Genomic DNA, 288,358 nt, shown 5'->3' on the forward strand with positions numbered 1-288,358 from the left:
AGAAGAAGAACGGATTCGACGAAGAAGATCCGCCATTGTTGAGTTCTTTGGCTGCTTTGGATTTTTGTTCCTTTTCACGCCGAGTTTTCTTGTTTAAGTAGTTAAATATTCGGTTTATTTTACGTTAAATCTGGGTGGCAGCTGTCAGAAAGTGAAATAATTTCAAACAGGATGTCCTCGTTGCTTTTTGTGACCGGAGGCGAACCGGGTTCGGACCCTCAGATCAGTTCGGACATGGAGGTTCTCCGGACGCTGGTCAACCGGAGCCTGACGACGGCCGTGGACGAAATTCTAGACGTGTTCGGGAAAACTCTGCTCCAGTACAGAGAGCAAATAGAACAACAGCGCCGCCAGCTGGATACTCTGCGAGCAGCAGGTAAAACAAAAAACAGGAACAAGTAAATATGACAAACCGTCTGTAAATGGACATGGACAACCAGTCTGCTAATACACAACTAGTCTGCAGGTAAATAGACAACCAGTCTGCTAATACACAACCAGTCTGCAGGTAAATAGACAACCAGTCTGCTAATACACAACCAGACAACCAGTCTGCAGGTAAACAGACAAACAGTCTGCAAATAGACAAATAGTCTGCAGGTAAACAGACAAACAGTCTGCAGAAAGCAGTTCAGTAGACATCTGGACCAGGTTGCTTTCTAAAGGCAGATTTTAATTTATACACAACAGTCAACGAATGAGACTCGAGCAGAATCTGGATCCGTCCTTTAATATCACACATGGATAATAAAATGATTAAAGTAGTTACAAATGTGGAATAACGTCAAACCCATCAAAATGTAGGGATTGTTCAGTTTGGCTGATGTATGTGTGCTGTCGTAGTTGATATGTAGGGGAGGTGATGGTCCAGTAGTTAAATGTGGAGCTTCAGACCAAATAGAACAACAGCGCCGCCAGCTGGATACTCTGCGAGCAGCAGGTAAAACAAAAAACAGGAACAAGTAAATATGACAAACCGTCTGTAAATGGACAACCAGTCTGCTAATACACTACCAGTCTGCAGGTAAATGGACAACCAGTCTGCTAAATACACAACCAGACAACCAGTCTGCTAATACACAACCAGTCTGCAGGTAAATGGACAACCAGTCTGCAAATAGACAACCAGTCTGCAGGTAAACAGACAAGAAGTCTGCAAATAGACAACCAGTCTGCAGGTCAATAGACAAATGGTCTGTAAATAGACAACCAGTCTGCTAATGCACAACCAGTCTGCAGGTAAACAAATGGTCTGTAAATAGACAACCAGTCTGCTAATGCACAACCAGTCTGCAGGTAAACAGACAAATGGTCTGTAAATAGACAACCAGTCTGCAGGTCAATAGACAAATGGTCTGTAAACAGACAACCAGTCTGCAGGTAAACAGACAAACGGTCTGTAAACAGACAACCAGTCTGCAGGTAAACAGACAAACGGTCTGTAAATAGACAACCAGTCTGCAGGTCAGTAGACAAACAGTCTGCAGGTAAACAGACAAACGGTCTGTAAATAGACAACCAGTCTGCAGGTCAATAGACAGTCTGTAGGTCAATAGACAGTCTGTAAACAGACAACCAGTCTGCTAATACACAACCAGTCTGCAGGTCAGTAGGGTCTGTAAATAGACAACCAGTCTGCAGGTAAACAGACAACCAGTCTGCTAATGCACAACCAGTCTGCTGGTAAACAGACAAACGGTCTGTAAATAGACAGCCAGTCTGCAGGTCAATAGACAAACATTCTGTAAATAGACAACCAGTCTGCAGGTAAACAGACAACCAGTCTGCTAATGCACAACCAGTCTGCAGGTAAATAGACAACCAGTCTGCTAATGCACAACCAGTCTGCAGGTAAACAGACAACCAGTCTGCTAATGCACAAGCAGTCTGCAGGTAAACAGACAAATGGTCTGTAAATAGACAGCCAGTCTGCAGGTAAATAGGCAACCAGTCTGCAGGTAAATAGACAACAAGTCTGCAGGTAAACAGACAAACGGTCTGTAAATAGACAAATAGTCTGCAGGTAACAGACAAACAGCCTGCAGAAAGCAGTTCAGTAGACATCTGGACCAGGTTGCTTTCTAAAGGCAGATTTTAATTTATACACAACAGTCGACGAATGAGACTCGAGCAGAATCTGGATCCGTCCTTTAATATCACACATGGATAATAAAATGATTAAAGTAGTTACAAATGTGGAATAACGTCAAACCCATCAAAATGTAGGGATTGTTCAGTTTGGCTGATGTATGTGTGCTGTCGTAGTTGATATGTAGGGGAGGTGATGGTCCAGTAGTTAAGTGTGGAGCTTCAGACCAGAGGATCTTCGGTTCATTACGCAGCCACGCTGGAAAATCACAAAGGGCCCTTGGGCAAGGTCTTTGATCCCCTTGTTGCTCCTGGTGTGTCGTGAGCGCCTTGCATGGCAGCACCCTGACATCGGTGTGTTTGTGTGAATGGGTGAATGTGAGGCATAATTGTAAAGCGCTTTGAGCTTCTCATGCAGATGGAAAAGTGCAGTATAAATTTACGTCATCGCTGTGACTAAACGTCCGTCAGACGGACACTTTTGTCCACCTCTAACACATCACCTCCTTTGCAGAATGAGGCATCATTTTTGAATTTGAAAAAATCAAAATGAAGCATCATAGTGGAGAACAAGCCTTTTGATCAGTTTTACAGATGGCAGAAGAAAAGCAACTCACCCACTGAGGAGGGTGGATGTTATGTGAGGTGCTGGTGGGACTGAGGATTTTGGTCTGTGTTTCAGGAACAGTCGATTAAACTTAGGTGGTGATCTCAACGTGCTTGATCTTGTTCAGTATTCTTATCTTATGATATCACAAAGCTATTAAGAATATAAAAAGTGTAACCACCCTCTGGTGGTTGGGGGAGGTATGCATACAATCTGGAGTTCATTTTTACCTCCGCTACAACAAAGTTGGACAGAGGTTATGTGATTGCCTGCGTTTGTTTGTTGATTGGTTACTTAACAGTCTCGCCGGTACAGTTTTGCATCTGTCATCAGAAATTTGGACATACGTTTCAGATAATCCTAGAATAGAGTGAGTTCGTTTTTCAAGGTCATAGCTCCAGCTTCAAGGTCAAGGTCACACAGAAAGTGAAAATGATATAAATTAGCCATAACTTTGGAACTACTTGCCATAGAAACTTCCAGTTTGTCTCCTATTGTGCCTCTTAAGCCTGGTTCACACGGCAAGATTTAAAAATAATGTGTAGGTTTCCAGAACCTGAGAGACCACACACGTGGAGATAAAAAATCTAGATCTAATAGTGTTGGTTGTACAGTGTGTGGTGTGCAGCCATACGGTGAGGACAACACACCACACACGAACAGATTTCACATGCGAACATTCCCAGGTCAGACAGTAAATCTCGCAAAATCTCTTGAGATTAAACGTGCTTAATAGTAAACAAACGGAGATAGTTTGTGAACTATTTAAAACAGAGGAAAGAAACGATACAAAAAAAAAGAAATGGCGTTCTTTAAAGGAGTGGAGACAGCGCGACCACAGGACTTTCTAGTAAAACCATAACAGCTGTTCCGCTCTGTGCGTCCGTCACCTTGCTTTCTGATTGGCTGCACATCACATTCAGCAGGCTGTGTGCTTGTTTGTGGCCGGGGGACACAACACACTGTGATATTGGGCCAAGACAATTCAGTTTGTTGAATATCCCCAATTTGGGTTCTGAGTGCTCCTGACATCCTGCCAAGCAGATCAGAGCACTCTTAACACAACACACACAGCAGGAATATCTGATAAGATTATCTTTAGCGCCATCACAATTGTCGGGACATCCTTAAGATTGTCGGAAGGGGAAGATCGGGTCCGATATCGGCCGAATTATCTTGCTGTGTGAACCAGGCTTTAGGGAGACGCTTTCTGATTGACCTTGGCCTTCGACCTTGACCTTCAAAGGTTTGGTCAAGGTCTAAGTTGACCAAAAAAATGAATATTCTGTATTTAAATCTGATGCGTGGAAGTGGTGTATTGAGTCCTAGAATACAGTGCAGTTTTCAAAGTCACAGTTCAAATTTCAAGGTCAGACAAAACATGAAAAATGCGTAATCAGTTTAGATCAAACTTGAATTTCACCTTTCTGAAGTGTAATTCTGGTCAACGTTTAATTTGAATTTTAAAGTGAAAACACTTGCAGAAGATTGTTGGCTTCATGCTAGAACTCTTTCAGAAACATTTGATCCCATTTGTACCACTTTCAAGTTCCAGTTCGGTCAACGTTTATTTCATAGTGTGACATCAAAAGCAGCTACTCTGTTGGCAGAGGTACTTGTGCTCTCTGAGCGCAGCTCTAATTTATACCTGCTTATTCCTTTTGAGGGCCACAGGGGAGCCAGAGCCTTTTGCAACAGTTATAAGGCAAAAGGCGGGGTTGATCCTTGGCAGGACGCCAGATTATCGCAGGACCACAGAGACAGAAACACCTTCTCACACACCTGCGGTTAATTTAAAACATCCAGTTCACCTAAAACCTGCATGTGTTTGGAAGTAGGGAGAAGCTGGAGCACCCAGAGAGAACCCACATGAACACAGGGAGAACATGCAAACTACAGATAGAAAGGGCCAGGTGGGAAGTGATCCCACGGCCGTCTTACTGTGACACAGCAGTGCGAACAGCTAAACCGCTCTGGAGTTGGTTGCTCAGATATTTGGAGTCTGTGCTGGTTCTTCATTATGTTTTAAAAGAATGTTTTTTTCTTCTGCCTTCATCCAGACCAACTGCAAATTTCCTCCTGGATTAAACCCTGTCCCGAAGACCAGATCCTCAGCGTGGCAGTGGAGCAGACGGAGATCACAGATGAGGCCGATGTCCACCACTCCGCTCTAAAAATCAAGACCGAAGATTGTGAGGGCAGCTGCAGCGCATCCCAGCCAGACAGCAACTCTGATCCACATTATGGTCCAGAATCTGCATCCGACATTGGGCTCCTCACGGACCGTTCTGAACCCGAGGATCGTGGTGACTGGAAAGAGGCGCATGGACTGTGGAAGTCTGTGGAACCAGCTGAAGCAGAAGGACAAAGTTCTCTGTCAAGTTCAGCGGAGGAGTCGAGCTTTAGCTGTAAGGTTTGTGGCGAATTGTACCACAGGCGGCAGTACTTACTGAGCCACGCGCAGACACATTTCAGCGACTGCGGTGTGTGCGGTGAGCACGTGGTGCACGGCGAGAATCTGAGGCAGCATCTCAAAGTTCACAAACAGACGCACAGCTGTAACGTTTGCGGTCAGAGCTTCACACTGCGCAGCAACCTGACTATGCACACACGGATCCACACCGGCGAGCGACCGTACGGCTGCACTGTCTGCAACAAACGCTTCAGCAGGAAGGCGTCGCTGGTGCGGCACGTCCGCAGCCACACCGGCGAGAAGCCGCACATCTGCACGCACTGCGGCCGCAGCTTTGTGGAAAAAGGCAACCTGACCGTGCACTTGCGACTGCACACCGGGGAGAAGCCGTACAACTGCATGACCTGCGGGGGGCGCTTCAGCCAGCTGTCCGGCTACAACAAACACCCCTGTCAGAAAAGACACAAAGACCCCAAGTGATCTTTGACCTCTTCAAGCATCTGACTCATCTGTCCGTCTGTTGCGGCAAAGTGCCTGAACGTTTAATTAATCCACAACATGGATAAAAAAATAAATAAAACACCAATGATCAAACGATTTCTAACATTACAAAATGTTTGTTAAAAAGAGTCTTGGATACTTCAATATGCAATATATTTATTACAGTTTGTAGTAATTTTACTTTAATTTTTGACCCTTTTAACAGTGAAATGTTACTGTCCATTGCTGATGATGATCTACATTTTGTAACACTGCATTTCTAATCACACATCAGAACACGCAGATCCAAATTGTTTGACCTTGTAATTCCAGAGGAATAGAGACAAACCCTGAGTATTATTATTAAATTAGTGTTGAATTTGTCCCTGAATTCTGCATCTACAACATATTTTACATGCAAAAGCTGTGAAAAGGTATTTATTTCTACTTTCGGGATTTCACATTTGTTTTTAACATTAAACAGAAAAATCCAAGTGTTTGAATATGAATTGGATCAGGTTTCAACAAAAACCACTGATGACCAAAGAGACTCCAGATCATTTAAATTATTCTCCCCGGCAGCTAAAGTTATTACGATTATTATTATTTCTTGTTCTTACCAAAACCAGTGACACCAATCAGCCACACGCACAAACATTAATATTTGCTGTCTCCAACTTATGATCTTTCCAGCTGTAATTTTTAAAAGCAGAATTGTGAATATTAATGAAATCCCAACTTGGTGAGGTCAGTAATACAGCTGGTTTTTATTTCCACATGAAGCATGTGAAGTCAAATGCTTCTCTCGAATTTTTTTTTAATAAGCGTGCTCAAACTGCCACTGTACAAACCACAGGACCACATGGGCATCTAAGTTTAAATTATTAATTTCACTTTGAAATGTAAGAACATTTTTTAATTTTGTGAAAAAGCTTTTTTTTTCCCACCACAGCATCAAAAAGTTTGTGTGTCTGTTAGAATCTCAAACACACGATTCATTTGGCTGTATCTTTTGTAACACCTCCAATTCCATGTTATCTGTATTTTGGACAAACTGCGCCCCCACCTGGGCCTCTGCATGCATACAGTCTGGTTCAGACAGACGACTGGGCCTTTGGCAGAAGTCTGCAGTCTGACCACCTGATTGTCCATTTCATTTGGATTTCATTGTCTGTGTGTGAGAATTAACAACATTACAATATGACTTACATCTGTGCCCTTTTATATGTGCTTTCAGACAAAGCTTTTATTTTTATTTTTTATTTATTAAAGTTGACCGCATTCAGGAAGTCACCAAAGTGCTGCTGAATGTGACAGAGTTTGAGTCAGTGATTAATCTCAATGCTGGGGTTTTCTGTTAGTGTGGTCTAGATTAAACTTGTGACATTTCCACATTTGGAGAACTGTCACGAGCGTGCGCGTGCAAAGATCCGGTGATGTCAAGAAGTCACGGAAATTAATGAAAATATTTCTGTATAAATGTCAAACACTCGCCCTGATGTGTTTATCTGAGGTCTGAGAACATCGACTGTGGGCTCACACGTCACTGCTTCTACCACACCGCAAAACCCTGGATGGCAACCACCCAGGCAGATAACCAGTTCGTCTCCACCTCGCCACAGTAACCGTCGATCTGCTGCAGTAAAGGGACGCGTGGCCATGTGCTTGACCTCCAACCAGCGAGTCATGATTGCTGGATCATAACTCCAAAGATTTGGATCTTCATTCTTTTATTTTGCAGGATTTATGAGTGTGATGCTGCGTTACAGAATCTGCTGGAAACCCCATAACCTCATGTATGCATGAGCAATGTTGGGAAAATGCAACATTCTGGATCATAAAGTGTTACACAATCTTATGTATGGGTGTCATTTTTAGCTGATAAACTTCACTTTGAGCAGATGGTTTGCCAGTGAAATCACCTAGTAGAGACAATAGAACCCGTTTGACCCTCAAAGCGCTTTATAATAATGGAATGAATAATAATTATAATGGAAAAATAAATATTCTATATATACTTTGGACTATGTATGAGTGAAAGTTCTGGAGTCATGGGGTTAAAAAAAACAGCAAAAATGATCAAATGTTAAAGTTGGTCAAGTTTTGGTAAAAAAGTGATACAAATTATTCCAGCTGGTGGTTTTAAAAAGGAATATTTTTCACCATCTTTTTATGCTTAGTTAACGTCATAGAAGCCAAAGGGCGACAACCTTATTTGACCTTTACTTTGGAGACATTAAATTTATATGAGTCCTCATTTATTATTTTATCCTTTAAGATTGAACATTAAAGCCATTACTTTTGTTTCTGTTCGAGATATGCTGTTTGTGGAAGAGAATATTGAAGACACTGTGTTGACAGCTTCTTGTTATTATTTTTAGTTATCTTAAGTTTTCCAACGACAGAACACGTTAACACCGTCATTCGAGTCACGGCAAAACGTAATCTATAACCGCCGGAAGATGGCAGTAATGCAACAGTTAACTACCGACACCACCAAAGAAGAAGAAATAAAGCGAGAAGAAGCAGCCACCCGGAAGTTCATACAGTAAACAGTTGAGCAGACGTTTTTCTGGCCGTTATATTTTCACTTTTAGCGTCATTTTGTCGCTAAAATGTCGAAAATCGAGATGCTCCGTATTCTGATCAACGAGCGGCTGACTGCGGCCGCGGAGGAGATCTTCGGAGTTTTCGGAAGAACCATCGCCGAGTACGAGGAGGAAATCAGCCTCTTGAAGGGGGAGATCGACCGCCAGCAGAGGCTTCTGGATTTGCGCAAGAAGCCGCGCGTTTCTCTGCAAGACGGCGCAGGTGTGCCCGCCGATGATGTGAGCAGGCACCCAGGTGGGCCCACGTGACCCGTCTTGTCCACAACGACCCATGAAACCGGATTAGATCCAGGATCAGGTCTCCCACGTGCCTTCTGACACGTTGTGGCTGAAGTTTAGCATCTTCTTTATGTGGAAATAGTCTCTGTTCTACTCCAACATGAAGATTTATAATATAAGTGGCTCGCTGTGCACAGTTCCTGTCCTGGGTTTTAACATGCACATGAATAGGAATCACTTACTCATTAAGTGGTCATGACAGTATATTAACAATTTGCATATTGATGACCCCTGCACCTCAAAGCGTGACACACCACTCTCCACTGTCAAAGTACATGTGCTGACATACCAGCCCCATATTTATGTTATGTGATCAATATGAAATCTTGCACTATTGCACATCACTAGAGGTTTCCCTCCTTCGTCTCCTTGCACGGTCACTCAGCTTTCGAGAACCTTCTCTCCTGCAGACAGATTTACTGTGCAGTACCACACTGTTTAAAAAGTACAAGTAATTCAATGTTTGTCCAAATTCTTACGGCCTCTGAAAGTGGTGTACAAAAACGTCTAATTCTGAAATGGTTAATGTGAGACTTTTTGAATTAATGCTGAAAGTCGACACTATGAGAACATTTGGATTGTTTAATTTGAAGACAAATTATGGCACTTTGTAGAGGTTTTCTTTTTGTGAGAAAGTACTGTATTTTCCATACTGTAGTACAATTCACACCTGTTACAAAAATGCCTCTTGAAGAGGAAAAACGCATATATAAAAGTTACAATTTTTGTTTTTTGTATCATCACCTCAATTTTGTTTTTTTTTTTTGTGTGTGTGTGCGCACACTGTATAAATAGTCATAATTATTATCAATAAAGAATGTGTTTTTTTTAAGTATATAAATCACACTGGAGTATAAGTTGTAGGACCTCCCAATTTAGTAAAATAAATAAATAAAAACAATTTATACTCTGGAGAATACAGTACTTGTGATCTGCTCCTGATGAGGTTTGAAATGATGGGCGAGTAACGGTGCAACAGTCAATTGAAATACTTCAATTCCTTCATGAATCCAGAAAAATTTAAGGATAAATTTAAGGATAAATTTTTCTCATTCAGACAGATTATTCAAAATTCAGTGGAGGAAAAAAAAAACCTGCAGTGAGCGAGTCACCCAACCCTAAATCCACTTAAGCACATAGTTAAAAAAAAAAAAAAACAAGCATAAACTTGAACATGTCCCAGTACTTATGGTCCCAGCGGGAACTTGCAAGAAAATGCTTCCCCTCCCACCAGCAGTGAGAGTTCAGTTTGTTAGATACAAACTGTTGCTTTTCAAAACAGACTGATTTGTTTACAATTTCATTCATTCACAAAGTTTCATTCCATTTATTTATTTATTGTTTGTTTAAAACAACAACGACAAAAAAAACAAATAGGTTTTGCAGTGTATGACTGTTATTCTTTTGGTCTTCAGCAGATTTCTCAGAGCCGCACAGATGGACTGCTAGTCCGGATGACGTAAAGGCTTCTGACATCAAAGAGGAAGAGGAAGAGCTATGGTCCAACCATCAGGATGAGTCGCTGGCAGCGGCCAAGCAGAACCAAACGAGCATTGTGGCATTCCAGAGTAGCAGCACAGGAAACCAGCAGGACCCCGAAATACTTCCTTCTTCGCTGCCGCACATCCAAAGTCGGGATCCAGATGACTCTGATAACGGCGGCTCAGTCCTGCAAACCTCCACGGATCCCGATGAAGACTTCCCTGATTCGTCAGACCTGCCTTTAGGTGACGGCCAGCTCGACTGTCTCAAACTGGATGCATCACTTTGCGAGGTGGTGGACTCGTACATTTGTAGCATCTGCGGTCGGGTGTTCGCGCAGCGCGGACACTGGGCCAAACACGTGCAGGTGCACCGAAAGGCTGAGAAGAAAGTCGATAAGTCTTACGTGTGCAACATTTGCGGGAAGAGACTCACACGGTTTGACGGCTACCAAAAGCACCTGAGGATTCACACGGGAGAGAAACCGTACTGCTGTGAAATTTGTGGCCGAAAATTCAGCGACAACTCCAACTACAAGCGACACGTCCGCATACACAAGTCTCAGCTGAGGCTCCAGGACAACATGGTGTTCGGATTCACGCCACAGTGACCGGCAGGATGAAGTAAGACTGACGCTTCGCTTGAGTCCATCAGTGTTTTTAAACACAGACCTTTAACTCACTGTGGACGTGGAATGGATTCTGTTTGGTTGTGGTTCTGTTTGGAGCCAATGAAATATCAGGATTGAACGTGTCGACCGCGACTTGATAAATGAGCGTGTTTTTCTACAAACAAGCAAGCTGCTGTTAGAAGTTGATCGCGCTCTGGAACGAGACTAGTTTACACTCTGAAAGCACTTTAACTTGAAAGAAGTTCTCGCCTCACTTTTGTTTGTCAATTTTTGTCATGCCAGAGAATCTGTTTCCAACCTGCAGCCACCTCCTACCAAAAAACAACATTTTTTGTTTGTTTGTTTTTACATCACCTACGCATCCATGGTAGCTAAGTATAGATCACATTTTCGAGAAATTAGCAAGCTAAGAAAAAACAGTGAAGCTGTCTGAGGGCCTTTTTGGGGACTTCAGATCTGCAATCAACAAATTAACCCGAGAGCTTCGGCACAAACCGCCGTGGCTCCGAGCTCTCGAACGCCAAAACAGGCCTCGCGTCGTCGCTGCTACATACGGCTTAAATTTGGAACTTTTGCATTTTCATGCATATAGTAAGTCCCTTCGGCTGCTCCCTTGTTTGCACTCGGGGTCTCCACAGCAAATCCAAGGTGAATCTGCATGTTGAACTGGCACAGGTTTTACGCCGGATGCCCTTCCTGACGCAACTCCACATTACATGGAGAAATGTGGCAGGGGTGGGATTTGAACCCGGAACCTTCTGAACTGAAACCAAGCGCATTAACCACTTGGCCATCACCCCTGCTATATGCACCCTGTATATGCATTTTCATGCATATACATGGAAAAAATTGTTTTATGATTCTAAAATAATAGACTTGAAAGATGTAAGTTTAAGTTAATTTGCATAATTTGAGGGGCGTGGCTTTCGAAAAGTGCAGACATTTTCAGTGACATCAGACCCTCACTGTGGTTCCTCCAGTCAGTTCAGTATCAGTAGAACAAGGTGCTAGAGTCAGAACTGGTTGGAGGAACCATCATGTGGGTCCAATGGGTTGTTTTCTGACTTTCAACTTCTTTCTTAATGTTTTAACACTATTTAGTCACCTGAAGTCATATGGACAACAAAGCAAGAGACTCCTTTGTTTTCATACTTTTTTATGTCTTTAACCCGCAGAAAGCTGTGACATTAAAGTCCATTCAAAGTTCATGAACTGGAATGAGTCCATCTTTAAAAAAAAAAAAAAATCATTGATCATGTTTTTGATTTTCTTTCTCTGACAAGGTAAACCACTTTGGGAGCAGTGAAGGTTTTGTGGAACGATTAAAAATAATCTCTGGTATTTAAATCCTATTAACTGAACAAGATTTTGCTTCACAAAAATTTTCAGTAAATTTCAGTGAGAATAAAATGATTAAGTACATGGTCATTTATCAATTTGTCAGTGTATTAAATTTCAGAGAAACTCATTTTTATTTGTTCAAACACCCCCCCCCCACCCCCACCCCAAAAAAGGGGGGTAAAAAGCAGTTCTTTCATGCTCTAATACACAAACTGTTTCATACACAGTTTGTGTAAGAAACTGATTTAACGGAACAGGTATCGGCCTCAACTCTATAAAAATTTGGGGTCTGTTAGTGAAGCTTAGGGCTAGCAACAGGGGATCACCTTAGTAATTTCTCTGCTTTCCTGTTGATTTACTGCTGATGAATTATACCTTAGGTGTCATTTTATTCCCTCTGTCCGAGGTACGAACGGCCGATGGATCCAAACTGAAGGGCCTGGAGGGACTGTGAGATGGAAGGCATGAGGCAGGTGCTGCATGTTGCAGTCCTCATGTGAAATTTAGCCTGTCGTGGGGACAGACCCACTGATGTCGTGGACGACCCCTGCCTGTGGTGCTTTTATATTATTATGTTGGTTGATCACTATGTAACACAATTTTTGTTCCTGGCTTCTAAGTGTTATATTCCAACTGCTTATGTCTAAAGTCTATAGGAAAATTACTACATTCAGCACAAACTTTGATTTTATTTTATTTATTTTTTTACGTTCTAGAAAGTTCTAAAAGTTTCTTAAAATTTCTAGATAATTCTGGAAACTTCTAGAAAATTCTGGACAGTTCTAGCAGTTAAAGAATATTCTAGAAGACTACTCAGTAGTAGTGAAGGCAAATCGAGAATATTCTTGAAAACAGACATTTCAAAATATCATTGTCCTGAAGCAAAGTTTCTGTGGAATAACAGCTATTTTCTATTTATTTAAGGCATAACAGGTTAGGAAAACACACTGTGTACCCAGGAACAAAACAAAAATAAAAATTTGTTACATAGTGTTATCTATTTTCTGTTTCTTCAGCTTTGTAAAAACCTTGTAACTGTTAGAATGGCCTAAGCAGTGGGTCACCCCATTGAGTCTGGTCTGCTTCAGGTTTCTTCCTCAATATCATCAGAGAGAGTTTTTCCCTTACCGCTGTTGCCTGTGTGGTTGCCCTAGGGGTCCAAAAGGTTAGCCCTTACTTGTGTGAAGCGCCTGGAGGCAGCTTTGTTGTGATTTGGCGCTATACAAACAAAATAAATTAAAAAATTTAATTGAAAATTGAAATTAACTGATTTCCAGTGTAATATATTTTAATTGTGTCTTCAGAGTCTGAGGGGTGAGATTAAAAAAAATCATTTTACGTTGTCCTCAATGATCAGTAACCATCAGTCATCCATACATTATTGATAAATAATAATCAACACTGATTTTAAGTTTCTCTGCTGCTTAAATTAATCCAAACGCTTCAAACCACATCAGTGAGGATAATATTTAAAAACTGTAAAAAAAAAAAGATTCTAGTATCTCTGACCCTGGATCCACACTCCAACCCATGAAACCCCAATCAGCAGCGATGAGGAAATCAGATCTGTGCACTGCTTCGGCTTCAACAGTTTACCAAAAAAAAAAAAGTTTCTGGTGTAAAACTTTCAAGCTCTAATAAAATGCCGCTCAATGCCTTCAGCAACTGGACCTACAAGTGTCCACCAGGGGGAGGTAGCGAATTCTTTCACCACAGAAAGACAACACAAAGTGCAAAGGAAAAAATACTAAAACCAAAAAAAATTTTAAGAAAATAAAAATTAATAACTATACACACAAAAGTTCAGTAAAAATGACTGCTGTGTTTGACAGATGCGTTTATTTACACATTTTAGGAATTAAAAGGAAGTTTAACATAATACTTTTTTACACTGCAATCCACACGTAGGCCACAGGGCGGTGCTGTGAGTCAGCTCCTAGACATTCAGAGCCAGTAATTTGAATAAATTATTGTTCAAGGTTACAAATGCATTATCATATAAAACGCTTTTATAGAAAATGATCTGGTCGAGCAGCGCCAGCGGGAACGCAGCGGGGCCACACACCTTTACACAAGTGAAGTTCATACTTTAAGAGAAGTACTTATTGAAATTTTAAGGATGGAGTTTCAAAGATCATATTACAAGAATAAGGATTTTGAGTGAAAAGTGAGGCTTCAAAATAAAGCTGTGACATTCTGAGATGTTAATTGACCGGTGATGTGAGAATCTGAATATGAGATTCTTATGCTGACAGCTGGGGTGAGGAGCCTTAAGTACAACAGAGTGCATTTTCCAATAAAACACCTTTGTGTCTTAAAAATGTATTATATCATGAAACCTCACCTTTATTCTTGTAGCAAAATGTTCAATATTTTTTCCTCAAATTTATTCTCATAATATACTGTAATATTGTTTTGACCCTCTACATTTTTCCAAATATAATTTTTCCTCTTTTTCCCCTCTTTTATGTAAGTTTTAACTGTTCCAAAGTCTATCACAATTTGCAATCTTTTATTTTGAAAGAATGTGAAATTGACTACTGGATGATTTCCAGTGAATGCCGAAGATTTGAACCATGAGGTTGTTTGGGTCCACTCTTTCATCACTGCTGAACTGATCTTCCCTTGTAAGAATTTTCTGTAAGTCCTGGGTTTTATTCTGAAGGGGTTCTGTTGGATGGCATTAGACTTTGAAGAACCTCTGAGGTCTTCAGATTAGATTTGTAATGTGTCTTTGGAACTGATTTGTACCAGCAGTGTCTTTCTAGTGACCAGAAAAAAGTTAATTTGACAAAAATCCCCCAGCTCCAGTCAGAAGAGACATTCGGGATGAGATGGAAGAAGGTGGTGGAACATTTTCAGATACAAATCCTCCAAAAGCAGAACCACTTGCTGGGTTCTCCTGTAGTAAACGTGAACTAAATGTTTACTAGTTTTGAATGTTTGTTGCATCAGTACTCTTATCAGTCTTCATTATTGCTGGATCACTACCAGGGGTCCAGTCGGCACCGGCCGCTGATCTGGTTCACAGACAGTCTGCAGGTTTTCAACAGCAAGTGACCTTCACAAACTGACAAACACTACAATAAAAAGTGAAGTTGCTTGTGTCAGAATTTTTTTCTTTCCGACATAAAATCAAGCCAATACATGTTTGAAATCAATGCGACTTAAGATGCCAAAAAAAGTGCAACTACAGACATTAAATAAGTAATCAAGCATGTAGCAAATTGCTGCAAAGCATTAATAACACAAACAACCTGCTCCAGTTACACAATTAATTCATTTAACTCATAATACCACCAATATTTTCTTTGGGCCCAAATTTTTTTAAATGATTTCTTACAAAAAAGTCATCACTATGATCTGAAAACAAAGTCACATTTTAAAAATGTATGTGTGAACGGCGCAGGACCATTTAAAGGACCACTTAATAAATAACTGCATCACTGATAACCAGCTAACTGGAATTTGTTTCTGAGCTTCCATGTTGCCTTTTGGTTCAGTTCTTTTGGCTACACAGTTTAAATTAGCCTGTTGATACTTTTTATAAGGGAGGTAATTTAAAACCAAAACTAGATATACAAAATTATCCGTTACATATAACTGGCCACATTTGATGCTGTTGTTTGTATAAATTCTCAACCAAAAAAAAAAAAAAAAAAAAAAAATGCTGGTGGTGCAAACAAAAACAAATGCGTGATTAAAGGACCAATCGCAGTCTTTCAAAGGAGGGAAAACCTGCAGACTGTTGCCCCCTTGAGGTCGATAGTTCACATTTCAAATTTAATGACTACTTTTTTCAGTGCAAATGAAGAGGTCAGTGATGTTCACTTTGACTGACTTTTATCAAAACATCATGATGCAACACAGAGGCGGAGCATCAACACAGTCAGCGGCTGTGCAGGATTTCCAGCCTGGATTTGTGTTCCTGCATCTTGTGTACATTTATTGCTATTGCTGGCAGTGTTGCTCATCTCTGTTGCCTTGAAATGTTGCCCGCACAGCTGAGAGTCTTAGCTTTGGGTTACTGTTTGTTAACTCCTGACAAAATGTGAACAAACAAAAAAAAAAAAAACAGGTTGCTGGCCTCCCCACGTGGTCTGGTTGGGGTGCAGAGACAGTGCAGTGCAGCTTTCAACCAACAGAGGGCAGAGTGGAGCTTCAGCCTCCGGTAGACATTTTATGACTTCAAAAATGTAGAAGTGCAATTTAACAATGTGAATTCTATTTATTTTTGGTGCCCATTGTACAACCCCTGGCAATAATTATGGAATCACCGGCCTCGGAGGATGTTCATTCAGTTGTTTAATTTTGTAGAAAAAAAAGCAGATCACAGACATGACACAAAACTAAAGTCATTTCAAATGGCAACTTTCTGGCTTTAAGAAACACTATAAGAAATCAGGAAAAAAAACTGTGGCAGTCAGTAACGGTTACTTTTTTAGACCAAGCAGAGGGGAAAAAAATATGGACTCACTCAATTCTGAGGAATAAATTATGGAATCACCCTGTAAATTTTCATCCCCAAAACTAACACCTGCATCAAATCAGATCTGCTCGTTAGTCTGCATCTAAAAAGGAGTGATCACACCATGGAGAGCTGTTGCACCAAGTGGACTGACATGAATCATGGCTCCAACATGAGAGATGTCAATTGAAACAAAGGAGAGGATTATCAAACTCTTAAAAGAGGGTAAATCATCACGCAATGTTGCAAAAGATATTGGTTGTTCACAGTCAGCTGTGTCTAAACTCTGGACCAAATACAAACAACATGGGAAGATTGTTAAAGGCAAACATACTGGTAGACCAAGGAAGACATCAAAGTGTCAAGACAGAAAACTTAAAGCAATATGTCTCAAAAATCGAAAAATGTACAACAAAACAAATGAGGAACGAATGGGAGGAAACTGGAGTCAACGTCTGTGACCGAACTGTAAGAAACCGCCTAAAGGAAATGGGATTTACATACAGAAAAGCTAAACGAAAGCCATCATTAACACCTAAACAGAAAAAAAAAGCAAGGTTACAATGGGCTAAGGAAAAGCAATCGTGGACTGTGGATGACTGGATGAAAGTCATATTCAGTGATGAATCTCAAATCTGCATTGGGCAAGGTGATGATGCTGGAACTTTTGTTTGGTGCCATTCCAATGAGATTTATAAAGATAACTGCCTGAAGAGAACATGTAAATTTCCACAGTCATTGATGATATGGGGCTGCATGTCAGGTAAAGGCACTGGGAAGATGGCTGTCATTACATCATCAATAAATGCACAAGTTTATGTTGATATTTTGGACACGTTTCTTATCCCATTAATTGAAAGGATGTTTGGGGATGATGAAATCATTTTTCAAGATGATAATGCATCTTGCCATAGAGCAAAAACTGTGAAAACATTCCTTGCAAAAAGACACATAGGGTCAATGTCATGGCCTGCAAATAGTCCGGATCTTAATCCAATTGAAAATCTTTGCTGGAAGTTGAGGAAAATGGTCCATGAAAAGGCTCCAACCTGCAAAGCTGATCTGGCAACAGCAATCAGAGAAAGTTGGAGCCAGATTGATGAAAAGTACTGTTTGTCACTCATTAAGTCCATGCCTCAGAGACTGCAAGCTGTTATAAAAGCCAGAGGTGGTGCAACAAAATACTAGTGATGTGTTGGAGCGTTCCTTTGCTTTTCATGATTCCATAATTTTTTCCTCAGAATTGAGTGAGTCCATATTTTTTTCCCTCTGCTTGGTCTAAAAAAGTAACCGTTACTGACTGCCACAATTTTTTTTCTTGATTTCTTATAGTGTTTCTTAAAGCCAGAAAGTTGCCATTTGAAATGACTTTAGTTTTGTGTCATGTCTGTGATCTGCTTTTTTTCTACAAAATTAAACAACTGAATGAACATCCTCTGAGGCCGGTGATTCCATAATTTTTGCCAGGGGTTGTACTATTCAGGGAAAAAAAGAAAATTTAAATTTCTTAAAAAGCTGCATTAATCAGCACTTTAATTTGGATTTACTTTATACCAATAATTCACAGATATGTGATGTTCAACTTTTAGAAGGAAATCAGCACAAATGGAAATAAACATCCAAAGCCAAAGGATTCGCCAAAGAGACCCAGTGTCGCCAATCAAACGGTCCCCCCCCCTAAAAATGGGTCCCCCCTGCCTTCACTGCACATGCGTCGTTTCTGTGCGTCAGCCGCGGTTCACCAATTATCGCCTCGTTTCTGCTTAAAATGGCCTTGTTTCTGCGTAAAACTGACTTTAGAATGATTTAAGAGGTTTTACCTTGTCATCTGATGGTTAATAATCACATTATTCCCTTTGATCACTTTGGGTGTACAACTGGACAAGATTGTGTGTCTGTCTCAGACGAGCTGCTGTCGTCCCAAATGACGGACCAATTATTTGGGGGGTGGGTGTTCAGTCTGTGACACCGGGACCAAAGACATCCAGTCGTGTCCTGAGGTTACTGGTGCAGAGGGAAGATAAAATTCTGCAAAATTAAGGGGTAGAAAGAAGCAATAACTGTACAGATTCTGTGTTTGAGGTTCTTAGGATGATTTATGAAATAAAAAATCCACTTGCAGGAGACAAACAAGCACATCTATGATTGGTTTTATGAAAATAAACACGGCATTTAAAACAATAAACACACTGATCTGGCTTGTCGGTGTAGACGTGGTTGGTTATAAAACCATTCCAAAATGTAAGTGTCTTCTGGATTTTGATCCAACACCTTGAAGGGACAGAAACAGTACATATATAAATGTCTGGAAGAAAAATGTTTATTTGAAATAATAGTAACCGTTAACATTTATTTTCTTGCTCTTTTATTATAATAGGGTTGACTCTAGCTTCAGGTGGGGGGGGGGGGGGGGGGCATGCCCCCCTTTTGGAATATTTTTAATTATCTAAAGCCTTTTTTCCTTTATTCTAAGGCAATCTGGGATGCTACATACTGACAAATTTTTAATGTACAATTTTTATTTTAAACACTGGAATTCTAATTCTGCATGCAGCTGCATTCATAAATCAGCTTTTGTTTATGAATGACCTTCCCCATATTTTAATCACAACTTTGTTCAGCAGCTCAAGGGTTGGGGCTTGGGGGGGGGGGGGGGGTTTACTGTATAAATTAATATATTTTCTACGTGTAATAACTTGGTGCTGTGGTCACTTCCTGTCTGCCACTAAACATTGTGTATGTCTTTAAATTTCCTGTTTACAACCAGAGGAGGTAAATATTGTCATATTTATCTTATAAATGTTCAACTTCATCTATGTTTGATGGACAAGTTAACAGGGGAAGAGAAATAAGTAGTTAGCTAATTAAACACTGCGCCTAGTATAGCCTAGCTTCTTAATGGCGGCATTAGCAAAAGACGAGACTTTGATCAGATCCAGACTCATTATTTGATATTTTTTAACATGTCCCGTTAATGTTCAGCTTATTTTTTATAATTTGTTGAATTACCAAGGACAAATCAAATGAGTGCTATTGTTAGAGTTATGTCCCCACTAGTTTAATTTGATTTTGTGTTTCCAATTGTTGAAATATTTCAGCCACTAAATCATATTCTGCTAATAAGTGTTAATCAGGTCATGCTGAGCTGCTCCACATTCAGTTATTTTAACAAATAATGACAGACATGATGCGACTGCTTCTGTCTGTGGACCACTGATCTCTATATAACACTGGATCGCTCATTGGCCAATATTTTTGAAGCAAACTGGCCGCCATATTACCACTCTGATGTTCTTAAATGCTCTTTTCTGTTGATCTTTAATGAGGTGCATGCAACTTTTTTCTTTGTAATTTTGTTAAAACTACCTTCATGTGCCGCTATAAACTGCACAAATTGCCAGTTCAAAGGCTGTGGATGAACATTTCACCTGTGAGTCTGATTGAAATGGGAAGTAATTAACAATAATTTGAAGGGTTCTATCCCTTATTCCAGCATGGAGGCAAAGATGATAATAATAATAATAATAATAATAATAATAATAATGAGTGGCTTATTAACTCAACATGTGTAGCCACATGTTGTGTTTTGTGTTGGACGAACTATTTTAAGACATTTATTAGGTCTACTTGTGCATAGTTTTGGAGCTTTAGGTGTTGTTGCTACAAGCTTTATTACTTATATTAGGCTGAAGCTCAGAGAGCTATGTGTAATAAATGTCACTGCACGGAAACCTAACTCTCCTGTAGCTTGTTAAAGTGGTGTTTTATTTTTTTAGTACAACTATTAAAAAAAATCCACTATTTCTGTGTTATCCATAATGACTTTTGTTATCCATCCACTTTTGTTGATGATATGGTACCAATACACACACACATATATATAAGTTTGCTGATGAATCCACAAAACATTGATGAAAGAAAGATCATTTTTAGAATCGAGTATTTGTCCCAGTGAGATATGAGTAAGTGAGAATAGATGGAAAGAAAGTGTCAAAGTAATAAAAGAAAGAACGACAATAAATCAAATAGCTAATCATGACATGCATGGATTAGGAGGGATCAATCTTACATTATCCGAAGAACAAAAATAAGTAAATGAGAGAATCAGCTCAGTTATTACTTGAAATTGTTGAGGTTCTATTAAGCTGTCTATGTGTGGTCTGCATAAGTTGGGAGTGGTAAGATGGCCGCCAGTTTGCTTCAGCAGATTGTACGGAGTGTGTGAGCCAGTGAGCTATCCAGTAATAGATACAGATCAGTGCTGTAGACACATTAGGAATTTTTTTTTTCCAGAATATGGTAGAAATACAGATTAAGCTCAAGTTAGAGTTTCTTTTCTGCAATTTATCATAGTGAGTTTTTTTGTTGTTTGGTTTTAGTATCGTCGATAAGGATAAATGTCAGAGTTGTGGCTGCCCTCTGCTGGATGGTAGCAGTTATGTCCTGTTGTAGGTTATGGCCTGGTGGAGGCTATAAACTGATATAGGTGTAGGTTACGGCCTGGTGGAGGCTATAAACTGATATAGGTGTAGGTTACGGCCTGGTGGAGGCTATAAACTGATATAGGTGTAGGTTACGGCCTGGTGGAGGCTATAAACTGATATAGGTGTAGGTTACGGCCTGGTGGAGGCTATAAACTGATATAGGTGTAGGTTACGGCCTGGTGGAGGCTATAAACTGATATAGGTGTAGGTTACGTCCTGGTGGAGGCTATGACCTGATATAGGTGTAGGTTACGGCCTGGTGGAGGCTATGACCTGATATAGGTGTAGGTTACGGCCTGGTGGAGGCTATGACCTGATATAGGTGTAGGTTACGGCCTGGTGGAGGCTATGACCTGATATAGGTGTAGGTTACGGCCTGGTGGAGGCTATGACCTGATATAGGTGTAGGTTACGGCCTGGTGGAGGCTATGACCTGATATAGGTGTAGGTTACGGCCTGGTGGAGGCTATGACCTGATATAGGTGTAGGTTACGGCCGGGTGGAGGCTATGAACTGATATAGGTGTAGGTTACGGCCGGGTGGAGACTATGAACTGATATAGGCGTAGGTTACGGCCTGGTGGAGGCTATGAACTGATATAGGCGTAGGTTACAGCCTGGTGGAGGCTATGCTGATATAGGCGTAGGTTACGGCCTGGTGGAGGCTATGACCTGATATAGGCGTAGGTTACGGCCTGGTGGAGGCTATGAACTGATATAGGCGTAGGTTACGGCCTGGTGGAGGCTATGAACTGATATAGGCGTAGGTTACGGCCTGGTGAAGGCTATGACCTGATATAGGTGTAGGTTACGGCCTGGTGGAGGCTATGACCTGATATAGGTGTAGGTTACGGCCTGGTGGAGGCTATGAACTGATATAGGTGTAGGTTACGGCCTGGTGGAGGCTATGACCTGATATAGGTGTAGGTTACGGCCTGGTGGAGGCTATGAACTGATATAGGTGTAGGTTACGGCCTGGTGAAGGCTATGACCTGATATAGGTGTAGGTTACGGCCTGGTGAAGGCTATGACCTGATATAGGTGTAGGTTATGACCTGATGGAGGTCTAAATTCTCACAGTAGATCTTATTTCACTTCACAGTTGTGACGTTATAAATTTGTGTGATCATTTGCTCCAAATTAACAACACCTGCTGGTTCCAACATTCCGAGTGTGAACAGGAACAAAGTTAAGAAATGAGACAAGATATTTATTAAAAAAAAAAAAAAATACTGGATTGGAAACGCAGCACACTGATTATTTATTCTTCTCTTTTCATACTCGATTATGGATTAAACTTTATAAACTTGAATTTTATGCTGTGTAGGAAACCAAAGAAAATCTCAGCTTCTCTGCTTCCCATCCAGACCGGAGTAAAAGGGAGACAGAATTCTGAAGCGAGGAAAGGAATTAGCTCTCTGGGTGTTTGGGGATTTTTTTACATGAGTTCTCCTATGGCAATGCCGCCATCGTCCCACTCAATCATCAAAGTCTTGGAGAGAAGTCCGACACTCCCAGCAGCACCGTGTCAAGCAGGTTTGCAAATGAAATCCGGGCCCTGCGCCGAAAACTAACAACCAGGGACACGAGATCAAAGGCTTCTGAGAAAACTGCATTCATCGGGAACATGTGAGGCTGCCTCCTGCCCAGGGACGGCCTCTGGATCATTAGCGTCTCTTTGACCTGCTTTTGGAACGTTTCTCCAGCTGGTCCGAGCTGTTTGAGTGTGACTCACTCATTTATTTGGTGTCAAGCTTTAGTTCCTGCTACAATGGTGCAGCTGTGTGACTCAGAGCAAACGGAACAATAACGCAGAGTGAATGACAAGCGGCAAGGACAGCGGCTCGTCACTGAAGTCCTTTTGTCTCTGTCACTGTGTTCATTTTGTCAACAACTCTTCTAAAGGTCTCAGTAGTTGTACTTTTCCTCCTGTGGCGCCGGTTTTGTCACTGTATTTGGGAGGAACAGCGGTTTCGGGGGGACCTGGGGTTTGAGTGAGACCGTTCTGCGGATCGCCGCTCGTTGTACGTGCGGCCCTTCGCTGTAACTGTGCTGCCGTGTCAAACAGGTGCTAGCAAATGACAACCGGCGTCTGTCGCTGTCTTTACTGGTGTTAGCTCCTGCAGGTCCATTACTGCTACTGTTGGTGTTCATCCTGGCTAAAAAATTATTAGGTGCTGACCCCCGGTGGTTGAAGCTGTGGTGGCGTGGCACAGCCCCTCCCCCGCTGCCCATCTTAATGAGCGCGGGGCGATGGTAGTGGCGCTGCATCAGTGACATTCCACTGCCTCCAGGCTTTTCAGGAATTACCTGCTGCTGGAGCGGAGTTGGTGAAGCGGAGGAGGAGGAGGAGGAGGGGACGGAAGTGGAGGAGGTGGGATTGTTGGAGGACGATGAGAAAGAAGAAGAGTTTTGATTTTGTGCATCAAGGTGTCTGGGCCGGCCATCTCTTGGCAGCACGGAGTTGCTGAAATGTGAACTGGGTTCTGTCTCAGGCATCTGCTGCTGCTGATGGTGGTGGTTGCTATGGTGATGGCTGTGGTTGTAGAGGCATGCACGCTGCTCGCTGTGGTGGTTATGATGGTGCCCTCTGGATGAAGCGGAGGAGGCTCCGGGAAACAGGGCGGATGAGGAGGTGGAGGTGAGGACCTTGATGCCACCGGTACCCGAAGCGCTGACTTCATGGATGTGTTTGAGCAGCTCATCCAGCGCGGAGACATCCACGACGGTCTGGGGAAGAGACTGCTGGGAGTTGTGATGGTGCGAGATCTTTATCTCCTCTGGGAGATGCAGTGAAGAAGAAGCTGCTCCAGCTCCAAGCGCCACTCCGTTGCTTAAATTGTTGTCATTGTGATGGGAAAAGGGGAACGCCTGCTGGGTCAAAGAATTCCCCACAACGGCCATCAAACCCAAACTAGATCCAGAGCATCTTGGTCTGGATTTGGGGTTGCTGTCCTTGGCGTTGTTGCAGTTCTGGTTCTTCTCATACTGGAGGGCCTTCACGTTCTTGATGGGTAGCTCAGGGGTGGAGTCTGGTGTCGGGAGTCCGGAGACCTCACCATCAGCCTGAGAGAGAGACTAAACACAGGGTAGACCCAGTTTCAAACCAAACAAATCAAATGTTTAATCATAAATTTCCTTTGTAATTAATTTCCTGCAAAAATAACACTCTGATCTCCCTCCTCTCCATCAAATCTAACACCTCGCTTCTTTTTCCAGTCGTTGTCTAAACGTTCACCTTAATTTACCCTCCTTCCCCATCTCCTTCTTGGCCAACTGTTTAAAAGAGTCCACAGTTGGCCCAGTAGCTTCTGAAAATGAATCGATCAAACTCAAATACAGGGTCCCCCCCCCCAAAAAATGCCACAAAATCATTTGATTCTACTTCTGCAATGGCTAATTTGAATTCTGTTTTTACCTGAGGCCATCAAATATGGCCAACGGGTATTGTGAAAGCTTTCCATCCATCCGTCCATCCGCTAAAATATTTAGCGGACGTCACTTCCTGGTTTCGCTAGCTGCTAACTTTGGTTCATTTTTGGTTTGAAATAACAATTTTCTAATATATTATGTAAAAGCTAGTAAGAAATAAAAACTTCTAAAACTGAATACACTGTTTTTGGAACCTAATAAAATAAAAATTTTGGGGATATAGGAAGGTGAGCGCTGGGCTTAAGACCAGAAGATCCTTGGTTCAAATCCCAGCCTGACTGGAAAATCACTAAGGGCCCTTGGGCAAGGTTCTTAATCCCCTAGATACTCCTGGTGTGTAGTGAGCACCTTGTATGGTAGCACCCTGACATTGGGGTGAATGTGAGGCATTATTGTAAAGCGATTTGACCGTCTCACGCAAATGGAAGTGCTATATAAATGCAGTCCATTTACGGGTTGCATGTTTGGACTGATAATGTGTGATATCATACCTGGGAGAGGCTAAGGTCGGGGTCAACCAGTGGCAGGTCCTGGTGTCTGGGGGTGTGCAGGTTGGGCTCCGACCGTCCATTTGGGATGAATGAGCTGTATATTTTTGACAACGATACGTCCAGTTTGTCCTCCTGCACAAAGACACGGATGAACAGAAAAACTGAATACAAATCTTTACTGATTAAGGTCAGAGCAGGTCTCAGAGCATTTATTGGGGCTGTACACTGCTGCATCCAGAAACCCAAGCAGACCAGCAGTCCATCCCTGTCTCCATCAAAGCAGCCATCTATTGCTACCACATCCTCATTAATGCAAGTACACCTCCTCTGGGTTTCAAGAAGTTCTCATCTGACACTAACTCATTCCAACTTCATTCAAGGATAGAGACCTAGTACTAAAGACATCCAGTTGTCATCTGAGGTCATTCGATTGCCTCAGGAATCGCAATCACACAATAAGACCAGAAGTACTGGGACTTTAAAGACATGGACCCCTGTCCTCAAACAACAATCATGCACATTAGCACTGGGGACCAATACATAGATGGATCTGGCTCTCTAATCACAACCTATTGATTCATAACATGAATTCCCAAGGCAGTAGGTCATTTTTGGGCAGATGGTTCACTGAGACTCGATTCATGGCCCATATCACAGTCAACGTCTACCCCATGTTGGACTCCTTTCAGTTTCCTTATTGAAGAAACTAGTCAACAGATGACGCAATTTCAGCTCCAAGTATCACTGATCTGTCTGGAAGATGATGTCTACATCAAACTGCTTTCATACACAATCCCTTTGCAAGACTACAGATGGTTTGGATAGGAGTAGAAACTTACAGCAACCTTACGCTAAGTGCTGGTGCCCCTCAAGGATGCATCTCGAGTCCACTGCTCTTCACCGTGCTGACAGAACACAGTAACAGCACCAACAACATCACGGAGTCCTGACGACAACCCAGCTTTCAATGTGGAGGTGACTCATGAGTTAACAGTGGACCTCTGGAAGACCTGCCCACCATACGCCACCCTCCATATGAGCAGCTCCTCAACTGAGGGAGTCTTGAGTACCACAGTCGTCTAGGTGAAGATACAGAGACTTGGACACACAATACCATCTCACAGGTGTCCACACATCCTTTGCTGATTGAGAAGAGGGCTTCAGGCTACTCGTTTTTTTCAGAGGACAAGACACTTCATCTGCATCATGTCAGTCCACCCTCCTGTCACTGAGTACCAGCCTCAGCATCCTGTCCAGGGGGAGTCAGATACACCAGCCCAATGGATATCAGGGCCAATACACAGTACCAATCAAAGGTTTGGACACACTTTCCCATTCAGTGTAGGACTTCATCAGTGACTCCCACATGGAATGCTGCACCTGCAGGCCCTCCACCATCACATACCCCTCTCACCATCAAATGCACTGTTCATCCTCTGACCATCTTACAAACGACTCTGGGCACTTTACATGGGACAGTGCAAAGTCCCACAGTGCACTTCCTGCACTCACCACTCACTGGCACCATCTGCAAGAAAGCACTATGTTTGTGTGTTTCATTTTTGTTTGTGTTTGGGCATTAAGTTATAACCACAGTAAGGTACAGTTTGTATTTTAAAAGTCAAATATATATTTTTATGTCAGTGACTCAAATGATACATTTGGTTGTGTTTTAGTGGTTATGACACCCTCATGGTAATATGTAACTTACAACAATTGAAAATTCAGAGATTGACGATTAAAATATAATGTACTTATCATGTAATTCCTTATTAGCTTTTTTGTTGGTTTAATTGTCTCAATTACTTACAAGACAAATTAAACAGCCTCTTCCACTAACCTTCAGCTGTCCGTCCAGCAGCCCGTTGAGTTTGGCGAGGGAATGCAGCGACAAAGCGTGTGGTAGCGACGCCTCGGGGTCCTTGCCCACTCGCCTCGCCCGGTGCGCGCTGTTACGGCTGCAGTAGCACGATACCAGGAAGCCAGACAAGATGGCGCCCAAGAAAAAGGCCACCAGAATGCATGCAATTAACAGGGTGTAGTGCACGTTGGCGGCTGCTCGCAGGTCCAACTCCGGAAGATGGCGAACACCTAAAAGACAACAGGAGGAAAAGGATGAGTGAGGTTATGTGACCAACATGTCCAAATCTCGTAGCTTAGGGTTCTGTGCTTAGCTTTTATTTAATTTTTATTATCTGCTCTTCGCTACCAACATCTGCAGTAGCATCCGCCACACTACTGAAACGGCCTGGATAGCAACCATCCAGGAAGGCAACCGGTCCATCCCCACCTGTCCAAAGTAATCCATGTGCTGCAGCCAAGTGAAATGTGGGTGTGTCCTTGTCTTCTTCCAGTCACTGGGGTCCTCAACATTGAGGCACCTACATGATGGATCACTGGATCACGTCTATGCATGTAGCTGACATTCCTTCACAATGCAACTGATGCTCCCTATTTAACTCTCCAGTAACTGACCAAGTACCAAAGACATCCAAGGTCACTGGTTAAAGTCCAAGTCTCACAACCAGACGGGAAGCACCAGGACCCTAAAGACTTGGACCGTCATTCTCCTGCAAAGACATCAGCATCACCAAACTTCTCTCTCCAGTCCAGTGACATCACAATGGGATAATAGAAAGAATGTCTTGTCCAAAGACACAGACAGGCAGCCTGAAGCGCACAACTGGAGCTAAATTTGACAGAGCCACCTGCTCTCAAGTAATGAGCCAAAATGAAAAACATTTATCTCAAACAGAAGCCAGCTTGTCCACTGAAGGGTCTAATGATAACAGGGAAATGTGGTGGAGGTTCCAATGTACTTTTCTGCAAATGGATTTGGTCAAAAATAACATTATCTGGGAGGAGTTCAAAAACATATTTGCCAGAAAAGCATCAGATTGGTCCAAAATTTTATTTTATTTATACATAGACTTTGTACTGGGATATCAATTAAACAAATGCAAATTATAAAGAAGACAATTGTGATTGTCTGACCTGTTGATCTCTTAAAATAGGTCAAGGTTATCCATCTTTGAACTTGTCCAAGGTCTATCTCCCACAAATGCTCCCTTTGAATTTGAAGACTCTGGCAGTAACAGGATGGGAATTATGGTGAGCAAAGACAGACAGACGGACAGAAGGCCTTTGCAATACCCAATGGCCATATTTTGGACTCGAGTAAAAACTGACAGCTGTTTTAATTCTGTGGTTACCCCACTGTGCTTGCTCGTGGGCAGGATCAGGTTTAAACCTTGCTCTCCTGCAGCATGTCAGGGTGACGTCTACTCTGATTTGGTGCTGGTGCTCTGATGAAGTGAACTGAACCACACATTGTGGTATTGCAGCAGGAATGCTTTTGAACTTTGGCAGTAATGGAACCAGTTGGAATACAGAACAGAAGAGGAAAGTAACAGCCAGACGGTGCCTAGAAAATGGACTGCAAGGCTTGGAATTTTACATAAATCAACTTTTCTAAATCGAAAATGATGCTAACCAAAGAGGAATATCTACAACATAATCTGAAATAAAATGGTAAAGCTACTAAATCATCACTTTTACAGCCAGTCATCTTTGGACAAGTAAGAGGACGAATGCAAGAACGTTTCCAATTCACTGAATATTTAGGGATATTTGTTCAATTATTCCTTAAGAAACGTAAAGAGTGTCACTAAGGGCCCTTGGGGAAGGGCCTTAATCCCTGAGTTGCTCCTTGTGTGTAGTGAGCACCTTGTATGGCAGCACCCTCACATCGGGGAGAATGTGAGGCATTATTGTAAAGCACTGAGCGTCTGATGCAGATGGAAAAGTGTTATATAAATGCAGTCCATTTGAGGGAAGCTATCAAGACACCCATGACGGTGTTGAAGGAGTTACAGGCTTCAGTGGGTGTGACTGGAGACACAGCCGTTGATGGAATGAATGAATTAAAGATGAAAGTCTCCAATGCAAACACGTATTATTGCATTTCAGTTCTACTGTGGTGGTGCACAGAGGGCCCCCCCCCGCAAAAAAGGCCACACACAAGCCTAAAAAATGCTGTGAAATCAAAAGCCCAAATAATAATAACAATAATCATACAAATTCCAGTGATATAAAACAGCAAAGAATGAAATGGTCACATTTCTGAAGCTACAACCACTGAAGGTTTGGTGATTCCTTGTTTTGGACCTGGAGTGTGTGATAGTGAACTGCAGCTTTAAGGCTGAAAGACTGAAGTCAAGAAGCTGGAGAAACTTCTCCCCTATTAGCATAGTGTGTGTCTCCAGTGCTCTCTTGCCCACTCTTTCTGCAGAGGATACATTGGTATTCACATGCAGCCCGACATCAGTGACACAAGAGAGACAAAGCAATGAAAGCCAGAGACACAGAAGAGAGAGAGAGAGAGACAGAGAGAGAGACAGAGAGAGAGAGAATAGCAGACAGAATAACTAAGAGAATTTTTTTTTTATAAAAGGAGAAAATTTCAGATATTGCCACAAATTAAAATGAAAGAGTAGATGAGAGAAAAAGAGGCTGCATTCACACAGATAAGAAGAAATAAAAAAGATGAGTGAAACTGACAGATGAGGAGTAATGAAGGAATAGAAAAAAATGACAACAGCGAGAAATAATAGAGATAGAGGAAAAAAAATGACAGAAAGGACATGGGGCAGGATAAGGAGAGACCTTCTCAAATGTGACTTTTTCCCTTCACCAATAAACATGCTGCCAACACCCACATTCCTCTCATTGGATAAGGTCAAACAACACAAACCTGATACACACACACACACACACACCTACCTCCACACTGTGTTTGTGTGTATGCAGAAGGATCGAGTCATGTCAAGGTGTATTAAACTGAAGTAGGTGAATAAACAAGACAAAAACAAAAAAAAAATACAGTTTGATGTTTTTCACAAAATGCGCAGCCCGAGTTGTTTCACCTCGTTGGACAAACGTGATCGTCGTTCTGTGATTCACAAAAACGGTTTCTGAAAGAAGGTATGCAATCAGGCGATACACGTCTGACTGTGCCCTTCTCTGCCGATGATCGATTCCTGCTGAGTTCCACAGTGTCGTTATCGAGCAGATCAACCAGCGCGGCCACCTCGCTGTGTGGAAACTAACTGTCTGAATCAATTAAACTCAAAAAAAAAAAAAAAAAAAAAAATCAGTAATCACACTAGTACACACATTCATTTATATCAATAACACAATCACACACGTGGATGCATTTATGCACTCAAGTCCACAAATATTTGGTCATTAGCATCCAGAGACACCAGTGCAAGAGCTGGTAAATAAGGCTCAACAACTTCTTTAAGAATATATTAGGGATGTACTGATCAAGGGTTTTTGTTTTTTTTTTTTGTTTTTTTGGGGGGGTCAGTCATTATATTTGCACAGAGCAGAATGCAAGCACATTAAGGTTAACCCAATGTATATGTTTGTCACTTAAACAGCTCTGTCATACATTATGAAAAAATACTTTCAATCCAAGCTGCTGTTTATTCACTTATTTGTTTTGTAGAAATTAAGTAAACTCTAGTGCAGTAGGTAGGCAGGTAGCTTGTATTCCTATAGAAAATTGGGAACTTGCGTAGATTTCTCATGGATGGTCATATGAGGCTGTGTTTGAAGGTGGAATCTACAAAGAGGTGTACCATATTATTTGAATATAGTATTTATTATTGTTTTAAAAACAGCTTTATTATCAGTTATATGAAAATAAAAGGATTCCTATTAAACGGGATATTGGAAGAGACTCAGACAAAATTAAACAGAACGTTTAGAATATTTGAAACAGCAAATCCTCAGTACCCCAACTCCTGAAAACAGTTTATTTAAACTTGAACTCATAGCAAATATGAGATTTTATTCAGTATATGTACTTACTGAAACATTGTACAAATAGTGGAAAAATATTAGATTTTATTTAGCTTATGTACTTACTGAAACATTGTACAAATAGTGGAAAAATATTAGATTTAGCTTATGTACATGGCCAAGTGGTTAATGCGCTTGGTTTCAGTTCAGAAGGTTCCGGGTTCAAATCCCACCCCTGCCACATTTCTCCATGTAATGTGGAGTTGCGTCAGGAAGGGCATCCGGCATAAAACAACATGCAGATCCACCTTGGATTTGCTGTGGCGACCCCAAGTGCAAACAAGGGAGCAGCCGAAGGGACTTACTTTTTACTTACTGAAACATTGTACAAATAGTGGAAAAATATTAGATTTTATTCAGCTTATGTACTTACTGAAACATTGTACAAACAGTGGAAAAATATTAGATTTTATTCAGCTTATGTACTTACTGAAACATTGTACAAACAGTGGAAAAATATTAGATTTTATTCATCTTATGTACTTACTGAAACATTGTACAACCAGTGGAAAAATATTAGATTTTATTCATCTTATGTACTTACTGAAACATTGTACAACCAGTGGAAAAATATTAGATTTTATTCAGCTTATGTACTTACTGAAACATTGTACAACCAGTGGAAAAATATTAGATTTTATTCAGCTTATGTACTTACTGAAACATTGTACAACCAGTGGAAAAATATTAGATTTTATTCAGCTTATGTACTTACTGAAACATTGTACAACCAGTGGAAAAATATTAGATTTTATTCATCTTATGTACTTACTGAAACATTGTACAACCAGTGGAAAAATATTAGATTTTATTCAGCTTATGTACTTACTGAAACATTGTACAAACAGTGGAAAAATATTAGATTTTATTCATCTTATGTACTTACTGAAACATTGTACAACCAGTGGAAAAATATTAGATTTTATTCAGCTTATGTACTTACTGAAACATTGTACAACCAGTGGAAAAATAGATTTTATTCAGCTTATGTACTTACTGAAACATTGTACAAATAGTGGAAAAATATTAGATTTTATTCAGCTTATGTACTTACTGAAACATTGTACAAACAGTGGAAAAATATTAGATTTTATTCAGCTTATGTACTTACTGAAACATTGTACAAATAGTGAAAAATATAAGATTTTATTCAGCTCATGTATTTACTGAAACATTGTACAAACAGTGGGAAGTTTGTTGGCGTTAGCAAAAAACTGATTTTAGCTAACATCTCCTCAGTGTTGTCAAGTTAGCCTCAGTTGCAAGGAACACTGGTAGCATGCATTTCACAGTAAAAGTATTTGCTGTGATGCTGACATTAAACATTTTATTGTGAAATGGTGCAAACATGAACATCAACTTTGCTACCAGTAACATCAGCGGGCCACACCATCTTAGAAGTATGAATTTTCCAGTGTTAATCAAAATAAAGGTTTCAAAATAAAGGTTTTGAAAACTAATTCCAAAATTTTTTAATCAGAAAGGATGCGCATCATCATGCTATTCGCAAGCCATATCTGAAAGCTGAGGCTGATCTGACAAAACTGCAAGAGATATGTGATTCACATACTCGCACTCACACAGACACGTATTGCTTTATATATATATACGAGGGCTGTCAATAAAGTAACGGTCCTTTTTATTTTTTTCAAAAACTATATGGATTTCATTCATATGTTTCTACGTCAGACATGCTTGAACCCTCGTGCGCATGCGTGAGTTTTTCCACGCCTGTCGGTGACGTCATTCGCCTGTGAGCACTCCTTGTGGGAGGAGTCGTCCAGCCCCTCGTCGGAATTCCTTTGTCTGAGAAGTTGCTGAGAGACTGGCGCGTTGTTTGATCAAAATTTTTTCTAAACCTGTGAGACACATCGAAGTGGACACGGTTCGAAAAATTAAGCTGGTTTTCAGTGAAAATTTTAACAGCTGATGAGAGATTTTGAGGTGATTCTGTCACTTTAAGGACTTTTCATGGTGCGAGACGTCGCGCAGCGCTCTCAGGCAGCATCATCAGCCTGTTCAAGCTGAAAACCTCCACATTTCAGGCTCTATTGATCCAGGACGTCGTGAGAGAACAGAGAAGTTTCAGAAGAAGTCGGTTTCAGCATTTTATCCGGATATTCCACTGTTAAAGGAGATTTTTTTAATGAAAGACGTGCGGACGGATCCGCGCGTCGGGACGCAGCCGACGCGGTGTGGCGGCACAGGAAAAACACCTCCGTGTTGATAACCATTTGTAAAATCCAGGCGGCTTTTGATGGCTTTCAGTGGAGTGAGTATATGAGAAATTGTTTAACAGGCAGGACATGTTCCAACTTGTCCTTAAGGCTTTCAACGGAGGTGTTTTTCCTGTGGCGGAGCGTCGCGGCGGCTGCGTCTCGACGCGCGGATCCGTCCGCACGTCTTTCATTAAAAAAAAATCTCCTTTAACAGTGGAATATCCGGACAAAATGCTGAAACCGACTTCTTCTGAAACTTCTCTGTTCTCTCACGACGTCCTGGATCAATAGAGCCTGAAATGTGGAGGTTTTCAGCTTGAAACAGGCTGACGACGGTGCCTGAGAGCGCTGCACGACGTCTCGCTCCGTGAAAAGTCCTTAAAGCGACAGTATCACCTCAAAATCTCTCATCAGCCGTTAAAATTTTCACTGAAAACCAGCTTAATTTTTCGAACCGTGTCCACTTCGATGTGTCTCACAGGTTTAGAAAAAATTTTGATCAAACAACGCGCCAGTCTCTCAGCAACTTCTCAGACAAAGGAATTCCGACGAGGGGCTGGACGACTCCTCCCACAAGGAGTGCTCACAGGCGAATGACGTCACCGACAGGCGTGGAAAAACTCACGCATGCGCACGAGGGTTCAAGCATGTCTGACTGTAAAAACATATGAATGAAATCCATATAGTTTTTGAAAAAAATAAAAAGGACCGTAACTTTATTGACAGCCCTCGTGTGTATGTATATATATATATATATATATATATATATATATATATATATATAAAAATGTATGTATGTCATTAGTTCCACTTTGTGCAGAATTGTAGCAGTAAACTCAGGGCCATTAGAGTAACAGTGACTGAATGACATGTTAGTTGTTAAAACACATTAAATCTCATTATTATTGTTATCGTTATCATGTTTTTAATGTCTTCAAAAATGGACCTTTACTCTAGCGGGGAGTGGCAGCATTTCAAATTAAAGTGAAAACAAGCAATCTGAGATTTCTGACGTTTTGACGTAATCCTGCCAACACAAAGGCAAATAAATAAACACAGATGATGTTATTACGTCCTTGGTGGACATCCTAACGCTGGTCAACACGATTTGTCTTACATGGAGTTTCCCAATGGATTTTGGGTGATTTGGTGGTGCTGAATCCCAATCTAGAGTTAGTTTTTGCCAATCACATCACGTTTTTGAGATATCAAAACATATTTCTCATACTGAAGCAAAAGCTGCACTCTCGCACACCTCTTCGGCGCCATAAACGATATTATGGCTCTTATTCACATTTCACCAACCTGGTTTAAAACTGTGCTTTTGAAGCTCCTTTGTGCATGATTAGTGGCGTCAAGCTCATCAGCAAATGACCACACTCTAAAAAAGGAACTGCTGTCTCAACGAGAAAAATTGATGTAACAAGTTGCATAGATTTTTCTTAAGTTATTTCAACTATGCTATTTCAATTTTCAACTGAGTTAATGCCACAAGACTTCTCTAGTTAAGTTGAAATAACTTTAGTTAAGCTGAAATAACTTTAAAAATTCTATGCAAATTGTTACATCACATTTTGTCATTGAGACAATTAATTTTTTAGAATGCAGCTTGGCATCATAAATCAATACGGAACAGGCTGCAAAAAAAAAAAAGTGATAGAGGAAATCTGAGCTCTGATTCAGATTCAGCACCCCAAAATTACCCTAAATAAGTCCATGCAAGGGAAAAAAAAAACAAAACAAAAACTAAATACACTCAACAAAAATATAAACGCAACACTTTTGGTTTTGCTCCCATTTTGTATGAGATGAACTCAAAGATCTAAAACTTTTTCCACATACACAATATCACCATTTCCCTCAAATATTGTTCACAAACCAGTCTAAATCTGATAGTGAGCACTTCTCCTTTGCAGAGATAATCCATCCCACCTCACAGGTGTGCCATATCAAGATGCTGATTAGATACCATGATTAGTGCACAGGTGTGCCTTAGACTGCCCACAATAAAAGGCCACTCTGAAAGGTGCAGTTTTATCACACAGCACAATGCCACAGATGTCGCAAGATTTGAGGGAGCGTGCAATTGGCATGCTGACAGCAGGAATGTCAACCAGAGCTGTTGCTCATGTATTGAATGTTCATTTCTCTACCATAAGCCGTCTCCAAAGGCGTTTCAGAGAATTTGGCAGTACATCCAACCAGCCTCACAACCGCAGACCACGTGTAACCACACCAGCCCAGGACCTCCACATCCAGCATGTTCACCTCCAAGATCGTCTGAGACCAGCCACTCGGACAGCTGCTGAAACAATCGGTTTACATAACCAAAGAATTTCTGCACAAACTGTCAGAAACCGTCTCAGGGAAGCTCATCTGCATGCTCGTCGTCCTCATTGGGGTCTCGACCTGACTCCAGTTCGTCGTCGTAACCGTCTTGAGTGGGCAAATGCTCACATTCGCTGGCATTTGGCATGTTGGAGAGGTGTTCTCTTCACGGATGAATCCCGGTTCACACTGTTCAGGGCAGATGGCAGACAGCGTGTGTGGCGTCGTGTGGGTGAGCGGTTTTCTGATGTCAATGTTGTGGATCGAGTGGCCCATGGTGGCGGTGGGGTTATGGTATGGGCAGGCGTCTGTTATGGATGAAGAACACAGGTGCATTTTATTGATGGCATTTTGAATGCACAGAGATACCGTGACGAGATCCTGAGGCCCATTGTTGTGCCATACATCCAAGAACATCACCTCATGTTGCAGCAGGATAATGCACGGCCCCATGTTGCAAGGATCTGTACACAATTCTTGGAAGCTGAAAATGTCCCAGTTCTTGCATGGCCGGCATACTCACCGGACATGTCACCCATTGAGCATGTCTGGGATGCTCTGGACTGGCGTATACGACAGCGTGTACCAGTTCCTGCCAATATCCAGCAACTTCGCACAGCCACTGAAGAGGAGTGGACCAACATTCCACAGGCCACAATTGACAACTTGATCAACTCTATGCGAAGGAGATGTGTTGCACTGCATGAGGCAAATGGTGGTCACCCCAGATACTGACTGGTATCCCCCCCCAATAAAACAAAACTGCACCTTTCAGAGTGGCCTTTTATTGTGCGCAGTCTAAGGCACACCTGTGCACTAATCATGGTATCTAATCAGCATCTTGATATGGCACACCTGTGAGGTGGGATGGATTATCTCAGCAAAGGAGAAGTGCTCACTATCACAGATTTAGACTGGTTTGTGAACAATATTTGAGGGAAATGGTGATATTGTGTATGTGGAAAAAGTTTTAGATCTTTCAGTTCATCTCATACAAAATGGGAGCAAAACCAAAAGTGTTGCGTTTATATTTTTGTTGAGTGTAAATTGTTGACCAATGTTATCTTAAGTTGCAGCTGTGAAGTGAAACGTGTTCCATAAGAATCCGGTCCTCAGCATGTGATCATCTAAGTGACACATGAAGGCAACAAACATAAAGGCCAACGGTGAAAACGGTACGTGCGTGTATTTGATCATCCTTTCACATTCATCAGCCAGCAGCAAAAGAGCCGCCAAAGCCCGTTTAAATGTTCTTTTAATGAGTTGGAACTCATACAAATGGACTGAGCGACGGAGTATGAAGCAGCCAAGTCTGTTGTGTTCTTGTTAATTATCTTCATCTTCTCCCAGTGTTGAGCCAAATGAGAGCGGGAGAACAAAAATCAGCTTCACTGCATGAATTCCACACAGTACCTTTTATCTGGAAGACTGAGATTTCTGAGGATTTTCTGAAAAGGTTTTGTGCACAATTTTCACCGTGCAGCCGTGAAGTGGCAGAACAGAGGCTGAGCTGCCACTTTATTAGGTACATATCTTGTACTATGTAATGTTTGTTGGAATAAATCTGGATACAGTTTTTATGTGGCAAAAACAAAGTTCTTTCCACACGAAAGAGGACTTTCTTGTTTTGTTTTTTTTTCTGTTTTTGTGCGACTCACACCACTTTGAAGAAATTTGCGTCTTCTGTTTCTGATGACATGAAGATTCTCACAAACTACTGTGTAATTGTTAAACATTTTAATCACACAGCAGTCAGCGTGAAATACAGAGCTTAAATTAGATTGCAGTTACCATTTACAGTCACAAAAAGGATAAAAATAGTGTAACATCTTAACAACTGAATTATTTCATTATATAATCGACAGTAGCTGTTTGTTCCTTCTTTTTAGTAGAAGGACTGTGCCTAAGAACAGCTTTCATTTAAACTTAATGAAGGGGCGGGGCATGTGCCAAGAAAGAATCCATTATATTTTGTTGCCATTCCAAAGCAAGGAGTAGATAATGACTTTGATCCTTAATGCTGTTTGTATACTGACTGCAATGATCCTGTTCTCAGGATCAAAGATCGATGTTCAGATTCAAAATCCAATGATTCCACAAAAAGAGCAAATTTCAGGATCAAATGATCAAGATCAAAGTTCATCAATCAGCCTCAAATGACTGAATGTTGCAAAGTTCAAAGATGTGGATCAAAGAGCTCAAATCATAAACAAAGTTCAGTGATGTGGATCAAAGAGCACAAATCAGGAAGAAAGTTCAGTGATACCGAACAAAATAGCAGAAATCAGAATCATTGTTCAGTGATATAGATCAAACAGCAGAAATCAGGATGGAAAGTCAATGATGAAGATCGAAGAGCATAAGTCAAGAAAAAGTTTGTGATGCAGTTCAAAGAGAAGAAATATGGATCAAGGTTCAGTGACACAAATCGAACAGAAGACATCAGGATCAAAGTTCAGTGATGTGGATCAAACAGCAGAAATGGGATCAAAGATTAGCTATCAGTAAAAAAAGGCAGAGGTATGCACTCTACAGAATGCCCTTCTAGTTGAAATTATGATTGTGCATATCTGTGACGATGCTCATCTGTCCATTGAGTTCTCGTCATGTCCCATTTACCAGGACATGCAGCATAAATTAAAAGGAACTGACTATAATATCCAGAATTTGCACTTTTGTGCACTTGTGGCACAAAGTGGGAGAAGGGAAGAATAAGGACAGACATCCATATGCAGCTGCTGCAGCTTCCCTGAACCTCTTCAGACCGCTTAATAAGTGAACGAGCTGCGGTCTCCATCACAGAATTTAAAAAAAAAAAAAAAAAAAATCTTTTTGTAAATTTGATGTTGGAAGCAGAGAGATGTCTTGCGGTGCAGTGATTAACCCTGACAAACCGACGTGACAACCACAGCTGATACGGCGCCACAGGAGACCAGAGCGGCGAATTAATTCTCGCACTGCCACAGTTTCATCTCGAACTCACACTAATTGTGTGGTGATTAGGCATGCCGTTGAAGGTTTGGACTTTCCTGACACCCACAGGAGTGACCCATGGTGCTAATTGCCCTGGAACACAATAAAAATTGACAGCATGCTCAGAGACAGTCACTGAGTGCTCCTTGGCAGCGTCATTAGAAAGTGCGCAGTTTTTCCATGAAGGCATCTGGTTCCAGGCAGCAGAACCTGAAGGACCCAAACATGATGAATGAGGACGTCAGTCGATGCCTGACTGCAAAGGTTATGCTACAGCAGCTGTCGTTACAGTAATGACATCATTTGGTGAGGAGCCGTTTCCGTAATGACGTTTTCCTTTCAGATGGGTTCTTTAACGCACCGTGATAGCGGCTGCCTCTGGGTTCAGTTTTCTTCAAACGGACATAAATTGGTCATTATGCTGCAGTTTGCTATTACAGGATATGTGTATATAAACAATGAATTCTGCCAACTTCCCAGAACGCACTCTTCCCCAAACATTTAAAATTGGGCACTCAATAATGTAGCATTCAATAAGAAACCTTTAAAATGTCTCTTTTTTCTGTCATTATGTCTTTAAAGTGCTCAGACATGGCACAGTTTCTTCAGAAACAAGAGCGGCACGCACTGCACGCCTCCACCGGGGCTCAAAGCGTTAAAATAAATAAATACATAATCCTCATTTCACCCTTGTTTAATGATCTGCCTATGAGTTAAAATATAATTATTCTTTTCCCAGATAAGAAACATTCTGCCAATAAAATCTATCCATATCTGCATGATTTGTTCTGATTATAATAGCCAAATGGCCACTGTGTGAGTGTGTGTGTATGGCTTTGAGTATGGCGAAGCTGGGGAAAGCTGACATTTGCCGTTTGGTATGTTTATGTATTTTGGATCAAGGATGAAGGATGTGAAAACAGAAAGTTGAAAGGACTAATATTGTTGGAAAAATTAGTGATATTAGCTAACAACAGTGAACAATGGACATTGTGCTGCAATGCACCATGGGGGTTTGGCACTTTGGAGTTTTAAATGTTGTCATCCTGGTTCATGTTAGTTTAACAGTGTTTTTAATGTTATTGACTTGTGTTTTTGTAGTTCAATTTGTATAGTCAGTTTAGTTAAGTGCCATGTTGCCATTACCATGAGTGAGTTAAGTGTCATGGTGCTGTTATGACTGAAAAGTGTGGTGCTTTTGATGTCTTCCGTCACCGTCTGTTTGTGGGTGTGTACAATTAAAAGCAGCTGCTTGCAGCAGAATACAGAAAAGACAAAAAGCTGTGCGTACGTGTGTGAATATAACGTTGATCACGTACTCATAACTCATTGTTGAACTCATTCAAGAAACTTTGCACAGTTTATTACCACCCTTGAAAAAATGTCAGCTACCTGTTTTATTATAAGCACTACCCAATCCACATCCCCATGGGCAACATGCTAGTAAAACCTTTATTTGGCCAAATAAGCAATGCAGATAAACACTTTGGTTGTTGGAAATGGTGTCATTATGTAGCATGTCCAGCAGGGAGTGCTCTGACGGCATTGTTTACAATACTGTCAAGCGGGGCCGTGACCCCATCATCCCTTGGTCACATTAGATTCAAGAGACAGAGGCAAAGCGACCAGCTGCCATTCATTTATTCAGAGTGGGAGTTTTGGAGCAACAAGAGACAAATAGTCCCTATCCTGCCAGGTAGGTGGGGCCAAAGTGAATGTTAAGTCTCTTTTATGCAAATGCTGAGCGATGTTGCACAGCGACTGCCAATCCGAGTTAAGGCAGCGTACATTGGTTGTTCATTGGTTATATTTATTTCTAATAAAGTTAATCTTTAAACTTAAAATAAATAATAATTAAAAAAATCAAACCTCTGACATTTTTGATAAAATGTTACAAACCATTTCCATTTCCTATGTATATATCAGCAGATATACCTCTATTGTAATTTTTAACTCCCTAATATTGGTATTAGCCCCCCCAAAATCCATATCACCCTGGCTGTAATTTTTAAGAGGTGAGGTTTGTTGCTCATTCAAAGGGTCGACTTGCACTTTTATATTACAAAATATAAAAATGTGAGCATAAAAGTGTTAAAATGAGAAAAATATATTTTTTACTCATTTTAACATATATCTAGGCTAATTCATTTAGATTTACTGGCACACTAAAGATTTTTTTTTTAATTGGGGGATTTTGGATTTCAGTCAGTTATAAAAATTAACAATTAAGTCATGTGACTGGGACATGCTGAAGGAAACACTGAGCTTAGCTACAAAGTAATGAAAAGATATATAAATATTTTGAATTTAAGTTCTTAATAAGTGGTTTGGTATTCACAAGGAGTGCTTATCATCTGATTTGTTCACGCTTGTGACTCTTCAACATTCACCTCATTTGTCTTCGCCATGAGTGACACATCACAAACGACACTGGAGTTCGAGTGTTTGCAGATGACGAACCAACTTGATGACAAGGAGCTGAGACACTGAAAGCTCATTCAGCGTGTCGCCGGCTGATTCTAATTGGCTGTAATCACACTAAAGCTGCTTACCGTGAATTGATAGGATTCACAGCATGGCGCTCTGATGTGCACGCCGCTCACAGCGCTTGCATAATGACAACACCTGTCCTGGGTGCCATGCAGGACTCTGGACTGACAGGTAGCAGCCATGAATACAGAGCAGGAGTCACAGCGAGGCCCAGCTTTGATCAGCAAGTTTGGAATGTGGTGGAGGTCAAAGGTGAAATCCAGAGCTGAGCTACTGTATGTCAACACCGATCAGTCAAGTGCAGAAAATGCAATTCCTTCTGGTTAAGTTGAGCAGTAAACAAAGCTTATTAGAAGAGGAAAGACCTCATCCTCTTCCAGCTCACATTTCTGCTGATGTTGGAATTCACATATCTCAGGAGGGATCATCTCCGCTGTGTCGCGTAAAACTAAATTAACTACTGAAATCATTACATCACTGCTTCCTTAAATTCTTTCATAAGAGAATTTGTGGAGTGACCACATGATGGCGCTCTGGCCTTCGAATGCAAACAGGCTGGCATTTTGAAAAACATCACATTATGCCAAAGAGAGCAACAACAGTGATCACATGACCTCCTTGATGGAGGTAATGATGTGTTTCTCACCGTAGGCGGAGTCGGCTGCAGAGTCTTGGTTCCGTGCAGTCGCCAAGACGTCGGCTGGACAAAACAAACCACAGTGAGCATCTGCGGCACAAATACGACTTTATATTAAAAACTGTTGTTGCTAAAAATGGAAGGTTTATCTCACCGTGGCAACTCTCCAGGTGAAGCGAGTATTTGCCCTCAATATCCTGCTCAAAACCCGCCCTACACAGACGAGACACAAAGAGACACGATGACAAACCCACATGCAGCATCTCACAGTTGTTGCTATGGGTTACTGGTGCCTGGGCAGCTAATTGATTATATGGATCCAAACCAGAGAAAAGGTTAATTTAATTATCTCACATAATTCATAAGCAGCTCCATGTTTTTACACTTTGAAAGATAATCAGAGGTCAAGTGAAGAGACAAAGGCCTTGTCCGCACAGAACCTTTCAACATTTATCTGCATTCACACTTAAAACACTCAAATCAACCAAAAAAACAGTAGTACATATGCCAGGCCTGTAGGTGGTGCTGTATGTTGTGTGAGCGTTTGCATGTGAATTTTTATGTCATTTACTGGACTTTTTATGGCTTGAGAAAGAGCGGGGGGGGGGGGGCTATGAGCTAAAAAAGAGCTAAACAATAAGTAAATCATTTTCTACACTTTAAGCCCCGGTCACACAGCACTAACGAAGGACACTGAAGCCAAAACGAAACAAGAAATCTGGACTTATGTTGCCTTTTGGAGACAACATTTAACCATCATCCTGGAGCATCATCAGAATTTTCAAACTGTTGAAAAATGTGACCGAATCCCAATGGCAACCTCAATTCGTCTGTAATTTGTTTTACTTTCTGTCTTCATGGTTCCTCATCATTTGTGTAGTTCCCGTACCATCAACATTCTGTTTGATTGTCATCCAACCTTCCAAGTCTGACGTCTTGCACGAACATTGACGATATCTGAACGGATCAATAACTGAAGCTCAGACGAGTTGAACGTAACTCATCCATGTGTGGATCAAAAAGCAACGTTTTCATACACAAACAATTGAAGATTTTATCAACTACTTTAACTATTTACGCACATTCCAGCTGTCTATGGCACAGAGCTGTTTGTGGCTGTGCGCGCACGCTGTTGTTGTGAAGCCAAATCTGTTGTCAAGACAACCAAATCTCGCGCCTCAAGGTGCTGTGGAGAGCGCAGGCTGGCTGCAGAAATGATCACACGCTGGCGCGCTGTCTCATACCCGCTGGCAAGTCACGTCATCATGAATGTTTTGCTTTGATTTTGTTCAAAAGCGTCGAGGTCACCATTCGCTTTATTTTGTTTCTTTTGTTAGATTCTTTCTTTTGTTAATTTCTTTTGTTAGTTTCGGTTTTAATTTTTTCATGTGTTCTGGACTCGCAGACTTTTTGGTGATGGTAGAAGTGTGGGCTCACTCGTCCACTTTTTCTTGATGATTTGTGACTTTTTTCCTTTGTTCAGCTATCACCATGTGCCGTGTGACCAGGCCCTTACTTTGGATCTATCGTGTGCATGTTTCTCTGTCATTTAAGTGGGCAGCGTCAACTGAATCATCATAAAAAAAAAAAATAAAAAAAATGACATCATTGGATAATTAGCATGTTTCACTGGACTTTCTGTGACTAGAAAACAACACAGCCATGAAAAATACAAACTCTTAAAAAAATAAATAAATAAATAAAAAAAACATTGCAAGGACTGAAAGAAAGTAACTGTTGTCAGGTTCAGAAAACTCACTTTTGTCCTCTTCTAACCAGACTGGAACACCACACGGAAAAACTCTGGATTTTACAAATCACTCAGTCACTCATCTTCAACCACTTACTCCAATTAAGGGTCACAGGGGGGCTGGAGCATATCCCAGCAGTCACGGGGCGTGAGGCGGGGTACCCCCTGGACAGGACGCCAGATTGTCGCAGGGCCAAATTTACAAATCATGGAAAAAAATAAAACTGAGGGCAAGTCCACATAAACTTTAAATGTATCTATTAATATATTAACACATTCCACACGAGGTGTTTTTGTGCAGACGCTTCAGGTTCAAGGCAGTTTAAGAAAAATGCACAGACAGAATGCACTATACAGAAATGTGGAAAAAAAATCATTTAATATTTAGCTTGCCTGATGGTACAGGTTGTTCACAGGCACCGTCTCTTCAGCTTTCTGCTGGCTGTGAAAAATCCATTTAATGATCCACCAAGAGAAAAAAAGTAATTACAATATTAACAACAATTGATTAGGATATGATGTGTCACTTTCCCATTTTTCCCTCTTTCATCTCCTGTCATATTTTAAAAGTTTTTACAGTGTGAACACTGATACATTTTGATCATGGATGAAATATGTTTGTTTATTTTTGAAAAGTTTCCAAATATGACAAATTTCACAACACAGAGTCAGAAACAAGATGCTCAAATGAGGGGAGGGGAGGTGATGATCTCGTGGTTAAGGCATTGAGCTTGAGATCAGAAGATCCTCGGTTCAAATCCCAGCCTGACTGGAAAATCACTAAGGATCCTTGGGCAAGGTCCTTAATCCCCTAGTTGCTCCTGGTGTGTAGTGAGCACCTTGTATGGCACCACCGTCACATCACGGTGAATGTGAGCCATTATTTGTAAAGCGCTTTGAGCGTCTGATGCAGATGGAAAAGCACTATATTAATGCAGTCCATTTACCATTTATATTTATTTACCTGCAATTCATTGAGGGAAATTACATGTACCGCTGGTTTGGAGGTTGGTGACTGCAAAAAGAAGTGGAGCTCGTTGAGGGACAAATTAATCCAGATAAAGCCACTGTTCCTGTGGTAAATTGCATTAAGATGTGAGTGAGAACTTTAAAAGGGTCACACGCACGTCAACGTCATTGCAAGGCTTCGGAGTTACAGAGCTGGAGAAGCATAAATCAGGCTTTAGGATTTTATGGTACCCAGGGGCGTAGGTTTGCATATGGACCATAGGGACAAGTCACAACCAATATTTTGGGATGGCAAAATAGTCCCTACCAATATTTAGCATTTTTGTTTATATAACAAAATCATTCACTATTTTTTTGCGAACTCGATACTATAATTTTAGTCGTCACGTTTTGTGTTTTCGACGTGCCAGAATTACAGGGTTACCCATGTTGCAATTTCATTGGCTCACGTTCTTCTCACATGGACGTAAACAAAGCGCATCTCGTGGCAGGCAGTGCTTAATTTGTAAAGTGGGAGGTCCCGGAGCGCAGAGGATGGGTGGCTCCGGTGCAGTGTTGCCAGATGTACGATAATTATCGTATTTGTACGATAGTTTTGCCATCTGTACGATGTACGATCTATAATGGGAAAAAACCCAATATGTACGATAATTTCAGTTGGTTGCCCAAACACGCATCTCTCTGACACCCAAGAATCATTTTGCAGGCGTTGCACTCAGGCGGCATCAAATGCTGGCTTTGGGCTGCCGGGACAGTCATTTGAAAGCCCGCCCCCTCTCCATACAAAGTAATGAGTTCCCATCCAATCTCTGCAGGACAGGAAGATTCCCCAACCAACATCTTTTTTTTTTTTTTTCGAAACTGTATTTCAACAAATGCAATAACAAACGAACAAAACAAGAGCAAAGAGATATACAAGAAAAATAAAAAAAAAGTTCAAGTTCCTTATGGAGGTGTCAACATTTTTTCTGTGTTCAACAAAATCTGCACAAGTGGCCATGGCATCGGATGACGACAGCGACCGAGGTTGAATTAGACTCTTTCTAGTCTGGTAATTAACATGTTTGTGTTACTTCACAGTCTGGTAGTGCATTTGCGTTCTTTTTCTGCCATAGTTTCCCCATTAATATAATTACTGTTTAAAAATGTGACAAAATTCTTTTCATAAAATAGCTACGTTGTATGCGTTTTGTTTGTGTACGATAATTTCTCCCAAAATACGATAATTTTGAGGTTTTGGTACGATAGTTTCATATTTCATATCTGGCAACACTGCTCCGGTGCAGAAAAACAAGAAGGGCGGGGGGGGAGGGGTTGCGAACAATGCTGTGCGCCACACTTAAAATAAACTGCACACCCACACAAACACGCACACACACCTTCACAAATGACACTAACATCCTGCCTTTTCCTTAAAAAATACATTTGTGTTTGCTGTCTGTCTATGTACTTTTCTGTCACTTTTGCGCTCTTTTTCATACTTTTCCCTTGTTTCAAAAGTCACCGAACACACTTTACTGTAATATATGCAACATATAACATACTGTTGGATAGCACGGGTTCTTGGCTTGCTGTCAGTGTTGAAATTTTTCAGAGTGAGGGCTTACATGAGAACTTACGGTAATGAGAATCAGCGGCGCACTAGTGTGAAACTTCCGTGTTTTTCCTCTGCGTTATGACATCACAGGCTTACGTTTACCGTAATACACCATATATATCATTGGAAATCCCTTTTTTTTTTGGCAAATTAGGTTGCCAGATACCTACAACTGCATTATTGATGAAGAGAATAGATTATACATCTTGTTTGCAAAAACTTTTTTTTTTTTTGTTAGCTCCACAAGTATTTTTTTTTTGTTGTCTTGTTCTCTCAGGTGTAGGCCTATAGAATAGATTCGTGATTTTGGGTGCAATTTTGTTATTTAAGCTATTTGTTTGTTTGCCTACACACTTAATAATGTAAATAAAGTGTTAAATTATTCAGCATTATGTCGTCATATGTTATGTATTATGCTGTACTTGTGCGTCTAATGGTATGAGTGGGTTAGGGGGTGATGGTGGTGAGCAGGGGGGCTGGGTGGGTGGGGGGGGGGGTGGTATTGTCCCTACCAAAGCTGAGACCAAACCTACGCCCTTGATGGTACCACTCCGCAGCGGGCTTAAGAAAAAAAAAAGAGTGACTCGACTAAATGTAAGGTTTTTTTAATGCACATAATGCCCGGCGCTTATTTAAGGCAGGTGTTTATTTTTTTCAGACAAAATTTTGATCTGGTGTCACTGACCAAAGGGTGCCCCCTCCCAAAAGGTCCCCCCTGCCTTCACTGCGCATACATCTTTCTGGAGCATCAGCAGCAAGTCACCGATTATCACCTCGTTTCTGCTGAAAACTGACTTTAGAATGATTTAAGAGGTTTGAATTTGTCATCTGATGGTTAATAATCACATTATTCCCTTTGATCTCTTTGGGTGTACAGTCAGACTTAGAGAATCAGACTCAGAAGTGCTGCTGTCGCGCACTGATCGCTCCACTGTTCACATCAGGGAACCAAGTTTTAATTCTTTTTAATTTTTCTGCCAGTTTCTCACCAATGAACCTTAAGTCACCTCAGTTTAACAGCACAGATTTGATTGTTCAGAGTTCACAAGCATCCAAACACAGGTACTTACTTGTAGATTCAGTGCCACACACCTGAACCAATCAGGTGTTACGCAGACTAGTTCCTGGTAAGTACTTTTGGCCCATGTTTCTCTTTATACAGCTGGTTTATGTCGGGGAGGGCATTCATCATAAAACATCCCAAAGCTTATCTCTGCCAGATCCGCTGTAGCGAACCTGATTCGGTAAATAAAGATTAACTGCAGGAAGCTAATTCCACCTCACTGTCTCTGTTTTTGCTTGCAGCCATATTTCTGATGATCCATTTTTAAAGTTGTCACCATCTGAAAATGTCCTCTTCAGGAAACTACACTTGGTTGTCTGACTTATGTGAGGGGTTTGGGGGGGGGGGGGTGCATATGCATGACCGGTAGGATTGATCAATATTACATGTGTTTATGAGGGGGAAAACTGTTGAAAAATGTTCCATCTCACTGTTTCAACAGAAAGAATAACCAGAACATGAAAACCAAGTTCATTTGTACATTTACATATTTGTACATTTGTTTGTTGACTTTTTGCACATCATAACTGCATTATCTGCACAAATGTAATACATACAAAAATTTTCATATTCCCATAGTCAAACCTCCATGTACTTGTCCATATTTTGTACATATAGTTTAAAAAAATAAAGTTGTACTTTTTATGCTGTACCTTATATATTATTCCACAGACAATTTGAGAGAAAAAAAGGAAAACTGACTTTACCTTATTTCTACCACTGACATTTTTGAACAGTGACATTTGTTCATATTAAAATTTAAGCGATCAATATATAATGAATAAATATCTAATTAAATACATTTTATAAGTCTATCATTTTATATAAATGAACACTAGAGGTCTTGGTGAAATACTGTTGTACCTGCATTAAGGGTAAATGTCCACCAGGTGGAGGCACTGCTACATTTCAAGAACCTCAAGCGCAGGCTACTGTGAGACAACCCCAATGACGACCAACCTGTTGCTTATATTTGTGGATACAAATGAGGCATTGGATAGCATTGTTGAAGGTTCCAGGTTCCCTTCCCACCTGGTCCTTTCTGTGTGGAGTTTGCATGTTCTCTCCGTGTTCATGTGGGCTCACTCCACATGCTCCAGCTTCCTCCCACTTCCAAAGACGTGTAGGATAGACAAACTGGTGACTCTAAATTGACCATAGATGTGAGAGAGCATGTGAACATGTTTGTCTGTCTACATGTGGCCCTGTGACAGATGGGCGGCCTGTCCATTGTGAACTCCACCTCTCACCCAATGACCACTAGGATAGGCTCCACCCCGTGACCCTGAGCTGGAATAAACAGGTTCAGAAAATGGATGGATGGATATCATTACACAAGTGTTTTGTAATTATCAGGAAACAAAAGAAACATTTCACAAACTTTAATTTTGATCGGTTCCATGTGACTGATCACTGCAGATCATGTTAAACATTTGCTGTAAGACTGACACGTTTATTATGAAATGAAACATCTCCTCTTTCTCTCTATATGTTTACTTCTCTCTCCACCTCCACCCGCTCACTCCCTAACTCATTACATCACGTCCTCCCTGCAGCGTGGGCTGCAGCGTAAACGAGGAGAGTAAGGATGGCACCGAGCCGTTATAAATCCAAAACCCTCTCGGTGCAGCTAAATGCATCATTCACCTCAGACGAGGCGGGCCCAGAAATAGGCAGTTATAAAATCCAGGCGAGTATATGCCGCTGTTGTTGTATTTTTAATGTTCTGGCGGCAGCCTGTGTGGACCTAACATGGAGGCGTCGACGGCTTTAAAAGCCAGAGAAATGTTATTACAGTGAATTAATGGGTGTGCAACCAAAATACAGTGTTTGAGAAAGAACACAATGCATCTGGTTCCACATCAGCTTGATGCTAAAGTGGAACACTGGTATAAAGAAATATCTGGACGATGTTCCAGCCAGTGCAAAACAGCGCACAGTGCAAATGTCATGCCGTTTTAATGCACCATGTCTACATTGTGTAAGTAAGTAAGTAACAAGATTACTTACGCTTGTCTGTTTGCCCATGGGCACAGAGAGGCGGTGCATTGTGCGGCAGAAAAGAGTGACTGCACCATAGACAACCCAAAACCTGGTCTAAAGTGGAGTACAGCGTTTTTCTGCCATTTATACATTGGAATATTAAGATACAACTAACTAACTCTTACCATCACTGTAAGATTCTGGAAAAGCATAAGTTTCTAGACTTTGAAAATCTGAAGGTATTCAAATATGCCTGATTCATATACAGTGGTCCCTCATTTATCGCAGGAGTTGTATTCTAAAAATAGCCCACAATAGGCGAAATCCGCGAAGTAGTCAGCGTTATTTTTTTACAATTATTATAGATATTTTAAGGCTGTAAAACCCCTCACTACACACTTTATACACTTTTCTCAAACAGGCATTAACATTTTCTCACTTTTCTCTCGTGTGTAAACACTCTCAAAGTTCAAACCTTAATAGAAAAATAAGACCAACTTGTTTTCAGGCCCAAACATTTGTTTGTGAAATAAAAATAGAACATTTTCCTATAAATAATTATGATGGCTTTTAGAACTAACAAATTTAATTTTAACGCTCAACCTACGAGGTTGGACACATAAGAAATTATTAATAGTGACTGACCAGTATTTCACAGTTCCTGTGATTGCGCCTCTTTGTCCTGGCGCCGCTCTGCTGTCGTGTCTTTTTCCACTGAGTGACACCTCGGTGCAGGTGTCTTTTTCCAAGTGAAAAACAGTTATGGGTAGCTGTTGGTGCTCTTTTTTCTTCTGGGCGAGAAGATTCTCATAAACAGACACGCAGAACACAATGAGCGTGCTATGCCTTAGCGGTGCCACGACCAGCCTGCTTGATGAGGATGCAGAACACAATGCGCTGTAAAAAAAAAAAAAAAAAAGCAAGCAAAGTTGGACTAAAAAAAAATCTGCAAACTGCGAGGCCGCGAAAGGTGAACCACATTATAGCGAGGGACCACTGTATAAATGTTTACATGGACCAGAACCATCTCCTGTTAAAGAATTCATACACATAAAAAGACTCACAGGATATGGTACAAGATCTGACACAAGAGGTGACTGAGATTACTCATAGCAGGACCACCTTTTGTCAGAACGTGTTATCCATAAAAAGTGGGAAAGCTTGGAACAACCTCCCAGTCACAATCAGGGAGAGCACCACTTTCAGTACTTTCAAAGGACAATTGAAAACTTGGTTACTGGCAAATCAGACATGCAACCATCTGTAGCCTAAAACACAAATGGAGGCACCATTCAAGTTTCTTTTTTGGTTATATGTACACAATATCCTTGTGTATTTTGTTTTATTACATGGTTTAGTAGTCTTTACACAATAAACTTGTGTATAACACCCTATGCAATATTTACACTTGTACATGTGCAAATGAGTGTATTGGGCATCGTGCAATACCATCTAGTACTGTAATGTGCAATTACAACCAGGCACTGAAGCACTTTGCACTTTAATACAGTACTTTTGCACCTCAACACCAATCATGAAACTCTTTTTTTGGTTCCCCCACCTGTTGGCTACTTATTGTTACTTTCAATTCAAACAATTATTGTTACTTTGAATTGTAAATATTTGTATGTGTACTCTGTTTTAATTGTTTTTCTGTCCTGATTCATTTATTTTGGTATGTTGTGTTGTCTTAGTCTGTTTCTATATTACTGGGACTATGGATGGAAATTAGAATCTTGCTATAATCCAGCATATTTACATGTAACTACACTCAACAAAAATATAACGCAACACTTTTGGTTTTGCTCCCATTTTGTATGAGATGAACTCAAAGATCTGAAACTTTTTCCACATACACAATATCACCATTTCCCTCAAATATTGTTCACAAACCAGTCTAAATCTGTGATAGTGAGCACTTCTCCTTTGCTGAGATAATCCATCCCACCTCACAGGTGTGCCACACCAAGATGCTGATTAGACACCATGATTAGTGCACAGGTGTGCCTTAGACTGCCCACAATAAAAGGCCACTCTGAAAGGTGCAGTTTTATCACACAGCACAATGCCACAGATGTCGCAAGATTTGAGGGAGCATGCAATTGGCATGCTGACAGCAGGAATGTCAACCAGAGCTGTTGCTCGTGTATTGAATGTTCATTTCTCTACCATAAGCCGTCTCCAAAGGCGTTTCAGAGAATTTGGCAGTACATCCAACCAGCCTCAAAACCGCGGACCACGTGTAACCACACCAGCCCAGGACCTCCACATCCAGCATGTTCACCTCCAAGATCATCTGAGACCAGCCACTCAGACAGCTGCTGAAACAATCGGTTTGCATAACCAAAGAATTTCTGCACAAACTGTCAGAAACCGTCTCAGGGAAGCTCATCTGCATGCTCGTCGTCCTCATCAGGGTCTCGACCTGACTCCAGTTCGTCGTCGTAACCGACTTGAGTGGGCAAATGCTCACATTCGCTGGTGTTTGGCACGTTGGAGAGGTGTTCTCTTCACGGATGAATCCCGGTTCACACTGTTCAGGGCAGATGGCAGACAGCGTGTGTGGCGTCGTGTGGGTGAGCGGTTTTCTGATGTCAATGTTGCGGATCGAGTGGCCCATGGTGGCGGTGGGGTTATGGTATGGGCAGGCGTCTGTTATGGACGAAGAATACAGGTGCATTTTATTGATGGCATTTTGAATGCACAGAGATACCGTGATGAGATCCTGAGGCCCATTGTTGTGCCATACATCCAAGAACATCACCTCATGTTGCAGCAGGATAATGCACGGCCCCATGTTGCAAGGATCTGTACACAATTCTTGGAAGCTGAAAATGTCCCAGTTGTTGCATGGCCGGCATACTCACTGGACATGTCACCCATTGAGCATGTTTGGGATGCTCTGGACCGGCGTATACGACAGCGTGTACCAGTTCCTGCCATTGAAGAGGAGTGGACCAACATTCCACAGGCCACTATTGACAACCTGATCAACTCTATGCGAAGGAGATGTGTTGCACTGCATGAGGCAAATGGTGGTCACACCAGATACTGACTGGTATCCCCCCCAATAAAACAAAACTGCACCTTTCAGAGTGGCCTTTTATTGTGCACTAATCATGGTGTCTAATCAGCATCTTGATATGGCACACCTGTGAGGTGGGATGGATTATCAGCAAAGGAGAATTGCTCACTATCACAGATTTAGACTGGTTTGTGAACAATATTTGAGGGAAATGGTGATATTGTGTATGAGGAAAAGTTTTAGATCTTTGAGTTCATCTCATACAAAATGGGAGCAAAACCAAAAGTGTTGCGTTTAGATTTTTGTTGAGTGTATGTTCATTAATATGCACTGTTCCATTTCAAATAAACATATATACTATACACCCTGCTTGAACACAGAGGGAGCACATTAGCACAAGAAACTACAATGAAACACCTATGAAAACAAAAAAAAATAAAAAATGCAGTGCTAAAATATCTTGGCCGTATGAGCACGTACCTTTTAACACCATCTGCAGGAGGCTGTGTGGGTGCGCATTAGGGTGGTCCTCAACAGTATGCCAAAAATAAAAATGTGACTTTCTAAAGGTGCGTCCTGACAAAATTGTTCATCTTGATGAGAAAAAGTTTGGTGTAAAATTTTATTTCAATATGACTATACGAAATTACAATGTTTGAGGATATTAGTGCAAACCAGCAGTAGTAATGCACCTGTTCACAAATGAAATTGAAACAACAATCCTTTCTCCTTCAACTGACCATACAGGAGAGATAAAAAAAGTATAACATGTTACTCTCCGCCAATTTGGTGAAAGCAAACAGTCATGGGGAGTGGCGTTTGGATTCGATTTTCTTTGCCTCTGGGAACTGATGTCGATGCCACTCAACAACTTGCAGCAAGTATTGGCGCAGCTGTTCATCCTTCATTAGGGTCTGATTGTAATCCTGGATAAGTGCAACTCCTCACTCAGCAAAATCACTGACAGCAGCGATGTTATCCAGGACCTGCTGTGACGACTGGAATGACAGGTCATCCTCCCGCTCTGAGGGCTCCTTGATGAGGACGTCCATGTTGATGATGGATACCACAAAACTGCGAACTGAAGCAGATGTAACAAACTCTGCCACTAATGAACTAATGTATCCAGTCCATAACTCAAAATGTCACTCGCACATCATAACAAACAGGGGCTGGGTGGCAGTGGTTAATATTTTTCAAATCTCATGAAATTTCACTCAGTTTATCATTTTCCCCTAAAGGAACCAAAAAAATAAGAAGCACCTTGAAAATGTTGCAGTTTGTTTTTCAGGGCCACCCTAATGCGCATACATGAGCTTCTGAAAAGACAGGAAGTTACTTTTGACCACCTGTGACACGTGTACACGCTAATATCCATGAGATGACTTGTAAATCACTCAAGAGGTGTTAACAGGTTACAAAAAAACTGTGTGCAGTTTTGGAAGTGTTTCTTTCTCGCTAGCTTATGAGTATCATGTTAGATTTACACAGAAAAACAGTGGTTTCAGAGCAGATTCCGCCATGTGTGATTTGCGTGCACGCTGACATCCACGGCATGACTTGTAAATCACTCCAGAGGTGTTAAGAGGTTACAAAAAAACTGTGTGCAGTTTTGGAAGTGTTTGTTTCTCGCTAGCTTTTACAAAATAGATGAGAAACATGTTATATTTACACATAAATGTAGCGGTTTGGGACCGGATTCCGCTGTGTTGAATTAGCAGCCAGAGACAGACCAGCCAGCAACATCACAGTGCCTCTCTACACTGACTGGCTGTCACTGCCCTCCCACCCCCCCAAAAAAACATTTGTATGATTCATAGCATAAAAATAGGAAACCGAATCTGAACTTCTGACCTCTTAAAATAGGTCAAGGTTAGTTATCTTTGAACTTGTCCAAGGTCTGTGTCCCAAGGATGTTCCCTGTGAATTTGCAGACTCTGGGAGCAATAGGACTGGACTTACATTGAGCACAGACAGACGGACAGATAGACAGACAGACACAAAGCCTTGACATTACTCAATGGCCAAATTTTGACGGCTTTGGGTAATGAAAAATTAAAAAGAAAAACTAACAGAAAATACAAAACTTTAATAATTCTGGTATTTGTACCTTTTTCTTTTTTTTGCTAGTTTTCTTACTCTGAGTTGTAAGTTTTTAATTTATGGGCAATGGGCACCCAGATGGGGCTGGCCACAGGAGCAGCAGGGGGGTTACACAGTGGGAGGGCGAGGGGTCTGCACTGCACGGGCTATGGATCATATCCCATGTGGTGCACACCACCTGCTTCACCACAGGGAGCTGTGGTGGAGAACTGCTTCTCCTGCACAAGTATTTTTCTCACAAGAAAATCTCACTACTGAGTCTGCTGGCAAAACCGCAATGTGCCAGCTGCTGGTGCAAGTGTCTCTTAAAGGTAAGAACAGCTGGCGTTCTGATAGGTTTATTTCAAGTTACACTTAAAGCACACTCCTGTCTAATAACTATTATCCAACCCCTTTGCTCCCAAGCTTTACTTTGCACTCAGATTATGTGATGTGTAAACTACAGTGTGGTACCCTGTTGGGCCATCTGTACACAAGATCATTCAAAAAGGTAGAAAAGGAATTGCTTTTGGTGCTGATCTGCATTTACCTCTAAATATTTCCATTGATCAAATCCTTTTACACTGTCAGAAAGGTTTTCTGTTGAGCTCTGCTCTAATGCTTTAGCCTTACGACATCATAAAGAGAGAGAGAGTCCATCTCAGATTAATTTACATAGTGGTAATGTACAGATTGATAGAGAAGAGTGACTGAAAGCTCAGTATGTGCTTACTGCTGTAGACCTCAGATAAAAATAAAATAAAATGAAAAAGCAGTGGGTTAACATCTCAAAATACATTGTACAAAATTCTCACAGTGTAAAAAATCATTTTATTCTATGCGCAATCTGGGGAAAATGCTACAATATATCCTAACCAATAACAGAGCTGTTACTATGGTTCCCTTCACAGGCACGGTGTATGCAGACGTGAGCCAATGAGAACCGAGAGAGGGCGATAAGTCTCCGAGTGTGTGTGTGTGTGTGTGTGTTATTGGCTGGTGATATACAGTTTCACACGTACAGACTTTATCCAGTAGATTCCACAGGCTCTCTGAAGATTTACATTTTTTTTTCTCTGCAGTAATAAAATAAAATAAAGAATTAAATCTAAAAATACTTGCATTGTCCACAAAAACAAATATTCTAACACCTGATATGATATGTGTGGCTTTGGGGAAGTCCTGTATGTTTTGTTGTCATTTATAGTTGCTTTTTGTATGATGATGAACATATTGAACTGATGTCTGCTGGAAAGTTTATTGGTTTTTTTTTTTGTCTACACTGTTGAACATTGTGAGCTGTGCAGGACTGTTCAGTTATGTGGATATATTTTCCTTTCGCGTTTTACAGTTTGTCATTTAAGTTTTTAATCGGATGCTTGTTGTTAAGAAGCAAAAGGGTCGACTTAAGCCAACATCTTTACATTATTCCCTTTCCTTTGTAGTGGATGAGACTAAAACTGATTACGGAGTGGCTATACGCCCAACCGTTGGTTCAATAAAGTAAATACGCGAGCACATACGCCCAACCACAACTGACCAATGAGCGCGCTTGTAAGCTCACTTCCAGTTTCAACGCGGGAAGGAAAAAAGGCAGATATTTTTTCGCCGGCTGCGGGAGGGTTCGCACCCCGCGGTGGATGCTCATGAAGTTTGTCTGTTTTGATCCATTGCGGTGTTTTCACAGTAATTAAAGACGGCGTCGTTAAATGTGTCAAACATATGTCACAATAGAGCCTTAAAACGTGGTGTAAAAAACGTGGTTTAGATGCACAAAACGTGTCAAATACACAATCACGGTTGGGCGAATAAGATAAGACATTATATTTATCTGCCCAATGGTTGGGCGTGTAATAATACAATAACATGCTTTTGGAGGGCGGTATGCATTTTCAGAGGCCAGACTTTCATGACCAGTCGCCCAAAATGACAGATATTCGCCCGAGTTAGACGAGGCGACTGGGCGTGAATGGCAGGACTCAGAAAATGCACACTGCATGACAACAGCATGTTATTTGCATTATTATCACTTTTTACTGATACACAACACGTAACGCGTACATAAAAAGTTGGCTCACTTTAACTTTTGTCATGTCAGCTGGCGCGCGCGCTGCCCTCCAAATTCGCCAGTGCGTCCTCATCAAGCTGGCTGCTCATGGCTGCTGTTGTCGTACTATCCATGAGAAAATCATCCAGAATATCCATATTAGGACCAACACACACTTCTCGCCTTTTTAGTTTTTTTTTTTCCCCCCTCTGCGGACGGTTCTTGGGCTGCGCGCTATGACGTCATTTGTTTACAGACAGCGGGTGGGTATAGCCAGATAGCGTTGACGTAACTCTACAATACCGGCCTAGCAACACCCCGGTAAAGTGATAATAATGTACAATATATGACTTATCTGCCCAACGGTTGGGCGTATAGCCTTTGCCAACCGATTAACACCAGTTCCCAAGGTCAGGATCAGGTCTGGGAGCATGCCACATCCAAAGTAACCATCTACATGTCACAGCAAGGTGAAACACGGGCGTGTCCTCAACCAGGTAAAACATGGACATGTCCTTGGCCACATGAAACACAGGTCTGGTCCTTGACCTTGTGTGGTTGCTGGGGCAGTCAACACTGGGGCACCCGCGTGCTGTAACATGACCAAAAAACAAGCCGCATGGACAAAATGTCATAGCGGACTTCCCTCATATTGAACCTCATCTGTGTCTCACTCAGTAACTGTTCATATGAGACAAAGTCATGCCTGCGGTACCCAAGGATCCTCCAAAGAGACCTGGTATCAAAGACATGAGTGAGCTGATGATCCTTTTTTCTAGTGCCAGCATCAGCACACTCAGACTCTGTTATAAGAACAGCTTCACTGTGCTTTGTTATTAGTTCTTCAAGACTCTGGAAGTTTGCGGGAGTGACAGAACAGTTCTTCCAAAAGACAGATTTGGCATTTTCAGTGAAGAATGCTGTTGAACACATTGGTCCAAAATGTCCCACAGGTTGATTTGGTGACAGTAAATGTCAAAGCATGAGGAACCAACCCCCCATTTTCATCCTCATCAAAGCATTCAGTGACCCCTTGTGATGTCTGGATTGGAGGCATTGTGCCACATGCCCTGAAAAGCGTGCCAGATGGCCAAAATATCAAGAAATGAAGAATAAATACAGTATTTGAACAAGAAGTCTAGCTGCTTTTGAGTAAACTTCTGGATGTCTCGTACTTAGATAACTGAGAACCCAGAACCCTCATCGGCAGGTTTCACAGGTACTGATCCTGGTTAAGATGAGATAAGATAAGACAAACTTTACTGATCCCATAGTGGGGAAATGAGTTGTACAGTAGTAAAGAAAAGAAAAATATTTCCATTAAAGAAAGGTGACTAAAGTATATTGTGATATTTGCTTGTGAGTGCATAAATACTGATGTGAACAGATTATGTGAAAAATAGAATATAGTGAGTGATAGATATGGTAAAATTATTGCACAGGATAAACTGCACAGCTGTGCATGTAATAAAGCACAAAAGGTGACGGTAGACGTAGTTGACAGTGCAAAATCGGCAGATGATTATGGTCCGTGAAACATTTTGAGGTATTATACACTATACATACATACATACATACAGGTATTATATTAATGACCGAACGAATGATTATGTTAATGACAGACTATATGACATTCTATTAAAGACCGAATGAATGATTACGTTAATGATAAACTGAATGATTATATTAATGACAGACTGAATGTGAAGTAAAGTGAGTTGACATGGGCAGTAGCGTGCCATCTTCCATGTTATTTTACACATAATTTAATAGTTAACAGTGGAACTCTGCATGTTGTTTTTTTTCCCCATCAGGTAGTTCTGGCTCTGAAAAGAACCCTGGACCAAACTCAACCCTCTCTGCTGGATTAAGCCTTTAACTATTCCATCCATTAGTTTTTTTTATTAAATATGTGGGTTGGATTTTCATATAATAATGAATCAATTCTTCCCCCACATTCTGGTCTTCGCCTCAGTCCCACATCTCATAATGTTGGTGAGTAAACTGTTATTATTACCTCCAGGAATGATCGAAAACTACATAATGAGCCTCAGGTTGGATCAAAACAGAAGTGTCCTTTAAAAATAACCTTTAGTGCTTGTGACTTTAAGCACTGCTGAAGAATAACAGCCTTAATTTGTCCAAAATGACTTTCAGCAAATCTCACAGCGCTGAGTTACAGAGGAGTGAAGCGCCTCATTTGCTGCTGCTCTCGATGAACTCGGGTCTCGCGGCACCAAAGCAGCCGTTACACGAGTTTTACCCTGACAGCAGCGATATTCCTGCACCGCTAACAGTCGTAAACTCAACCCTCCGAGGTGCAATGAGGCGCAGAGAAAATGGCAGCGGCCGCTCGACGCCCACACAGGTGAGGTTTGATGAAGTTATTAAAGTCATGATGATGAAGCTGCTGTGCAACACATGTGTTAGCTGAATGCACATGGAGGTCTCAGAATCTACAAATGATAACGTTATTGAAACAGAAAAAAGTGAACTAACAAAGGGGGAAAGATTGAACACACATCACTGCACCAGAAAGACTCCAGGCCACTAGGGGGAGCCATTAGATGTGTCTGATCAGAATCTCCAAATGGTCCTTTACATCTACGGGAAAAATTTTAGAAGGCCTAGTTTATCTCACACCAAACACCCAAAATTCATTCTACTTGTTAAACTGCAGACGATTATTTAGCTCCTCCTGACTGACGTCTCAGTGGTACTGGAACCACTGTGTGGAAATCTCTACTACAGAATAAATAAAGTGTGCAAGACTATCTGAAAGTGAAGGCAAAATGCCTCTTATCACCTCCAGGTGGCTCAACGCAACACAGGCGAGTAGCCCTGCCTACTCCAGGAAGTCTGTTAGACATGACTCAAAACAGAAAAGCACATACAAAAGAAAATTTCTTCTACTCACACACACACACACACACACACATATATATATATATATATATACAGTAGTGTTCAGAATAAGAGTAGTGCTATGTGACTAAAAAGATTAAGCCAGGTTTTGAGTATATTTCTTATTGTTACATGGGAAACAAGGTACCAGTAGATTCTCACAAATCCAACAAGACCAAGCATTCATGATATGCACACTCTTAGGGCTATGAAATTGGGCTATTAGTAAAAAAAAGTAGAAAAGTGGGGGTTCACAATAATAGTAGTGTGGCATTCAGTCAGTGAGTTCGTCAATTTTGTGGAACAAACAGGTGTGAATCAGGTGTATCCTATGTATGAATGAAGCCAGCACCTGTTGAACATGCTTTTCTCTTTGAAAGCCTGAGGAAAATGGGACGTTCAAGACATTGTTCAGAAGAACAGTGTAGTTTGATTAAAAAGTTGATTGGAGAGGGGAAAACCTGTACGCAGGTGCAAGAAATTATAGGCTGTTCATCTACAATAATCTCCAATGCTTTAAAATGGACAAAAAATACCAGAGACACGTAGATGAAAACGGAAAACAACCATCAAAATGGATAGAAGAATAACCAGAATGGCAAAGGCTCACCCATTGATCAGCTCCAGGATGATCAAAGACAGTCTGGAGTTACCTGTAAGTGCTGTGACAGTTAGAAGACGCCTGTGTGAAGCTAATTTATTTCCAAGAATCTCCCGCAAAGTCCCTCTGTTAAATAAAAGACATGTGCAGAAGAGGTTACAATTTGCCAAAGAACACATCAACTGGCCTAAAGAGAAATGGAGGAATATTTTGTGGACTGATGAGAGTAAAATTGTTCTTTTTGAGTCCAAGGGCCGCAGACAGTTTGAGAGGCGACCCCCAAACTCTGAATTCAAGCCACAGTTCACAGTGAAGACAGTGAAGCATGGTGGTGCAACCATCATGATATGAGCATGTTTCTCCTACTATGGTGTTGTGCATATATATCGCATACTCATGGATCAGTTTGGATATGTCAAAATACTTGAAGAGGTCATGTTGCCTTATGCTGAAGAGGACATGCCCTTGAAATGGATGTTTCAACAAGACAATGACCCCAAGCACACTAGTAAACGAGCAAAATCTTGGTTCCAAACCAACAAAATTAATGCCTCGCAGATGTGAAGAAATCATGAAAAACTGTAGTTATACAACTAAATACTCGTTTAGTGATTCACAGGATTGCTAAAAAAGCAGTTTGAACATAATAGTTTTGAGTTTGTAGCGTCAACAGCAGATGCTACTACAACCCCTGGCAAAAATTATGGAATCACCGGCCTCGGAGGATGTTCATTCAGTTGTTTAATTTTGTAGAAAAAAGCAGATCACAGACATGACACAAAACTAAAGTCATTTCAAATGGCAACTTTCTGCCTTAAGAAACACTATAAGAAATCAGGAAAAAAAATTGTGGCAGTCAGTAACGGTTACTTTTTAGACCAAGCAGAGAGAAAAAAAAATATGGAATCACTCAATTCTGAGGAAAAAATTATGGAATCATGAAAAACAAAGGAATGCTCCAACACATCACTAGTATTTTGTTGCACCACCTCTGGCTTTTATAACAGCTTGCAGTCTCTGAGGCATGGACTTAATGAGTGACAAACAGTACTCTTCATCAATCTGGCTCCAACTTTCTCTGATTGCTGTTGCCAGATCAGCTTTGCAGGTTGGAGCCTTGTCATGGACCATTTTCTTCAACTTCCACCAAAGATTTTCAATTGGATTAAGATCCGGACTATTTGCAGGCCATGACATTGACCCTATGTGTCTTTTTGCAAGGAATGTTTACACAGTTTTTGCTCTATGGCAAGATGCATTATCATCTTGAAAAATGATTTCATCATCCCCAAACATCCTTTCAATTGATTGGATAAGAAAAGTGTCCAAAATATCAACGTAAACTTGTGCATTTATTGATGATGTAATGACAGCCATCTCCCCAGTGCCTTTACCTGACATGCAGACCCATATCATCAATGACTGTGGAAATTTACATGTTCTCTTCAGGCAGTCATCTTTATAAATCTCATTGGAACGGCACCAAACAAAAGTTCCAGCTTCAACACCTTGCCCAATGCAGATTCGAGATTCATCACTGAATATGACTTTCATCCAGTCATCCACAGTCCACAATTGCTTTTCCTTAGCCCATTGTAACCTTGTTTTTTTCTGTTTAAGTGTTAATGATGGCTTTCGTTTAGCTTTTCTGTATGTAAATCCCATTTCCTTTAGGCGGTTTCTTACAGTTTGGTCACAGACGTTGACTCCAGTTTCCTCCCATTCGTTCCTCATTTGTTTTGTTGTGCATTTTCGATTTTTGAGACATATTGCTTTAAGTTTTCTGTCTTGACACTTTGATGTCTTCCTTGGCCTACCAGTATGTTTGCCTTTAACAACCTTCCCATGTTGTTTGTATTTGGTCCAGAGTTTAGACACAGCTGACTGTGAACAACCAACATCTTTTGCAACATTGCGTGAAGATTTACCCTCTTTTAAGAGTTTGATAATCCTCTCCTTTGTTTCAATTGACATCTCTCGTGTTGGAGCCATGATTCATGTCAGTCCACTTGGTGCAACAGCTCTCCAAGGTGTGATCACTCCTTTTTAGATGCAGACTAATGAGCAGATCTGATTTGATGCAGGTGTTAGTTTTTGGGATAAAAATTTACAGGGTGATTCCATAATTTATTCCTCAGAATTGAGTGATTCCATATTTTTTTCCCCTCTGCTTGGTCTAAAAAAAGTAACCGTTACTGACTGCCACAATTTTTTTTCTTGATTTCTTATAGTGTTTCTTAAAGCCAGAAAGTTGCCATTTGAAATGACTTTAGTTTTGTGTCATGTCTGTGATCTGCTTTTTTTTCTACAAAATTAAACTGAATGAACATCCTCTGAGGCCGGTGATGCCATAATTTTTGCCAGGGGTTGTATGTATAGATATACATACATATCGGTATGGTGACTGGGGAAACCAAGGGGGAGGTCACTGGGGCCCTTAGATTAAAAGGGTGTGTGCGAACACACACACACACACACACACACACACACTCGGTCAGCCTTATATATTAGATCACGACTCACTCACTGGAGCCCTTATTTTCGCAGTTCACGTGGTACTCAGGTAAGGTAGCAAGCATCACACTTTACTTACTATGTAGTAGTGGCTGGCTAGGGTGCACTTTAATTACAAGCCAGAGTGCGCCGAGTTAAGGCATACGTTTTTCTCAATTACAATGTACCTGCTGTATACAGCATGCCAGAGCATTGCAGTGATATGACAGGCTATCACGTATTTATCATCATTCACTTGAGTCTCATGAATCACAAACTAATCTATGAAAATTAATGATAACATACACAGAATGAAAAGCAACTTACTACAACTTAACTAAAGTGACATGAAATATACAAAGACATGGCTAAAATTCTTCTCTATTACCCGTGCAAAGAACGGGTAGCTCAGCTAGTACACACACACACACACACACACACAAACAGTAAGAGTATATATGTCTTATCTACATTATAGCCAGGTGGCCTCTGTGTGCGTGTGTGTGTATGGGTTCTAACACTGAGGAGAGCTGGCATTTTCCTTTCGTATGCTTATCTATTTTGAGTTAAGGATGAATGCTGTGAAAGCGGAAAGTTGATAGGACAAATATTTTTTTAGAGAAATCAGCAATTTTAGCTAACTAGTAATCAATGGATATTGTACTGCAATGCACCATGGGAGTTCAGGGTTTTGGGATTTTAAATGTTATTGTGGCTCATGTTAGTTTAACAGTGTTAGTGTTATTGATTAACTGTGTTTTATAGTTCAATTGGTTTAGTCAGTTTAAATAAGTATTATGTTGCTGTTACCATGAGTGACTTAAGTGTCACGCTCCCAGTACCACAAGTGTAAAGTGTAGTGATTTTAATATCTTCCACCACCTTCTGTCAAATTACAAGCACCTGCTTACAACAGAATACAGAAAAGACAAAAAGCTCTGCTTGCATGCATGCGTGTAATTTTGATCATGCACAAACTGGGGACAGCTGGCATTTGCCGTTTGGCATGTTTATGTATTTCAGGTAAAGGATGAATGGCGGCAAAACTAAATGTTGATAGGACGAATATTTTTAGAGAAGCTACATATATTAGCTAACAACACTGAACAACTGACATTGATATTTACATTATACACACACAGCAATCCAGCAGGGAGCGGTAAATCATCTATATATTAAAAGCATGAGTGCGTGCATGATTTTATTTAGTAAATTCAATGTAAGCACACAATATAATTGTAAATACGTTAAAAATGCATGGATGACACTTATTTCCATTGTGGTCCATTTAAATATCACATGACAAAATACGAGGTGTATTAGATAAGAAACCGACACTTATTTTTTAACTATATGGATTTAAATGACGTGCGATTACACCAATCATGCTTGAACCCTCGTGCGCATGCGTGAGTTTTTTCACGCGTGTCAGTGATGTCATTTCCCTGTGGGCAGGCCTTGAGTGAGACGTGGTTCAGCCCTCTCGGCTGAATTCCTTTGTTTCACATGCTGCTCGAGACGGCGCGCGTTGCTTTACCAAAATTTTTTCTGGACCTGTGAGGAATATCCGAGTGGACACTATTCGAGAAATTAAGCTGGTTTTCGGTGAAAAGTTTAACGGCTGATGAGAGATTATGGGGTGTTTCTGTCGCTGTAAGGACTTCCCACGGAGCGGGACGTCGCGCAGCGCTTCCAGGCACCGTCGTTGGCCTGTTTCGAGCTGAAAACATCCTAATTTAAGGCTTAATTCACCCAGGACATCGTGAGAGAACAGAGAAGATTCAGAAGAGGCCGGCATGAGGACTTTATGCGGACATTCCACTGTTTAAGGACATTTTGTAATTAAAGACGTGCGCGCAAATTCGCCGAGTCGTTTCTGTGATGACTCGGCAAATCTGTGTGCACCGCAACAGGAAAAACACCTCCGTGTTGAAAACCATTTGTAAAATTCAGGCGGCTTTTGATGGCTTTCAACAAGTGAGTAACTGAGCAATTGTTTAACAGCTTGGGCATGTTCCAACTTGCCCGTTAAGGTTTCCAACGGAGGTGTTTTTCCTGTCGCGACCCCCCACGGTCGGGTCCGGCCTGACATGCGACTCTGCCCGCACGTTCTTTCATTACAAAATGTCAGTTAATGGAATGTCCGAATAAACTCCTCATGCTGACTTCTTCTGAAAGTTCTCTGTTCTCTTACGACTTCCTGGATCAACAGAGCCTGAAATGTGGAAGTTTTCAACTTGAAACGGCGAGACGCTGCCGCCTCGAAGCGCAGATCGCCATCAGGCGCCGTGGGCCGTCCTTAAAGCGACACTACCAGACCAAAATCTCTCAGCCGTTAAAATCTTTACCGAAAACCAGCTGAATTTATCGAATGATGTCCACTCAGTTGTGCCTTACAGCTTTTGAAAAAATTTTTAATCAAACAAAGCAGCAGTCTCTGAGCCATTCCTAAACAATGAAAAAAACGACGAGAGGGTGGACCACTCCTCACTCAAAGGCTGCCCACAGGCGAATGACGTAACCGACAGGCATGAAAAAACTCTCGCATGCCCACAAGGGTTCAAGCATGTCTGATGTAATCACACGTGATTCAAATCCATATGGTTTTTCAAAAAAATAATAAGGTCAGATACTTTTCTAACAGACCTCGTAGAAGCAAAAATAAAATAATAAAACCTAAACAATTTATAAATACGTTAAGACAGTAAATTAACATTTAAAAAATTACATAATTAACAGGAATAGAAAAGGATTGTGTTCTTCTTCCAAAACCTGTTGAGGTCTAAAAATCATTCTGGACTCACACTCCATTCCAACTCATTATACAAAATCGAGAGCCTTTAATAACACACTACTTGTTATTAAATGGTTTTCAAAGGGGTGTGGACATGGGCAAACAGTTTGCTACCTCATCAGGTCATTATCAGGTCAAATATAAATGAAGAGAATATCCTGTAATTTATTTGTGCCCTGTTTCCTTTGCCAGTCTTACTTTGAAAACTTGAGTGTTACGCTCCAGCAGAGGGCGCTTTCTTAAAAAGTGGATTGCATGACACAGCAATATTACAGGTTCCAATTTTTTGCACCCCTTCTAGACTAGTACTTGACTCCAAACTCCATCATTTGCTGCAGAGAACCGTCAAAATGTGTCAGACTTCAACACGATCAGACACGAGTTGCAACAAGAAAAGACAACTCTGGATGGACATCGACCTGATCAGAGCCGGCTCCAGTCCAGGGTCAGATCTTGGTCCCCAGTCGTTTGAGGCAGCACAAACACACTGGATAAGATTCTGTCTGTCTCTTTTTCCACATACACTGTCTCGAGGGAAACGGCTAACTGGCTGCCACGACAACCGCATCCATCTGCTGCTCGTCCCCTCTGCTTCTGTCATACTTTTAGTTTCATTTCTTTCCATCCTCACACCTCCTTTCACCTGCACCCCCCCCTCTCTCCCTCTCCAACATTATATAAGCTGTTCAACTTTTCCTCTCCAACTTTTCCCCTCCTTCCTTACACGCATTTCCTCGCTCGTCGTCTGTATCTCTACCCATCACCGCTTCCTCCCACCCCCATTGTTCCATTCTCTTCCTCTTCTTCTCTCCCCTTACATAAGTAGTTAATCTTCTCTTCTTCTCTTCTCAACCCTCTTCCTACCTTTCTTTAGTCTTCTATCCTTTAACTTTTTTTCCCCTCATGACATCAGCTTTAAACTGATCCATCTTTGTCTCTTTTGCTTTTATGTCCTCTCTGCCCCCCCACCCCCACCTCCGTCTCTCAACCTGTCTGCATCATTTCCTTTTTCTGTCTCTCCATTTTTTCCACTTCATCTCTCTGTTTTACTCTCTCCACTTAGGAAAAAAATGATTATATTTGTATTCATCTCTTTCTTTCTGTTCTCTTCCTGCTCACCATCCATCAAATCTTTCACCTCATTTCTCTTATGTTTCTTTCTTTTCCTCCACTACACCTAGCCATCTTTGCTTGACTTCCTCTCTTTTCTTGCCATTTTTTCAGCATTTTCCCCTTCTTCCTTCACTGTTTGTTCACTTTCAGGCTGCCTTTCATTATTGTCCCCTCAAACTCACAGCACAAAGCCAGAAGTGAGGGGAGCTTCAAGTCATCTTTTCAACATTCTTCTTTGTTCCACTGCACCATGAAGCTCTGACTGATGAAGCAACAGAAAAAAGCCCCTCCAATTACAGCCACTGAAGCTCCTTCAGTGTTGGACTGGACACCTTGGTGGCTTCCCTCACTTGTCTCTTTCATACATGCTCCTCACATTTCTGAATGACCAATTTAAATGAACCACAAGAGACATTCTTGGAAATGTTCACTAAAGTCAACTGGCTGTAGAAGTGAAGACAGTTAATTAAAAAAGGTCGGCACTGAAGGCTTGACATCAGGATTAGAGGACATTTCAGCAGAATGCACCATCTCTTTTCATCAAATGAATGTTTCTGGTTGACTTTTAAATAAAATTCAGCAAAAGTCCAGAATGTGACATGACAGGCAATTCACTGCTTTTAATAAACATCAGAACATGCCGGAAGACTTTTGCTCCGCGCTTCCTCCAGTACAGCAGAGCAAAATAGAACCAGGGTGGATGATTAGCTGTGATTAGTGTCAGCGAAGATCACATCTGAGCCCGCTTGTCCTGTAGCCGATCGTGTTCTGTGAACATCAAAACCTCGTGGTGGTCCAATGGCAAATCCACATCATGCATCAGCAGCGTCCACACCACAACTCAATATTTTAAGTGCCCGAAGGAAATATTACAAGAGGCTCTGTGGCTTTCTGTGGACATGGGAAAGGGTCTTAAATTTCATTTCAGCTATAACTGTTGTTGCTTTTAATGACAGCAGGTCCGCTGGAGCTCAAAGCAAAATCCACTTTATCAAAGTGTGAAGTGTCCAAGGCTAAATTAAAACTCTCCATCACTCCAACAGGGATCGATGCAGAAAAAAACCTGCATCCAAAACTTTGTGTGGAGGAGGATAAACCACTTTGTCTGACTCTGCACTCGTTTTATTTCCTTGTCCTTTAAAGCTCTGACACAGATATCTCTCCTCACTCAGCCTCATCCTCCTTTCATCCTCTTGCATCACGTCCGTGTGTGTTTCCTTCTTCTCTTTTTCATCTCAATGACTTCATCTTGTCCATTTGCTGATGTTAAAAGGTGCAGGTGTGACTATTTTCTGTGCATGAGCTTGTGATTTACCAACGTGGGAAGCAAGCAGAAGTGATGTTTTTTTTTCCCCACTTACAGCAAAGCATTTCTCATCACATCCAGGAGAACACATTCCCTCACATCCAGGAGAACACATTCCCTCACATCCAGAACACATTCCCTCTTGATGTAGGTTTGCCTAAGTACCCACTCATTTGACACAATGTCTGTAAAGAGGTATCCAAGTACTCTCTACTACCAAAAACATCCAGTCATCTCAGCTCTCAGAGACATGAAGCTCTGTACTGAGATAAGTGAATGTCTCGACAAAGTCAACAATTTCAAAGCAAACGGACACACTTCAGATGGCTGAGTCATTGAAATCCTGAATCTTAGTCTGATTCCAGGACCATAAGAAACCGAGACAATCTAGACTTCCCTCAGCTTCTCAAATACTGTCATCAGGGTAACCATTGTAACTGCTCCTTCTCAATACTAGGGGAGCTATGACCACTACCTTTGCACCCCTCTAGGACTTAACCAAACCAACTTTTATGGTTCCTCAGATGACCCCACAATACAATCAGGATGTTCCCAAAAATAAAATCTGCCCTCAAGCCAGTTATCCAAGATGGCGTCCAAGATGGCCACCAAAATAGGGCTGTTCACTAAAACACCTTTAAACAACATATAAACAGCTTAAATATCACGGAGATTCAATGATAAAGGTCTACTGGCAGCCATTTTGGACGCCATTTTGAATCTTAAACCCATGAATGAATTTAGTTTAAGCACAAATGAGTTTGCTGTGACCTGCAATGGTCTTCCCACTGAATCTCTGTGATATTTAAGTTATTTATATGTTGTTTAAAGGTGTTTTAATGAAAAACCCTATTTTGGTGGCCATCTTGGACGCCATCTTGGATAACTGGCTTGAGGGCAGATTTTTTTTGGGGGGGGGGGGGACATGTGTTTGTGGGTCATCTAATGAACCTAAAAAAGTTGGTCTGGTTTAGTCCTGGGGAGGGGGGGTGCAAAGGTAGTGGTCGTAGCTCCCCTAGTACAAGTGCAGGACCAACAGACTGAAATACTCATTTGTCCCACAGGCCATCAGTTTATACAACTCCTCACTCAGGGGGACGAGGAGTAACAGGAAGACAGAGGATGGGAAGGACAGGAACAGTAGTAGCCAGTAAACCAGTAGCGAGCAGTATTTCTGCTATTTATATTTGTGTATTTATATTTGCAATTTTGTTTTCCTTTCCCTTTTGATACTCTGTGTGCTTCTTACCCTGTGTGCTGCTATACAATGCTGCTGAAACCTCAGTTTCCCTGAGGGAGTCTTCCCAAGGGATTAATAAAGTTCTATCTAATCTAATCGATACAAATACCATCATTGTTGGAAACGTTAAGGTAAGTGAACCTTAGCCAACTGACAAAGGTCCCCAAGACAGTGGACACCCCGAGCCAGCACCCAAACCATGCACAACTGCCCAAGCCAACACCCAGCTTATACAAGCAATCAACAGAGTTACAGCCAAATCACATCCCTAATGAGGAATCAGAGGCTCCGCCCCTCTCACAGGTCCAAGCTTTCCAGGTATGGACCACACTACATAGTGTTTTTGTGGCATTAAAAAAAAAGACAATTTCTGCCTTCTAAGTTATACAAGACTCATCCCAATCAGCAGCCATATTTGTCTTGTTGGGGATTCTCATAATGTCACAGAGGATTCCCAATGATGTGAAGGAGGAGTCACTTAATCCCTACAGAGGAAACAGTTGAAGACAAAAATTATCTACAAACCCATGTGTAGATTCAATCCCAATAACCTGTCACATATGTATCAGTGAGCTACACATCTGACTATATGATTACTGATCCACAACAGGCAATGTTCTGGAGACATTTCCTGCTAGCTGGGCAGGTGTGAAAATAATCACAGCCAAAAAGGAATCATCTGAAAATGGACATCCAGAAAAGAACATCAGGACAAAAGTGAAAACCCATCATCAAATCAAATGGTTAGATTTATGACAGCAGCAAAGTGTATCATTGCAGGTGAACACATGCACGTACACTCCTCTAAACATTTGAGTCATTCTTAGTTTGGCTCTAAATTCAATAAATGTGTGTGGAGGCTGAAGAAAAAAAAAAACAAACCCTCGGAACGTCTGATGCCATCAATATGCTGAGACGAGATGAGATTTTAGCAACGCAGCCTCGTGGCACACATGCGCGCACACACACACGTAAAGCTTGTGGAATACAATGTGCTGCCTCCTCACCATCCAATCAATAACTCCACAGTGTCAGATGGCTCACGCCCACTCCACCGCTTCATGACGATCGATCTGCTGGCAGAATGTCGGTTATTCCTCCATTCCTCCACTCGGCCACAAATCGAAGTAATATTTTCATGTTTGTGTGTCTGGGGAGGAGTTGTGTTAATCCCGCAGCTCTCTGATCTGTAAATACCATCAGTTATGAACTCCAGCGGGTCAACAACACTAAAAGTGTGTTCGTTGCTGCTGCAGCAGAAGCTCATAAACCTCATCTTGGGGTCCACCTAAAGTCTGCAGGAGCATATTTGTCTGTGAAGTCTGAGGTGCACAACATCTATCCATTCATTTTCTACCACTAATCCAGAGACAGTGACACAAGTCAAGTAGGTTCCTCAGGGTTAGCAGAGCATCTTCAGGCCAGATAGTGGGCTACCATTTTTCCAGAGCTCCTCCTCTTCACCTTCCAAGAACAAGACGCCACTCAAGAGTGAGTCCAGAGCTCCTCCCCCTCCACTTGTAAGAGCAAGTCCAGAGCTCCCCCCCTTCGCTTGTAAGAGCAAGTCCAGAGCTCCTCCCCCTCCGCCTCCAAGAGTGAGTCCAACGTTCCTCCCCCTCCCCATTTCACGATAGTCCAGAACCCTTTTACCTGTCAGAGCAATTCCAGTGCTCCTCCCCATCTCCAACAGCGAGTCCAGAGCTTCTCTTCCTCTACCTGTAAGAGCAACTCCAGAGCTCCTCCCCCTCCATCCCTCAAGAGCGAGTCCAGAGCTCCTCCCCCTCCATCTTCAAGAGTGAGTCCAATGCTCCTCCCCTCTGTCTCCAAGAGTGAGTCCAATGCTCATCCCGTCTCCAAGAGTGAATCCAATGCACCTCCCCTCCGTCTCCAAGAGTGAGTCCAGAGCTCCTCCCCCTCCATCTCCAAGAGTGAGTCCAATGCTCCTCCCCTCTGTCTCCAAGAGTGAATCCAATGCACCTCCCCTCCACCACCAAGAGTGATTCCAGAGCTCCTCCCCCTCCATCTCCAAGAGTGAGTCCAGAGCTCCTCCCCCTCCACCTCCAAGAGTGAGTCCAACGCTCCTCCCCCTCCACCTCCAAGAGTGAGTCCAACGCTCCTCCCCCTCCACCTCCAAGAGTGAGTCCAACGCTCCTCCCCCTCCACCTCCAAGAGTGAGTCCAACGCTCCTCCCCCTCCACCTCCAAGAGTGAGTCCAACGCTCCTCCCCCTCCACATTTCACGAGAGTCCAGAACCCTTTTACCTGTCAGAGCAATTCCAGTGCTCCTCCCCATCTCCAACAGCGAGTCCAGAGCTTCTCTTCCTCTACCTGTAAGAGCAACTCCAGAGCTCCTCCACCTCTCAAGTCCAGAGCTCCTCCCCCTCAACCTGTAAGAGCAAGTCCAGAGATCCTCTCCCTGTGCCTCCAAAAGTAAGTCCAGAGCTACTCCCACCTCCAAGAGTGAGTCCAGAGCTCATCCCCCACATCTGAAAGAGAGTCCAGAGCTCCTTTTCCATCCTGTAAGGAAGTCCTGAGCTCCTCACCCTATGTCTAAGAGTGATTCCACACCTCTTCACTCTAATGAGCTTCCAGTACTTCTCCATCCTCCTTTAAGAGAATGTCCAGAATCACTCCTGTTTTTAAGGGTAAGTCCAAAGCTCCTCCCCCTCTCTCTAAAAGTGAGTCTAGCCAACATACAAAGGAAGCTCATTTCAGAATCTTGTATCTGTGAGCTCATTCCTTCATGACGCCAACATTCAGGAGGATACATGAGAGCTGGAACTTAAATCTTTGCTTTTGGACTCACCTCAGTCATTATCATGACTGTCACATGACTGTAGATACCGCCCCAAATGTGTCTGTCAAGCTCATGATCAAATTTTGCCCCCTTTATTTAAGACAGGAATCTGAAGACCTCTACACTGGACTTGACCTTATAGGAGCAGGTGTCCACTGTCCAAGAACATCCCAGACTGAATCAGGGAGAAGCTACGATGAGTCCAAGACCATCAACAAACTCAAAAAAACATCCACACAACACCTACGACAGGTTATTGCTGTGATTCCAAAATAAATATGTTTTTTTTATCATTATTAAATATAAAATAAAAGTCGACAAAGTGAGTTCTGCACACATCACATGACTACAGCCCCACAGATCCAATCTGCTCTTCTGTTTGCATTTCATTTATATTTTAAACACTCTGCTGGTTCTGTGCACCACAGGCCGGCTTTCATTCTGCAAGCACAACCAGTATAAATCCAAATGCTCCTGAACACATCCATCTGCACTTTAAAGCATAAAGGCCTTCAAACTCCAGCAATGACAAAAGAAATAAAACACATTTTCAGATGCAAATTAATGCTCCTTGTCTTTTGAATATTTATGTATTTTATTTTATATCATCAAATTTGCAAATAAATACCTAAAATAAATAAGGCTTTTTAAAAATTTTACATATCAGCGAATAGATTTTTTTTTTAAATTAATTTATTGTCTATTTATTTTTTACTTTTTTTGAAGGGGCACTTTAGATCTAAAGCTGCATTTACACATAACGATGGCAAGTCACGAATGCCATGAAGTATACATTCTTGGCCGCTGATCACGCATGTGATGATTCGGGGCAGAGGTGTTAGGTGTCCTCAGGAACTGTTGCAACCTGTTACCACGTTACGATTAATGGCACATGTGGCTGGAGAATTATCAGGAACCATTACGCACAATCAAGAATAATGTTCCGTGTTGTTGTGCGCTATCGCTCGTAACAGCGCATCGTTAAGTTCTGTCACTTTGTGAATGAGGTGAACTGTCTCCACATACACTCCCATATTCATCCAACCATCAGTTGCTGAACAAGTCAGATCGCTCCAGTTTGCTCCTCAAAATCCACAGCAGAAGAACTTTGTGACTGCATGCTTAGTTGGTCTCTGTGCCATGGAGTGGCGCAGAGAGGAGGAGCTGATGGAGAGAGCCAGATGTGTGGCTCCACGCGGCTTTTATCTTGCTCATTTTCCCAAACATCAAGCACAGTAGCAGGTGGAACACCTGCAGGAGTGCGCTGATAAGCACTGGAACGAAACTTTTAGCCGACTTGGCGTCACTGTCCTTCTTCAGCATACTGTAGCAATGAAACTGAATGTGGTGCAGTAGGGTTTAATTGTGCGCACGTCAGAGAAGAACGCTGTCACGCTCTATTAAGGATCACCACTAATTAAGACGGATCAACACGCTCAATTGCAACCTCTACAACATGAGGCGAAATGAGGGTGGTGCGTGACATTCATGGAAGATTTTTTGACAGCCAAAAACATGCTCTATGAAAATCACAAATATCACGCACCAACACACACTACTAAGAAACCTATTCAGATGTGTTATGTCACATTAAGAATGTCAGGAATGTGCCAACAATGACGCAAATAACATTTGTAACACATCCTGCCTATGTGTAAATGCAGCATCAAGTTGCATCAAGAAGGACTTCTGATGTAAAAGCTTTGCCCAACCCAAAAACACACACAATGTATCTGTCCAGGGGAGTACCTGTCGTGCAAGTATCAAGTGTTACTCTGGCAGACAGTATGGACAGAGTGACAGGCATTACAAATGTGCACATCACATTAACAATAGTTTATAGACACATTAATTACATTCAGGCTGCAACTGACGATTCATTTTAAAGTGCACACAAGACATTCCTGCCAACATCCCTTTTAACATTTGTTTCCATTACCATCCATCGTTTTTACTTTGTCCCAGAGTGTGAACAGCCTGGTGGATTTATGTCGGTCAGACACACAACACCTTGTTCGCTGCAGCAGATATACAACCAGAACCGGCACAACTTTATGAGCTGTCAAACTGATGTTGGCAGAATGGAAAGCTTAAAAAAAGAAAGAGTGATACTGACTTGAAACCTGGTGTCACGTTGGCACAGCTCCCAGTCCGCAGCCAGATGCAGTACGGGTCACGCGAGGACAGACAGGTCCTGAAGAGAGAGAGAACACAGACAGGAGGAATGACTGAACATACAATTCATAGTTTTTCAAACACTTTTCCATGTGTAAGATCACATGACTACAAATCACCAGAATGCCACACACACACACGTTCAAGTTGTAGTTCTCGAGAGTTTGTTTAAAATATATCAGAGTTCAAATGTAATCAAATGAACAACAGCGTGCATCATGTTTAAGCCTGTGTTGCTGACCGAATGGTCCCCCCTAAAAATTGGCCCACCCTGCCTTCACTGTGCATGCGTCATTTCTGAGTGTCAGCGGTGATTCACTGATTATCGCCTGGTTTCTGCTTAAAACTGCACCCCAGTCATCACCTGTCTCAGCGACAGATATCTGAACCTTTTGTACAGCAATCATTTCCACATAAATTCAGAATTATTTCATAATAAAAGATGGGAGACCAATCAGAGCGCCGCAACATCACGCCTGAGTCTGAAGTGCTGCTGCGCCTATGTCATTTAGGAGCGTCAGTAGTGATTCACGGGTTATATCCTCCGTTCTGCTTAAAATGGCCTTGTGTCTGCTTCAAACTGACTTTAGAATGATTTAAGAGGTTTTACTTTGTCATCTGATGGTTAATAATCACATTATTCCCTTTAATTGCTTTGGGTGTAGAGAGACAGACTCAGAGAGTCAGTGAACAGATGGTTACTTTAAAGAGTTGGGGATGGACCACCTGTCTGCCTGAATAGTTGCCATTCTGGACCCAGGGCATGTGGTGAATGCAGTGCCAGTGCACGCCCCTACACCTGACCTCTATCGACATTCTGTTCCTTTTTTTTGGTTCGTCCCTATCAGGTGATCTGGCAGCAACTTTTTGCAGTTTTCATGTGGTCTTACTTTTTACAGGCCCCGTGGTGGCTGCAGCGGCTCAGCGGCACTTTGATGACGCAACTGCTGAAGGCTACAAACAAGGCATGATGGTCCTTATCCAGTTCCAGTCCTAAAACTCTCCTGTCCTCCTGATCCTGGATGTTACACCTGGTCACACAGATGCAAAGCAGATAAACGCTACATATCTGATCGCGTTATTGCCAATAATATTAATGATAACTAAATTTTGAAAGAAAATGTCTCGACAAGCTTTTGATTTCATTTAGATTTTTAATGTCTTATTATAATCAATTTCATATCTGTACATATTTATAAATTACTATTTATATATTTTGTTTTCATATCCATGCTGATGTCATTTTCTTTTTGTACTTGAATTTCTCCAGTACAGTGGTATACTTATATAGTCTGGGTTTAACATAAAATCAATCATGTTTATAACCAAAAAAAGTTCAGAAATTCACATAAATAATGATTATGGATATGAAATCAATCTGTAAGAAGGAATACAAAACTGGGTCTTACTTAGATGGATTGTAGACGTCGATGTCCTCCAGTAGTTTGGACCTGAAGCTGGTGTTGGGATGCGTGCTCGCCAAAATCTTCAGGACTCGGCCGTCATCAGAGCCCAAGAAGATGACCGTCCGGTCCTTGTCGGGACCGGCCGAAACATCCACCACAACCTGGGTCAACTTGGACCTGAGAGATCAAAGCAGAAGGTCAGTGATCATGATGATGTCATAAAAGCTTTCTTTCTTTGAAACTTTTATAGGGTTTCAGCTTCCAACACCTGAGTCCAGAGTAAGAAGATGAGGTCCAAACATTTCCCACTTTTTAGTTTTTGCTTGAAAAATGTTAGATCGACAAACATCTCATCTGTGTTCGAACTGAGTCAGTTGGCCGATTCCTCCAGTTGCATGTAGCCCGGCGAGTCTCGTTGTTGGGAAGGTGTGCCTGCATTTCACCCCGTGTCCTGGGGCACCTGAAGGACACCACTCCTTTGGTTTGGGCGCTGTGTGGTTCTCTGGTTTTTCGAGATTGTGGGTTCTTGCTTTCGGAGGGTAATTGTGGATCTTGGTTGCTCGCTTGGCCGAATGGCTCCTCTGGTTATGTGGAGCCCGTTGATGTCAATTATAACGACATCTAATGACCTCTGATGCTACTCATTGTTTTACTGTATTTGTGCGTTTCTCTCATGTAGAATACACAACCACACACACATACAAACTCTGAGAGCGGCACAGCGAGTGCTAAAGGTTCAGCAGTAAATCAGCGCAGCTCCTTGGACATCGTCATTATCTGGGTCGGCTCGACCCTTCTGAGAGCAGAAACTATTTCATACGTCGAATTAAGAGCTGCTTTCCCATTATGGGCGGGTAATTAGAATCCATCAGAAAGTCATTAGAACCTTGCAGATGGAGATTAAAGAGGTCAGAGGTTTTCAGAGCGTGGAGGCAGAGACGGCGAGAGAACCACCTGAAAGCTGGAATCACTGATTCTACTCGCTCGTCTGAGTCAAGATGACAAAACCTCAAAATTTACCAAGACACATTCCACATTATCGACTATTAAGCCCCGTTTACACATAGACGGTAAATTCTCCCGGAAGCATCCCGGCAGAGATTTTGCTCCCTCCGGGCCGTTTTAGGGATCAAACGCCGTAGTTAACGCTGGCGTACGGGGGCGTGGTTTGGTTCCGGCTTCACCGGGAATCATCGAAAAAATTATTCACCATGTCGAATAATTCCGGGAGTGCTTCCGGAGAAGTGGCCTGACGATGGAGACAACACAAACAACGGCGTTTGATACTGTTTAATCGCCGTGTCATCCTGTAGTGCCACAATTTACACCGCCGTAATTGGCGGCCGGCGTTGTATCCCTAACCAACGGCATGTAAAATGGCGATAGAGCCCACATCGGCGTCCTCAAAGGCGTTTTAACCGGCGACAGAGGCAGACAAAACGGCAGCGCTAGCGGACAGTACGCTGTTCTAAACGCCACCTCCCGGTTAACGGCATTCCAAACGGCCAATAGGCGGCGGTCAGTATAAAAACGCTAGCGCGCTGCATGCAGGTCTCTCACTCGCAGCCAGCTCCAGATATTTTTGCAGAGAAGCTCCAGTATGCCTCCTAAAAGAAAACTGGTAGCGGCAAGGACTTACCCAGAGGTCTGGTTCAGGGGTAGCCCTGTGGTGGAAACGAGCAATACGCTGAGGAGGGGAAAAAGAGAAAAGGCTGAGAGGTGAGCTCCCTGTCACTCCCTCCCCCTGCACTGACAGCTGCTTCAGCCTATTATACTCTGGGGGCGGTGCCTATAAGCAAAAGTTCCTGGAGTAACGCAGGATTTGCCTGGATAAATCCAGCGAATACACAGGGCATTATCGGCGGCAACAGAACACCGCCGTTCTCACGCACGTCTTAACCTGCGATTGTAAAGGATAGAACTGAGTATTAACCCCCGTTGCCTGACGTGTGCCGGATGCTACGGCGTCAAAACTCTGCTTTATTCGACGGATTTAGCGGCGTTTTATCCGCGTATTTGCGGCTAGTACGGAGCTCAAAACGCCGGCGAAATGCTCCGCCCCTTTCCACCGCGAAAACAGCCAGAACTACCGCGAACTTCGGTCTACGTACTACCCGCGGACAAAACCGTCTACGTGTAACCTGGGCTTTAAACACTCACATATGTCCACTGCTTTGGTGGGGGAGCAAATTTATTCTTTTAATTTTGGATCATATTTCTGATCTTATATCATTTTCTTATACAAAAGAAATCTCAGGACCAATTTATGAGATGTTCATCAAAGCAAAGATGACAATCAGGAATTGATTTTTGTTCAGTCAGTTTCATTACTGCTATTCTGTTGTTGGTGCAGAAAATGCCTGTAACTGAGAAGATGAGACCTGGCTTGCTCTGGACAGATTCTCCTTACAGAGATGTGTGAGACTTTTTACTTTCCCATTTTATTTTGGTCGGGCACTGCCCCCGTTTCTTTTTGTTACTTCACATTTCCTTTACTTCTTCCCACACCTATTCCATGCTGGCCCTCGGCTTCCCGCACACATTTCAAGCCAGGTTTCATGTCTCTGTTGCTTTGTCCAAACTCAGGGGCTACATCCTTTGAAAGATGCGTTCTGTAAAGGTTTGGCCTTCAGAAACTGTGGAGGCCAAACCAATTCTAAAATTAGACTGTCTGGCCCATGCACTGCAAATTATTTGGTTCTTATCAAGATAAAAACAAAACAAAACAAACAAACAAAAGATTTAGGAGTGTTATATAATTTATCTTGTTTAAAGTGTTAATTTCTTTTTTCGGCATGCTTATTTCTAGATTTAACAATCTTAATTCAAGACATCTTGTCAAGTCTAATCATCTGTCCATGCAGCAAGATAATTTCCCTCAAATTTAGTGTTTTTATCTTGTTTGTTTAAAGAATGCACCACCTGAATTGGGGCACAGCCACTGTGCCAGATTGTCTTTGTTTCATAGAAAACGTGTTGTTTTTCTTCATTGTGTTTCCCCCGTTTTGCTCTCTCTGTGTTTTTAACCTACTGAGTGCTGTTAAGCATTAGTTTGAACTATCTGAACAGTTTGAACAGACTTTTGGCATATGACCTTTTGCCTGTGGCTTGTTTCTCTATTTCGGATTGCTCTGTGGACGTCACCTCCTTGGACTCTTACCTGTGCACTGAACCTGTGTAAGACTAAAAATGTCATGTTTTTTCCTCAAACTAGGAGTTCTCTGTGGGTGGCTTGGCTTTTGTGTTCCTAACATGACAGTTTTGTTCGTGCCACCATCAGGACACGACAACTACATCACCAGCAACTTAAACCTCCTTTCGCATTAATTCTATACATGTCCGGAACTAGAGCGAGCACTGTTCTTTCAAAACATATTCACTTGTGGCGTTCAGAAGATGGAGGACAATACCATCGAAAACATCAATAAAACTTACCACAGGCTGAGATTTGATGACTGCAGAGGTCACAGAATGAGATTTTCATCCTGACCTCTGGATGGGAGCATTTGTTGTGTTACTAAACAATTACTCGGTTTTCTTTTACCATTTGTCTGTATGATCATTAGAATTCCAAACATGACAACAACAAAAAAAAAAAAAAAAAAAGAGCTGCACATCAGTGTTTGTATGCGTTACCTGCTGGACGTCCTAGTGAAACATGGCTGGTCATTGATGGATGGAACCGCCTCATCCATCAGAGGGTATGATTTGATGAATGTTAGCGTATCATCTGGGAACTGAACTGACGACTTGTAGTCGGCAGCAGGACTGTCGCCTGCACACACACCAGGCCTGGGAAGGAAAAAACCAACAACACTTTGATTAAAAGCTTCTGCAAACACCAACATTAACCATGCAGCATGTACACAGATTAGAACGTTTTTAAATGTTAATCTGTTAGAGCTCCATTTTTATGCTGTGGTTAGATGCTCGGTATAATTACATCCACAAAAAAAATTCAAATCAGCTTGTGCTGCAATTAAATAGTAAAAAAACAATGGGGGGGGGGGGGGGTAGGTAGCTATAAATCATTGTCCTAAATCTCAAAAATAGCTGGTATTTCCCTTTAAATTGATTTCAGAGATAGAATTGAGTAAACACTGACAGCACTGTCATCGTCATTGGCTTAAATTGGCCATCACTGGTCTCCCCCAAAACTGAGCATCTACATATACAAAAAGACTTACTTTGACAATTTGGAACAGACATTTTATTAATGCTGAGTTGAAATGATCCTATACTGAAATTCAGCTCCTCACCTTGGTCTGGGAACCTGATCATCAGGAACTGGAGTCCAGGACGAGTCGCTTGTCCTCTGCTCTTTAAACTTCCCATTAAACACTTTTTCAATGTCATCCATGTAGAAAGCACAAACTGCCGAGCCAGGGATGCTGCAGAGACACAGTAAGTCAGCACAAAGTGTGACCTTGTCATTGTCATATCAAATGGAAGCATCCACTCTGGTCTTTGAGTCCTGGGTTTGGTTCAAAGCCCACTTCATTTCTCATGTTTGAGTGTTCTTCCACAGTGAAAACACCAGCTGCAGAAACCTTCAGCCAGGTGGAAACCACATGAGGATGGAGAAAGTTTGATTCCCGTCAGACTGAATCCGGACTCCGGTGAGATGAGCTACAGAGGCTTCCAAAATAACCGCACTTTCACAAACATACCATGTACACAGGTGCCACTTTTCAGAAACATTTTTTACTTTCTTAAATATCTATTTTTTTCTCCTCTTCTTATTTCATAGTTGCTACTAAATAAAACAATACAAATCCAAATATCATGAATAGAAACCCGTGTGACTCACATGCAACCAGCACACACACACACACACGCTTCAAAGAATCTATGACATATAAAGTGACATATTACTTGCAATCAAAGTTCTCAAAAACACAGAAATTATGAAAATAATATTTTCTAGTAATCATTTAAACGCTTAGTAACACATCTGGGAAAAATTGGTGGCTATAGATGGTTATTGATACAACTTGATTCTAAATCACCTTCCATATAATATATGCTCAAAATGTGAAATCAAAGTTCTCAAAATAGATCTGTCCCCCAAAATCACTAATCCATGACCACCATGTCATATCTTGTCTCATATCATGTAACAAACCTATTACTATGTATCATCCGATCAATTCCAAGGGTCTGTTTGAGGCCACATCAAAACTATAACCAAAAGCACAGTATGGTCTCACCTGCCTTCTAGCTTGCTCAGTCCCTATTAAAATAAAGTTTTATGAAAACAAAAAAAAAAGTTTGTTTTGTTTTCCCTCATCACAAGGTCATAATTGAATAATGTACTTTCAGTGAATATCAAAACTCTATTTCATAAAGTATTAAAGTTATAGTCAATGTCAAAGTTTTTGTCAAACAACAGGTTTTTACCCCCCCCCCCCCCCCCAAAAAAAAAAACACATGGATATAATGTCATCATCTAGCAATCATCCAGACAAAAGATGCTGCTGCACATGGAATCTCTATGTCCATACTTAGTGAAACTATAGTGCCAGGGAAAAACTGGCGTAGGGTTCATGCGCATAACAACGATGACAGACGGCTCATTCATTGCACAGACCCACATTGCTGTGCATGTGAGTAAAAAAAAGAAAAAAAAAAATTTAACATAAAAGGCATCAGAAGGATGATGCAAGCCCTACGGGTGCTGTACACTGAGCTATATCAGTGTCCGACAGTTCATGTTACCAATCAATCAATTGCTGAGCAATATAAAGTTTAGCTCATCTCTCTAGCCCTACTGGTTATGGAGATATGGCAGAAAAAGTGCTTTCCATCCAATGTTTTGTTGGACTTCACTTTTGTCTGATCCTCGAGATGTCTGCCCACGCAATATTTCCACCAAGTTTGGTAAAAATCTGTCCAGTCATGTACTCATCTTATTCACAGACAGAAGGACAGACAGACACACACGGGACTGGTTACAGCACCCTGCTTCACCAGTCAAAATAATTAAAAATTCCCAACTTCTAAAACTATCTTCTCAAAATATCCCATTTTTAAATTGTTTCTGAAGCACAGCCTGTGTAGGTTCCAGTGCACATCCAGACTCTGCAGCCTTTTAACATGAAATTCAACATTTTTGATATGGATTCCTTAACCATGCAACAGGTGTCAGTGTTCAGCATGTCTTCCTTTTCATACGGACTCCAGAATAATTTACCAAAAAATTTCCCCAGACGCCGGTAGGGAAGTGCAACATGTGATTTATTTATTTTAATAATCGAGTAACTCACTCTCCCATCCACTCGTCTACATTTCTGCTGAACATTGTTCCAAGCACAGGGAGAATAAGTCCTACGTCAGACCTGAGGCCCGTTGGTGTTTATGCCAAGATTCTGCAGCCTGACCCAGAGGAGAGTCCACGATCCCTCCGGCTGGGACGCCAGTCCATTGCAGGTTACTTCTCTAGCAAAGACCAGTACCCATTTCCAGCTTGGTGGATTGGGGTCATCCAAAAGAATTCTTGTCCAAGGACCCAGGTCTACATCTTAGAAGCCCAACTTCTTAACCCACTAATCTACATGCCCAACCAGCACAGGAATACTCCAAAAATATCCATTTTATTTATTCATTTATATTTTCTAAATGTCTGCTTGTTTGTTTTAATGTTTTATAAAATTAATCCTCAAAAATATATATTTTTTGTTACATTTTTACATTTTGTGAATCATACTTGAAAAATATGACATGGTTTAATTTAAATTCTCTAAACATGTCCTCCAAAAATAACATTTATTTATTTATTGTTGCCATTTTGGAAAACAGTCTACAAAAATTTCCTCACGTGCCTAAACCTTTCACACATTAAAAATGGCTCCACCTTAAAGCGTGTACCTGTTGGACTGTGTGGTGAAGAGTCCGACAACAGCAGGTCTCTGGTTGATCTGCAGGACGTTGGTGAGAGACTGAAGAACATCGAAGTAGAAGAAAGAATCTCCAGGGACCGAGCAGTTTAATCGAGCCTGAACACCAAAAATCCATGTTAAAGAAATTTATCACTGCAAGTGTCCAAGTGAGTATTTCACTTAAGAAAGTTGTGGAAAATCACCTTAAGGAATGAAGTCCAGTACCGTTCCAGAACTCTGGGAGAGCCGCCGTTATCATTCTTGCAAACTCGAGATACCCTAGAAAATACCACCTGCACAGAAACGTTTACATAAAACAGAATCATTCAAATTTATGTATTAAAAATATAAAAAAAAAAGAAAAAACAATGACCTGGATAATCTGTAAAAGTTTTATTTTTTATAAACTGGGCTTTCTACCAAAACTGTGTGTGTGTGTGTATATATATATACATACATACATACACACACACACACACGTTTGCGAACCCCTCGAGCTTTTACATGTTTGAAATTTTTTAGGTAATCAAAAAAACAAAAACAATATTCAGGATTTTTAAAATTAAAATTGCTAGAAGGCAATTGGAGACGCAAACTTCGATTTGATCAGTTTTGTTAAAAAAAACAAAAAAAAACAAACAAACAAAAAACTTCTCTGCTGCACTTCATCATGAAGCTATTTCAAACATGCACAGCGGGTAAAATAAGTATTGAACATGTCACCATTTTTTACAGTAAATATATTTCTAAAGGTGCTATTGACATGAAATTATCACCAGATGTCATAAAAACACACATAATCTACACATGTAAAGAAACCAAAACAGACAGGGTTCTCTCCAGGATTTTTTCACAGCATAGGGGAGAATTTAAAGTGGCATAGCTGCACGGCAAGCACTGCAGGTGTGAGTATTGTAGGAAGAAAATTCTGACATTTGTAACCCTTTGAAACACCATTTCCTGCATTTTGAGGGCCAAATTTTGTGAAGAAAAGCTCAAGATTTTTTTTAATCTTTGTTACAGCATTACTTTAAAGCCAAATGAAATGAGGCATCAGGCTAAAACATGAAAGAGTGTAGAAATGTGAGTCAGAGGAACATCAGAACTGCTAATTTATACACAGCAGTTTTCTAAAAAAAAAAAAAAAAAACCTTACAAATGTATATTCTTTTTACTTCAATTTGATTACTGCACATTTTGAAGTAAAACAAAAAACTTGTAATTAAAATAGTTTTAAATTACAAAAAACATTCTTTAGAAATCTTTGATGTTCATCTGTAAAATTAAAATAAAACCATAACTTATCTGTTGTTGTTTCAGATTAGATACCTTCTTGATTAACATTATAAACAACCTTGGACATTTAATTTTAGACAAATAAAATAGCATGACAATTAAAAGTAATTACTAATTACCCCTTCCTCTCTTCTCCTCAGCTAGCCTCCCGTCCTGGACATCAGCATGGAATCCCAAAATTTCCTGTATATTTGTACTGTCAGTAGCATGGCCCAAGCAGAGGGTCACCCCTTTGAGTTTGGTCTGCTTGAGGCATTTTTGAATGTATATAAGCAATGTTTTTATTAATTTTGTTTTAACGTCTGTTTTAGGACTTTGGTGGCAACCCTTCATTTGAATGAAAATGCAGGGAGACAACAAAAGCAGACAAAGCAAGAGAGACCAAGGTTCAGAATATACTTTCCTTAGGGGAAAAGAGGAGGATTCACAGTGAGAAAGTTAGCCACATATCCAACATGTGATATGTGGAAAATTAAGAAAAACAAAAACAAAACAAAACAGACTTATCTGTATATTTTTATATAGCATGATAAAATGAATAAAAATACAATTTCACATAAGTTTCACATTGTTTCATTCAAATGAGAAGTGTTTTACAATTTGTTAAAAAACATTTTATTCAGTCTATATGAGTGACTTAGCAAAAGAGGTTCTTCAGATCTGCAAAACACCAAACAGACCAGAAATCCCCACCAATGATTCTCCTCCAATGAGCAGCCAACGTGAACGGACAAAGCTGAGGCTGATGCTGCCAAGCGGACCAGGTACCACCGATGAGCCCAACCCCTCACTCCAGAGGAGGAAACTGGAAGCCAGTGTAATCGGATGATGGTGATGGAAAAGTACTTTTGAATACAACACTAGCTGGTAGTGGCACTCTTCTTGCCTTCCCAAGTGTCCCCAGCACAACCGCACAAATTGCCGATATGCGATATGATACTTTCTGCAACAAAAAAATAGCATAGATTTATGTGATGGTCTAGTGGTTAAGGTGTTGGGCTTGAGTCCAGAAGATCATGGGTTCAAATCCCCGCCTGACTGGAAAATCACTAAGGGCCCGTGGGCAAGGCCTTTAATCCCCTATTGCTCCTGGTGTGTAGTGAGCGCCTTGTACGACAGCACCCTGACATTGGGGTGAATGTGAGGCATGATTGTAAAGCGCTTTGAGCATCTGATGCAGATGGAAGCATGATTGTAAAGCGCTTTGAGCATCTGATGCAGATGGAAAAGCGCTATATAAATGCAGTCCATTTACCATTTAAAACAACAGTTCATTCTTTTTGTATTTGAATATTTTTTACTTTTTTCTATAAACCATGTAAATGAAACTTTCTAACTACACTCAACAAAATATAAACGCAACACTTTTGGTTTTACTCCCATTTTGTATGAGATGAACTCAAAGATCTAAAACTTTTTCCACATGCACAATATCACCATTTCCCTCAAATATTGTTCACAAACCAGTCTAAATCTGTGATAGTGAGCACTTCTCCTTTGCTGAGATAATCCATCCCACCTCACAGGTGTGCCATATCAAGATGCTGATTAGACACCATGATTAGTGCACAGGTGTGCCTTAGACTGTCCACAATAAAAGGCCACTCTGAAAGGTGCAGTTTTGTTTTATTGGGGGGGGATACCAGTCAGTATCTGGTGTGACCACCATTTGCCTCATGCAGTGCAGCACATCTCCTTCGCATAGAGTTGATCAGGTTGTCAATTGTGGCCTGTGGAATGTTGGTTCACTCCTCTTCAATGGCTGTGCGAAGTTGCTGGATATTGGCAGGAACTGGTACACGCTGTCGTATACGACGGTCCAGAGCATCCCAAACATGCTCAATGGGTGACATGTCCGGTGAGTATGCCGGCCATGCAAGAATTGGGACATTTTCAGCTTCCAAGAATTGTGTACAGATCCTTGCAACATGGGGCCGTGCATTATCCTGCTGCAACATGAGATGATGTTCTTGGATGTATGGCACAACAATGGGCCTCAGGATCTCGTCACGGTATCTCTGTGCATTCAAAATGCCATCAATAAAATGCACCTGTGTTCTTCATCCATAACAGACGCCTGCCCATACCATAACCCCACCACCACCATTGGCCACTCGATCCACAACATTGACATCTGAAAACCGCTCTGACAGTTTGTGCAGAAATTCTTTGGTTATGCAAACCGATTGTTTCAGCAGCTGTCCGAGTGGCTGGTCTCAGACGATCTTGGAGGTGAACATGCTGGATGTGGAGGTCCTGGGCTGGTGTGGTTACACGTGGTCTGCGGTTGTGAGGCTGGTTGGATGTACTGCCAAATTCTCTGAAAAGCCTTTGGAGACGGCTTATGGTAGAGAAATGAACATTCAATACACGAGCAACAGCTCTGGTTGACATTCCTGCTGTCAGCATGCCAATTGCACGCTCCCTCAAATCTTGCGACATCTGTGGCATTGTGCTGTGTGATAAAACTGCACCTTTCAGAGTGGACTTTTATTGTGGGCAGTCTAAGGCACGCCTGTGCACTAATCATGGTGTCTAATCAGCATCTTGATATGGCACACCTGTGAGGTGGGATGGATTATCTCAGCAAAGGAGAAGTGCTCACTATCACAGATTTAGACTGGTTTGTGAACAATATTTGAGGGAAATGGTGATATTGTGTATGTGGAAAAAGTTTTAGATCTTTGAGTTCATCTCATACAAAATGGGAGCAAAACCAAAAGTGTTGCGTTTATATTTTTGTTGAGTGTATTTCATGTGCTGACTCGTACTGTGGAGCATCATGTAGGCATAGTGTGCCACTCTGAGGACATCTGCATCCAAACACACAATCGAGAAACTAGCCAGCTGTGTGACACATTGAGGATTTTCGCCACCACGTTGCATCTCCGCCAAGACTGCAGAAATTTCCCTGCAACAGCAAGACTCGATCACGAGTGGCATCAGCTGACTGTGTTCACATGAGCACCTGAAAAGAAAAGAAAAAAAAAAAAAAAACAGAACATTGACATTTTTGTGTTTTCCAAATATACATATGCATGTAAACTGAACAGCCTGTTTTTTGTTCAGATGTCTGTTCATTCAAAGTAGATTAGATGTGATACAATTTATGATTAAAGATGTTCTGTTTGTGTATTTTAGACAGGAAAGTCTTCATTTCGCATAAACATTTTTCTACAATATTATGCCTGATAAAATTTGACAACAGATATAGAAGTAAAATTTTCTTTTATTTAGAAATCTTTTTCCCCATCCCATGTGGATCTACAGCTTTTCAGATAAAGATTTGCAATCATTTGCTTTGAATAAATAGTGAAGAATTAGCAATCACAAGAAACTGACTTATAAATGATTAAATCTATACAGAATATACAGAAACTTTATTTTCAGTGAATTTAGAACAAACTCCTGAGTTTAAGCACGCTGTGCTGCTGAAATAATTTTTTCATACACATACAAACACACCGTGCCAGGAATAAATGATCGTTTATAAGAAAAGGTGGTGAGTGAACAAACCATTCAGCAGCTTATATCGTCCTCCTCAACGCTGCTGCTGTCAGCTGCACTTCATCCTCTTTCTGTCGCGTTCAGCTGGAACATACACGGCTTGTAGCCGCCCATTATTTTTACCGTGGCTTCCTTTCATCAGAAACTTCCTCATCTTCTTCAAAAACAATCGAGATGTCACTTAAATCTTCGCTATAATCGCACACTATGCCTTCGCTGTCCGTGTCTGTTGTGTTGGTAAACAGAGCCACGCTGAGAGACGTCTATTCGAATGACGTCAAATCCGTCGTAGCGAAAAAGTAGGTCAACTCAGAGGCGGTAAATTCAAATTCTCAGATGGGTAACGAAACGTCTAAATACTTGTTCAGTGTAATTTTATGGTTAAAAAAACAAAGACAACATGTGGAAAAAACTTTTTTTTATTCTTCAAGAATATGTAAAAACGTCATAGCGTGGCAGGGACCCTTTAATTGTTGGTGATTTTAGTTTGCATGTTTGCTGTTCGTCTAAACCCTTATCTAGAGAGTTTTTAGATTTAATTGATGGTTTTAACTTAAGCCAACAAGTTACAGGTGCCACTCATATTCATGGACATACGTTGAATCTTGTTCTTACATATAATGTATAGATTGAAAATTTATTTGTGGGTAACGCGTTTGTATCAGACCACTGTTCCATTTTATTTGATTTGATTTTAAGTGATGGTGATGTTCTGAATGTACCTGCCCCTGCGCATTTGTGTCACTCTCTTAAAGTAGACCTGCATTGAAATAAATGCAGTCAGATCTTTGGACCAAAAAATGACTTATATTTACACATAAGATCCTTCTGAATGTAGTAAAGTAAATCTGCAAGCCCAGCTCTGTCATTCAACGGAGAAATCTTAGTTTAAAAATGACAAATTTACAGCTAAAATTTAGCCCTCCGCAAAACTGTCATCACATCCGGGACGCTGCCTAGACATCAGAGAGAAGACACTATCCCAGCATGCATTGCGCGCGCCAACTGTAATTTGTGGATTTACGTCAGTTTGCATCTCTTACAAAAGCACCTTTTTATTGTCTTATAGAGGGTTTTCATGTGACGTATCGGTCACGTCATTTTGTGTCCCGTGGCCATTCTGGATCACAACGCGGTGGCCGCTGTGATTACACTTGGTGCATTTGGCGAACAAGTGCAGAAGTTTCAACGTCGGCGTGAAGAAGCCTCACGGCACCGTGGCGCTGTGAGAGATCCGCCGCTAACAGAAATCCACTGCTCCCAGAATTTTATTTTATTTTATTTGGCAATAAAATTATATAACAATACATAAAAATACTGCAGAGGATAACACAAGAACGCTTCCAATACGGATGCTTATTTACACTGTGGTCCTCGAGCACCGAGCTGCTGATCCGTAAGCTGCCCTTCCAGCGCCTGGTGAGAGAAATCGCTCAGGACTTCAAGACCGACCTCCGCTGTCTTGGGAGATGTTTGGTGAGTATACATTTCTTTTATTGTTGCTTGAAAATGATTTTTGGGGACTTTTTCCATACGTCCATTTGATTGAGTGGTGTCGCATTGAAAATGTACTGTCTTTAGCCTCCGGTGTTACCGTTGCAGGGTACGGATGCGGGACCTGCAAAGAATTCAAGTCATTAAGAAGATATAAACCTCTCTCAGTGGCCACGGAGCTCTGCGGCTCCGATTACCGAAACCATGCGGCGCTGCGGATTTTGCCGCAAGAAGCCTGTCCTTGCGGGCAACAGGTGTTACTGGCCGCTCCACATCAAAACAGAGAAGAACAGAGAAGAACGTCGCCCACTGTCAATGTCGCCACTGATCTCAGCATGCAGATCTGTATCTCACATTCATTGCAGCTTACTTTTGGATGTTGAAATCAGGCTGTGTATAACACTAACATTACTAACAGATAAAATCAATTTCAATGCGGGATCAGACTGAAAGCTTTTTTTTTTTTTTTTTTTGATCGGACTGAAGGTGCAAGCGCATCGTCTTCTCCCCGACGTCATGGAAATGACCCGGATGTACAAACTGTTTTCACGGAGGGCTAAATTTTAGCTGCAAATTTGTCATTTTTAAACAAAGATTTCTCCGCTGAATTACAAATTTGGTCTTACAGATTTACTTTACTGCATTCATAAGGGTCTTATAAATACATATCAGCTATTTCTTTCTGAGATCTGACCACATTTATTTCAATGGAGGTCTACTTTAAGCCTGAAACAGCGGCTCGCTTCTCCTCGCTCTTTGTTGTTGAGAGGGAGAAAGTAACTGCCAGTGGAAATACGGAGAAACTAACGGAAGATTTTCTTTCTACCTGCAGCACTGTTCTCACTGCTGCAACCCCACTTAAAGCCATGTGCCCTAAAATGAAACGGGTGTCGTGGCTGAATGACAGGACGCGTGAAGCCAGGCGCGTGTGTAGAAGAGCTGAGCGCAGGTGGAAAAAAGATGGACTTCAAGTCTCTTATGATATTTTAAAGGAGACCTGGCTCGCATATCAGAACATGGTGAAGATGAAAAGATTAAATATCTTTCTGAGGAGGTCTCCAATAATGTTAATAATCCATGTGTTCTTTTTAAAACTATTGAGACGGTGCTTAACCCCCCTCAGCCCACAAGGTTAGAATCAACACCTGACACTTGTAATGCATTTTTGCACTTTTTTACTGAGAAAGTGGAAAGAATTAGAGCCAATATTCAGACTTCTTCATGTAGCCCTTTTCCTGACATGCCTTGCTCATCTGTTATATTTGTCATTTTGAGCCACTGTCTCTTGCATGTCTGTCTAAAGTTGTCTGTGAACTTAAGCCTGTTTCGAGTCCACTTGACCCTGTTCCTCCTCGACTGTTCAAAGAAGTCTGGAAAACTATTGGCCCTAATGTCCTTGACATTATAAATAGCAGTCTGCTGTCTGGTGTTGTTCCTCTGTTTTGTAAAGAGGCAGTTATTGAACCCCTTCTGAAAAAAACCTAGCCTTGATTCTGCGAATGTCTGTAATTTTAGGCCAATTTCTAAACTGCCTTTTTTGGCTAAAATTTGAGAGAAATGTGTTCTTATGCAGCTGCAGTTTTTCCTAGAAGCACATGGCATTTTTGATATTTTTCAGTCAGGTTATAAAGCCCTTCATAGTACAGAGTCGGCACTTTTAAAGGTTTTTAATGATTTGTTTTTAGTGACTTATTCTGGTGATTCTGCCATTTTAGTCCTTTTAGACGTCAGCTGCGTTTGACACAGTTGACCACACAACTCTTTTAAATCGCTTGGAAAACTGTACGGGGGTTAGGGGGACCGCCCTGGAGTGGTTCAGGTCTTATCTCAGTGGGAGGAGCTGCTCTGTCAAATTAGGGGATTTCACCTCTTCCTCTGCATCTCTAAACTGTGGAGTACCGCAGGGGTCAATCCTTGCACCTGTTCTTTTTGCCCTCTACCTCCTCCCACTGAGTCAAATCTTTAAAAATCATGGCTTACAGTATCATTTTTACGGAGATGACTGCCAGATTTACCTGCCACTCAAAAAACTTGCTTCTACCCCTTTGGCGCCTCTTTTGAATTGAGTGACATCAAGGCTTGGTTGGCCAACAACTTTTTAAGTCTAAATGAGGACAAAACAGAGGTCATTTTATTTGGAAATATTGACCCCCTCTTGGACTTGGGCCCTCTTAAACAGTATGTGAAACAGTCTGTCACCAACCTCGGCATCATTAATGACAAAGATTTTAAATTTGACAAGCAGGTTAACGCCGTTGTCAAATCTGGATTTTATCATTTGTGTCTTTTATCTAAAGTTAAACCTTTTTTATCTTTTAATGTTTTCGAACAAGTCATGCACACTTTTGTCTCCTCTCGTTTAGACTACTGTTATGCACTTTTTATCGGCATCAGCCAAAATGCACTTTCTGGCTTACAGTTGGTCCAAAATTCTGCTGCACATCTCTTAACTGGTAGCAGAAAGCGAGAGCACATCACTCCAGTTTTGGCGTCTCTGCACTGGCTTCCAGTTCATTTTAGAGTTGATTTTAAGATTTTATTGTTTGTTTTTAAAGCTTTGAATGGACTGGCCCCGACGTACATTTCGGACCTCATCCGAATTTATCAGCCTCCCCGTGCTTTGCGGTCCAAGGGCCAGCTCCAGCTTGTGGTGCCTGTGACGAGACTTAAAACTAGGGGAGACAGGGCTTTTTCTGTTGTGGGCCCTCAGCTGTGGAATGATTTGCCCCTTAACATTCGAACAGCCCCCACTTTAGAGTGTTTTAAGTCTCGTCTAAAGACCCATTTTTATGCTTTGGCTTTTAACACTGCGTGAGTATGTGGTCCTTTTTTTTTTTGTACAGCACTTTGGAAACTATATTTGTGAAATGTGCTATATAAATAAAGGGTATGGCATGGTATGGTATATTTAATGATTCTTTCATTTAATGTTACAATGTTGCCTTTTTCAAATAATAAAATAGTTGCTCTTTAAAAAAGCTTTTGTTTTATTTAGAAGTGCAGCAGCAGGTGTGGGTTTTCAGAGACAACAGTTGAGTTGGACCCTCAGCACATTTAACCAGATGAAGGTCTCCTCTCTCACTTCAATCTCTTGGTGGAGTTTTTGGAGACACTTTAGTCACATTTTCAAGAGCAGAGATGTTCTTTTCTTCTGTCTGGACTTTAGGTTTTGGTGTTCAGCTCCACAACTGGAAATTTTTGAAGTGCATCTGTATTCACAAGGTTCTCTACACAGCAAATGTTGAAATATTCCTGATGTGGGACAAGTGAATAAATATATTTCTTAAAATATAAAGAAACACGAAACAGTGCTGTGCTATTTTCTTTAAGCTCTGATTAATTGATAGCTTAAAAAAAATAAAATCTATGATATTTAAAGTTGAGACTTTTTTTAATGTCAGAGCAGTAACCATTAAAAAAACTGTTTAGCTTTATTTGGTAAAAATAAAAAAAAAATACAAATATAAAATGTTCACTCAGCTTGATTGAGTGACTGATTCAGCATCCTGCAGCTAATAGCGAAGCTAACATTAGCTGCTAAAACTACAGTGGTGCACTAACATCAAGTTTTATTTTCAAATTAAAACGTGATGTGAAAATTCAAATTATTCACTCGCCTCAGACAGACTTGCACTGGGTGTGTGTATATAGCCAAAAGTGAAGAATTTTGGACTGAGTGTGTCTGCTCCATCACACCGGCTGCATGTCTCCATCTGCCTGACCGACTGGCGTGGCTCTCTGGCAGGGCAAGCCCCTTTAGCTCCGTCCAGCTTCAATGCAGACAGTCACCAAAAAAGCTTCTCCCAGCAGGGTGATGTCAGTCACTTGTTCTTCTGCTTTTTGTTCATTAATCTTGTGATTATAACTTACAAATTGAGTGTTTGGCTTTGTAATTTGCTATTTTTTCCAGAACTCCGAGACTTGCTGAACTGAGCAAGAGGGATAATTAGCAATAAAATACATTTGCGACTACTAATTATTACCGCATGTGCAAGGATAGCCTTGCAATCATGAATATTTTGTGTTGCGAGATGTTCTTTAAAAAAAGAAAGAAAAAAAAGACAAACAGAAAAGCTCCCCCTACGCTGGTTGAATCACAGCGTAGGAGAGCCAAATCACAGTGTAGGGGTCTCCTATGCTTATCTGCGCTTTCAAGAACCCTGCAAACGTACAGAAATTAAGGTTATGTATAATAAAATGGAATGACGCAGAGAAACAGTATTGAACACACTGAAATTTATTTAATACTTCATACAAAAGCCTTTCTTGGTAATGACGGCTTCAAGATGCCTCCTGTGTGAAGAAAATACTTGCATGCATTGCTCAGGGGTGATTTTGTCCCATTCTTCCATACAAACAGTCTTCAAATCTTGAAGGTTCTGTGAACCTCTTCTATGAACTCTGATTTTTAGTTCTTTTCATAGATTTTCTATTGGATTCAAGTCAGTGCATTGGCTGGTCCACTGTAGCAGCTTTATTTTTCATTCTCTGAAACCACCTAAGAGTTTCCTTGGCTGTGGGTTTGGCATCAGTGGCTTGCTGAAATGTCCACCCGCCTTTCATTTTCTTCATCCTGGTAGATGGCAGTAGATTTTTTAATCAAGAATGTCTTGGTACATTTTTCCATTCATCCTTCCTTCAATTATATGAAGTTTGCCAGTATGCTGAAAAACAGCCCCACACTATGATTTTCCCACCTCCAAACTTCACTGTTGGCATGATGTTTTTGGGTTGATGTGCCATTTGACCTCCAAACATGGTGTGTATTATGGCACCCAAACAGTTCAATTTTGGTATCATCTGACCAAACTATATTCTCTTATTATTTCACAGGCTTGTCTAAATGTAGTGCAGCAAACCTTACATGATGTAAACATGCTTTTTCTTCAGCAGTGGAGTCTTGCATGGTGAGTGTGTGGTTGAGTGCATTACTTATTGTTTTCTTTGAAACTACTGTACCGGCTAATTCCAGGTCTTTCAGAAGCTCTCCACAAGTGGTCCTTGGCTCTTAGACAACTCTTCTGATAATTTTTTCACTCCTCTATCAGAAATCTTGTGAGGAGAACCTAGTCATGGCCAGTTTATGGTGAAGTTTCCACTTCTGGGTTATGGCCCCAACTGTGCTCACTGGAACGTTTAGAAGTTTAGAAATCCTTCTGGAATCAATGCCATCTACATGTTTTGCAACAACAAGGCTATGAAGATCTCGAGAGAGCTTTGTGCTTTTACCCAGCATGAGATGTTTCTTGTGTGACACCTTGGTAATGACACACCTTTTAACAGGCCATTACTTGGGACTGAATTAGCAGATATTAATTTGCACTGATAAGGGCCAGGATTGCTTTGTAATTGCTGATAGATTTCAGCTGGTGTCTTGGCTTTCCATGCCTTTTTGCACCTCCCTTTTTGTCGGGTGTTCAATACTTTTTCCCCTGTGTCATTTCACATTATTACACACAACTTAATCTATGGACATCTATGGTTTGATTTCTTTGTATGTGTGGATTACTTGGGTTGTTACCAACGTGAAAATGTTATATCAATAGCACCTTTAGAAATATCTTTACTGATAAAAATGGTGACATATTCAATACTTATGCATGCATATATATATATATATATATATATATATATATATGCATAAAATGAAAACAGTTGACAGTTTTCACCCTATATAACAAAATAATAAGGAAAAAAAAAAATCACAAAAATGAAGATGTTTTTAAAGATCATAGTCTCTTTTTCACTCAGCAGAAATGTTCTAAATTTGACCCCCCCCCCCAAAAAAAGGGCAATTGTAAAAAACTAAAAAAAAGTGAATTTTCTGTAATCTCCTAATTTAAAAAAAACAAAAAAAAAAAAACAGCTTCTCATTTAAAAATGTCCAAATTTCCAAAATGTCAGTTCTTTTGCCCTGCAGCCAAATGTCAAAAACCAATTGTTCCTTCAATTTCAGAGTAAAATGACCTTTGTGTGCAGTGTAGCCAATCAGCAGGGAGCACTCCCCACAGTCATTTAGCTGACGTTTCCAGACAAAGTGTCAGAAGACGAGTGGAACAGACTGCGGCAGCACTTTAAATGTCATTCACTCCAAACTTCCTGTACCTTTCCCAGGGCGGTGTACTCGACTGCGATCTCACTGAGGAAAAAGTAGATGTAGTTCCCATAGTCCATGGCGTGCAGGAAGTGAGGCTCTGAAAAACACAAAAAAGTCCGGTCACCTCAGCTGGAAATATGAAGGCAGACGCACAATTAAATTTCTGGAAAAGTGATGCCAGCATTCTGACAGGGACTTTAATGATCAGAGGCCGTAACAACATATGAACCAAGAACTTCTAAATACGGTTTCACATTAAAAGTTGAGAGACATGCCTCGAAGCCACTTGGAGTCGTATTTGACTGTTCTGAGGACAGGTCGGTCTTCTCCGAGGCTTCGATAGATGACGGCATCGCTGGCGAGAAAGTCTGTCATGGTGGCTGAGTAGAAATCTCCACCTGCAGATAAAAACCATGTTTGTTTTTATTTTAAACTTAATAATGTACATACATACAGTGGTTTGCAAAAGTATTCAGTCCCTTGGTATTTCACGCATTTTCATTTGTTTATGGCATTTCAAATGCAAAAAGGAAATCAGGTTTCTCAATATAAAATTTTTTAAAATTATATTCCTCAGACTCAAGCTGATGATGTGGTACAGAGGAGGGTTTTCTCTCACCAAAACATTAAATCTAGGCTTGCATCTCAGATGTACCTTCTGGCAAATTGTAGCTGAACTTCCAGGTCTAAAATAAAATCCTCCTCTGTACCACTTCATCATGAAGCTGTATGATACAAAATGCAAAACATGCACCGTGCACAATTTCTCCAATCACAGCCACAGAAGCCTGTAACTTCTTCTGGATTGTCTGGGTGTCTTGGTGGCTTTCCTCACTCTTCTCCTTCTTGCACAGTCACTCAGTTTTTGAGAACTGTCTACTCCACACAGATTTACCATAGAGTGCCATACTGTTTGTATTTCTTCATAACTGATGTAAATCAAGTTCAAGACATATTCAGTGACTTGGAAATGTTCATGTATCCATCCCCTGACTTGTCAGAAGAAAACTGGCAATTAAACTGATTATTTACAGGTATTATAGCAAAGGGGTTGATTACTTATGCAACCCATCATCTTGGCTTTTATATTTTTAATGAATTTATATCAAGTTGTAGAGATTTACTTTCAGTGTGACTCTAAGAAAGATAATTTTAGAAATGTTTATATTGAGAAGCCTGATTTAATTTTTGCATCTGAAATGCCACAAACAAATTAAAATGCATGAAATACCAAGAGGCTGAATACTTTTGCAACCCACTGCATACACTTATTAATGTTTTTAAAAATCTGATCTGAGGTACGACACTGAAGTGTATCCAGGACAGTGAGAGGTCTTTTTGGGGGCTGGGGTCAGAACTGGTGCTCCAGTTGGCGTAAAATACTTCACAAAGCTCGACACTGGAAAAGACCTTGTTTCCATTGTCTGTGGGAGTAATGGGCCGTGTTATGACAAGGGCGGGTAAAAGCTGCTTGGATCCTCATCCTCATCTCTGGAACCAGGGGACTGTTGCACCACTGAGGGATTGTCTACTTCACAGTGGAACCCAGGTCCAAAATATGATGTGGCACATGCAGGACCCAAAGTTGGTTCTGTTGTGTGGTGGACCAGCACACGCTCCCAGACCCAAATCCTAAAGTCCTGACTTCATTCTAACATGTATCAGGTAATTTACAGGTTCTCATAAGGTACGTATGAAACAAAGAAAAGGATCACAAAGTCTATTCCATGGGTTCTTTGTCGATCCGCTCCATGTCAGAGTATAAATCAGCAATTGCTCAATAAGGTCCTAAATGTCCCCCAAGAGGAGACATTTCTGGGTTTTTCACTCATTAACATGACTGTGGACTCACCAGCAAACAGTCCGACGTTGGATTGACTGGACTCAAAAGGACAACGAGCCTGACCCACCAGTTCCTCCCCAACCTGCTCTAGCGTGGTCATCTGAGAAGCGGGATGACAAAGAGCACAAGAGAAAAGGGCAAAGGTCAGCAAAAACTAATGAAACAAACAAAAAATAAATAAATAAACTGATTCAATAATGCAAAAGGAAAAGAGACTTAGCTAATGTTAGTGTTCCATGTTGAACGTGTCAGATGTGACAGGCAGTTAGTGACTTTTTAATCTGTGAAACCTGGTTTGTGGGGGTGGTTGAGGGGAGTCGTCCATGAAAAACTGATATAATTAACTTCTTTCAAGTTAACTGCATGCTATCCAGTTGTTAAGCGCTGACGTAACGCATCATGTGATAAATCTGTTTCCGGGTCCAAAGACCTCCAAGTTTACAATTAAAGTTACATCTGTTTGATCCTTTTAAGGATCTACAGTTTAAGTTTAGTTTGTGTTTACACTGTGCACAAACCTCCGTCCCTCCCTTCTCCGCCTCCACCTCCGTTAACCGCATTCGTCTGGTTCTATGGTCAGAACACTTAATAAAACTTTTTTTTTCTTTTACTTTACATATTTTATTATGCACAGGTCAAATATACATTTGACCTGTGCACAACCTGAGCGTGTGGCATTTTTACATAAAACAAACGCAGTAACAACGTCTAAAAACCCAGTTAATATATCCAGGAGAGTTTTAGGCACAATATACAAAGAGTTGTATGTTGCGATGTTAATGCTGTTGTCCGTGTGCAATGGTGTAAGTGCAGCCTGATCAGATGGTCTCAGTGCAGTTCTCAATGTTAATGACAGCGCGCCTTTTTTGTTTGGAGCCGGAAGTTGAAAATCACATGATGTGTTACGTCACACTTAACAACCGGATGGTGCCAAACAATCAGCCAGCGGTAACACAGCTATCATAGCTAGCTTGGCTGTGACTTGATTAACAACAATAACAATAAAAATTGTTATTATTACGTGAACTGAATACATTAGTCTTCTACCTGAGCTGGTTTTGGAACCATTTATTCTTTGAAGGAACAAAATACAAGCTAATACTGATAGTCCTCTCCATTTTTGGATGAAGTTTTGATCTGTTGGCCCAAAGAAAAGCCACAAAATTATATTAACATATCCAGAAATTCACAAGGTCATGTTACATCACGTGAAACAACAACAACAAAAAAAAATGTTTAGAATTATGTTGAACAGTCAAAATTTATAATCCTTGTTTGGTCCCAATAAAAAAATCTCCATAAATTCAGGTTTAGCCTGCCAGTTTGCAACCAATAAACAGATTAATCTACTGCAGAATCTCTAAAAACCTATCCAAAGCTTGACTTGCAATTAGTTTTTTTTTTTTTTCTCCAGAATTCAAAAGGTCAGACTTTGAGATTAATGGCTTCATAAAAGTTTTGATTTTAAAGAAATAAAAACTAAATATGCAGAAAATGATCAGGAATTCAAAAATTATGGCTCAATAACAGACAAAAAGTGGATTAACAACGTGGAGCGTTTTGTCATTTATTCTGAAAAAAAAAATGAAAAGGGCCCACTTTTTATTTTGTGCCGTTTGTCAGAACATGGCAACATGCATCTTTGTGTTTCAAAGAGATGCGCATCTTGTTTTGATCTCAACGCACAAAGCTTCTGCGAAAGGTCAGCATCTGTCAATCAAACCGCCGGCTTTAGAAGAAAGGGAAAATAAAGGAGTGTGAATTTCCAAAGTCTTGGCTTTGTTTGAAAAAGTTGTCGTGTTAGGCCCTGATGAGGCATTTTCAAGATGACTGACACTTTCAAGTGAGATTGGGCGGAGCTGAACATGCTGCAATGCCGGCAGAATCAAAGCCAGCTCATTTTCCTGCTCATTAACTCGCCATTAGCAACTTCACGCTGTCTTCTGTAGCTGAGCGAAATAATCATCAACATGACACGGGTACTTTTTTGAAAGTTCCATTTCTTTTTTTTCCTCTCTCCCTTTTTAAATTAGGTATTATCAAGGACAAAGGAGGCATCGAACGTGATTGCAAAATGATTCAATACTTGACATTTAATCCAAAGTTACAAAATGGGCCATAATAAGAATAAGAATAAGAATAAAAAGTGAGTTTAAATCAACCCCCCCAAAAAAAAAAATCAGCATTGAAGCTGAACTCCTTCCTGAAAAACTCCTCAGGTCATCAGACTGTACAACTCCTCACTCAGGGGGAGGAGGAGTAACAGGAAGACAGAGGAAGGGAATGAGAGGAACAGGAGCCAGTAAACCAGTATTAATACAATAACATGCTTTTGGAGGGCGGTATTCATTTTCAGAGGCCCGACGTTCATGCCCAGTCGCCCAAAATGACAGATATTCGCCCGAGTTGAATATCTGTCATTTTGGCGACTGGGCATGAACGTTGGGCCTCTGAAAATGAATACCGCATGACAAACGCATGTTATTTGCATTATTATCACTGACCGATACACAACACATAACGCTTACATAAAAAGTTGGCTCACTTTAACCTTTGTCGTGTCGGCTGGCGCGCGCTGCTCTCCAAATTTGGCAGTGCGTCCTCATCAAGCTGGCTGCTTTGGCTGCTGTTCATTGTCATACTATCCATGAGAAAATCATCCGGACTATCCATATTGGGACCAACACACACTTGTCGCCTTTTTATGTTTTCCTCTGCGGACAGTTCTTGGGCTGTGCGCTAGGACGTCATTTGTTTACGCACAGCGGGCGGGTATAGCCAGGTAGCGACGACGTAAATCTATGATACCGGCCTAGCAACGCGCCGGTAAAGTGATAATAATGATCAGTATGTCTGGAATTTATGTTGTGTATTAATATTTTTATTTGCAAACTGTTTTTCTTTTTTACTTTCACTTTTAATACTCTGTGTGCTTCTTACCCTGTGTGCTCCTATACAATATTGCTGGAACCTCAATTTTCCTGAGAGAGTCTTGCCAAGGAATCAATAAAGTTTAATGAAATCTAATCTGATCTCATCGTCCAGGCAGCCATGAACCTGTCTGAGGGAAAAGCAGAGCAAGTACCTTGTAGTTTCGGCAGGTGGGGTTAAAAGCATTGGTTCCGCAGGCGAACAAGGTCTCATCATTTCGGGGCACCAGAACCTTTATGTAGTTGTAGCACTCATCCTGAAACAGTAATAAAATGGTGATCAGAAACTGAAATGAACAAAAAAAACATAAAAAGCAAAGGATCCCATTCGTTAATTAAGAGTTGAAAAAAAATCCATTTCTTATCGTGTTCTGTGAAGCCGAGTCATTAATGTTTAATCACTGAGATCTGTCAGTTTGTCAGGTGATACCACTGTTCCAGAATAGCTTCTTTGAAAATCTCCATCATTTCATTGACATATTTGAGTTTTAAATAATCTGATGGGTGTCCAATGAATAAATAATTGCATAAAAGCATTTAAATGAGCCTTTAAAATTAACACACTGAATCAGATGTCACCCCCCTCACCCGTGCCTCAAACATCCAGTAAGGGCTGCTAAATGACATGGACGTCATACTGCCAGTAGAGGGCAGCAAATGCATTCATAAAGGTTTACGGTATGAAACTGAAATTTTTACATGCATAAACTGGCTGAGGGTCAACAATCTCTATTTTGATGAAACAGGCTTCAAGTCAGGGGTCACTAGTGGTGCCAAATGGACAAACACCAGGCTGAGCAGTTACCACGACCCTCATATAAAATAATGGTAATACAAATAAAGTTAACAGTGCTGTCGTGTATGAACATCGGCTGTGCCTTCACCTACTCATTCTTTACATCACCTAACATCAATCCATCCAAGCTTTTGATGGATGTCAGCAGGGTTCGAACTGAAATATGCTAGCTGTGTCATGTAAGGCACAGCTGCTAGCTGTGAAATGTAAGAATAAAAAGAAAATCCTCTTATAAAAACTGCTCAAAGTACTTTATGGTTGGATGACATAAATTTATGTTAACTAACCTGACTACCAGGGCATATATATATATATATATATATATACACGAGGTCTGTCCGTAAAGTATAGGTCCTTTTTATTTTTTTCTAAAACTATATGGATTTCATTCATATGTTTTTACGTCAGACATGCTTGAACCCTCGTGCGCATGCGTGAGTTTTTCCACGCCTGTCGGTGACGTCATTCGCCTGTGAGCACTCCTTGTGGGAGGAGTCGTCCAGCCCCTCGTCGGAATTCCTTTGTCTGAGAAGTTGCTGAGAGACTGGCGCTTTGTTTGATCAAAATTTTTTCTAAACCTGTGAGACACATCGAAGTGGACATGGTTCGAAAAATTAAGCTGGTCTTCAGTGAAAATTTTAACAGCTGATGAGAGATTTTGAGGTGATTCTGTCGCTTTAAGGACTTTTCACGGTGCGAGACGTCGCGCAGCGCTCTCAGGCGGCGTCATCAGCCTGTTTCAAGCTTAAAACCTCCACATTTCAGGCTTTATTGATCCAGGACATCGTGAGAGAACAGAGAAGTTTCAGAAGAAGTCGGTTTCAGCATTTTATCCGGATATTCCACTGTTAAAGGAGATTTTTTTTAATGAAAGACGTGTGGACGGATTGCAGCGTCGGCTCGCAGCCGCTGCGACGCTCCGCCACAGGAAAAACACCTCTGTTGGAAGCCTTGAGGACAAGTTGGAACATCTCCAGCTGATAAACAATTTCTCATATACTCACTCCACTGAAAGCCATCAAAAGCTGCCTGGATTTTACAAATGGTTATCAACACGGAGGTGTTTTTCCTGTGCCGCCGTGCCGCGTCGGCTGCGTTCCGACGCGCGGACCCGTCCGCACATCTTTCATTAAAAAAATCTCCTTTAACAGTGGAATATCCGGATAAAATGCTGAAACCGACTTCTTCTGAAACCTCTCTGTTCTCTCACGACGTCCTGGATCAATAGAGCCTGAAATGTGGAGGTTTTAAGCTTGAAACAGGCTGATGACGCCGCCTGAGAGCGCAGCACGACGTCTCGCACCGTGAAAAGTCCTTAAAGCGACAGAATCACCTCAAAATCTCTCATCAGCTGTTAAAATTTTCACTGAAAACCAGCTTAATTTTTCGAACCATGTCCACTTCGATGTGTCTCACAGGTTTAGAAAAAATTTTGATCAAAACAAATATATATGCGCCCTGGTAGTCAGGAGGATATCTGCATTATTTATATAAGAAAAAGCTAAGCAGTTAGCCTAGCCTAGTCTCTACAGCAGTTTTCATGTCAGATAGCTTGACTAGCAGATAATAGAATCATGAAGGATCTTTATGAGTTAATACAGGTCAGATGTGAAGAAGACACTCACGCTGTTCTTTCCTCGGACAGTACACTTGCTAACATCTTTGGACCGCCAAGTCAGTTTCTGAAACAAAGAAGAACAAAAACAGCTATGGCCATTGACTGTAAAGTCAGAGTTCTCAATTTGTCCTATTTACTCCATGTCCTCAATCAAATTCCAAAGATTGAGAAGACACTTGACAGATGTGACACTTTCCAAAAGGTATCATCTCAGATTTAACAATAAATACATATATTAAAAAAACACACCTTTAACTGTTACAGCGTACATCTTGTTGGATGGAATTACCCCAATTTTAAAGGGAAGTCTGCAATAAAAGCTCACGTTCATGATTTCATCTCAACTCAAAGATACTGTGAGAGCTGGAATAAGAACTCTGCTCATGGCCAAATTCATACAGACCTAATAGCGTCTTTGCAGAAGCTTACCTTAAAGTGTAACAAAGTGTTGGGATTTAGCACCTTAATGTAATTCTGAACAAATCAAAAATATACTACAGCTGATATACTGACCGATATAGTAGTTGCCTTTCACTAATGTATCGGTATTGGCATTATTTTTGCCGATATGAAAACTTATCCCCTATCCCTACATTGTCCGTAGACAAATAAAAATAGAACTAGAGCACCACGCTCGTAACAGCGCAAACCTCCACCAACACTAGTTTGCAATTCCCAAAATTTTTTACCTTGGAAAAAAATTTCAAGGTCAAAGTCCTGTTAGAAGTTGCATTTCATAAGCTAAATTAGATGTACTCAAATATCAGGAGTATGTATTTAGTTCATGCACTTGAATCAAAGTTTTTTGTGGTATTGTCACTTTTTCAGTTTTTGAATACTTTTTCAAATAATTTTCATAGAACATTGGTTATTTCTGCTATGCACAATTTGTCATTGCTTTTTTGCCACTTGGTCTCTGACATAACTAGAAGACAGACAAACAGGCATAAAACTGGAACCTCCATCCACTTTTGGTGGTGTGGGTAAATCCATAACAGAAAAATGAGAGTGACTGAGGCACTTTTGTTTGAGATAATTGTACACCAAATGGACTTTTCAATATTAAATTCAAATGTGCACAAAATCCACAATCCGGATCAGATCCGGATCAAAATTTGTCAGGCGATAGTGAGTGCCAGTCTCATGAGAACGATTGGGGCATGTTTGATTAAGATGTAATGTAAAATATAAATTAAATGGGTTTTCAATGGCCACAAAATCTGCAATCCGGATCAGATCTAGATTAAACTCTGTTAGTCGATAAAGGATACCATCCTACGTAACGCTGTCAAATATGAAAGAAATTAAATCTTTTTTGACAGAGTTATGACTTTTTGAAAATACATTCAATGTTCAAGGATAGGGATGTTCCAAGATTTTTCCTGACTTTGACTTTTGACCTATGACCTTGAAAATTGACTCAGTTATTGCCTACGAGGATATGAATCCTCTATAAAAATTTCATAACCATATATGAAAAATTGTGGGTTCCTGGCTGTTCTTCAAACAAACAGGTGCGAAAACAACTTTCACCCAACTTCATTGGTGAAGGTAATAAACAATGCAGAAAAACGCTTTGGTTGTTCGAAATGGTGCCATTACATATTTTGTCCAGTAGGGGGCAATCCAATTGCATTGTTTGCAATGTTGTCAAGCATGGCTGTGACTCCCCCATCACCCTTTGGTCACATTAGCTACAAAAGACAAAAACAAAGCAACCGGCTTCCATTCATTTTCAATGAGAGTGGGCGTTTTACAGACAAATGGCCGCTATGCCGCCAACTAGGTGTGGCCAGAATAGATGAGAAAGCCAGTGGTGGGCACAGATAACCAAAAAATTAACTTCGATAACAGATAATAAGATAACTGAAAAGTTATCTTTGATAAAGAAACCGATAAACCACCCAAAAATGTATTGGAAGTTACAGATAATCGATAACCGATAAATTCCGGTGTTGTCTATGGGACATTTGCAGTTATTAAAGAGCTGAAATTGATTTTTAACACGATCGCTTTTGAAAGCATCAAAAGCAGTAAAAGATCTAAAGAATAAGCAAGAATGTTTGACCATGCTGCCCCCTGCAGGAAGCAGCACAGAGAAATCCTGAGAGCACCCACAAAATCAACTCTTTACTAATCATTATCATTTTTCTTTCAACATTCTGCCCCTGCTGGAAGCTCTTGTTTACAACACCGCTCCCACCACAGAGGCACACCAAGAGCAGCCATAAGGCCAGCTCCCTATCAATTTCAACACTCCGGTCAGGCGGAGGTCTTGAAAAATAGTCATACTAACTTATGGTTTTTTGAAAATACTGATTAGAATAACTTCATTAATGTCAGTTCTGTCATTTGTACAAAGTTAAAATATAACATATATCTTTTAATGTTGAATAAGGCACTAATTCTGAGGTTTTGTAACAAACACAGACCGCAAAACATTCTGGGTAAAAGTGCTAAACAGTGATTGGTTCAGTAATCCATTATGTAAACCAACACATTAATGTGACGTGTGTCGTGTGTTGGTTTAAAGATAAATGTGCTTTTGTAAAATATTCCATTTTTATTTGTAAAAACAGGCATTTTTACAGAGCCCTGGAAGTGTCATCGTAATTGCATGTTTTAAAACTTTTATGATGTTGTAAAACATGCACTCACTATTAGTAAGTAAGTAAGTAAATTTATTTATATAGTGCCTTTCACAGACATAAGGCCATGTACACACGTTGTCGGGTATTTGTAAAACTGAATATCTTACCCTTTCAGTTTGGGGAAAAAATTTAATCCACACTACGTCGTTTAAAAAAAAAAAATCCATCCACATAGAACCGTATAAATGTGTTGTAATTAGTCTGCCAAACCTCTGGGTGGCGGTACTGATTAAAATTCTATCCAATCAGGAACCTTATTCCCTTGTCGTCACTTCCACAAAAACTAAAAACATGGCGCCAACCTCGTTCGTGTGGACCAATGAGTCGGAATTACTTCTAACCGTAGTTTTAGAATACAAAGTTAACATATATGCACACAAAAAGCGCTTGGACAATGGATAATACCAACACTTTGAGAGCAGCCATGTACCCAGACGTTTAATACTGCCATGAGCACTCCTGGCCAGTAGATGGCAGTAGCGGCCTTGAAAAAATGTCAAAATTCCAGATAATCTGTGTCTGCTACATTTAAGATGCGTGGAATTTAACAAACGCAAATACACTAACGTCTATAAACCCAGAGAATATATTCATGAGAGTTTTAGGCACTAAAGTTTAATGCTGTTATCTGTGCACCCTGAACAGAGTGTCTGAAATGCATTTGTCCTGTCGTGAACGTCTGAGATTACTTTATGCTACCCATAATGTATTGCTGCCTTGCACAGCATGTGCTCACAAAACCTTAAAAATTAGCACTTTACTTTAAAACGAAAACATATATCTGATATTTTCACTTTATAAACTTCAGACATGACAATAATTTTAAATAACGTGTCTAAAATGAGTGGTTAAAATTTGAACCATAAGTTAAACATGTATGCCTCTGGATGACTTGGTGACATTATATTATTACATGATTATATTAGTATGGTGTTAAAGGAAATCACTTTTTTTTTGGTCACCAGTTCTCCTTTGCTTACAGATGATAGAGTGGTTTCTGATTGCAGAGGGTAGAACAACATGCTTGTTAGGAAACTTTTAACAGGTAGGTCTCAACAGCTTTAACAGTTTTAAAAATGTTTTTCACTGTTCAGCTTAGTTTAGTACGTTATCGGTCTAAAAGTTATCGGACGGTAATTCATCAGAAGATAATTAGTCCGATGATGGTTTTTAAATTTATCTAAAAAGATAATCCGATAATGAAAACATTATCTTCGATAATTATCTGTTATGGGATTATCGGAAGTGTGCCCACCACTGGAGAAAGCATCAATGTCATGTCACACGTCTTTGTCTTAAAGGTTCAATCAATGACATATTAGAAATCAATCCCATTTTTTGTATATGTAACAGCAGATATATCAGTATCATAAATTTTTACTTCCGAATATCGGTGTCGTATCGGCCACCCAATAATCCTAAAAAATACCATATCATCATCATTGTTAGTCCATAAGGGCCTGTGAGGTATGTTAGACATGTACTTTACTACGGTAACAGAGTAAATGTACCCAGTTATTTTATGGCACTGTTTGTAAGTTACTGAAAGAGGGAAGTGAGAAAGAGCAGGATTTTCTCCCCCATTGTCAGCTGATCCAGTGCGGTCGACTCACCAATAATAAGAAGTACAGCTCACATCAAAGAGCTGCAGTCAGACCATATCCCACAATGCACTGGGCGGCCTATTACTGTCAGGAGCCACCCTGTAGCCTTTCGTCTTGGATGAAGACGAGGAAGTGTGCAGATCGAAGGAAGCGCGTGCCGCCTCAGACAGGGTGAAGCGCTGCTGTTTTGATATTTACATTTTATTTTTCCCCAAAAAGTTAAAACAATCTGTTGTCATGTTGATGTCATTTACACTCGTTTAAAGCTGCAGAGCGAGCGCGAGTCCTACGCAAGATTCTCTCACACACACACGGTTAATATAAAGATCTGAAATGAAAAAATAAAATCATAGACTTCATCAGCTGTCCATCTGCGCACCTAATTTAATGGCAGAAACTCAATGAGCCTGACATCATGAGCGCACTGTCTCAGTGGGCGTGTCTAGAACAAAATAGAAGTCTTTTCTTTAACCTCTCTTTTCCTTTATCACCTGGGGCCTCATGTGCAAAGGCTGCATATGCACAAAAGCGCGGTGTATGCATATCTCCACACCAATGTTCAGATACATCAAAAGTAAAATGACCGTGGAAATGCGCATTGCGCCATGCAAAAATCCTGGTTGGCGTGCGCACGTTTCTACAGCTATTGTTCTACTGCCGACACAGAGGTGATGCTGGGAACGGTTAATACTGTGAAAACAAGAAATCATCAGAGTGATGTGCACACATCAGCTACACACTTATGAACAATTAACACACCCAAAAGCATGCACAAAGTGATGAAGAAAATGGCACTAACAGCGCCTGTGTTAGTGTTGTTAGAAGGTCAGTGTGTATTCAGGAGCCGTAAGGATTTACTTGCACATGACGATCACTGGCTCAGAAGCCGATTCCGATTACCAAGTCCAGTGTTACTGGTGTTTTTACTGGCCCAGAGCGCAATACAGCGAGAAGCCAGGGGTTGTCTGTACCCACAGAGGTGCTGCCCACGCTGGGGTTCCTGGCGAGAGCCGGCCGATCATTCAGGAATGTGCCAGTCAACCTTGAGCCGAGTCATGCCAGCTGTGTGGAACGCAATCATCTAAATGTCATCCAGGTACATCACATTTCAACATTAAAACGCAATTCGCAGCGAGAGCCGGTTTCCCTAATATAAACGGAGCTATTGACTGCACACATATTGTTATAAAGGTGGCATCACATGATGAATTTGCTTTTTTTTTTTAATAGGAAACATTTTCGTTCCGTCAATTTTCAAATCATATGTGATGCACAAATGCATTGGGTTGGGGTGGGAACAGGCTAGGGGCTGGCATCGTGCGCGATGGATGGCTGCATGGGTAAATAGTTTATTTGTATAATTGTTCCAAATGAAATCCAGCGCAGGAACATTTGGGCACGTGCACATTCTAATATGTTTTTTGTTATTATTATTGTGTTTTATTTTTCTTGATGGTGGAAGTTGCGCTGCAGATTCTTAGCAGCCCCTCCCGATTGTCTCCCTGTGTTCAGCATTTGTCAATAAACGCATGTGTAAACTTGTAAATATCACACACTGTCAGCCGCGGCGCACCTCACTTTTTTAACTTCAGTGTGTGCGCGCTGCTTTGAGCTCACAGCGTTTACAGCCTCTCTCTCACACACACACACACACACACACACACACACACACACACACACACACACACACACACACACACACACACACACACACACACACTCTAACATTTTTCCAGTGTCATGTTTATTCTGTATAAAAAGGTACCAAATAAATTATCCCTGCATGTCTCCATGTCTTTTCCAGTCATCTGTAGCTTACACTCTGTATAATTTCTTTTCTGTGTTCATGTTGACTGATCTGACGGAGTGGGGATTCCCAGCTCCAAGGACGGTTTGACATAGATTTCTATATTTAAATAGGGAGTGTAAAGGGAGGAGCTTGGTAAGTCTGCATGTGCGCTCAATTCCATGTTCAGTGGGATATACGTGTGGAACGTGCTTGGATCCATGCGTACGCACACTTCGATACATCTGGTTATTTTTCTGCTTATACCAGTTTCTGAATTTTAGCGTATGCCATGTTTCACTAGGAAATCCACAAGTTTTTGCACATGAAGCCCCTGGAAATTCTAGAACATAACTTACGACTTCACAATGACCTACATATGTGATATTTTCACCCTTCTTTTGCCAGAAGTGATCCCAGTCGATTGTTGTTCACCAGGCAGAAACTGTGACCAGAACCGGAGTGTTTTGAGCTATGAGCAGCTCCAAAACTGGATTATTTGCCTGCTTTGACTTTCTGGAAACACATTAAGTGCTCACTCAGTGCAGTCAGACTTAGTGAGAACAAAACCAAGCACAGCATTTTATCTCACGAATGTGAACACAGCACATGGTTCCCGCTGCCTAAACAGTAATGTGATCTCACCAGCTGAGGGACAAAGTGTTCGGTCACCGTCGTCAGGTTGACTGCAAACACGTGATCCCTGAAGACGAAACACAGAGTCAGTGCTTAGTTAACAAACGTCATATGTTCAGAAATAAAGCTTCATTCATGGGCTCATTCCTTTACTGACACACAAATGATAAGCACTGCAAAAAAAAAAAAAAAAAAAAAAAAAAAAAAAAAAAGACTTACAGAAGCACGCACAGGCACAGCTGCATGTGCACACTAGCACCGCCCATCCTGCTCTCAGCTCCGCCCATAATTAACCATAAATGCTCAGTGAGAGGAATTCAATGCAGGTTAATAGCTCGTTAGTGTGTGGCAGCGTCATTCTATCATCTTTTGTCAACAAAGAGCACATCTGAGCAGTGCCTGAAGGGGGCGCCACTTTCACCTGCGACTTAGATTAATCTGATAAATTAGGAAGTCATCACATGCAGATATCGTCAGGACATTGATGGAAAGTTTTGTGGCTCATGTGGCCACTAGGTCTCGTCTGATAATCCACCCAATGCAAAAACTGTCCCTTTCAAAATAAGACAAATAATCCAAAATCTAGCCAAATTGTCCTCTATTAAGCAAAAAAATCTGCCAGTGGGGTAAGAAAAATTTACTTGGTTAGAATTCTCAAAACTAGCAAAATGTCTAGGCACTGAATAATCAAAATGTGCCTTAAAACTAGACAGAATTCTTATTTTAAAAGCAGCCTATGTCTTAAAATAAGGAAAACAATCTTGTTCCTTTGCTTGGATGATTTGAAATCCATTCATTACCTTCCCTTGTTGAATACAGGTTGATATTAGCTGGGAAAACTTATTAAGAAAAAGTAAGCTACATTTTCCCAAAATAAGACAAATTTTCTTATGGAAAAAATGCTTGACAAGATTATTTTTTTATTTAGACAAAAATTAAGTCAAATTTTCTTTAAACAAGTTTTTTTTTTTTTTTTTTTACTTTCTTAGATTTCATTTTTTGTAGTGCCGTAAGTGGATTTGTACATTATAAAAAAAAAAAAAAAGATTGATTCCAAATTTTGATAATTTCATTTGTGGGAACAAAGTCAAACCTATGAAAAAGAAAAGAAAAGGAAAGAAAAAAAAAATCTAAAAAAATACATGCCAAAAATCCAGCAGAAGCCAATGTGATATGGGCAGTCGTTAAGATGATGAAAGCAAGAAAAAAAAAAAAACAAAAAAAAAACAACAACAACAAAAAACAAAAGTAAACAAAAAAGTGTCCCAACATTAGCAACATAAAATTCTGCCTTATCAAAGTATAAACTGTTCAAAACAAGGAGACATTCTGTATTTCAGAGTGGTCTAAAAATAAGAAGTGATATTATACATCCATTCAGGTATCTTGATTGATCTGAGTGGTAACCACACTAACTAGCATAGCTAGTACCCTCTCTACAGTAGCTTACTAAGCCAGCTAGCCTGAACATCACAGAGGGGACTCGAAACATAGGCATTAAAACAGTCTGTGTCAGGGAATACCATATTTCCTTGATTAATAGCCCAGGCATTCGTTTTTTCAAACTGTGTTCGGACCCGGCGCCTAAGCGTGGCAGGCAATTATTCACGGCTGGCGAGGATTAACAAAATGTTGCTTGCTGCCTGCTCTGTAATTTATACATTTCACACATATCCCTAGGTGTGGCGAACCAAAGACAATCGCTTTACATCTGTCATGTAGTGTCTAGCTAGACGTTCTGAATATCTTATAATGGGACGGTAAGAAATCAATGCAGTGCTAAATCAAAACCATACCAGTGCGCCACTGCAACTGACATTGTGGCATGCCGTTTCATCTTAGGACTTGAAGGTAACACTCCGCAGCGGACTTAGAAAAAAAAATAATAGTAAAAACCTACCTTGCTCTTTTTTTCGGCAAACAACACCCTGCAGCTTTGTCTCAAATGTGTAGGAACTGTACTTCCTTTTTGTGACATCACTGGTTGAAGGAGTCACTCCCTCAGGAGTCAAATTACCAGCATATTGTACGTCAGCACATACGCTGGAGAAGGAGGCTGCTATTTGGACCCACAACTACTCAAATGGACTATCAACCAGGCAGAGACGTCTGGCCGCTAACATACGTGACCCGGCCTTTAAACAATACTCACGCTTATTGAAGGCAGGCGTTTATTTTTTTTCCAGCGGAGTTTTGACCCGGCAATTAAATGAGGCAGGCCTGTTTTTAAGATTAGGCAATTAATCAACAAAATACGGTAGGTCGTTGGTGGATCTTGCTCACATCCCGGTGCTTTCACACTGCTGGTAGACAGGTGGCAGGACAAATTGACATAGACCATTTTTATTTTTATTTATTTATTTTTTTAATGCAGAAGGTATATCTTAACAGAAACACCTTTGGACCTGTATCATGTTCACAATATACCTGGACTAAACGACTAATGTCCTGGAAAACTGGTGTCTGATCTGTAAAAGGAGCAATGTGCATTTCCTCTAGTGGCCCAGGTCCAATTACTGACCACCCCATCATTGGTTTGGTCCTGACCTCAGAGGCTGTGTTTTCCTGGCATTCGTGAGGTAAAGCTTGCAGTCAGAGCATCAATCCGAGTAATCAATTATTCATGTCAGAAGGTACTGATTCTCTTGTCTTCATGTGCCCACAACATCTCAAACAAAACACCTCCTGTGCATCAATCTTCCTAAGTATTCCAATCACATCCATAACAATGTGACCACCTTCCTAATACTGTGCAAGTTCCTCTTTATTCGCCAAAGCAGTCCTGACCTGTTAAGGGATGGACTCCACTAGACGTCTGAAGGTGTGCTGATACCAGCAGATCAGACCACAAGAGCAAAATCACCCCACACGCATCAGTGACCTTGCACTGCCCATGATCCTGTTGCAAGTTCAGTGGTTTTCCTTCCTTGGACCATTTTTGAACATACCTCGTGAAGTATGGACAACAAGACAACATCGGGGCATGGCAGAAGTCCATCACAGGTGCTACAGCTCCGCTAGATAACCCTCTCAACTTGAAAGAACGCGTCATCATCATAATCACTAGTGAACTTGCTGAATCGGTGCTATCTACATCCTTGCTAGCCATTGTTTACATGGCTTTGAAACACCAGAACTCTGATTGTGCCGTGGTGCATTCCGGGAAGCATGGGGATTATGGGAAATGTCTGTTGTAGCTGTAATATGCATCATATGACAGATATATGGCCAGTCTATCTTATGAGATAGGACATGTATGTGTAATATTATGTTATCATGGCTGTAACAGCCCATTCAGACGCACTGCAAGTTGGTGCGTCACACAGCCATGGATCAGCACACACATCTGAAAGGCTGTAAAATGTATCATCCTTGGACCATTTTTGGTCCAAGGAAGGATCATGACAGAGGGAATTTGGGAGGTGATGGTCTAGTGGTTAAGCAGCGGGCTTGAGACCAGAGCATCCTCTGTTCAAACCCCCGTCTGGCCAGAAAATCACTAAGGGCCCTTGGGCAAGGTCCTTAGTCCCCAAGTTGCTCCGGGTGTGTGAGTGTGTGTCTGAATGGGTAAATGCGAGGCATTGCCATAAAGAGCTTTGTGCTTCTGATATAGATGGAAAAGCACTATATAAATGCAGCCCAATATTCTGCAGGAGCTGCCGTTTTGGAGATGCCCTGGCCTAATCATCACATTATGTAAAAACTCAGCTTGCAGCTGAATACACATTCTTGTTCCTGAAGTGGAAATGCACCCATCCCTGAGACCCCTGGCTTGGATTCCAAAATGGTTCCTTCAAGTGTGTTAAATTCCTGATCATACGCTTCACACCAGAAGATTGCATTTGGTTGAACTGACCTGGCTGCAATGTAGAGCATGTGGTTGATACGCAGCATCCTCTGAAAGTCCAGGCCCAGGCGGAGTGTGTCGTTGTCCTGAAGCAAACCTTGAAATGCGGGATAGTGATACGACTCTGCAGAGAAATCAGCATTATGACGTCAACACCCACAAACGAAATTTCACTGCAGCAATATTTTAATCCGTGGTCCAATGAGAAAGAGCCTTTACTCACGCTCCCAGCTGACCATGCTGATTGGCTCCAGGTCCTTGGGGAAAGGTGTGGCGAAGACTCCGACACACAACAACCAGGAAACCAGCATTAGCATTCCCAGCAGTGACCACCATGGTGACAGCCAATCAGTTCGGGCCATTTTGGAGAAAGGGGCGGAGTGATGTCAGCAACTCATAGTGGCTGGATAGAAAGAAAAGCCCTGCCCCATTCAGATATGACCATTAACATCAATTAGAGCCCCATGGTGTCATGGTGTTTGTACTAGAATTTTTTTCTAGGTAGAAATTAGCATCATTTCCACCAGGCAAAGTGAGATTCAAGTTAAAAAAATGTTTAAAATAGAAAATTATCAGATTGTTATAAAATAAAAATCTGAATTATATTCAGAACAGCCCAATTACAGCAACCAACATAGTAAACATTTTCTGCTAATTACACATAAACAGCGACCTCTTGTGATGGGAACCAGAGTAAACATTTACCACCTTGGAGTTTCCTTCTTTCCTTTTTTTTTTTTTTTTTTAATTTTGCTGCTTGCTTCTAGACATGTATTCAATTATTTATTTTGGTGTGTATTTCTGACAATTTGTTTTGCTTATTTTAAGTTTTTTTTTATTTTGGTCTGTATTTACAGTAAATGGTGAGCATGCTGGAACTGTGAGATGCAAAACCCTCTTTTGACCAAGTTTTCATCTTCACTGACCTTTTAAACTGCAAAGCATGACTGAATCAATAATATAGATTAGGGTAGTGTTAGCTTAGCATCGCCATGCTTGTATCCATGGCAACACACAATGCTGATAGGGCAATTCCACCATGATGGACATTGCATTTGTCAGGAGTCTGAGACATTTCAACCAGTCTCACACTAAAAGTTGAAACAATAAGTCCCTAATCTTGTGTGTGGGCTTAGTAAAGGTCTTGAAGGGAAGAAAATATATCCAGTGATATTTTTGTTGTTGTTTTTTTTTTTATATATAAAAACAGAAATATGAGTGTGACGGACGTTACAACAAAAGGACACATGAAAATTTCCTCAAACTTTATTTCAAAATTATTTGAAAAATATTGATTCATGATTGTGAACTCTAAGAATATAGGGGGAGTTGGCTCACTAAAATATTGACTGCGGGAGAGAACAAATAGTGAGGCACTTGGCAGCAGTGGCTCCAGGGTTGTGAAAAATTCCATGTGACGGACATTACAGCTGATTCATTAACATGACTTGCAGATAAAAATACATGTTTTCTGAAATATTTTACTGATTTGCTAATTATTGACCATTTTACATTAAGTTACACCCTTTCATGCATTTCTGGGTTTAAAAGGTTTTAGGAAATCTGAGAAAACTGTTTCCACTCCCCTTACATGCCCGACCTTTCTACAGATACATGTAATAAGATGTGTCAAATCAAAGAATGAAATGTAAAAATCTGGAAAAATTGATAACCAACCAGTTTAACTAAGGGCCCCATCACACATAGCAAGAATGAGCAAGAATCAAGTTGAATCAGTCGGAATGGGAAGAAAAGCCAATCGAATACTTTAAATGTGGGTGGAACCCGCCTCGACTGAGTCATGCACAGTCAGCGTGCCTACCCAAGAATGCAGTCCAAATGTAGTTTGAACACAGTACAAATACCTAGACTTCTGTTCAGATTGCAGTAAGAACTAGCACTCAGAGAGTGCAAACCTCCGCCAAGGCCATGGGGTCACTGACGTCATAACAGCTACACATTGAACCTAAAAAAGTCTAACAATGATGTTTGCTCAGTAGTAAAAAAAAAGTTTCATCTGCTGTGACTGGATAGCATGTATCCTTAGCGCTTGGCATCACAGTTTACTGCAACTTGCACCTTTCCCAGAAGCTACCATCATCTGAGCACTGATATTGATATTGCATCTGCTTATAGACACAATTCAATTTATTATTCAACTAAACTGCAAATATATGAATTTTTTAACATTTATGAAACACTTCTCTAAACAAGGCCATAGGGTCACTGACCCTAAAGAGATTCCCTCGCTGTTGTTGTTGGCAGTTTCCTCGCTTGCGAGGATAGTGGGAAGGCCTTTTTTTTTTTTAAGTTTATTTTCTAAGCCCTCTGGTGGCTGAAAAGTCCGATGCGGGATGCACAAGACCTGTTACACTTGGGGCAAATGAACACTTGAGTAGGCTGGGCTTGTGCTGCTGCCCGCTCTTTCTGTCTTTGACGCTTCTGGCATGAGGCCCCACTTCTTTCTGCCTCAAACTTCAGGCTGGCGGATTTGATGCTGGAACGCCAGCTGAGTCTATCTGTAGCTAGATGCTGCCATGACTGATGCTGAATGCCTGCAAGGGAGAGCTGTTTCTTCAGCTGGTCCTTATAGCGCTTTTTGGGGGCCCCTTGGTTTCTTCTCCCTTCCTTGAGCTCGCCAAAGAGAATTAATTTCGGCATGCATGTATCATCCATCCTGGCTACGTGACCTGCCCAACGAAGCTGTTGTTTGAGTATAATAGACTCCATGCTGGGCAATTTGGCTCTGGTAAGGATGTCCTCATTTGAGACGTAGTCCTGCCACTTGATCCCGGAGATGTTTCGGAGACAACGCTGATGAAAGCGTTCCAGTAATCTGATCTGCTGGCGATACAGAACCCAGGTTTCAGCTCCATACAGGAGGGTAGGGACCACAATGGCTCTATAGACCTGCACTTTTGTGGAAAGGCGCAGTGCATGATTCTGCCAGACTTAGAGAGTTGACCAAAAGAACTGCTGGCCTTGGGAAGGCGACTGTCTGGGTCCTTGGCAACAGATGCGTCGTTTAAGATAACACTACCGAGATACGTGAAGTGCTCTATTGCATTCAGGCTGGTACCCTCGATGTTGATTTGGGGTGGGGTATATGCTGTATGGGGGACCGGTTGATATAGCACTTCTGTCTTTCTCAGGCTGATGGTGAGACTGAAGGCTCTTGCTGCTTCAGCAAAACAGTTGACAATGTGCTGCAAGGCTTGCTCCGTATGGGCGACGAGGGCACAGTCATCTGCGAAGAGCAGCTCCATGATTAGCTGTTCTGTGATCTTAGTGTGGGACAGAAGGCGCCGCAAGTTAAACAGACTTCCGTCGGTTCTGAAGCAGATATAGATGCCGTCTGTCAAGTCTTCTTTGGCCTCACGTAGCATCATGCTGAAGAAGATGGAGAACAGAGTGGGCGCGAGGATGCAACCTTGTTCGACGCCATTTGAGATGGAAAGCTGCCGGACAGAGTCCCGTTGTACTTCACTTGTCCCATCTGGCCTTCATGCAGCTGGTGGATGATGGTGAGGAGCTTTGGAGGGCAGCTAAGGCGTGCAAGAATCTTCCACAAACCCTCACGACTGACCGTGTCAAAAGCCTTGGTTAGGTCTATGAAGGCTGCATAAAGGGCCATGTTCTGTTCTTTGCACTTCTCCTGGATCTGTCTCAGGACGAAGATCATGTCCATGGTTCCCCTGTTGGCCCGAAATCCGCACTGACTCTCAGGAGTATTTTCATGCGCTATGGTAGGGGTAAGCCTGTTGATCAGCACTCGAGCTAAAATCTTACCTGCTATTGAGAGGAGAGTGATGCCCCGGTAATTAGAACAGTCAGACTTGTCACCCTTGTTCTTGTACAGGGAGACAATGACCGCATCCCGAAGGTCATGTGGAACCATTCCCTTTTCCCAGCAACTGGAGAAGAGAATCTGAAGCTTGTCGAGGACTGCCTCACCTCCATTTTGGTACACATCTGCTGGGATGCCATCTATGCCAGGAGACTTCCCTGGATTCAGCTGCGTGGTGGCCTTTCGGATCTCTTCAAGTGTTGGGGGGTCATCAAGTTCCCATTTCACCTCCATCTGGGGAATCTTCTTGATTGATGACTCTTGCACAGTGCGCTTGTCACTGAAGAGGTTTTCAAAGTGTTCTGACCAACACTGCATAATGGTTTCCTTGTCCGTCAGAAGGGTGGAGCCGTCTGAGGAGCGCATGGGTGCTTGCACTTGATGTGCTGGCCCATGGATGGTCTTAAGGGCTTCATAAAAGGAGCGCATGTCTCTGGCATCGGCATGTTGTTGTGTCTTCTCCGCAAAAGCTAGCCACCAGTCGTTCTGCAGTATGCGGAGCTTGCTTTGCAGTGTGGAGCAGGCATTTCTGTAAGCTGTCTTGGCAGAGTGGTCATCAGGTTTAGCTAAAAGAGTCTTGTGGCATGCACGTTTCTTTTCTAGTAGTTCCTGGATTTGTGCATCAGACTCATCAAACTAGTCTTTATTTTTCCTGGCTGAGAAGCCCACTACTTTTGCTGCCATCTCCTGAAGGATGGTCTTTAATCTCATCCACTGTTGTTCAGGGTCATCAGGCAGGCCTTCTTCTCCACCCAGTCTCTCCTCTAGTTTGGCCTGGAACGCCTTTTTTGTGTCTATGTCTTGCAGCTTGTGGACTTGTAGCTTCTTAAACTGTGGGCCTTTCTTCTTAGGAGGGGGCTTGAAAGTGAAAGCAATCTTGGAACGGACCAAGCGATGATCCGTATAGCAATCCGCACTATGCATCACCCTGGTATGTAGTACGTCTCTTCTATCACACTGTCGCGTCAGAACGTAGTCCAGAAGGTGCCAGTGTTTGGAGTGTGGGTGTCTCCAGGTTGCTTTGAATCTCTCTTTCTATTGGAACAGGCTGTTGGTGATCCTCAAGTCATGTGCAGAGCAGAACTCCAGCAGCAGGTGGCCATTGTCGTTACAGTTGCCTATGCCATGTTTCCCTAGCACGTCTTTCCATACATCAGAGTCACGGCCCACTCTGGCGTTGAAATCTCCCATGATGAGGAGCTTGTCCTGGGTGTCGACGCGCTGTAGAAGGTTGTGCAGATCGCTATAGAAAGCCTCCTTAACTCCGATGTCGGCCTGCATGGTTGGGGCATACACACTAACAATAGTGGCAAAATCCTTGTTGTTGATGGGGAGCCGGAGTGACATGAGTCGGTCAGAATGTCCAACTGGCAAACTGTGTAACCTATGTGCTATGGCGCTCTAAATCATGAACCCGATCCCTGAGAGTCGACGATCTTCTTTAGCCTTCCCTGACCAGAACAGTGTGTAGCCTGTGCCTTCCTCGGTGAGTGACCCTTGGTCTGCAAAGCGCACCTCGCTGAGTGCAGCAATGTCTATGTCAAGCCTTGCTAGCTCTTTGGCGACTAAGGCTGCGCATGTTTGAGGACGATCGCTATTGTCTGAGTCCATCATTGTGCGTACATTCCACCACGCAATTTTCAGGTTCGTTTTTCTTTTCACACCGCGTGTAGTGATGCCCGTTGGCAGCGGTGAGCCAACCGGGTCTAGTGAGACAAGCCATGTTTAGACCACCTTTTCTAGGTCTGTCTCCATGTGGAGCAAGCAGTGCTATCCCTAAACAGGGCTGCTTGGTCACCCAGGGCCCTGCCGGATGATGCTGTTGTCTCGGGTCAGCAATCAAACGACCATAGTTCCTGAGCCGCCTGCATGCAGGATCGAGACTGCAGCTCCCAGTGCCATCATGCACCTGCTGTTTTCGCCTCTTCCCATCACTGCAGGGCGTTCCTTCCCGCCTGCGCTCGTTGCTTAAAGTGGCTCCTTGGCACAGTGATCTATTCAACAATTCAGTGTTACAACCAAAACTATGATACATACACTTTTCTTTCCTTTATATTTGACATCCTTGACCATGAAAACATACCACTAGAACTTGGAATCACTTTTATGTCTTTATTAGTTCAAAGGTTATTATATAAAACGATTTTTCGGTAATGGCGGTTTTCTTCTGGATCTAGCTCCATAACATTTGAAGCTACATCAAATCTAATGACACCTTACTGGATCAGTACAGATTCAGCTACAATTTGGTGTTAGTTGTGCATCTCTAGCTTCATTTGTCACCTCACACTGACACATTTTCTATTTTCCATATATTTTTGCATATTCTGGATCACCAGATCCGGAATCCGGATCCAATCATCACCAAACTTTGTTGTTTGATAGAACATTTGACTATGTTACACCGTAATTTTTTCAAGCCTTTCTGCCTTGTTTTTGTGGAATTAGAAACTAGAATGTCAAAATTCCCCCTATCCCGCAATGGTGAAGAATCCATTTAAAAAATTCCTGGATCCGGATCGTGATCCGGATCACCACTAAAATTTAATCACTTGTTCCTCTTGTCATTTCCAACCACTCCACAAAAGTTCATCAAAATCCGCTGAAAACTTTGAGTTATCCTGCTGACAAACAGACAGACAAACAAACAAACGCGACCGAAAACATAACCTCCTTGGCGGAGGTAATAAGAAGAATGCACATCGAGTGCCATACAAGTGCGGTTCGAGTGATCTGCGGCTGTGTGACGCACTGACTCGCAGCCTGTCTGAATGGGCTGTTACAGCTATGATAACATAATATTACAGATACATGTTTCATCTCATAAGATGGACTGACAATGTATTTGTCGTAAGATGCATATTACAGCTATGACCTGCCTTTCAGATATGTGTGCTGATCTATGGATGTGTGACGCACCAACTTGCAGCACATCTGAATGGGCTGTTACAGCCATGATAACATAACATTACAGATATATGTTCTACTTCATAAAATGGACTGAACATATATCTGTCATATGATGCATATTACAGCTATGACAGGCTGTTCAGATGCGCACACTGATTCGCGGCTGTGTGACGCACTAACCCATAGCGCAGCGCGTCTGAAGGGGATGTTCCAGCCATGATAATATAGTATTACAGATACATGTTCTACCTCATAAGATGGACTGACAGTGTATTTGTCATATGATGCAATATTCAGTACTTCAACGTTTCCCATAATCCCCGTGCTTCCCAGAATGCACCGCAGCACAAGCAGAGATCCAGCATTTCAAAGCCATGTAAACAATGGCTAGCAAGGGTGTGGATAGCACTGATTCAGCGAGTTCAGGAGCGATTATGATGATGACACGTTTTTTTCAAGTTGAGAGGGTTATCTAGAGGAGGTGCAGCACCTGTGATGAACTTCTGCCGTGCCCTGATGTTGTCTTATCCATACTTCACGAGGTGTGTTTACACTGTGCCCTAAACCGGAACGCTGCTGAAACCAACTTCTCGCGTGAGTCACGGACAGCGAGACAGCGCAAGATTCACAACTGTAAGATCCGTGGACCTGCACATGGTGTTACAGCTGTGATGTCCATGATATTACAGATACATTATCTAACCCATGAGAGGAACTAACAATGTTATCTGTGACAATATGGTTATTATGGATGTAACACGCCGTCCAGGCGTGCGCGCTGCCCCGCGGCTCTGAGACACACAGACTCAGTGACACACGGTGTTTTCGGTATGAATGCGCAATGTTCACGTCTACGTCACAAAATGAACGCGTGACACAGACTTGGCACATTACAATATTTCCTTTGTGCACCCCGAACGGGATGCACGGGGGGTGCAATCTGGGAAAAGCCGGCAGGATTAGACATGCCAGACTGTGACGAATGTCTCTCGAGTGTCATCAAACTGTTCCGAATGCTGTTTTTATGCCGTGAGAATATTTAGAACGCAGTCAGAATGCAGTTAGAGTACGATATGCCGTATGATATTTTTCCACCTCGAATGTTTTGAACATGAGCTAAACATTCAGGCCGGCCACAACAATTTGCCCGACTGTTTGGAACGCGCTCAGACTGCAGGCTCATTCGGCTTCATTTAAAAGTCAAAATCCATGTGGGAAAGGGTTCATTCCTAATGAATTCAACTTGTATTGTTGGGTGGTTTTATAAATAACTTGTACCCTTTGTCAGAATCTTTAACTGAAAGTAATTTTCTGTTTGGTCATGTTCCATTTTTCATGGACTTGCCCGATAGCTAAACGTCATCTATGACAACAAAAACGGTAAACATGCTGTCATTTAAATAAAGAACAGCTTGTGTTCTAATCAGTTGATTTTCAAGTTCACTTTCAAACAGCTGCAGAGAGAGAGGAGTCGCGCCTCCTCCTCCTCCTCCTCAGACGACGGTAACTGGCGTGGAATGATGATTCTGGAGCTTCTCGGAAAACGAAGTGACAGGTAGAAATGGAGTCGAGCACAAAATAGACATTTACTTCCATCTTCATTCGCCTCCTCCTCTCTTCTCTCCTCATAACTGCACCACTCTCCAAATCGTTTTCTCCTCCACTTCTCTCCTTTCCGCTTTTCTCCTCCTGCACTCAAGTGTCTCCCTTTACCTTCTTCTCTCCTCCCCCTCCTCCTCCCCTCTTCTATCCTGAATGAGGTGACAAAAAAAAAGTCAAAGGTGAAACACTCTCCTCCTCTTCACCTCCGCTGCCTCCTCCTGTCATTTTATCTGACAAATGATAAGGAGAAAAGCAGTCTCCGAGGTGACAGGCTGCTCTCCTCCTCCTCCTCCTCCTTCGTGATGCAGAGCTGCAGTGAAACTGGAGGTTCTAACCTTAAAGGCAAAATAAGTGTTGGTCCGACGGAGTCAAACATCTTCTCCTTTTTGACACTTTGGGAGCAGAATCGCTCTGACAACAAAGTCCAATTCGCTCCGGAACAGAATCGGATAAAACAGCATAATCCAGCTGTTTACCATCTTTGTTTTTGTCACTTTTACAAACAAACATCTTATATCTTGGCTTTGTCAACATCAGAGACTCTTCGCTTTGCATTCAGCAAACTTTGGGAGCAGTGAAGCATCATGGGAGTGTCTCCCTCAGGTGGTTTCACAGCAGACTTCAAACAGCGTGAAATCAGGATTCTGCAGATCCTCAAAGCAGCTTTTTGTTTGTTTCATTTTGGCGGTCAGATTGATTACAGGTTGTATTAGTTTTGTGCTCGACACAAACAGCTGTGAGGCCTGAAGATGAGAAGAAACCGGTTTCCCTCCTGAACGATGACGCTGTCACTTCACAGCGCTCCAGCTTTTCCTGCCGTCACTCTTCATTGTGCCGTCTCATTTTCAGCCTTTATGTGCTTCTGTCTGGACGGCTGAGAGACACACTGTTAGAGTTTGTCCTTCAGATGACACAAACATAAACATGGAGGCAGGAGCTGCTGGATTAACTGTCAGGATGAAAACTGATTCCACTTTCTCAGTCTGGCACCCGCAGCTGGGGGACGGCGGCTATTCAAGGCCAGCACACAAACAACGGCGTGCACATCGGCACGTGCACATACACACAAACAACCGCGTGCACATCAGCACGTGCACATACACACAAACAACCGCGTGCACATCAGCACGTGCACATACACACAAACAACCGCGTGCACATCAGCACGTGCACATACACACAAACAACCGCGTGCACATCAGCACGCGCACATACACACAAACAACCGCTCGCACGTCAGCACACGCACACAAACAACCGCTCGCACGTCAGCACACGCACACAAACAACCGCTCGCACATCAGCACATGCACACAAACAACCGCTCGCACATCAGCACATGCACACACACACAATCAGCACGTACATCAGCATGCGCACATACACACAAACAACCACATGCAAATCAACACACACACACACACACAATCAGCACGTACATCAGCATGCGCACATACACACAAACAACCACATGCAAATCAACACACACACACACACACACACACACACACACACACACACACACACACACACACACACACACACACACACCAGTAGTGTAGCAACCTCTGCAAGGGCCCCAGTGCAAGATATACCAACGGGCCCTACGTGCATGTTACTAGTTATTTGGCATACACATGCAATCACGCGCCCACCCACCGACACTATGAGGTCTATAGAGAGTTTTACCAACAGTGTGTTGGATTTTACAATCAAATAAATGACTTGGGTTACTGTATTAGAAATATTTTAAGAGGTCAAGAATCTAGATTTAACACCCAGCTCTGAATCGCATGTGCACAGCAGTCTGCAGCCAACATACCTCATCATCGCATCAGACAGCAGGGGAGGAGCTGTCTAATTCAGGGCGGTGCTGAAATGACTACAAAACATCACTTTTCTTGCAAAGTCAAGAGTGCACCCCTATAAGAAACCTTAACACAAGAAGAGATGATGAAATGAAGCCTAGAGCACGATAAGACACAAGAGAAATATTACTGCACTACATACCATCTGTCTTGTAAGAATAAATTGCATATATGTGTATTTATGTATATAAATGGTTCTGCCAGTGTGGCATTTACCATTGCTATATATGCAGACAGGGGGATAAAATAAAAAAAATAATGATCCACACTGGCACACAATCTGGCACACCAGTGAGTGAACTCATCATAAACTGTTATAAACTGTGTGCACCTGCGTGCCAGTACACAAAGAAAATTTTGAAATGTTCAAAACTTCTGGCATGTATTAATTTTGTGAACTAGTCGTGAACATTGCGCAACCTATTTGAAAACACAGCGTGTCGTTGCGCGCAGCGCATCTGAACTTGAAATCGAGAATACGATGAGGTTTTACATGTATAATAAACATAACTTTACAGATATATGATCTAACTTATAAAAAGGAATGAAAATGCAACTGTTTCACCAATCCATTACAATATACAGTTGTATGCAAAAGTTTGGGCACCCCTGATAAGTTTCATGATTTTCCCTTATAAATTATTGGTTGTCTGGATCAGAAATTTCAGTTAAATATAGCAGACAAACACAGTGATATTTGAGAAGTGAAATGAAGTTTATAGGATTTACAGAAAGTGTGCAATAATTCTTTAAACAAAATTAGGCAGGTGCATAAATTTAGGCACCCCAACAGAAAAAAAAAATAGATCAATATTTAGTAGATCCTCCTTTTGTAGAAATAACAGTCTCTAAGCACTTCCTGTAGCTTGCAATGAGAGTCTGGATTCTGGTTGAAGGTATTTTGGACCATTCTTCTTTACAAAACATCTCAGGTTTGTTGATTTCTGAGCATGGACAGCCCACTTAAAATATTCAGGTCTGGGGACTGAGATGGCTATTCAGAATGTTGTACTTGTTCCTCTGCATGAACGCCTTAGTAGATTTTGAGCAGTGTTTAGGGTTGTTGTCTTGTTGAAAGATCCAGCCCTGGTGCAACTTCAACTTTGTCAATGATTCATGAACACTGTTCTCAAGAATCTGCTGATATTGACTGGAATCCATGTGACCCTCAACTTTAACAAAATTCCCAGTACCTGCACTGGCCACACAGCCCCATAATATGATGGAACCACCTCCAAAGTTTACTGTAGATAGCAAGTATTTTTCTTGGAATGCTGTGTTCTTTTTCAGCCATGCATACCGCCCCTTGTTATGTCCAAATAACTCAATTTTAGTTTCATCAGTCCAAGCTGGCTTGTCCAAATGTGTTTTAGCATACCTCAAGCGACTGTTTGTGGTGTGTAAGCAGAAAAGTCTTCCTCTGCATTAAAGCATCTCCTTGTACACATTATTAGTTTTTCAGCATCACTCTGAGACAAGACCTTTCTGATTTTAGAGATATTGCGTAAATGCAAAAAGGCAGTCCTACATATTTGTTTAATATGCGCTTTGAATGACATATCCTGATCAAAAATGACTCCAAGATTTCTCACAGTATTACTAGAGGTCAGGGTAATGCCATCCAGAATAAGGATCTGGTCAGACACCATGTTTCTAAGATTTGTGGGGCCAAGTACAATAACTTCAGTTTTATCTGAGTTTAAAAGCAGGAAATTAAAGGTCATCCATGTCTTTATGTCTGTAAGACAATCCTGCAGTTTAGCTAATTGGTGTGTCCTCTGGCTTCATGGTAAGATAAAGCTGGGTATCATCTGCGTAACAATGAAAATTTAAGCAATGCTGTCTAATAATACTGCCTAAGGGAAGCATGTATAAAGTGAATAAAATTGGTCCTAGCACAGAACCTTGTGGAACTCCATAATTAACCTTAGTCTGTGAAGAAGATTCCCCATTTACATGAACAAATTGTAATCCATTAGATAAATATGATTCAAACCACCGCAGCGCAGTGCCTTTAATACCTATGGCATGCTCTAATCTCTGTAATAAAATTTTATGGTCAACAGTATCAAAAGCAGCACTGAGGTCTAACAGAACAAGCACAGAGATAAGTCCACTGTCTGAGGCCATAAGAAGATCATTTGTAACCTTCACTAATGCTGTTTCTGTACTATGATGAATTCTAAACCCTGACTGAAACTCTTCAAATAGACCATTCCTCTGCAGATGATCAGTTAGCTGTTTTACAACTACCCTTTCAAGAATTTTTGAGAGAAAAGGAAGGTTGGAGATTGGCCTATAATTAGCTAAGATAGCTGGGTCAAGTGATGGCTTTTTAAGTAATGGTTTAATTACTGCCACCTTAAAAGCCTGTGGTACATAGCCAACTAATAAAGATAGATTGATCATATTTAAGATCGAAGCATTAATTAATGGTAGGGCTTCCTTGAGCAGCCTGGTAGGAATGGGCTCTAATAGACATGTTGATGGTTTGGAGGAAGTAACTAATGAAAATAATTCAGACAGAACAATCGGAGAGAAAGAGTCTAACCAAATACCGGCATCACTGAAAGGAGCCAAAGAGAACGATATGTCTTTGGGATAGTTATGAGTAATTTTTTCTCTAATAGTTAAAATTTTATTAGCAAAGAAAGTCATGAAGTCATTACTAGTTACATTTAAAGGAATACTCAGCTCAACAGAGCTCTGACTCTTTGTCAGCCTGGCTACAGTGCTGAAAAAAAACCTGGGGTTGTTCTTATTTTCTTCAATTAGTGATGAGTAGTAAGATGTCCTAGCTTTACGGAGGGCTTTTTTATAGAGCAACAGACTCTTTTTCCAGGCTAAGTGAAGATCTTCTAAATTAGTGAGACGCCATTTCCTCTCCAACGTACGGGTTATCTGCTTTAAGCTGCGAGTTTGTGAGTTATACCCTGGAGTCAGGCACTTCTGATTTAAGGCTCTCTTTTTCAGAGGATCTACAGCATCCAAAGTTGTCCTCAATGAGGATATAAAACTATTGACGAGATAATCTATCTCACTCACAGAGTTTAGGTAGCTACTCTGGCCTGTGTTGGTATATGGCATTGGAGAACATAAAGAAGGAATCATATCCTTAAACCTAGTTACAGCGCTTTCTGAAATACTTCTACTGTAATGAAACTTATTCCCCACTGCTGGGTAGTCCATCAGAGTAAATGTAAATGTTATTAAGAAATGATCAGACAGAAGGGGGTTTTCAGGGAATACTGTTAATTCTTCAATTTCCATACCATAAGTTAGAACAAGATCTAAGGTATGATTAAAGTGGTGGGTAGACTCATTTAAATTTTGAGCAAAGCCAATTGTGTCTAACAATAGATTAAATGCAGTGTTGAGGCTGTCATTCTCAGCATCTGTGTGGATGTTAAAATCACCCACTATAATTATCTTATCTGAGCTAAGCACTAAGTCAGACAAAAGGTCCGAAAATTCACAGAGAAACTCACAGTAACGACCAGGTGGACGATAGATAACAACAAATAAAACTGGTTTTTGGGACTTCCAATGTGGATGGACAAGACTACGAGTCAAGCTTTCAAATGAATCAAAGCTCTGTCTGGGTTTTTGATTAATTAATAAGCTGGAGTGGAAGATTGCTGCTAATCCTCCGTCTCGGCCCGTGCTACGAGCGTTCTGGCAGTTAGTGTGACTTGGGGGTGTTGACTCATTTAAACAAACATATTCATCCTGCTGTAACCAGGTTTCTGTAAGGCAGAATAAATCAATGTTTCAATTATTATATCATTTACTAACAGGGACTTAGAAGAGAGAGATCTAATGTTTAATAGACCACATTTAACTGTTTTAGTCTCTGGTGCAGTTGAAGGTGCTATATTATTTTTTCTTTTTGAATTTTTATGCTTAAATAGATTTTTGCTGGTTATTGGTGGTCTGGGAGCAGGCACCGTCTCTACGGGAATGGGGTAATGAGGGGATGGCAGGGGGAGAGAAGCTGCAGAGAGGTGTGTAAGACTACAACTCTGCTTCCTGGTCCCAACCCTGGATAGTCATGGTTTGGAGGATTTAAAAAAATTGGCCAGATTTCTAGAAATTAGAGCTGCTCCATCCAAAGTGGGATGGATGCCGTCTCTCCTAACAAGACCAGGTTTTCCCCAAAAGCTTTGCCAATTATCTATGAAGCCCACCTCATTTTTTGGACACCACTCAGACAGCCAGCAATTCAGGGAGAACATGCGGCTAAACATGTCACTCCCGGTCCGATTGGGGAGGGGCCCAGAGAAAACTACAGAGTCCGACATTGTTTTTGCAAAGTTACACACCGATTCAATGTTAATTTTAGTGACCTCCGATTGGCGTAACCGGGTGTCATTACTGCCGACGTGAATTACAATCTTACCAAATTTACGCTTAGCCTTAGCCAGCAGTTTTAAATTTCCTTCAATGTTGCCTGTTCTGGCCCCCGGAAGACAATTGACTATGGTTGCTGGTGTCGCTAACTTCACATTTCTCAAAACAGAGTCGCCAATATCCAGAGTTTGATCCTCGGCGGGTGAGTCGCCGAGTGGGGAAAAACGGTTAGAAATGTGAACGGGTTGGTGGTGTACAGGGGCTTCTGTTTAGGACTACGCTTCCTCCTCACAGTCACCCAGTCGGCCTGCTTTCCCGGCTGCTCGGGATCTGCCGGAGGGGAACTAACGGCGGCTAAGCTACCTTGGTCCGCACCGACTACAGGGGCCTGGCTAGCTGTAGGATTTTCCAAGGTGCGGAGCCGAGTCTCCAATTCGCCCAGCCTGGCCTCCAAAGCTACGAATAAGCTACACTTATTACAAGTACCATTACTGCTAAAGGAGGCCGAAGAATAACTAAACATTTCACACCCAGAGCAGAAAAGTGCGGGAGAGACAGGAGAAGCCACCATACTAAACCGGCTAAGAGCTAATAGTTGTGCTAAGCTAGCGGATTCCTAAAAACACACAAAGTGAATAATGAGAAAATAATTTAGAGGTGATTCAGCAGAGAGAGTGCTTTAGTTAAGGCACGTGAAGATTACACTGTGAAACAAATCGATATCTAGTTAACTAGATCAATCTAACTGTGCAGATTAAACAGCTAACAGATACAGCAAAACACCGCTGTGCTCCGGAACAGGAAGTGATACAATACCGCAGTGAGAGCCAACCACCAGTAGAGGCCACATAAGTACACACAGGCACACACACCATCAGCATGTACACATAAGTACACACACACACACACACACACCATCAGCATATACACATAAGTACACACACACACACACACACACACCATCAGCATATACACATAAGTACACACACACACACACCATCAGCATATACACATAAGTACACACACACACACACACACACCATCAGCATATACACATAAGTATACACACACACACACACACAAAAAATCAGCATATGCACATAAGCATATATACACACAACACACAACAAATGCTGGCACATCAGGACACACACACACAAACACAAAGATAAGACTAACACCGGCGTGAGCAAAGGCGGCAGCTTCGTGTTTTCAAAATGCAATATTCACTTTGCTCAAATTCAATAGATAAAATTCTGATTGAAAACATTTGAGTAAACAGCAGAGTGACTAAAGATAAGAAATCACATTTGGCTGCAATCGATTCCAATTCTGTTCTGCCTGATTGAATTCTGAGATAGAGGTTAAAAAAAAAATAATAGTACTACCAACAGGTGGCGTATGATGTCTGTTTCAGAGATTTCATCACTGTTACAAGGCGGTCTGATCTCCACAAATCCAACAAACCACAGACACGACAAGACAAACGGACCTTCTGTTGTCACTCTAAGTCCTCTCCAGGCACAGACCCATTGGTGCCGGTGCTTATGCAAAGATTCCATAACGACAGTTCATCGCAGGTCGTTTCCTCAGCTGCAGATCATCCACATTTATAGCCGGGTAGAAGGAGACGAGACAGATGAAGCATCTTTTCACAGACTGGTAGCGTGACCAGGAATCAAACCTACATAGGTTTACCTATAGGCAGTCCAACATCTTATCCCACTGAGCTACCATGCACGTAATGCCCATTCTGATGACAAAACTGAGGGCAGAAAGACCTACTGAGGGAGGCTGCAGTAAAGCAGCTCTAGGGAGAAGATGGTTTTATCGTTGAGATAAAACAGTCCAATTCTACGGTTCTTTAAATCCAGATTAAAGACTCGTCCATTCTCTCCATCTTATAATTAACACTGACTTAGGTGTATTGAATCTTCACATTTCACTCTGACTTCAATTAGTTCCATTACTGGTGGAGAAAGACTCCGTCTCATCACATCTAAATTCTGGCAAATTTAGATGTTAGAAGAACATCACTGTCTGTTATCTTGCTGCTGTAAGATGGTGTTCCTCTGAGCTGCCCTTTCTGGCACATTTAGTTCTGCTTTGTTCTCTGCCCACGGTCAGGCTGCTGATCAAGACTCGATCCATCGACGAGAGGAATCTGGGATTCCAGATGTACACTGTAGGCACATTTTGCAGTTTCAAAGATCCTTCTGTCCATCCACCAGCCCTCCACCTAATCCTCAAATGATCTGTCACTGACTCACCCACTACAGTCAATTTACAGACAGTCTGGTTTTCACCGTTTTGTGCTTTCAGCCTTCAGTCGTTCCGACAGCTGGACTCCAATATGAATTTGGCTGCTTCGCTGTAACACTTCTGTCTCTGTGTGTTTGACATTTCTTTGTCGTGCTCCGTTTTATTAAGTCCACCAAGCCTATAATAAAATCATCTGCACTTAGTTATTTTTTTATTTGTCTGTTAGCAGGATTATGTCAAAACTACAGCACAGATTTTGACGGAATTTTCACCATAGAGAGATATTAGGCCACAGAAGACTCCATTAAATGTTGGTGGTGATCCAGATCTGGATTTTGAATCAATATGTATATAAGCTTTCATAAACCCTTGGCAGATGTCAGCAATCTCTGATTGCTCTTGTTTGTCATTTAGCAGTTTGGCCAAAACAGATGTTGCCCCACTGAGTCTGGTCTGCTTGAGGTTTTTTCCTAAGATTAGATGATGTATAAATAAACTCCAAATGTCAACAGTCACCAACTGCAAAGGAATTTCATCCACATATTAACAATCGTTAATTTAAAATTCTGTACATTTTCCAATTACTTTTGCTGTCTGAAAAACTGAGCGACTGCTGTTAATGTCATTGAATTATGCTTAAAAGGCGACACAGTCGTATCTTGACTGTTTCTTTTCAGCATCTGCACTTAACATAGCTTCATGGTGGAGAATTTTGTTAAAATTAAGACATGAAATTTCAGCTGCAGTTTGCCAGATTTAATATGTTTGTTGTTATGGTGCCATAAGAGGTTAGCAAACTGGCCTTCCAAACAGATGGTCTCCTGCACTCCCCTTCTCCATGAGCATGTGGGGTCAGTAAAGTCATCCAGTGACAAATAAGCCCCCCGGCCCCAAAAAAGATGATTCTGGAGCCTGCCAAAATGAGGCAAAAAAAAAAACAACATCGCTACACTCAAATCTTACTTAATTTTAATCCCAACATCCAAATCCCATATTATCCCAACCACTGTTACAGTTTCAGACCACAAAACAAATGCAGAAGACACTGCTGAGGTTGACATATTCCTCCGGTCCCCACAAATTACAACCCCAATTCCAATGAAGTTGGGACGTTGTGTAAAATGTAAATAAAAACAGAATACAATGATTTGCAAATCCTCTTCAACCTATATTCAATTGAATACACCACAAAAACAAGATATTAAAATGTTCAAACTGATAAACTTTGTTGTTTTTGTGCAAATATTTGCTCATTTTGAAATGGAAGCCTGCAACACGTTTCAAAAAAGTTGAGACGGGGCAACAAAAGACTTGGAAAGTTGATGAATGCTCACACACCTAATTGGAAACAGGTGAGTGTCATGATTGGGTATAAAAGGAGCATTCCAAAATGCTCAGCCATTCACAAGCAAAGATGGGGTGAGGATCACCACTTTGTGAACTGCATGAAAAAATGGTCCAACAGTTTAAGAACAATGTTTCTCAATGTTAAATTGCAAGGAATTTAGGGATTCCATCATCTACAGTCCATAATATAATCAGAAGATTCAGAGAATCTGGAGAACTTTCTACACGTAAGTGGCAAGGCAGAAAACCAACAGTGAATGCCCGTGACCTTCAATCCCTCAGGCAGCACTACATTAAAAACCAACATTATTATGTAAAAGATCTTACTGCGTGGGCTCAGGAACCCTTCAAAAAACCACTGTCAGTTAACACAGTTCGTCTTTACATCTAGAAGTTCAAGTTAAAACTCTACCATGCAAAGTGAAACCCATACATCAACAACATCCAGAAACGCCGCCTCTTCTCTGGGCCCGAGCTCATTTGCTCAAAAGTGTGCTGTGGTCTGATAAGTCCACATTTCAAATTGTTTTTGGAAATCATGGACGTCATGTCCTCCAGACAAAAGAGGAAAAAGACCATCCAGATTGTTACCAGCGCAAAGTTCAAAAGCCAGCATCTGTGATGGTACGGGGGTGTGTTAGTGCCCATGGCATGGGCAACTTACACATCTGTGACGGCACCATCAATGCTGAAAGGTACATCCAGGTTTTGGAGCAACACATGCTGCCATCCAAGCAGGGACGTCCCCGCTTATTTCAGCAAGATAACGCCAAGCCACATTCTGCACATGTTGAAAATGTGTGGTGCATTACGAAGTGCAAAATACGGCAACGGAGACTGCCGGGCTGTTGAACAACTGAAGTTGTACATCAAGCAAGAATGGGAAAGAATTCCACCTACAAAGCTTCAACAATTAGTGTCCTCAGTTCCCAAATGCTTATTGAGTGTTGTTAGAAGGAAAGGTGATGTAACACAGTGGTAAACATACCACTGAAACGTGCTGCAGGCATCCATTTCAAAATGAGCAAATATTTGCACAAAACAGTATTTATCAGTTTGAACTTGTCTTTGTAGTGTATTCAATTGAATGTAAGTGGAAGAGGATTTGCAAATCATTGTATTCTGTTTTTATTTACATTTTTCACAACATCCCAACTTCAGTGGAATTGGGGTTGTAGTAATGCACAATGTCAGGGGATCACCCAAGTACACACTTTTGCTAAATATGAATGAAACTGGTCAACTGGTTCTTGCTATATCGTGCCAACAAGGGTGGCAATGACAATATCTTGAATATTTCACTGTGACCTTGAAATTGACCACAAGGTCACTGTAACTGACTGGTGTCGGGGATCATCCAAGAATACACTTATGTTAAATATGGATGAAATTAGTCAACTGGTTCTTGAACAAATATCTCACTGTGCCCTTTAAATTGACCACAAGGTCACAGTAATCGACTGGTGTCAGGGATCACCCAAGGACACGCTTATGTTAAATATGGGTGAAATTAGTCTACTGCTTCTTGAGATATCACGCTAACAAGCGAAAACAGACAGACGGACAGACAGACGGGCATCCTGATTGCTACATCCCTCTGAATTTCATACTTGGGGGGGTTAAAAAGATGGAATCTGGCATCACTCTGCCTACTTTAATCTCATTACCAATTATCAGCCATCATCTCATCAACACCTTAGTCACACTAATTTCATTAAAATCTCAAAGAACGGCAGCACCGGAGAGCTGACCTGACGGCTTATAGCCGCGAGTCATTTGTGCTTTACATGATCTCACCTCAGCGGGCTGATTGTGATCAAAGCCAGTGCAGAAAAAATATTTCACATGAAATGGAGCAGAATTGTGAAACTTTTTGACATCAGATTCATGGAGCTGAAAATGTAGCCCCCCCCCCACACACACACAGATCACAGACTTGGCGCAGTTTTAGAGGCGCTAAAAAGGTCATTTATAGCTGCTTTGAAGCAGGTTCAGTGACCCAGTCAGGTCACGAAGGTCATCAGGGAGAGCTGAGGATGAGCAGAAGGAAACACTGAACCAAACTCTGCTGCACTTACAATGTGAAAGTCAGCTGTGATGGACAGGTGATATTCGCTCCAATCAGGTGAGAATAGATGCAGGATGTGGTCCCGACAGTCAGAAGGTGGGGGTGAACCCCCTCAGACGACCTGCAGAAAAACAAAACTTAGAGTGTGATTGTGAAACTGAAGACGGTGGTTATAAGTCTTCACACGTCATGATATCACAAGATTAATTATTATGACCATGATGAAAACGTCCCTTTATAGGTCATCATTTACTTCCTGCAGGAAATCAACAAGTGAAGGTGAATATTTATAAAATATGTGGGCTGTTCCAAGGGCAGTGATCTCTGGTTGGTAAATCTTTCCAGCACCTTCTTTATGAGACCGACCGATATGGATTTTTTTGAGGACAGATACCAATATTAGGGAGTGCAAAAATGCATAAGTTAATACCAACAAATCTTGTGATACACATATAAAAAAATTGCAATGATTCTGAACATTTTGTTATCAAACAGTTATGAAAAAGAAAGGTAATAAAGAATTAATGTTTTACAGTTTAAACAATCTTTAATAACTAGCCAACAACCAACATATGTACATGTCTAACCAGATCGTTACTCTGGATGGCATTTCCCTGATCTCTAGTAATACTGTGAGAAATCTTGGAGTTATTTTTGATCAGGATATGTCATTCAAAGCGCATATTAAACAAATATGTAGGACTGCCTTTTTGCATTTACGCAATATCTCTAAAATCAGAAAGGTCTTGTCTCAGAGTGATGCTGAAAAACTAATTCATGCATTTATTTCCTCTAGGCTGGACTATTGTAATTTATTATTATCAGGTTGTCCTAAAAGTTCCCTAAAAAGCCTTCAGTTGGTTCAGAATGCTGCAGCTAGAGTACTGACGGGGACTAGCAGGAGAGAGTATATCTCACCCGTGTTGGCCTCCCTTCATTGGCTTCCTGTTAATGCTAGAATAGAATTTAAAATTCTTCTTACTTATAAGGTTTTGAATAATCAGGTCCCATCTTATCTTAGGGACCTCGTAGTACCATATTACCCCATTAGAGCGCTTCGCTCTCAGACTGCGGGCTTACTTGTAGTTCTTAGGGTTTGTAAGAGTAGAATGGGAGGCAGAGCCTTCAGCTTTCAGGCTCCTCTCCTGTGGAACCAGCTCCCAATTCAGATCAGGGAGACAGATACCCTCTCTACTTTTAAGATTAGGCTTAAAACTTTCCTTTTCGCTAAGGCTTATAGTTAGGGCTGGATCGGGTGACCCTGGACCATCCCTTGGTTATGTTGCTTTAGACGTAGACTGTGGGGGGGTTCCCATGATGCACTGTTTCTTTCTCTTTTGCTCCGTATGCATCACTCTGCATTTAATCATTAGTGATCGATCTCTTTTTCCTGGTTCTTTCCCTCAGCCCCAACCAGTCTCAGCAGAAGACTGCCCCTCCCTGAGCCTGGTTCTGCTGGAGGTTTCTTCCTGTTAAAAGGGAGTTTTTCCTTCCCACTGTGGCCAAGTGCTTGCTCATAGGGGGTCGTTTTGACCGTTGGGTTTTTCATAATTATTGTATGGCCTTGCCTTGCAATGTGGAGCGCCTTGGGGCAACTGTTTGTTGTGATTTGGCGCTATATAAGAAAAAAGTTGATTGATTGATTGATCCCCATCTCGCATCACTCAGAATTGGCATAAAATATACTTCTAGTCTATTAAAGCCGTGCCTATCTGGCACCATAGCGACTACTTGTCTTCCGTCTTTGTAAAATTCCCACTCCGATTAAAAATGAACGGCAGCTGTTTGCTTTGGATTTGTCTTTTGCAGCTAATGTGACCAAAGGTTGATGGGGGTCCCAGCCATGCTTAGCAGCATTGTAAACAATGCCATCAGTGCACCCTCTGCTGGTCAAACTACATAATGACACCATTTTGAACAACCAAAACATTTTTCTGTATTGGTTATTTGATAAAATAAATGTTTTGATGATCTGCAAAAATAACGGTGATACATATATATACACATATATTTGTGAACGGCTCATATCAGCCGACATTATTGGCAACTGAGATATCAGTCGTGCTCTGCCACCTTTATGAGATTGAGAGAACTGATGGCCACTGGCATCATTTCCGTGTTAATCCCACAAACCATCAGCATTGTAACCTGCAGATTCTTCTGTAGGTTCTCAACAACTTTTACCAGTGTATTATCAGACACCTGCCGTGTGTCGCGTTTCTGATCTCTATATCACACTTTAATGTCCCTGTCAGTATGTACTAGCATGTCCCACAACAATCATCATCATCAACACTTTTATGTGTACAACACTTTCAAAAACAACTGCTGCAAAACGCTTTATGACATACATAAAGTAAGCAATAAAACACAACCATAAAGAATATATAAAACATCCTGAAGAACAATTTTAAAACATGACCATCATTAAGTTATCTCTCCACAATTACACAGCCACTAGAATTTAAATAAAAATGTTCTCCTGTTTACAGTCTGTGAAGGAGAATAACTGGAAAATGTCACTTTAAATATGGGTTTGTATCAGTTTTAAAAGGGTTAGTTTTGCTTTATTGTTATTATTTTGTAAGTGCCTCGCTGTGAAGTGATTTTTATTTGTAATATTATGTCTGTGAAGCACTTTGATCCGTGGGGATGCACTAATAAGGTTATTACTAGTAGTATTATTGTAAGAGCTATGTAAGGAACAAGAACACAAACATCAAACATTTTATAGTTGATATTATTTCTGTTTGTTATTTCTAAATCAGACTTTCTAACTCAGTTCTGCCTCACTAAGCAGCGGGGAAAAAAATAAATAAACAGACAAAGAGAAGAAAGAAAACTCCTTAACGTGTTGTTAGTGTAATTTACCATTGATTTTCCAAACAGACATACAAATGTGTTTGTTTTCTAGCATTTTCTCACAGTTGCTGTTCTTCTTTGTAGGACTTAAAAAAAAAAAAAACCTTTTTCCTGTTTTTTCCCCCCTTTCATCTTCTTAGAAAAGCCAAACTCACCGAGCTCGTTAGCAAAGACACAGCAGGATGTTCTGCATCAGCTACTGTAACCTTTCCAAATGAACTAATAGGCGCAATTAAGACGAACGCTGCCCAATTAGAAGCTCCCTTTCTAACGAGGCCGAACAGAGGAGGATCACAAATGAATGTAAAGTAATGCCAAGAGCAGAGGAGGAGATTGACTTAAAACGCTAACAGTCAGGGGGCATTTTTCTTTTCTGTGACAGAAATCTTTATGTCAGACAGACGGCGTGTAAGCAGGCTGAGAGTATCCTGCATGAGAAAAATTCAATTCAATTGATTAAACTTATAGGGCGCCAAATCTCGACGGCATCGTCTCAAGGACCTTTCACATAAAACAACTCAACAATAAAAACCAAAACAAATTAAATTAAAAAAAAAATGCATGATGAAAATGTTAAAAACATGCTAAAACAGTTAACCCTTTACCTACTGAGGCTATAAATGGACGATTGGTTATAATTTTTTATTATAGCAATAAAATTAAGAAATAATGTTCTATGTTTGTGTGCTTTGGTACCCTTTTCCAAGAGCACCTGAATTTCAATTATATTACACTTGATTAACTATTTATACACATTATTTGTAAGTTTTAGCATTTAAAATGAAAAAAAACACAAAAACGAATTTGATTTTTTTTCAGTTTTTTAGTGAAAAATGAGAGTTATGTAAAGGAAGTTTGGATTTCACATTTTTAACAGGAAGCTGTACGTGTTTACAATCAAAATAATTAATTTTGTGTGTCTAGAACTCAGAAACAGTGCAGAAACAGTGCAAAAGTAAACATTTTACAAGGCGAAAATATGCAAAAAGTAACCAATTTTAAAGTGCAGAACCAAACAATATGAATAACAACAAAGTGCAAAACTATATATAAATATATCAATTATTATCTGTATTGTTAAAATGTGCAATAAATCACTCATTTGATCACTCATTTTGTGCAAAATTATACAATATGAATAAAACAATGAAGTGTCAAACTATATACAAATATATAACCAAGAATCAAAATTAGATCTAAACTACATCAGTCAGTGTGGTACTGTTTGTAACAGTTTCTGTCTGGCTGAAGACAGAGGCCAATTACACAAAGTTTGCACATCCAGCAGGTTGACCTCTTGCAAACCTTGCAAGAACGCCGCCCCTTTGTGGATCGCTGGCAAGTTGGGTTTCCACTGCTTGTTGGTACTGGGCAGTGGCTTGTAGCTGATGGAGCCATCACACCCACACAAACACACCTTCACAAATGACACTAACACCCTGCCTTTTCCTCAAAAATGACTACATTTATGTTTGCTGTCTGTCTCTCTACTTTTCTGTCACTTTTGTGCTCTTTCGTACTTTTCCATCGTTTCAAAAGTCACTGAACGCACTTTACCGTAATATATGCAACATATAGCATACTGTTGGAAAGCACAGGTTCTTGGTTTGCTGTCAGTGTTGAAATTTTTCAGATTGAGGGCTTACATGAGAAATTACAGTAATGAGAATCAGCGGCGCACTAGTGTGAAACCTCCGTGTTTTTCCACTGCGTGATGATGTCACAGGCTTACATTTACCATAATACACCATATATCATTGGAAAGCCCTTGGTGTTAGCTTAACAATGCACTTTGAATCATTCAGATTGGACAAACTATGGCGGAGTTACGGTAAAGAAATACGCATATGGAAAATATGGCGTGGGCGCCATCGCCGTAGATAAAGGGTTAAAAAGGTAAAGCATAGTAAACAATATATCATTCATATAAAATAGCAAACAAATGCATCTTTAGACGCAACTTAAAAATTTCCACAGATTCTCACTGCCTCACTAAAACAGGGAGATCATTCCACAGGAAAAAGCTCTATGACTCAGACGTTTTATTCACCCTAGAGACACAGATGGTTCCAAAAACCCATATGGACAGAGCGTTTGAAAATTTCAAGTAACGCGTGTGTCGTATGTGTGCTGTTGACGTAGAAAACCACTCTGTTGCTTATAATTAGTTCATTGTGCCCATGTCATTCTTTACATGTGATGATTATACTCAAATGATGTTCCTGAAATAAAAACTACACAGATTTTGTTTGTTACAATTGATCGCAACATCTGTACTGAAATTAGGTTTTTTGTCAATTACTCTTAAAAAACACCAGATAGGCTTATTGTTACTATAGAAGTTAAACATAAACTTGGGGTCAAGCAACATTTGGAGCCAAATTTCAAGTCTCTAGGTGCAGCGGTTCTCAAGATATGACATTTTCGTCGATATTTTTGGTGATCTTTGAACCCGATATGTTCACTGGCTCCGTCCATATGGGTTTTTGGAACCAAATGACCCAAAATTTATCCTGCTATGGTTTATTCCATGTATATTTCCATATTCCATGCAAACACTTATAGATTTCCAATTTTTTTTTTTAAAAACACCCCCTCTATTTATAGGCCAATAGCAGGACCTTAAAATCTGATTGTGCAGAGGAAGGCAGCCAGTGAAGAGATGCCAAAATGGGAGTAAACCTTCTCAAACCTTCTGCTTCGTGTCAAGAGTCTGGCAGCAGTGTTTTGAACCAATCGAAGTCCCCTGATTCTAGACTGCAGCAACCCAGAAAATAAAACACTGCAAAAATAATGATCAACTATGACCACCAGCGATTCTAATCTACTGAAAAGGGTGCTGAATGGGTTTTAATCTCATTGATTTAGAGATGTTCCAGTTTACCTGGTTTTGAAACATTTTCTATCAAACTGTCAAGTCAGCATGAAACCAACTGAATTATAGTTTTAAATCAGATAATAAATATTTTAAGCCTGTTTGCAGAGAAGTGCTTGACTCAATGAAAGTTGATTCAGACACACAGACAGACACCAAGTCAAGGACCATGTGCTGGTACCGTATGTTGCTGCACAACTGTTAATATCACCAAAATGCTTTCTTTTCCTTTAATTTTTTTAATTAAGAAAATATTTCCTTAGCGCTCTTCTATATTTTGCATTGTGAGATAGAGATGTTTATTTTCCACCTGTACTTGTTGGTTGGTGGCACACAGTGGTGATCCAGCATAATCCACATTTTCTGAAGATTTCCAAGTTGCTGTGATTCAGTCTTTGCAGTAATTCTAACAAAGTCCTTGTGTGAGTGCAGACAGCCATGTAGGACCCACTTCCTTCCTGCATCTGCGTGGGTAAGCCTCTCACCAAAACACAAGAACACTTCTCTTGGAGCTCTGACTCAGGAAGATACGGTGTAAAACCAGTTACAAATCACATGCAGGTTAGGCGAATTGGTGACTTGAAATTGATCGTAGGCGTGAGTGAGAGTGCAAATGCGTTTGACTGTCTATATGTGACACTACAATAGACCGGCAGCATGTCTGGGGCAAACCTCCACCAACACTAGTTTTGCATTCCACAAAATTTTATCTTGGAAAAAATGTTCAAGGTGAAAGTCCTGTTATAAGTGGCTTTTCATAAGATAAATTAGATGTGATCAAATGTCAAGAGTATGTATGTTTGTCTTTTGTTTTCAACTGGAAGATAGACAAACAGGCTTAAAATTGAAACCGCCATCCAGTTTTGGTGTTGTAGGTAAATCCATAGCAGAAAAATGAGAGTGATTGAGGCACTTTTGATTGAGATATAATGAAGAATGTACATTAAATAGGGTTTTCAATGTTAAATTTAAATGGCCACAAAATCTGTAATCTGGATCAGATCTGGAACAAATTTTGTCAATTGATAAAGCACACAGTCCTACATAATGCTCTGAAACATGAAAATTCAATCTTTTTGAGAGTTATGATTTTTTGAAAATTCGTTCAATGTGAAAGGATAGAGATTTTTCCAAGATTTTTTCTGACATTGATTTTTGAACCAGTTATTGCCCATCAGGATATGAATGCTCTGTAAAAATTTCATAATATGTGAAAAATTGTGGGTTACAGGCTGTTCAAACAAACAAATTTCGTTGGCGGAGGTAATAAATGTTTGTTGACATCGCATTTTCCTTTTTTGTGCACATGCAACATGATGTTTGCTGAAGATATCATGTGTTCACAAAAAACCAAACCTGATGGCTTCATGAAAACCTGCAATCTCGTCTGCTTAACTACCACGACCCAGCTGTCACTCAATCAGCTGCCAATGGTCTCCGTGGATACGGTTACATAACAGAATAAGACTTATGTGAGGATCAGATTTGGGTTGATCTTGATCCCCGTTTATCCTTTTGTTAGGATTTCTGTCAGACAACATATTAAACCTTTCAGTGACAAATATGATCTGTATCTGTCACACAAAAACACACATATTGTTTCACAAACAGACCCGGCGTCAGTTTGATGTGCTCCTCTCTAACTAATCCCTTTCCGAGGGTTAATTTGCTGTGACGGCCTCTCTCTCCGTCTCTGCTTTTATCAGCACACAGACATCAACCTCTTATTCTGGATTCGGTCTCATCTCTCTGATTTTCTTACATCCTTAAATATGAGCCAACAATTTATTTATTTATATTCTTTGGCATCCAAAAGCTTCCCTGATAGGAAGAAGGACTTGAACATTTTACAGGAACATTTACTGCTGGCGAATAATCCACGTTTGTTCATCGGCATGTCATCTTGTTCTCCACACATTGATATATTAAAAGCCAAGTGGCTTCTGTGTGTGTGCGTGCATGTGGCTTCGATCACGGAGAAACTGTGGAGAACTGACATTTGCCGTTTGATATGGTTATGTATTTTGGGTCAAGGAGGAACGGTGCGAAAACGGAAAGGTGATAGGACTAATATTTTTGGAGAAACTATGGGTTTTAGCTAACAACACTGAACAATGGACATTGATAATTAAATTCTGGACTCACACACCATTCCAGCAGGGGGCAGTAAATCATCTATATATTAGAAGCCAAGTGGCCTCTGTGCGCATGCATGCGTGCATGCGTGTCTTTGATCATGGAGAAATTGGGGAGAGCTGACATTTACCGATTGGTATGCTTATGTATTTTGGGTCAAGGATAAACTGCCAAAATGGAAAATTGATAGGACTAATATTTTTGGAGACATTACAGATATTAGCTAACACTGAACAATGGACATTGATATTTACATTCTGGTTTCACATGCCATTCCAGCAGGGGGCAGTACATCTATATATTAAAAGCCAAGTGGCCTCTGTGTGCGTGTGTGCGGCTTCGATCATGGCGAAACTGGGGAGACCTGACATTTGCCGACTGGTATGGATATGCTTATGTATTTTGGGTCAAGGATAAACTGCCAAAATGGAATATTGGCAGCACTAATAGTTTTGGAGAAACTACGGATAATTGCTAACACTGAACAATGGACAATGATATTTACATTCTGGTTTCACACGCCATTCCAGCAGGGGGCACTACATCATCTATATATTAAAAGCGTGTGTGCATGATTTTATTTAGAAAGTTCAACGTAAGTACATAATAAAATTGTGAATTGTAAAAGAAAGTGAAAACACTTATTTCCATTGTGGTCCATTTAAAAATGAAATGACAAAATATAAGCAATGATAATAATAATAGTAGTAGTGTGTATACGATAACAAGAACCTAAATATTTATGAATACATTAAGACAGTAAATTAACATTAAAAAAATTACACAATTAGAAAGATATAAAAGGATTGAGTTCTTCCCCCAAAAACAGTTGAGATCTAAGGACTAAAGTTCGAAAAAGAACCTGGACTTACACGTCATTCCAACTCATTACAGAAACTTTGCACAATTTATTACCACCCTTGAAAAATGTCAGCTACCTATTTTATAAACAGTACCCAATCTAGAGCCCGTGGATCCCCACGGACACCCCACGGTAACTCTGTAACATTCCATCAGACAGTCCAAACAATCTGTGATCAAACCCATACACGGGCACACGCACACAGAGGCCACTTGGCTATTACTATACAGATAGGACATAAACAGCAACAATGGTGTCAAAAGCCAATGTCAACATGTACAGTTGCTCCAGTTTTAGTAAAAAGTGATGTAAATGGTCGATCAAGCTAACAGTGTTTTAGAAAGGACTAGTTTTCACCATCTCTTTATGCTTAGCTATCACGTTACGTGGTATCCCGTAATATGAACAGAACCCAATGGATGCTGACCTTGTACAACCCCTGGCAAAAATTATGGAATCACCGGCCTCGGAGGATGTTCATTCAGTTGTTTAATTTTGTAGAAACAAAAGCAGATCACAGACATGACACAAAACTAAAGTAATTTCAAATGGCAACTTTCTGGCTTTAAGAAACACTAAGAAATTAAGAAAAAAAAATTGTGGCAGTCAGTAACGGTTACTTTTTTAGACCAAGCAGAGGGAAAAAAATATGGACTCACTCAATTCTGAGGAATAAATTATGGAATCACCCTGTAAATTTTCATCCCCAAAACTAATACCTGCATCAAATCAGATCTGCTCGTTAGTCTGCATCTAAAAAGGAGTGATCACACCTTGGAGAGCTGTTGCACCAAGTGGACTGACATGAATCAAGGCTCCAACATGAGAGATGTCAATTGAAACAAAGGAGAGGATTATCAAACTCTTAAAAGAGGGTAAATCATCATGCAATGTTGCAAAAGATGTTGCTTGTACACAGTCAGCTGTGTCTAAACTCTGGACCATATACAAACAACATGGGAAGGTTGTTAAAGGCAAACATACTGGTAGACCAAGGAAAATATCAAAGTGTCAAGACAGAAAACTTAAAGCGATATGTCTCAAAAATCGAAAATGCACAACAAAACAAATGAGGAACGAATGGGAGGAAACTGGAGTCAACGTCTGTGACCAAACTGTAAGAAACCGCCTAAAGGAAATGGGATTTACATACAGAAAAGCTAAACGAAAGCCATCATTAACACCTAAACAGAAAAAAACAAGGTTACAATGGGCTAAGGAAAAGCAATCGTGGACTGTGGATGACTGGATGAAAGTCATATTCAGTGATGAATCTCGAATCTGCATTGGGCAAGGTGATGATGCTGGAACTTTTGTTTGGTGCCATTCCAATGAGATTTATAAAGATGACTGCCTGAAGAGAACATGTAAATTTCCACAGTCATTGATGATATGGGGCTGCATGTCAGGTAAAGGCACTGGGGAGATGGCTGTCATTACATCATCAATAAATGCACAAGTTTACGTTGATATTTTGGACACTTTGGTCCATGACAAGGCTCCAACCTGCAAAGCTGATCTGGCAACAGCAATCAGAGAAAGTTGGAGCCAGATTGATGAAGAGTACTGTTTGTCACTCATTAAGTCCATGCCTCAGAGACTGCAAGCTGTTATAAAAGCCAGAGGTGGTGCAACAAAATACTAGTGATGTGTTGGAGTGTTCTTTTGTTTTTCATGATTCCATAATTTTTTCCTCAGAATTGAGTGATTCCATATTTTTTTCCCTCTGCTTGGTCTAAAAAAGGAACCGTTACTGACTGCCACAGTTTTTTTTCCTGATTTCTTATAGTGTTTCTTAAAGCCAGAAAGTTGCCATTTGAAATGACTTTAAGTTTTGTGTCATGTCTGTGATCTGCTTTTTTTCTACAAAATTAAACAACTGAATGAACAGCCTCCGAGGCCGGTGATTCCATAATTTGTGCCAGGGGTTGTATAACCTTTACTTTGGAGACCAACTATTCCATTTATTAATCCTATTAGGTTTGAAAATGCTGGTTTTGGTTTTCATGTCATATTTTTTGCAACAAAGTTTGAAGATCAATGGAAAGAAAAAAATCACAAACTAAATAAAATAACATGATTGGTTGAAAGTGAGACGGGAAAAGGTCACATGTCCTCCATCAAGAAACAGCACTGAGTTAATTGGTGCTTTTCCTTCAGCCTGGAGCTCGAAGGACAAAGCTGAGAAACACAAACAAAAACTTTATTGCTGCCAAACTAAACGTGCTTCCTCCCTGCAACACAGTCAAAGAATCGAAGAGTCGAGTCACCACGAAATGAGAAGGGGGCGTGACACAAAGTGATGCATGCTGGGACAACGTACGCATTCATTAATTAGGTTTTCTTTCTTCATCCTAAAACATGTGGCCGCTCAGGTTCAACGGCGTGCGTGTTGTAAAGTTCTATTCCGTACATTCAGTTTGCTCATTACCTCGGGTGACTCTCGACTCAGATTTGACCCTTTAGAGAGAAAAAAAAGGAGTGCTTCTTCTATTGTCGTATCTCTGACACAGAACAGAAGCTCGGCCTCTGCAGAGTGTAAACATCTTCAGTCGTCTCACTCAGTCACGTTAGAGCTAAAGGGGGAAACGTGTCTTTTTGAAAACCTGCATGCAGATGGGATCTGGTTCAGGTTTCACTGAAGCCCCTTCATCCTCACTGAGAGCCTGACAGCAGCGACACATGCAGTCCGTTGTGCTGAAGTGGGCAATTTTCCTGCAGCTTCCAGACAAACCGGCAGAAACACTGAAAATCTGCAAAGTCAGATGTTCCACAACCAGAGGTTTCATCACAAAATACGCCAGAGTTCAAGGAGCTTTTAATCTGAAAGCTCAGCAATGACAGGAAGAAAAGCAAGAATCAAATGACTGGTATAAACCTAGGCTACATCAGCCCAAGACAGAGCAATACCCAGGCTAATCTCACACACACATGCAGCATAGATTTAGGCCCATCCTGTGAAAGAACAATCAACCCAGGACAAACACAGCCACAGGATAAGCATCATATACGAGTTAAATACTGACACAGCTCACTACACCCAGGCTGGAATCACAAAGCAGTCTGCGGATAGTAAGCAAACTAACCCACCCCCAAAAAAAACACAGGCTAAACCAAACCATAACCAACTAAACCCAAACTAGAACCACAGAGCAGCTGAAATGGGCAAAGTAAACTTACCCACTCAAAAAACCCAGGCTACACCAAACCATGACCAATTAAACCCAGGCCAGAACCACATGGCAGTCTGCAGACAGTAGGCAAAGCAAATTAACTTACCCCAAAACTCAGACTACACCAAACAATAACCATCTAAACCTAGGCTAGAACTACATAGCAGTCTACTGATAGTAGTCAAAGCAAACTAACCCACCCCAAAAAACCCAGGCTATGCCAAACCATAACCAACTAAACCCAAACTAGAACCACAGAGCAGTTGACAAATGGACAAAGTAAACTAACCCACCCAAAAAAAAAAAAAAAAAAACACCTAGGCTACATCAAACCATGACCAATTAAACCCAGACTAGAACAACAGTGCAGTTGAAATGGGCAAAGTTCCCACTCAAAAAAATCAAGGCTACATCAAACCATGACCAATTACACCAATGCTAGAACCACATAGCAGTCTGCAAATACCAGCAAAGCAAACTAACCCACCCAAAAAACCCAGTCTATGCCAAACCATAACCAACTAAACCCATACTACACACTGCAGATAGTAGGCAAAGCAAATTAGCTTATCCCAAAATCCAGACTACACCAAACAATAACCATCTAAACCTAGGCTAGAACCACATAGCAGTCTACAGATAGTAGTCAAAGCAAACTAACCCACTCAAAAAAAAAAAAAAAAAAAAAAAAAAAAAACAGGCTACACCAAGTCATAACCACCTAAACCCAGGCAAGAACCACAGAGCAGTTGAAATGGGCAAAGTAAGATAACCCACCTCCACGAAAAATCTAGTCTACACCAACCCCTGACCAACTAAACCCAGGCTAGAATCACAGAACAGTCTGCAAATAGTAGGCAAAGCAAAATAACCCACCCAAAAACCCAGACAACACCAAATAATAGCCATTTAAATCTAGGCTACAACCACAGAGCAGTCTGTAAATAGGCAAAGCGAACTAACACCAAACTATAAACAAACTCTGCTTAATTTAAAGCTATATTCAGTTACAATGAACTTTATCTGTACCTGTACAAATTTGGCTCATCATAAACTCAGGCTCAACTTGGTTAAAGATAAGTTGAGCTCTGGGTGTGAAAGTTCCCAAAATCTGGGAAGAAAAAAAAACAGAACCCTAAATAATCAGAGTCTAAATCTGGGCCAAAGCAAACTAAACCTGGTAAACTGGAACAAAGTGGACTTGGAATAAACCAAGAAAAAGTCCAGTCTGGGTGAACAGAGAGAAACCCCAAAGTGAACCTGACTAAAGCCAGACTAAATTCAGATTCAGTGAAACTTCCCATTTTTGGTTGATCCTGTTGAACTGAAATACTCTGTTTGATGTGTACGGACACACACGTGCACACTGAGTGACATTTGGTGTTTAACATCCTTCAGACTAACGAGCTGATCCTGCGGCTGAAGAGCAGCAGCTCTAACAAAGACAGATCACCCGATGACAACAAGCAGAGTACGTGTGTGTGTGTGTGTGTGTGTGTGTGTGTGTGTGTGTGTGTGTGTGTGTGTGTGTGTGTTGGTGTTCGTTCACTGCAGTCATGCAGTGTTAACCGATGAGCAGTTTTCAGAAAATGTCTTCACTCAGGAAAAGAGAGATTTTTTTTTTTTTTTTTTTTTTTTTTTTTTTTTTTTTTTTAAGAGTCCCTAAGTGCTACTCAACCTTTTTTCATGAACATATATTTATTTTATTTCTAAATTGGCTTTCAGGCTTTTAATAATAAAGAAAAATGGAGGTGCCACAGAAGTGCAGTCAGTGATTACATTTTTCATTTTTCTCTTTCAAAATCATTTAAAGTGATTCACGAAGGCCAGCAGGCACAAGAAAAGGCCAACAGATGATGTGCTGCTCATGTGATGGAGATCGTGCAGTGGTGCTAACACAACACTAACTACACACCTTTATAAGTCCAACCCAGGTCCCAAGGCTCATCGGGTCACTGCTCCAGATACCATGGGATGAAGTGGATCAGAGTCTATGACTCCCCCTGGAGGTGACGCCAGTCCATCATAGGTTCCCTCTCCAGCAGAGGCTAGAATTGGTTTCCAGCTGGTGAACTGAGATGATCCAGATAATTTGTCTTGTCCAAAGACATAGACAGGCAGGGGTACTGGGAATCGAACCCAGGGTTACATATAATTACCATAATTCTAAACTCAGAATTATGGATGTGAGTAGCCATTCTGGCCATCTCAGCAGCACTGGCAAATAAACAATAGATACTGGAAGCCCATGTTCTACTCTCTCCGATGGTGAAAGTTCTTCTTGAAACAGCCATGAGATATAGAGATGGACTCAACAGTGATGCACAATCGTGTTATGAGATGGAGATGAAATTAAATGGTGTTGCAGATCCATAAGAAATGCCATCATCTGCGTAGTGGGTGAGTGAAAGTTTACTGCCAAGTGTTATGTACACTACATGGACATTGCAAAGTATTTTTACTTAACCCCGTCAGAGGACTTGAAAAACTACAAGCACTTGGGTGCCTATAACCAGTTTGTTTACAGCTGGGTCAGAGAAAAAAATGTTACGGATCGTCGAGGACAAATGGAAAAGTAACGCTATTGGCACATCCATAGCACACGGATTATCTTTACTGTTCTCCCACTTAATGTTTCCTGCTGTGCTGCAACACATGCAGGTAAAATACATGTTTTCATACCAATGTTTTGCTTTAATGATGGTCATTCTTAAATCTCAAATGTGAGAGTTTGCGCTTTTACCGACTTTCACGCTTTGTTTGGCTTTAATGATCACGGAGCTCCGACAGGTTTACAACCCCAATTCCAATGAAGTTGGGACGTTGTGTAAAATGTAAATAAAAACATTATACATTGATCTGCAAATCCTCTTCAACCTATATTCAATTGAATACACCACAAAGACAAGATATTTAATGTTCAAACTGATAAACTTGAATGTTTTGTGCAAATATTTGCTAATTTTGAAAAGGACGGCTGTAACACATTTCAAAAAAGTTGGCAAAGGGCAACAAAAGGCTGGGAAAGTTGACAAATGCTCAAACACCACCTGTTTGGAAACAGGCGCGTGTCATGATTGGGTATAAAAGGAGCATCCCCAAAAGGCACAGCTGTTCACAAGCAAAGATAGGGCAAGGATCACTACTTTGTGAATAACTGTGTGGAAAAAAAATAGTCCAACAGTTTAATGACAATGTTCCTCAACATTCAATTGCAAGGAATTTAGGGATTCCATCATCTACACTCCATAATATAATAAGAAGATTCAGAGAATCTGAAGAACTTTCTACACGTAAGCAGCAAGGCCAAAAACCAACACTGAATGCCTGTGACCTTTGATCCCTCATGTGGCACTGCATTAAAAACCAACATCATTGTGGAAACGATTTTACCGCGTGGGCTCAGGAACACTTCAGAAGACCATTGTCAGTTAACACAGTTTGTCGCTACATCTACAAGTGCAAGTTAAATCTCCACCATGCAAAGTGACAGCCATACATCAACAACATCCAGAAATGCCGCCATCTTCTCTGGGCCTGAGCTCATTGGAAATGGACAGACACAAAGTGGAAAAGTGTGCTGTGGTCTGATGAGTCCACATTTCAAATTGTTTTTGAAAATCATGGACGTCGTGTCCTCCAGACAAAGGAGGGAACAGACCATCCAGATTGTTACCAGCGCAAAGTTCAAAAGCCAGCATCTGTGATGGTATGGGAGTGTGTTAGTGCCCATGGTATGGACAACTTACACATCTGTGATGGCACCATCAATGCTGAAAGGTACATCCAGGTTTTGGAACAACACATGCTGCCATCCAGCAATGTCTTTTTCAGGGACGTCCCTGCTTATTTCATCAAGACAATGCCAAGCCACATTCTGCATGTGTTACAACAGTGTGGCTTCGTAGTAAAAGAGTGCAGGTACTAGACTAACCTGCCTGCAGTCCAGACCTGTTGCCCATTGAAAATGTGTGGTGCTTTATGAAGCAATCCCGTAGATCCCGGACTTTTGAACAACTGAAGTTGTACATCAAGCAAGAATAGGAAAGAATTCCACTTACAATGCTTCAACAATTAGTGTCCTCAGTTCCCAAATGCTTATTGAGTGTTGGTAGAAGGAAAGTTGATGTAACAAAGTGGTAAACATACCACTGTCCCAGCTTTTTTGAAATGTGTTGTAGTTATCCATTTCAAAATGAGCAAATATTTGCACAAAAACAATAAAGTTTATCAGTTTGAACATTAAATATCTTGTCATGAAATGAATATAGGTTGAAGAGGATTTGCAAATCACTGTTTTCTGTTTTTATTTACATTTTACACAACGCCCCAACTTCACTGGAACTGGGGTTGTATAGCAGTCTAAAAATACTTGATTTATGATGTTTGTCCGTCTAGATTTTATTGTTCAATGGACACATTTAACACTGAAGTGGTCTTAGAACCAATAAGATAATTATTAGAGGTCATACTGTGGAACGTTTGAATGATTGTCCAAGATGGCCAAGGTGTTCCCAAGCCAGCCGAGAGATGTAGTCCCTCCAGCGTGTCCTGGGTCTTCCCCGGGGCCTCCTCCTGATGGGACGTGCCCGGAACACCTCTCCAGCGAGGCGTCCAGGGGGCATCTGGAAAAGCTGCCCAAGCCACCTCAACTGGCTCCTTTTGACGTGGAGGAGCAGCGGCTCAACTCCGAGCTCCTCCCGAGTGACCGAGCTCCTCACCCTATCTCTAAGGGAGCGCCCAGCCACCCTGCAGAGGAAACTCATCTTGGCTGCTTGTACTTGCGATCTCGTTCTTTCGGTCATGAGCCAAATCTCATGACCATAGGTGAAGATCAGAACGTAGATCGATCTGTAAATCGAGAGCTTACATTGTAAACACTATTTATTGTGCAACAAGTCTAGAAAATTCTTATGCAGTACAGTTTAAGGTGTCTCATGTAACAGACAGGGAGAAGCACAGAGGATAACATGATGGGTACTCCAAGACCATGCCAGGCGGACACCGCAGCCAAGATAACGACCATTAAAATGCTGCAGATTAAAATCTAACATGGACGCAGTTCAAACAGCGGTGGATAAGCTGGGAGATCGAGTGACGGAATCCAAGACTCGAATATCAGGTCCTGGAAGATCACAGTCAGTGCATAGATGCCACAGTAGGCATGGCGACCAAAACCATTGCCAAGATGCAAAAGAAAGTAGCATACCTCAACGACGCTGGCCGCCATAATAACATCTGTATAGTTGGAATAGAGGAGGGCGCCGAAGATTGAGACATACAGAAGGTTATTTCAAAAGTTGTAGATATTGAAATGGGCCCGGAATTCGAAATTGAGCATGCCCACAGAGCAGGTCAGCGGGGCAATAGAGCCCAGTATGTCCTGGTAAGTTTCCTGAGGTTCACAGCCAGAGAGGCGGTGTTGCGTTCAGATCGAGAGAAGGAGTGTGTGGAATGGCAAGGAAAGAGGATTTCTTTCTTTCAGGATCTTTCTCAGGACGTTATTTGGAAGCGCCAAAAAATCTGACGGAGTGAAGAAACAGCTGCAGGCGGAAGAGATTCTATACCCAGCCATGCTGAGAGTTGTGGCGGACAATATCCGATACACCATTACCTCTTCTGAGGTGATGGACTTTATTTACAAGAGGGCAGGGTGAAGACCCCGTTGGGAAACAGAGGACGGTGCTAAGTATCAGGTCAGTCGGGTCCATTTAGTCCAACTCTTACTTGAGTCACTCCATCTTCTTTAGATAACATACAATTATGCTCATGGGGTTCAATGCTTGTACTCAACACTGTTAAGGGAGCAAAGTAATAAAATTACTGTTTTATTACTGCATCTGTTCTGTTTATCTCATGGGTAAAAATGACATTCCATACACAGCAGGAATATTATGTTCCTTTCTAATCTTTTTCCTCTTCTGCACTGGAATATAAATGAGGGCATTAAACTGATAAATATATGAAGGACTGTCTAGGCTGCTAAAGGAATATGATGGACATTCACCCTGTTAATACAAGTGTTAAATGTGTCACCATGATCCCTATTAAGAGAATTGATGGTCTATATGTTGACGGCAGGGGTAGTGGCCAAGTGATTAGTGTGCTTGGTTTCAGTGCGGAAGATTGCTGGTTCAAACCCCACCCCGCCACGTTTCTCCATGTAATGCATAGTTGCATCAAGAAGGGCATGTTGATTATGCCAAATCAACATGCAGGTCCACCCCGGATCTGCTGTGGTGACCCCGAGTGAAAACAAGGGAGCAGCTGAAGGGAATTACTTGTGGTCTATATGTTGACCTGTTTGAACTGATTTTTTTATTCTGACATTACAAGGAGTGGTTTTTGTGGGGCTCAATTTTTGACTGTCTGGCTATTTGTACAAACTATACTTCCCATTAGTGCTGTAAATGATAATACAAATATGGGGGGGCAGGTAGTGTGCCTTAATTGAGAGAGTGGCGTCAACTCGGAACATGGCGCCACTCCAGTTCCAACTGCGCTGAACTACTGAATGACCCTTTTATGTTTTCAACATTTTTTAAAATCATTTAACCACATACAACACACCCAGGTACAGGTGCTATCAAAATAAATATAAAAAGCTATTAAATTTACAAGAATTTACAATTTATGATGATTTATTATTTATATATTATATTACATGATTTATTAAAGCCTGATTTTATGCTTCTGCAGCTCTGTAACTCCATGTCTTGCAATGACGTGTGTGACAGTTTTAAAGTTCTCCGTCTCTGGATTATGCTTTATTATGGATTAATCTGACCCTCAACAAGCTTCTCTTTCTACAATCATCACCTCCAATTCAAAGGTAAGATGAACAATTTCCTCATTTTTCACTCGGTGTTTTAAAGTTGCAGACTTTTCTGATCCATTTGTAATCAGCGGGCACACTGCAAAAATTCTTAAAATGTTAAAGAGTGAAAGCAGAAAAGTGTAAAATTACAGCTTTTTGTGTCTAACTTAGCAGGTGCATGTGTAAGGCTGCAGGTCCGAGTCTGAGCACGGTGTGAAAAAAAATAAACGGTCGGGCTTTAATCACAGAAATGACTCCGGTCCCATTTTCCTCAATTCGGCGAGTGTGAGAGTGAGGAACTTTAATTTGCACCTCTGTTACTGTGCACGTGCAGACTGCTCAAGGTTTTTAATGGAAATACATTGCGATCAGACGGGACATTTTATTCAATATGAGTGAAAATCCATTATACAAAATCTCATATATACGGTGTTTATTACATGGAAAACTACATTACAACAAAAACCTTTATGTCCGGTGACTGCGAATATCTGGGTTATATGATGATGGTTTAGGCAAGTTTTACTGTACATGGGACTGAACAATAAATTTACCTCTCAAAACTTTGATGATTAAGTTGCTTCCATCCCACACAACTTTTTTCCCAATTTTTTTTTTTCTGTTTGGACCTGAAGGGAATCTGTACATCTTGAAGCCCTTGTTTCTATTTATGCCTCCAAATGCACAGCAACTCAGCATTTTCAGCGAATAAATAAATAAAATAGCTGGATTTACATGCTGATAGATTAACAGCCAGTTATTTTGAACCCAAGATGACACCATGTTATGTGATCGGTTGCAGGTAGCAGGTCAGGACTTCAAGAACACATCAAGATCAGGTTGCTTTCACATCGTTCCACCTAAATGGATACGTTTTTCAGAGATAAATATGATGAATGAGAGCAAAATAGTAGAGATGCTATATTAGTATGGCAAATACTCAAGTTCTTGCCTTGGAATGTTAAGGGGGACAAACTTTCTATCAAACGTAAGAAATTTCTCCTGTATCTTAAAAGAAGATAGATGTCTGTTTCTTGCAGGAAACTCATTTAGATAATAAGGAGTTAACAAACCTGCAGATGGATTGAGTCAATAAAATATTTTATAGTGCCTACTCATCGAGCCAAAGCGGTGTCTGCATCGTATTACATAAAATGTAAATTTCACCATTCACACACAACTCTGGCAATAAGTGCAGATTTGTTTGGCAGCAGATGCTCTCTCATTAATATCTATACACCAAACAGACTCTCCTGATTTTTTTTTTTTTTTTTTTTTGCTAATATTTGCAATGTAGGGAAACAACTAAGGCATACTTACATAATTATTTGAAGGCATTTTAATCAGGTAAGAGATCCAGTCCTAGATAAATCAAAAGTCACCAATGCAAGGTTAGTACATAAATCACAACTAGCTATTGATGTTTTGGAAGATAAGCCGGGTTTAGCTGACATCTGGAGAATTGCACACCCCCGTGAAAGGGCATATACCTTCTATTCTAATCCAATGACATTTTTTTCCACGAATCTGATTGGTTAAGCGTGTGAGATTTCAGACCGTATAATATTGGGGTAATGGTGGCAAAATATTCAACCATTTCATATTTAGATGTATTATTCCTTGCCCTGACCAGTGTTCTGATGAGATGTCATTCCTGTTGAATGTCATTCCTGTCCTCCGCGCAACTGCGCACGCGCAATATTGTTGGAACGCGGAACTGTCAATTTATGTGACGAGATGCACAACTCGACAGAATACTGGTTCCGCACACTGCTAGCTGTAAGCGCTGTTAGCTAAGAGCAAGAGAAAGTTGTGTACTGACGACACCGCCGAAATAGGTGAATTACTTGATTACTCCATGCCCTGACTGCTGTTGGAGCGACACTGCCTTGGTAAGCCATGCCAACCAAATTACGTACAGAAAAATAAACCGTGCAAACAATGGAATTGAATTAGAATGGGAATAGCCCCCTTGCGTCTAATGATTTGCAGACTTTCATGCTGTTATACGGTCGCAAATAGCCATTTTAGCTCAATTTGCGACCGTATAACCAGCATGAATGTCCACAAATCAGACACAACGGGGTTATTCCCTAATTCAAACCCACATGCTTCATATTCAAGAATATATTATTTCTTACTATCTAAACAATTATTATTGCAGTTATCACTGCTCCAATTGGTAATACCGTACTATCAGACCATGCCCCAGTTGAAATGGTGTTGGGTTCTAAAGCTGGATCCGAAACCCCTAGAGGCTGTTGTTGACTCAACACCTCTTTGCTCAAAAATGAAGAATCAAACAATTTCATTAAAAAGGAAAATCTTGAGTACTGAGCATTTAACGAAGGATCAGCTTCCAATGCTGGACTAGAACAATGCATTTAAAGCCTGCTTGAGTGGTCACTTAATACAACACAGTTGTTTGGAAAAAACAAGCTGCTATCCGATTATTTGAATTGGAGAAGGAAATTAAAGATCTTGAAAAAATATGCATCTACTAGATCCAGCACAATTCATGAAATTTGCTGGACTTAAACTTCTGTCTGTGTATGATCATTCCCCAAAGTTTCAGTTATCTTGGTTGTGTTGCATAAAAGTCAAAATTATAGTATGATTTGTTGGCGAAATAGGCCTCCGGGCAAAATGTCATTTCCTTGGTTGACCAACATGTCTTGCTGGATCTTCTGGATTTATTACAATTTTTATGGGTTCTGGGTTTTTTTGGGGGGTCACCCTGTACTTCACAGGGTTGGCGACAACAAGAGGAAATAGATAGGTTCTTGTCCCAAGTGGACCTACCAACCTTGTCTGGGGAAAAGCAAAAGGAGATTGGTGGAGAGCTTACACTGGAAGAGGTTCAACAAGCTATAAGGAAACTGAGCTCTGGAAAAGCTCCTGGAAATGATGGGCTGTCGACAGATTTCTATAAAGAAGTCACAGATCTACTAGCACTAAGGCTAATGACAGTATTTTGAGATGCAATTAAGAGGGGTAAGATACCAGAAAGTATGCAATCTGCCGTAATAACCCCGATACATAAGAAAGGCAAAAATCCACAGCAATGTAGAAGTTATCATCCAGTGTCTCTTATAAATGTAGATACCAAAAATACTGGCCAAGATATTAGTCACAAGGGTGGAAGTGCATCCAACCAGTCTGATTCATCTGGATCAGGTAGGGTTTATTAGAGGTAGGTCTTTGGCAGATAATGTACATAGGCTACTGCATTTAATTTGGCATGCAAGAAATTGCCCTAAACCCATAGTTGCTTTTTCTTTAGATGCAGAGAAAGCATTTGACAGAGTTGAGTGGACCTACTTGTTTAGAACACTGCACAAGTTTGGATTAGGCCTTCATAAATTTGGTTAGACTTCTATGCTGCAACCCCAAGTGTTGACAAATGGTAACATGTCCTTTTGTTTCCCCCTATACTGAGGTACATGGCAGGGCTATCCCATGAGTCATCTATTTTTTACATTGGCATTGGAACCCAATAGCGGCTGCCATCAGAAAAGTGTTGCTGTATGTGGATGATATTTTGTTAGTGTCCTCAAATTCTGTCTTTAACTGATACTTTCTCTCTTATCTCAGGCTACAAACTAAATTGGGGAAAATCAGAGGCAATGCCACTGTCTAGACTATGTCCACCAAGTATTAGACAGAAATGGCAGTTCAACTGGCTCCCTTCAGATTTGGTGTACTTGGGGATAAAACTTACATCAGGTTTAAAGGATATTATGACAGAAAACTTACTCCCCCTCGTGCTGAAAATTGAGAACACTTTACAAAATTGGGCCAAATTAGGATTATCTGTGTTTGGTAAATGTCTTGAAAATGATGATTATTCCACAAATGAACTATATTTTGCACATATTACCCATAAGTCTCCCTCCACCTTTGTTTAAAAAAATTGAAGTAGCAGTAGATTTTTTTTAGGGGGTGGGGTGGGGGGAAGACTTTGTTTAAGTAGAATTAAGGTTCTGCAATTGAAGATGGAGGCCTTAACCTACCAAGAGTGGATTGGTATCACTATGCCTTTTCTCTCAATCAGTTGGACAAAATAGGTGTTGCAGAGACCCAAGCTCCGGGCTGGGACCTGTTTAAAAAGAAACTTATGGAGCCTATCCCATTGCAGGCTTTTATGTCACAAACTGGAGGTGAAATTCCATCTAGAAATCAACTGCTGCCATTCGTCAGAGAAACCTGGCAAAGGTCACGGTATTATTAGCCTTGACCCTTTCTTTACTAAACAGTCATCTCTTTGGCATATTAAACAGCTGAAAGTGGGGAAAAACCTCTGTACTGGAAATTAGGGGTCATGGCTGGAATTATCTATGTTAGAGATGTTTTGGAGGGTGACAACATATTGTCCTTTCAGCAATTGGTATCTAAATACAAACACTCTAAACAGGATTTTTGGAAATATCTGTAATTAAGAAGCTGTATAGTACAACAAAAACAAAAATTTCCCCTGTTTTCTCAATCTGAGCTACAAAAACTAATGCAGGATAATTGGGGGGCTAAAGGTGGGGCATCTAAAAATTATCGTTTTATGAGAAAATCTCACCCATCTAAACTTGAGGTTCTTAAGAGAGCATGGGAGAGCAAGGTAACAAACACTGTGAAGTAAAGGGGACATGTGGTGTATATGTATCCCTCCCCTCTTTTTTTTTTTTTTTTTTTTTTTGTTCTTGCTATTAATAATGTTATAGTTGTGGTGGACATATTCCTGTCCCAATTAATGCATGTGTTGGTTTTGTTGTTTCATTGTTTCAATGTTCATAAAGCAATAAATAGTGAATTACAAAAAAGGTTATATTGTGCAAAATCATCTTTTTTTCAATTTTTGCAGAGTTTTTCCACAAGCTTTGTGCCGATTCTTGATCACCTTCGGCAAACTATAGCAACGCGTGTCCGTCTCTCTGTCTGACTGACTGCAGCCCACACAGCGTGCCAATAATTCACCACTACACCATTTGAACGTGAAGAATAGATGCCGGGAAACAGAATAAATAGCAAAGTATCGCAGAGATGGCCAACTTCCGCGTTCGTGACATCACGTGATTGGAAGCAGAACTCCTTCCAACTGAGCTTCCTGCTCAACATAAAAATAAAGTAAATGCATCCGCACTAACTGAACACAACCTGCAGCATCTATGCAAACCAAAACCCAACTGTTGCACCTGTCTGCTGGAATACAAACTACCCCAAAATGTTCAGTTACCCTGAATCTGAACTGTGATGTCTCTACAAACTGAAAGCTAAAGCATGAAAAACTTGATAACCATAAAAAAACATCAAAAAAAAAAAACATGCTCTGGGGGTTGGTAAGGTTAGACCTTGCCTGTGTGAAGCACCTTGAGGCAACTCTGTTGTGATTTGGTGCTATATAAAGAAAAATAAATTGAAATTGAAAAAAAAAAAAATAAATCAACACATTAGCTTTTTTGGATATTTCTGTCACACACACACACACACACACACACACACACACACACACACACACACACACACACACACGAAGAGCACAACCCGATTGTTCATGTAATGGCCCAGTCACAAGGCACTTAACGAAGGGCAATGAAAACCCAAACGAAACAAGAAATCTGGACTTTCGTTGGCATCATTTAACCTTCGAACAGCTTCGTTCCTGCAGCTGGTGCTTCGTCAGGATTTTTAAACTGTCGAAAAATTTGAACGAAGGGCAGCGAAAACTTCAATTCATCCATATTTCCTTTTGCTGTTGTTCTTGACTTTTTTTAATCATTTGATTAGTTTTTGTAACGTTAGAGTTTAGTTTGACTTCGTTCGACCAGATGAATGTTTTCACACAGTGCAGAAGCCACTTGTGAGCGCTGCTGCTGCATTCATGTACAGTCAAAAATTACAGGGTATAATCAGCCTGTTTGCTTGGGGGCAGCTTCAATGGGCTCAGGCACCTTATATAGGCCAGAATTAATATTTTGTGTGGATACAATTAATTATTTTGCCACAAGCAACTGCTGAATTTGAAACAAAAAAGTTGTGTAATTTCTGACGGTACGTGAACGCAGCGGCAGCGAGAGCAGCAGCTCCTGTGTGCGCTTATTATTTTTTATTAAATATAACAATATGAGTGTAGGAATGACAATCCAGCCCTTATGTACATGTGGCAACAGGTAGATGAATCAAATGATTATATAAAGAGCTGTTCTGGAAGGCAGAATTCACGTTGTGGATCAGCTGCAGCTGGGGGGAATAACCACACAGGGGGAGTCAATGCGCGGCGTTCACATGGACTGATCATTTCACTGCTCTGATATATTCAATTATCTTTACACTTATATTTATTCCCCATTTTGACAGTTTTCTGTTATAAATCAATACATATAACTTAGTAACATAATACAGTGATACAGCAGCGACCATGGCACACCAGAGGTTTTTTGGAACAAGATGGAGCACGCAGCATGTTGTCAGACAGTGAGGATTCTGATGATGAAGGAGATGCTGTCTCTTTTGTTCTGGACAAGGAACCAGAGCAGGTGGGTCCACCGACGTGCGCACAGATCTCCACAGCTTTTGTTTGCAGTTTCTCCAGAACTTGGGCGCTATGAGCTCCATCCCAGCACCGAGTCTGAGTCTGGAACTCAGAGATGCAGACACACACTGTTCAACCTGTGGCTCCAGGCGTGTTTCGTTTAAAGCGTCAAGATCAACATTAGCTTCCGTTTCATTTAGTTCCTCTTTCGTCCCTTTTGTGCTCTTGCTTCGCAGGCTATTCGGTGATAAAGCTCTTTCGTCTTTTCCGTGCAGTGAAACTGAACCATGTTTGTCGTTGAAAAAGCCGCTTTATTATTCATTGCAGGCGGTCCACCCTGTAAGTCTGCTGTGTCAGGAAGGGCATCTGATGTGAAACTTGTGCCAAATCCAAATGCAGATCCATGCTGGATCCACTGTGGTGACGCTGACCAAAAATAAATAAATAAATAAAAAATTTAAAAATGGGGGCAGCCGAAAGAGGGGGGGGGGGGGGGGGGGCATTCATTTTCTGCCATTGATCCAGGTCCAGGTCACAGACCCAGAAGCAAAACTTATATCTGACCATAATTAGGCACTACAGACAACTTTCTGTGCAGAGTCACTTCAGTTTCGCATTAACATAAAATTTTATGGCATTTAATTTACAGTCCTGCTCTGAATTATAGTTACTGCTGATTTAAATCATTTTAAATTATATTCACCAATAAAGGCAAATTAACTGATTTTTTTAACTGATTAATGAAATGGACAGTTTTTGTTCAGCCACAGCACATTTCTATAAATGAATAAAAAGTACAGATATAAACATCCATGTGACAGTTATCGAAGAAGATGACTGGATCAGGTGAAATTTAATGACCAACAGACCAGCGGAGAAGGAAAAGAGGGATGAAGGAGCCAAAGAAGCCAGAAGGGAGGATAAAGGATGAGATGGATCAGACGGCGACAGGCCGTCTAAACCTGCAAATGTAGCTTTTCTATTGGTTAATCTGATCTGAGGACTCCTGCGCGGGATTACAATGCTGCTCAGATCGAAGACTATCAAAGAGTAGCCACACACACACACACACACACACACACACACATTCATTTATTACTTTTATATATTAGATTGATTATGATTTAGTTAATTGAGTTTACAGCTTAATCAAGCCTTTGGTTTGTTAAGATTGGTAAATTAGTTACTAGTTAAGAAGGCATTTATAAACAAACAAACTGGTAATCAGCAAGTCAAGTCTTAGAGCATGGTGCACTTTGCCGCATCCACAACACCACGGAACTGCCTTGGATCCTGGATGGCAACCGCCTAGTCCATTCCCACTAGATCTCTAAAATAACCCTCTATTATTCATCTATAGCAGGCAGGCGAAACGTGGCCTTCTCTGGCTACTGGGGTCCTCAACACTCAGGCATCCATATGCTGGATCATGCACAGAGGAACCGGCCACATGGACAAAATGTTGCAGTTGACGATCTCTCACAACGCAAGTGATAATACTCATCCTAGTTTCTCTCACGAACCACTCGTTTGATACAAAACCATTCCCCCGAAATCCAAGGACCTTCTGGAGACTTAGTACCAAAGACATCCAGTTGTCACTTTAGGTCACTGGTTAGTGTCCAACTCTCACAACCATAAGGAAACACAGGCACCACCAGAACCCTAAAGACTTGGACCTTCAGTTGCCTGCAAAGATTTCAGCATCAACAAACACTTCTGTCCAGTGACCTCGTGACTCCACAAGCTCTTCCCAAGCGACTCAATTTCAAAGGCCAAGGACCACGCGGAGATAAGTAAATGTCTCAACAAGTTCAACTCTTTCATCACATAGAGATACGCTATTGCTGGCCAAATCCAGGAGTCGTTAAAAGGCCGAAACTCAATCCAGAATAATCTCACACCTAGACACTCTGGTTCCTCACTCAGCTTCTCGTCTGAGAAGTTTAGGTCAGTAAACCCTTCCATGCCAACAAAAGCACCCACGTCACCGATTTTCACAACCCGACCCAACACTCAATCCATGCAAGCACTGAAGAGTGTAGGAGCCAAAACGCACCCATGAGAAACACCAGTTTTCACTGGGAACAACTCCGAATCTCTGCCTCCACAACATACAGTACCCACAGTATCTCTGCACAGGCTGGCTATGATGTCCAGTAACTTCTTAGGGATCCCACAAATTCTCAGGATTTCCCAGACAGCAGTCTAATCAACTGAATCAAACACTTTGCAATAATCAACATGGGCTGCAAAGAAGCACTGCCAATACACAGCAGCCTTGCGTTCCACCATGAAAATTTTTTAGCAGAACAAAATTTATTAACGACGAAGCTCCAAGAGTGTACAGTGCATCTGGAAAGTATTCACAGCCGTTTTCCCACATTTTGTTACATTTCAGCCTTATTCCAAAATGGATGATTTTTTTTTTCTTAAAATTCTACACACAATACTCCATAATGACAAAGTGAATAAAAGGTTTTCTTTTGATTTTTGCAAATGTATTAAAAATTTAATTAAAAAAACCCTAAGGATTCACACAATTCTAAGTATTCACACCCTTTGTCATGAAGCTCAAAATTTAGCTCAGGTCCATCCTGTTTCCACTTAACATCCTTCAAATGTTTCTATAGCTTAACTGGAGTTCAACTGGGGTGAATTCAGTTGATTGGACATGATTTAGAAAGGCACACGTGTCTACATACAAAGGAATTGTCTGAAGACCTCCAAGGCAGGATTATCTCGATGCACAAATCTGGGGAACGGTACAGAAACATTTCTGCTGCTTTGAAGGTCCCAATGCACACAGTGGCCTCCATCATCCATAAATGGAAGAAGTTCGGATCCACCAGGACTCTTCTAGGCTGCCGATCTAAACTGACTGATTGAGGGAGAAGGACCTTAGTCAGGGAGGTAACCAAGAACCCGATGGTCACTCTATCAGAGTGCCAGCATTCCTCTGTGGAGAGAGGAGAACCTTCCAGAATGGCAACCATCTCTGCACCAATCAGTATCGTAGAGTGGCCAGACGGAAGCCACTCCTTAGTAAAAGGCACATGGCAGCCCACCTGGAGTTTCCGAAAAGGCACCTGAAGGACTCTCAGTCCATGAGAAACAAAATTCTCTGGTCTGATGAGACAAAGATTAAACTCTTTGGTGTTAATGCCAGGCATCAAGTTTGGAAGAAACCAGGCACCATCCCTATAGTGAAGCATGGTGGTGGCAGCATCATGCTGTGGGGATGTTTTTCAGTGGCAGGAACTAGGAGACGAGTCAGGATTGAGGGAAAGATGAATGCAGCAATGTACAGAGACATCCTGGATGAAAACCTGCTCCATAGCGCTGTTGACCTCAAACTGGGGTGACGGTTCATCTTTCAGCAGGACAATGACCCTAAGCACACAGCCAAGATATCAAAGGAGTGGCTTCAGGACAACTCTGTGAATGTCCTTGAGAGTCCAGACATGAATCTGAATGAACATATCTGGAGAGATCTGAAAATGACTGTGCTGCGACGCTCCCCATCCAACCTGATGGAGCTTGAGAGGTGCTGCAAAGAGGAATGGGCAAAACTGTCCAAACATACAGTGCATCCGGAAAGTATTCACAGTGCTTCACTTTTTCCACATGTTACATTACAGGCTTTTTCCAACATGGAGCAAATAATTTTTCCCCTCAAAATTCTACTCACAACACCCCATAATGACAAGATGATTTTTTTAATATTTGCAAATGTATTAAAAATAAAAAAATAAAATCACATCTACATATAATACATATGTAGATGTGATTTCTTAGTTTTTTTTAATTTGCTCAATACTTTGTTGATGCACCTTTGGCAGCAATTACAGCCTCAAGTCTTCTTGCCTATGATGCCAAAAGATTGTTGCACCTATTTTTACGCAGTTTTGCCTATTACTCTGTATCATAACAAAATGTGGAAAAAGTGAAGCACTATAAATACTCTCCAGACGCATTGTATTTAGCTAGCAAAAGCTGCATTAGCTAAATATAACTGGAGAAGCTAAAAATAACTAGCGAACGTATGCTGCAATCCCAACCCGGACCACAATTTTATTCTGTGATATGCACAGTTCTCACATTCTCACATGACATCAACACTTTAAAAGGTCAAAGGTCAAGCTAGATGTGAACATTGTGAATGGTTTGAAACGATAATAAAAATATCATTTGAGAAAAAAGGACGACTGCCTGCTTTATTCAAACTTTATTCACACCAAAGCCAGTAAAGTTCTTCCCTCGTCAGTACGAATTTGAGCGCAGAAATGATTTTGTGTTTAGTTTGTGGCGGGTAAATCCTGCCACCTGTTTGTGCTGTCTGCTGGCTCTGTGCTTTGGGTCGTGTTCAGACCAGTTCACCCGGGAATTTCTCCATCGCTACAATTTACCATCTGGTAGATTAGCTGTTAAAACTCAGTGAACTGAAGCTAAGCGCCACTGCTGCCGTTAGACTTTCAATTTGTACAAGAGAGGATGAAGAAAAGTTTATATTTCCTTGTGAAAGTTCAGCTGCAAGCTTTGAATCACTGTATGAACATGAACATATAAAATATAAAAAGGAACAAACACTTGAAGCTTCACATTTATGTACAGTGTTTAAAGCTCAAGGTTTTAGGAGACAGTGCTGTGCATCTGTCTACAGCATGTTGTCCTCAAAACCCGATCGGATGTGCGCAATGCAGACAAGTGAGGGAAGCCACCAAGACACAGATTACATCAATCTATCTTGCCAAAAATTAGCTTCATGAATCTGTCTTGTAACTGAGCAGTTGCAGACAAGCAAGAGCAGTAGTCAGTGCACTTTGCTCCAAAACAGAAGGTTCCTGGTTCAGGACCACCCACGCCCATTCTTTGTGTAATGTGAAGTTGCGTCAGGAAAGGCTTCCGGCACAAAACTTGCACCAAAGCTATATGCAGATACAAATGGGATCTGCTGAGGCAACAACAGTAAAAAGGGAGAAGTCAAAAGAATTTACTGCTGAAGCTGAGGCTTGAATGTGAGAGAAACCTCTATTCCAATATCAAGGTACTTATACAGAGATACAGACTAGCTCTCAAAGAATAACGTGATGATTCAGTGCCTTTGATTTTGTATTTGAGAACATGTTTCCTTTTGTCTGTCTTCAAGACAAGTTTCAAGTCACATATTGCATGTTGTACATTATTCTAAGCAAGTTGTAGCTAACAAAGTGTCAGATTTGGTGTAGATGCAAAGCAGCAGATCACTACATCATCGGCATAAAAGTGAAATTTTGTATTCAGGTCATTTTGTGCAAGATGAGATAGGGGAAGGTTTTATTAAAAAGACCTGAAAGTTCAGCTACAATTTGTCAGAAGGTACATCTGAGATGCAAGCCCAGATTTAATGTTTTGGTGAAAGAAAACCCTCCTCTGTCCCACTTCATCATGAAGCTGCATAACTGGTGATACAAAATGCAAAACATGCACTATGCACAATTTCTCCAGTCAGCCACAGAAGCCTGTAACTTCATCTGGTTTGTCTGGGTGTCTTGGTGGCTTTCATCACTCATCTCCTTCTTGCACAGTCACTCAGTCTTTGAGAACTGTCTACTCCACACAGATTTACCATAGAGTGCCATACTGTTTGTATTTCTTCATAACTGGTATAAATAAAGTTCATATTCAGTGAGTTGGAAATGTTCATGTATCCATCCTCTGACTTGTCTGAAGAAAACTGGCAATTAAACTATTTACAGGTATCATACCAAAGGGGCTGATTACTTATGCAACCCATCATCTTGGCTTTTATATTTTTAATTAATTTATATCAAATTGTGGAGATCTGCTTTGAGTTTGGGTTAAAGGAAGATCATTTTAGAAATTTTTATAGTGAGAAGCCCGATTTACTTTTTGTATTTGAAATGCCATAAACAAATCAAAATGCAAATGCGTGAAATACCAAGGGCCTGAATACCTTTGCAAGCCACTGTATCTATTGTGAAAAACAGTGGTCTGAGGGCTGAGCCCTGAGGCACACCTTCAGAAACACTAAGACCGCAAGAAGGGCAACCTCCTGCCTGCACACACTGGGATCTGCCTGACAGATAGCTGCCAAACCAACAGACAGCCGGGAGTCTCTGCTTCAGGAAAAGTTGTTTAAAAAAAAAGGGCTGCAAAATGATGCTTGCCATCAAAAATTTCTATAAAATCATAAAGTTCTTTGAAGGCTGCTGTAGTTGTACTGTGATTGTTTCTAAAACCTGACTGAAAATCAGTAAGAAATATTATCCAGGTAGGTTGACTCAAGTCAACTGGACTTGTTGAGTTCCTTGAAAATGTTTCACTCTTCAGCCATGAAAACATAAAAATTTTGTTTGTAGACTAAAAAAAAAATGTTCTCGTTTGAGAGCTTTGTGCACCTCAGTGGCTAAAAGTAAAAGTAACAGTACTAACTCAGCATATGACCATCAGAACAGATAACAGTGGGGTTTTCATGAGTAATGTTAAGAGACTTATACGAGGAAGCAGAGGCAATGAAACGCTCGTTAAAACAACGAAGCCTTTCAGCCTTATCACAAATTTTATGCGAGTGCTCAACAACGCATGCAGGAAGCCCTACACCATTTTAATTTCCAGTAAAAGATTTAGCTGCCTTCCAAAACTTCAGGGAATTGTTTAGATTATTTGTAGTTTCAGTGAGGACATTAATCGCACAGTCGCCTGAAAAGCAGCCAAATGGACTCGAGGTCTGTTCTCCAGGCTTGTGCCTGTGCCACACTGCTCTCGGGAAGCGGGTTGGTGAAATCTGAAGTGAACTGTGCAGCGTTACGGCCTTTTACTCGATACTTTGTGATAGAAGCGTGTTTGTCAGCACTTCCAATAAAAGCATCATGGAAGAATTTACAGGCTTTTCAACATCAGCAATAACATTTGTAAGCGATCGAGGAACCGAGCTTCACTGCAGCAGAGATTTAAAATCACTCTGACATTTATATCAAAGAGCAACAAAAAGTGAAATCATCTGTCAGTCTGCTGCTGCCGTTTTAAAGGCTGACTCAGATTAATCTTTTCTCTGCTGTTTAAACCAAACAGCTGCACAATGAGGCTCCAGTTTAAATCAAAAACCCCTACAAGTCCAAATAAGAAACCAAACCTGAAAAAGAAGAAGCAAGTCCAAAATGTAATATCAAAGTTAGCTAATATCCGTAGCTTGTCCAAAACTATTAGTCCCATCAGTGTTCCATTTTGGTGCCATTCATCTTTGACCCAATATACACAAAAGCACACCTAACAGCAAATGTCAGCTGTGATCTGTTTGTCCCTGATCAAAGTTGCATGCACGCACACATATCTGCTGTATGCAGGTGGTTTTAATTTGACAAACAAAGACAGTGACTGAAGTTATTAAAACCGCTGAACATATCACTCATGGTACCAACATGAAACTTAAGTTACTCATGGTAATAGTAGCATGAGACTTGTTTAAACTGACAAAACAATTGAGATACAAAAACACAAATCAGTAACACAACACTGTTAAACTAACATAAACCACAATAACATTTAAAACCTCAAAACCCCGAACTCCCATGGTACATTGCAACACAGCATCCAATGTTTATTGGTAAGGTAAAATTGCTAATTTCTCCAACAATATTTGCCCTATTTAAACAGTTCTTTTAGTCAGACAGGGAAGATTGTTTTATAATATTTGCCCTATCAACTTTCTGTTCTCACAGCGTTCATACTTGACCCACTGCTCAGAACATATACATTATTTAACAGCTTTTAAAATCTCACAGCTCCATCCTAAAGGTGGCAGTGGATCAAAGGATATGGGGTCAATGCAGCCTCAAATTTCACAGCTTTATCAAGTGATCAATAACTTAAAATATGATTATAATCCACTGAGATTTTCTCTTAAAATTAACCCAGCACATTTTTTGGTGCCAGGGGTATTTTTTCCAACTTTACTTTTTTGAACAAATCAAAATCTCTTCAGAGTTTAACATAGATAAGGCTCAAAGGATTTTTATGTATGTTACAGAGAATCTATGCAACAGTCGGAAAAAACCCTCACATGGGTCAACAGACCATCTGTCCTTCATTTACCCAGAATTTATTTGCAGAAGCTATGGGCGTATCTGATTGGTGCTTATCTAATTTGGCAGCTGGAGGGGGATTAATTTGGGTGGTCACACCTTCACACAGTGTTTGCTGATTAAAGATTCAATTCTCAGCGTCATTCTACCTTTGAAAGGACAAACGTCCCCTTAGAATTTCCAAAAAAAAAAAAAAAAAAATCCACCTTAATAATGAGAGAGGAACTCGTTAGATCAGGTCTCAACCATCATGTGCTTTTCTGTTTCCATCACATTTTTATCTGCAGCAATAAAATATGGCCATCGGGTATTGCAAAGGCTATTCATCCATCCATCCGACTGTCTGTGCTCAGCATAAGTCCAGTCCTATTACTACAAGAGGCTTCAAATTTACTGGGAACATTCTTGGGACACAGACCTTGGACAAGTTAAAAGATTCCTTGAGCTGTTTTAAGAGGTTATAAAGTCATATTCTGTACCTAATTTTACGGTACGATCTTGCAGACATTAGCGTGGTGATGTCACTTCCTGGTTTCGCTAGCTGCCAACTTCGCTTCATTTTTGGCTAGAAATAACACCCTTCTTATATATTATGTAAAATCTGTCGAGAAATAAACACTTCCAAAACTGAAAACGCTGTGTGTGTAACCTGATAACACAAGGAAGGATTTACAAAACATTTAGCGGACGTTAGCATGGTGACATCACTTCCTGGTTTCGCTAGCTGACAACTTCGCTTCATTTTTGGCTAGAAATAACACCTTTCTCATATATTATGTAAAAGCTAGCAAGGAAGAAACACGTCTAAAACTGAAAACGCTGTTTTTGGAACCTAATAACACCTCTGAACTGATTTATAAGCTAATTCACAGACGTTCGCATGCACACTAACTTCCGCTAGCTCAAAGCTAAGTGCTATGGATTTAAATTTGTTTCATTAATACCTGCAAATGCACAGAGGGTGATCTACAAGTATTCCTTGATTTGTACAACTTCCGCTCTTCTCAAAAGCTCATATACATGCACACGCAAGGCCTCCTGCAGACACAGTTTAAAACCTACGAGGTCTGTCCATAACGTAACGGCCCTTTTTATTTTTTTCAAAAATATGGATTTGATTCATATGTTTTTACGTCAGCCAAGCTTGAACCCTTGTGCACATGCGTGAGTTTTTCCACGCCTGTCAGTTACGTCATTCGCCTGTGAGCACGCCTTGTGGAAGGAGTGGTCCAGCCCCCTCGTCGGATTTCCATCGTCAGGAAATGGCGGAATGATTTGGGCTTTTTTTTCCATCAGAATTTTTTCAGAAACTGTTAGAGACATGGAGCTGGAAACCATTTGAAAAATTTATCTGGCTTTGGGTGAAAATTTTACGGGCTTCACAGAGAAGAAGGACTGTTACTACAGCTTTAAGGACAGCCTTAAGAACACTCGGCGCGCCGCACTCCGTGCTGCCATCAAGAGGCACAAACCACCAGATTATTTCTAAACGGATGGCTCTGTGGATCCGAGACCGTCGTGTGCACTTTCTCTGGTTATCACAAGAGCTGGACATCAGCCATTTTCCGGCAGATTTCCCTTTTAACAAGAGATTTTGTCATGGAAAGCCGGGCGGAGGCTTCGTGCGTCATGACTGATTCGCTGATCGACCGAGACAAAGAACGCCTCCGTTTCGGAGTGTTAAAGTACAAGCTGGGACATGCCCAGCTCTCCACAATTTCTCTGATACTCACTCGACTGGTAAGCATTGAAAGCCGAGATAGGCATGTCCCAACTTGTCCTTTAACACTCCGAAACGGAGGCGTTCTTTGTCTCGGTCGATCAGCGAATCAGTCATGACGCACGAAGCCTCCGCCCGGCTTTCCATGACAAAATCTCTTGTTAAAAGGGAAATCTGCCGGAAAATGGCTGATGTCCAGCTCTTGTGATAACCAGAGAAAGTGCACACGACGGTCTCGGATCCACAGAGCCATCCGTTTAGAAATGATCCGGTGGTTTGTGCCTCTCGATGGCGGCACGGAGCGTGGCACACCGGGCGTCCTTAAAGCTGTAGTAACAGTCCTTATTCTCTGTGAAGCCCGTAAAATTTTCACCCAAAGCCAGATAAATTTTTCAAATGGTTTCCAGCTGCTTGTCTAACAGTTTCTGAAAAAATTCTGATGGAAAAAAAGCCCAAATCATTCCGCCATTTCCTGACAATGGAAATCCGACGAGGGGGCTGGACCACTCCTTCCACAAGGCGTGCTCACAGGTGAATGACGTAACCGACAGGCGTGGAAAAACTCACGCATGTGCACGACGGTTCAAGCTTGGCTGACGTAAAAACATATGAATCAAATCCATATATTTTTTTGAAAAAAATAAAAAAGGACCACTACTTTATGGACAGACCTCGTAAATGTTGTTTTGATTGATTGAGGGGCTTTATTGAACGTGTACAAATTGCATGTAAGACAACAGGATCCTAATAATTAAACAACTGCAAATTATAAAAAAATGCAATGCTCATATGGTTTTTTTAGCATTGCGTTATATTCCATTATTACATCCCTATTCATTTTGCTGTAATTTTTAAACAGCACTGAATGTTTATTTGAAAAAAATAATATTCTGCAAAGGTTTTCTGAAGCATAATTTTTACATCAGCAGCATGTGCCACTGAATTGTCTTAGTTCAGGGGTGGCCAAGTTCGGTCCTCGGGAGCCACATTCCTGATACTCTTAGTTGTCTCCCTGCTCCAACACACCTGAATCCAATGAAACACTCGTTAGCAGACTTTTAATGAGCCTTTCATTGGATTCAGGTGTGTTGGAGCAGGGAGACAACTAAGAGTATCAGGAATGTGGCTCTCGAGGACCGAACTTGGCCACCCCTGTCTTAGTTCCTCGATGGCAACCACTCATACAGACAACCAGTCCATCCCACCTCTCCAAATTAACCATTGATCTGATGCAACCAGGTGAAATGTGGGTGTGTCCTTGACCTTTTGGTGGCGTCTTCAACACAGATGCACCTGTGTGCTGAATCATATCCAGAGAAGCACACCACATGGACAAAATGTCATAGCTGATGTTCCCTCACAACGTCAGTGATCCACTTCATCTGAGTCTCATGAAGTACCCCTTGGGACAGTATCTCTCTGGGCTGTGACAGATTGCGAACGTCATTCACAGGCGTTCTTGTGAGTCTCAGGGCATCCCTCTCGTGCCACTTGAATTTTGAATAGTTTAAAAAAGTCACGCGACAAATGTTACAGAGTTGTGGTGGGAGACTCAAACCTGTGTGGAACCCTTCTCCATTTAGTCTCCACACACACACTGCGAGACAATTGTGTGAGTGGTTGGTAATGGATGAAACTGCATTTGGAGTGACTGGAGACAAAAATGAGGATCCGACACTCTGGGCGGGAGACGTGCTAACTGACCTGGGACTCATGAGAGTGTGCTCCCAAGGCTCAACCTAGCAGAAATTATCAGAGAGGAACAGCACTTCTGGAAGTGGCCAAGTGAGTCCAGCAGCCCCTAACAAAACGGCTCCGCTGTCAGACTGGCCATGCTGGCAGGATAGCGAGCTGGGAGAGTTCTGTCCGCCGGCAGAGGAGGATAAAGTATAAATCCGGATTCATACTTTTTATTTATTTAAATTGTTTTTTTTTTTCTTTTTTTTTTCTTTTTTGGAGGACCACAATGGAAATACATTTAATACTGCCACCCGGCTACAACCCACCATGTAAGCGTGGGCAACGGGCTGGACGTGTTCTGTGCGGAGGAAGATAATGAGTACAAGGCTTGCAATCCAGATTTCTGTTTTATTTTTTTGAGGACCACAATGGAAATAAGTTTCTTTATTGTGTTATCCTCTGCAATTTTATATACTGTATTGTCTAGACCAAAGGTCACCAATCCTGCTCCCAGAGGGCACCTGTCCTACATGTTTTCTAACTTTGTGTTCCATTCCCAGGCAATTAACTCTATCAGGTGTTCTCAGCCTAACAAAAGCTGGAAAACACCAATTTTTAATAAAAATCAGGTGTGACTTGATTATTTGGAAAACATGCAGGGTAGGTGCTCTCCAGGAACAGGGTTGGTGATCCCTGGTCTAGACGCAGCAGGATCACTCTGGTAATCATTCTTCAAGCCGGTGAATCACCACCCAAATCATCTAATTTGTTCTTTATTTTTATCTGCTCCACGAGGCTGTTTTTTTTTTATTATTATACTTGCCAGGGCTCTGCCTTCCATAGCTTTAGTCTGGAGTATTTCCACAGCCTCTTTTCACATAATAACAGCATAAAAGGAGCCCAAAGTTTGCGTGTTGTTTGCAAATGTGTTGTCATTTCAGTGTGATTCCAAGTAAAAAGTCACGTGTTTTGTTGTAAATCTGTGTCTCCACCTACTACAGTCACAGCCCAGTGAGGTAGAATTTAGTCTGACACAAAGTCACTTCAGTGGGACCCAAGGATCCTCCAAAGTTACCTGATAGAAAAGATATCCAGTCATTACCTTAGGTCAACGGCGAGAGTCAAAGCCTGACAACTGTACAGCAAGACAGAAAGCACCAAGACCAGAAAGATTTGGACCGTCATTCTCCTTCCTACATGCACTTCTGATGACAGAGTCCTGAAAGTCATTAAAAGCTTGGGTCTTTCTCTAGATCTAGGACAATCCAAAACCCAGACACCCTGATTTCTCACTTAGCTTCTCTGAAGCTACAATCAGAGTACCCACTGATTAAACAAAGATCATCCATGACTTAACCGTTAGTTTTAGATTTGTCAACGTTATGGAAGATTACAGAAATTGGGGGAATTACTTTCTAAAGGTTCTGAGCAGGGGTGGTGGCCAAGTGGTTAGTGCACTTGGTTTCACTGCATGAGGTTGCCGGTTCAAATCCGACACCTGCCACCTTTCTCCACATAATGTGGAGTTGCATCAGGAAGGCCATACGGTGTAAAACCTGTGCCATCTTGAACCCGAGGGCAGACAAGGGAGCAGCCGAAGAGACTTACGAGGTCTGTCCATAAAGTATAGGTCCTTTTTATTTTTTTCAAAAACTATATGGATTTCATTCATATGTTTTTATGTCAGACATGCTTGAACCCTCGTGCGCATGCGTGAGTTTTTCCATGCCTGTCGGTGACGTCATTCGCCTGTGAGCACTGCTTGTGGGAGGAGTCGTCCAGCCCCTCGTCGGAATTCCTTTGTCTGAGAAGTTGCTGAGAGACTGGCGCTTTGTTTGATCAAAATTTTTTCTAAACCTGTGAGACACATCGAAGTGGACACGGTTCGAAAAATTAAGCTGGCTTTCGGTGAAAATTTTAATGGCTGATGAGAGATTTTAAGGTGATACTGTCGCTTTAAGGACTTCCCACGGAGCGAGACGTCGCACAGCACTCCCAGGCGCCGTCGTCAGCCTGTTTCAAGCTGAAAACCTCCACATTTCAGGCTCTATTGATCCAGGACGTTGTGAGAGAACAGAGAAGTTTCAGAAGAAGTCGGTTTCAGCATTTTATCCGGATATTCCACTGTTAAAGGAGATTTTTTTTAATGAAAGACGTGCGGACGGGTCCGCGCGTCGGGATGCAGCCGGCGCGGTGCAGCGCCACAGGAAAAACACCTCCGTGTTGATAACCATTTGTAAAATCCAGGTGGCTTTTGATGGCTTTCAGTGGAGTGAGTATATGAGAAATTGTTTAACAGCTGGACATGTTCCAACTTGTCCTTAAGGCTTCCAACGGAGGTGTTTTTCCTGTGGCGGAGTGTCGCGGAGGCTGCGAGCCGACGCTGCAATCCGCCCGCACGTCTTTCATTAAAAAAAATCTCCTTTAACAGTGGAATATCCGGATAAAATGCTGAAACCGACTTCTTCTGAAACTTCTCTGTTCTCTCACGACGTCCTGGATCAATAGAGCCTGAAATGTGGAGGTTTTCAGCTTGAAACAGGCTGACGACGGCGCCTGAGAGCGCTGCACGACGTCTCGCACCGTGGGAAGTCCTTAAAGCGTCAGTATCACCTCAAAATCTCTCATCAGCCGTTAAAATTTTCACCGAAAACCAGCTTAATTTTTCGAACCATGTCCACTTCGATGTGTCTCACAGTTTTAGAAAAAATTTTGATCAAACAAAGCGCCAGTCTCTCAGCAACTTCTCAGACAAAGGAATTCCGACGAGGGGCTGGACGACTCCTCCCACAAGGAGTGCTCACAGGCGAATGACGTCACCGACAGGCGTGGAAAAACTCACGCATGCGCACGAGGGTTCAAGCATGTCTGACGTAAAAACATATGAATGAAATCCATATAGTTTTTGAAAAAAATAAGAAGGACCTATACTTTATGGACAGCCCTCGTACTTACTTTCTAAAGATTCTGAATGACTAATTTGCACAAGTCCAGGCTCATTGGAGAACCTATTAAACATGTATTAACAAACGTTTGCTCCAAAGGTCTGTCAGAACCTCAGATTCACAACGATTCTGATCCTCAACAGAGGCCTCAAGTGACATGATGTAAGAAACTGTCAAAAATGGGAACACCATAATATTAAATCAGCAGGGTGACAAACTATAAATGTCTTTTTATCTTTAAGTAGCTGTCAGTTGCTTGATAACATGGAACAATGTGATAAATGTGAGAGAAGTTGATTTCAGAATGCAGGCACCCAAGCATGAAACTGATGGAGCCTAACTTTGTTAATCAAGGGCCATAACTCTGGTAAAATGAGCCCATCTGCAACAACATGCAAATATGCAGATTACCAACTTATAACAAGGATTTGTACAAAGTTTCACAAAATTCCACCAATAAGTGTGAGAGGAGATGATTTCAGAATGCTTAGACCCATTTACAGACAGCCAGATGGAGAGACAGACGGACGGAAATCATGATCCCACTTTAGGCCTTCGGGGATAATGCCTCAACATTTATTGCTACTCAAATATATATATATATATATATATATATATATATATATATATATATTATATATATATATATATATATATATATATATATATATATATATATATACACACATACACACACACACAGTGAGGAAAATAAGGATTTGAACACCCTGCAATTTTGCAAGTTCTCCCACTTAGAAATCACGGAGGGGTCTGAAGTTTTCATCTTAGGTGCATGTCCACTGTGAAAAATCCAGAAATCACAATGTATGATTTTTTTAATAATTTATTTGTATGTTACTGCTGCAAATAAGTATTTGAACACCTACCAATCAGCAAGAATTCTGGCTCACACAGACCTGTTAATTTTTCTTTAAGAAGCCCTCTTATTCTGCACTCTTTACCTGTATTAAATGCACCTGTTTGAACTTATTACCTGTATAAAAGACACCTGTTCACACACTCAATCAATCACATTCCAACCTGTCCACCATAGCTAAGACCAAAGAGCTGTCTAAGGACACCAGGGACAAAACTGTAGACCAGCACAAGGCTGGGATGGACTACAGGACAACAGGCAAGCAGCTTGGTGAGAAGACAATAACTGTTATGATTAAGAGGTCTGTTAGAAAATTATCAGACGTGGAAAAGTTCACGCATGCGCACGAAGGTTCAAGGTTTGCTCATGCAAGCACACGTGATTCAAATCCATCAGGTTTTTGAAAAAATAAAAAGGTCCGATACTTTTCTAACAGACCTCGTATTTATTAGAAAGTGGAAGAAACAAGATGCCTGTCAATCTCCCTCGACCTGGGATTCCATGCAAGATCTCACTTTGTGGGGTAAAGATGATTCTGAGAAAGCTCAGAACTACACAGGAGGACCTGGTCAATGACCTGAAGAGAGCTGGGACCACAGTCACAAAGATTACATTAGTAACACATGATGCTGTTATGGTTTAAAATCCTGCAGGGCAGCAAGGTCCCCCTGCTCAAGCCAGTACATGTCCAGGCCCGTTTGAAGTACACCAGTGACCATCTGGATGATCCAGAGGAGGCATGGGAGAAGGTCATGTGGTGAGATGAGACCAGAATAGAGCTTTTTGGAATCCACTCCACTTACCATGTTTAGAGGATGAGAACAACCCCAAGAAAACCATCCCAACCGTGAAGCATGGGGGTGGAAATATCATACTCTGCGGGTGCTCTTCTGCAAAGGGGACAGGATGACTGCAACGTATTGAATCAAGGTTGGATGGGGTCATGTATCATGAGACTTTGGCAAACAACCTCCTTCCCTCAGTAAGAGCATTGAAGATGGGTCATGGCTGGGTCTTCCAGCATGACAATGACCCCAAACACACACCCAGGGCAACTAAGGAGGGGCTCCGTAAGAAGCATTTCAAGGTCTTGGAGTGGCCTGGCCAGTCTCCAGACCTGAACTCAATAGAAAATCTTTGGAGGGAGCTGAAACTCCAAACCTGCAAGATCTAGAGAAGATGGGTATGGAGGAGTGGACCAAAATCCCTGCTGCAGTGTGTGCAAACCTGGTGAAAAACTACAGGAAACGTTTGACCTCTGTAATTGCAAACAAAGGCTACTGTACCAGATATTAACATTGATTTTCACAGGTGTTCAAACACTTATTTGCAGCAGTAACATACAAATAAATAAAAAAAAAAAAAAAAATCATACATTGTGATTTCCGGATTTTTTTCTTTAGATTATGTCTCTCAGTGCACATGCACCTAAGATGAAAATTTCAGACCCCTCCATGATTTCTAAAGTGGGAGAACTTGCAAAATCGCAGGGTGTTCAAATACTTATTTTCCTCACTGTATATATTATATATATACACACACACATATACACACACTAGCTGGGATACCGGCGCTGCCCGGGTTAATCTGTTTTACACATAAGCCAAATGCCAATCATTTTAATCAAAACAATTGCCCAACATTTGTTTTTGTAATGCTGATGTCTTATAAATATAATAGTTGATGGGCTAAAGTTTGTCCAATAGAACTATAAGAGGCGGACTCCCCAAACTAAGTGGAAATACTTGGTTAAAAGACAAACACATTTGAAGTCCTTCATGCAGACCTTGTTTTGCAATCAAATTTATAACAAATTTACACACAAAGGGTAGGTAACAGTAAATGTTAATATCAATGAATCAAAATTGAGGTAGTGTATTTCACTGTTTTTACATTGCAATTTTACAAACATAAAATGAATGTATTCAGACAGGAAGGCAAACTGGGTTGTACAGGACAGTCAGGTGCTTAACAGTTGAGAACATAAGGTAGATGAAGGAAGGGATTAAATAAACAGAGATGGCCAACACATATACAGGGCTGGAAATTTGAATTTGCCTGGTCATATGCACAGCCAGCTATTTTGGAGGTAATTTTCAGTACAACTTTAAAGGAAATGGTACCAGTTTGTTCCCCATGTCATGAGGATTCAGAATATACGAGGTCTGTCCATAAAGTATCAGACCTTTTTATTTTTTCAAAAACCTTATGGATTTGAATCACGTGCTTGCATGAGCCAACCTTGAACCTTCGTGCGCATGCGTGAGTTTTTTCACGCCTGTCGGTTGCGTCATTCGCCTGTGAGCAGGCTTTGAGTGAGCACTGGTCCTCCCCCCTCGTTGGATTTTCATTTCGAGGAAAATGTCTGAACGATTGGAGCAGCGCTGAATCAAATTTTTCCAGAAACTGTGAGAGACAGCCAGGTGGAAACCTTTCGGAAGATTCAAACGGCTTTCGGTGGTTTTTCAGTTGAGTGAGTATCCGAGGAATTGTGTCACAACATGTCCTGTGAGACTTCCAACTTCCGCACGTCTTTCATTACAAAATCTCCTGTAACAGTGGAATGTGCCGAAAAAGTGCTGATGTCCACCTCTTCTGCAATTTCTCTGGTAGTCAGACGACGTCCCGGATCAACACAGCGTTCACTTTGGAAATGATCTGGTCATTTCAGCCTGTTGATGGCCGCTCGGAGTGCGGCGCACCCTCCGCCATTGTGCGCTGTCTTTGTAACACTCCTTAATCTGTGTGATGCCCATAGGATCGTCACCGAAAGCCATCTGAATCTTCCGAATGGTTTCCACCTGGCTGTCTCTCACAGTTTCTGGAAAAATTTGATGCAGCAAAGCTCCAAATCGTTCCACCTCGCAATGAAAATCCAACGAGAGGGGAGGACCAGTGCTCACACAAAGCCTGCTCACAGGCGAATGATGCAACCGATGGGCGTGAAAAAAATCACGCATGCGCATGAAGGTTCAAGGTTGGCTCATGCAAGCACACGATTCAAATCCATATGGTTTTTGAAAAAAATAAAAAGGTCTGATACTTTTTGGACAGACCTTGTATATAGTTTTTAGGGATACATATTATAGTTTGGGAGTTTATCCCTGACAGACAGACAGACGTAGCCCTTTCAGATTATAAAGACAAAATCTAAAAAAAATAAATAAAAATCAGAAAATCACTGTGTAATTTTAAATAATTAATTAGCATTTTAATGCATGAAATAAGTGTTTGATACAGTAGAAAAACAGACCTTAATATTTGGTACAGAAACCTTTGTTTGCAAATCCCTGCTGCAGCACACACACTGTAGGAGGGATTTTGGTCCACTCCTCCATACAAATCTTCTCCAGATCTTTCAGCTCCATCCAAAGATTATCTATTGAGGTCAGGTCTGGAGATTGGCTAGGCCACTCCAGGACCTTGAAATGCTTCTTACAGAGCCCCTCAGTTGTCCTGGCTGTGTTTGGGGTCATTGTCATGCTGGAAGACCCAGCCATGACCCATCTTCAATGCTTTTACTGAGGGAAGGAGGTTGTTTGCCAAAATCTCACGATACATGACCCCATCCATCCTCCCTTCAATACGGTGCAGTCGTCCTGTGCCCTTTGCAGAAAAGCACCCCTAAAGTATGATGTTTCCACCCCCATGCTTCACAGCTGGGACAGTGCTCTTGGGGTTGTTTTTGTCCTCCAATCACAGCGAGTGGCGTTGATACCAAAATGCTTTATTTTGGTCTCATCTGACTACATGACCTTCTCCCATGCCTCCTCTGGATCATCCAGATGGTCACTGATGAACTTCAAACGGGCCTGGACATGTGCTGGCATGAGCAGGGGGCCCTTGCTGCCCTGCAGGATTTTAAACCATGACGGTGCCGTGTGTTACTAATGTAATCTTTGTGACTGTGGTCCCAGCTCTCTTCAGGTCATTGACCAGGTCCTCCCATGTAGTTCTGGACTTTCTCAGAATCATCCTTACCCCATGAGGCGAGATCTTGCATGGAGCCCCAGGCAGAGGAACATTGACAGTTATCTTGTTTTGCTTCCATTTTCTAATAATTACATCAACAGTTGTTGTCTTCTACCAAGCTGCTTGCCTGTTGTCCTGTAGTCCATCCCAGCCTTGTGCAGGTCTACAGTTTTGTCCCTTGTGTCCTTAGACAGCTCTTTGGTCTTGCTATGGTGGACAGGTTGGAGTGTGATTGATTGAGTGTGTGGACAGGTGTCTTTTATACAGGTAACAAGTGCAGAATAGGACATCTTAAAGAAAAACTAACAGGTATGTGAGAGACAGAATTGTTGCTAGTTCATAGGTGATCAAATACTTATTTCATGTAATAAAATGCAAATTAATTATAAAAAAAAAAAAAAAAAAAAATCATACAATGGTGTTTTCCTGAATTATTTTTTTTAGATTCTGTCTCTCACAGTTGACGTGTACCTATGATAAAAAAAAATTACAGACCTCTCCATTCTTTGTAGGTGGGAAAACTTGCAAAATCAACAGTGGATCAAATACATATTTGCCCCACTGTGTATATACACACACAAACACGTCTGTATAAATAAAACTAACTTCACAAATTCCTGGAGCAGTGACAGAAAAGAGCAGTATGCAGAGACAGGGGGCGCCAAAGTCAACAGTGACAACATTGCTGTTTCAGCAGATCAGTTTCCAGCTCTGTGAAGGTCAAAAATCCTCAAACCCCAAAACAGAAATAAAACAAAATCAAAGGAAAAAAAATAAATAAATAAAGGCAGCAATGTCACAAATTCTGTTCCTTAGTCATCTGGTTTCCCAGCATTCCTCAGTGGTGAAAAGTGCATTTTCACACAGATTAAACCCTCTGCAGTCGTCACTCAACTCTGTACTCCGGGGCTATTTTTTACCCACAATGCACTGTGGGACTGCTTTTAACAGCTGAAGGAGTCTGGTGTTTCCACAGCATCTTTCGCCACCAAACAACAACAGATTTATCACCAACTCCGTGTCAGCATCCTCCAGCAGGCCTCGGGCCTCACGTTGACACTCCTCCACGGGTGCTTCTCATTGGTCAGGACGAATAAATGTGCTGCTCATGTCATCTGAGCAGACATAAAGAAAAGCCCCTGAGAGAAAAAGCACCTTATTGAATTTTCCCTTAAATTAAATGTCAGTCAATCATCAGACATGCATGCCGACGTGCACGCTGCCAAGATGTCCAGATCCCAGACATTCAGCTCAGTGCCTGATGTGGTGACACGAAATGATGGAATTATGGAGGAAAATGTTGAGGAAGAGCTGCGTGTGAGACCCCAACCATTCCTCAGAGCGCAGATAAATTTTACACGAACTCCGAGAAACATGAAAAGAATCACTCGACTTTTAACGAGGCTTCATAACCTGAGGAGGAAAGGAAGGAAGAAAGGAAGGAAGAGTAAGAGGAAACAACACGGATGGAGGAGGAAAGAATGGTCGAGAAAGCCAGAGGAGCCACTTAAGCTAATTAATGGATTACTGCACACGTACATGGGGGTGGGGGGGGTCCAAGTCACAGACACACAAATCAGCATGAAAACATCAAACTACACCACAGACGGACAGAGCGAGAGACAGAGAGACAGACAGAGACAAAAAAGACAGACAGAGACAGACACACAGAGAGACAGACAGAGACAAAAAAGACAGACAGAGAGACAGACAGACAAACAGACACACAGAGAAACAGACAGAGAGAGACACACAGAGACAGGCAAAGAGTGAGAGACATACAAACAGAGACAAAAAGACACACACAGAGACAGACAGACACAAACAGAGAGACAGAAAGACAAAGTGAGAGACATACTGACAGAGACAGACACACAAAGAGACAGACAGAGACAGACACACAGAGAGACAGACACACACAGAGAGAGAGAGAGAGACAAAAAAGAGAGACAGACAGACACACACAGAGAGAGAGACAGACAGAGACGAAAAAGACAGACAGACACAGACAGACACACAGAGAGAGAGACAGACAGAGACAAAAAAGACAGACAGACAGACACACAGAGAGAGAGACAGACAGAGACAAAAAAGACAGACACAGACAGACACACAGAGAGACAGACAGACACACAGAGAGACAGATAGAGACAAAAAGACAGACACAGAGACAGACAGACAAAAAAGACACACAGAGAGACAGACAGAGACACAGACACAGAGAGAGACACTCAGAGACAGGCAAAGAGTGAGACACACACAGAGACAGGCAAAGAGTGAGAGACATACAAACAGAGACAAAAAGACACACACAGAGACAGACAGACAAACAGACACAAACAGAGAGACAGAAAGACAAAGTGAGAGACATACAGACAGAGACAAACAGACAAAGAGACAGACAGAGACAGACACACAAAGAGACAGACAGAGACAAAAGAGACAGACAGACACACAGAGAGAGAGACATAGACAAAAAAGAGAGACAGACACACAGTGAGAGACATACAGACAGAGACCAACAGACACACACAGAGACAGACAGAGACAAAAAGACAGACAGAGACAGACAGACAAACAGACACAGAGAGACAGACAGACAAACAGACACAGAGAGACAGACAGACAGAGGCAGACAGAGAGAGAGATAGACAGACAAACAGACACACAAAGAGAGACAGACAGACAGAGAGACAAAGAGTGAGAGACATACAGACAAAAAGATGATTTGGAAGGAAACTGATTTGGAAAACTGTCTCTAAGAAAACAAAAATAGTGTGACAATAAACCACACAGACATGAGACACGCCACTCAGTAAAAATGGTTTCTGCAGCACTTCACAATGACACCGTACATTCTCACACACACACACATCAGAATGAAGCAGCGCGCTCGGACACACTGCTCACTAAGAGCAGGTTCTGGTTAAGGACCTTGCTCAGTGGTAACTTAATGACTTTCTTGTCTGACGGGGAATCGAACCGAGGATCCTCTGATCACCATCTGCTTCTCAAGCTGTGCTGCTGCAAAATATATTTAAATGAAGCCCTTGTGGGTAAACTGTTTATGTCTGTAAACATTTCTGCAGATTTGTTTTGCGATTTTATATTAAAAAAATAAAAATCATCAAGTTTCCCTCCGACACACACACACACACACACACACACACACACACACACACACACACACACACACACACACCTTTAGCAGGTTCTCAAAGCTTCATGATTTTTCAGCGCTTTGATTAAATCATCACCTTGATGTCTGGATGTGATGAAACTGAATCTTGTCCTCTGAGTCGCTGATCGTCATCGCTGCCAGCAGCACAGCGAGGGCAGGGTTTTAATTACCCATAATCCCCTGCTTCAAACCCGCCGATGGCCCAGAATACCAAATCTCTGTTGAAGAGCTGGACTCTAGCTTTAAGGAGAGCGGCGGCCCGGAGGTTAGAGAGGAACTGTGACCAGAGGCTTCAGTCTGCCGTCACACAGGAAACCGTGAGGAGCCCTTAAGCAAACGGTCCCTGAGCGTAGAACCTGTGCACCAATAATCTGGCACAGGTTATTAATTACTTAGAGCTGGATTCAGATTATTATCAGTGGATTTGTTGGCTACTCGCCAAGTGCTCAATTGAGTCCATGTTTAACGCCGTGATGCGCAGACGCATTTTTCTTCTGCTGGATCTGTTTTTGTAAAATAAATGTAACAAAAGTAGACAAAAGTAGAACAAGTTCAAGGTTCTGGGCCTCGGTGGGTTTGAGACGCTGTAAAATCACCTTCACTTAACGGACTAATGCGTTCCTGCCAAACGCCTCTTTGACACGTCTGACTCTCAGCGTCTGGAGTTTGGAGTTTTCTGGGGCAGCCGGGAAAGTCTGGCTTCAAATGTGGGCCACAGTCAAAGAAACAAAAGTAAAACCCGCTGAAAGTGGGCCACTCCCCGATCAAATGACCACAGAAACCATCCGTCAACATGGCGCCATTATTTCAGCGTCACAGAAAATTTGCATTTTTTTTTTTTCTCCGTCTTCTTCTTCATGTAATCACATCCGAGACTCGAAGCGAGATCTGAAGGTGAAAAAAAAGAAGAAAAGCTAAAGTGGGACAAAAAAAAAAAAAAACTCAGGTTCTTCAGATCACGTCGCCGTGGAAACAGAGCGTGTGTGTAACTGCTCCTTTGTGGATTTCAAGATCCGGTGTGGATGAAGTGAAAAACAAACATTTATTTCCTCTTGTTATTTTGTCTGATCAAAGGACATTTGATATATATATATATATATATATATATATATATATATATATATATATTTTTTTTTTTTCCCCCCCCATTCATCTTCTACCGCTTAGTCCAATTAAGTGTCGTGGGGGGCTGGAGCCTATCCCAGCAGTCATAGGGTGCAAGGTGGGGTACACCCAGGACAGGACGCCAGGCTATCGCAGGGCCACAAACAGACAAACAAACACAGACACACACACACACACACCCCTACGGACAATTTCAAAGATTCCAATCCACCTAACCCGCATGTCTTTGGATGTGGGAGGAAACCGGAGCACCCGGAGGAAACCCACGCAAAAACAGGGAGAACATGCAAACTCCACAGAAAGGCCACGGGAATTGAACCCACGACCTTCTCGCTGTGAGGCAACAGTGCTAACCACTAATCCACCGTGTTGCATATATATATAAAATTTTATTATTAGAATAGCAAAAGCTAGTCTACAGCATTATTACTGTATTCTTCAACCATCATTCTGCATGAGCTTCCCACCGGAGTCCAACTGATATGGATGTTTTTGGCAGCAGATATGACAGATATTAGGGAGTGGAAAAATTTACGATAGTGATATATCTGCCGATTCCTAGAATTTCATTACACTATGTAACAAATTTTTATTTTTGTTTTGTTCCTGGGTACACAGTGTGTTTTCCAAACCTGTTATGCCTTAAATAAAAAGAAAATAGCTGTTATTCCACAGAAACTTTGCTTCTGTGATCAGGACAATGATATTTTGAAATTTGTCTGTTTTCAAGAATATTCTCGATTCACCTTCACTACTACTGAGTAGTCTTCTAGAATATTCTTTAACTGCTAGAATTGTCCAGAATTTTCTAGAAGTTTCCAGAATTATCTAGAAATTTCAAGAAACTTTTAGAACTTTCTATAACGTAAAAAAAAAACCAATAATAATAAAATCAAAGTTTGTGCTGAATGTAGTCATTTTTCCACAGACTTTAGACATAAGCAGTTGAAATAAAACACTTAGAAGCCAGGAACAAAAATTGTGTTACATAGTGTTATCAAACCCTTATGACAGAGAAATGCAACTGGGGTTTGATAGTTTGAAACTTTAAACCTAAACCTTTGCTAAAACTAAAACAAACTAACATACATCGCATTGCTCGGATTAGCAGTTGCCATGTCGGATCATTCAGAATATGCAACAGAATAGGCTTCTCATCTCTTTTGACCCCACCTACCTAGTGGTATAATGACCACTTGTCTCTTGTCACTGTAAAATGGCCACTTTGATTGAAATTAATGGCTTTTCCTCTGTCTCATGTAGCTAATGTGACCAAGGGGTGATGAGGTCCCAGCCGCCATGCTTGATAGCATCACAAACAATGTCCTTTGCTGGATAAATTATGTTAGGACACCATTTCCAAAAGCTAAACTGTATTTGGAACTGTATCTGGATGCATTGTTTATTTGGTAGAATAAATTTTTTCATATTTGCAAAATCAATGCCAATACAGGTATGTTAGTGGAAGGCTCATATTGGTCGACATCATCAGCCAACCGATACATTGGTCAGGCTCTAGAAAACACACCATCTGCTATATCATTTACATCACAGGATGACATTCCTACCACGGGGAAGGTTTCTACCTTTATTTCAATAACATAACATGGCTTGTCCCTGTAGCACATAAAAGTGCAGCAGATAACTGAAACAATCCTTCACATGGTGATACAAGCACCAAATTTGGCACAAATACTTCTTGGACATTACTCTGTTGATAAAACTGACTATCCACTTGAATTTTCAAGAGGTGGCCAGGTAGGGGTCAATTAAAAAAATTGCACAGGAGTCAAAATTTTAAAATGTTCCAATTATATATTTAAAGCTATACCACATTATGTGTCTGATCACAACAATTCCAGAAAGGTATAGTTTGGACTATTTATGACTGAATGTTATGCAGTTATGGAGTAAAAACTTTAAGAATGGTGACAAATGGTTTCAGTGTGCACAGGGGTCAAAAGTTAAAGTTGCTCCAATTTTGGAAAAAAAAAAAAAGTGGCGCAAATTATTGGTTGAACTAATAGGATTAATAAATGGAATAGTTTAGACTGTGCTGAATGATTGTTTTGCAAGGTAAAGGTCAAACAATGCCAACAGCCATTTGATTCTACGTCATGTGACATATGTTACCCCGTAACATGACAACTAAGCATGACACATGGTGCAAACTATTCCTTTTTAAAACCTTATTAACTCGACCAATAATTTGGATCACATTTTACAACGATTTTACAACTTTAACTTTTGACGCCGTACAAACTGAAACTGACCTGTCACCATTTTTGCTGTTTTTACCCCATAACATTCAGTCATAGATAGTCCAAACTATACCTTTTTGGAATATTTATGTACAGACAAATAATGTGGTATAGCTTTCAATATAACAGGAACATTTTTCAATTTTGACCCCTGTGTAATTCTTCAATTGTCCCACCTATTGAAAATTGAAGTGGTCCAGTCTGTTTTTTCAAAAGAGTAATATCTAAGGACAATTTGTGCTGACTTTGGTGCTTGTATCACCATCTGAAGGATTCCTCTGTAAATATTCTGTTATCTGCTGCACTATAACATTACATGCAGAAAATCATGTAGCAAGTCTTGTTGTATGGCTGGGGGGCCTGGCTGCCTTTTTGTTTCTGTCTTTTGTTTTTCCTTCCAGGTGGCTTGCATTTGGGACTGAGTGGCTGTGTTGCTGAGGTTATCAGGACCTCACCCTGATCACCTGCGGCTCGTCAGGACTCACAGCTGTGGTGCATCTATATGGATTGGAACATGGTGGCATTTAAGACTGGAGTATACAGTGTGTATTTGCCAGAGACTCGACCTTGTGACCAGACGGGTGAGATCGTCGTCTCGGGAGCCATCTCATCATCAGTGGATGCAGAGAACGTCCAGGGTTTGATGCACGGTCTGTGAAAGAGGAGGGGGTGAAGTCTCACGCTCGTCAGCACACTTCCTGAGGTACGTTAGATTTTGTGACTAACATTTATACAGTCAGTAAATGTGGTGTCCCTCACACCTTTTTATATTGAGCTGTATGTTAGTCATGTATCGGCTTCCACTGCAGTGGAGTTTTGTGAACTGGATGTTCCATGCCTGCAGGTTGGGAAGCTGATTAGTAATCAAGCCAGGAAGTGTTTGCTGTTTGTACACCTTTAAGTGTTCTCTCTGTGTGTAGAGTGTGGACTCACATAATGGTTCCTTCTTTCACAGACTCGGTTTGTTGCGGCCACCTGGGGGGTGTCGGCGGGGTCCTTGGGTCCGAACAGCTTCTGGCTCCGGACCGTTAGCGCTGCTGGGAGCGCACCACGCCAGACCGCACTCTCTTTTGTTGTATTTTGTATCACTGTTATGTATTAAATTCAGTTAGCCTTTGTACCGTGCTCTGCTTATTTCATACTGGGTCCTTCAAACGCTGGTCGGTTCTCCGAGCTGCGTCCGACACATAAGTCTTCTATGAACAAATAACAGCAACCAATGTCCACTGGGCAAATATTTTCTGTACAACTGAAGTTTTTCCTAAAGCTGAGCACAAACCTTAATGATCTTCATTGCTGTGGCTACGACACAAACACAGATCTATATGTGGGCACTGACCCTCTTCTCACAATCATCGTTACTTACAGTCCTAATTACCAGGACTCGCAAAACGCTGTGACATCACTGAGCTTCCAACCCCTCCCATTTCACTGAATCACACGGATTAATCTTGCTTTACTAATCCTGGGTGTGACTGAGCAGTAACGACAAAGTTCCATGTTAGAGTTGGCATACTATTGTCATTAAATGAATCAATACTGTGACACGGTTTCACGAGTCCCAGTTGGACTTCAGGTGGAGATGGAAGACTCTGGAGGAAATCCGTCCTACACGTATGCAGTCGCTGGTAGATGCTGGGGGCTGAATGGGCGTTGGGGCACTTCCCATCTGAAGGATTAAAAGGTTCAATCTTATCTCCTGTAATCCAAAAACAGACATATGGCCCTGTCCACCTTTTGCTCAAAGACACACAGGAAGAGATTAACACCGTCAGCCCTTTAAGGTCCCAGAATCAAGACAGACGGCCTTTTGTTGCTATGGCAAAACGACCATCAAGCAAAAACCAGTTCAACTGCTTCCTAATCCAGATTTCTTTATTTTTTATTCAAAAACCTTTACAGGCATCTGGTTAAAAAAATGCTAGTCAGGAAAAAGAAAATATATATATATATTTCACAATCTTTTAAATGTCTTGGCTCCACCCATTTAATTGAACCTGTGTCAGTTCTCAAACTCTCACTGAATTGATTCTATTGTGCCGAACAACACAAAGATTTACTGATTTGCTTTTGGATATGTTGGATCAGGATCAGAGATGCGCACTTAGGACCTGCCAGCTATAAGTCGCCTGCACCTTCAAAACGACCTGTACGTGCACGCTGGAAATCTCCGAAGTATGATGTCTTTGAAAGCAACAGTCTCAGAGTTTATTTTATTTAATCCATCTATCCATTGATTGTGGTGCAGGTACAAGTCTGTCCTCATGTATCATTGGTGTTTTGTTGTAGCGGGGCATCAGGATCACATAATCCCTGCTGGCCTTAATTCCTGACCTGACCCAGAGGAGCAGAGAAAAACGACCCGACCCGTTGACAAACATTTGGAGTGGGTGTGGTTTAATCCAACCCTGCGTTAACATAACAAAACAGTCTGTGTGAGACGGACCCAAGAACATAATCCTAAGAGAATGCGGAAAAACCGTCACAAGACATTTTCTCTCCAAGTAGATGCCTTTCATTGATTCATTCATTTTCAGCCACTTATCAGGGTCCGGGTCACGGTGGCAGAAGAGCAAGCAGCTCATCCCACACGTCTTCTTGGGGGATCCCAAGGAGTTTCCAAGCCAGCTGGGGAATACAATCACTCCAGCGTGTCCCGGTTCTTCCAAGGGGTCTCCTCCCAGGTGGACAAGCCTGGAAGACCTCCTTAGGTTTACAATCAGGGAGCATCCTCACCCGATAAGTACCTCAACAGGTTCCTTTTGATGCAAAGAAGTCAAGGCTCTACTCTGAGTCCCTGCCACATCCAAAGCTCATGACCACAGGTGAGGACAGAAACGTAAATCGACTGGAAAACAGAGTCAATCCCCCCAGTCATCCCAATACGAAATCAATCACAGCATGCTTTGTTTTTGATGGATGCTTGAAAGAACCTATCACAAATGAGGATCAGGTTACAAAATAGCCTTTGTATAAGACATTCCGTCAAAGAAATAAAAAATACCTGATAAATTTGATGTCTCGACACCATACAACACTGTAACTTTGGTGCAGTGGCGGTCTTTTGTGGCGGTTATAAGCTGCGTGGAGCGACTAAAGGTTTTTTGTGGCAATCTGCACTGTTTGAACCTTCGAGGAAACTCCCTTATGATGTCACAAAGCTCTCAAACTATTCTGCTGACAGACAGCTGTTCAAGATCACAGAACTCTTGGAAGTGTGAAATAGCCAAGACGACAACATCGGTATCCACTGTCCAGATAAGGACTGTTTGACCGCCACTTTTCATGCCATCCATAACATGAAGGAGAATTCTGTATCTGCCTCCTCTTGCATAGAGGGTTGTATTCCATCCATGACCACATCCTTTCTAGACAAACTATCTCACCAACTTTAGATACAATGGTTTTGTCTCCTGTGTCCTGAGCAACACTCTCAATGGACAGAAAATGGAAGAGTTCCTCTGTGTTCTCGTCATTTCATAAGAAATTATTCCAATTTCCAGGCAGCTTGCCATTCGCAGTGACTTGTTTACATGTGCCAGTCCTGCGGTTTTCTCTGGTTGAATTCTTCAGACGATATAAAATGTACAGTAATGTCGACCATCTTGAACTCCAAGATGGCTGCTGCCGCCACTGGCCATCTTGTAATCCAAGATGGCCACCAGCTAACCATTCTGTGTATGTCTCATGATTACTCCTTGATAAAACATGGGTAACTATTATGTATTTTACAGTGATATCATTAATTAGAATGTAAGCAGTACTATGAAAATGGCTATTTTGGTGGCCATTTTTTTTATTTCAATACGGCAGCCACCGGGGGCGCTAATTTTTGTGTTCCATTTTTTTTCTGGTTCTGTAGGTCTTGTAGTACCTCTGTGCAAATGTTGATGCTTTATATGTGTACGGAACGATTCTGGTGATATTTTGAAGTTAGCCGCCTGACTACAAGCAGATTTGAGATGATCCTCGAAATGGTGCAAATTTAAGAAATGATCCAATATCAGGATCTTGATCCCAATTTACCTCAAAATTTAATGGATTGATCCAGAATCTGGATCACCTGCAAAATTTAATGGAGTCTTCCGTAAGCTAATTTCTATCTGTGGTACAAATCTGGTGAGAATCCATGATGTAGTTTTGATGTAATCCTTCAAAGACTATATAAAGTGTAATCTTGATCCAGAACGTGGATCACTTCCAAAATTAAATGGAGTCTTCCATGGTCTAATATCTGTGGTGAAAATTATGTCAAAATTCGTACAGTAGTTTGGATGTAATCCAGTTAACAGACACGCAGACAGGTAAATAAATAAACAAGAGCAATTACAGATTTCTGACGTCTGCCAATCCGGATCCTAATCACCTCCAAAATTCAGTGGAGTTTTCCGTTTGCCAATATCTATCTATTGTTGAAATTTGGTGAGAATCCATGAAGTAGTTTTGATGTAATTCTTCAGAGCCTATATAATGTAAAACTTGATCCAGAATATGGATCACCTCCAAAATTTAATGGAGTCTTCCATGGCCTAATATCTATCTGTGGTGAAAATTTCGTCAAAATCCGTGCACTAGTTTTGACGTAATCTTGCTAACAGTCAGAAAGATAAAATAAATAAATACATTGGTGATTTAATTATGTCCTTGGCGAACGTAATAAACCAAAAAACTAGAACCCACACCAGTGCTGAATGATGCTCGTGTTGTGTGTTGGCAGTGAACAACATTATCATTGTCATTTATTGGTAATAAACGGTGCATCTCACTGTAACTGCTCCAGATCAGCACCAAATCACCTATCTTTGGCTGACAGGTTTTAACATGAGTGGATTCATTTGGGAGAGATTTATGGCAGGAAACATTTATACATCACTGCAGAAAAGTCCACAAATGAGGCACACTTTGCAGTCAGACTCAACACAAGTATCAACACAAAGATGCAATGATGGGTTCTGACACGATGGATCACGTCTGTGCGTTCTGTTAAGATCAGCTCAACATCAAACAGCAAAGTCTGTTGTTGTGTGACAGACCCATAAACAGAAGAGGACACAAGTATTAGAGCCTGAAGAGGAAAAGAAGCATTCACAAATCAAAGTGTCGCTGAGCAGGAGTTTGACAGATGGAGCTAAAAATAGGAGGCGGGGTCACTGATGCCGTTTCCTTCAAACTCCATCCGTACAGTTGAGTTAAAAAGATACAGGCTTTCATTTTGGAAAGTCTGGACTCTGGTTCAAAGCCACCGGTGCCCCATTCACCTTCTGTGTCTGGAGCGGTCCCCCCTAAAAATCAGTTCCCCCCGTCTTCAATGCACATGCGTCATATCAGAGTATCAGCAGCGATTCACCAATTATTGCTTCGTTTCTACTTAAACTGCACTCCAGTCATCATCTATCTCAGCAACAGTATCTGAAGCTTTTGTACAGCAATAATTTCAACATAAATTCAGCATTATTTCATAATATAATACGGGAGAGCGATCAGAGCGCAACAGCTGGACGACTGAGTCTGACTCTCTACACCAAAAGCAATCAAAGGGAATAATGTGATTATTAACCATCAGATGACAAAAGCGACACCTGTTAAAACATTCTAAAGTCAGTTTTAAGCAGAAATGAAGCTGTTTTAAGCAGGAACGAGGCAATAATTGGTGAGTGGCTGCTGATGCTCCAAAATGACGTATGCGAGGTGAAGGCAGGAGGGGAACCGATTTTTAGGGGGGACCGTTCAGTTGGCGACACCGGTGTAAAATGTGTTCCACGTCAGTGTGTGGATCCATCCAGGATCTGCTGTTGCCACAAAAATACATAACTGACCGATGTCTTCACATCTCCACTTCAGCATTTTCAATGTGATGGATTTCTGATATTTAAGCAGAAGATCATTCCAGGAGTTATTTGATTGGATGGTAGTAAAGTGATTTGGCAATGGCTGTTTGAATCCTGGAGCTGAATCCAAAGATTAGACGAGAAAATAACAAAACCTGTAAAATTAATATGCTGAGAAGAGCATAAAAAGGGTCAGGAAATCGTATGCAATTAACAATAAATTAGTCGCCATTTTTAAAGTACTTTTTGCCTCCATCACCTCATTGGCATCAAAGAAAAAAAGATGTTCCAGGTGTCCATCCACATCAGCCGACAGTACCGCACTGGTCCGTGTTTCTATCTCGTTTTTGTCATTTGTCTTGGTTTATCCAGTGACGGGGACCCAAACAGCTTCCCTCAATCATCTACATGATGTGTACAACTCTTTGATGGAATGCAGCAGCAGAATCACTCTCCAAGTGTGGAAAGCAAACAATGTTTCTTGTTGAGCTTTACACAGTGTTTCACACCAATTGGACATCTAATTACACCACCAAAGACATCAGCATCACAGTTGTCTTTACAAGAGAACCAAGGTCCAAATCTTTAAGGGGCTATTCCACAGAGCACTGTTCCTTCCCGTTTAATCCCAAATAGCAAATTGGGGCACATTCTGAAGCATGATAGTAACTTCTGAAGCATCATAGTAACTTCTCGATCCATCTTTGTCAATTTTGAACAAAAATGTCATACGTAGTAGTTATGGCCATCATCGGCACCAGATTTGAAATTGGGATCCAGTTTTTGAACGGTTGAAAGATTTTATCCCGATTCTCAAAATCATTGTTAGTACATGGTAACATCTGGGTATTCCTAGTCTTGATGGCATCAATCACTTTCAAACTTCTTTAAAGGGGGTATTTGTAGTGACTATGGCTTGAATCTTCTTTGATCATTCGCCATTGGAGTAAAAATTTGAAGCCAAAGTAGCATTTCATTGCAGTGTTTTTCAAAGTTGAACAGCTCAAGCTCCTTTCTTTCGTTTTTGGGTGGGTTGCAAGGTCTGTACTTTATAAGACAGTCAGTTGCCAAGTCTGCACTTTATAAGCCAGGCGGGAGGCAAGCTGGCTTAAGTGTTTCATCCCATTTTTGCACTTTTTTGGATCGTGGGCGAACGTAGTAGAGCGGTGCCCCTGTGGAAGAACCCTGTTAGGATCCTGGTGCTTCCTGTCTTACTACATGGTTGTCAAACTCGGATGCTAACCAGTGACCAAAGGCAACAACTGGATGTCTTTGGTACCATGACTCTTTGGAGGATCCTTGGAGTATTTTCATTGTGAAGAACATCAGCTATAACACTATGACCACATGGTTCCCAGATTCCTCTGTGTCAACGACTCCAGTGCCTTGAAAAGGCCAAGGACACGCCCACGTGTCACTTGGATGCAGCAGATTGATGGCTGTTGTAAGGCACTGGGCACGGACCCGGGGTAGTTTCGTGATGTGTTGGGTGTGATGATCCACAGTACCACCACATGCTCCGAGATGCTAATTTATAGAAAGCCTAAGATTTTCACTGCGGGTTCAAATCCATTTTATGACAAGTTTCAGCTCAAAAATTATAATTTCAAAGTTTGTCTCATTGTGACCTCTGTGATTAACACTGAACCTGTTTTTTTTTTTTTAGTATATGTACTTAATTCACTGAAGCAATGTTCATAGATAACACACTTTTTATTCATACACTCATACATACAGTTGATGACCTCTGTGTTCTAAAGTCTTAAAATTAGTGATTTTATATGATTAAAATCAAAGCCTTTCATGTTAAAAACAAACAAACAAAAAACTTCTTTCTGGAGTCACAAATGACCCCACATAACCAATGGGACAATTCCTGTAAAGTAAGTAAGTAAGTAAGTAAGTGAGAGTTCCAAACATGCAGCCAAATCTTTAATCATACCGAAAGAAAAATACTGAATATTTGCCTTTTCAAGTTCAAACACATCTTTAGGCTCGAGTTTTCCCGTGGGATCCCATGCACTGCCCCGAGGCACACTGGGAAAACTCCAACACACAAACACACACACACGGGCGCGGGTGAAGGCACAGTGTCAGTCATCAGGTCGTCCTGCAGAGTGTTAACCTATGAGAGCTCATTAAAACACCATTAGCCCTTTAAATGTGGGTTTAAAAAAAACAAAAAAACAAACAAAAAAAAACAGCTAATGCCATTTATGTTTTTATCGCATATAACATCCCACAAACACACCACAGCCACACAAAATGACAAAATCCTGTAGTTTAATAACAGCTACTTAAAGGTTTGGAAATAAGAAAAAAAATGCAACAAGTGATCTCAAGTTTTTTTTTTTTTTTTTTTTTTTAAACCACCATCATGTGACCTCACTAATTAACACTGCATTTAATTAAACAGGAGGAGTCTGTCGGTGACATCGCCTGCTGATGTGGTTCCACCTGAAAGTTCTCAGGCCTTCCTGGAACTGGTTTGAGACCACTGTACTGAAATAAATAAATAAATAAATAAAAATTAAAATTAAAATTAAAAAAAAGGAAATGCTGCTGTTGGTTAAAACATCACTTCCTGTTTCTTAGTCATGAAAAAAAAAGAACAGAAAAAAGTCAAACACAAGCAACTGAATGTACAGGTTAAACCGGCAGAGGTCAGAAATGTTGAGAGAAACCAGGCTGACCATCCAATCAGAAACAAAGACAGTTGCTTACCTGGATATCAGGATCGTCCAATCGCATGCGGGTATGCAGGCGAGCCAATCAGTGAGGGAGAAATATGCCAAAAGCAGGAAGAGAAGTTCAAAGTCGAATAGTTCAGTCCTGATAGACTCCTTTGTTGATAAATCTGTCCAAAGAAAACAGAAGAATGAAAAGTGTGAGAGGGGCTCTGTACGATGATGAGATTTCATGATGTCATCATGACATCACACAATGACAAATAATCAGCTGATCAATGTCAATTTTGGATTGTCGTCTTGGAGATATCCTTGAAAAATGTGTTTTTGGACTAGAACTGACCTAATTTTGACCGACTGGATCCAAATGTCTTCTCAACATATTCAAAGGAAGTTTCCTAACAAGTCACTGACTTATTTTGCACACACACACACAAAGTTATAGTACCCTGCTGGGTAATTAAAGCTTGAATTTACAGTACTGCCATCACAAGAAGCCATGTCCCATTCTGCTTCAAACAGCGCCCCCTGTGGTGGGGTATTGAAATGCTTATACTCAAAAACTATATTTTCAAACTAAAAGAAAAAAAAATTCACAAACATAGCAGAGTGGTGCTTCTTCTCACTGACAATCTTTGGCTGAGCATAAGAGCCCCTCCCCCCAACAAACAACTTGTTAAACTAACATTAATTAAATCTTGACTTGAAAATCAGAACTCTTTCAGATTTGATAAAAAAAAAAAAAAAAACCTCTCAGTGATAACTGCTGAGTGTCAAGTGTTTGGAACATTTGGAAGCTTTTGAAGCGGAAGAATCCTGCAAAATCCAAAGCATCATCCCGTTATTTTCTAAGCGATTGAACTGACTGCATTGGCTGTTTATGTGGTTTGTGAGTCATCACTGAGAAACAATCTGAGGTTTATTACAGAGGCTGTAAAACTGAAGTGACGGAGCAGCAGATGATCAGGCTGCACCAAATCTCATTTTAACAGTTTGCCCATAAACGCCACACATCACAAAACCAGCCAACTGCAGAGCTGATGTTCAAATTAAAGTCGCCAATTTTTTACTGCATTTGTCCACAGCTTTGTTCAAAAACCTCAAACTAGATGAAACCTGGGGGAAAATTTGATCGTGTTAAGAGGAAGAGCGCGCACACACACATATATATATATATATATATATATATATATATATATATATATATATATATATATATATATATATATATATATATATATATATATATATATATATACTCAACAAAAATATAAACGCAACACTTTTGGTTTTGCTCCCATTTTGTATGAGATGAACTCAAAGATCTAAAACTTTTTCCACATACACAATATCACCATTTCCCTCAAATATTGTTCACAAACCAGTCTAAATCTGTGATAGTGAGCACTTCTCCTTTGCTGAGATAATCCATCCCACCTCACAGGTGTGCCATATCAAGATGCTGATTAGACACCATGATTAGTGCACAGGTGTGCCTTAGACTGCCCACAATAAAAGGCCACTCTGAAAGGTGCAGTTTTGTTTTATTGGGGGGGATACCAGTCAGTATCTGGTGTGACCACCATTTGCCTCATACAGTGCAACACATCTCCTTCGCATCATCCGTGAAGAGAACACCTCTCCAACATGCCAAATGCCAGCGAATGTGAGCATTTGCCCACTCAAGTCGGTTACGACGACGAACTGGAGTCAGGTCGAGACCCCGATGAGGACGACGAGCATGCAGATGAACTTCCCTGAGACGATTTCTGACAGTTTGTGCAGAAATTCTTTGGTTATGCAAACCGATTGTTTCAGCAGCTGTCCGAGTGGCTGGTCTCAGACGATCTTGGAGGTGAACATGCTGGATGTGGAGGTCCTGGGCTGGTGTGGTTACACGTGGTCTGCGGTTGTGAGGCTGGTTGGATGTACTGCCAAATTCTCTGAAACGACTTTGGAGACGGCTTATGGTAGAGACATGAACATTCAATACACGAGCAACAGCTCTGGTTGACATTCCTGCTGTCAGCATGCCAATTGCACGCTCCCTCAAATCTTGCGACATCTGTGGCATTGTGCTGTGTGATAAAACTGCACCTTTCAGAGTGGCCTTTTATTGTGGACAGTCTAAGGCACACCTGTGCACTAATCATGGTGTCTAATCAGCATCTTGGTATGGCACACCTGTGAGGTGGGATGGATTATCTCAGCAAAGGAGAAGTGCTCACTATCACAGATTTAGACTGGTTTGTGAACAATATTTGAGGGAAATGGTGATATTGTGTATGTGGAAAAAGTTTTAGATCTTTGAGTTCATCTCATACAAAATGGGAGCAAAACCAAAAGTGTTGCGTTTATATTTTTGTTGAGTGTATATATATATATATATATACACATATATATATATATATATTATATATAAAAACAATGTTAAAATACCCTCAGCCATATGAGCATTGTGTTCTTTATAATTTGCGGTTGTTAAATTAATTATGGAAATCCAATTGTCTTATGTACAATTTGTACATGTTTAATACAGCCCCTCTATCAATCATTGAATCAAAAACAATATTTATGTTTTGACGGTGGCTGCAGGAGGCCTTGTGTGTGCACATATATGAGCTTTTGACAATAGCGGAAGTTGTGCAAATCAAGGAATATTTGTAGATCACCCTCTGTGTATTTGCAGCTATTTATGAGACAAATTTAACTTCATAGGCAGTTAGTGTGCACACCAACATCTGCAAATTGTCTTGTAAATCAGTTCGGAGGTGTTATTAGGTTCCAAAAATAGCATTTTCAGTTTTAGAAACATTTATTTCTTGAAAGCTTTTACATAATATATGCGAAAGGTGTTATTTCTAGTCAAAAAAATAAGAGAAGTTAGAAGGTAGCAAAACCAGGAAGTGATGTCATCAAGCTAACATCTGCTAAATGTTTTGTAAATCATTCCAGAGGTGTTATCAAGTTACAAAAACAGTGTTTTCAGTTTTAGAAGTGTTTATTTCTCACTAGGTTTTACATAATATATGACAAATGTCTTATTTCTAGGCAAAAACAAAGCAAAGTTAGCAGCCAGTGACACCAGGAAGTAATGTCACCACGCTAATATCCGCTAGATGATACCGTAAAATTAGGCACAGAATGTGACTTTTTAACCTCTTAAAATAGGTCAAGGTTAGTCATCTTTGAACCTGTCCAAGGTCTGTTCACTGACAACCAGTCAGTGAACATTTTAAGTGATTTTAATTACCTAAATTAATTTAACTCTTTTGTTGTATGCCTACAGGAGGACAGAAATGAACCGTGGCCTTGAAAATGTGATTCCTACTGAATCATGAGTGATAGAGATGGGAATGGGCAACCGGCTCCAAATTTTCAATCCAGTGGAATTATATGCCTCACATGTTCTCAATTCTTCTTAAAAAAAAAAAAATCAGTTTTTGCAAAAACTCATGCATAATGACATCAGATGTGCCAAACTCTGCAACAAGGAATACAGCTGCACTGATGCTGAAAACCTATGTAGACCTATATTTTTCCACACAGGGATTTGAAATGACAATCGAAGAATCAGACTGATAGTTACATTAATACTGAAAAAAAAAAACTGATCAATTCCAATAGTGAGGGAGGTGTATGTTACACCCCAAAATTCTGCTTGTTTCACCTCGTCCTTGATGAACAACATCATCAACACTCAATTCACGTTAGCTGCAGCAGATGGTCAAACAGTCCAAGGCTGTGACCGTGCACTGTGATCACGCATGCAGCACAAAGTCATACATTTTCTACTTTTTAGTGTTTGCAGCAGCGACACAGACGACCCAGACATTCATTTACCAACAATGATGAAAGATAACAGCAACAGATGAACTATTTTAAGTGCAGAGACACACGTTTTCTATCAGAAAGCAGAAAAATGTGTCATTACACATAAAATGAAGCCAGAGTCACAACAGTACATTAACAATCAGAGCTTTTTGCTTTTCTAGAACATTGTACAAAAAGCCACAGTTCTGTTCCACTGTCCAATGAAATAAACAAACAAAATACTGCATCCCATTGTCACAGACGGCATAACAGTAATTCTGCTATAATAACAATATGACGGTTTTTCTACCATCGACATCTGAATGCAGCATCACAGCAGCTGCTAAAATTCTGTTTATTTAATCAAACAGCAACAAATGACAACACAAGACACGGGACAGGTTGAAACCTGAGCCAGCCCATGAGCAAACTCATCAGTGACAGTAGTAACGAAAAACTGCCTCAGTGGTTTTTGATTACAAGGAGAGAGAAAAAAAAATGAAGCAGGCCAGAGTGACCCCATGGTAGAGCACCTGCTTTGACCAAACGAAAAATAAATAAAATATCAGAGAACAATAACAGAAAGGTTGCCAACTAGACAATCATATCCAGTGATTGGTGGCCTGTCAGGGGTGAACCCCGCCTCCCACTCAATGACAAATGGGATGGGCTTCACCTATAACTAGAATAAGCAGGAACAGAAAATAGATAGATGGATAAAATGCTCATATGTAGTCCAGTGGTGTGGACTCTAGTGGCTATAATGACAGGATAACAAAAATGACAAGTCAAAGGAGTTCCAATTAGTGTAAAATGAGTGATTTAAAAGTAAATAAAACAGATAAATTCTGTTAAATCTAACTTTTAAGCAATTGAGGCTTTTATCCAAGGTTAACCTTGTTTTCTCTCAAGATTTTTGAACATCTTATTCACACTTTTATCAAAACTGGTCTTGACCACTGTACTGTCCCATCCTGTCGATGGCTGATGCTGAGACCCTGATTCGTGCATTTGTCTCTTCTAGATTGGACTACTGCAATGTTCTATTTTCTGGTTTACCGCAGTCCAGCATTAGGGGTCTCCAACGGGTTCAAAATGCTGCTGCCAGACTTTGACACAAAGCAGAAAGTCTGACCACATCACACCCATTTTGGCATCTCTTCACTGGCTTCCAGCACCCCTGAGATCAGATTTTAAGGTTCTGCTACTAACCTATAAAATATTTCACAGACTGGCACCACCCTACTTAGCCAACCTAATTAAACCCTATGTACCGGCCCGGGCTCTGCGTTCTCAAGGTGCAGGACTACTTTGTGTCCCTAGGGTGAATAAAAAGTCTGTGGGTCACAGAGCTGTCTCTTATTGTACACCTGTTCTGTGGACTGATCTCACTGCATCAATAAAACAGTCAGATTCTGTAGAGACTTTCAAGTCCAGACTTAAGATGCACTTATTTTCCCTTTTGTATTGCTAGCATACTGGCATAGTATGTTACTATGCTTTTTACTCTTTTAATTCATTTTATTAGGAAACGGAGCGGGCTGCGGCCTCAACTTTATCTAAAGTCTGGGTCTTTTAATGAAGCTTAGCGCAAGTGGCCGGCGATCACCTTAGTATTTCTTCTGGTTTTTTTGTTGCTCAATGCTGACAAATTATACTGTATTTGTTGTCTTTCTGCCGCCTGATTCTGTTTTTTCTCTCCGTTTGAGGTGCGGCTCCATTCAGAGATGAGAGTGGGGTCTATTTCTGCAACGCTCCCGTCCTGTGCACCGGCAAAATTTTCTGTATATTTGTTTTGTAAATTGTGTCAGTAGCATGCCCTCAGCAGAGGGTTACCCCTCTCAGTCTGGTCTGCTTGAGGTTTCTTCCTCAAATCATCAGAGGGAGTTTTTCCTTACCACTGTTGCCTGTGTGCTTGCTCTGAGGGTTGGTAAGGTTCGAGCTTACTTGTGTGAAGCACCTTGAGGCAACTTTGTTGTGATTTGGCGTTATATAAATTAAAATAAGTTGAATTGAAATTACTGTACTTTATGTTCGTCTTAGCCACGGCTCCCTCACACACTTATAGTTCTTCTGGAATGCTGCTGCTCATCTTGTGTCTCACTCCACTCAAGATGTTTAAATCTTTTCATGGTTCAGCTCTAATTTCACTTTGAGTTCACTAAGGTCTGTGGCCCAGCTGCTCTTAGTCATCCTTAAAGCACGTCTAAAAACCCCATACCAGTGGGGTCCAAGCTTTCTCAGCTGTGGAATGGGCTCCTTCTCTGAAGTCGTCTCCCACATTGCCAGGTTTTAAAACTCATTTATATAACTTTTTTTTTACTCTGAATGACAGTGATGTGTTCTTATGCAATATATCTTTTGTTTCTTGCACAGCACTTTGTTAAATGCTACTGGGTTCTTTTATAAGTGCTCTATAATAAAGCTGGTTTTCTCCAATTCAAGCAGAAAGCATTTTAAAATCCATTTCCCTTAATTAATGTAATGCTGCAGTTAAATGGTAAATGGAGTCCATTTCTATCATACTTTCCCGTATTTTTAACAAGACACACACATCAGTGGTTCAACTGCACAACAGAACCAACTTGGCCAGGAAGGACTTTGCTCAAGGGACCTTTGTGATTTTCCTGTGTGATGGGGAATCAAACAAAGAATCCGAGGACTTCCCACTAGTCCTAGAGTCCAATAGTCCTAGGATCCGTTAGTCCTTGTATTAAGGAGAGCATGTTGAAGTTGTTTTTACATTTATGGTAGACTATATGTTGCACTAAAACAGGTTAAGTAATGTTATAAATGTGTGACAATTAAGAAAAACCCATTAAATTTTGGTGACATACCATTATTTGTTGAGTTTTAATTCAACTGATTTATAGACAACTACAATTAAAGGTGATTAATGGTGTATACCAATAGAATCCTATGTTTTACTTTTGTAAATTGAACAAAACTGGATCTGGGTTTTTAGCTTTTTGAAAGTACTACATTTATTTGTGAACTTTAAAAATCAGTTTGGGGTTGTAATATTCACCATCAAATCATATCAAGAGGTTCGGACCAGTGGACCCTCCCTAGTCCATGGGCCAAACAGATTTTCAGTACCATTTAATTAAGGTGACAAAACAACACTTAGAATCCAGCCTCAGTGTACCATGGCCTACAATAAAAAGGAATGATAACCATCAGGGTGGCAGCTGTAGCCAGGTAGGGGTCAATGAAGAATTACACAGAGGTCAAAATGTAGAAATCCTTCAATCATGGCGAAAACTACACATTATTTGTCTGATCATAACGATTCCAAAAAGCTATAGTTTGGACTATCTATGACTGAATGTTCAGGAGTTATAGGGTAAAAACAGCAACAATGGTGACAAAGGTCAGTTTGTGTTTGTCCTGGTGTCAAAGGGTAAAGTTTAGAGCCCGACCGATATATCGGCCGGCTGATATTATCAGCCGATATAAGCCCTTTTTAAAGTACTCAATATCGGCCGAAATTTTGCCGATAGAACGCCGATAATTTCTCCACCATTTCTGCACCATTTGTCCAGTAGATGGAGCTCTGACTCCATTCAAATGAGAGCTGCTTACACCCCTGCTTAAATGTGTTCATCACTGGCCCCCGTAGTTCGCCATCACACTGCACTGATCGGCTGACAATAGCATACAAGTAAGTTTACAAGGATGTTGTTTGTAATAACTTTGTGATTACATTCACCCCACATTTCTGCCGTTTCATTTCAACTCAGTTTGATTAACTCAGTTTATGTAGTAATGTGTCAAATGTGATTCATTGCGTCGGTCCCACGTTGTGTAGCCCTTATTTCTAGCATGAAAAACTTTCATTTACTGCTAAGAGGTTGAAACATTCAGATTCACTGGTCGTCCGGAAGGGTTCTTGGAATTACTGCCATTCGCCATTAACCCTCTGGGGTCAACGACGCCGTATACGACGGCTGGGACCAATCTTTACTAAATTGTAAATAACCTTTTAATGATATGAGATAGAAGCTTACTTTTTTGCTGAAAAGTTGATTCCGCGAACTTTCGATCCATCGTTGGCCATCTTGGTACTCCTCATAGAAGATGTGTGATGACATGCGCAATATGTGTCCAATCAGAATTGGTTCTCCATCACATGGTTTTCCAAAATCCAATCGTAGGGCAGATTTTTTTATTGATATGGCAAAGATAGTTTTCAGGAGTGATATCTTACTAGTTGGCCCATTTGAATAGCCCCCTAACTGCTCCAATTGCTTTGTTTGCATTTTTTGAACTTGAAAATTCTTCTCTGTTATAAAGTTAATCAATATGAGGACAAAGCTTCAGCTTTTAGCTCATACCTTTTTTGTTGAGGGTCCAAAAAAGAACATTTTATTCATTAAAAAAAAAATAATAATAATATCAGCTGATTTATCGGCTATCGGCAAATCAGCCGATTTATCAATTATCTGCATTTTTTTCACCCAAATATCGTTATCGGCATCAGCCTCAAAAAATCCATATCGGTCGGGCTCTAGTAAAGTTGCTCCAATTTCAGTAAAAAATGATGCAAATTATTGCTTGGGTTAATAGGGTTCTAAAAAGGAATAGTTTGCACCATCTGTCTTGCTTAGTTATCATGTTAAGGGGTAATACAGTATGTCACATGCCATAGAATCCACGTCAACCTTGTTTGACTTTTACTTTGCAGTCCAAGCATTCAACACAGTCAAAACTATTGCATTTATTGATCCTTTTATTTCAACCAATAATTTGCACATTTCTTTACTGAAATTGAAGCAACTTTAACTTTGACCCCTGTACAAACCTAAACTGACACTTGTCACCGTTTTTGCTGTTTTACCCCATAACTCCAGAACATTCAGTCACAGATAGTCTAAACTATACCTTTTTGGAATCATTATGATCAGACAAATAATGTGGTATAGTTTTGAACATAACTGGAGCATTTTTAAATTTTGACCTCTGTGTAATTCTTCATTGACTCCTACCTGGCTACAGCTGCCACCCTGGGATGGCTGTCATACATTTTTGTGTGGGCCATGGGACACTGTGGCCGGATTCTAAGGATCATTTTGTCACCTTAAGTGGTACTGATTCAGTCAAAATTGATGACTGGCTCATGGGCTATCCCTGAGAACCCTCTGACCTCTGTACCCACTCAAACATCGTTACCCCAACTCTAAACTTCAGTGTTTCATTCCTGCTGAACATGAAGTAATCAGGTTTTGTTTGTTTGTCATTTTAAACAGAGATCTGGTTTGGCTGGGACCTTTACTGAGCTCTGTGTTGGTGTCAGCTCGAATCGATGCCACACTGAGTTTGAAGCTTGATTCAGGCCTGCATTCGTGCAACCAAAGGTAGATTTGTTGGTTTCACGCTGTTCGTACTCGCTCTCACGTCACCTTGAGCTCTGATTACAGCTGCATTTTGTTAATTGCATCATTAAAAAATTTTCCTGGCAGCTGATTAACATTAAAAAAAAAAAACTCAACGGCACTGAAAAGTCGAGAACAGCTGCTGCTGCTGCTGACACTTCATTAGTCCCAGTATCACAGTCGAATCCTGCGCTGCTATTATTTGATGTCAGAAGTCCATTTCTGAAATTCACATTTGAACGTCAGAGCTGACAGCGAGCACCTCCACGCGCCATTACCCAGCAGCCTCTGCAGTGTGAACGCAAGGCTCGGCTCGGCTCATTAACACGGTAGAATGTTTGTGTAGAAAAGATCCACCGAGTTCGGCTGCAGTCTATTAGTGTCCATTAGTACGACACAAACATCAATTACCTGCTGCGTGACGTACAAGTATAGGGTCGCGTGCGCTCTACGTTTTAGGCTTTTAGCAGCCGCACCACATTTAAAGGGTCGCATTATTTCAGCAAGCGAATATCTGTCATCAAGTGTCTGAAAGATCGCCAACAAATAGGAAGAAGCTTATCCTGGCCACGCCCCCAAGAGAGGCGCAGCAATGCTGCAGTCATCTCTCCCCTCCAGACCATGTGGGCGTGTCCCAGAGGTTTGGATTATGTGCTGTGTGTTGACAGATGCAGGAAACTGACTGCAGAAGCAACAGAAGTCTTTCCCATCACAGCCTCTGAAATCTGAAAATCCACGGTGTCTGGATGGCTTCCCTCACCTGCAATCTCCGTGCACACTCACATTTCTGAATCGCTGATTTAATAGAGACTTGAATTGTGTCCGTCCACTTTTCTCCAATTTTTCTTCCAAGTTAAAAAATAATCATTTTTTCCCCCCATAAATACGCCTTATTTTATCTGATATCTGGATCTGATTTGTTGCCAACAAACAAATAGGTTCCTTTATTCACTGTTCAGAAAAATGATGAATGGCAATAATGAAGCATTTTAGAAACTCATTAGTGCAGATTAATTTTTGTTTTTTCCCCCAGCACAAAGATTAACGATGAACGTGGCCGAGATAATCCACATGTTGCTGTGGAAACGCTGCGTGTGCAACACGTCTGTTTATTCTGCTGGCTTTCAATTAAAGACAATATATATATATAAATAAATAAAAAGGTGTGCACACTTATTCACACGCAAACGTGTACAGCTGTGCCATTCTGCCATACAGAGGTCACACAGAGGTCATCTCTGTGGTTTTGTGGTCTGAATGCGATTTTCCCCACATTCCACCTTTGAGCTCAAATGTGAGCCAAGAGTTTTGTGACAAAAACCAGAACAACCACGGCCCTTCGCAAAGCCAAAAGCTCCAGATTCCAAAGTTCAACAAATCTTTTTTTAATGAAACATGTTTGTTCAACTTAAGGGACAGAGAATCTGATTTATAGAGGTCTTTAAACTATTCGATAACGAGGTCAGACATTGTTCAAGGCGCTTCTACACATTATACACTGTTATTTTCTTTTTAAACACTAACAAAACTAGAGCATCGCGCTCAGTGCGCAAACCTCTGCCAACATTCATTCATTCATTCATCTTCTACTGCTTAGTCCAATTAAGGGTCGCGGGGGGCTGGAGCCTATCCCAGCAGTCAGAGCGCGAGGCGGGGTACACCCAGGACAGGACACCAGTCTGTCACAGGGCCACAAATAGACAAACAAATACACACACACACACCTACGGACAATTTTAAAGATTCTAATCCACCTAACCCGCATGTCTTTGGATATGGGAGGAAACCGGAGCACCCGGAGGAAACCGACGCAAACACGGGGAGAACATGCAAACTCCACACAGAAAGGCTACGGGAATTGAACCCACGACCTTCACGCTGTGAGGCATCAGTGCTAACCACTAAGCCACCGTGCTTCCACCTCTGCCAACACTAGTTTACAATTATAAAAATTTTTACCTTGGGAAAAATTTTCAAGGTCAAAGTTCTGTTAGAAGTGGCTTTTCTTAAGCTAAAATATAATACAAAATATAGATCAAAAGGGCTTTCCATGTTAATATCAAATATCTGCTAAATCCACAATACTGATCAGATGCGGATCAAACTTAGTCTATACATTGAGAGTGCCAGTTTGCACCTCATTGTCACAAATCAGAGTGATTGAGGCACTTTTGATTGAGATATAATGCAAAAAGTACACCAAATGAGTTTTTCAATATTAAATTCAGACGTCCACAAAATCCACAATCCAGATCAGATCCGGATCAAACTTTGTCAGGGGACAGTGAGTGAGTGTCAGTCTGCACCTCACATTTAAATATGAACATGATTGGGGCATATTTGATGAAGATATAATGTAAAATATACATTAAATAGGGTTGTCAACGTTCAATTTAAATGGCCACAAAATCTGTAACGTGGATCAGATTACAGATTTGTCAGTCAAAGGATACCATCCTGCATAACACTTTCAAATATGAAACAAATTTGATCTTTTTGGACAGTTATGAATTTTTAAAAATTTGTTCAATGTTAAAGATAGGGCTTCTTCCAATTTTCAAAGATTTTTTTTCAGATTTAGACCTTTGACCAATGACCTTGAAAATTTAATCACTTCTTGCCTATCAAGATATGAATCTTCAGTAAAACTTTCATAGCAATATATGACAAATTGTGGGCTCCAGGCTGTTCAAAAACAGACAGACAGACAAACAAACAAAATGGGTGAAAACATAACCTCCGCCCAATTTGTTTGGCAGAAGTAACAATCCTAAATCCACATCGATCCCAGAATGCCCAGATTATAGTAAAACACAACTTACTTGTTCATAGTGCTAAAAAAAAAAAAAAAAAAAAAAAATCAGGTTTCTTGATGGAATTTTATTTAAAACAGTTTTGAAAGCTCCTTTTCCAAACAGAAAAAAAAATAAAAAATTTAAGTCCTATGGTATTTATCATATAACACTGCAGTTCCACAAAACACCAAAAACGAGATCACGGCTATTAAAAGGTGCCGTGTTAGGAACTCTGCTCGATCATTGGCTGATCCGTTCTTGTGGGAGGCACCGGCTGTGATCAGTGAATCAATAACAGTAAGAAAATTCATTCTGTGACTGTCACCATCTTTAACATACCGCAACTCATCACTGTTACAGAGGAATCGTTTTCTTTGAGACTGAACCATTTATTTGACTATAATCTTCTCCTCGGGTCTTTGGGGTTCTACATGCTAAGAATATTAAAGAATAAATCAAACTATACAAGTGATGAGATGACAGTGAATAAATAAAAAAGATGATTTTTATGTTGTACTTTCTAGTTTTTATAGTTCTCCACTGAAGTTCCACCGGCATGAACGGATCGTGGCTCTGCCCCTTCACTTTTCATCCAATCACAGAGTTGTTGATCATGGTTTCTCGTTAGTAAATTATCTCGAATGACTGACTCCAGTTTGTCTAATCAAAGGCTCACTTTGACAGGAAAAAGTGAATTAAGTGGATTTGTACAATCTGGATCAGGAGATCCTGGATTTCTAGATTATCTTGGTTATTTTAAGTGACATATGAAGGATTGGGCAGAGCAGCAGGCAACTTCAATCAATCAATCAATCAATGTGGGTTCAAACTGTAATTCGGACTCATTACAAATACAGATGTTTTCATTCATTCTCTCATTTTCTGATGCTCAACCAGATCTGGATCCCAGGGGCTATACACCAAGCAGCTCATCCCACACTTCCCTCTCCTCGACAAAGTCCTTTAATGCTTCCTTGGGGATCCCAAGGCATTCCCAAGGCCAGCTGGGAGATCTAATCCCCCCACCACCACTAGATTACAAATCCAGGTCTGTCGCAAAATTTCCCCGTTGAAAAAGAAAAAAGTATCCAGAGATTCAAAGACAAAGACAAATCAAGCAGAAAAATTTTAGCAGCAACATGAAGAAATCTGCATCTGGTTTCAGAACATTGCAGTGTGTTTGTCACTTTTCCTTCTCGAGAGAAAACAGAAAACCAGGTAACAGATTTTATGTTGAGATATAAAATTATTATTTCACATAAAGTTGAGAAGAAAAAGAAATAAAACTCATTTGCATTTAATGACTTCACAGCCAACCAGAGACCTGACAGCTCAGACAGGAAAGTGGTTTTCAAAATAAATTGCAGGGCTGCAATGACATTAGAGGAGAAGAGACAAGAAAATGAGGATGAAGAGGAGGACGGCTGACAGACAGAAAAATGGAAAAAAGACACTTCCCCTCCAACAGTCTGAACCTTTGGAAAAAAAAAGAAAAAAAAAAAAAGAATTAAAATTAAATTGAAACACTTCAATATAAAAACGACCAAATATGGTCAACATGACCACTTCAGCCAACATGCTGCTTCAGTCACATCAGAGAAGTCAGAGAAAGTTATTTCAACTGAACTTTGAACATAACGATTTTTTTTTCTTTTAATTGGAAGCCAGAGCTCCGCCCCCTCGGGGCGTGTGATGTAGCATCCTGCAGCGCCGGCAGTACAAAGAGGAGAAGGCGTAGACAACAATCCTGCACTGGCTGCCGCCTGAGAGGTTTTGGTGTCGGAACTCTCTTGATTTTCTTTAACAGTTACAAACACGCGGTGCAAACAGGAAGCTGTGCGTTCCCTGCAGTGACATCATCGCTCTGTTCAGCCTGGTGCAACAGGCACCAGACCATGACATCATCAAAGTTCTCCACAGAGAGCACCGTCGACACGCTGTCAGTGTCAGCGGGTTGTGTACTTGCTTCCGAAACAGAAGGTTCCCGGGTGAAGGTCACCCGAACCCCATTCTTTATATACAACAGGAAGGGCACCGAGCGCATAAACGTGCGAGTCCAAACCCGATCCACAGAGCAAAAACATTCAGCTTTCAGCAGCAGGACTGATCACAGTCTCTCAACACAAAACATGGACTCAGGATTCACTCAGGATCCAGTTTTTCCTCTGAACACACACAGACACAAAATAAATAATAAAAATAAAAAGATGTGCTAGATTTACTACACTGAGAATACTTTTTTGAGCATGTAAGGAAATACTACAAACAAGTGTCACAATACATCTATTTGTATTAAACCGTATGGTACACACACGGCCATTAGGTGCACGGAACTCTACGCAGAATACACGGCACGACAGTACGATTATGCACGTGCATATTCTTTTCCATAAGTAACCGACATTTCGTGTGCTGCACCACTGATGTCCACAAACTGTGTCCCTCTAGTCTCATGCTCTGTGCAGGAGGCAGGGTGGGGCGGGGCGGGGCAAGGCCAGCCCCCTCACCCTGCTCTCTGTGCTTTCAAACAGATGAAAGTGCGAACCAACCATCTGAAGCAAGAAACTTTGAAAGCATAAATTAAATTGGTTAATTTACCTTTTTCTTCTGAAATATGTAAGTAAGTAAGTAAGTGTTAATTATAAAGCGTCTTTCACAGACCAGGGTCACAAAGCGCTGCACATGGCATACAAAAATAATCTAAAAATAACATACGAAATCAATAAAATACAATATTAGGCTAAAAAGCTAACTTAAAGAAATACGTCTTTAGTTGCCTTCTAAAAGTATCTATACAATCCAGAGAATGAAGGGCACAGGGAAGCTCATTCCAGAGGCTAGGCGCCACCGCTTTAAAAGATCTGTCCCCACGAATTTTAAAACGGGTCCGAGGAACCATCAACATATTCTGATTGAACGACCTGAGGCTCCTGGAGGAAGCATAAGGCTGGATCAGGTCCCTGATGTACTCCGGTGCCTGTCCATGCAGAGCTCTAAAAGTCAATACCAAGATTTTGTAATGAATCCTGTAAGAGACAGGCAACCAATGCAAAGTATTAAGAATAGGAGTAATACGGTCCCTCCTGCGGGTGCGGGTAAGCAAGCGCGCAGCAGAATTTTGCACATCCTGCAGGCGGGCCAACTCCTTATTCAGACAGGTGAAAAGACTGTTACAATAACCCAAATGCGATGAGACGAACGCATGAACAATCATCTCAATCAACTCTTTGAAATAAACAAAATCTGTAGTTTTGGTCAAAAGCATTTCCTTTCAGACATTATTGGCATGAATGTCTTTCCATACATCTGAGCTGAGCTCTTGCAGCTGGCTGCGCTGCACATCAGGATGTAATTCATAAAGAATGCAGGATATCTCATTTTGGGAGGAAAAAACATTTTAGTCGATTGTAGTTTATTGTCTGTATTCCAGCATTTGGAAAGAGGAGTCATTTTATTTAAAGCGGCAATTTGTTTTGAAGTTATCAATTCTGATCGGATTCTGTCTCGGCAGAGAGCCGAGCAGCATTTGGAGCTGTGCCAATGGAACAGAGGACGATTCTCGTTTCTTGACTACAACAAGACAAGAGTCCCAGTTAGTGACTTTAATCCACACAAAAGTGACTCATGATTGACATTTTAATGGCTTTGAAAGGGGTTAAGAAGCAGACCTGCCACTTCTGAAGTGCAGCAAATCAAAGAACCAACGAGCTAGCGGATCGAAGCACTGCTTCATTGGTTCACGCTTCAAAGTGGAGTTGAGCTGCAGACGCGGTTGATTACAGAGCTGTTGCAGGGTCTGTAATCAACATAGAGAAATGATCATTTTCCCGACAAACACCCTCAAAAACAACGGCCGCTCTGAAGAATCGATAAGGGAATCGTTAAGCAAAAAGACTATTGATATCAGTGGATCGAATCAATTCTTAACGATACCAGAAAAGAACCGGTTCTCAATACCAAACCCTAGTCAGGAAGCAGCGGTGGCAGCGAAGTTAGTGCTTGTTTCCAGTGCGGAAGGTTCGCGGTTCAAACCTAGCCCTGCCTATTCTCCATGTGGAGTTGCATCTGGAAGGAAAACCTGTGCCAAAAATCAACAAGCAGATCCACGTCAGATCGGCAGTGGTGACCACAAGCAAAACCAGGGAGAAGCTGACTTCATTACTACGTGGCATACAAACAAAGCATTGCGCTGCAGAATAAATTCATCTCAATGAGAATGACGAGATGTGATCCACTTCATAAACATTTAATGAAAAAAAGTTTCTATCGACACTTTGCCTCATAGTGCTGAAGTGTTTGACGGTAGCTCTTTGCTGCTCACAGATTACACCTACTGAATAAATACTGAACCATGATGAATAAACTCAACCATGACACCCCTAATAACAGAGAGTCTGACACCACATTTGTTTAATTTGTGCTGCTTTGCTCTGGACACATAAAGATCATTTTATTGTATTACCTTCCACAGATTTCCGGGTTCACAGGAAAACCTACAGATATTTTCAATGTAAAATATTTTACGGACTGTAATTCAGTTTTTGTTACTGGTTATAAGTCCTGTGACTTACATTCTGAAGTGACTTGCATGTCAAAAACACAGTGGTGTAACGGTCCTCGTCACCATCATCACAGTCAGTTTTCAGTAAAGCAGGGAAACAAGAAACAAAATATTCCCTAATGTGTGAACTTTGACCTCTGGCTCATCATTCAGAACTCTGACATAAACACGGAACAATGAAAATATCAGCGCGTCACCGGATCTGATCGCCATTGTGGACCTCTTCAGTCATCACTCCGAAGACAAAACTAATCAGTGACGTCATTAAACATTCAACTCCCCACAAGCCCCCAATTATCTGATTATTTGGCACAGCGCCCTCTTTTGGCCAGTTTTAACTATGACGGCAGCAAACTCGAATCAAAATATGTGATGTCAGAGAAATTTTACTTTGGGCAGAGATGGTTCCGGAAAGCAACGCTATGGAGACATAGCCGGCAATCAATTCACCCTATTGAGGTTTAAAATCCTGCAAAATTTCAGAGAGGTGGCTTTCACTGCCAGGTGTATTATATAATTATTATTAATATTATTATTATGGTTTAATGGCTACAGAGTCACTTCCTTTACTTTGCCTAAAATGCTTTGGTTTCATGTGAATCCTGGAGCTTCGCATTTACAGAATCAAAGTTAAAGAACCTCAGAGTAAAACATCCAAAATACACCATCAGTAGTCTAAACCTTTAAACCAAATTCAGAAAGCAGTTCAAGTCCAAAACATCCAGATGAAGCCCAGATCAACCAGAAATCTAAAAACGAGCATGCAGCAATGGTCAAACATCAGTCCAGAATTTACACTTAAAATTAACCCCTAAAACTGGACATAAGACAACCAGGTTCAAAAGGTTTATTCTGAAAATCCAACAGATGTAAATGCAAGTCTGGAGAGTTCGAACAGTGTCAATCTGTGTTTGACCTCTAAATAAAGAACATGGGAGAAATGCAGCTCAGATATCATTTATTAATATTTAAAAGATAAAACTGCACGTCTGTCTATTTTACACTTAATAGTAACCCTTAAAAAACATTAAAACATGATATTTTGAACCACAGCTCAGAGATAAAAATTCAACAGTTTTCCACTGAAGTCTGGTAGCTTCATCCATCTGACAATTAATCTGCATATTAACCCTTATAATTATGAATCCAGTTTTCAAACGTTTTAAAGGAAGCCTGGTGCTTTTCTTTCTAAAGGCATCATGAATTATAAAGTCAAATTTGGCTGATGTCAGATCTGCTGCTTTTGTCCCTGCAGGGATCAGAACTAAAACCTAAAAACCTCCAACGTGAAGCCTTAAAATCCCACCTGAAAACCACATTTACAAATTACATCTGTGATTTAAATCTCTTCAGTATTTTGCTGTAAAATTAACACTTTAAAGCAAACCTGAGCAAAAAAAAAAAATCCCAAAATATCAGCTTTTATCCGGTTTCGAAACAAAATTAACTTGATTTTGTTTCTGCTGGCATCGTGACAAAAGATGGAAATTAAGCCTGAAATAAACGAAGATTTAAAGAAAACAAGGTGTTTTTTTAAAGTCAAGTCTGTGTGACGGCATAAAGGCACACGCACGCGCCTGCCTTTGCTGCTCACCGACACGCCGGACTGATTGACAGCCATCAATCAAATCTGCCACGCGCACGCTCCTCAAAACAATCACACACGAATTCCAATCGCTGACGCACAAAGGACAACCGTGCGCGTGCAGGCAGAACCAGTGTCCAAAAACTCACCTCGCATCCGGAAACTGGATTCAAATGAGCTGCGACAACCGACACGTAAATCCACAAGAAGCGCGCGTACTTCCTCCAGAAGGAACCGTAATTACAAATCCCGACGCTTCCAAACGGTAAATCCAACCGCGTGCACGGAAGAGAGCAGCAAACCACGTCTCGTTCGAATCCGGATCCACAATGAAGAGACTTTACGGTGCAGCACCTCCGGCTCGAAGCCACGCCCTGCTCATCAGCATAATAGATCCTCAGCAGCCAATCGGAGACGACATCACTCCACCCTGACCTCGCCCACTTTTTTCATCCGCAAAAACAATTTTTATAAATATTGATTAATGATTCATTTGAAAAATAAAAAAATAGTGCTTGTTGAGTAAAATTTAAAAAGGTAATATCAATTATCTACGACGGAGTTTTAGGGCCACATTGAATTTCTTTTTTTTTTTGGACTTGGAGAATAAAGTCGTAATATTACGAAAAGAAAAGTCATAATATTACGAGAATAAAGTCATAATTTTGCGAAAAAAGTCATAATATTACAAGAAAAAAGTCGAAATATTAAATTATGACTTTATTCTCGTAATATTATGACTTTATTCTTGTGAGAATAAAAGTCATAATTTAATATTACGACTTTATTCTCGAAGTCTAAAAAAATTTCTATGTGGCCCTAAAATGCCGTCGTAATTATCAATATGATGTTTATAAAATAAAAATGCAACTAAAAACGCAATACATTCCACGTAAAATTAATGGTGTTTACAACACGGTGTAGATCAAGATGTTAAACGATGTTAATGATGTTAAAAAAGGGTTGTTAGAAAGGCATCGTATAATTAATGTGACATTTTAATTAAAGCATGTATTTCTATTTTTATATTGATGTCACCAATAACTCATTGATTTAGACAACAAATTAAGTGACTTTGTCAAAAATCAGAATGCAAGAATAAAAATTCCTGCACTTTCTCGAAAAAACTGCAATACTATCCTGAACCACAGAGACAGCACAGTAAAGTGTAAAATATAACAATGGACAAAAAAGAAGAAGAGGAAGCATCATCATGCTGTTCTGCAGTGACATCATCAGAACACCTGGTCTGTTATTTTTTGTTGTCAAGCCCCAGTGCATGAGTCAGCTCTTATCTGCTCCCTAGTGGAGAAGCCTTTTATCCACGTCAGCAGACGTATCAAGCTCAGATCTGAGGGCATTACATCAACCACACCATGGAACTAATCCAGGTGCTGGATGGCAATCACCCAGACAGACAATCAGTCCATTCCATTCTCCCCCTCTCTAAAGTAACCTAATGTGATCTGGTTCTTGGTCCAGTGAGACATCGGCATCTATTTTACATCAATTCTAAACTCCGTAAGCTGGTAAAATTGATGCCAAGGCTTGTGTGTCAAACATCACACTGACAAAGTGAGGAACCATGGGGTAATTTTTGATCCTACATTGTCCTTTAAACTCCACATTAGAGATATTACGAGGACTGCTTTCTTCCACCCGCGCTGCTGCCAGACTTTTGACACAAAGCAGAAAGTTTGACCACATTACACTCATTTTGGCATCTCTTCACTGGCTTCCTGTCCCTGTAAGAGATCAGATTTTAAGGTTCTGCTACTAGTCCATAAAACTGTTCACGGACTGGCACCTCCCTACCTAGCTGACCTAATTGAACCCTATGTACTGGCCCGGGCTTTGCATTTTCAGGGTGCAGGACTACTTTGTGTCCCTAGGATGAATAAAAGGTCTGAGAGCTTTCTCTTATCATGTCCCTGTTCTGTGGAATGATCTCCCTGCATCAATAAAACAGTCAGATTCTGTAGAGACTTTCAAGTCCAGACTTATGACGCACTTATTTTCCCTTTTGTATGGCTAGCATACTGGCATAGTCTTTTAGTGAAGGTTAGTGAAGTACCAAATAAACTATCCTTGTGTCTCCTCATCCTGCTCAAATCTGTCGCTCACACTTGGTATAAATTCTTTTCTGTGGTCATGTTGACTGATCTGACAGAGTGGGGATTCCCAGCTGCCAGGGGCTAATTTACATGAATATGCATATTTAAATGTGGGCGTGGAAAGGGGGGCCTGGCGCATGAGCATGTGCACTCAATTCCATGTTGAGTGGGATTTACAAAAGGAACAGGCTTGGATCCATGCGTATGCACACTTTAATACATCTGAATTTTTTTGTGCTTATGCCAGTTTCTGTGTTTTAGCATATGCCATGTTACAGTAGGAAATCCATGCAAGTTTTTGTACATGAGACCCCAGGACCCTAAAGACTTGGACCTTTTTTCTCCTACAAATATATCAGCATCACCAAAACATCTCTGACCTTTGTCCTCATGACTACATAAAATTTTCCAAGGCATCTCTGGATCTCAAAGGCAGAGGATGCAGAGACACTTTTGCCACATACAGATACTTGTCCAAGTCCAGTAAGTCATTGAAAGTTTGGAACTCAGTCTTAATCCAGTCTGATCCCACAAAGATCACAGTATCATCCATAAAGTCCAAGTCAATAAACATTTCATCACCATCAAAAGCACCTCAGTAGACTTCTGGTGCCGTTTAGAGAGTAGATGGGTATTCAGCTCAGTCCACCGCACTATTCATATTTTTTGCCTTGCAAACTTCACACTTTTTGTTTGGAATCATATTTACAAAATCTGCAAAATGTCCAAGTCAAAAGTAAGATCCAAGTGAGACAGAAACATCACTGTTGCTGCACTTGTAACAAGGCAGAGATTAGCCTTCTGCTAGAAGACCACAGAGCTGCGCTGTCTGCAGACTTTAAACCTTCTTCTGAAAGTTTGTCTTATAAGCTGGACAGTGTCCAATCTGCAGTGCGTGACCACGGTTTACGCATTAATTCTCTTGAATCTGCGCACACTGATTTTGATCAGTGTTTGGACCAGCTCAAGGCCAAATACTCTGCAATCCGTAAAGACGACTGGTTAAAATCCAAGATGGCAGACGTGGAGGGATGGAGCAGATGCCAGAATGTTCAGATTATAGGTTTACCTGAAGCTATTGAGGTCCGTTCCCTTCTGTTTTTTCTCCCCAACTCCTCATTGATGTTTTTGAACGGAGTTGGATGCTTCACCGCCGGAGTTGGACAGGGTTCACCGGAGCTTAGCTCCTAAACTGGCTCCTGTAGGAAAACCTAGACCAGTTATCCTGCGCTTTCATCATTATCAAATGAAAGATGTGGTGATTCATGAGGCACATAAAATAGGGGTGCCGGAAAAAAATCGATTCACATCTGAATCGCGATTCTTATTTATTAAGATTCTGAATCGATCCAAAATGTCCAAGAATCGATTTTTAAAAAGCATTTTTTAAAACATTTTCTTACTTACTCGCTGCGTGTACTGTTTGTCAGGCAACGTCTTCCATACTACAGCGTCCCCGCAAGGGGAGGGTCCGGCGTGCTTCAAACATTCGTGAGCTGCATCTTAGCATGGCGGATGAAGAGCTAATTCAGCCCGCACCGTCTTTGCTGAAGGCAAATGTTTGGGCGCATTTTGGATTTTATTATTTGCTGCGTACGAAGGAGCTTGGCATGACTTATGCAGTGTGCAAAATCCGCAAAATGAAAGTCAAGTACTTTGGAAACACTTCAAATCCGCAAGCCCACATGCTATGCTAAAAGAAGCGGAGCAGCAGTATCTGCCGACTACTGACCAGCGCTTCGCTAAACTGCTAGCAAACTCTGAACGAGCAAAGCAGATAAGTAAATTTACATCTAGAATCACTTGATTAACCTTGTAAAGCTGCATTTTCTTAAACATAAACATTTTTTTAAGTAATAGAACTATTTCTCAGAGCTCTTTCAATCAAAAATCGATTATGAATCGAATCGTCACCCCAAGAATCAGAATCGAATTGAATTGTGAGTTGTTGTAAGATTCACATCCCTAACGTAAAAGGGGTGGCCTGACCTACAATGGATATAAGATTCGGTTCCACAAAGATTACAGCCCTGAAGCGATGAGACAGTATGCGGAATCCAAGCGCGCCATGTCAGACTTCTACAAGCAGAGACTCAGGCCTGCGTTCCCGTACCAGGCCAAACTGTGTGTTACTTTGCTGACGGGGGAGAGAAAGTGGCTGCATTCTGTATCTGATAGTGACAAGTTTGTGCAGGACCTGTGCAAATACTAGACATGTTTTTCTTTTCATTTCAATAACTATCTGCTGTCTGCACTGTTACAGGTAAACTGGACTGATTGAGGTTATTACTGCTTCTGCCTTTCCGTTGGTCAGACTGAGATGAGACACTTTCTATTGTTTTTAGGGCTTTCTCATAATTAATACCATTTTATCATCACCCCCCCCCCCCCCCCCCCCCGTATTATCGTTCTGTGTTAACTTTGTTGATCAAGAACAATAACTCTGCCGAAAATGTTTCTGTGATTATTGTAACAGGACAAATTTCCTTACTGCTCAAGGAAGGAAAAGATCAGACTTCCTGTGCTTGTGCTTGTAGTAGATCTATTAACCTACTTAATATGGATGTGAACATTTTGTCCAAATTGTTAGCGTCCCGTACAGATTTAATTTTCCTTTCTATTATATCAAAAGAACAGACTGGTCTTATCAAAGGAAAGCATTCCTTTTTTAATATACACACCCTTTTCAGTGTACTGTAGTCCAAACACCATAGTAATCTCCCTGAAGTCGTAATTTTATTGGATGCTGAAAATGCATTTGATGGCTTGGAATGGAAGTATGATGTTGAAATACTGAAGAAATTTGGTTATGGCGATAGATTTATTTCTTTGATTGGTCTCCTGTATATTTCTCCCCTAGCTTCTGTCTGTACAAAAAATGTAAAATATCAGTATTTTACTCTGTCACATGGTACACGTCAAGGTTGTCCCCTCTCCCCTTTACTTTTTCCTTGAGCAGTAGAGCCACTATCAATAAGTCTCAGAACCTCTTCCTTGCTCCAGGGTGTGTAGTGAGAGTACAGACCATATAGTTGCTCTGTATGCAGACGATTTACTTTTATATGTCACAAATCCAACTAGCCATTTAAAATGTATTATGGCAGTACTCCAAAATTTTGGCTCTTTTTCTGTATATAGACTTAACATACAAAAAAAGTGAATGCTTGCCTATAAATATAGCTGCACAGCATCTCAGACAAACTGATCTTCCTTTCCATGTGATTCATTCTAGTTACATATTTGGGAGTGAATGCAACATGGTTCACGTCAGGCTCTGAGGGCTGCAAATTTTACTCCTCTATTGTCCAGTAATGAGGTCAACTTTTCAATGATGGGCTAATTCCCCGGTATTTGTTTTTGGTAGGATTAATACAGTGAAAATGAATGTTTTACCAAAGTTTTTATTCCTATTAAAGTGTATTCCTTTATTCTTACCAAAAACCTTTTTTAAATCTATTGGTCAAATGATTTCCTCATTCATATAGGGAGGTAAGAGTATGTAAATCATTATTACAAAAATGTCTGCTCTGTCTTTAACTAATTTGATGTCTTATTACTGGATAATTAACATTCAAAAATACATTTACTGGTCAAAACATCCTCATACAACTTGGGGTCAATTAGAAGCTAAGTCGTGTTTGCCTCCCTGTTGTACTTGCCTCTCTTAAAAATATGGAATGAGTTCTGATTTCAATTGGGTTTCTGCTTCTGCTCTTGGCCCTTTCTCCATCTTTCTTAGACATTTCATTTCATCTATGGGGAAAGAAGGGCATTTAAAGTTTCTGTGATCTTTTTAAGGATAATACCTTTCTTAATTTTACCGATATGTCTTCCTTATATGCTTTGTCTTCATCTCATATATTTAATTTTTTTCAAATTACACATTGTGCATCTACTATTTTTACAGAGTTCCCCTCTCTTCCCCAAAACATCCTTTGGCGGACCTCTTTCAACTTATCCCCCATAACAAAGCCCTTGCGGCTATAAAATCTTGTTCTTTCATCCATTCATCCATCCATCCATTATCTTCCGCTTTATCCGGAGTCGGGTCGCGGGGGCAGCAGCTCAAGCAAAGCCGCCCAGACCTCCCGATCCACACACACCTCCCCCAGCTCCTCCGGGGGAACCCCAAGGCATTCCCAAGCCAGCCGAGAGATGTAGTCCCTCCAGTGTGTCCTGGGTCTTCCCCGGGGCCTCCTCCCAGTGGGACGTGCCCGGAACACCTCTCCAGCAAGGCGTCCAGGGGGCATCCGGAAAAGATGCCCGAGCCACCTCAACTGACTCCTTTCGACGTGGAGGAGCAGCAGCTCGAGTCCGAGCTCCTCCCGAGTGACCGAGCTCCTCACCCTATCTCTAAGGGAGCGCCCAGCCACCCTGCGGAGGAAACTCATCTCGGCCGCTTGTACTCGCGATCTCGTTCTTTCGCTCATGAGCCAAATCTCATGACCATAGGTGAGGATCGGAACGTAGATCGATCGGTAAATTGAGAGCTTTGCCCCCTACTCAGCTCTCTCTTCACCACGACGGTCCGATACAGCGACCGCATCACTGCAGATGCTGCACCGATCTGTCTATCGATCTCACGCTCCGTCCGTCCCTCACTCGTGAACAAGACCCCGAGATACTTAAACTCCTCCACTTATATATATATATATATATATATATATATATATATATATATATATATATATATATATATATATATATATACATATATATATATATATATATACACATACATACATACATACATATATACATATACACACACTCAAAAATATAAACGCAGCACTTTTGGTTTTGCTCCCATTTTGTATGAGATGAACTCAAAGATCTAAAACTTTTTCCACATACACAATATCACCATTTCCCTCAAATATTGTTCACAAACCAGTCTAAATCTGTGATAGTGAGCACTTCTCCTTTGCTGAGATAATCCATCCCACCTCACAGGTGTGCCATATCAAGATGCTGATTAGACACCATGATTAGTGCACAGGTGTGCCTTAGACTGCCCACAATAAAAGGCCACTCTGAAAGGTGCAGTTTTGTTTTATTGGGGGGGATACCAGTCAGTATCTGGTGTGACCACCATTTGCCTCATGCAGTGCAACACATCTCCTTCGCATAGAGTTGATCAGGTTGTCAATTGTGACCTGTGGAATGTTGGTCCACTCCTCTTCAATGGCTGTGCGAAGTTGCTGGATATTGGCAGGAACTGGTACACGCTGTCGTATATGCCAGTCCAGAGCATCTCAAACATGCTCAATGGGTGACATGTCCGGTGAGTATACCGGCCATGCAAGAACTGGGACATTTTCAGCTTCCAAGAATTGTGTACAGATCCTTGCAACATGACGCCGTGCATTATCCTGCTGCAACATGAGGTGATGTTCTTGGATGTATGGCACAACAATGGGCCTCAGGATCTCATCACGGTATCTCTGTGCATTCAAAATGCCATCAATAAAATGCACGTGTTCTTCGTCCATAACAGACGCCTGCCCATACCATAACCCCACCGCCGCCATGGGCCACTCGATCCACAACACTGACATCAGAAAACCGCTCACCCACACGATACCACACACGCTGTCTGCCATCTGCCCTGAACAGTGTGAACCGGGATTCATCCGTGAAGAGAACACCTCTCCAACGTGCCAAACGCCAGCGAATGTGAGCATTTGCCCACTCAAGTCGGTTACGACGACGAACTGGAGTCAGGTCGAGACCCCGATGAGGACGACGAGCATGCAGATGAGCTTCCCTGAGATGGTTTCTGACAGTTTGTGCAGAAATTCTTTGGTTATGCAAACCGATTGTTTCAGCAGCTGTCTGAGTGGCTGGTCTCAGACGATCATGGAGGTGAACATGCTGGATGTGGAGGTCCTGGGCTGGTGTGGTTACACGTGGTCTGCGGTTGTGAGGCTGGTTGGATGTACTGCCAAATTCTCTGAAATGCCTTTGGAGACGGCTTATGGTAGAGAAATGAACATTCAATACACGAGCAACAGCTCTGGTTGACATTCCTGCTGTCAGCATGCAAATTGCACGCTCCCTCAAATCTTGCGACATCTGTGGCATTGTGCTGTGTGATAAAACTGCACCTTTCAGAGTGGCCTTTTATTGTGGACAGTCTAAGGCACACCTGTGCACTAATCATGGTGTCTAATCAGCATCTTGATATGGCACACCTGTGAGGTGGGATGGATTATCTCAGCAAAGGAGAAGTGCTCACTATCACAGATTTAGACTGGTTTGTGAACAATATTTGAGGGAAATGGTGATATTGTGTATGTGGCAAAAGTTTTAGATCTTTGAGTTCATCTCATACAAATGGGAGCAAAACCAAAAGTGTTGCGTTTATATTTTTTGTTGAGTGTATATATATATATATATATATATATATATATATATATATATATATATATATATATATATATATATATATATATATGTGTGTGTGTGTATGTAATTGGGAAGAAGAGTTGGGACTCAAATTCAGGGAAGGTTTCAAGGCAATTGAAAGAATTTATACGTCATCATCTTGTGCAAGACTTTCCCTAATTCAATTTAAAATAGTACATAGGCTGCATTTTTCAAAGTCAAAATAATCCAACATTTGCCTCAGATCTGTGTGACTGATGTAGCTCCTCTCCCTGTGATTTAAGTTATGTTTTTTTTTCCTTTGCCCCAAACTTCAGTGACATTGGATTTCATATTTTGATGTTATCTCTAACATTCTTGGCATCAGTCTACAGCCTTGTCCTCTGATCGATGTTTTGGAATTCCTGAAGTCATCATTGTGTCCCCTTACTAACTCACAGGCTGATGTAATTGCCTTTACCTCATTGCTGGCATGTCACAGAATATTATTTTCTTGTAAAGTTCCATTAAAGATCGTATGCTTTTCTTAAAACTTGAAAAAAAATCAAGTTTACTGTTGGGGGGGCTGATGAGTTTCTAAAAGTGTGGCAACCATGTAATTGTCAGGATTTAGGCCGGATCTGGGCTTTGATTCGGTTTTTCCCCTCTTTCTTTTTCCCTTCACGTGCCCCAGCTTTGATTTATTAGTCTTTTTTTTTTGTCGTATTTATTCTCTATTCTGTTTTTGCTTTGTCACTTTGTTTCTTTGTTACTTTCATACTTTGGCCATTGCTCAGTTTCATTCTAGTTTGTTCTGGCAGTTTGTTTTCATTGTTTATCTTTTAGCTATCATCTGTTTATTTTTGTTGTTCTCATTTCTGTTTTGTGTTGTGCTTTAATATTGGATTTTGCTTTCTGTTAATTAGTCAGTTCCTGTTTAGCTTTGCTTTAGTATTGATTTTCTATTTTATGATCAGTTCTCATGTAGTTTTTCCTCTTGTACTTATTATATCTTGGTTTGCTTTTAGTTCCCATGATTCATGCTCTGTCCTGGTCCTCTTCATAGTAGTATTATATTCTGTCCATAGATTACATTTTAGCTCTGTTCTCAGTTTGTCCTCATTTGTTTGTGTTCACTCCACTCCCTGCACCTGCCATTGTGTCTTCATCTCTCACTCAAACCGGATTGTGTTGCCATTTCATGCCTCTCCATCAGCTCTTGTGTCCCCGTCTCACACTTTGATTCTGTCTCCTTTGTGTTTCCATTCACTCACGCTCTTTGCACCTGCTATGCATCTTTGTATCCTACGTCACTTCACTTTGTGCACTCCCTTCCTCACCATCTTCCTGATGTATAATCTTTGTCTACCTGCCACACCCCCTTTCTAGATTGTTCCTCACGTGCACCTTGTTAACAGCTGTCTTATTTAAACACCTCCCAGCCACCACTCCCCTGCCAGTTTGTCGTTGTTTGTACACATTCCAGCCTTCTGTCTACAGTCCTGTTTTTGCTTAGCCGTGTACTCTATCTTGCTCTGTTTACTTTGACCACACCTTTTGTCTCATCCCTGATGTCAGTGTTTGCTCGTGCCTCTGAACCCTGATTGAATATGACTGCATTTTTGTCTTACCTTGTTTGTACCTCTGCTCCGCTGCTTGATCACCTGTGTACCGTACCTCAGCCTAGAATAAAGACGGCAACTTCTTTTACACCTAAACCTGATCCGATTGTCATGGGAGCGTGTTTTTTTAATTATTATTATTTATTTATGTATTTTAATTGTTATTGTTTTGGAGGGCCTATGGTTGATATGTTGGTGTTGGATATTTGTGAAGGTTTGGGTTGTGTCACACTGACCTACTTGATTGCACCTTTACAACGTTAGCACTTTGTAAGTGATGTGCTGGTGTTTTGTTTTGACCTTTCATGGAAAAAAAGATAAATAAATGTCTCGGACACTCGAGTGAAGAGAGGGGCAGAGCTGTCGACTGATCACCACATGGTGGTGAGTTGGATCCGCTGGGAGGGTAGGAAGACGGTAAGACCTGACAGGCCCAAACATATCGTGAGGGTCTGCTGGGAACGACTGGCGGAACCCTCTGTCAGCGAGGTCTTCAACTCCCACCTCCGGGAGAGCTTCTCCCAGATCCCGGGGGAGGTTGGAGATATGGAGTCCGAGTGGACCATGTTCTCCACCTCCATTGTCGATACGGCTGCTCGTAGCTGTGGTTGCAAGGTCTCTGGTGCCTGTCGCGGCGGCAATCCCCGAACCCGGTGGTGGACACCGGAAGTAAGGGATGCTATCAAGCTGAAGAAGGAGACCTACTTGTCTTTGTTGGTAGGTGGGACCCCAGAGACAGCTGACAGGTACTGGCAGGCCAAGCGTGCCGCAGCCCATGCGGTCGCAGAGGCAAAAACTCGGGTCTGGGAGGAGTTCGGGGAGGCTATGGAGGAGGACTATCGGTCGGCCTCGAAGAGATTCTGGCAAACCGTCCGACGCCTCAGGAGGCGGAAGCAGCTCTCCACCAGCACTGTTTACGGTGCGGGTGGGGAGCTGTTGACCCTGACTGGGGATGTTGTCAGGCGGTGGAAGGAGTACTTCGAGGATCTCCTCAATCCCATTGTCACGTCTTCCGAAGAGGAAGCAGAGACTGGGGACTCGGAGGTGGACTCATCCATTACCCAGGCCGAAGTCACCGAGGTGGTTAGAAAGCTCCTCGGTGGCAAGGCTCCTGGGGTGGATGAAATCCGTCCTGAGTACCTTAAGTCTCTGGATGTTGTGGGGCTGTCTTGGCTGACACGCCTCTGCAACATCGCGTGGCGATCGGGGACAATGCCTCTGGATTGGCAGACTGGGGTGGTGGTCCCTCTGTTTAAGAAGGGGGACCGGAGGGTGTGTTCCAACTATAGGGGGATCACACTCCTCAGCCTCCCCGGTAAGGTCTATTCCAAAGTACTGGAGAGGAGAATTCGACCGATGGTTGAACCTCGGATTCAGGAGGAGCAGTGTGGTTTTCGTCCTGGTCGCGGCACACTGGACCAGCTCTACACGCTCCATCGGGTGCTCGAGGGTTCATGGGAGTTTGCCCAACCAGTCCGCATGTGTTTTGTGGATCTGGAGAAGGCATTCGACTGTGTCCCTCGGCGCACCCTGTGGGGAGTGCTCCGGGAGTACGGGGTCCGGGGTCCTTTGCTAAGGGCTATCCAGTCCCTGTACGACCGCAGCAGGAGCTTGGTTCGCATTGCCGGTAGTAAGTCAAACCTGTTTCCAGTGCACGTTGGCCTCCGCCAGGGCTGCCCTTTGTCACCGGTTCTGTTCATTATTTTTATGGACAGAATTTCTAGGCGCAGCCAGGGTGTAGAGGGGGTCTGGTTTGGGAACCACAGAATCTCGTCTCTGCTGTTTGCGGACGATGTGGTTCTGTTGGCTTCATCAAATTAGGGCCTTCAGCGTGCACTGGGGCGGTTTGCAGCCGAGTGTGAAGTGTCCGGGATGAAAATCAGCACCTCCAAATCCGAGGCCATGGTTCTCGACCTGAAAAAGGTGCTTTGCCCTCTTCAGGTCGGTGGAGTGTCCTTGCCTCAAGTGGAGGAGTTTAAGTATCTTGGGGTCTTGTTCACGAGTGAGGGATGGATGGAGCGTGAGATCTATAGACGGATCGGTGCAGCATCTGCAGTGATGCGGTCGCTGTATCGGACCGTTGTGGTGAAGAGAGAGCTGAGTAGGGGGGCAAAGCTCTCGATTTACCGATCGATCTGCGTTCCGATCCTCACCCATGGTCATGAGATTTGGCTCATGACCGAAAGAACGAGATCGCGAGTACAAGCGGCCGAGATGAGTTTCCTCCGCAGGGTGGCTGGACGCTCCCTTAGAGATAGGGTGAGGAGCTCGGTCACTCAGGAGGAGCTCGGAGTCGAGCCGCTGTTCCTCCACGTCGAAAGGAGTCAGTTGAGGTGACTCGGGCATCTTTTCCGGATGCCCCCTGGACGCCTCGCTGGAGAGGTGTTCCGGGCACGTCCCACTGGGAGGAGGCCCCGGGGAAGACCCAGGACACGCTGGAGGAACTACATCTCTCGGCTGGCTTGGGAACGCCTTGGGGTTCCCCCGGAGGAGCTGGAGGAGGTGTGTGTGGATCGGGAGGTCTGGGCCGCTTTGCTTGAGCTGGATGGATGGATGGATGGATAAATGTATAAAAAATGCACCCCAGTAACTGTTTTCCAGAACATGACCCAACACCCAGTTATTTATTTTGAAATTTCTTAAAGTTAATTTTGCCATAAAATCATCAAGACTTCTCACTGCTGTAAAATCACCTCCACCAGCAAAGTTTAATTAAAATTTCCAGCTGACAAAATGAGTTTGTTGCTCTGCAGATAATTAGAGCGAAAAAGAAAATGGAAGCACTGGGATTAGATGCCAAATCCCCCTCTGCTTGTGTCTGTGTGTCCTTCCTCAGATCTCCTCCCCCTCCTCCTCATCAGCATCAGCATCAGGCTGTTTATGAAAAAACAACAAATTACAGGATATGAGGACTTGTGATGTCGGGGGAAATAAGCCTGTGAATGTGCTTGACTTAGCGTTTCTGCATTCTTGATTAAACACCAATGAGAGAAAAGGTCCAAGCTGGTTCTAGTTACTGTTCACAACCTGCAGTGGTACTCAGAGCGTATATTTTCCTGCCAAGGTTCAATGTACCTGCAGTCCTGTGAAAAGATCAACCAAGATGTAACCGTTTATATGGGTGATTCTTTAACTACGGGCACTATTGGGCTTGTAAATGTAATTTCCACCACACCATTGCCTTACAATATAAAGCGCCTTGGGGCAACTGTTTGTTGTGATTTGGCGCTATATACATGTGCTCTGATGTCACTGTTTATCTCCATATAAACTACCCAAACAATCTTTCATACAAACTGTTTAAAGGGACATTACAGTGTTGTGGTGGAAATTACGGCAATAGTGTGGGACAACTACACTTTGTTTAAAAAAAATCACAACAGTTGTATGACATTGAATACCCCAATTATGTTTTGATTATTTTACTGATTTTATTCAGATATTTTAAAACATTAGAAAAAATGTTTCTTTACCATTCATTTTTATCATTGAAGATCAAAAGTCTGGGTGTGGGACAAGCACTAACTGCTAGCGAATGCTAACTGCTAGCGATTCACAACAAGACTGTTGTTAAATAACGTTCAGAGTAGATACAATTAATAACCAGAAGAGTGCTAAACAGAAATAAAAGAAGCGTATACAACCATGTGAAGTTCAGAGTGGCGTCACATCAACAAACAATCCGTCAGAAGCAAGTTGCCAGATCTATGAAAATCTGTGAAAACACACCAATGCAAGGTGTCGCTAAATGTTGCAGAAAATGGCTGTCATGTTCTTTCCAAATCCGTGATCACAAAAGCAGTTTCCTCAGTAAGACTGGCCAGTGTCCTGCATGTCACAGCTTAGCTTAGCATGGTGTGATGCGACGCTGTGGCACAAACCACAACTACATTTTGTTTAAAAAAATCACAACAGTTGTATGACATTGAATACCTCAATTATGTTTTGATTATTTTACTGATATTTTATTCAGAGATATTTTAAAACATTAGAAAAAACGTTTTTTTTTTTTACCATTGAAGATCAAAAGTCTGGGTGTGGGACAAGCACAAAACGGCAATATTTGCATATAATGATGCTGAAAAAAGGTGAAAAAGTCATCATAGACTACTAGAACAAATTTCTTAACACACTTTCATTGTAAAGATAACTATAAAAGTGTGAAATTTCCCCTTTTTCTGCTTTTCATACAATATGATCAAAGGACATAATAAGTGCCCGTAGTCTAAGAATCACCCACATACAGGGTGGTCCTGTCCACAGTATGCCAAAAATAAAAATGTGACTTTCTCAAGGTGCTTCCTGACAAATTTGTTGTTCTTAATGAGAAAATGTTTGGTCCACCTATTTGGTGAAAACAAACAGTCCAGTTTCTTCGCTTCCGGGAACGGACGTCGATGCCACTCAACTTGCAGCAGGTATTGGCGCTGCTGTAGGATCTGATTGTAATCCTGGATAAGTGCAACTCCTCACTCAGCAAAATCACTGACAGCAGCAATGTTATCCAGGACCTGCTGTGAAGACTGGAATGATGGGTCATCCTCCCACTCTGAGTGGATGAGGAAGTCCATGTTGATGTTGATTGCCTCAAAAATGCGACCTGAAGCAGATGTAACAAAATCGGCCACTAATGAACTAATGTATGTGGGTGATTCTTAGACTACGGGCACTTATTATGTCCTTTGATCATATTGTATGAAAAACAGAAAAAAGGGGAAATTTCACACTTTTATAGTTATCTTTACACTGAAAGTGTGTTAAGAAATTTGTTCTAGTAGTCTATGATGATTTTCACCTTTTTTCAGCATCATTGTATGCAAATACTGCCGTTTTGTGCTTGTCCCACACCCAGACTTTTGATCTTCAATGATAAAAATGAATGGTAAAGAAACGTTTTTTTTTCTAATGTTTTAAAATATCTCTGAATAAAATATCAGTAAAATAATCAAAATATAATTGGGGTATTCAATGTCATACAACTGTTGTGATTTTTTTTAAACAAAATGTAGTTGTCCCACACTATTGCCGTAATTTCCACCACAACACTGTAATTTACATTTACAAGGCCAATAGTGCCCGTAGTTAAAGAATCACCCATGTATCCAGTCCGTAACTCAAAATGTCACTCGCACGTCACAAAAAACAGGGGCCAGATGGCAGTGGTTAATGTTCTCCAAATCTCATGAAACATCACCCAATTTGTTTTTACCCTTTAAAGGAACCAAAAACTGAAGAAGCACCTTGAAAAAGTTGAAGTTTGTTTTTCAGGGCCACCAATATATATTGGTGGCCCTGAAAAACAAACTTCAACTTTCAGAGTATTCACATAGCTTCACTTTTTCTACATTTTGTTATGTTACAGCCTTATTCCAAAGTGAATGAAATTAATTTTTTTCCTCAAACTTAAATTATGCAAAGTTTCTGTCATAAGGTGGAATAGTGTGCAAGTTCAGAATGTTTTTAGAACCTTAGATCTTAGACGTCAAGTTTTGAGAAGACAAAGTCAAACCTTTTATTTCCTGTTATTTACATAAATTTTTTTATGTTAATTTACTGTCTTAATGTATTTATGTAAAATGCTGAAGTTCTTGTTATCATATACACATTATTATTATTATTATTATTTTACTATTACTTTTATTTTGTCATTTGAATTTTCAGTGGACCACAATGGAAATTTATGTTTTCAGTTTCTTGTGCATCCATGTATTTTTAATGTATTTACAATTATATTATGTACTTACATTGAACTTATACTCAATAAAATCCCGCACAGACACACGCTTTTAATATATAAATGATTTACTGCCCCCTGCTGGAATGACGTGTGAGTCCAGAATGTAATTATCAATGTCCATTGTTCAGTGTTATTAACTAATATCTGTACTTCCTCAAAAATATTTGTCCTGTCAACATTCTGTTTTGGCAGTGTTCACTCTTGGCCCAAAATACAGAAGGATACCAAATGCCAAATGTCAGCTATCCCCAGTTTCTACGTGATCGAAGCCATACACATGCACGCATGCATACATGTACACAGAGGCCACTTGACTATATTATAATTAGATACAGCTCTGATGTCTGAATCTATGTAGATCCTAATCCTGATCCAGATCCTGATCAGAGCAAAATTTCTGTTGTTGGTTGCTTATAACCAACAATAATAACTTTCAAGAGAGCACATGCTTTCGCCAAGTCCACATGGTCCTGCATGCTTAAAATGTCTTCTGGATCCTGAATCCAAAATATGTTCTCGATCAAATTCAACATCAAATCCTTCATTTTCTAGGACATTATCCAGCTGCACACTTCACCATCCTCTCAAAATGCCTTTAGTTAAATGTTGCTATGTGCCAAGTATTAAATGTCCAGCATTTCTGTTGAGCTTTTCCATCTGAAGTAGATGCTCAAAGTGCTTTACAATGATGCCTTACATTCACACATTCACACACACACTGATGTCAGGGTGCTGCCATGCAGGGTGATCAACTGCACACCAGGAGCAACTTGCATTGCCAAGGTCAGATCCTCTGGTTTCAAGTCCACCGCTTTAACTTCCAGACCTTCGCCTCATCATAAACTTTTTTCTGGATCTCAGTTCCAGGATATATTCTGCATCCCCTCCAAAATTGAATCACTTATTTCCCAGAACATTATCTGTCTGTTCACCAAATGTCTATGAAATCAAACAGACAGACAAACAGCAGTGAAAACACTACCTCCTTGGTGAAGGTAATAAGTAAAGTGAAGCTTCATTTTAGTACAAAAAGGATTCACACTGGTTTGAATAAAGATGACAGGAACAGCATGAGTCCTCCATCACAGAGATTACACTTCAGTCAGGGTCACACGTTAAACACCAAACAAAATGCATGAAATAAATAAATACATGAGCATCAGTAAGCTGATGTTTCATTTCCTATGGTGACTTGTGCAGCTGCAGCAGGCTGCTGCAGCAGCCCGTAAATCAAAAGCCTCCCAAGGGTCACACGAGAAAAGAACACGCAAGAGTTGTGATGGCAAAATTACACCCAGAATTACACTTCATTTCTATTTCATGAACCCCTTCCCTTGATTCATTCTCAAATCTCAACCTGCAAATTTCAGATATTCAAACTTCCACATCTCACTTAATATAAAAAAGCCTTCATTAGTTTGATCAAAAATCATCAGAAATCACAAATGTTGCACTTTACTGATGATGGTATAAAATGTTTTTTTGAGATGAAGTGAAACTGCAGAATTCTCTTGTTCGGTGTGCATGCATCGCAAACATGGCACAGCAGCAAAATCTGGCGATCTGCACGGGGAACAGGGAATTACTACCCATATGGCACTTCATAATACAAATTATAAAACTTCCACGGATACACAGACGGTGTCAGAAAACAGCTGGTGGCTGCGAACCATCAGAGAAACAATCAATCCAGAGATTAGTTGCACATTTTAACAAGACGCCACACTAATGTGTTCAATATTTCTCAATGTAAAAAACATCATTGAGGTTTGGCAGCAGTTAGTACTCCAAAATGGGGTTTTATAATCGATCATGTATTGTATTAACTTTCTCGATTATTGAACTTCATAAAATCCTGCTGCACTGCAGGAGATCCACAAAGCGGCACAAAAATTGTTAAAAAAGTGAATTATATCAGGTCAAGTCTGGGAGCATGTGTTGGCACTGCACATCGCTGCATCAACCACACTATGCAGCCCCCCCCCCCAGCAGACAGCTGGTCCATCACTACATCTTAGAACAATCGCTGGTACGCAACTGTGTGTCTGCTTCTGGACTACCTCTCAGCAGTCGCTGGGCCTGTCTGCTCAAAATTTGGCACGCAGATTAAGTTGGGGGTGGAGGAGTGTATTCATTATTATATGGCTGCGACACTACGTGCGCTCTGATTGGCTGATTACCGGTCAGATATGTTCCCATATCGGACCGGTTTCCATGACAGTCAGTCATGGAAACGTATTTCTTTACAAACCAGAAGCTAAAAACGCGATTAGAAAAAACACGTTGGATATGAACGTACTCCATAAATATCGAAACAGCATCTGAAAAAACACACAGATTGAAAGCTCTTTACCAGCTAACAACCGGACCATCTGTTACCAACTTCTTCATGGAGGTGAAGCGAACAAGTCGGACAACAAGCCATCAGCAGCTTTCATATTCGAGTGATACTGTAAGTTTGCGTGTTTATATATATGAGGTCTGTTAGAAAAGTATCCGACCTTATTATTTTTTTCAAAAACCATATGGATTTGAATCACGTGTGATTACATCAGACATGCTTGAACCCTCGTGGGCATGCGAGAGTTTTTTCACGCCTGTCGGTTACGTCATTCGCCTGTGGGCAGTCTTTGAGTGAGGAGTGGCCCACCCTCTCGTCGATTTTTTCATTGTTTAGGAATGGCTCAGAGACTGCTGCTTTGTTTGATAAAAATTTTTTCAAAAACTGTAAGGCACAACTGAGTGGACACCATTCGATAAATTCAGCTGGTTTTCGATAAAATTTTAACGGCTGATGAGAGATTTTGGTCTGGTAGTGTCGCTTTAAGGACGGCCCACGGCCCCTGACAGCGATCTGCGCTCCGAGGCGGCGTCGTCTCGCTGTTTCAAGCTGAAAACTTCCACATTTCAGGCTCTGTTCACCCAGGTCGTCATCAGAGAACAGAGAAGTTTCAGAAGACGTCGGCATGAGGAGTTTATGCGGACATTCCATTGTTAAAGGAGATTTTGTAATGAAAGAACGTGCAGGGAGATTTGCTTGTCAGGCCGGACCCAACCCCGGGGGGTTGCGACAAGAAAAACACCTCCATTGGAAACCTTAACGGACAAGTTGGAACATGCCCAGCTGTTAAACAATTTCTCAGATACTCACTTGTTGAAAGCCATCAAAAGCCGCCTGAATTTTACAAATGGTTTTCAACACGGAGGTGTTTTTCCTGTCGCTGCGCACACAGATTTGCGTCGTCATCATGGAACCGACTCGGCGAATCTGCCCGCACGTTCTTTCATTACAAAATCTCCTTTAACAGTGGAATGTCCGCATAAACTCCTCATGCCAACTTCTTCTGAAACTTCTCTGTTCTCTGACGACGTCCTTGGTGAACAGAGCCTTAAATTAGGATGTTTTCAGCTCGAAACAGCCAGACGGACGCCACCTCCGACTGCGCCGCGCCGATCCGCTTTGTGAGCTGTCCTTAAAGCGAAAGAAACTCCACAACCTCTCATCAGCCGTTTAACTTTTCACCGAAAACCAGCTGAATTTCTCGAATAGTGTCCACTCGGATATCCCTCACAGGTCCTGAAAAAATTTTGATAAAGCAACACGCGCCATCTCCAGCAACGTCGCAGACAAAGGATTTCAGCCGAGAGGGCTGGACCAGTGCTCACTCAAAGCCTGCCCACAGGCGAATGACGTCACCGACATGCGTGAAAAAACTCACACATGCGCACAAGAGTTCAAGCATGTCTGGTGTAATTGCACGTGATTCAAATCCATATAGTTTTTTTTAATATAAAACTGTCGGTTTCTTTTCTAATAGACCTCGTATATAATAGCCATATAATAAATGGATTATTAACCTCACTTGCTCGGTCTGTACGGGAATATCAGACCTCCGTGTTTTTCGCACAGACCTCGCTAACCTGTACTGACAACACGTTGGTCTGATATTTCCCTGTACAGTCCTCACAGTCAGTTAATAATCCTTTATTTTCATCGAGCTCAGTCTGAAACCCTAAAAGTTACTGGGGTCTGAAAAAAGCCTACTTTTCCCTATGGTACCCAGCTCAGCCAAATTTGGTACAACTGGGTGTTGCCATGTACGTGCCTGAATTAGGTCATGAATGGGCTAGAACCCTAAAAGTTATTGGAGTCAGAAAAATACACCTCCTCCAAAAAAGAGAAAGTTACAGTCTATGGTCAATATACAAGATCCCTCACAGCAAGAAGGTTGTGGGATCGCTTCCTGCCCTTTTTGTGTGGAGTTTGCATGTTCTCCCTATGTCTGTGTGGGTTTCCCCCAAGCACACTGGTTTCCTCCCACAGTCAAAAACATGCTGTGGAACATCTACCAAGGACAACAGATGGAAATTAGCAGATGGCTATAATCTGTCTTTTTTACTTCACTGTGTGGTGATGTACATGAACTGACAGTGTCCTTTCATAATTCAAAAATATAATACAATGCTAAAATAACCTCAGCTGTATGAGCATCATGTTCTTTACAATTTACAGCTGTTTAATACATTATTAAGATGCTATTGTATTACATAGAATGTGTACATGTTCAATAAAGCCCCTCTATCAATCAATCAATCATAAACAATATTTACATTTTAAGAGTGGAAGTTGTGTAAATCAAGGAATATTTGTAGATCGCCCTCTGTGCATTTGCAGGTATTAATGAGACAAATTTTACTCCATAGGAAGTTAGCTTTGAGTTAGCAGAAGTTAATATGTACGCTGACGTCTACAAAATGTCTTGTAAATGACTCCAGAGGTGTTATCAGGTTACAAAAACAGCATTTTCAGTTGTAGAAATGTTTATTTCTCGCTAACTTTTACATAACATATGACAAAGCGGTTATATTTACAGTTTTGCAGTTTTGCATCTAGCAACCAGCATGTGATGTCACCATGCTAACATCTGTGAAATGTTTTGTAAATAGGTACAGAGGGGTTAATTGGTTCCAAAAACAGCGTTTTCAGTTTTAGAAATGTTTATTTCTTGCTAGCTTTTACATAATATATATATAAAAAAAACATGGATATAAACACACAAAATGAAGCAATTTTGAAGAGACCAGCCACTGACGTTACGGTGCAGCTCTACTCTGATTGGCTGTCACGCCCACCACTCAAAAACAAAACTGAACACACTGAAACAGAATGTGACTTTTTAACATCTTAAAATAGGTCAAGATTAGCCATCATTGAACTTGTCCAATGTCTGTGTCCCAAGAATGTTCCCTGTCAAAATGAAGACCCTAGGACTGGACTTATGCTAAGCACAGACAGACAGACGGACAGACGGATAGACAGACGACAAACGGACAGATGAAAAGTCTTCGCAATACCCAATGGCCATATTTGATGGCCTTGGGTAAAAATCTGTAAATCTGGAGTGCTTATCCACAGTATTAGTCTCTGCCATTTGTGCTAAACATGGGCGTGTCCTTGATCTAATCCTGCCGCTGGGGTCCTCACCACTGAGGTGCCTGCATACAGGGTGCATTTATTGTCAGCAGTTCAATCCTGGAGGTGGTGAATGCAAAATGTCAAAGAAATTCAAAATTGTTGATGTTTTATGCAATTTTTACTGGTTGTCCTGGACAAAAGGTGATGGTTAAATGCCTTGCTGGAGGGTGCTTCAGCTGTCCTGCCTAAATGATGAAGATTTAGTTTAAAGCCTCATTTTTATTTAAATCTCTGAGACACACATGCTGACACAATGCAAACTATCAGTTTTTTCAGCAGCCGTTGATTGTTGCTACAGAAGCTGATGGAATGTTCTGAGAGAGGAATCTAATCACAGCTCTGGTGCACCGTTACGTCGCCTCATATCATTTATTTTCTTAATCCACCCCTCGCTCTCTCTCTCACTCTTAATCCTCCTCATCCTTCTCATTCTGTGGAAAACTTTCATTTTCATATCACACAAATAGAACGAATAAAAACCCATTTGTCCTCTGGAGCTTCAGCTTATTTCATCTCATTTTCAGATATAATTTCATCTTGTGTCTTTTAGTATCTTCTTTTCAGCTTCTTGAGGACAGAAGGTCCTCATCAGGAAAGAGTTACATTTTGATGGCGATCTAGATCTTATTATCTCTTCAGTTATGAGATATGAGCTTCTTTGATGTTTATAACTCCAATATTCATTTCATTTCTTTAACACTATAAGACACGACACTTACAAAGATTTTTTTTATTTTTTTTTTTACAGTTCAGTAAATTCAGAATTATTCTGACTGTTAATGGACACTTCTTCTTTCTGCAAGGGCTGGTATTGTAGTAAAGAGTTGACTTCCACAAACCTTTAAGTCTTAATAACAGAGGAACACCTAGAAAATTTAGCAAACACAGAGCTATGTTGATATTCTTTAAATCTGATGTTGGGTCTCATGTAACAATAAAAACTGGCATCTACCTTCAGCATCATTCCATCTGTTCACAGTGTACTCACACTGCCCTTTTCACAGCTCAGGTAGCCATAATAACAAAGAGAACAGTTTATCCATCTCCAAGTGCATCAACACTTAGCTAGTTAAACGTTCTGACCCTAGCGTAATGTAACATCACCGTTCTTCAGGTGGACTAAAACTCCGACCACCTCCGACACTTTGAAGACACTCATATTGTTGTTCTACACTTCAGCAGCAGAACATCAGGCACAGTCGGCTAAGCACAGGTGTCCCCCAAGGCGGTGTGCTCAGCCCACTGCTGTTCTGCCAACACGAGATTTTAACACTTGAACTTAAGCTCAAGTATCAAGCCCTTCATTCTCAAATCTTCATTCCAGCAAAGTTATTAGCATCTCTAAACAATCTGTGGCAACACTTCTGGGACAGTCGTCAAACAAGCTGCATGATATGCAGCCTGATACTGGCTTGTGGAAATGTCAACCCGATGTATCTCTAAATGTATAAGCTCTCCTGACTACAGTCAGACGAATGTGTAAAATAACTATGGCTAATTCTGCACAGTCATTAATTTGAACTTGACATCATCGATTAGCACAGTGACACCCCCCCCCTCCCCCACCCAACATAAGGGGGAAATTTTATACAACAAAAAAGATAGGAATTTTTGGTGTGAAATTTTGCAGAAAAAATGTTAATCATGAGCGTCACAGTCAACCCTGATGGGTGACTCTTTATTCAGCTTATGTTTGCTGTAAATCAACAGTTAAATGTGTGACATTCTGAGGTTAAAGGTCACATTTCAGCAATAACAACGCTGAATAAAGAAGATAATCTGTGAAACATAATTTGCTGGCATTGGATCACTGATGGTGTTTTCGAAGTGGAAGAGTTCAGAGTGACCTCAGTTTGCAGCTTGAAGCCTGTAGCACCGAGCTAATAAATCTAGCATTAAATCTCCTTTTACACTCTCATTTGTCTCCTGTTCCGGCTGTAAATGCGCCGCCACACTTTTGCTGAATCATCCAATTTTCTGTGATTTAACCACGTAGGTTGGCATCTATTAGCTGCCGCAGTGTCGTGCCGGCTGTAAAACACAGGCTTGGAAATGCAGGGATTTGAACCTTTGACCTCCTGCTGTCAGACAACAGTCGACAGACCTCAGAGGTCACACAGACACTTTAGGTGGTGTTAATGTTTTTTACACTGAGCGTCAACACCCAGCAGGGTCAGCCTAATCCCAAAAAGACATTTCCCACAAGCCTCTGGGGCTGAAACTGTTACTGTGCACGAGGATTAAAGATTAGTGAAAGTGGTTAGCATGCTGATGTCCCCAAACAGAGGATCCCTGTTTCTAGACCACATGCATGTCAGGAAGTGCTGGTGTAAAACTAGTGCCAAAACAACATGCTGCAGCAAAACAGTGACTTAAAGCTTGCAGAAATAATGACAATCTTTTAAAGTTATAGAATTCATGTTTTTTTTCCATCAAACAAGCTAGAGAATAGCATGTGCTCATCTGTTTGTTTATCCTTTCTTTGCATGTCTGTGCTCATTTGTTTCTTTGCTTGTTTGTTTACCTTTTGTCTGTATTCCCGTGTTCAGTTGTTTGTTTATCCTTTGTGTGTCTGTGCTCAGTTGTTTGTTTGTTCTGTCTTTGTCTGTATTTATGTGCTTGTTGTTTGTTCACCCTTTGTCTGTATTTATGTGCTCAGTTGTTTGTTTGTTCACCCTTTGTCTGTATTTATGTGCTCAGTTGTTTGTTCACCCTTTGTATTTATGTGCTCAGTTGTTTGTTCACCCTTTGTCTGTATTTATGTGCTCAGTTGTTTGTTTATCCTTTGTGTGTCTGTGCTCAGTTGTTTGTTTGTTCTGTCTTTGTCTGTATTTATGTGCTTGTTGTTTGTTCACCCTTTGTCTGTATTTATGTGCTCAGTTGTTTGTTTGTTCGCCCTTTGTCTGTATTTATGTGCTCAGTTGTTTGTTTGTTCGCCCTTTGTCTGTATTTATGTGCTCAGTTGTTTGTTCACCCTTTGTCTGTATTTATGTGCTCAGTTGTTTGTTCACCCTTTGTCTGTATTTATGTGCTCAGTTGTTTGTTCACCCTTTGTCTGTATTCCCGTGCTCAGTTGTTTGTTCGCCCTTTGTCTGTATTCCCGTGTTCAGTTGTTTGTTTGTCCTTTGTGTGTCTGTGCTCAGTTGTTTGTTTGTTCACCCTTTGTCTGTATTTATGTGCTCAGTTGTTTGTTTGTTCACCCTTTGTCTGTATTTATGTGCTCAGTTGTTTGTTTGTTCACCCTTTGTCTGTATTTATGTGCTCAGTTGTTTGTTTGTTCACCCTTTGTCTGTATTTATGTGCTCAGTTGTTTGTTCACCCTTTGTCTGTATTCCCGTGCTCAGTTGTTTGTTCGCCCTTTGTCTGTGTGTCTGTGCTCAGTTGTTTGTTTGTTCACCCTTTGTCTGTATTTATGTGCTCAGTTGTTTGTTTGTTCACCCTTTGTCTGTATTTATGTGCTCAGTTGTTTGTTTGTTCACCCTTCGTCTGTATTTATGTGCTCAGTTGTTTGTTTGTTCACCCTTCGTCTGTATTTATGTGCTCAGTTGTTTGTTTGTTCACCCTTCGTCTGTATTTATGTGCTCAGTTGTTTGTTCACCCTTCGTCTGTATTTATGTGCTCAGTTGTTTGTTCACCCTTTGTCTGTATTTATGTGCTCAGTTGTTTGTTCACCCTTCGTCTGTATTTATGTGCTCAGTTGTTTGTTCACCCTTCGTCTGTATTTATGTGCTCAGTTGTTTGTTCACCCTTCGTCTGTATTTATGTGCTCGGTTGTTTGTTCACCCTTCGTCTGTATTTATGTGCTCAGTTGTTTGTTCACCCTTCGTCTGTATTTATGTGCTCAGTTGTTTGTTCACCCTTCGTCTGTATTTATGTGCTCGGTTGTTTGTTTGTTCTGTCTTTGTCTGTATTTATGTGCTCGGTTGTTTGTTTGTTCTGTCTTTGTCTGTATTTATGTGCTCGGTTGTTTGTTCTGTCTTTGTCTGTATTTATGTGCTCAGTTGTTTGTTTACCCTTTGTCTGTATTTATGTGCTCAGTTGTTTGTTTACCCTTTGTCTGTATTTATGTGCTCAGTTTGTTTTACTCTATCTGTATTTACGAGGTCTGTCCATAAAGTATAGGTTCTTTTTATTTTTTTCAAAAACTATATGGATTTCATTCATACGTTTTTACGTCAGACATGCTTGAACCCTCGTGCGCATGCGTGAGTTTTTCCACGCCTGTCGGTGACGTCATTCGCCTGTGAGCACTCCTTGTGGGAGGAGTCGTCCAGCCCCTCGTCGGAATTCCTTTGTCTGAGAAGTTGCTGAGAGACTGGCGCTTTGTTTGATCAAAATTTTTTCTAAACCTGTGAGACACATTGAAGTGGACACGGTTTGAAAAATTAAGCTGGTTTTCAGTGAAAATTTTAACGGCTGATGAGAGATTTTGAGGTGATACTGTCGCTTTAAGGACTTCCCACGGTGCGAGACGTCGTGCAGCACTCTCAGGTGCCGTCGTCAGCCTGTTTCAAGCTGAAAACCTCCACATTTCAGGCTCTATTGATCCAGGACATCGTGAGAGAACAGAGAAGTTTCAGAAGAAGTCGGTTTCAGCATTTTATCCGGATATTCCACTGTTAAAGGAGATTTTTTTAATGAAAGACGTGCGGACGGGTCCGTGCGTCGGGACGCAGCCGGCGCGGTGCGGTGGCACAGGAAAAACACCTCTGTGTTGATAACCATTTGTAAAATCCAGGCAGCTTTTGATGGCTTTCAGTGGAGTGAGTATCTGAGAAATTGTTTAACAGCTGGACATGTTCCAACTTGTCCTTAAGGCTTCCAACAGAGGTGTTTTTCCTGTGCCGCCACACCACGTCGGCTGCGTCCCGACGCGCGGACCCGTCCGCACGTCTTTCATTAAAAAAAATCTCCTTTAACAGTGGAATATCCGGATAAAATGCTGAAACCGACTTCTTCTGAAACTTCTCTGTTCTCTCACGACGTCCTGGATCAATAGAGCCTGAAATGTGGAGGTTTTCAGCTTTTAACAGGCTGATGACGCCGCCTGAGAGCGCTGCACGACATCTCGCACCGTGGGAAGTCCTTAAAGCGACAGTATCACCTCAAAATCTCTCATCAGCCGTTAAAATTTTCACTGAAAACCAGCTTAATTTTTCGAACCGTGTCCACTTCGATGTGTCTCACAGGTTTAGAAAAAATTTTGATCAAACAAAGCGCCAGTCTCTCAGCAACGTCTCAGACAAAGGAATTCCGATGAGGGGCTGGACGACTCCTCCCACAAGGAGTGCTCACAGGCAAATGACGTCACCGACAGGCGTGGAAAAACTCACGCATGCACACGAGGGTTCAAGCATGTCTGACGTAAAAACATATGAATGAAATCCATATAGTTTTTGAAAAAAATAAAAAGGACCTATACTTTATGGACAGCCCTCATATGTGCTCAGTTGTTTGTTTGTTTGTTTACCTTTTGTATTTCCATGCTCAGTTGTGTGTTGACATCTTGGCACCACATTAGTCTCCGCCCTCATGTGGTTTGCAACTGGCTGAATGTGTTTATGATAACTGTTGCATCAGCAACACAATCAATTGTCTATGGAAGGACTTTGTCTCAAAATAACAGTTACTTAGTGAGACTCAAATGAGGATGAATGATATACAGTAGTGTTCAGAATAATAGTAGTGCTATGTGACTAAAAAGATTAATCCAGGTTTTGAGTATATTTCTTATTGTTACATGGGAAACAAGGTACCAGTAGATTCAGTAGATTCTCACAAATCCAACAAGACCAAGCATTCATGATATGCACACTCTTAAGGCTATGAAATTGGGCTATTAGTAAAAAAAAAAAAGTAGAAAAGGGGGTGTTCACAATAATAGTAGTGTGGCATTCAGTCAGTGAGTTCGTCAATTTTGTGGAACAAACAGGTGTGAATCAGGTGTCCCCTATGTAAGGATGAAGCCAGCACCTGTTGAACATGCTTTTCTTTTTGAAAGCTTGAAGGAAATGGGACGTTCAAGACACTGTTCAGAAGAACAGCGTAGTTTGATTAAAAAGTTGATTGGAGAGGGGAAAACTTATACGCAGGTGCAAACAATTATAGGCTGTTCATCTACAATGATCTCCAATGCTTTAAAATGGACAAAAAAAAAAAAAAAAACAGAGACGCGTGGAAGAAAACGGAAAACAACCATCAAAATGGATAGAAGAATAACCAGAATGGCAAAGGCTCACCCATTGATCAGCTCCAGGATGATCAAAGACAGTCTGGAGTTACCTGTAAGTGCTGTGACACTTAGAAGACGCCTGTGTGAAGCTAATTTATTTGCAAGAATCCCCTGCAAAGTCCCTCTGTTAAATAAAAGACATGTGCAGAAGAGGTTACAATTTGCCAAAAAACACATCAACTGGCCTAAAGAGAAATAGAGGAATATTTTGTGGACTGATGAGAGTAAAATTGTTCTTTTTGCCCAAGAGCACAGACAGTTTGTGAGACGACCCCCAAACTCTGAATTCAAGCCACAGTTCACAGTGAAGACAGTGAAACATGGTGGTGCAAGCATCATAATATGGGCATGTTTCTCATACTATGGTGTTGGGCCTATATGGGTGATTCTTTAACTACGGGCACTATTGGCCTTGTAAATGTAATTTCCACCACACCATTGCCTTACAATATAAAAGCGCCTTGGGGCAACTGTTTGTTGTGATTTGGCGCTATATACATGTCCTCTGATGTCACTGTTTATCTCCATAGAAACTACCCAAACAATCTTTCATACAAACTGTTTAAAGGGACATTACAGTGTTGTGATGGAAATTACGGCAATAGTGTGGGACAACTACATTTAGTTTAAAAAAAAAAAATCACAACAGTTGTATGACATTGAATACCCCAATTATGTTTTGATTATTTTACTAATATTTTATTCAGAGATATTTTAAAACATTAGAAAAAACGTTTTTTTACCATTCATTTTTATCATTGAAGATCAAAAGTCTGGGTGTGGGACAAGCACAAAACTGCAATATTTGCATATAATGATGCTGAAAAAAAGTGAAAAAGTCATCATAGACTACTAGAACAAATTTCTTAACACACTTTCATTGTAAAGATAACTATAAAAGTGTGAAATTTCCCCTTTTTTCTGTTTTTCATACAATATGATCAAAGGACATAAGTGCCTGTAGTCTAAGAATCACCCATATATCGCATACCAGGTCTCATGGATCAGTTTGGATATGTCAAAATACTTGAAGAGGTCATGTTGCCTTATGCTGAAGAGGACATGCCCTTGAAATGGGTGTTTCAACAAGACAATGACCCCAAGCACACTAGTAAACAAGCAAAATCTTGGTTCCAAACCAACAAAATTAACGCCTCGCAGATGTGAAGAAATCATGAAAAACTGTGGTTATACAACTAAATACTAGTTTAGTGATTCACAGGATTGCTAAAAACACAGTTTGAACATAATAGTTTTGAGTTTGTAGCATCAACAGCAGATGCTACTATTATTGTGAACACCCCCTTTTCTACTTTTTTTTAACTAATAGCCCAATTTCATAGCCTTAAGAGTGTGCATATCATGAATGCTTGGTCTTGTTGGATTTGTGAGAATCTACTGAATCTACTGGTACCTTGTTTCCCATGTAACAATAAGAAATATACTCAAAACCTGGATTAATCTTTTTAGTCACATAGCACTACTATTATTCTGAACACTACTGTAAATTACTCTGACTTATGTGATAAACATCTGATTGGAAAATAACCCTCCTCATGTCAGTGAAAGGGCCATACTTTACATGGACACCGAGTTTGGTGATGATTGGAGCGAAGGTAAGACCAGTGTCCTTCATACAGCCTCACCGTCTTGGTAGCTTCCCTCGATAGTCTCCTTCATGCAAACTCACCATCTTCTGATTCAGATGGAAAAGTGCTATATGAATGCAGTCCATTTATTTCATGCAGGCTCAAACTCTTGGTGGCTTCCCTCACTCCTACCTTTCATCATGCTCACTCAGTTTTTGAGGCAGCCTGCTCTTGATAGATTATTGTCTGTAAACTGGCTGATGCACCAACCTGAATTTCCTCCTGTGAAATGGATGAAGTCCTCTCCTTTTTGTCTTCTCTTGTATTCTCCTGTCTGTTCTCCACTCTTTTCCATCTTCTCTTGCAGCCCAGGTCACGAACCTTCCTCGGCCACCTGATCTGATGCACCTCTAAATCCATCAAAAGGAAAGTGGAGAAACAAAAATTCAAACAAGGGGTCAGTGCAAGTAAACAAGAAGACGAGAAGAGAGAAAATGAGAGGAGGAGGAAAGAGGCTGACACAAGTGATGAAGTGATTGAGATGTGGATCGATTGAAGGATGGATAGGTGGGTCAGGAGATCAATAGATGGATGGATGAATGAACACAAAGACAGGCACAAAGATGGATGGATGGATGCTGGAATGAATCGCAGAAATGAGTTCTGAGTTCGAGCTCGATCCATCAAAAATGTTTTAAATGTCACTGTGTTTATTCAGCCGCTGAAATCTTCTTCACTGTCTCACCGTCTGGCTGCCAGAGAACATTTCATACTTTCAAAGCTCAGATGATCAGTCGACAGTTTGACGATCAATACACCAGAGACAAAACCAACTTTTTTTATTGATTTATTGTTTCTTGTTTATCGTGCACATTATGAGGGAATGTGAGCTATGACATTTCAGACCTGTGACGTATCTGTGAACATGATAAAAGAGGACCCGCCCACATTTGCCCTAAATAAGGGAACACCCACACGCTTTTCACTTGGCTGCAACAGATAGATGGTTCCTTTGGAGAGTTGATGATGGATCAGCTGTCTGGCTGGGTGGTTGCCATCCAGGACCCAGAGGGGTTCCAGAGTGTGGCAAGTGTGATGAAGTTACCAGACCTGATCATCTGCCATATTCTTACTTCTTTCACCTTCTCAATGTGTAGAATTTCTCCTTTTCTGTCATGAAATGAACAGATTTTTGACTTTGCCCTCCTCTGGAGCTGTATCAATTGTCCAGGAAGTCATTGAAAGCCTGGATCTTAGTCTTGACCCGGGACAATCACAAACCCAAGCATTCAGCTTCTTTCTGAAACAGCACTGGAAGAATATTGACAGTACCATTTGGGAAACAGGAATCATTTCAGCAGCCTGGAACTAAGAACCTGTCCTGGACTGAAACTACAGCGGCATCATGCTGCTCTCTGTGCTGAGACAGGTGCCTCAAAGGACCATTCATGGAAGGATTCAGTGCCAGCTGCTTGGTGCTCAGCTTCATGGTCAGTCGGCCACCACACCCTGTTATCGAGGTGGGTGCCATCACTGATACATGATCTAGATTTACCGAATTTGATATTATTTCACTGGACGTGCTGACAAAACATGTAACTTCTACTAAAAGCACAACCTACTGTATCTGTTCAACCCCCTACCAACAACAAAACTGTTTAAGGACCTGTGGCCCACTCTTGGGCCTATTGTGTTGAAATTATTAATCTCTCATTAACTTCTGGATCTGTTCCTAAATGTTTCAAACCTGCAGTGATTAAACCATTACTTAAGAAATCTAATCTTGACCCTAGTGTATTGAAAAACGATAGGCCGATATCAAATCTATCATTTTGCTCTAAAATTCTGGAAAAAGTGGTTTCACAGCCACTCATGGACAATCTTACTGAGAATAAACCTTTTTGAGCCACTGCAGTCTGCTTTTAGAAAATATCATTCCACAGAGACAGCTCTCACTAAAGTGGTGAATGATCTTCTTGCAATGGACTCAGACACCCCAACAGTTCTGGTGCCGTTAGATCTTAGTGCTGCTTTTGATATGGTCGGTCATTGTACTCGATAGGTTGGAGAATTATTTTGGGATTACTGAGAATGCCCTTGCATAGTTGGCATCTTACCTAACCAGTCACTCTCATTGTGTCCCTGTACAATAACACTACCACTAACCTTAGTGACAATGAAATATGGGGTTCCACGGGGGTCCATCTTAGGCCAAACTGAACAAGACTGAAATGGTGGTTCTTGGTCCAGTGAGAAATTGGCATCAGTTTGATCAGATTAAGCTGAACATAGGCTCGTGTGTCATACATCACACTGACAAAATGAGGAACCTTGGGGTGATTTTTGACCCTACGTTGTCGTTTGACCTCCACATTAGAGATATTATGAAGACTGCTTTCTTCCACCTGTGAAATATAGCAAAGATCCGTCCCATCCTGGACTACTGCAATGTTCTATTTTCTGGTTTACTGCACTCTAGCATTAGGGGTTCAAAATGCTGCAGCCAGACTTTTGACATGAAGCAGAAAGTTTGATCACATTACACCCATTTTGACATCTCTTCACTGGCTTCCCGTCCCTGTGAGATCAGATTTTAAGGTTCTGCGACTACCCTATAAAATTATTCACGGACTAGCACCTCCCTGTTGGGGAAGTGTCGTGACACGGACCCACAACAGGGGGCGTTAATGAAGGGACAATGGAATAGCCAAAAAGTAACAATTTAATGTTGTGAAGATGCACAACGTAATACAGACAGATACAAATATGCGTTATATCAATCCGACAAAAAGGTGACGTGTGGCAGGCTCGAAGATAGGAGACGTCCAGTGAGAGAAAAGCCGGAACCCACACAAGCCTCACCACCAACGGACCTGAAGAACACCGGAGCCACCAAGCCCTGCGCCCCAGGTGGCCACTGTCTTCAGCAGTCAGACCCGGTACTGCTGGCAGAAAACAGAAACAGTTCTGGATGAGTGTGAGTTCGCACACTCAGTAATCCCACAGCCTGTGTTCAGTAAGGAGGGAGAACCTCCACCTCCAATCACACACTCGTGCAGCTCCTGAGATAACCACTTATCTGGGTGGGGTGTGAGGCGAAGCCGTCGCAGTCCACACCAAACGCCAACTCCGCAGACAGGGTATCCGTCCCAGGAAAACGGCTGCAAAAAGAGATCAGACTAATACTCGAATTTAAGGTTTAGCAGAGAATTACCTGTATGGTAGAAGATTTCTCTGCGAGGAGGTGGAGTTGCAGTCCGGTCTTTGTAGTGGTGGTGATGGGTGACAGCTGGTGTTGATGGATGACAGCTGTCACCTCCAGCGGCTCTGACGCCCTCTCGTGCTTGGAGCCCGCACTCCAAGCAGGGCGCCATCTAGTGGTAGTGGGCCAGCTGTACCTCCTCTTCAGCAGCCCACACAACACCTCCCTACTTGGCTGACCTAATTAAACCCTATGTACCTGCCTGGGCTATGCGTTCTCATGGCACAGTGTCCCTACAGTGAATAAAATGTCTGTGGGCCACAGAGCCTTCTCTTATGGTGCCCCTGTTTTTTAGAATGATCTCCCTACAGAGATAAAACAATCTGATTCTGTAGAGACATTCAAGTCCAGACTTAAGACACATCTATTCTCTCTCTCATACGGCTAGTATACTGGAATAGTATGGTACCATGCTTCTTATCCCTTTATTCATCTTATTAGTAATGGAACAGATCTTGCCTTCACTTCATCTAAATTCCGGGTCTATTAGGCTGGCGATCACCTCAGTGTTCTCTCTGCTTCCCTGTTGATTTACTGCTGGTGAACTTCAACCCAGTCTCACAGCATGTCGTGATTCAGCAGCACAAAATATCCATAACTCTATTGGTTTGTGATATTGTGACGCAAGCACCTCATTTTCATCACAGCAACACAAATTCATTCTCATTCAATCCGTGATGGCTGCATGAAATTAAAAGTGAAGTGGGGGTCGGGGTGGTTATGCTGTGAGTGGGGGAAGGAGTAAGATTAGGTTATGGTTAAGGTTGGGGGTGGGAGTAGGGTTAGTAATATTGAGTTAAAAAAAAAGCCCCATCACGAAAATTTGACTCATTTCATCACAGGAGCATGAAAAAAACAAAACAAAAAAAAAACATAAGACTGGGCTGTGAACTCGTACCTTAAGTGTGCACTTTTTCTAGCCGACTGATTCTGCTCTTTTTCCCTCTGTCCGAGGCACTGATGATGTCACACAAGGTTGACAGCTGCACACCGCAGGGCGCTGGACTGACCACAAGATACCATGGCTGAACGTGACGCAGCACACTGCAGTCTGTATTTGGAATAATCTCTGCCATGGTGACAGGCCCACTGACTGTGTAATGCAGTGGTCTCCAAACTATTCCAGAAAGGGCAGAGAGGGTGCAGGTTTTCTTTGCAGCCACTGACTTCAGCAGGTGATTTCACTGATTAACATCCCTTTGAACAGGTGGGATGAGTTCATCAGTGAAATCACCTGCTGAAGTCAGTGGCTGCAAAGAAAACCTGCACCCTCTCGGCCCTTTCTGGAATAGTTTGGAGACCACTGGTGTAATGGATGGGCACCAACCATGCACCCCAGGGTACTGGATGACCCCCTGTCTGCGGCACAAATGCTTGAGTGGTTATCTCAGTAATGCAATTTGTTTTTAATGCTACTTTGGTTTTCTGTTTCCCATTTTTTCAGCTTTGTAAAAACCTTATAACTGTTTGAATGACCTAAGCAGTGGGTCACCCCTCTGAGTCTGGTCTGCTTAAGGTTTCTTCATCATCAGGAGTTTTTCCTTACCACTGTTGCCTGTGTACTTGCTTTAGGGCTTGGTAAGGTTAGCCCTTACTCGTGTGAAGCGCCGTGACGCAGCTTTGTCGTGATTTGGTGGAAATATAAATGAAAGAAATTGAACTGAATTGCTGAAAAAAACTGCCTGCTTTCATTCAGAGTTTGTTGCGTTTGAAGAGCTTTTAAAAGCCAAACCAGAGTGAAATGCTCATTCATAGTCCCTCTGCCTTTTTAGCCTTCATCGAACTGAACAGACAGACAGGAGAGAGACGACACAGAGTCAAGGTTCAGGACAAATAATAATAATAATAATAATAATAATAAAAAAATAGAATAAAAAGTAATTTCAGCTTTGGTACTGAAAGGAGAGTAAAAATAAACCATCAAAAGTTCTACCATGGCCACATTTAATTTTTACAGTAATGAATTTCTCATCATTATTCTGCACAGTGTGTCACCTCCATCAAACAATTCAATTGCAACTAAAAACCCCACTCATATCACATCAACTTTGGCATAAAATAAATCGCCAGAAGGTTGAGCAGTCAGAGTGCAGACAAATTAATTTGTGACAAACTGGAAAAAAACAAAACAAAACAAAACAACCTTTGTCATCTAGGCTGTTGCAGAGTGCAACAGACTGTGTGTTTCTCTGCCTCTGTCACACTGGGGTGTGTGTGTGTGTGTGTATGGAAGGGGGCTCATCTATGTGTAGTTTTTCAGACAGAGGGGCTGGACAAAGCAGCCCACCTCAATGAAAGCATCACATTGCGTGATGATCTGCTGAGCTAATTCAGCCTCTTTCTCATATTTATGATCTATTTGTCATTGAGCTGGAGTTCTGCCTTCAACTGTGACAATCCTGCAAAGCTAATTATAATATCATGAGATTACATATAAATTTATTAATCCCTTCGGACAACTCCCTCATGGAAATTGTGGTTCCAGCAGCAATGGATAGCAGCACACAGGGTAAGAGCACACAACAATTTGCAAAATGTAAATATAAATATAAATACCAGAAATACTGTTTGCTACTGGCTTACTGGCTACTACTGTTCCTCTCATTCCCGTCTTCTGTCTTGCTGTTATTCCTCCTCCCCATGAGTGAGGAGTTGTACAGTCTGATGGCCTGAGGGACAAAGGAGTTTTTCAGTCTGTTGGTCCTGCACTTGGAAATGAGCAGTCTGTGGCTGAAGATGCTCCTCTGGTTGCTGATGACGGTGTGCAGAGGGTGACTGGTATCATCCACAATGGCCAGCAGTTTGTCCAGTGTTCTCTTCTCTGCCACTATCAACAGAGAATCCAGCTTCATGCCAACCACAGAGCCAGCCTGCCTGATCAGTTTGTCCAGTCTGGATGTGTCCTTCTTGGATGTGCTGCCCCCCAGCACACCACACTGTTAAAGTAGATGCTGGTTACCACGGACTGGTAGAACACCCACAGGAGTTTCCTGCAGATTTTGAGTGACCACAGTGTCCTCAGGAAATACAGCCTGCTCTGTCCCTTCTGGTCCAGGTGGTTGGTGTGGGTTGTCCAGTCGAATTTGCTGTCCACCCACAGGCAGAGGTACTTGCAGAAATCCACAGCCTCCAATTCTACTCCCTCAATCAGAAATGGTCATGGTCTGGACTTCTCAAAGTCAATGACCAGCTCCTTTGTCTTCAAGGTGTTGAGCTGTAGATGGTTTGCCTGGTGCACCCAACAATGGTTGTGTCATCTGCAAACTTCTGGATGTGACACAGATCAGAGTTGTAGCAGATGTCTGAGTTGTACAGGTTAAAGAGAAGAGGGCTAAGCATTGTGCCCTGTAGTGTACCGGTGTTCCTGATCACAATGTGTCCCTCAGCCTGATATACTGCAGCCTGTCTGTGAGGTAGCTGGAGAGCCAAGTGATCAGGCAGGGGTCCACTCACATCCTGTTCAGTTTGTCCGGAAGCACCATGGGCTGGATGGCATTGAAGGAGCTTGAGAAGTCCAGGAAGAGAATCCTCACTGTGCCGCTTTCCTTATCCAGGTGCAAGTGGGTTTGGTGTAACAGGTAGAGGATGGCATCCTCCACACCATGCTGCCTGTATGCAAACTGCAGACAGTCCTGGACGTGTTGCGCCTGGGGTTTGAGGAGGCTGAGGAAGAGCCACTCCAACATCGTCATCAGGTGTGAAGTGAGTGCCACTGGTCGGAAGTCGTTCAGCTCGCTGGGCCAGTTCTTCTTAGGAACTGGAACGATGCATGATGTCTTCCAGAGAGTGGACACTCTCCCTAGTTGCAGGCTAAGGCTGAAGATATGTTGTAGCATTTCTCCTAGTTCAGCCACACAGGTCTTCAGTATTTAGGAATACTTCTAGTCCAAGCTTGCTGCTTTCCTAGGATGAAGCTTCCTCAGCTGTCTTCGGATCTGGTCCACAGTGATGTTTGGAGGAGGTTGTGTTGAGGTGGGGGAGGAGAAGGCTGCTGCTGTGTTGTCTGGGGGGAGGTGTGCTGAGGGACGAAGGAGAGATGGCTGCAGTGAGGGTGCAGGTGGGGGAGCATGGACTGGTTGAACTGGTTAAAGAAGTTGTTTCGTTCATTTGCCCTCTCCGTTGTCCCCTGTGACTCTCATCTTTGTGTTATGGCCTGTGTTGGTTTTCACACCTTCCCAGACCTCCTTCATGTTGTTTTCTTTCAGCTTCTGCTCCACCTGTCTCCTGTAGCTGTTCTTTGCTTCCCTCACGCAGTGTTTCACCACTCATTGTGCTGCCTTAATCGCCTCTGTGTCTCTGCTTCTGAAGGTGGCCTTCTTCCTGTTGAGGACAGCTTTGACTTCCTGCATTACCCATGGTTTGTTAGTAGGATAACATCGGACAGTTTTGGTTGGGGAGACCACATCTGCACAGAAATTAAGATAATCCGTCAGATAGTGTGCCAGCCCCTCTATGTCCTCACCATGCAGGTTGATCAACTCCTCCCAGACCATGTTGTTGCAACAGTCTCTCAGGGCACCTTCCATTTCAGGGGACAACCTCCTGATGGAGTGAGTGATTACCAGCTGTCTTTGGACCCGGGGGTGTACTGTGACTGTAGGTGGGCCAGGTTGTGGTCAGACTTCCCTGGGGGGAAAAAGCAGCCAAAATAGAGTCCAAAGTTCCATGGTTAAAATACCCAGAAATGATCATCAGTGCCTCAGTGTGCTGTGTCTGCAGGCTTGCTGTGACAGAGTGAATCTTCTCACAAGCAGTGGCTGCGTCTGCTCTTGGAGGGACCAGATGCAGGCTAACGGCTAGCAGGCTAATGGCTAGCAGGCTAACGGCTAGCAGGCTAATGACTTTGAGGTTAATGGCTAGAAGCTCAAGGTCTTGGCAACACAAGACTGTCTTTACAGAGATATGTTGATCATCAGTGCCTCAGGGTGCTGTGTCTGCAGGCTTGCTGTGACAGAGTGAATCTTCTCACAAGCAGTGGCTGCGTCTGCTCTTGGAGGGACCAGACGCAGGCTAACGGCTAGCATGCTAATGGCTAGCAGCTCAAGGTCTCGGCAATACAAGACCGTCTTTACAGAGATATGTTCATGTGACATCGATCTGTTTTTGTTGTTGTTGTTCCCTGTCCAACATGGCAGCAGATTCAAAGTTTGATGTGTCCACGTTTTTCAAAAATAGGACCATTAGAGGACACTGAAACCAGCAGAGTTTTAATTAACTGGAAATACTGTCTCTGTTAAGTTTATTATGGTTTGTACTCCTGACATGTTTCTTTCAGCTTCTCAATGTGAAAAATTTCTCTTTTTGTGTCATGAAATGAACTGATTTTTGACTCTGTCTTCTTCTTTGTCTTTTGGTTGGTCCCGTTAGGGGTCGACACAGCAGATCAATCGTTTCCATCTCACCCTGTCCTCTGTATCTTCCTCTGTCACACTAACCACCTGCATGTCCTCTCTCAGTACATCCATGAACCTCCTCTTTGGTCTCCCTCTTCTCCTCCTGCCTGGTGGCTCCATCCTCAGCATCCTTCTCCCTATATACCCTGGGTCCCTCCTCTGCACATGTCCAAATCATCTCAATCTCGCCTCTCTGACTTTGTCTCCAAACCGTCCCACCTGAGCTGTCCCTCTGATATGTTCATTCCTAGTCTTGTCCATTCTTGTCACTCCCAAAGAGAATCTCAACATCTTCAGCTCTGCCACCTCCAGCTCTGCCTCCTGTCTTTTTGTTAGTGCCACTGTCTCTAAACCATACAACATAGCTGGTCTCACTACTGTTTTGTAAACTTTCCCCTTCACTCTTGCTGATATTCTTCGGTCACAAATCACTCCTGCCACCTTTCTCCACCCACTCCACCCTGCCTGCACTCTCTTCTTCACCTCTCTACCACACTCTCCATTACTTTGAACAGTTGACCCCAAATATTTAAACTCATCTACTTTCACCACTTCTACTCCTTGTAACTGCACTATTCCACTGGGCTCCCTCTCATTCACACACATGTACTCAGTCTTGCTTCTACTGACTTTCATTCCCCTTCTCTCCAAAGCATATCTCCACTTCTCCAGACTAGACTCAACTTGCTCCCTACTCTCACTACAGATCACAATGTCATCTGCAAACATCATAGTCCATGGGGACTCCTGTCTGATCTCATTTGACTCCGTAAGCTGTCAAAAATCAGTTTGTGGTGTGCATTCCAAACATGTTTTTCTCCACATCCACTAACTCATGTGACCACTTATCAAAAATTAAACAGATTGGGACAGATATGGAAGAAGGTCACTGAGTGAGATCTAACTCCAGGCTGATGGAGACTCCCACAGGTGTAATTCCACTATTGTCCACATTGTAAACTCACCCAATGGACAGTAACTACATAAGGAGGAGGCGGCGCAACAGCAGTTGAGCAAAGTTTTTTTATATCCAGTATTTTATTCAATATTTTATGAGTGAAACCTGAAAAATCTGTAGAAAATTAATATTTTGTTCCATCTGGTGTCACTCAGGACAAAGATGGAGGGAAGACAAGACGACTGAATGTCGTCGTCATTAATGACTATGTCAACAGAGATGGCCATCTATATGCGGTGATAACGAGGATGGAGAATCAATTGATTTGTTCAGCTTTAATCAGGGTGAAGGTTCAGGTGCCGGTGCATTTAAACCGACAACCTTTGGACCTCATATTCTGATTCGAGAGACTGCAGGCAGTTTATTCTTCTAATATTCCCATTCATCTTAATTCCTGCTCTTCTTTAAGTCACACATTTTTCTAACTCCTTTCATCATTTACGTTTTTCTCATTTTCTTCCTCGCATTCACTGTCTCCTTCCTCAGTATTCATCCCTCCTCCTCTTCCTCCTCCTCCTCCACTTGACATTCTGTTTGGGTTTGGTCTAAATTGAATGTCTCTGTCCATTACGCTGAGTGTCGACTTGACGAGGCCACAAACCAATTACAGCTCAGAGATGAGACGTCTGTCTGTCCGTCTTGGTGTCGCTTTATTTATGCTGCAAAACATCCACGATGCCATCAGCATCAATTATCAGCAAAATGAAGAAGAGGGGGGAGATGAGGATACAATGAAAACAAAGAGGAGTATGAGGAGGAAGAGTCAGAGGAGCAGGTGGTTCAAGATATCTGTGTGAGGAAAAAGGAGTAAAAACAGAAAGAGAGAAGGATGAAGTAAAGACATGAGGAAGGATAAATGGAGAAGAGATCAAATTAAAATGTAATAACATGAAATAATTCTGAAAGACTAAATTGAAACAACAATGCTAACGTTAATGTGAATAATATGAGTCCAAATTTGACTGGAGATCGAGAGCATGATGTTTTCTTCAAATGTGACCTTGACCTTTGAGAGTGGAGAGGATAGGTCAGGTCAGGTCAGGCCTAGGATCATATGCTGGTGCCGCACGTCGCCACAGTCACCACATAATGGAATCACCTTGGATCAAGCCTCACCACAGTAACCGTTCATCTGCTGCAGCCAGGTGGGTGTGTTATCAGTCAAGTGAAAGATGTGTATGTCCTTGTCCACTGATGTCCTAACCACTGATGCACTTGTGTGCTGGATCATGTTCAGAGAAACACACCACATGGGCAAGATGTTGTAGCAGACATTCCCTCACAATGTCGGTGATCTTCCTCATCTGAGTCTCACTAAGTAACTATTTATTTGACACAAAGTCATTCTAGTGGGATCCAAGGATCCTCCAAAGAGACCTAGTACTAAAGACATCCAGTTGTCACCTTAGGGCACTGTCTCGCTCAGCTGTGGCAACTTGCATATGGCATTTGCAAGGGATTTCACAAGATTTCACACAACATTCACTGGGTGGCACCCTCCCCTCACATGAGTCGCAGGGTGTCTCCTGAATTTTGAATAATTTGAATTTGGTGAGGCAACATCAATCTCACACAGCCATCGCAGGGATCACAAAGCCCTCTAATTGTAGTCTGTGTGACTTATAACGTGTGAGAATCATGAGAGACGTTTGTGAGGGGTTGATGATGGATGAAACGACATTATGAGTGACTGGAGACAAAAAATGAGGATCTGACATTCCTCGTGTGGCATGCACTGGCTGCCTTGGGAGGATGCCAAAATAGTGGACATGATTGGAGAGACACCACGCTTCTGGAAGCAGCTGAGGAAGTCCAGCAGCCGCAGATGAACTGCTGACCCACGTGCACGCATGGCTATGAGTTGGACAAACCTGCCACAGTAGCTGGGCTCTAAATCAGGACCACAATGGGAAAAGTCTCATGCTAGAGTCTGTGAGCCGTATGTCCACATGGTCAGCCCACACACAGAGGTGGCCTTGAACACAGCAGTGGGAGAATACTGGTCATTCCCGAGAACCGAGGAGGACATCTGTCCACAGGAGGATGTCGTGAACCATCCATGCGTGACATGCCAGCCACTACCTCTTTGATGGCATGGAATGCGGGACATTACATATTTCATCCTGCAGGAATTCATTCTACAAGTGGGTGACTGCCCTGTTCAGAGTATTGGTCCTGTTTAATTTTTTTCTCCTCAGTGGAGCCATGTTGGGCATTGTTATTATTTATTTATTAATATTTTATTATTATTTACAGGGGTGTTCCTAACTAGATAGTCAGGGGAATGTCTACAGCATAGGTGTCAAACTGATTCCAAAAAGGGCCAAGAGGGTGCAGGTTTTCTTTGTAACCACCAACTCCTGATGAACTCTTCCCATCTGCTCAAAGTGATGTTCATCAGTGAAATCACCTGCTGGAGTTGGTGGTTACAAAGAAAACCTGCACCCTCTTGGCCCTTTCTGGAATCAGTTTGACAGCTATGGTCTACAGCATCCAGTCACATGGATAATAGAAGGATAATATGAGGTTAATACCAGCTGAGCACTTTGTGTGTAGCGTGTCATTTGTACCACTTCATTGAATTTGTTGCTTATTCGTGTGTTTGGTTGCTAATTCACATCTCCAACAACTCTCCAACAGTCGCACTCGGTGAGATACTAGCCTAACACAGGAAGCACCGGGATTCTAAAGTCTTGGACCATCTTTATTCTGTGACCTTTGACCTCATGACTTGATAAGATCTTCCCAAGCATCTTTGGATTTCAAATACAGAAGACCCAGAGACATGAACATCACTGCTGAGAAAACTGATTGTGTTTACAACGTCAACACATTCACCACATACAGATAGATACATGTCTGATGGCCAAGTCCTGGAAGTCACTGAAAGATGGGATCTTGGTCTGTATCCAGGACCATCACAAACCCAAATCAGCTTCTCAATTGATGTCATCAGAATATCCATTGATTCTGTAAAGATCACAACATTGTCAGGGGAGGTGATGGTCTAGTGGTTAAAGCGTCGGGCTTGAGACCAGAGGATCCTCGGTTCAGATCACCAAGGCCCCTTGGGCAAGGTCCTTGATGCTTAATCCCCTAGTTGCTCCCGGTGCGTAGTGAGTACCTTGTATGGCAGCACCCTGACATCGGGGTGAATGTGAGGCATTATTGTAAAGTGCTTTGAGCATCTGATGTAGATGAAAAAACACTATATACGAATATAAGCGTCCATTTACCATCACAACATTGTCCACAAGGGAAAAATGGTAAAAATGGTAAATGGACTGCATTAACATTGTTCTTGATGAACATGTGAATTCAAAGGTTCTGGCCCCACTCTGCACAGCACTTGATGGTTGGCTTTTTGGATGTGAAGCCAGAGCAGCAAGTAACTGGAAATGAATCCTGTTAAGAATAATCTTTCCCAGAGTGGTGTAATACCCCTACAAATACTGCAATCCAGGCAATCACACCTTCCTTTTCAGAGTGGGCCAACAAGTTATTTCTTCCGGTCTGTAGGTCTGATACCCATCTGTCAGATCCAAACAGACAGAGAAAAGCTGAGGGCAAGGCAAGTTATACCTTCAACTCTACTCCTTTCTTTCTTTCTCCTTCAAATCTCCCTTCTCTTTAGGGGACGTGATGGTCTAGTGGTTAATTGTTGGGCTTGAGACCAGAAGATCCTCGGTTCAAATCCCAGCCTGACTGGAAAATCACTAAGGGCCCTTGGGCAAGGTCCTCAATCCCCTAGTTGCTCCCGGTGTGCAGTGGGTGCCTTGCATGGCAGCAGCCTGACACTGGGGTGAATGTGAAGCATTGATGTGTAAAGCGCTTTGAGCGTCTGATGCAGATGGAAAAGCGCTATATAAATGCAGTCCATTTACCATTTATTTTTCTTTCTCTGTCATTGATGTCTTTCTCTCTTCCTCCTTTCCTTTGTCTATGTATCGTTACTGTTCTTTTCACCCCCCCCCCCCCCCCATCATTCTTTTTTATTCCACCTCTCATCGTTTGTCTCCACATTTTTCCTTCTTAGTCTTTGACTGGAACTAAATCTGTTACTCTGAGAGGTTGAAAGAATTAAATACTAAGCATCAAACCAGGAAACTAAGTACACTGTGGGTTTTTACAAGTGCCACCTCAACTCTGAGATGGAAAACCGCTTGAAGCAAAGACACAAATCAGCAGCGTTGCCTTGCTGGAGGTCACTGCATTGAGCAGACTGTCCCTTTAACCTGCGGCAATGAACACATGTCCACTCAGTGGGCCTCATGATCACATGCCCACTCAACTCAGTGGGCCTCATCTGAAGTCACACTGCTCGCACAAACTCACTGGGACACACACAGACACATATACTGTACATTCCTCACAGACTGATCAATAACTGAGGATCAATGATAAATGACCCCTCACTGGGGTTTGATCCACTCTGACACAATGCTGTCAACACATATTAATTATTAGAGTAATTATTATTTATTTTAGAAAAATTACAAATTTATTTACTATCTTGCTTTTTGATTGCAAATATTCATCACTGTAATTTGCTGCTTTACTGCAGTCATAAGCTCCACCCAGAAATACAGGAGGATATCTGCTGTTTATTTGTTTTTGCTTGTTTATTTATTAGTTTGTTTCTTTTTAAATTTCATGTTGATCCAAATCCCCCACACCATTTCATCTTGGCAAAAGTGTTTAGTTTCATGTAATGACAATAACTATTACTCTTGTTTGAATGAAAATTTTACAGCAACAGCTCCTGATCCACATTCAAATCGCCATCAAATATCCTTTGACTGTCAGTCACATGGTGAGTCAGGTCCATAAGTATTGAGATAGTTCTGCCATGTTCACTGTTACATTTTGTGTTTGTAGTCCAGACTATAATCTCCCCCGACCCCCATGTCTGCATACATCACTCAAGTATGCAACAGTTGTTAAAAAGCATTACGAATATACTCGTGTGTTGTCCGTGGGGATCCATGGGTTCTAGATTGGGTAGTGTTTATAAAATAGATAGCTGACATTTTTCAATGGTGGTAATAAATTATACAAAGTTTCTATAATGAGTTGGAATGGCATGTGAGTCCAGAATGTTTTTAGCACCTTAGACCTCAACAGTTTTAAAAGAACTAAACCGTTTTATTTTCTGTTAATTGTGTAATTTTTAATTTATTGTCTTAATGTATTTATAAATTGTTTAGGTTTGTGCCATATTATTATTATTATTACTTTATTTTTCTATTTTGTCATTTAATTTTTATATGGACCACAATGGAAATAAGTGTTAACTTTCTTGTGTCATCCATGTACTATTAACATATTTGCAATTATATTATGTACTTACACTGAACTTACTAAATAAAATCATGCATGCAAGCATGCACACTTTTAATATATAGATGATTCACCATTCCCTGCTGGACTGGTGTGAGTTCAGAATGTAAATATCAATGCCCATTGTTCAGTGGTGTTAGCTGATGTAACTTCTCTGAAAATAATTGTCCTCTCTCCCGTTTGTGCATGATCAAAATTACATGCACGCACGCAAGTATGCATGCACACAGAGATTTTTGTCTTTCCTGCATTCTGCTGTAAGCAGGTGCTTTTAATTTGACAAACAGAGACTGTGGCAGAAGACATTAAAAGCAATACACCTTTCACTTATGGTATCGCGAGCATGACACTGAAGTCACTCATGGTAACAGCAACACAACACTTAACTAAACTCACTCAACCAATTGAACTACAAAAACACAGCAAATCAATAATACTAACAACACTGTTAACCTAACATGAACCACAATAACAGCATTTAAAACACAAAAACTCAGAACTCCCATGGTGCATTGCAGCACAATGTCCATTGTTTACTGGTTAGCTAAAATCACTACTTTCTCACAAAATATTTTACCTATCAATTTTTCATTTTATCTGCATTTATCCTTGACCCAAAATACATACGCCTACCAAATGGCAAATGTCAGCTCTGGCAGTTTTTGCCGTGACTGAAGCCATACACATGCACGCACGCACACATGCTTGCAAACCTGACCTGACCCTTATCTACCCTTTATGACAACAGCGTCAGCGCTGTGTCACTTGTAGAGGGATTTATTAAATTATGCAGAATAAAGTCTCATGTGATTCGAGAAATCAGTTAACATGATGGAAAATCCATACCGCATCATCGTCAAACCCAAAATTTAACTACGTTTCTCTTGATCAGTCTTTTTACAAACCTTTAATCCTGATAGCAGACAGACAGATGACCAGAAAGATGTTTCAAGAAACAGAAATCAAAGAACAGCAGATGAAAGAAGAGATTCTCTCAGAAGATAGAGCATAATTTGTTCATACAGACAATAAAAAGATGAAATGAAATGGTTTATCAAGAGACAAAGACAATCTATTGAACATGCAAGAAAAAAGAGGTTGATTGCTTGGCTTCTCGATTACTGGTTTATGATCTGTTCAGATGTTTCACAGTGACTTGATTACATCTTTTGTGTGCTTCAAACTGCTTTTAATTTAGTCGCAGACGTGATTACTAACTGATCATGTCTGTAAGGATTATTAAAGCTTTCTCAGTCTAATGAATGTTTTTAATGTCCTACATTTTGCATGTTAACATCAACTAATAAAAATGGATTTAAAAAAGCCTTCAGCTTATTGTCAGCAGCTCTGCAGATCAAAAGATGCAAACGTACCGACAACTGGAGCATTAAAAACAAATGAGTGTGCAAATGTTGCACCATAATGGAAATGAGCTAAGGTGAAAAGTTTGAAGTCCATGAGTGTTAGAAGCATTCTGACAGCAAAACAAACAAAAATTTGGTTAGTTGGGGGAAACTGGGATGGAATGAAAATGAAACAAATAAAGAAAACAGCTTCTGATGACACCAGTGATTTAATGGTCAAACAAAATCATCATATGGACAGTAAAAAAGTGGATTATGCTCACAGGAATGTGCAGGCTGTATCATCATAAAGGTGCTCTGAGATTTAATCCTTTCGATGAAAACTGAGCAGAAATCACACAAATACGAGGCGCTCACTCCAGTTTAGAGTCAGTCTGATTTGTTCAGCTGTGATGCAGATGCAAAGCAGAGCAACTATTAAAAAGTACAATCACAATCATAATCATTGTGTGTGTATTATACACACACACACACACACACACACACACACACACACACACACACACACTGAGGAAAATAAGTATTTGAACACCCTGCGATTTTGCAAGTTCTCCCACTTAGAAACCATGGAGGGGTCTGAAATTTTCATCTTAGGTGCAAGTCCACTGTGAGAGACATAATCTAAAAAAAATTCTGGAAATCACAATGTATGATTTTTTTAAATAATTTATTTGTATGTTACTACTGCAAATAAGTATTTGAACACCTGTGAAAATCAATGTTAATATCTGGTACAGTAGCCATTGTTTGCAATTACAGAGGACAAACATTTCCTGTAGTTTTTCCACCAGGTTTGCACACACTGCAGCAGGGAGTTTGGTCCACTCCTCCATACAGATCTTCTCCAAATCTTTCAGGTTTGGAGTTTCAGCTCGCTCCAAAGATTTTCTGTTGAGTTCAGGTCTGGAGACTGGCCAGGCCACTCCAGGACCTTGAAATGCTTCTTACGGAGCCCCTCCTTAGTTGCCCTGGCTGTGTGTTTGGGGTCATTGTCATGCTGGAAGACCCAGTCATGACCCATCTTCAATGCTCTTACTGAGGGAAAGAGGTTGTTTGCCAAAATCTGAAATATACGAGGTCTGTTAGAAAAGTATCCGACCTTTTTATTTTTTTCAAAAACCATATGGATTTGAATCACGTGTGATTGCATCAGCCAAGCTTGAACCTTTGTGCGCATGCGTGAGTTTTTTCATGCCTGTCGGTTGCGTCATTCGCCTGTAAGCAGGCTTTGAGTGAGGAGTGGTCCACCCCTCTCGTCTATTTTTTATTGCGAATAAATGTCTGAACGATTTGGAGCTTTGCTGCATCAATTTTCCAGAAACTGTGAGAGACCTCCAGGTGGACACCGTTTGGAAAATTAATATGGCTTTCAGGGACGATTTTATGGGGATTACACAGATTAAGGAGTGATCCAGACGGTTTAAAGACCGCCCACAACTGCTGACAGCGCGGCGCGCTCCCAGCCCCCATCGACAGGCTGACACCCCGCTGGAACAACCAGATCATTTCCAATGTGAAAGCTTTGTTGATCCGGGACCTCGTCTGACTTTCACAAAAAGGCTGAAGATGTGGACATCAGCACTTTTTCGGTAAATTCCACCGTTACAGGAGTTTTTTTTCATGGAAAGAAAAGCGAAGGGACGCGCCACTGAGCCGTTCATTATGCTGGGCAAAACCACCTCCGTGTTGCTCTCTGGATGGCTTAAAGGTGGATTTCAGATGGCTGGCAGTTGCTTTTCAGTCGTGTGATTATCCAAGAAATTGAGCATTAGCTGGACATGCCCCAACATGTCCTGTGAGGCTTCATCACGGCGTTGCTTTGCGCCATGCGGCTCCACCGCGACGCGCGGAACTCCGCTCCTCTTTCCATGACAAAAACTCCTGTAGCAGTGGAATGTGCCGTTCATTTCTAAACTGGACGCTGTCTTGATCCGGTATGTCGTCTGACTAGCATAGGAATTGTGAAAAACGTGGACATCAGCATTTTTTCGGCACATCCACAGCCCACGATTGCTTTTTCTTAGCCCATTGTAACCTTGTTTTTTCTGTTTAGCTTTTCTGTATGTAAATCCCATTTCCTTTAGGCGGTTTCTTACAGTTCGGTCACAGACGTTAACTCCAGTTTCCTCCCATTCGTTTCATCATTTGTTTTGTTGTGCATTTTCGATTTTTGAGACATATTGCTTTAAGTTTTCTGTCTTGACACTTTGATGTCTTCCTTGGTCTACCAGTATGTTTGCCTTTAACAACCTTCCCATGTTGTTTGTATTTGGTCCAGAGTTTAGACACAGCTGACTGTGAACAACCAACATCTTTTGCAACATTGCGTGATGATTTACCCTCTTTTAAGAGTTTGATAATCCTCTCCTTTGTTTCAATTGACATCTCTCGTGTTGGAGCCATGATTCATATCAGTCCACTTGGTGCAACAGCTCCCCAAGGTGTGATCACTCCTTTTTAGATGCAGACTAACGAGATCTGATTTGATGCAGGTGTTAGTTTTGGGGATGAAAATTTACAGGGTGATTCCATAATTTATTCCTCAGAATTGAGTGATTCCATATTTTTTCCCTCTGCTTGGTCTAAAAAAGTAACCATTACTGACTGCTACAATTATTTTTCCTGATTTCTTATAGTGATTCTTAAAGCCAGGAAGTTGCCATTTGAAATGACTTTAGTTTTGTGTCATGTCTGTGATCTGCTTTTTTTCTACAAAATTAAACAACTGAATGAACATCCTCCGAGGCCGGTGATTCCATAATTATTGCCAGGGGTTGTATATATTAAATGAACCTTTATAATATAAATAATAGAATTAATTTAACCTTTATTTCATTGAGATTGAGACCTCTTTGGCAAGGGAGACCTGGACAATTGTAAAATTTCCAATTCACCTAACCTGCAAGTCTGTAAATGTGGGAGGAAACTGGAGCACCTGGAGGAAATGCAAACATGGGGAGAAGATGCGAACTCCACACAGAAAGGGCACAGGTGGGAATCAAACCCATGACCTTCTTGATGTGAGGCAACAGTGCTAACCACCTTAAACATAAGTGTGTATGATCATTCCCCAAAATTTCAGTTACCTTGGTTTCTTTGGGTAAAAGTCATGTTCATTCAAAATAATGCTGCAAATTGTATGATTTGTTGCTGAAATTGGCCTCCAGATGAAATCTCTTTTCCTTGGTTGACCAAGAAATGTTGCGGAAGACCTTTGTAACACACACACACACACACACACACACACACACACACACACGGTGATGGTCTTGTGGTTAAGGCGTCAGAAGATCCTCGGTTCAAATCCCAGCCTGACTGGAAAATCACTAAGGGTCCTTGGGCAAGGTCTTTAATCCCCTAGTTGCTCCCAGTGTGTAGTGAGTACCTTGTATGGCAGCACCCTGACATTGGGGTGAATGTGAGGTATTATTGGAAAGCGCTTTGAGGTTAATACCAGCTGAGCACTTTGTGTGTAGCGTGTCATTTGTACCACTTCATTGAATTTGTTGCTTATTCGTGTGTTTGGTTGCTAATTCACATCTCCAACAACTCTCCAACAGTCGCACTCGGTGAGATACTAGCCTAACACAGGAAGCACCAGGATTCTAAAGTCTTGGACCATCTTTATTCTGTGACCTTTGACCTCATGACTTGATAAGATCTTCCCAAGCATCTTTGGATCTCAAATACAGAAGACCCAGAGACATGAACATCACTGCTGAGAAAACTGATTGTGTTTACAACATCAACACATTCATCACATACAGATACATGTCTGATGGCCAAGTCCTGGAAGTCACTGAAAGATGGGATCTTGGTCTGTCTGAAGAAAATAAGAACAACCCCAGGTTTCTTTTCAGCACTGTAGCCAGGCTGACAAAGAGTCAGAGCTCTATTGAGCTGAGTATTCCATTAACTTTAACTAGTAATGACTTCATGACTTTCTTTGCTAACAAAATTTTAACTATTAGAGAAAAAATTACTCATAACCATCCCAAAGACGTATCGTTATCTTTGGCTGCTTTCAGTGATGCCGGTATTTGGTTAGACTCTTTCTCTCCGATTGTTCTGAGTTATTTTCATTAGTTACTTCATCCAAAACATCAACATGTTTATTAGACCCCATTCCTACCAGGCTGCTCAAGGAAGCCCTACCATTATTTAATGCTTAGATCTTAAATATGATCAATCTATCTTTGTTAGTTGGCTATGTACCACAGGCTTTTAAGGTGGCAGTAATTAAACCATTACTTAAAAGCCATCACTTGACCCAGCTATCTTAGCTAATTATAGGCCAATCTCCAACCTTCCTTTTCTCTCAAAAATTCTTGAAAGGGTAGTTGTAAAACAGCTAACTGATCATCTGCAGAGGAATGGTCTATTTGAAGAGTTTCAGTCAGGTTTTAGAATTCATCATAGTACAGAAACAGCATTAGTGAAGGTTACAAATGATCATCTTATGGCCTCGGACAGTGGACTCATCTCTGTGCTTGTTCTGTTAGACCTCAGTGCTGCTTTTGATACTGTTGACCATAAAATTTTATTACAGAGATTAGAGCATGCCATAGGTATTAAAGGCACTGCGCTGCGGTGGTTTGAATCATATTTGTCTAATAGATTACAATTTGTTCATGTAAATGGGGAATCTTCTTCACAGACTAAAGTTAATTATGGAGTTCCACAAGGTTCTGTGCTAGGACCAATTTTATTCACTTTATACATGCTTCCCTTAGGCAGTATTATTAGACGGTATTGCTTAAATTTTCATTGTTACGCAGATGATACCCAGCTTTATCTATCCATGAAGCCAGAGGACACACACCAATTAGCTAAACTGCAGGATTGTCTTACAGACATAAAGACATGTATGACCTCTAATTTCCTGCTTTTAAACTCATAAAACTGAAGTTATTGTACTTGGCCCCACAAATCTTAGAAACATGGTGTCTAACCAGATCCTTACTCTGGATGGCATTACCCTGACCTCTAGTAATACTGTGAGAAATCTTGGAGTCATTTTTGATCAGGATATGTCATTCAAAGCGCATATTAAACAAATATGTAGGACTGCTTTTTTGCATTTATGCAATATCTCTAAAATCAGAAAGGTCTTGTCTCAGAGTGATGCTGAAAAACTAATTCATGCATTTATTTCCTCTAGGCTGGACTATTGTAATTCATTATTATCAGGTTGTCCTAAAAGTTCCCTAAAAAGCCTTCAGTTAATTCAAAATGCTGCAGCTAGAGTACTGACGGGGACTAGAAGGAGAGAGCATATCTCACCCATATTGGCCTCTCTTCATTGGCTTCCTGTTAATTCTAGAATAGAATTTAAAATTCTTCTTCTTACTTATAAGGTTTTGAATAATCAGGTCCCATCTTATCTTAGGGACCTCGTAGTACCATATCACCCCAATAGAGCGCTTCGCTCTCAGACTGCAGGCTTACTTGTAGTTCCTAGGGTTTGTAAGAGTAGAATGGGAGGCAGAGCCTTCAGCTTTCAGGCTCCTCTCCTGTGGAACCAGCTCCCAATTCAGATCAGGGAGACAGACACCCTCTCTACTTTTAAGATTAGGCTTAAAACTTTCCTTTTTGCTAAAGCTTATAGTTAGGGCTGGATCAGGTGACCCTGAACCATCCCTTAGTTATGCTGCTATAGACGTAGACTGCTGGGGGGTTCCCATGATGCACTGTTTCTTTCTCTTTTTGCTCTGTATGCACCACTCTGCATTTAATCATTAGTGATCAATCTCTGCTCCCTTCCACAGCATGTCTTTTTCCTGATTCTCTCCCTCAGCCCCAACCAGTCCCAGCAGAGGACTGCCCCTCCCTGAGCCTGGTTCTGCTGGAGGTTTCTTCCTGTTAAAAGGGAGTTTTTCCTTCCCACTGTAGCCAAGTGCTTGCTCACAGGGGGTCGTTTTGACCGTTGGGGTTTTACATAATTATTGTATGGCCTTGCCTTACAATATAAAGCACCTTGGGGCAACTGTTTGTTGTGATTTGGCGCTATATAAAAAAATTGATTGATTGATTGATTAATATTATGAATGAGAAAACACAGATTGTCTGTGGGCTACAGGAGCACTCACTCTGCAACAACACAAAATTGCTCATTTCTGAAGATGAGGTCTCACTCGGTTAGATTTTCCTCAATTACAGTTTTTAACAGTTTCAACATAAATTTTAGCATATTTAATACCAACTATGAACTTTTTAAACTAACTTATAGATATTATAAATGAGAAAACACATAGATTGTCTGTGGTCCAGAGGAGCACTCACTCTGCAACGACACAAATTGCTCATTTCTGAAGACGAGGTCGCACTAGGTTAGATTTTCTTCAGTAACAGTTTCTTACAGTTTCAACATAAAATTTAGCATATTTATTACCAACTATTAACGTTTTAAAATAACTTATGAATATTATAAAGGTGTTACTCAAAGACATAACAGGTTGTTTCCTTTAATGCTGTACATTTAACTGCAGTCAATAAATTAAAAAATTGTTGGTTGCAGAGACGCACCGGTGGTATCTTGTTCCCTATATTAAATATCATGTTATTCAAGACAAACTCAGTTATCTTCTAATTTTTACCACATTATTATATGTCAAATTCTTGGCTGTTGATTGTGACTGAAAGATTACGACACCCACCAACGAGGAAGTCATCTGTCGAGGATGTTAACCCCCAAACAATAATTATTGATTTTACAGTCCCAAGAATTACAAATAAATCAGTTTCTTATATCAACCACTAGCTCTGCCAGCAACATAAGGCAGTAATATGGAATATTAAGTCCGGCCTCCTCAACAACTGGGGAGTGTCACCCGAGTCAAGCCCATTACGTGATAATCACCCTTCACAAAAAATTAAAAAAAAATAAAACTGAGGGTAAATATAACTGTTCTCATGATGAATTTTACATGAACACTAAGAATGTGAATGAATACATATACAAACTTTAACTGCACTGCTTGGATCGAGCCACCACCCTCCTTCTTCCTTCCTTTATCTCCTTCTAACTTATTCTTTGAATGGAACAAGCCAGCTTGCAGGTCCATTACTGCCACCTATTGGACTGGAGTGTGAATTTAGTGTGTTGCGTGACTGTAATCCTTTTCATTTTTAAAGCATCCAAGAACTGGCACCTTTGTGCAGCTTAAATGCCCCAGGATGTAAACATTTATTGAATTTAAATCAATATGACAGATATCCTCATCCGAAAAGTATTGACAGTGTATCACTTTTTTCCACATTTTTTGTTACAACCTAATTCCAAAATGGATGAAATGATTTTTTTCCTCAAAATTCTACACACAGAACCCCGTAATGACAATGTGAAAAGTTTTTTTTTGTTTTAGATTTTTGTTGCAAAATTATTAAAAAACAAACAAACAAAAAAAAAATCACATGTACATAAGTATTCACAACCTTTGCCATGAAGTACAAAACTGAGCTCAGGTGCATCCTGTTTCCACTGATCATCCTTTAGCTGTTTTAACAGCTTAAATGGAGCTGTCGAAACCCCACATTGCTACAGGCCAAACAAGTCTGTGCTGAGCCACTGCAAAAATGTTTCATGGAGCTTGTGAAAATCCAGATTATGATCCCTGGTGGAGATAATGAATACTTCATGGTTTTAATAAAATTTAAGATAAATGTAGCCACAGTTTATCATTGCTCAATGAGGGTGACTTTCACAGATTAATTTGGGCCCCCAGAATTTTAATAAGTAAACAAATCGAATTGCATTCAGCCATTCCTGATTGTTTAGTAAATATTTCACTTGGGCAAATTGTATCTGGGGCCTCCAGGGCAAAACATCACCAAAATGCCACAATTGCCCCCTCCTAACAGCACATTTTGTAATTTATTGTTAAATCTGACATATTCCACTAAATCTTCTCCTCCTTCTTTGGTGGTGGCTCGATCGGAGCAGTGTGACCTTAAAAGTCTGGATGTGAGCCAGAAGGCACGATGGCCACGTGATAAACACCAACTTGGCTGTGAAACCAAAACGGCCAAATTTTGTTGCTGTTAAATGAATTTTTGATAGTTGAAGTTCAAAGTTTGTACATGTATTCATTCAGGTTTTAGTGTTCATGTAAAATTCATCATCATGAGAACAGAGGGCGCTGCCACTCTGCTTCAGATGCATTTGACAGCAACATGGAACATTAATTATATTATCCTCAATTTTATTATTATTCTTTATTTTTTCCTTTTTTGTTAAGGGCGATTATCACTTAATGGGCTTGACTCAGGTTATAGTTGTTGACGAGGCCGAACTTAATGTTCCATATTTCTGCCTTATGTAGACGGCAGAGCTAGTGGTTTTTATAAGAAACTGATTTCTTCTTTTATTTTTGTAATTCTTGTGGCTGTAAAATCAGTGATTGTTCTTTGGGGGGCGGGGGGTAACATATTGGGAAGATGACCTGTTCGTTGGTGTGTGTCATAATCTTGTCAGTCACAGTTAACAGCCAACAATGTGACATATATTCTTATGTGATTCTAAGTGAAAAAAAATGTGGTAACAATGAGACGATAACTATTTCAAGTCTTGAACAACAAAAATACCCCTGGCAGGTCTCTGCAACCTACAATCTTCAATAAATTAACTGCACTTAAATGTACAGCATTAAATGGAAAAACTCATTGGGTATCGTTCAGAAGAACTGTGAAGCAAATCCAGATTGGTTTGGATTCAATTTATTTGGCAAAAAAGTACATGTACATAAAATACATAAAACAACCACACTGAGGATCACATGGGAAAACATAAAACCTCTTTCATGGCAAAACATGATTCAGCAGAATGAAATCTACATTATCATATACCTATAAATGATACGCCAATATGATTGGATAAAACACGAAAGAATAAATAGCAATACACTGTTTTCGCGGACGGGTAATATTTTTCATACCACCCGAGTAATCAGCCAATCTGGACAGCGGCGCGGCGCCACAACGAAGAGGCGCGGTCAGAGGAACTGTGAAATACTGGTGAGTCACTATTAATAATTTCTTACGTGTCCAACCTCATAGATTGAAAGTTAAAATTAAATTTGTTAGTTCTAAAAGCCATCATAATTATTTATAGGAAAACGTTCTATTTTTTTAGACTAAGGTTTGAACTTTGAGTGTTTACACAGGAGAGAAAAGTGAGAAAATGTTAATGGCTGGCTGTTTTGAGAAAAGTGTATAAAGTGTGTAGTGAGGGGTTTTACAGTCTTAAAACATCTATAATAGTTGTAAAAAATAACGCTGACTACTTTGCAGATTTCACCTATCGCAGGTTATTTTTAGAACGTAACTCCCGCAATAAATGAGGGACCACTGTATATGATAAAATCGTTGTCAAGATGTTCAATGAATATGGCTTTTTACACCCTTCAGAAAACCATACAACATTTATCATTTATACACCCTTCAGAAATAAAGCTATATTCATTGGTGAACAACTTGATAACTGATAATCTATTGGTTGGTGATATTGTCACGAAAATTGCAAAATGTCCGTCATGGGAGCACAAATTTATTCTAATACATTCCGTGAAGGCTGCACGAAAATAAAAGTGAAGCGGTGGAGTCGGGGGGTACTTATGGTCAGGAGAAGGAGTGGGGTTAGGTTATGGGTGTTATAGATGAAATGTGATACTGGGCTGTCCATGTGATCCTTTGGGAGGGAGACAGGAAAATAAACATGAATAAATACTAGACCAGCCACAAACGAAACAAAACAAATTATGGACACACACACACACACACACACACACACACACACACACACACACACACACACACACACACACACACACACACACACACACACACACACAAGCAGTATAGCAGTCAGCACCACGGACAGCAGCCAAACTAACCTAACTCATACCTTAAGAGTTTAACAGCACCGTGGACAACAGCTACGTTTACCTCATTCATACCTGTAACAGTTTAACTGTCCACATCAGTGACAACAGGGTGATTCTATGGTAACGAAATTACAATCGGAGCATATTTTTTATGGGGAGCTAAAATATGGCCAGATTTTCCCGTCATCGTAATTCCGTTACCATAGAATCACCCAACACCAAAATTAACCTCATTCACACCTGTAACATTTTAACTGCCAAAACCGTGGACAGCAGACAAACTAAGCTCATTCATACCTGTAACAGTTTAACTGTCAAAACCGTGGACAGCAGACAAACTAACCTCATTCATACCTGTAACGGTTTAACTGTCAAAACCGTGGACAGCAGACAAACTAACCTAATTCATACCTGCAACTACCTCATTCATACCTGCAACTGTGTAACTGCCAAAACCGTGGACAGCAGACAAACTAAGCTCATTCATACCTGTAACAGTTTAACTGTCAAAACCGTGGACAGCAGACAAACTAACCTCATTCATACCTGTAACGGTTTAACTGTCAAAACCGTGGACAGCAGACAAACTAACCTAATTCATACCTGCAACTGTGTATCTGTCAACATTGTGGACAGCAGACAAACTAACCTCATTCATACCGGCAACTGTGCAACTGTCAAAACCATGGACAGCAGACAAACTGGCCTTGAACACAGCAGTGGGAGAATACTGGTCATTCCCGAGAACCGAGGAGGACATCTGTCCACAGGAGGATGTCATGAACCATCCATGCGTGACAGTGCCAGCCACTACCTCTTTGATGGCATGGAATGCGTGGACATTACATATTTCATCCTGCAGGAATTCATTCTACAAGTGGGTGACTGCCCTGTTCAGAGTATTGGTCCTGTTTAATTTTTTTCTCCTCAGTGGAGCCATGTTGGGCATTGTTATTATTTATTTATTAATATTTTATCATTATTTACAGGGGTGTTCCTAACTAGATAGTCAGGGGAATGTCTACAGCATAGGTGTCAAACTGATTCCATAAAGGGCCAAGAGGGTGCAGGTTTTCTTTGTAACCACAAACTCCACCAGGTGATTTCTCTGATGAACTCTTCCCATCTGCTCAAAGTGATGTTCCTCAGTGAAATCACTTGGTGGAGTTTGTGGTTACAAAGAAAACCTGCACCCCCTTGGCCCTTTCTGGAATCAGTTTGACACCTATGGTCTACGGCATCCAGTCACATGGATAATAGAAGGATAATATGAGGTTAATACCAGCTGAGCACTTTGTGTGTAGCGTGTCATTTGTACCACTTCATTGAATTTGTTGCTTATTCGTGTGTTTGGTTGCTAATTCACATCTCCAACAACTCTCCAACAGTCGCACTCGGTGAGATACTAGCCTAACACAGGAAGCACCAGGATTCTAAAGTCTTGGACCATCTTTATTCTGTGACCTTTGATCTCATGACTTGATAAGATCTTCCCAAGCATCTTTGGATCTCAAATACAGAAGACCCAGAGACATGAACATCACTGCTGAGAAAACTGATTGTGTTTACAACGTCAACACATTCACCACATACAGATACATGTCTGATGGCCAAGTCCTGGAAGTCACTGAAAGATGGGATCTTGGTCTGTATCCAGGACCATCACAAACCCAAATCAGCTTCTCAATTGATGTCATCAGAATATCCATTGATTCTGTAAAGATCACAACATTGTCAGGGGAGGTGATGGTCTAGTGGTTAAAGCGTCGGGCTTGAGACCAGAGGATCCTCGGTTCAGATGACCAAGGCCCCTTGGGCAAGGTCCTTGATGCTTAATCCCCTAGTTGTTCCCGGTGCGTAGTGAGTACCTTGTATGGCAGCACCCTGACATCGGGGTGAATGTGAGGCATTATTGTAAAGCGCTTTGAGCATATGATGCAGATGGAAAAGTGCTATATAAATGCATATAAATATATAAATAAATACGAGACTAGACATGAACAAACAAAAATTAAATACCGTCAAACATACAGACCAAAATCAGAGTTTCAGAGGAATTTATTTGCAAATAAGTTAATGTTGTACAACAACAGTAACAATAAGAAGAAACATAAGGCATGACAGAATCCCACAGCTCTGTTTTTGGTCATTGTGATGTTTAACAACACTGGCACTCTGCAGATGATTGTACCCCTCTGCCAGATCTTTACCTTTACTGGTTATGATGAATGTCTGAAGGGAGTCCACCTCCCCCAAAGTCCTGTGTTTCTAACCCCAAAGTTCCTCCATTAATTTAGACATTTCCAAAACATGCCACCAAAGATCCAAGGACGAGTCCAACCCCCAGAAGAAGACAACCCTTATAGCTGATGTTTGTAGCAAGGGGTTTCTTCTGGTAGATCTTCTCTTGGGTTGCAGAGTCCTTCCTAAACCTCTCATTTCTGTTCTACCAGACATTTCCAGAGATGGTTCATGACTTCTTCCATGTCTGGGGAGAAGGCTTAGACCTTTGGTCTTAGTTCCTTCCAGTCGGTTTCCAGTTGCTCTGCTGTGGATTCCTCTGTGGATGAGTGGATCCCTCTGCCACCATCTTTGGGTCTTTCCCTAATGGCATTCATCAGAACCAGCGAAGGGAGTCTTTTCACCACAAATTCCAGTCTTTATAACTCCAAAATCACACCATAATTTCAGAAGTTTCCAAAACGTCCCACCAAAAATCCAGCGACAAGTCCAACCCCCAGAAGAACACAGCCCATATAGCTCCTGTTTTTGGCATCAGCTCTCTTCTGGCAGATCTCCTCAAGGTCTTGCAGGTCCTTTCTAAAACTCTCCTTCTGCTGTTCCACCCGTTTCTGGTAACAGTTCTGAATTTCTTCGATTTGTTTTTCCATCTCTGGTCTTAATTCTTTCTGGTAGGTTTCCAGCTGCTCTGCTGTCAGGACCTCAGCATCTTTGACCTCCTTCAAGAGCTGGAGTTGACGCCTCTTGATCCGCCTGATCTCCAGCTCTTTTTTCTTCAGGAGCTCCTCAAGATGTCCAAGTCTCTTCTGAAGTGTCAGACATTCACTCAGCTTCTGCATCTCTTCGTGGTGATGAGCAGAACTGGTCCTCAGCTGATGAGTGGATTCCTCTGCTGTCACCTTGGATCTTTGCGTTTGCTGTTTCTGATAAATATCTCCAAGGAGTTACTGATGTGTGATAATTCTGGTCACAAGGACACTGTTATTGTCTTGAACACTCAGTTATGTGAAGCTGAAATCCTTTGTGTGACAAAAGCACCATGAGCTTTATGTGCTTTTATGACATCACAAAGTACTATGAGCTTAAATGTGCCTTTCTGACATCAAAGTACAGAGCATTAATGTGCCTTTATGACCACAAAGTACACTGAGCATCAATTTGCCTTTATGACATGCTATACACGGGAAACTACAAACCCCAAAACTTAGTCAGTGTAACATTTGAGGGATATTTGTCACCCTCTTTATGTGCTTGGTGCATATAAATACTCACAAAGATGAAAATCTCCCAAGGTTCAAACACTTGAGAGCAAACAATGTGCTGATGACAACTGACTGGATTCCCCACATAGATTGTCTATGGTCTAGCGGAGCACTCACTCTGCAACAACACAAAATTGCTAATTTCTGAAGACGGGGTCTCACTTGGTTAGCTTTTCTTCAATTACAGTTTTTAACAGTTTCAATGTAAATTTGAGCATATTTATTACCATCGATGAACTTTTTTTTTTTTTTTAACTAACTTATGATTACCTCTCTGCAGCTTCTCTCCCCCTGCCATCCCCTCATTACCCCATCCCCGTAGAGACGGTGCCTGCTCCCAGACTACCAATAACCAGCAAAAATCTATTTAAGCATAAAAATTCAAAAAGAAAAAATAATATAGCACCTTCAACTGCACCACAGACTAAAACAGTTAAATGTGGTCTATTAAACATTAGGTCTCTCTCTTCTAAGTCCCTGTTGGTAAATGATATAATAATTGATCAACATATTGATTTATTCTGCCTTACAGAAACCTGGTTACAGCAGGATGAATATGTTAGTTTAAATGAGTCAACACCCCCGAGTCACACTAACTGTCAGAATGCTCGTAGCATGGGCCGGGGCGGAGGATTAGCAGCAATCTTCCATTCCAGCTTATTAATTAATCAAAAACCCAGACAGAGCTTTAATTCATTTGAAAGCTTGACTCTTAGTCTTGTCCATCCAAATTGGAAGTCCCAAAAACCAGTTTTATTTGTTATTATCTATCGTCCACCTGGTCGTTACTGTGAGTTTCTCTGTGAATTTTCAGACTTTTTGTCTGACTTAGTGCTTAGCTCAGATAAGATAATTATAGTGGGCGATTTTAACATCCACACAGATGCTGAGAATGACAGCCTCAACACTGCATTTAATCTATTATTAGACTCTACTGGCTTTGCTCAAAAAGTAAATGAGTCCACCCACCACTTTAATCATATCTTAGATCTTGTTCTGACTTATGGTATGGAAATAGAAGACTTAACAGTATTCCCTGAAAACTCCCTTCTGTCTGACCATTTCTTAACATTTACATTTACTCTGATGGACTACCCAGCAGTGGGGAATAAGTTTCATTACACTAGAAGTCTTTCAGAAAGCGCTGTAACTAGGTTTAACGATATGATTCCTTCTTTATGTTCTCTAATGCCATATACCAACACAGTGCAGAGTAGCTACCTAAACTCTGTAAGTGAGATAGAGTATCTCGTCAATAGTTTTACATCCTCATTGAAGACAACTTTGGATGCTGTAGCTCCTCTAAAAATGACAGCTTTAAATCAGAAGTGCCTGACTCCGTGGTATAACTCACAAACTCGTAGCTTAAAGCAGATAACCCGTAAGTTGGAGAGGAAATGGCGTCTCACTAATTTAGAAGATCTTCACTTAGCCTGGAAAAAGAGTCTGTTGCTCTATAAAAAAGCCCTCCGTAAAGCTAGGACATCTTTCTACTCATCACTAATTGAAGAAAATAAGAACAACCCCAGGTTTCTTTTCAGCACTGTAGCCAGGCTGACAAAGAGTCAGAGCTCTATTGAGCTGAGTATTCCATTAACTTTAACTAGTAATGACTTCATGACTTTCTTTGCTAACAAAATTTTAACTATTAGAGAAAAAATTACTCATAACCATCCCAAAGACGTATCGTTATCTTTGGCTGCTTTCAGTGATGCCGGTATTTGGTTAGACTCTTTCTCTCCGATTGTTCTGTCTGAGTTATTTTCATTAGTTACTTCATCCAAAGCATCAACATGTTTATTAGACCCCATTCCTACCAGGCTGCTCAAGGAAGCCCTACCATTATTTAATGCTTCGATCTTAAATATGATCAATCTATCTTTGTTAGTTGGCTATGTACCACAGGCTTTTAAGGTGGCAGTAATTAAACCATTAATTAAAAAGCCATCACTTGACCCAGCTATCTTAGCTAATTATAGGCCAATCTCCAACCTTCCTTTTCTCTCAAAAATTCTTGAAAGGGTAGTTGTAAAACAGCTAACTGATCATCTGCAGAGGAATGGTCTATTTGAAGAGTTTCAGTCAGGTTTTAGAATTCATCATAGTACAGAAACAGCATTAGTGAAGGTTACAAATGATCTTCTTATGGCCTCGGACAGTGGACTCATCTCTGTGCTTGTTCTGTTAGACCTCAGTGCTGCTTTTGATACTGTTGACCATAAAATTTTATTACAGAGATTAGAGCATGCCATAGGTATTAAAGGCACTGCGCTGCAGTGGTTTGAATCATATTTGTCTAATAGATTACAATTTGTTCATGTAAATGGGGAATCTTCTTCACAGACTAAATTATGGAGTTCCACAAGGTTCTGTGCTAGGACCAATTTTATTCACTTTATACATGCTTCCCTTAGGCAGTATTATTAGACGGTATTGCTTAAATTTTCATTGTTACGCAGATGATACCCAGCTTTATCTATCCATGAAGCCAGAGGACACACACCATTTAGCTAAACTGCAGGATTGTCTTACAGACATAAAGACATGGATGACCTCTAATTTCCTGCTTTTAAACAAAGATAAAACTGAAGTTATTGTACTTGGCCCCACAAATCTTAGAAACATGGTGTCTAACCAGATCCTTACTCTGGATGGCATTACCCTGACCTCTAGTAATACTGTGAGAAATCTTGGAGTCATTTTTGATCAGGATATGTCATTCAAAGCGCATATTAAACAAATATGTAGGACTGCTTTTTTGCATTTACGCAATATCTCTAAAATCAGAAAGGTCTTGTCTCAGAGTGATGCTGAAAAACTAATTCATGCATTTATTTCCTCTAGGCTGGACTATTGTAATTCATATTATCAGGTTGTCCTAAAAGTTCCCTAAAAAGCCTTCAGTTAATTCAAAATGCTGCAGCTAGAGTACTGACGGGGACTTTTAAGACTACTTTAAGATTAGGCTTAAAACTTTCCTTTTTGCTAAAGCTTATAGTTAGGGCTGGATCAGGTGACCCTGAACCATCCCTTAGTTATACTGCTATAGACGTAGACTGCTGGGGGGTTCCCATGATGCACTGTTTCTTTCTCTTTTTGCTCTGTATACACCACTCTGCATTTAATCATTAGTGATCGATCTCTGCTCCCTTCCACAGCATGTCCTTTTTCCTGGTTCTCTCCCTCAGCCCCAACCAGTCCCAGCAGAGGACTGCCCCTCCCTGAGCCTGGTTCTGCTGGAGGTTTCTTCCTCTTAAAGGGAGTTTTTCCTTCCCACTGTAGCCAAGTGCTTGCTCACAGTGGGTCGTTTTGACCGTTGGGGTTTTACATAATTATTGTATGGCCTTGCCTTAAAATATAAAGCGCCTTGGGGCAACTGTTTGTTGTGATTTGGTGCTATATAAAAAAATTAATTGATTGATTGATTAATATTATGAATGAGAACACACAGATTGTCTGTGGGCTACAGGAGCACTCACTCTGCAACAACACAAAATTGCTCATTTCTGAAGATGAGGTCTCACTCGGTTAGATTTTCCTCAATTACAGTTTTTAACAGTTTCAACATACATTTTAGCATATTTAACACCAACTATGAACTTTTAAACTAACTTATAGATATTATAAATGAGAAAACACAGATTGTCTGTGGTCCAGAGGAGCACTCACTCTGCAGCGACACAAAATTGCTCATTTCTGAAGACGAGGTCGCACTAGGTTAGATTTTCTTCAGTAACAGTTTCTTACAGTTTCAACATAAATTTTAGCATATTTATTACAACTATGAACTTTTTAACTAACTTATGAATATTATAAATGAGAAAACACAGATTGTCTATGGTCTAGAGGAGCACTCACTCTGCAAATACACAAAACTGCCCATTTCTGAAGACTCTCACTCGGTTAGCTTTTCTCAATTACAGTTTTTAACAGTTTCAACATAAAATTTAGCATATTTATTACCAACTATTAACTTTTTAAAATAACTTATGATATTATAAAGGTGTTACTCAAAGACATGACAACAGGTTGTTTCCTTTAATGCTGTACATTTAACTGCAGTCAATAAATTAAAAAATTGTTGGTTGCAGAGACGCACCGGTGGTATCTTGTTCCCTATATTAAATATCATGTTATTCAAGACTTAAACTCAGTTATCTTCTAATTTTTACCACATTATTATATGTCAAATTCTTGGCTGTTGATTGTGACTGAAAGATTACGACACCCACCAACGAGGAAGTCATCTGTCGAGGATGTTACCCCCCAAACAATAATTAGTGATTTACAGTCCCAAGAATTACAAAAATAAATCAGTTTCTTATATCAACCACTAGCTCTGCCAGCAACATAAGGCAGTAATATGGAATATTAAGTCCGGCCTCCTCAACAACTGGGGAGTGTCACCCGAGTCAAGCCCATTACGTGATAATCACCCTTCACAAAAAATTAAAAAAAAATAAAACTGAGGGTAAATATAACTGTTCTCATGATGAATTTACATGAACACTAAGAATGTGAATGAATACATATACAAACTTAACTTCAACTATCAAAATACGTTAACAGCAACAAAATTTGGCAGTTTTGGTTTGATTCACATCCAAACATTTAAACCAGAGATTACCAGCCCTGCTCCTGGACAGCATCTGCTCTGCATGTTTTCCACCTCTACCTACTCAAGTCAAGTCACATCTGCCTTCCAGCTCACTGACATACATTTAAACAATGCACGCTTGGATCGAGCCACCACCCTCCTTCTTCCTTCCTTTATCTCCTAACTTATTCTTTGAATGGAACAAGCCAGCTTGCAGGTCCATTACTGCCACCTATTGGACTGGAGTGTGAATTAGTGTGTTGCGTGACTGTAATCCTTTCATTTTTAAAGCATCCAAGAACTGGCACCTTTGTGCAGCTTAAATGCCCCAGGATGAAAACATTTATTGAATTTAAATCAATATGACAGATATCCTCATCCGAAAGTATTGACAGTGTATCACTTTTTTCCACATTTTTTGTTACAACCTAATTCCAAAATGGATGAAATGATTTTTTTTCCTCAAAATTCTACACACAGAACCCCGTAATGACAATGTGAAAAGTTTTTTTTGTTTTAGATTTTTGTTGCAAAATTATTAAAAAACAAACAAACAAACAAAAAAAAATCACATGTACATAAGTATTCACAACCTTTGCCATGAAGTACAAAACTGAGCTCAGGTGCATCCTGTTTCCACTGATCATCCTTTAGCTGTTTTAACAGCTTAAATGGAGCTGTCGAAACCCCACATTGCTACAGGCCAAACAAGTCTGTGCTGAGCCACTGCAAAAATGTTTCATGGAGCTTGTGAAAATCCAGATTATGATCCCTGGTGGAGATAATGAATACTTCATGGTTTTTAATAAAATTTAAGATAATGTAGCCACAGTTTATCATTGCTCAATGAGGGTGACTTTCACAGATTAATTTGGGCCCCCAGAATTTTAATAAGGTAAACAAATCGAATTGCATTCAGCCATTCCTGATTGTTTAGTAAATATTTCACTTGGGCAAATTGTATCTGGGGCCTCCAGGGCAAAACATCACCAAAATGCACAATTTGCCCCCTCCTAACAGCACATTTTGTAATTATTGTTAAATCTGACATATTCCACTAAATCTTCTCCTCCTTCTTTGGGTGGCAGATCGGAGCAGTGTGACCTTAAAAGTCTGGATGTGAGCCAGAAGGCACGATGCCACGTGATAAACACCAGCTTGGCTGTGAACCAAAACGGCCAAATTTTGTTGCTGTTAAATGAATTTTTGATAGTGAAGTTCAAAGTTTGTACATGTATTCATTCAGGTTTTAGTGTTCATGTAAAATTCATCATCATGAGAACAGAGGGCGCTGCCACTCTGCTTCAGATGCATTTGACAGCAACATGGAACATTAATTATATTATCCTCAATTTTATTATTATTCTTATTTTTTCCTTTTTTGTTAAGGGCAATTATCATCTTAATGGGCTTGACTCAGGTTATAGTTGTTGACGAGGGCCGAACTTAATGTTCCATATTTCTGCCTTATGTAGACGGCAGAGCTAGTGGTTTTTATAAGAAACTGATTTCTTCTTTTATTTTTGTAATTCTTGTGGCCTGTAAAATCAGTGATTGTTCTTTGGGGGGGCGGGGGGTAACTATTGGGAAGATGACCTGTTCGTTGGTGTGTGTCATAATCTTGTCAGTCACAGTTAACAGCCAACAATGTGACATATATTCTTATGTGATTTCTAAGTGAAAAAAAAATTGTGGTAACAATGAGACGATAACTATTTCAAGTCTTGAACAACAAAAATACCCCTGGCAGGTCTCTGCAACCTACAATCTTCAATAAATTAACTGCACTTAAATGTACAGCATTAAATGGAAAACTCATTGGGTATCGTTCAGAAGAACGGTGAAGCAGATCCAGAGTGGTTTGGATTCAATTTATTTGGCAAAAAGTACATGTACATAAAATACAGTAAAACAACCACACTGAGGATCACATGGGAAAACATAAAACCTCTTTCATGGCAAAACATGATTCAGCAGAATGAAATCTACATTATCATATACCTATAAATGATACGCCAATATGATTGGATAAACACAAAAGATAAATAGCAATACACGGTTTTCCGCGGACGGGTAATATTTTTCATACCAGCCCGGTAATCAGCCAATCTGGACAGCGGCGCGGCGCCACAACGAAGAGGCGCGGTCAGAGGAACTGTGAATACTGGTGAGTCACTATTAATAATTTCTTACGTGTCCAACCTCATAGATGGAAAGTTAAATTAAATTTTGTTAGTTCTAAAAGCCATCATAATTATTTATAGAAACGTTCTATTTTTTTAGACTAAGGTTTGAACTTTGAGTGTTTACACAGGAAGAAAAGTGAGAAATGTTAATGGCTGGCTGTTTTGAGAAAAGTGTATAAAGTGTGTAGGTGAGGGGTTTTACAGTCTTAAAACATCTATAATAGTGTAAAAAATAACGCTGACTACTTTGCAGATTTCACCTATCGCAGGTTATTTTTAGAACGTAACTCCCGCAATAAATGAGGGACCACTGTATATGATAAAATCGTTGTCAAGATGTTCAATGAATATGGCTTTTTACACCCTTCAGAAAACCATACAACATTTATCATTTATACACCCTTCAGAAATAAAGCTATATTCATTGGTGAACAACTTGATAACTGATAATCTATTGGTTGGTGATATTGTCACGAAAATTGCAAAATGTCCGTCATGGGAGCACAAATTTATTCTAATACATTCCGTGAAGGCTGCACGAAAATAAAAGTGAAGCGGTGGAGTCGGGGTACTTATGGTCAGGAGAAGGAGTGGGGTTTAGGTTATGGGTGTTATAGATGAAATGTGATACTGGGCTGTCCATGTGATCCTTTGGGGAGGAGACAGGAAAATAAACATGAATAAATACTAGACCAGCCACAAACGAAAACAAAACAAATTATGGCACACACACACACACACACACACACACACACACACACACACACACACACATATAAGCAGTATAGCAGTCAGCACCACGGACAGCAGCCAAACTAACCTAACTCATACCTTAAGAGTTTAACTAACAGCACCGTGGACAACAGCTACGTTACCTCATTCATACCTGTACAGTTTAACTGTCCACATCAGTGACAACAGGGTGATTCTATGGTAACGAAATTACAATCGGAGCATATTTTTTATGGGGAGCTAAAATATGGCCAGATTTCCCGTCATCGTAATTCCGTTACCATAGATCACCCCACACCAAAATTAACCTCATTCACACCTGTAACATTTTAACTGCCAAAACCGTGGACAGCAGACAAACTAAGCTCATTCATACCTGTAACAGTTTAACTGTCAAAACCGTGGACAGCAGACAAACTAACCTCATTCATACCTGGTAACGGTTTAACTGTCAAACCGTGGACAGCAGACACAAACTAACCTATTCATACCTGCAACTACCTCATTCATACCTGCAACTGTGTAACTGCCAAAACCGTGGACAGCAGACAAACTAAGCTCATTCATACCTGTAACAGTGTTAACTGTCAAAACCGTGGACAGCAGACAACTAACCTCATCATCCTGTAAACGGTTTAACTGTCAAAACCGTGGACAGCAGACAAACTAACCTTAATTCATACCTGCAACTGTGTAGCTGTCAACATTGTGGACAGCAGACAAACTAACCTCATTCATACGGCAACTGTGCAACTGTCAAAACCATGGACAGCAGACAAACTGGCCTTGAACACAGCAGTTGGGAGAATACTGGTCATTCCCGAGAACCGAGGAGGACATCTGTCCACAGGAGGAGTGTCATGAACCATCCATGCGTGACAGTGCCAGCCACTACCTCTTTGGATGGCATGGAAATGCGTGGACATTACATATTTCATCCTGCAGGAATTCATCTACAAGTGGGTGACTGCCCTGGTTCAGAGTATTGGTCCTGTTTAATTTTTTTCTCCTCATGGAGCCATGTTGGGCATTGTTATTATTTATTTATTAATATTTTATCATTATTTACAGGGGTGTTCCTAACTAGATAGTCAGGGGAATGTCTACAGCATAGGTGTCAAACTGATTCCATAAAGGGCCAAGAGGGTGCAGGTTTTCTTTGTAACCACAAACTCCACCAGGTGATTTCTCTGATGAACTCTTCCCATCTGCTCAAAGTGATGTTCCTCAGTGAAATCACTTGGTGGAGTTTGTGGTTACAAAGAAAACCTGCACCCCCTTGGCCCTTTCTGGAATCAGTTTGACACCTATGGTCTACGGCATCCAGTCACATGGATAATAGAAGGATAATATGAGGTTAATACCAGCTGAGCACTTTGTGTGTAGCGTGTCATTTGTACCACTTCATTGAATTTGTTGCTTATTCGTGTGTTTGGTTGCTAATTCACATCTCCAACAACTCTCCAACAGTCGCACTCGGTGAGATACTAGCCTAACACAGGAAGCACCAGGATTCTAAAGTCTTGGACCATCTTTATTCTGTGACCTTTGATCTCATGACTTGATAAGATCTTCCCAAGCATCTTTGGATCTCAAATACAGAAGACCCAGAGACATGAACATCCCTGCTGAGAAAACTGATTGTGTTTACAACGTCAACACATTCACCACATACAGATACATGTCTGATGGCCAAGTCCTGGAAGTCACTGAAAGATGGATCTTGGTCTGTATCCAGGACCATCACAAACCCAAATCAGCTTCTCAATTGATGTCATCAGAATATCCATTGATTCTGTAAAGATCACAACATTGTCAGGGGAGGTGATGGTCTAGTGGTTAAAGCGTCGGGCTTGAGACCAGAGGATCCTCGGTTCAGATGACCAAGGCCCCTTGGGCAGGTCCTTGATGCTTAATCCCCTAGTTGTTCCCGGTGCGTAGTGAGTACCTTGTATGGCAGCACCCTGACATCGGGGTGAATGTGAGGCATTATTGTAAAGCGCTTTGAGCATATGATGCAGATGGAAAAGTGCTATATAAATGCATATAAATATATAAATAAATACGAGACTAGACATGAACAAACAAAAATTAACATACCGTCAAACATACAGACCAAAATCAGAGTTTCAGAGGAATTTATTTGCAAATAAGTTAATGTTGTACAACAACAGTAACAATAAGAAGAAACACAAGGCATGACAGAATCCCACAGCTCTGTTTTTGGTCATTGTGGTGTTTAAAACAACACTGGCACTCTGCAGATGATTGTACCCCTCTGCCAGATCTTTACCTTTACTGGTTATGATGAATGTCTGAAGGGAGTCCACCTCCCCCAAAGTCCTGTGTTTCTAACCCCAAAGTTCCTCCATTAATTTAGACATTTCCAAAACATGCCACCAAAGATCCAAGGACGAGTCCAACCCCCAGAAGAAGACAACCCTTATAGCTGATGTTTGTAGCAAGGGGTTTCTTCTGGTAGATCTTCTCTTGGGTTGCAGAGTCCTTCCTAAACCTCTCATTTCTGTTCTACCAGACATTTCCAGAGATGGTTCATGACTTCTTCCATGTCTGGGGAGAAGGCTTAGACCTTTGGTCTTAGTTCCTTCCAGTCGGTTTCCAGTTGCTCTGCTGTGGATTCCTCTGTGGATGAGTGGATCCCTCTGCCACCATCTTTGGGTCTTTCCCTAATGGCATTCATCAGAACCAGCGAAGGGAGTCTTTTCACCACAAATTCCAGTCTTTATAACTCCAAAATCACACCATAATTTCAGAAGTTTCCAAAACGTCCCACCAAAAATCCAGCGACAAGTCCAACCCCCAGAAGAACACAGCCCATATAGCTCCTGTTTTTGGCAGCAGCTCTCTTCTGGCAGATCTCCTCAAGGTCTTGCAGGTCCTTTCTAAAACTCTCCTTCTGCTGTTCCACCCGTTTCTGGTAACAGTTCTGAATTTCTTCGATTTGTTTTTCCATCTCTGGTCTTAATTCTTTCTGGTAGGTTTCCAGCTGCTCTGCTGTCAGGACCTCAGCATCTTTGACCTCCTTCAAGAGCTGGAGTTGACGCCTCTTGATCCGCCTGATCTCCAGCTCTTTTTTCTTCAGGAGCTCCTCAAGATGTCCAAAGTCTCTTCTGAAGTGTCAGACATTCACTCAGCTTCTGCATCTCTTCGTGGTGATGAGCAGAACTGGTCCTCAGCTGATGAGTGGATTCCCTCTGCTGTCACCTTTGGATCTTTGCGTTTGCTGTTTCTGATAAATATCTCCAAGGAGTTACTGATGTGTGATAATTCTGGTCACAAGGACACTGTTATTGTCTTGAACACTCAGTTATGTGAAGCTGAAATCCTTTGTGTGACAAAAGCACCATGAGCTTTATGTGCTTTTATGACATCACAAAGTACTATGAGCTTAAATGTGCCTTTCTGACATCAAAGTACAGAGCATTAATGTGCCTTTATGACCACAAAGTACACTGAGCATCAATTTGCCTTTATGACATGCTATACACGGGAAACTACAAACCCCAAAAACTTAGTCAGTGTAACATTTGAGGGATATTTGTCACCCTCTTTATGTGCTTGGTGCATATAAATACTCACAAAGATGAAAATCTCCCAAGGTTCAAACACTTGAGAGCAAACAATGTGCTGATGACAACTGACTGGATTCCCCACATAGATTGTCTATGGTCTAGCGGAGCACTCACTCTGCAACAACACAAAATTGCTAATTTCTGAAGACGGGGTCTCACTTGGTTAGCTTTTCTTCAATTACAGTTTTTAACAGTTTCAATGTAAATTTGAGCATATTATTACCATCGATGAACTTTTTTTTTTTTAACTAACTTATGATTACCTCTCTGCAGCTTCTCTCCCCCTGCCATCCCCTCATTACCCCATCCCCGTAGAGACGGTGCCTGCTCCCAGACTACCAATAACCAGCAAAAATCTATTTAAGCATAAAAATTCAAAAAGAAAAAATAATATAGCACCTTCAACTGCACCACAGACTAAAACAGTTAAATGTGGTCTATAAACATTAGGTCTCTCTCTTCTAAGTCCCTGTTGGTAAATGATATAATAATTGATCAACATATTGATTTATTCTGCCTTACAGAAACCTGGTTACAGCAGGATGAATATGTTAGTTTAAATGAGTCAACACCCCCGAGTCACACTAACTGTCAGAATGCTCGTAGCATGGGCCGGGGCGGAGGATTAGCAGCAATCTTCCATTCCAGCTTATTAATTAATCAAAAACCCAGACAGAGCTTTAATTCATTTGAAAGCTTGACTCTTAGTCTTGTCCATCCAAATTGGAAGTCCCAAAAACCAGTTTATTTGTTATTATCTATCGTCCACCTGGTCGTTACTGTGAGTTTTCTCTGTGAATTTCAGACTTTTTGTCTGACTTAGTGCTTAGCTCAGATAAGATAATTATAGTGGGCGATTTTAACATCCACACAGATGCTGAGAATGACAGCCTCAACACTGCATTTAATCTATTATTAGACTCTACTGGCTTTGCTCAAAAAGTAAATGAGTCCACCCACCACTTTAATCATATCTTAGATCTTGTTCTGACTTATGGTATGGAAATAGAAGACTTAACAGTATTCCCTGAAAACTCCCTTCTGTCTGACCATTTCTTAATAACATTTACATTTACTCTGATGGACTACCCAGCAGTGGGGAATAAGTTTCATTACACTAGAAGTCTTTCAGAAAGCGCTGTAACTAGGTTTAACGATATGATTCCTTCTTTATGTTCTCTAATTGCCATATACCAACACAGTGCAGAGTAGCTACCTAAACTCTGTAAGTGAGATAGAGTATCTCGTCAATAGTTTTACATCCTCATTGAAGACACTTTGGATGCTGTAGCTCCTCTAAAAATGACAGCTTAAATCAGAAGTGCCTGACTCCGTGGTATAACTCACAAACTCGTAGCTTAAAGCAGATAACCCGTAAGTTGGAGAGGAAATGGCGTCTCACTAATTTAGAAGATCTTCACTTAGCCTGGAAAAAGAGTCTGGTGCTCTATAAAAAAGCCCTCCGTAAAGCTAGGACATCTTTCTACTCATCACTAATTGAAGAAATAAGAACAACCCCAGGTTTCTTTTCAGCACTGTAGCCAGGCTGACAAAGAGTCAGAGCTCTATTGAGCTGAGTATTCCATTAACTTTAACTAGTAATGACTTCATGACTTTCTTTGCTAACAAAATTTTAACTATTAGAGAAAAAATTACTCATAACCATCCAAAGACGTATCGTTATCTTTGGCTGCTTTCAGTGATGCCGGTATTTGGTTAGACTCTTTCTCTCCGATTGTTCTGTCTGAGTTATTTTCATTAGTTACTTCATCCAAAGCATCAACATGTTTATTAGACCCCATTCCTACCAGGCTGCTCAAGGAAGCCCTACCATTATTTAATGCTTCGATCTTAAATATGATCAATCTATCTTTGTTAGTTGGCTATGTACCACAGGCTTTTAAGGTGGCAGTAATTAAACCATTACTTAAAAAGCCATCACTTGACCCAGCTATCTTAGCTAATTATAGGCCAATCTCCAACCTTCCTTTTCTCTCAAAAATTCTTGAAAGGGTAGTTGTAAAACAGCTAACTGATCATCTGCAGAGGAATGGTCTATTTGAAGAGTTTCAGTCAGTTTTAGAATTCATCATAGTACAGAAACAGCATTAGTGAAGGTTACAAATGATCTTCTTATGGCCTCGGACAGTGGACTCATCTCTGTGCTTGTTCTGTTAGACCTCAGTGCTGCTTTTGATACTGTTGACCATAAAATTTTATTACAGAGATTAGAGCATGCCATAGGTATTAAAGGCACTGCGCTGCAGTGGTTTGAATCATATTTGTCTAATAGATTACAATTGTTCATGTAAATGGGGAATCTTCTTCACAGACTAAATTATGGAGTTCCACAAGGTTCTGTGCTAGGACCAATTTTATTCACTTTATACATGCTTCCCTTAGGCAGTATTATTAGACGGTATTGCTTAAATTTTCATTGGTACGCAGATGATACCCAGCTTTATCTATCCATGAAGCCAGAGGACACACACCATTTAGCTAAACTGCAGGATTGTCTTACAGACAAAGACATGGATGCCTCTAATTTCCTGCTTTAAACAAAGATAAACTGAAGTTCTTGTACTTGGCCCCACAAATCTTAGAAACATGGTGTCTAACCAGATCCTTACTCTGGATGGCATTACCCTGACCTCTAGTAATACTGTGAGAAATCTTGGAGTCATTTTTGATCAGGATATGTCATTCAAGCGCATATTAAACAAATATGTAGGACTGCTTTTTTGCATTTACGCAATATCTCTAAAATCAGAAAGGTCTTGTCTCAGAGTGATGCTGAAAAACTAATTCATGCATTTATTTCCTCTAGGTGGACTATTGTAATTCATTATTATCAGGTTGTCCTAAAAGTTCCCTAAAAAGCCTTCAGTTAATTCAAAATGCTGCAGCTAGAGTACTGACGGGGACTTTTAGACTACTTTTAAGATTAGGCTTAAAACTTTCCTTTTTGCTAAAGCTTATAGTTAGGGCTGGATCAGGTGACCCTGAACCATCCTTAGTTATACTGCTATAGACGTAGACTGCTGGGGGGTTCCCATGATGCACTGTTTCTTTCTCTTTTTGCTCTGTATACACCACTCTGCATTTAATCATTAGTGATCGATCTCTGCTCCCTTCCACAGCATGTCTTTTTCCTGGTTCTCTCCCTCAGCCCCAACCAGTCCAGCAGAGGACTGCCCCTCCCTGAGCCTGGTTCTGCTGGAGGTTTCTTCCTCTAAAAGGGAGTTTTTCCTTCCCACTGTAGCCAAGTGCATGCTCACAGGGGGTCGTTTTGGCCGTTGGGGTTTACATAATTATTGTATGGCCTTGCCTTACAATATAAAGCACCTTGGGGCAACTGTTTGTTGTGATTTGGCGCTATATAAAAAAATTAATTGATTGATTGATTAATATTATGAATGAGAAAACACAGATTGTCTGTGGGCTACAGGAGCACTCACTCTGCAACAACACAAAATTGCTCATTTCTGAAGATGAGGTCTCACTCGGTTTAGATTTTCCTCAATTACAGTTTTTAAACAGTTTCAACATAAATTTTAGCATATTTAACACCAACTATGAACTTTTTAAACTAACTTATAGATATTATAAATGAGAAAACACAGATTGTCTGTGGTCCAGAGGAGCACTCACTCTGCAGACGACACAAAATTGCTCATTTCTGAAGACGAGGTCGCACTAGGTTAGATTTTCTTCAGTAACAGTTTCTTACAGTTTCAACATAAATTTTAGCATATTTATTACCAACTATGAACTTTTTAACTAACTTATGAATATTATAAATGAGAAAACACAGACTGTCTATGGTCTAGAGGAGCACTCACTCTGCAAATACACAAAACTGCCCATTTCTGAAGACTCTCACTCGGTTAGCTTTTCTTCAATTACAGTTTTTAACAGTTTCAACATAAAATTAGCATATTTATTACCAACTATTAACTTTTTAAATAACTTATGAATATTATAAAGGTGTACTCAAAGACATGACAACAGGTGTTTCCTTTAATGCTGTACATTTAACTGCAGTCAATAAATTAAAAAATTGTTGGTTGCAGAGACGCACCGGTGGTATCTTGTTCCCTATATTAAATATCATGTTATTCAAGACTTAACTCAGTTATCTTCTAATTTTTACCACATATTATATGTCAAATTCTTGGCTGTTGATTGTGACTGAAAGATTACGACACCCACCAACGAGGAAGTCATCTGTCGAGGATGTTAACCCCCAAACAATAATTATTGATTTACAGTCCCAAGAATTACAAATAAATCAGTTTCTTATATCAACCACTAGCTCTGCCAGCAACATAAGGCAGTAATATGGAATATTAAGTCCGGCCTCCTCAACAACTGGGGAGTGTCACCCGAGTCAAGCCATTACGTGATAATCACCCTTCACAAAAAATAAAAAAAAATAAAACTGAGGGTAAATATAACTGTTCTCATGATGAATTTTACATGAACACTAAGAATGTGAATGAATACATATACAAACTTTAACTTCAACTATCAAAATACATTTAACAGCAACAAAATTTGGCAGTTTTGGTTTGATTCACATCCAAACATTTAAACCAGAGATTACCAGCCCTGCTTCCTGGACAGCATCTGCTCTGCATGTTTTCCACCTCTACCTACTCAAGTCAAGTCACATCTGCCTTCCAGCTCACTGACATACATTTAAACAATGCACTGCTTGGATCGAGCCACCACCCTCCTTCTTCCCTTCCTTTATCTCCTTAACTTATTCTTTGAATGGAACAAGCCAGCTTGCAGGTCCATTACTGCCACCTATTGGACTGGAGTGTGAATTTAGTGTGTTGCGTGACTGTAATCCTTTTCATTTTTAAAGCATCCAAGAACTGGCACCTTTGTGCAGCTTAAATGCCCCAGGATGAAAACATTTATTGAATTTAAATCAATATGACAGATATCCTCATCCGAAAAGTATTGACAGTGTATCACTTTTTTCCACATTTTTTGTTACAACCTAATTCCAAAATGGATGAAATGATTTTTTTTTCCTCAAAATTCTACACACAGAACCCCGTAATGACAATGTGAAAAGTTTTTTTTTGTTTTAGATTTTTGTTGCAAAATTATTAAAAAACAAACAAACAACAAAAAAAATCACATGTACATAAGTATTCACAACCTTTGCCATGAAGTACAAAACTGAGCTCAGTGCATCCTGTTTCCACTGATCATCCTTTAGCTGTTTTAACAGCTTAAATGGAGCTGTCGAACCCCACATTGCTACAGGCCAAACAAGTCTGTGCTGAGCCACTGCAAAAATGTTTCATGGAGCTTGTGAAAATCCAGATTATGATCCCTGGTGGAGATAATGAATACTTCATGGTTTAATAAAATTTAAGATAAATGTAGCCACAGTTTATCATTGCTCAATGAGGGTGACTTTCACAGATTAATTTGGGCCCCCAGAATTTTAATAAGTAAACAAATCGAATTGCATTCAGCCATTCCTGATTGTTTAGTAAATATTTCACTTGGGCAAATTGTATCTGGGGCCTCCAGGGCAAAACATCACCAAAATGCCACAATTGCCCCCTCCTAACAGCACATTTGTAATTTATTGTTAAATCTGACATATTCCACTAAATCTTCTCCTCTTCTTTGGTGGGGGCTCGATCGGAGCAGTGTGACCTTAAAGTCTGGATGTGAGCCAGAAGGCACGATGGCCACGTGATAAACACCAACTTGGCTGTGAAACCAAACGGCCAAATTTTGTTGCTGTTAAATGAATTTTTGATAGTTGAAGTTCAAAGTTTGTACATGTATTCATTCAGGTTTTAGTGTTCATGTAAAATTCATCATCATGAGACAGAGGGCGCTGCCACTCTGCTTCAGATGCATTTGACAGCAACATGAACATTAATTATATTATCTCAATTTCTTCTTTATTTTTTCCTTTTTGTTAAGGGCGATTATCACTTAATGGGCTTGACTCAGGTTATAGTTGTTGACGAGGGCCGAACTTAATGTTCCATATTTCTGCCTTATGTAGACGGCAGAGCTAGTGGTTTTTATAAGAAACTGATTTCTTCTTTTATTTTTGTAATTCTTGTGGCTGTAAAATCAGTGATTGTTCTTTGGGGGGCGGGGGGTACATATTGGGAAGATGACCTGTTCGTTGGTGTGTGTCATAATCTTGTCAGTCACAGTTAACAGCCAACAATGTGACATATATTCTTATGTGATTCTAAGTGAAAAAAAATGTGGTAACAATGAGACGATAACTATTCAAGTCTTGAACAACAAAAATACCCCTGCAGGTCTCTGCAACCTACAATCTTCAATAAATTAACTGCACTTAAATGTACAGCATTAAATGGAAAAACTCATTGGGTATCGTTTCAGAAGAACTGTGAAGCAATCCAGATTGGTTTGGATTCAATTTATTTGGCAAAAAAGTACATGTACATAAAATACATAAAACAACCACACTGAGGATCACATGGGAAAACATAAAACCTCTTTCATGGCAAAAACATGATTCAGCAGAATGAAATCTACATTATCATATACCTATAAATGATACGCCAATATGATTGGATAAAACACAAAGAATAAATAGCAATACACTGTTTTCGCGGACGGGTAATATTTTTCATACCACCCGAGTAATCAGCCAATCTGGACAGCGGCGCGGCGCCACAACGAAGAGGCGCGGTCAGAGGAACTGTGAAATACTGGTGAGTCCACTATTAATAATTTCTTACGTGTCCAACCTCATAGATTGAAAGTTAAAATTAAATTTGTTAGTTCTAAAAGCCATCATAATTATTTATAGGAAAACGTTCTATTTTTTTAGACTAAGGTTTGAACTTGAGTGTTTACACAGGAGAGAAAAGTGAGAAAATGTTAATGGCTGGCTGTTTTGAGAAAAGTGTATAAAGTGTGTAGTGAGGGGTTTTACAGTCTTAAAACATCTATAATAGTTGTAAAAAATAACGCTGACTACTTTGCAGATTTCACCTATCGCAGGTTATTTTAGAACGTAACTCCCGCAATAAATGAGGGACCACTGTATATGATAAAATCGTTGTCAAGATGTTCAATGAATATGGCTTTTTACACCCTTCAGAAAACCATACAACATTTATCATTTATACACCCTTCAGAAATAAAGCTATATCATTGGTGAACAACTTGATAACTGATAATCTATTGGTTGGTGATATTGTCACGAAAATTGCAAAATGTCCGTCATGGGAGCACAAATTTATTCTAATACATTCCGTGAAGGCTGCACGAAAATAAAAGTGAAGCGGTGGAGTCGGGGGTACTTATGGTCAGGAGAAGGAGTGGGGTTAGGTTATGGGTGTTATAGATGAAATGTGATACTGGGCTGTCCATGTGATCCTTTGGGAGGGAGACAGGAAAAATCAACATGAATAAATACTAGACCAGCCACAAACGAAACAAAACAAATTATGGACACACACACACACAAACCACACAACACACACCCACACACACACACATATAAGCAGTATAGCAGTCAGCACCACGGACAGCAGCCAAACTAACCTAACTCATACCTTAAGAGTTAACTAACAAGCACCGTGGACAACAGCTACGTTTACCCTCATCATACCTGTAACAGTTTAACTGTCCACATCAGTGACAACAGGGTGATTCTATGGTACGAAATTACAATCGGAGCATATTTTTATGGGGAGCTAAAATATGGCCAGATTTTCCCGTCATCGTAATTCCGTTACCATAGAATCACCCAACACCAAAATTAACCTCATTCACACCTGTAACATTTTAACTGCCAAAACCGTGGACAGCAGACAAACTAAGCTCATTCATACCTGTAACAGTTTAACTGTCAAAACCGTGGACAGCAGACAAACTAACCTCATTCATACCTGTAACGGTTTAACTGTCAAAACCGTGGACAGCAGACAAACTAACCTAATTCATACCTGCAACTACCTCATTCATACCTGCAACTGTGTAACTGCCAAAACCGTGGACAGCAGACAAACTAAGCTCATTCATACCTGTAACAGTTTAACTGTCAAAACCGTGGACAGCAGACAAACTAACCTCATTCATACCTGTAACGGTTTAACTGTCAAAACCGTGGACAGCAGACAAACTAACCTAATTCATACCTGCAACTGTGTATCTGTCAACATTGTGGACAGCAGACAAACTAACCTCATTCATACCGGCAACTGTGCAACTGTCAAAACCATGGACAGCAGACAAACTGGCCTTGAACACAGCAGTGGGAGAATACTGGTCATTCCCGAGAACCGAGGAGGACATCTGTCCACAGGAGGATGTCATGAACCATCCATGCGTGACAGTGCCAGCCACTACCTCTTTGATGGCATGGAATGCGTGGACATTACATATTTCATCCTGCAGGAATTCATTCTACAAGTGGGGTGACTGCCCTGTTCAGAGTATTGGTCCTGTTTAATTTTTTTCTCCTCAGTGGAGCCATGTTGGGCATTGTTATTATTTATTTATTAATATTTTATCATTATTTACAGGGGTGTTCCTAACTAGATAGTCAGGGGAATGTCTACAGCATAGGTGTCAAACTGATTCCATAAAGGGCCAAGAGGGTGCAGGTTTTCTTTGTAACCACAAACTCCACCAGGTGATTTCTCTGATGAACTCTTCCCATCTGCTCAAAGTGATGTTCCTCAGTGAAATCACTTGGTGGAGTTTGTGGTTACAAAGAAAACCTGCACCCCCTTGGCCCTTTCTG

At 41.1% G+C, this 288,358-nt stretch overlaps 3 protein-coding genes and 2 long non-coding RNA genes across 8 annotated transcripts in view; 4 read left to right on the forward strand and 1 right to left on the reverse strand.

The window, feature by feature from the left end:
- Nucleotides 1-6,780, forward strand: part of LOC117502187 (zinc finger protein 2-like) — a 6,818-nt gene extending 38 nt beyond the window's left edge. Inside the window, exons 1-2 of the mRNA XM_034161231.1 lie at nucleotides 1-376; nucleotides 4,756-6,780. The exon at nucleotides 1-376 is cut by the window's left edge and continues 38 nt beyond it. Of these exons, the coding sequence (XP_034017122.1) occupies nucleotides 172-376; nucleotides 4,756-5,588 (1,038 nt within the window). The 5' untranslated portion in view covers nucleotides 1-171 and the 3' untranslated portion in view covers nucleotides 5,589-6,780. The remainder of the gene's footprint in view (nucleotides 377-4,755) is intronic.
- Nucleotides 6,781-8,063: 1,283 nt separating this feature from the next.
- LOC117502188 (zinc finger protein 181-like) lies at nucleotides 8,064-11,290 on the forward strand. 3 transcript variants are annotated; one of them, XM_034161234.1, is made up of 2 exons: nucleotides 8,064-8,399; nucleotides 9,892-11,290. In XM_034161234.1, exons 1-2 carry the CDS (start codon nucleotides 8,204-8,206, stop codon nucleotides 10,566-10,568), a joined length of 873 nt encoding a protein of 290 aa, XP_034017125.1. In that variant the 5' UTR covers nucleotides 8,064-8,203; the 3' UTR covers nucleotides 10,569-11,290. The 3 variants fall into 3 exon arrangements, with proteins under 3 accessions (XP_034017125.1, XP_034017124.1, XP_034017123.1); XM_034161233.1 differs by having other exon boundaries at nucleotides 8,065-8,432; nucleotides 9,895-11,289; XM_034161232.1 differs by having other exon boundaries at nucleotides 8,065-8,432; nucleotides 9,892-11,288.
- A 10,467-nt stretch (nucleotides 11,291-21,757) lies between these two features.
- LOC117501550 lies at nucleotides 21,758-22,096 on the forward strand. The gene is made up of 2 exons (XR_004558038.1): nucleotides 21,758-21,844; nucleotides 21,883-22,096. It is a non-coding gene; the product is annotated as an uncharacterized LOC117501550 (long non-coding RNA).
- A 6-nt stretch (nucleotides 22,097-22,102) lies between these two features.
- Nucleotides 22,103-209,959, reverse strand: LOC117501549 (semaphorin-6D-like). Of its 2 annotated transcripts, none has more exons than XM_034160443.1 (23): nucleotides 209,787-209,959; nucleotides 191,546-191,678; nucleotides 131,907-132,021; nucleotides 111,870-112,052; nucleotides 111,656-111,770; nucleotides 107,809-107,866; nucleotides 101,130-101,186; nucleotides 98,864-98,965; nucleotides 95,788-95,878; nucleotides 94,211-94,333; nucleotides 93,944-94,032; nucleotides 81,745-81,834; nucleotides 81,531-81,658; nucleotides 78,923-79,054; nucleotides 78,300-78,455; nucleotides 74,667-74,840; nucleotides 74,148-74,288; nucleotides 73,199-73,276; nucleotides 41,474-41,532; nucleotides 41,329-41,382; nucleotides 26,645-26,895; nucleotides 24,805-24,936; nucleotides 22,103-23,947 (listed from the first exon to the last, which is right to left on the reverse strand). In XM_034160443.1, exons 4-23 carry the CDS (start codon nucleotides 112,006-112,008, stop codon nucleotides 22,790-22,792), a joined length of 3,327 nt encoding a protein of 1,108 aa, XP_034016334.1. In that variant the 5' UTR covers nucleotides 112,009-112,052; nucleotides 131,907-132,021; nucleotides 191,546-191,678; nucleotides 209,787-209,959; the 3' UTR covers nucleotides 22,103-22,789. The 2 variants fall into 2 exon arrangements, with proteins under 2 accessions (XP_034016334.1, XP_034016333.1); XM_034160442.1 differs by having other exon boundaries at nucleotides 22,103-23,959.
- A 16,358-nt stretch (nucleotides 209,960-226,317) lies between these two features.
- Nucleotides 226,318-230,795, forward strand: LOC117501559. The gene is made up of 3 exons (XR_004558039.1): nucleotides 226,318-226,402; nucleotides 228,209-228,218; nucleotides 230,785-230,795. It is a non-coding gene; the product is annotated as an uncharacterized LOC117501559 (long non-coding RNA).
- Nucleotides 230,796-288,358: the final 57,563 nt, after the last annotated feature.

The sequence above is a fragment of the Thalassophryne amazonica genome, chromosome 20, assembly GCF_902500255.1.
Source record: "Thalassophryne amazonica chromosome 20, fThaAma1.1, whole genome shotgun sequence".
NCBI classification, from domain to species: domain Eukaryota; kingdom Metazoa; phylum Chordata; class Actinopteri; order Batrachoidiformes; family Batrachoididae; genus Thalassophryne; species Thalassophryne amazonica.

What these genes read in the sequence shown, in the direction of transcription:
- LOC117502188 (XM_034161232.1), top strand. Translation starts at nt 8,204, where the DNA reads ATGTCGAAAATCGAGATGCTCCGTATTCTGATCAACGAGCGGCTGACT. An exon ending in TGATGTGAGCAGGCACCCAG is followed by an intron (nt 8,433 to 9,891) that starts GTGGGCCCACGT and finishes TTTGGTCTTCAG; the next exon opens with CAGATTTCTCAGAGCCGCAC.
- LOC117501549 (XM_034160442.1), bottom strand. Translation starts at nt 112,008, where the DNA reads ATGGCCCGAACTGATTGGCTGTCACCATGGTGGTCACTGCTGGGAATG. An exon ending in CGACTCCAAGTGGCTTCGAG is followed by an intron (nt 94,033 to 94,210) that starts GCATGTCTCTCA and finishes TGTGTTTTTCAG; the next exon opens with AGCCTCACTTCCTGCACGCC. An exon ending in AGTACACCGCCCTGGGAAAG is followed by an intron (nt 81,835 to 93,943) that starts GTACAGGAAGTT and finishes GTTTCTGTGCAG; the next exon opens with GTGGTATTTTCTAGGGTATC.